At 37.4% G+C, this 288358-nt stretch overlaps 1 protein-coding gene across 5 annotated transcripts; it reads right to left on the bottom strand.

Moving 5' to 3' along the window:
• Window positions 1–97258: 97258 nt before the first annotated feature.
• On the bottom strand, window positions 97259–270654 carry EPHA7 (EPH receptor A7). Of its 5 annotated transcripts, none has more exons than XM_069851178.1 (17): window positions 270402–270654; window positions 266228–266292; window positions 261183–261852; window positions 214634–214789; window positions 213421–213756; window positions 142150–142274; window positions 138637–138805; window positions 130020–130128; window positions 129277–129332; window positions 125307–125432; window positions 120982–121167; window positions 120355–120416; window positions 119242–119451; window positions 118052–118201; window positions 113228–113421; window positions 111980–112135; window positions 97259–98777 (listed from the first exon to the last, which is right to left on the bottom strand). In XM_069851178.1, the coding sequence occupies exons 1-17, from the start codon at window positions 270496–270498 to the stop codon at window positions 98582–98584; spliced, it is 3063 nt and encodes a 1020-aa protein (XP_069707279.1). In that variant the 5' UTR covers window positions 270499–270654; the 3' UTR covers window positions 97259–98581. The 5 variants fall into 5 exon arrangements, with proteins under 5 accessions (XP_069707279.1, XP_069707276.1, XP_069707278.1 ...); XM_069851175.1 differs by having other exon boundaries at window positions 125307–125420; window positions 270402–270650; XM_069851179.1 differs by lacking the exon at window positions 97259–98777 and adding an exon at window positions 109113–110801.
• Between the last annotated feature and the right edge of the window lie 17704 nt (window positions 270655–288358).

The following is a 288358-nucleotide window of genomic DNA, read 5'->3' as shown; positions in this document are numbered from 1 at the left end:
CAACTGTTTTTAAAGAAATATATTGTAGAAGAGCTTTAAAAATTGAAAATACCTGCTTTTAGCAGACTAGTTGTACCTCAGAAAGAATGACTGTGAAACACGTTAGTGAAGCAGTTGCAGTACAGTGAGGTCTTTCTACATTGAAAAAGATAAAAAAAAAATCTACAAGTTAACAATCCAAAATCCAAAAACAACATAGCTGTCAAAAGTGAAAATCAACCAGGTGGCATGAGTAATTTTACCAATAGATCAGAGACAGTGAACTTGTTATGAATACATTTAAGGGGAAAGAGATTTAGCTTTAGAATATTATCCTGTGTATTTTTCTGTTTTCAGTTTTCTTCTTGTTTTCCCCTTCAATAATTCTTTCTTAAGGCAGTTAATTCACTGCTACAGGCAGGCAAGGTTGTTTCACTGAATAGCAGACTTTTTTGTCTAACTTTGTCAGATTTCCAGATAGATATCTAAAGACATCAGCATAATAATGATTCCTTAATTTTGAAATCAGACATTGCTGCAAAAGTCCCTCTAGAAATACTGCACAGTTGATTTTTCTTTTTGGCAACAAGAAGGTGTATGAAATGACTACACTGTCTTCCAGTCTCTTTTGTTTTGTACATTTTTTCTTTTTTCCTTATTTCTGTAGATGATGTGGGTCACAACAAAGAAGAATTTCTCTTCCCCAAATATGTGTTCACATATTTCTGTTGGTATGAGCAGAGAGTAGAACTATCTGAAAACAGAAACCATTGGTGGGGGTGGGATATAAGGGTGAAACTTTTGTTTCTGTATTATGCTCTAACTTGATCCAAAAAAACCCAAAACTATTTTCTTAATCTTCTGAAAGTCCATGGAACAGTTAAAAAAAATATATATTATACCAGAACAATGCACACACTGAAGAACAACACTACATAAATGGCTGTAAAGAATGACATTAATGTTAGCATGTTTGATCTGACTCTGTGCTGCTCTGATCAGACAAACTTAACAGTGACAGAAACAGAAGACTTGTTCATTGAATTTATAGCTGTAGTGCTGGCTTCAGAAATAACTGTCTGGCATTCATCAGCCTGAATCAGAGTTTAGGAGCAAGCAGTTTACAAAAACAATAGATGATTATTCAAGTAGAAGTAACACTTCTGATGAGTTATGTTTTGTAACACCCAAACTCATTAGACAGATGATTACAAATGTTATACATAGGCTATAAACATGCAGGCTTTGTAAGTGAAATAGTCTCTAAATGGCATATCTCACATTATCAGATGCATGAAACAATTTACAGGAGAAAAATTTTACCTTTAATTAACTTTAATTTCTTTAATCACATTGCTAATTAGTGGTAAAAAAGAGCATAAATTAACATCACAGTATTCATTCATTATTTTGAAATCACTTTCCCTCTTCAATACTTTCTGAGGAAATTATTTTTATATTAGTTGAGGGGTTTTGTGCTGCAGAGATACTGTTTGACTGCAAATGATCACCATTATGCCCTTCAAAATGTATTGTTGGGAGGAGCATTTATGACCTCTTTAGTGATCTAAATTTGGCTACCCCAAACCCACAAACACTGAGCTGTCCAAGGACCAACTTAATACACCACCCCTTGTCCTCGATGCCTTAACTGGCTCCCTGTTGAAGTCTGATACATTTCTAAGCCATGAAGATGTTAGTATTGCCTGCTGCTACTTGTAAATTTGACAACTAACCATTCTGTCTAGATTTCTTTAATTTTGAGGGTTTTTTTTAAATTAGTATGTCAGGACTAGATCTGTAGGGATGAGCAGTCTCAGAAATCCTTCTCAATTTTCTAAGTAATTATAAGATACCTGAATCCCATAATTCTCATTCCTCTGTGAAGATTTTCCATGCTTAAGTACTTGGCAAGTGATACAAATTTAAAACAAAAATTAAGTCTTAATCTCAGAAGTTAAACAAACATACAAAAAACTCCCAAAATATTTCCTACAGCAATATTGCTGCTGGAATATTCTAGACAATTCCTGCCCAAATGAGATCTAAATGTCAGAAAGGAGAGAGTGAAGATTTTAGCCTTGGCATTTAGTTCTGGAGACTATAGAGGTCATTTTCAATTCTTCTTTAAATGAGTTCCAGGTACACATAGAAAATTCTGAATTTGGTTTCTGTTCTGCCGAGATTCATCCTTGCACTTTAAAATTCCATATTTCCTAAGCCAGTGCCTGGAAAAGTCACATCATCCTGTGGCAGGCAATCACTGAAGTATCCTAAGGCCATACTGACAAAGCTTTGAAGATTAAAAGTGTGACATTGAACTGGATGTAAATGAAAGAGGGGAGACCATTTAGCATACAGAGTATTGTCACACTGAACCTTTGAAAAAATTGTTGCATGTATGGTAGAAGTGTGGCTAATGCACTAAGAAAAGCCTGTGTATTACTGTTCCAGGAGCACAGCAAGAGCAATGTGAGCTTCCAGATATCTACATCTAAATTAGTACTGGAAAGTTCCTCTGTTGCCTTCCTTCTGCCTGAAGAACAGTTACATATTTTGGCTCAGGTATACCGTACTGCGCTTGTATATTTTTATACCATGGCCACTGCCACGTAGAATACATCTCATCCCATAATCCAGAAATGTCTGTGTGTGCAAAATAAAGCCGTAAAATTAAGAAAATATTCAAACAGAAAAAATGTGACAAATATCAATAGTGATTGATAACATGATTTATATATTTTTTGGTGGTTTTTTTCAGTTGTTCAAAATAAGATAGACACCAAAAATCACTGGATCACTTTGCATGGCTACACTAAGCAACAGCTTGCCATAGTAGATTATCACATGCTCTATACATGGATAGAGAGAAGGAGGTGTTAACTGTGGATCCAGACACCTGCAGACACATTTTACAAATAATAGTATTTATAGAACCAGGCTTGATCTGACTATTCAGAATTCTCCAATGCCTTAAAAAGTATTTTTTTGTGAATGGCCCATAATCTGTGAAGGAACTTTTGTTTCAATAGCCAAATAAGTTTTCTGATAAGTGACCTTAGAATTCTTTTGTTCATGCTCTGGGAAAATTGTATAGTACCTGAAGTGGACTCCAGGATACCAAGGTTGACTCTATATGGGCAATCCCCTGTGGGGCTAGATACTAAATCATATGCAACTTCAAAGTTGAACACAGTCCCCATAAGGAATTTAAGTTTCTACAAGAATAAAGAAAATTTGTTGTTTAAAATTCATAATAAATCTGTTGCAAATATCACAACCTTGTGATCAAGGCAAATTAAAATCAGCAGATAGAGTGGTGAACAGTACTGAAATCTAAGTTAGCCTTATGGAACACACTCTTTCTTCTTTTCAGTTTCCACTGCCTCTCTGCGCCTTAAACATAGTTACTTCATAAAATAACTGTTCCCTTATCTTCCATTTTGAGTTTATGGGCAAATTATACTTCATTTTGTTTATCTTTAGCTTTTCTTTTCCCTTTCTGGTCAACAGTAATACTAAACTGCCTTAGAAGATAATTGTATTACTTTCCTTCTGAACTGCAGTAAAAAAAATCAAAATGTAGTTGGCCCTTCTGTAAGACACATCAGCAGCTATAGAGGGTTACACTAATCCAAACACTGTTTACAACGAATTATTTCAGTGCAAATAGGTGCAACAAATAAAGGCATAAACATCATTAATATTATCTCGATTTCAAGTATTAAATAAATTTTTTCCAAACTTTTCTTTATGGAGCTCTAGGGCAATATGCCTTCATTCTGCTGAAATGCTACAAGTTTAAGGACAACGAAACTGATCCTGTTATATGCTAAAGCCATTCAGCCCGCTGGCAGTTGTGGATGCTGAGCACCTTTCTAAGGGATGCTTAGTACATCATAGGACCAGTCCAGAGTAGCATTCCTACAGTAAGTTCTTGGAGTTTTTATCATATACACAACAGAAAAATGTGGTTAAGGGTGTTCAGATGAAATATAGCAACCTTGTTAGCTATTATTACTGGCAGTGGTGAGTCAATTTGAAGTCCCACCTGGAAGGATTCAAGCAGTAAAATTGAAAAAGTTTTAGATAACATAGGTAAACAAGAACACAACTGACTTACAGAGGACCAGACCCAGTTTTAAGTCTATAAAAAGTAAAGGAACTGGATTGTCAAGATTATTCTGTTTAGTTGGCCCTGCAAAGTCTTCTAGTGTTATAAAAACTATTTGTCCTCTTTAGGGGAGATTTGCAAAGCAGCATTGGCTAGCATTTTTATTTTCATTATATTTGTTTACTTTATGCTTGACTGCTCTATACAATGCCATTCCCTATAATACTGAGCAATCTAGCTTGCAATTTTAAAAGCATCATTCACAATAAGTAAATGTATCTGTCAGATCTCAGAGAGAAATATAAATGTGCTGTGTTTTCTACGAGAGAAATATACAATCGAAAAACTCCCCAAAGTAATTTTCCCCAGCTCCATCATGCACTCATATTTAATAGGCTTTTTTGGCCTAGATGGCTATAGTTAGGCCTTAGATTTTTGTATTAGAGATTCTGCATAGCATATATAGGAAATACATTTACTAGAACAATGATATGAACTTCGTATAAAAAAAACCCAGAACATAGTATATCTGATTTTCAGAAGCTATTTCTTTTCTTTCCAACTTAACTTCCAAATCTCCTTGACCCAAAAATGCAGAACATGCATCGAAAAGTAACCAGCTTCCAGGTGCCGGATGCATATATGTCTGGGAAGTGTATGAATTGCAGTACACCTGAGCCCTTCTTTCTACTGTCAAACACTTGTGAGAAATAAAAACAAACAAACAAAAAATCCTAATTTGTATGTATATTAGATCTAGAATCAAGTAGAATTCAATATTATAACAATACTTCTTTCCTCTAACCATGAATTTAAAGCAAACATAGAACTAAAAGCAAATTGATCCCCTGGAACAGAAAACAATAGCAAAAAAACCCCCAACAAAACTGATGAATACTGTAGTACCCCTCATACTGCTCAATAGAGATACATAGAGAGAGTTCTTCATAGTTTTAATTGTGAAACATGTCCCTTGTTTCAGAACTGGTAACAAGGGTGTATGTATTAATACAGGGAATTTCCAGCACTCCAGCTGTCCTGAGCAAGGAGAATTTTGACCCATGAAATAGTAAAGATGTTTGACATCCTAGATCTTTTAGCCATATTAGTAACTGCAAGGTTCATAAGAATCCATCATCATGACCTTAATCCTTATCTAGAATCTGGCAAGACCCAAAGGAAGGAGCCACTATTGTGGCACTTTTTGTCCACTTTCTGTCCTCTGCCATTATTTAAGTGTTCTGTTTCTGAAGTAACCGAGCAAGTTTTAGGAGACATATTCTTGCAGATATGTAAGTATTTTTACTTCTCCTCAGCTTTAGTTGAGGATCTGAAACACAGGCAGAGATAGCCATGAAGCAGTGAAACATGTAAGTACATGCTCACTTTCACACATCTGAGAAGCTGGGTTTACAAAATGAAAGTAAATATATATTTGAGAACTTGTCCAGACCTACATGACTTTCCAAGGTTCACACAGACAGCGGTAGCTATGTTAAGTGCTGAACCCCCAGGGCTCCTGTATGCTGTTGAAATGTTTTAATCACAAGTTCTCCTTGTACAAGTATGGAGAAAGATCTTTATAGGACTAAACATATAAAATAAAACTGTTAAAAAGCATTAAATTTCTTGTCTGACAGTTGTTCTGTAACCTTAGAGACAGAATTTGATTGATAACTGAAACGAAATCTGAAATTATCTGGAAAATTAAGATGAAGAAAATTTCATTATATAAAGTAATGCCCCCCTGTTGGCCATTTTTTTGTTGCGAGTATTATTCCCTCATTTTCCAGCAATGGGAAAAGCATATGCAACTTGCTATATAGGTCAGATGTAAGGGCTTCCTAGAGATCATTTTTATTTCTCTTTTTATAAGAGAACCAAATTTTACAGGAAAAAAAATAATAAAAAGCAAATTTCTCCTGCCCTTCCTGCGCAAACTGCATTGCAAATTACTGTGACTTACCATGCACCTCTCTTCCCACTTCTGTCACTTGTGCTCCTTGGGGGCTGTTTAACACTCCCATGGATGCTTCCAGGAGCACATCCTCTATGTCAGCCACCCATGTGTGAGCTGGCACTTCCAGCAGTATGGTCATCCCCTGCCATCCCCTTCCCTTGTTATAGGCACTGACTGTCCACCTCAATCTAGGTGCAGAACTTACTGTCCCTGCCACCAGTTCTTGCCAAGAGAGGCAAGCATCACAGTGGTAGCAATGAAGCTTTATGAGTAACTTAAAATCAGGGATCCTTCCTTGGTCCTCTGACCAATTGCCAATGTGAAATTTGTGTCTATATGCTGAAACTCTCTTATTTCCTTCCCCCCCCCCCCCCAAAAAAATAAAATGACCACGTCTGTGCTGTTTATTGGGAATGGTTCTTGGCCTGAGCTAACTGAGCAGTGTGGGGAAAATCCTAAAATTTGGAGACTAAAATTGTGCCATAACTTAATGATTTATGAAATTTCAAATGTGGATGACTGCACTGCAGAGCTGTCTTTTTTGCTAGTCATACTTATCTTCTCCAGCAAATATAAAATACTGTTTTTCTTCAAGCATGCTATGTGATCCTGCCAGTTCTTATTTTCTTATGTAGGTTACTTTTAAGGTTTTTCTTTTCATTTCATATGGCAACAGATGAGGCTCTGTTGAATTCTCAAAACCTGAACAAACTAAAAACTGACTAACTCAACAAATAAACTCTAGCCACCATTCTGAATATGACTAAAGAGATTCTTGGAAACATGACTATTCCTCCTCTTATAAAATAAAACAGCTGGAGGCACATGGCATCAATTGCCAGCAATTCCTTACTTTATATTATACCACTTTGGATTTGCAATATGTATCAATTTTTAGGTGTTTTTCTAAAATTCATCCTGGGTACAATATGAAAATAAATATTAGCAATTAATAATGCCAGGAAACCTGTTAATTTGTACTATGATAGATCAGAAAAATACAAGCACAGATAGACCTGAAAGGTCATAAAGATGTGTGAAATGTAAGGTTTATTGCAATATCACTGATGCAGAGAAAAGAAACTGAAATGGCACAATCATGTCCCTACTGCTTACTGAACTGGTCAATAAAGTGATACAATTACTGAATCACTGCCAAATGTTGTTTGGAAAGAGACTATTTTGTCTGTGCCAGGATCAGTCTAGCACGTATGAAGCACGGACAATGGATTAACAAGATCTGGGAGGAGAACAGCAGGCAATTCAAACTGCCCATGTAGATGCACAAATGTTTATCTGCATGTATTATTTTTTTATTTCTCTCCCTCCCGTCCCTGGGAATTTGCCCCCATATCCAATGGCAGCCTCATTGGATGTCTCTAGCTCTTTTACTCTGTAATCTCTTAAATTTTCCTTGTGATGCAGCATGAATCCAGGATTGCATCTGTCCCAGAATCACTGTGAGTCACCCTTAGCAATGGTTTCCTCTCTACATGTGTAAATTGTATTTGTTCATCTATAGTTTGGTTAGTAGATTCTATAGGCTTATGTAGATACAGGATAAACAAGAGCTGATATTTCTGGTAGACCCTAATATTGCTACCTTTTTTTTTTTCTTTACTGTTCCTTTCCATCAGATGAAACATGTTTATGATATTTGTGTTGCGAGGAAGAGCTGTAGGAACTCAATTGCTTTACTGCTTGTCAATGCTTCAGTCTCTGTAGGCATTATTATTTACACTTCCTGAGGAATACATGACAGTCTGGAATTCTACAGCATAAAAGTGGTCAAGTACAAAATCCTTGAAAGTGCAAAGACCTCCTTTGGGGTACGAGAGTGTTACAGCAGTCAAGTGACAAAAATATATTTTCCAGAGTTATCTTCCCCCTGCAAATACTGAGAAGTTTCCAATAGGTAATAAAAGTATGGAGAAGACACGAAATTTCAGTTTACTACAGTAAGTGGAAAGCATTAAATTTAAAAAAAAATTAGAAGCTTTTTAGAAGATGTTATCAACAATAACGAACACTACAAACTTATACACTGACACTTAAACATCTGACAGGACAATCTTAAGATGCTATGCAAACTACAAACTGGCCTGCAGTAAAATGATGGCATTCAGTTTAAGAAATATTGAAGAAGTCCAGATGTGAATAATTGAAAAGGATCAAATCCAAGGCAACAAAGTTGTTAGAAAATATAAATGAAGTAATCAGTCTTCCAATTTGCTGGACCAGAATACTACAGTCTTCTTCATATGAAACTAAATTTCATTCTGACTTCTTAGTCTTTCTAAAATGTATCTTATACTGCATTCATTCTATGTGATGTTTCAGCAGTTCGTACTACCTTAACATCCTATACAATTCTCATTTACAGTAAACCCTCTTGTCAAGTATTAAGAGGCATTACTGCATAGTAAATGCAATACCAAGGTTATTTTAAAATGCCAAAATAGAATGCAGAATGGATAAACAAGAACATCTTAAAATTACTTTAGTAATTTTTCAGTAATAATTCAGTGGAAGTAACCCCTTTATCAAGAAACAACACAAAAGATAAAGCTAATATTCTGCTGTTATAAATAAAATAAAGCATCTCTTAGTACTGAGAATCAGGGTAACAGAGACCTGCCTTTTCTTGTAATAGTGCACAGATACAGTTAATTCCTTGAGTAACTGATAACAAAACTGTAGCCAAAGATATCTTCAGGGAAAAAAGAGGTCTTACATTCACACTGCTCTTGTGATCAAATCAAGGGTATCAAGAAAAGCACAAGGCTGGCTTTAAGTCATTTTGGGGCTTCCTAGAGTTTTCCAAGAATCTGTTGCCTGCACGTATGCCAGCAGCTTTGGAGTATCTATCTCTATACTCTGCTTTCTACAGCTTTGTAAGAATAAACAACAATCTGAATTCCTATGTCCTTGACATAGATCAGTTTGTTACCTGCACTGAAATTCAGCCCTTAGAGATTTTGTGGCAATTCATGCTGCTGGACATAATTTGACTGACCTGAATAACAAAAAAACACTTCAGTATAACTAAGGATTAAAAATGCAATATAAAAAATTGTTACATGTGTCAGACTTCTGGTTTGAAAACTGAAGGTTCTTTACTTTCTGCCTATAATATGCACATTTATGCAACAAGATTATCTACTACTAATGTTCCTCTCTGGAAAGTTTCTGTTTGCTGATGAATTTTCTCTATGAACAGTTGTAAATTTGATGAAGACACGTGTACTGCCCTGAAGAGTTTGTTTTGCAGTTCAGTTTTGTTTTTTACAACTCGTTCTCTCATAGACAGTAAATAGTCCTCTGTCTTCTTTCCCTCTGTGATTCTGTGTATGACACAGACATTTATTTTGTAAATTCAAATTAATATTATAACCTCTTCATATATATGTAGTTCTTTGTAACTGTTCTACTGATTTTGTTTTTTCTTTAACAAATTCAATATGCCTTGCTCTTAACGCTAAGATTGAAATGTTGGACTGCCTGATTAAGAGGATTCTGGCAGGCAGTGGCCTGGAAGCCAAGTTTCAGACAAATTCCTTCCTGATTACAGAATGATTACAATGAAAGAAAAAAAAATAGATACTATAGAACAACGTTGTTAGTACAATTTCAAAATTAACATATCTCATCAAAGTTGTGTGGTAGAAACTATATTTACTCCATGAAAACTGGTTCTGCAGAATTGGGTACTCATTATCATGACTAATTCTGGAAGGTGCATTTTCTCGGATTAGTTTCTACTGATCCCCTTTATTTACTAAAATGATACCATTTGTATCTGGTATGATAGCTGCCATACACTGTGACATGTAAAGACAGTTATCGCTCTGTATTTAAAATGGCACTGTAAGGATTAGTGCTCTGAAGCATGATTTTTCATGTCAAAATTCATACATGTTTATAGTAACACAGAGAAATATTTAGATCCATGTAGTGAAACAGTTTCACATGTTCATATTTGACCTTGGGAGTTTGAACAAAAAACAGATTTAGCGATGAAACATGCAGTCTCCAAGTTATTTTTTGGACAATTTCAGTGTCAGAACTTTATTTTCTACAGGTTTTTATTAAATAATCTAAAGAAGAGGCAGAAAGACTCATTGCAAATACAGCTATAGAGCTCCAGGTAGGAAAAGACCTGCTCCCTAGAATCCTAGTCACCTGTGATTACAGAAATATCCTAAGGGAGAACAGAAAACCTGGCACATTTATGTAGTTGGAATTTACATTAATGCATTTGAATTTCTGTCCACATTTTTCACTGTCTAGATTTTAAATAAATCATTTTTCACTTATTTCTAAATATTTTTGAAGAATATTGTGTCTAATGACAGATTCAATACACTGCATAATATTCTTAAGTACAATAGTACCACAGTAGTACGTCCCTGAAACAGTTTAATATCCATCACTTTTCAATGCTTTAAACACAGTGACGATTGAATTTCACTCTCAATTTGGTTAACTCTAGGTTACCCAATGTAGATGATGTAGAATATGTTGAAACATACTCATAATAAATGAATGTATAAATCCCTGTAGTTATGTAAATATGAGAAAGCCCATTCATAGACCCACAGGAACTAGTGTAAGGAAAGTCACTGTGAGTAAGGTAAGCAGTGAATTTGTATCTGTCTAGCTATTAATACAAAGTAACTACTTCTCTGGTTCATTTTCCTATGGCAAATATGAGGTAAAGCAATTTAGTCCCTTTGGTTGAGGGATATCCTACTGCACCTTTTCCAGGGAGTAAAAGGATGCATATACGTATTATAAAAGGGTAGATGGTATAATGTAAATCCACACTCATAACACTACAATCTGTGGGACAGACAGACCTTGAAGTTAATAGAAGTGTTCCTGTTTTACTACATATAATTTTGGTACTAAGGTTAATATTTTTCAGTCAATGAGGTCCTGGTAGCAGCTCTGGTGAACTGCCACAGTCAATAATTATTTCAAAGTAGAATTTCCCCTATATATTATGTTATTCCTAAAATACTTGTACCTACCTCTTCCCACCTTCCTGTGTCCCTACCAAGGAGGTTCTCAGATCTGGTCACTGAGACAGGCATAACAATGAGAAAGGAACTGCGCTTGCAACTCTCAGCCCTTCCAGTAGAGACAGCTGCAGGAAGGCAAATTGACTGAGTAATGGCATTCTTTTTGATACTGTTTTTTGAGTATATGTTCCAATTAAGCAGATAAATAGTACTATTTATCTTATATAAAATTTTATTAAATTCTTTGGAATTATGTTGATTTCTGACAGTTATTAGTTAGCCATGCCTGATGGAAAATCTACCCAGACTTAGCTGAACTTCCATTTCAGTAGAAGATATCATTCAAACTGAATAAAAAAAAATCCTTTAAATAGGGACCGAGAGGTATAATCCTGGCCTTGATGAAGTCAGTAACAATAATACCTCTTACCTTCCAAACAAAGCCCGTAGTTCACACATGGAAGCAGTTGTGAACTGAGTGTGTAAATTAAAACAACTTTTATTTTCTGTTTGTTTCTTTGTTACTTTTTCCTATTTGGTTATATTTCTGTAGCATTAGGAGATGACTTTGGGAACTTCTCTCTGTGTTTAAGGAAAGCCTTTCAGGGTTTGTGTACATACCATAGCAATATCAGTTAATATATCATACTCACCCAGCCACAGGAAGAAGCAGGGAACTGGCTCTGCATTGGAATTCAGTGAGATCTTGTCCAGCTAACAAGTCTTTCAGTTCCACCTATTCCCCTTTCTCCTGGCAGAGATAACAAAAATGCTGAGACCCAAATGCACAGAAAAATATTAGCATAGCTAAAGGGATCTCAGAGGGAAAAGGAATTCTAATATGTTTAGTCTAAGATTGATATCTTGTTATATTTGAAAAAAGATCAGAAAATACAGGAATTAAAATATGAAACCAAAAGACGGTACACACGTCGTAAAAAATGAAAAAGATTCAGCAATGGAAGTAAGAAAACAGAACTTTTTCCCTTATATAGTCTTACATTGACCCAAGTATGATACAAAGTTAACCTGATTGTGGCACGTTGAATGCCTGAAATAATAAATACGTTTTTGCTCTGATACCTTTATCACCACAAAGTAATTTGAACTTCTTTTCTTGTTTTCTGGTAGTATATTTCTAAATTTTACCCCCCAAAAACCCTGCACCTTGCCAGGAGATTCCTGTGGGTTTGGGTATTGTCAGGTTTTTTTGCTGATTTGTTTTTCCTTTTACTCTCACATATTGTTAGTTCCAGGCTATTTAAATCTATTCCCACCTTTATACAAGAATTCAATAGATACATGGAGAAGAAATTACCAAAATTAATAACCCCCAGAAGGGCAACATACTTTAAATAAGCCATACCATAAAAAATTATTATCAAGTAATTTGTTTCTTTTCCAATTGGTTCCTCACCTTTATTACGCACTAAGGATGTTCCATGGTAATTGCTAATATAGCAACTTTCTGTTTGATTACACATTGTCTGTGTCTGGGCAAGTATACATAACACATTCTGAATATTGAGACACTTCTGTTCTTGTGACTCATCTGAATATGGCAGTCTGAATTCCCATAAAGTTGTTCACTGATCCATGCGTAGCCCATGCAAATCACAGGAACTCAGAACAACATTGTTGATGCTGTAACTTCATGCCAGAATGCTCTGTTGAGCCTTGGCTTGTTTACCACTGAATTCCCTTCAAAGAGAAGGCTTGAGTGTATAAACAATGAAGACCTTAATATATAATTAATATGCTTTCTAATTAAATAGTAACCAAGTATGTTGTAATGTTTCAATTAAGAGCACAGAAAATAATTAATTATCATCTTAAATTCTTAATGTGAACATACCAATTAACAAAATGTTGTTTCTCTAATTTAAAAATTGTGCTTGTCATAATTTCAGACTGTAAATTTTTAGTGGTATACATTTCTTTTTCTTCAATGGAGGGTATTGTTTTCTCAAGACAAGGACTTATTATATTTATCAATATAGGTACATTCTTTTGAAGACTATATAATTTCATGCATAATTCTACATGAAACCAGTATAATATTCTATATAAACTGGTATAAACCAGCATAATAGTTTTATTTTTAAAAAAATGACTGTTTTTTTAAAAAATATAAGGAACTGAATGATGTAAAAATTCTTTGTTAATTATTACTCCAAGGATATTTACTTCTTGTATTAACTAGTACATTTTAGGTATGTGATTAATGCACTTTAATTCTTCTGGATAACAATAGGTAAAATGGTATTAAAGTCTCTGGAATTAAATTATCATTTCCAGCTGGATTTTAACCTTTGAAGGAATGCTTTGATTCTCTAAGCATTGTGCACCACTATAGACAACTCAGAGCCACAAAAATTTAGCAGGAGTGGGCTGGAAAACTCATTACAGTGTTTGGATTTCTTCAAGAGATTCTACTTGAAATTCATTGCTGTTCTTTTTTCTCTTCTTTAGCATTAGCAATGACGTATTCCAGTGTCCAAGGATAAGTAATAACATCCATTCAAGTCACAAAAGACCTACCCAGAAAGGTAGAATGGAAGACAGTGTTTATAGTCACTGTCGCTATGAAAATAAGCCTAGCATTTTCCACTCATTGCATTCAATGCAATAAACATTTCATGCAATGCAGCACAAGATTAGTGAAGTTTAGAAATAGATTCTTTGGATCACTGTGGTAATATTGTTGATTCAAACATAAAGGCTGGAAGTACATTTTAGGGATCATCAAAACAGTGCTGGAAAGGAGAGAAAAAATCAGAATCAGTGTCTAAATTAGTAATAGAATACCATATTTAGGCACTTCAATGGAAGCTAGCTTTGCTCTTACACGTCACATTTCTGCATATTTAAAGAAAATCAGCATCTAAGCTTTGTGACTTCTGCAACATCTAAAAACCATGAATTTGAAACTTAAGTGAAAGATTCCTTCAGAACAGTTTATCCTATGATTTTAAACCCAAATGGAAAGAATGAAACAGAAAAGAAAAAAAAGAAAAAAATTGACTATTCATCTTGTGAACCTCTGAAAAAACAAAGCTTGAAATGTTGTCTGATCACACATTTCTTGAACGGATATCTGAAATATAATGTGAAGGACATCTTAAAAGTAAAACATAGATCAGCCTTTCATTTATTCTGTAAAACAGTTTACGACTTACTTATTTCTGTAAATACAATATAGACAAATTGTTTATCTGAGGAGTGTCATGTATTATTCCAAGACATAAAATCTAACAGTATTAATTATAAATGTCACCTTAAATTAATAATAAGCTTAACAATAATAGTAAACATATTTAATATACTTTTGTATTTCAGTGGAGAATTATGTGTCAGTACATAGGTTAATATCTTTCACAATTATTTAACTGCTACAAAACTAATGTAATTATATCATAGCTTTAGTGCAACCACAGTACCTATGTTTACAGGATAATTTAGGTGACAGTTTGTACATTATGAAAACAGCAGCCTTCCTTTTATGTCATTCTAATTTACTATGGAAAAACCTTTGTGTGTAAGTATTCAAAAGGTCATGGGGTTTCTCTTCATATCATACATATCTTATTTTCCAGTTCTTAACACCAAATAGCACAAAATGTAACCCATTATATTTGATTTCCTGTAAAAGTTTCCCTTCAACTTTCTACTACATGGCTGGTTGGAATGTGCAATTATAACTTGCAGCAGAGTATTCTGAGGGACTAATACTTGCCTTAGGAGCAGTGTGGTCATAGAATCATAGAATAACCAGGTTGGAAGAGACCCACCAGATCATAGTATTACCTGCCCCAGAGTTCATTCATCACCAGGAGCTATATTGTGGTAGAGGTCAGAGCAGTAAAAGTTCTTTGCTCCATAAAGAGGAGGCAGAGTTCGATAATTACACTTAAACAAAGTGCTGAAATTCTGTTCTCAGGGTTTACAATCTTCATCTTCAGGGAAAATTAATGTTTAACATCTAAAGATATGAATTCATATCCATCTAGTTACTTGAAGACATAAACCAAAGTCCGATTAATACACTTGAAAAGTTCCATACAGAAAAATTGTTCCTTAGCTGTCCACTGTTGTTTTTTGAGCTTTTCTGTCAAATATCTCTTGTAAACTCCTGAAAGAGACTAGTTATTGAGTCACACAGATGGATCAGTGGCCTATCACATTGTAATGTTTGTAATAATTTAAGAGCATGATTCCTTTCACATGATTAGAGTTAGTTGTCAAAATGAAGTTAATCATCTAGGGTACTTCTGTAGTCCCTGAAGATAAGATGTTCTGAAGGCAAATTACAAACTCCCAGAATCTTGGGGATTTGATAACGGGATGCCCTATTCAGCTCCAGACTTGCTGGCATCAGATGAGATACACCTTTCTCAAAGGGGAAGTGGTTCTTCGGTCATGAGCTGGTAGGGCTATTTGAAAGAGCTTTAAACTGCACTGGATGGGGGAGACGGGACAATACCAGGCAGGGCTGCCTGTGACAATCTGTGGAATGACATACCAAGGATAGAGGGACAGAGTGCTAGCAAGGACCCTCAGCTTGTTGCTTCAAGATGTGCTGGCAAAGTCAGGATCCTGAAATTTAGGAAAGCAAACTTCCGGCTATTCAATAACACTCCATGGGTAACTGCCCTCAGGAACAGGGGAGCAGAACAGAGCTGGCAGATCTTTAAGGATGCTTTCCAAAATGAGCAAGAGGTCTCTATACCCAGACATAAGAAATCAGGAAAGGAAGTTAAGACATCAGCATGGCTGAGTCAGGACCTGCTAGTCAAAGTAAAGGGCAAGAAAGTAATGCACATACAGTGGAAGTTGGTACAGGTATCCTGGGAGGATGTCATAGATGCACTCAACCCCACCCTTAACCAAACCAGCAGCAGTTTGGTACAGAATGAAAAGAAACTAAAGGCCTGACTCAAGAACTTCTCTAAGAAACCCACGGAGCACAAAGTGACAGAGTAAACACAAATAAGTTGTGATTATAAGGAGCCTTGTGCATATTTCTCTTATGGTATGAAATTTGACAATGAACCAACAGATTTTATCCCATAAATATGACAGCCTGTGTGAGACTACTTTGAGCTCTCTCTGCTAGGCAGTGTGTCTGAATGGCAATGATCTTCCTTTGCACTGGGACACCTATCAGGTGTGTTCCTTGAAGCAGTGAGAGCTTTTACGATGATAGATCACTAGTGAGTCCATTTGAATACTCCCTGGACAGCAACTGGACTGCACCAGGCAACTCTCCTCTTCAACAGGGGTAAGTTGTTTAGTTTAAATAAATAAAATTTTAAATAGAATAAATCACTTGGAGTTATAATATTGTTTGATTTAATATGCTGTTTGCTTAGTTACCTTATTTAGCATGAGTAGCTAGACTTGCTAAGCATTAGGCTGCAAGCTGTAAATTTCCATGTAAACTTGCCATAAACGTGTACCTATTTTGTCAAAACAGGGTCTCCAGAACCAAAATAAATCAGACCATGCAGAGGCTTCAAGCACACAGACCGTCAACAGCTGCGACTAGGCAAAATAACAATCTGTCTGAAAGAGAGAGAAGAAATTCAATGAGGAACAAAAAGACTCCAGACCCAAATATTACTACTGGAAAGAACAATCAGATGAGGCATGAGTAATTATTCTGGAACAGTATAAGTACCCAGGGATTTCTTTTTTCATGTCAGCCTTTCCTTCCAGAGCTCACCATGATACTGTGTCACTCAAATTATTTCTTTTATAAAATCTGATGCCTGAGAGTCTGCTTTGTGATACCTTGAATTCAAACTTTGGAATGAATGCTGGACACCAAGATGGAAGGAAAGTGAATTGAGGATAAGCATGAGGAAACACAGAAATCTTAGCTATGTTACACAGAAGATCAGGCACGGACATAAAATCCTTTACTTATAAACAAATGTTTACCTTTAAACACAAACGCATAAAACCCAATTTTCTCACCATATGTTTCCTCCATGAAGTACAAAAATAGAGTGATTGCCATCAAATTCTGCTAAGTTGCAATCCTATCTAAAGGCAAATTTTATCTAAAAAACTGTTTTGCAACAGAGGACTATTAGGAACTTTGCCCAGCTGTGTAGAGATACGGTCAGGAAGGCCAAGGATGTAAATTTGACAAGGGATGCAAATAATAGTAAGAAGAGCTTCTACAGGTATCTCAGCCACATAAGGCGGGTCAAAGAAAGAGTAACATCTGTGATTAACATGGCAGGCAAATAAGTAATGACAGATGCAGAGAAGGCTGAAGTACTCAACAACATTTTGACCTCAGTCCTCACTGGCAAACTCTCTTCCTAAACCTCATGAATGGACGGAATTCAAAGACAGGGACTGGGGAAGAAAAGTCCCTCCCACTGTAAGAGAAGATCAGGTTTGTGACCACCTGAGCAACCTGAATATGTGTAAGACTACAAGTTTTGACGAGATGCATCCCAGATTCCTGAGGAAACCGGCTGATGCACTTGCATAGGCACTCTTCATCATATTTGGCGAGTCATGGCAGTCTGACGAAGTCCCCAGTGACTGGAAAAAAAGAAACATTCCAGTCATTTTTAAAAGGAGTTGAAAGGAGGACCCTGGGAACTACCAATCTGTCAGCCTCATATCTGTTCCAGGGAAGATCATGGAACAGATCATCCTAGAAGATACGCTGAGACATGGAAGACAGGTGGATGAAAAGCTGGACAAAAGCCAGCAATGTGCACTCACAACCCAGAAGGCCAACTGTATCCTGGGCTGCATCAAAAAAATCATGGACAGCAGACTGAGGGATGTGAATCTAACCTGCTACTGTGCTCTCATGACAATCCACCTGGAGTACTGTGTCCAGCTCTGGAGCCTTCAACATAGGAAAGACGTGGATCTGTTGGATTATATCTAGAGGAGTGCCACCAAAACGATCAGAGGAATCAAAAACCTCTCCTATGAAGACAGGCAGAGAGAGTTGAGGTTGTTAAGCCTGGAGAAGAGAAGGCTCCAGGAAGGCGGGGACAGACTATTTAATAGGGCTTGCAGCAACAGGATAAGGGTAATGATTTTAAACTAAAAGAGGGTAAATTAAGACTAGATTCAAGAAATACATTTTTTTATGATGTGTGGAATGAAACACTGGGACATTTTTCCCAGAAAGGTGGCAGAGGCCTCATCCCTGGAAACATTCAAGGTCAGGTTGGCCGGAGCTCTGAGAAACATGATCTAGTGGAAGATGTCCCTGTTAATTGCAGGGGGATGGTACTATATGGTGTTAAAGGGTCCTTTGCATCCCAAACCATTTTATAATTCTATGAAAATGCAATTAATCCACACTGCCTTTGATTTCTGTTCTGGCATAAATAGAAACACTCTCTGGAAGAATGTGTCTCTTCATTGTCTACTCAGAAAGCCTAGAGAAGATATTTCAATTTTTATGCCTATTTTTACACAAAACCGTGTAGATTCCTCTCTTCTTAGCCACTTTCTCCATAAAATTGGAAAAGAATATGAAGGCAGGACATTTATTTCCAACTCAAGAGAAGCAAAATATTTTTTTCCTTTAACACCACTCCCAGAAGTAATTATGAGTATGTTTAGTCCTTATGAGTTTAGCACCTTCAACTATTAGTATCTCTGCAAGAATTAAACTCACAGAAGAAAAAAACTGATGAATAATGTTTTACAGACTCCCTAAAACTTGGCATATACTACAGATTTTATGCTGTCAAGAAAGTTCTCTGAAATATTTATATTCAGAATTTTCCTTCATAGGATGTGGAACACTCTTGAATAAAAATAAGAAACTTTTTTTCCATTTCTGTGTCCTGGGAATATCAAGAATTTAAGGATCTGTTTCAAAATCTTTGTATTTCATCTTTTTTTAAATTGTGTACAACATTTTGAATTCATAGTTCGTACTCTACAAATTCTTTTGTATATTAACAATCTATTTCTCTGATCTTACCTCTCCTGATGAAAATTACTAATTAATGTGAGCATGGTTGTGTTATGTTGTCACATGGAAAAGAATTGGGAAAAGGGCAGTGTGGGCAGAGAGGACAGGTGAGGCTCTTTTGTTTCCTTCAGCCTCTGAAAAGCCTTTCTACTCTTCTCTTCCTAAAAAAAAAAAAAAAGTGTTCTCAGGCTAAGATATTTTTTGTTTCATTTTGTGTATAAAATTGGGGTCCACCTGTCATCCTAAGCAACTAATCTTGTGAGTCACTTATTTTTGTGTCTATGAAACTGTAATTGTTTCCATTGCTTCTACCCTTATACACACATGTCCACATCTCATGTATTAGCATATGACCACTCTCCTGCCCACACCAGTGGACCTTCCAGATAATCTTACAATTATGCCAAAACCTTTTTTTAATAGACTGTGATTTTGAAGTGTAATCCAGTGTCCAATTTATTTTTAATTTCAAGTTACTTAAAAAAACTTTATCCACTATAGTGAAGTAACCTGGGTGTCATAAATTGAAAAGCTTGACATTTTGCAGAATATTAAGTATCTCATTATTCAGCAGTATATGCACTACCTTTGCAAAACACATGCAGTATCATGAAGTCTTATTTTTTTCCTATGGAGAATCTGCAGCAGATTGTCACTGCATTGCTAAGACAACCTAGTAGTAGTAACAAAGCCTTTAAATGTAAGCTTTTAAAAAAAGTAATCATGAAATATTTCAGGAAAGATTTTCTTTTGCTACACTTTAGAATGAGTCAGTATTCTTAAATGTCTGTCCTCTACATAAAATAACAATATATGTATATTATCTATGATTGTACACTAACAAATAAGGTGGATAAAAATAGTGTATTATTTGTCTTTATAACTATCAGACTAAATACTGGTATAACCATTGTCTCAGGCAACAGCAATAACAACAACAAAGCAGTTTCAAAACAGGTACAAAGTGTGTAAACTACATCAATGTTTGTGAGTTATTGCCACAAGAGGGAGTGAATCCCAAAGACAATGATCCTATGGTCTTCCTCCTTTGATAACCCAGCTTCCAGGAAATCAGCTGGAGGGAAAAAAACCCCAAAGTATTCAATCCAGTCATAACAGCATATGTTAGATAAGATAAGTGACATCTGAAATAGTCTAGTCAACACCACTGAGGAATTATATATGGTCATCAACAACTGCAATTTTATTGGAAATGAAATTTGATGACAGCTTCTTTCTTACCAGCTTCCGCTGCCTAAAGATTTCTGAGAAGTTATTGCAACAAGGTCTGAAAATTTTTCTCTACAGTGAATTATTCAACCACTAAATAAAAAAAAAATAAGTGTACTGTCAGATTTGTAAAATATCCTCTACAGTAAAGAGCAGACTGCAACTATCCAATTACCTGCTCCCTTGGTTGCCTAACTGATCTATGAAATAAAATTAAACATCAGTCTCCAGACTTAATATTCAGTGGTTAAGTATCTGGACCAAACCTACTGAAACAATGAGAAATACTTACGTGCCCTTGTGTTTTGAAAATGGAAGCTAGAGAATCTTGAGTAGTTAAAATTTACAATTAGTTATTTTATTTTCTATAATAGAACATTATCACTCTGTGTTTTTACTTTCTCAAATAAAACCACTGCCCCATTCACTCTATTTAATCTGCAGCAATAAGTAAGTAATAGAGCATACCAAAAAGGATCATGCAATTGTAGAATTGTAGAATGGTTTCATTTGGAGATGACCTTAAAGTTCATCAAGTTCCTGCACCCTGGCTGGAGGCAGGGACACCTTCCACTAGAACACATTGATCAAAGCCTCATCCAACCTGGCCTTGAACACCTCCAGAGATGGGACATCCACAACTTCTCTGAGCAACCTCTTCCAGTGCCTCACTAGCCTCACAGTAAAAATTTCTTCCTAATATCTAATTTGAAATTACTTACCCCCTCTCAGCTTAAAACCATTATACTTCATCCTATCACTACACTCCCTGATAAAAGGGCCCTCCCTAACTTTCCTATAGGCCGCTATAAGGTGTCCCCGAAGCCTTGTCTTCTCTACACTAAACAAGGGAAACTCTTTCAGCCTTTCCTCATATGGGAGATGGTCCAGCCTTCTGATCATCTTTCTGACCCTCCTTTGGACTTGCTTTAACAGATCCATGTCCTTCCTGTGCTGAAGACTCCATAACTGAACACAGTACACCAAGTGAGGTCTCACCAGAGTAGAGTAGAGGGGCAGAATCAAGTCATTCAACCAGCCTGTCATGCTTCTTTTTATGCAGCCTAGAATACAGCTGACATTCTGGGCTGCAAGTGCACAGTGCTGGCTCATGTTGAGCTTCTTCTCCACCAGTAACCCGAAATCCTTCACTTCAGGGCTACTCTCAATCTATTCTACACCTAGTCTGTACTTGTGCTTGAGATTGCCCCAAATGAGGTGCAGGACCTTGCACTTGGCCTTGCTGGACTTCACGAGGTTATCACAAGCCTACCTCTCAATCCTGTGAGGGTTCCTTTGGATGGTGTATCTTCTCTCCAATGTGTCAATCAGTTAACCGTCCCTTTTATATTTGTGCAAGTATTTGGGGTTTTTTTGTTATTGGTTTTGCTTTTTTTTTCCCCTTGCTTTCTCAGCTGTCTGCAGAGACAGATATTGTAATGAAGATGAAGCTGAGAACTAGATCTGTCCTCTCAGCACCGCCTCTCCTTTTTTCTCTCTTTTATCTTCTTCTACCCATTCTCCCTTATGTTTGTGTTCTACCAAGAATATCTACTAATTATTTTCAGTGGCAAGCACAGTCAAAGTGAAATACTTAGATCTCCACTATTCCAGCTTTCCAAGAACACGTCAGAAAAATACTTTTCCTTTGAAGACATTTTTCCTTGAATGGGAAAGGTAGACATAAAAGAAAAGGGAAAAAAAAACCAAAAGGAATGATTTAAGAGAACATACAATTAAGTATCTTTCTGTTTACATGTAGAGTAATTCAGTCTTTTCCATTGGCTTTTGACAATGTTTCTCTACTAGTCAAGGAGATAGCAAAATATCCTCTCGATCTCTCTCTTACTCCATCTTCTTCTCAGTATATACCACTCACCGGCTGAGGTTGTTGTGTTGAAATGAACTAAGATTTATGTTCTTCTAGTCATCTGGGATTTCAACACCGCTCTGCTTTAGAGAAAGAGGCCTGGAGACAGTCTTCAATTATGCTTCTGCTATGCTGTCTCAACTCCTGCTACATCAGTGCTTATGCCAAGACTAGACCTAAGCCACCACCATTTCAGCTAACTTTTAAGCTGTGTGAGTGACAGTGAACATGCACCATGGAAAGGGTGATGGATTCCAGAATTAACTAGACAGAAGTTCTTCTTCTACCACATTCTTGGTCTTTTGGGTACTTTTGATGAGGAGTCTGACAGCAATCAGATTGATAGCAGATTGTTGCCTCAAGCACTCCTATACCTATTTGACCGAGATGTACCTGATGTCATGTTCAGGGAAAAAGTGGTCTTCAATTTAGATACCTGAATTTGTGGGGTTGCATGTTAGTTCTGGGTACTGGTGCCTATGTATAGGGTTTTTCTGCTATCAAAATGTCACAGAGTATTTGAGACATTTACAAACAGCTGGTAGGTACAACATGCAGTCTATAAGAATCTCATGGCATTCAGCGGTTGCATAGAGGCCAAGTGTTTGCTACTCTTTTCTGTCTGATCAAGGTGATATTCTAGCATACGATTTGCTGTTGGTACCTACCTAAAGGCACCCAAATCTACATGTGCTTGTTTCAAAATGAATTTATGACTAGATATCTGATTGGAAATTGTGATCCTTATAGAAATGAATTCTTCTGTACCTACTACTAGAGAAGCACACTTAGCTCCTCACGGGATGTATTCCATGCTAAACATCTGAAAAATGCCTTGAAACAGAAATTGTATAGGTCAAATGGTAATATCTAGAAAATCCTTTATATGATTAAATTTAAGACTTTTCTTAATGTATCCATTTCCATCATTGTCCTTTTTCTCTGCCATTTCTGATGACAAAACTTGCTCTATGTATTAAAACTTTTGAACTAGAAACAGATAATTTAGCTGTTAGTTAGTACTGGCAGCACAATTCTGGGTCTTTGAACTTTTGTCTTCAAACCAAAAGTAATACGTATCAGCCATATTAAGTAAGTATTTAATCTGCTTCTGATTTAATTCAGTACCATTATAAATTAGGGAAGGGAAATATTCAGTGTTTCTGTATGGTGTCGGAATCTTTACCATTGGCATTTAGACTTATTCATAAATAAGAGCTCATGAACTTTTTTCAAACCCCACATCACCTCTCTTCTGTCTGAGATCTACTAACAAATACACTCAAGTGAAATTAACCATCTGAACTCTTCATTTTGAAAATATTAAGGTTAGCTCTACAGCTTGTTAGTCACACAGATTAATGGCAGTACTTGTTGAGATCATTTTTCTCTGAAATATAAAGATTAATCAAAATAATCAAAACCTTTGCAGAAGATCTAGTGTTTGCTGGCAGAAAATGCCTATCTGCTGATAGCAAAACTGTTAACAAGATTAGTTTTGAGAAATCTGTTGCTTTGGATTTTTTAATTGAAAAAATATTTAGTGGTTTCAAAGCAAAAATAATCTTTGTCTTCTGTTTGAATATGTTTTTTTCCCAAGATGCAAACTAACCAAACAGTTTTTTTTTTTTAATGAAAGGCTTAATAAAAAAAACAGTAGGAAAGAGATATTCAACCTTAAAAGACCAAATGTCATTGTTTTGTGTGGACAGCTGCTGAATATTTTTTTTTTAAGATTTGGTAGTTTGGCCTCATTTAGGATTAGAAAAAAATATATTTTTTGTTATTTTTCCAAAGTAAGAGAGACAATTTTCCCAAATCTAATAATGAGGTTTATGAAAAAGTTTTCCAGGAACATAATAATGACGTAATCACAGTCATTGCTGAGAAAGAGATAGAGGGAAGGTATACATGGATTACAATTTCTCATGGATTCCACTTCTGTGTTATCCCAGCAGCTGCGGTATCTTAAATTTATACTTCCATTTAATGGGATGCTGAAGTCTATCAAAACATTCTCTAAGTAAAGAAAGCAAAAAAATATGGCCTGGGCTATTTGCAGAAATAACCTTTCTCAATCCCTTCTTGAAAACAGAATTGCACTCTTATCAGTACAGGTGTTGCCAAGAAGGTGCTTTCAATTGTGATTCTGCTTTGATTTTAAACTTTGAGTTGCTAACATATAAAATACCTACAAGTGAACCATCTACACTCAGGTTTTGTTTTGATCTGTTAGGAACTGGGGTTTGGTGTCTTTTTTTTGTTGTTTTATTTTTCTTTTTGAAATACCTACTTTACTGCAGTATTTATTCACAAATCAATGTATTAAGCACTGTATGAGTAAAATAGCCAGTGACACAAAGTTGTAGTCATTACTCAGCTCAGCTATCACTTGAACTGTGCATGTTCTTATGCAATGAAGGGTATAAATATATGATCACAGTTCCATTCACCTGTTGCTTACTTGTTCTGATCTGTTGTCCTTAATAGCCAGGTGTATCTTCAATAAAGACATGGAGTTTATGTCACTAGGAAGGGAACACATTTTTGTGGGGGACTTAATATTATATGATAGAAATATAACAGGATTTTTGAAATTATTTTACCATAGATAAATCTGCCTTTCCTCTACACCAAATAATATTCTTTTGAAAGATATGTGTTTCTCCTGTGATTCTGAGATTTTTCTTTTTCCAATCTGCTATAGATTGCTGCTACTCTACATCACCTCTTCTACTTGAGTTTATTTGGATTTCTAATTGACAGGTTATTCTGGAACTGTCTCCACTGGTTTTTACTATGTGTCTTCTCACACCTCACGACCAATTCCATGTTATCAGAATCATATACCTTTGAATACATGTTGTTACACTATTTGCCATCAGCAAGAAGCTGTCTGTGGTAAACCTCAACATATTGCTCTTACACATAAAGCTTTTGTCAAAGAAAAGTTTAGTGCCTACAGTGCCACAATACTGAAGTATACCCTACAATTCCCTGTCTTGGTTATTTTTCCCGTTTTTCTTGCCCTGCATTATGCATGTACACATACAGAGTTAAAAAAAAAATTGTTGTATATTTACTCCTGCAACATTATATAAAAAAGATGAAAAATACATTATTTCTTAAATATCTAAATTTTAGTGATCTTATCTTTCCCTCCCCCAAATAGTAGGTTTTTTTTATATGGCCCATAATTGCATTCGGATGAAGATTTCTGAAAATAATTTCTGTATTTTAGAACTATAATGACTTTGTATCTAGCCATTAAAATTACCTAATCCTACAAATAAGGATTTAAAAACAAAAAAAAAGACCCTTCCATACAATTGCTTTAATTATACACAGATTTAGTAACTTCCACCACAAATGTTCTATAGCTAATGCTATATCAATAATGTCCTTGCTTAATTTTATGTGGACCACCAAGATACCTGTTCCCTTTCTTACTCAGAGACTGAGTAATCACCAAAAGTGGCTTAGACAAAGACATCAGAACAGAGTTGAGAGTTCTTAATATGGAATGTTGCTATTTTAATTCTATAACACAAATCAGGATAATATTTTCTGACATTCTTTTATTTGAAAAACAACAAAAAACTGATAATATATAGTTATTATGAATTTCTAGACTCTTAAATTCAATTCTAAGGAAAAAGACCTGTATACATTTCAAGATAGACTGCAAAAGTGTTAAATGAACATGAAACATTCTTTTTTATTATTAATCATTTAGGACAGGAGAACATTTTCACATTCTACCAGATGTCTTGGATAAGTATATGTCAGATTTAAAGTTAAATCAAGGTTATATGTAGTATCTGTTGAAGTTAATGGAAAAGCTTCCAATGAATTTCAGAGGGGTTTATACTGCATGCTTGATGACCATTTGGACATCATGAAGAATTTATTTGGAAAGTCATATTAAGATCCATGAGGCAGATTTTTCCGAAATGTGTTTTGACATGAGAACAATATATCATATTTTTACATTTCTATGGCAGTAGTATCCATACTACATGAGTGCATATATATTTAGGTGTACGTAGAGTTAAATACTTATAAGTAATGTGAGAATGTAGTAAAACTATGTTATTATCATACATTTGGGATAACCAAATTATTGATGAATCTGCATCACTTACAATATAAGCATTTTCAGAGTAGGAAGGATTTATGAACACTTACCTTCCCCTTAATTCAAGCCATAAATTCCACATGTGTCAAACAAGATTTATCAGCTCTTTGTTTAGGGTGGGAATTCCATACATGCCTGGATAAGACTATTTAGTTTCATGATAAGAAAATCTTTATCATATAGACTTCTAAAAAAATCAAACAGATAATAAACAATTAAAAAAAAACCTTCTCATCAAAAACAATGACAAACAACTTGATCAATTTCCCACCACAGGATTTTATTTTCCTTTATAATGAAACTGATAGTTGTGGTGAGTTGACTCTTGCTGGACAACAGGTGCCCACCAAATCCAGTCTATCACTGCCCACCTCAGCTGGACAGGGGAGAGATAATATAAATGAAAGATGTGTGTTGAGACAAGGACAAGGAGACCACTCAGCAGCTACCACTGCAGAGTGTCTGCAGAGTTCTCTCACATATTTGCACTCTTTTCTTCGGCTGCAGTTTGGAAGGGTATTTTTTTCAATCCCTTCTTTCAATGTGGTATCACAGATTCGCCATCACCATTGTTGATCAGCCACTAGCCAGCTGGCACTGGCTCTACCAGACTTAGGGGAATCTTCTAGCAGCTTCTGACAGAAACCACCTCTGTAGCCCCACTCCACTATTAAAAGCTTTCCACACAAGACCAATACAGTAATCATAAAGAATAACTGTGAAAAGGAAATTCTCTCCCTATAGGCATGCTGAATTACCTCATGGACTTATCTCTGATGAGTAAAGTAGGTAGTTTTTCTCACTATAATGTGTTTTTTTCACATTTTGAATTGTACTCCTATATGATTCTGGCGAGCTCTTTCTAACTTGTCAGGAACATATTTAAAATACAGCTTATCTCAAGTGGTTATCAATAAAACCTTCCTGACATTTGCAGAGGCGATATTTTTTATGCTGATGTTTTGTTTTTACTTCCCACAGATGAAAAATCTATCTACTTCAGCATGAGTACATTTTCTAGCTTTTTATAACAATATTTAACATCAAAGGAAGAAACTTCTTAAAATATACATACAGTAAGAAAAATCTTTTTCTATTATAGAAGAAGCTTTCAGGTTTCATCAAACTTTTCCTAGTTTAGCCAGTCATGACCCATTGTACCTCTTACCTAAAATCCACTGTTCAAGCCCTAGATTTCAGGCAATTCTACATTTCTTTATTGAGACTTCTAACATTTCACTCCACTGAGCAGCTGCAAACATCCATCCCAAAAATAGTAAAACAAAGACACGGTAGGGTGCTAAAATGTACAAGATAATCAAAGGTACATGATATATGAAATCTACCACAGGAACCTTAAGTGTACACCATGCATGTCAACACTGTACATATGTTCTGCATCACAATGGTTTTACTCATATTTATATGCAATCTCCAAGATTTTGATTCCTTTCTAAACACAAAGTTGCATGTTTATCTCCTAATTGTCCTATTCATTTATAACCCAGAGTTTATAACCAAAGTATGACTAATTTTCTCCAGTTTTATACAAACAAAAAAATTGTAAAAGCTACAGGAGAAAGCAGGGGTTTTTTTAATATAGAGAGAAGCTGGCATGCCTAATCTGAAGTATTTGAACCCACCACACAGGATTCTAGTGGAGAAACTGAACAGAGTGGATTTGGAGAACTGATAAGAAATGGAAAATTCAGAATTATTTTGATTTATTTGTCATTTCCAGAAAGCAAGATTACAGCACCTCCTTCTAGCCCACATAGAGCTTCATGTCATAAAGCACTCCCTGAATAAGCTTTCCAACTCAGCATTAATGACTCTGGTGAATTGTACGTCCTAAGTAAATTAATGGCTACAATTCATACTTGTTGGATTCTGATGCCCCATTATATATCATTCCTCATTAAAAAAAAAATGTGCTAATGTGTAATTCAGAAATGGGAGTGCTAACTTTTTAATAAGTTCCATTTCCTTCTCCCTTATAAACTGTCAAAATTTTTAATTTAAAATAAAATACCATTTATGCACAGAGGCACATGACATTTTTCAGGAATCTCCTTTCATTCTGAGTCTTCTAAATTGGGTGTAGAGCTCTATGGAAAATATGAGATAATACGAGAATATTGAGGTATAATTCAGGTATAACACGAGAAGATTATATTGCAGACTGATGGAATCATCATTGCTTATGGATATCTGATTTCTCTATATAGTTTTGACATTTTGTTCTTCAATTCCTAATTATTTAAAGAATATAAATTACTGGAAATTAGTAGCTCAAACAGTAACTAGCTGACTGGTGTCTAAAGAGTATTGTTAGTGACAGGATACCAGCAGGAGCCACTAATGTTTGATAAGAGAATAAACATGCCTGCTGGTTATAGACCCACGAAGAGTGCTGATAAAGACATAAATACATTGGATAGATAGAAATAGAAATTAGACAAAGCTTAGAATTGAAATTAAGTAATTTAACTAAGATATGAAATACACGAATAGCTGTCTAGCAAAGCAATGAATCAGTGACAACCTAGGGCTAATAACATCTGTCTTTCTTTAAAAAGAAAACAATCTGCTGTAATTCACATATCACTTTGGCCACCACAGCAGTATTCTCAGGCTTCAGAATTTGTGCAATATACACATATAAATCCCAGGTTCATGATCTATGAAGATCATTGCCTTTAATATACAAGCAACACGATTTTGCATAAAACCAATTATTGTCATTAAGTGTTCTTCAAGAGATATTTGCTTTCAAGGACCAGAAAATTTTGGAATAGGGATAAATTTTTGTCCACATCCAGATGGCAGGAATGTTATGGTCTTTTTTTTTTTAAAGCAAGGCACAAAATATGACCTTGTACATTCATCAGCCACTTTTTTTGCTAGTATCAATCTCTGAAATTTACCACTTCAGTCACTTGAGGACCAAAATGCTTGGTTAAGCTCAAGTCACATGGCCCCAAAGAAGAGTACATGAGTAAAGTTAACAACTTGTGACATGCCACAGGTTAATATAGAAGATTTACTGTATTCCTCTGGCCTAAATGCTATGAAGTATAAAATACTATGAAGTATAAAATACAAACTTGTGCCAGATGTCTTGTGTAGTTGCCCATATGAATAAAGTGACTTATGAGTGAAGTACTGACATAGCACTAGATAAAATCCTTAGCCCACCTGAAATTGCTGCCAAGGTCCCTACTGAAGTGGTAAGCTCAGCTTATTATTTAAGTGAGAGCTATCCACTGGGGGTACTGAATGCCGACAGTTCCAGCTACAGTCTTTTACTTGCAGGAGCACTCAGCACTCTTCAGGACTCTTTCACATAACATTCAATAAACAACGTCTTTAGTTGACAAGACAAGTTTGAGAGCCATGTGAAAAACAAAATCCTCATGTAAATTGAAACTAATGGCATTTATTTTTTTGTCTTCCAAAGAATGGAGTAATTTAAAATGTGAAATATACTCCTTTGTGTCTTTTCATTACTTACCTGTGATCAAAAGCAAATTTTGACAGTAAACTGGGTCATCCATTAGCAATCTGTTCAGGGAGTAGAGGTAGAAGATGACAGTCACAGTTCGAACTGTTCTTCATATCGTTCTGTCTCAGTAATTCCTACGCCATCACTAACAGTAACACAACTATTACCAGTATGATTAGCAACATTTCTTCGAAACCGGCCAACATTTAATAAGTAGGAGGGTGGTTTATCGTTAAAACAAAGGTCAGGACTGAGCAGCTTCCCTGTTGCACAGGATACATGGAGAGTCATTTTTCTCAGTGCAGGAGTTGCTGAGACTCCCTGTGTCTCTCCTCTGGATAATCTCAGCTTCTGGAAACACGTAAAGTAAGAACCGACCCATGATGGTAACAACCTTAAGGCCAGATCCTCAGCCAAAACCGAGTCATGATGATTAACGCACTGCTTAAGAATCTGACTTCCAGTGTCTGCTTTTATTCGTAGAATATAATCATAGAATCATTAAAGTTAGAAGAGACCTCTAAGATTAAGTCTAACTGTGTGCACAACACCACCATGCCTGCTAAACCATGTTCCAAAATGCCACATCTGCATGTTTTTCAAACACCTGTTCCACCATGTCCCTGGGCAGCCTGTTCCACTGCTTGACCACTCTTTCAGTAAAGACGTTTTTCCTAATATCCAATCTAAACCTCTTCTGGTGCAACTTTAGTCCATTTCCTCATGTCCTACTGCTAGTTACTTGGGAGAAAAGACTGACACTTACCTCACTACAACCTCCTTTCAGGTAGCTTTAAAGAGCAATAAGGTATCTTTCAGCCTCCTTTTCTTCAGACCAACAGCCCCAGTTCCCTCAGTCACTCTTTATAGGATTTGTGCTCTAGACCTTTCATCACCATTGCTGCCCTTCTTTGGATGTACTCCAGCATTCCAATGTCTTTCTTGTAGTGAGGGGCCCAAAACTGAGCACAGTTTGGCCTCACCAGTGCTGAATACTGAGGCAAAATCTTTTCCCTCATCCTGTTGGCCACACCATTTTTAATAAAATCAAGGATGCCACTGGTCTTCTTGGCCACCCAGGCACACTGCTGGCTCATGTTCAGCCAACAGTCAACCAGCACACCAGGTCATTTTCCACGGGGTAGCTTTCCAGCCACACTTTGCCAAGCCTGTAGCAGTTCATTGTGCGGTTGTGACCGAAGTGCAGGACCTGGCATTTGACTTTGTAAAATCTCATGCAGTTCACCTAGGCCCATTAATCCAACCTGTCCAAATCCCTCTACATAGCCTTCCCACCCTGGAACAGATAGACACTCCCACTCAATTTTGTGTCATATGAAAACTTATTGATGGAGTACTAGATACCCTCATCCAGATATTGATAAAGAAATCAAACAATATTGGCCCCAACACCGAGCCCTGGGGAACACTGCCTTTGAACGGCCACCAACTGGATTTAACTCCATTCACCACAGCTCTCTGGGCTTTGTCATCCAGCCATTTTTTTACCCAGCAAAGGCTGCACCTGTCTAAGCCATGAACCGCTATCTTCTCTGGGAGAATGCTGTTGGAGATAATGTCAAAGGCTTTACTAAAGTCCAGGTAAATAACATCCACAGCTGTCCCTTCACACACTAGGCAGGTCACCTGGTCATAGGAGATCAGGTTGGTCAAGCAGGACCTGCCTTTCATGAATCCTTGTTAGATTGGCCTGATCCCCTGGCTGTTCTGTACATGCCTGGTAAGCTCAATCAAGATGAACTTGAGTTCCAATCTTCCCCAGTACCAAGGTCAGACTGACAGGCCTGCAGTTCCCCAGATCCACCTTCCAAGCCTTCTTGTAGATGGGCATCAAAGTGGTAAGACCCCAGTCATCTGGGACCTCTTCTGTTAACCAGAACTGCTGACAAATAACAGAGTGGCTCAGCAAGCTCCTTTGCCCGCTCCCTCGGTACTAGAGGGTGTGTTCCATTCAGCTTCATAGACTTGTGAGTGTCCAGATGGCATATCAGGTCATTAACTGCTTTCTCCTGGATTATTGGGGGTGGGGAAGGGTGTTCTGCTTTCCATCCTTGTCTTCCAGCTCAGGGGGCAGAATACCCTGGGGATAGCTGGTCTGACAGTTAAAGGCTGAGATGAAGAAGACATTAAGTACCTCAGCTTTCTCCTCATCCTTATATTCTCCCCCACTGCATTGCATAAAAGATGAAGATTCTCTCTTTTTGTTGTTAAAGTATTTGTAAAAACATTTTTTGTTATCTATTACAATAATGGGCAGATTGGGTTCTAGCTGGGCTCTTGCCTTTCTAATTTTCTCTCTGTGTGACCTAATGAGATACCTGTTCTCTTCTTGAGTTGCCTACTTCTTTACCTGAAAGTAGTAAAATCTCTTTTTCCTCCTGAGTCCCGTCGAAAGCTCACTGTTCAGCCAGGTTGGTCACCTTCCCTGTTGATTTCTCTTATGGCACATTGGGACAGCCTGTTTCTGCAACTTTAAGACTTCCTTCTTGAAGAATATTTGATAATCTTGGATCCTGTTGCCCTTCAAGACAGTCTCCCAAGGGAATCTTTCAGCTACTGTCCTGAACAGACCAAAGTTTGCCCTGAAATCTATGGTAGTGGTTTTTCTAACACCCCCTCCTTACTTCAGCAGGAATAGGGAAGTCCATCATTTCATGGTCACTAAGACCAAGATGGCCTCTGACCACCTCATCTCCTACCAGTCTTTCTCTGTTTGTAAACACCAGCTTAAATGAGGCATCTCCCCTGGTAGGTTCACTTACCAGCTGTGTCAGGAAGTTATCTTCCACACACTCTAGAAACCTCCTAGACTATTTCCCTTCTGCTGTGTTCTATTTCCAGTAGATGTTGGGTAAACTGAAGTGCCCCACAAGAACAAGGGCTAGCAATTGTGAGATTTCTGCCAGCCATTTGCAAAATATTTCATCTACCTCTTCAACCTGGTTGAGTGGCCTGTAAGAGACTCCCAGCAAGATATCTGCCTTGTTGGCCTCCCCCTCATCTTTACCCATACACATACAACCTTATCATCACAATCATTGAGCTCTATACATTGAGATCCCTAACATACAGAGCCACCCACCACCTTTCTTCCCTTGCCATTCCCTTCTGAAGAGTTTATAGGCATCCATTGCAGCACTGAAAACATGAGAGTCATCCCACCAGCTTCCTGTGATGGCAACTAAGCCATAGCTGTCCTGCTGCACAATGGCTTCCAGCTCCTCTCTTTGTTGCCCGTGCTGTGTGCATTGGTGTAGATGCAATTGAGCTGCGCTATCGGTTTCACCCCCAGTACTGGCACATCACCCCTAGGCTCATCTTTAATGAGTGTGGTTATACTCCTTACCCCTCTAAACCTATTTTAAAGCCCTCCCAATGATCCCTGTCAACTTATGAGAGAGAATACTTTTCCCCCTTTGAGACAGCTGAGCTCTGTCTGTAGTCAGCAGACTCTGTGCTGTTTAAACCTTTGCATGGTCAAAAACACCCAAAATTCCACAAATGGCACCAACCTCTGAGCCAGGTGTTAATCACTTAAGCTTCCTGTTCCTTCCAGTGTTCTTCCCTGCCACCAACAGGATTAAGGAAAACACTACCTGTTCTCCTGATCCTTCAACCAAAAGCCCCAGTACTCTGAAATCCCTTTTGATGGCTTTTGGATTTCTTTCTGCAACCTCATTGCTGCCAATCTGCATAACCAATAGCAGATAATAATCAGAGGGCTGTACTAGACCACGGAGTTTCCTAGTGACACCTCTGACCCAGGCCTCAGGGAGGCAGTAGACTTCCCTGTGAGATGGGTATAATTGAGGCGGTTTAGATTAGACATCAGGAAAAATTTCTTCGCTGGGTTTTCAGGCACTGGCAGAGGCTGCCCAGGGAGATGATTGAGTCACCACCACTGGAGGTGTTTAAAAGACAGGTAGATGAAGTGCTCAGGGATATGGTTGAGTAGTGGATAGGTGTGGTTATATTCAATGATCTCAAAGGGAGGGGAGGGGAAAGGGAAGGGGCAACGAATGTTAGTTCCTGAGAATTTGCAGAATCTGAACTATCAGTCAGCTACTGAACCATCAGTTATCCATTCTAGTCAATTGCAGATGGCTACGTAAATGATTATGGTCTGTTTATTTTAACACAGAATTCTTTTTTAATGTTTGCTTTTAAGATTAGTAAGGAGTGGAATGTAATATTTCATTGGTATTTTTGTTGTAATGAAGGTGAGTTTCAGTTGTCTTCTCACTGCGCTCTCCTTCCAAAACACCTGCAGAAATATTTACACATTCCTCCTGAAAGAGGAAATCCTACCTAAATACCAGTCATGTTTCATCTCAACAAAAAATTGAGTGGGATTGAAAGCATTATTTCACAAGAGGATGAAAAACCTGATTAACATTTTAGAGAAATTATTATCTTTGTATTTGCTGCAAGTTTAGGCAAAAAAATGTGAGCACCAATTGTGACATTCAGGGCATTGAGAGCTAGAGCAGTTTTCCCATGGAAATATCACATACAAAAGCAAGGAAGTCTTGACTGAGTTGCCTACATATAGCTGTACATCGTAATTTGAAGTACCTGCATGTAGACACTTACATTTAGGTGGCTTAATCTTTAATTAAATTTTATCCTTGTATGTGTTTACAGATGTGACAGATGCTGATTGCAGATACTTAGGCCATGATTCAGTTGCCTGTGATGACCACACCCTGGTAGCTAGTGTCATTTGAGATTTCTCAGGGTATATAAGACACCTGCACGAAATGGAAAAATAGGACACAAAACCTGTGAGAGACTAGAGATCTTCTGGCTAAGTAGCTGCAGGCATCCCAAATGGCTCTGGATGTGACAACCTCCAACTCAGCTACTCCCTCAAGTCTCTCTGATAAAAAAGCTGATGACTGAGGACCAGCGTTACATCAGTGTGCAAAGTATTTAATATCTGAGTCAGTTACTTGGTCAGATTTAGCCAATTCAATGCCCCTTCCAACTTCAAATTGTACTAGGCCTGTGAATTCAGTGAATGGTGTCACTAGTCATAAAAATTATTAATATCTAGATTCAGACCCAAATGTTTACGGCATCTGTGTGTGACCTGTTAAATGTTTTCCTTTGGTTATAAAGAAAGCAAGCTGAGACAGACACAGATACAGGATCTGAACTGAGACTTTCCGAAGTGTACTTAACCTTAGGTTTTGATTCAGATTTCCTGTCAGTTTGATATTTTTTCTTCTGAAATCAGTGGAGGTGGGTAGAAGTGTTTGCACACAGAGGCATGAACCAAAGAATAATGCAGCAAGCACCGGGCATGTCTGTACTAGGTAATGCAACAATAATGTAACACGTGCTGTCAAGCTCTGAGCTGCTTGCTTCTGGGCATGCAAGCTTGCTCAAAGACAGCACAGAAGTCCTTGCACAACACTCCACTGTGTGAGGTAGACATGCCTCTTGGGGGAAAATTTTGAGCAGATAAAAATAGCTTTTGTATAAGGCTTATGAAGTTTGTATCCAAGGGATTTGCTGCTCTAACGTGTAAAGTTTTAAACCAAAGAAAAGGTAGGACACACATTCCTTCTCTTCTTTTAGCTCCTTTTTTCTGCATTTTGAGGTGAAGCTGAAGAGATACATACTCAAAGAACTCAAGAAAAGATTATGAGCAGAAATGCACAGATTAATCTAGAAATCTTTCCCTGCAAATTAACACTAGATTTGGAAATCTGAGGATTTGATAGGTCATTACATTGCCATATATCCTGTAATCTCTCCAGTAATGTTTTGAATTTTGCATGTATCATTGAAGGAAATATTTTCCACCGTATTTCATTAAATGCATTGAAATATTTATCCCCTTGTAAATATATATGTGTTCCTTAAATGGGAAATTCCAAATTTTCATACTTGAGAATGGTGTATAAGGCATCTAAATAAAAAGAAACGGCCTGTTTCAGAGAAATTAACTACCATGAACATACTATATAGTAAGCCAAAATTTTATTTATGTTTGAAGTATTTGGCTTGGTGTATTATTTACTTTTTAACAACTTTAATTATTACACATGCTGATATTGAAAATAGGTGGAAATAAATTTATTTAAAATCAATATTTACCACCAAAATGTTAAAAACAAGACAGTCCATGTCAGCTTTTAGGATATTGATGAAAATTTTTACACAAAGACTGATGTTGATGATAAATATTAATTCTTCATTACGCAAAACATTTTCTCACCCACAATACTTTATTATGATATTGGTTCTGCCAGTAGTGCTACATACGCAGAACTTAAGACTGAGACTTCTCCCATTGAACTATGTATGCGGAATTATTTCAGTTGAACTGCCACTAGTCTAACAATTTTGATTATACTACTCAGAGAAAACAAACAGCATGATGACAGAAATCCACTTCCATTTTGTGTTAAGAAACAGTTTTACTAAATCCAGGTATTCTTGGCCAGAATATTTATGCTACAGGTGCAGATTGTAGTTTAGTAAGAATCTCCCTTCATCAAATTTTGCAGAATGTCTCTTACTTTATAGACAAATTTACCTTTACATAGTATCTTCCAGTGATAAATTCACATTTTTATCCATCAGAATAAAAAACAGTAATTCATCTTGAAAAAAATGTGACTTCAACTTTTTTGTTATAACCCTTAATTAAATTTTGATGGTTAGTGCTTCTCAGTCCTAATCCACCTATGCAAGAAGTCCACCTATGCAAGACCATAATTTATAAGTGGTTTCATGACGTGCACAAAATAAATTTTTATTGTCAATTAGGCATTCATATTGTTTAAGAAAATCATCAACATGACAGAGTTAGGTTTTGTTACAACTTATTTCCCAAGATGATGTGACCTTTCTCTTCTTCAGAATATTATGGACCTGTTGGTTTAATAACACTGAACCTCTGCTACATTAAATGGCAGAAATCTGAAGAATTAACCTTGTCTTAATTCAGGTTTCTCTAGTTATACAAAAAAGCTAAAAGATATTTAGAAGTATGTATAGATATTTAGAAGAAGTATGTAATTCAACTAGCCTTATGTGTTCTGATATTTAAAATTACTGCAATAGTATGTCTTTAGTACTTATGGGCATTAAAAAAATCCAAAGAAGAATATGTTCCAGTGTAGTCTCCTCTGTTCACTTCTTTAGACCTTTATTGTTCTATCCCATTTTTCCCATCTGTAAAAAAGAAAAAAAGAAAAAACAAAATTCAGTTCCATTTTAAACCATTATCTATATGGCCCAGGAATTACATTAGAAAATTAATACTGACTTTAACAGTTTTGGTAAGTAGTAATACCTTCCACACTTTTCTTGCTTATCATCAATTTTTCTTTTCCTTCTCAGTTATACCTGTATTTTTTATAATAGTCTTTAGATGCTCTAAATTGCAGCCCCCATATACTAAAGTGAGCAATGTATTTACAGACAGTAAAGGCAGCGTGGGCCTTTAGTAGCTTGAAAAATAAGATAGCCACAAGTGAAATGAAGAAAATCTTTATTATTACTATTTTATGGACCAAAAAATGAGGCCAAAAAGATTAAATAATTTGTTCAACAACAATAAAAGCTGAGAGCCATCTTTAGAGAACCAAACGTGTCTGTTTTCCTACTGACATTCAAAAGAAATTCTCCAGAAATAGCCAAAATTTCTAGTAATTCTCTTTTAAAATATAGAGGAAGAATCCTCTTATTATAAAGCACCAAAATTATCTATAATAAAATCAATATCAGACATATTACGTGAAGCAGAGGATATTTTTTATTACTAGTATTATTTTGAATAGCAGACTTTGAAAAAAGAAGGGCATACAGAAAGAAACTCAGGATACAGCCTGCTTAATAGGCTGTTCATTAATCCTACGTAATCTCCCATTCAGTAGAGGATTTATACTGATTACACTGAAAGGGATGCTGAGTGGATATCACATATAGTAGGAGAAAAAGAGGACACCAGAAGAGCATAGTAGAAACCTGAAGATTTTATATACCCAGATCATGATTTTACCACTCCCTCAGCACTTTAACCCTGGCTGAATCTTGATACTAAATTCAACAGTACCAGGAATCATTCCCTGACTTTAGTATCATACCAGTATCTGGTCATTTACCCATTTACTTTTCTTAAGTGATCCCTGTTGTGCTTTTGTACTGTTACAACCAGATCTCTCAAACTATTTCCAGGCATCTTTCAGAAGTTAGCATGGAATGAGGACAACTACCAACAGACAGTTTGCACACGGACACTGTCTTGTCAAGCTTAGTAGCGTGAATATACTCAGGCTGTGCCGCTGGATTTCAGGGCTACAAAGACAGATGTGGGAACTATTTTGTTTACTAATAAATCTGTCACAACTGTGACTGTATTTACATAACCCCCCAAGTTTATTATGAAATTAAATTTATTAAAGATTTCTTCTTTTTTACTGTATTTCTAATCTGAGGTTTTATCACTTTCTGTGAAAATTGCTTTGGTGGTTCTTGTTTCCTTTTCCCTATGCACCATCATTTTTTTGCAGGGAGTAACAAATTCAAGAAATCAGGAGTGGTTTTGGTATTTTTGCCTCCCTTGTTATGTTTATCTTCTTAATGTCTCAGTGTAACTTTCTTAATACTACACTATGCCTTGGACTTTGTTTTCTTTCATTTCCAGCAGTAGGTATCAGTCACTCATTTGTCCCTCTGACCATGGCAACTAAAAGGTACTGCAAATATTTTATTTATGTTAAAAGTATACCATTTCAGCTGAATGTAGTAAGAGTTTTGATTAAGAAATTTTAATAATCTACTGGTCTATTAGCAGTATGAAAATGCAATATTTGACAAATTGTCTCCATTTAAGTAAGTAGTTCTTATATCATTGGGAGTTTCAAGGGTCTACATGGTAATTGAAATATTCAGACACAACAGAAATTCAGATGTTAAGTATTTAGTATTATAGATACTAAATACTAGTAGGGGAGGGGAGGGGGAAAAATAAGAAAAAGTCTATCATAGAAATATTTGTGCAGTAAACATTGAATTCTGACAAGGTCTAGCGAATTTGTACATCCAAGATCTCTGCATACCAGAAACATAAGGGCTATATTCTACCCATTTTTAAAGGATTAGCACTAGAAAAAATCAACTTTCATATAAAGTGAAAATAGTAGTTGGTCTATAGTAGAGTGACTGACCTAAATAAAATCTAAATGTACACACTTAGAGCTGCTTGAATCTAAATTATCTATGCTGCAGTGTACTAAATGGCATTTTTTTGAAAAAAAAAAAAGGCTCAGAAATGTTTAGGTTTAGTCTCCAACATTTTTCAATCTGTAATTTATATGTAAACCTCTGCTGTGAATAATATTAGACAAGTGAGGTTTTAAAAAAGAGCAGGATGGAAAAGAATACTTGTTTCTTTTGATCTCAAATAGGTATTTTTATATTACTCTGCAACATTGCCATAGATTGAATTCTAAAATGGTTATTTTCCTCCACCTCTTTTATTTACTGTTGTTGTTTTATTGAGAAATAGCTCACAAATGTAGTAGGCAAGTGACTGAATTTATTATCAACACAGAATAGAGGTTTCTAACTCTAAAATGTTGACTTTATTGAGATAGTCATTCAGAGATTATTTCTTTATTCTTCTGAAGACAGTGGTTCCATGTGAATGGAAAATACTACCATGTATTAATATTTGAACAATCAAAGTGCTAAGATAATTATTAAGAATCTCTGTTGAGAAGGTACAATATGAGATAGGCTGTTTTTGTGGCAGATTGCTAGTGGTTTTCAAAAGTCAGAGGCCCTGGAATTAGACAACAAGATTGGTTACCGCTGTTCTTTCTGTCTCCTTCCAGCTTACCATTCCTTTGACTTTTTTTTAAAAAAAACCCTGTCATACATGTGTGTTTATTTCTCTATAGTTCTATAATTTGAAGAAATCAAGAAAAAAGTCTAAACTCATTGCTGAATTAAATAAAAAAATTTCCTTCAGTGGTTAAAACATAAGATTACCTTCTTAAGTAAGAAAGTATGACATAGACCTCTGAAGATGAAGGAAGTAACAAGTTATGCTCGTTGTTTTAGAGAAAAGTGTGTCTGCCTAGCAGGGGTAGTAGAATATACCAGCCAGCTTTTGTCATGATACCAATTGCATAAAATATCTGTTATTTGATTGAGTATTTTTGATACACTGTTTTAAACCAACAAAGCATCATGTGATAAAAAATGTATTTTGGAACATAATTAACTTCAACATCTGTAATTTTTTAAATATAAAATCCAAGCTAATGAAGAACACCTACACATATTTTTTAATACATATTTTAAGTGTTAAAAGGGGAGAGTTGTGTAATGCTTTGTTCCAATGTTAGTTTCATCTTAATTTATTGACAAAGTTCTTGTTCTAATTTTCTTTCCATCCATATATTCAGAAGCAAATTCACTTAATAGGTGAAAAATGTTTTCATTATGGCCTGTTAACATTAACAAGGATTTTACGTGGCTTATGTGACTCACCTAAAGCAGAGTCAGATTTTATTCCTATAGCCCTATGCAAGGCAGGAAGAGTGAAGGAGGACAAGTCCTTGGGGCAACTAACATGGTCGTGTGAGGTGAAACGCTGCAGCATGGAAGTCTGTGCCTGTATGCCTGGGCAAGGTCAAACAGGAGAATGGTCAGCAGAGGTGGGAGGGAAAGAATCTCCTATGCCTCTGCCTGCTGAGGCCACTCCTTGCATGAACTCCCTTTTTTTTCCATCTTTGGTTTACATGACAGCATTGCAGGTAATTAAAATAAGCAAGTTTAAAATGCATTTACCTAGGGTCATACAAATGCTGAGGCAGATCATCTCATATTAGTCTAACTCCTATCACAATTGTTTCTTCTTCAGGTTAAGTTTGAGACAGAACCTACAGAAATCTTACACTATACTAGCACAAAAGTCTACCCTCGCTGAAAAAGCTTATGTGTAGGCACCATCTTGTTTCTAACTGGAAATAGTTAAGACAAATTATGGAATCCAAAAATGGTAATCAATTGTCTGCTCATTATTACAGTCTCATAGAAGCAATAGATCACAAGTGTCTAACTCTGTTTGCATGAGGCATTCAAATTAAGTAGTGAGACTGAGGCCATACTGAATACCATGACTACCATGATATCATTAATAATAATTCATGCTGTGTCCAAGAATGACTTGATTGCCAAGAAAAGTAGTTAAGTAAATAGCAGTATTTGCTGGCCTGTAAAGTAATCAGATAACTTCTCAGGATTTTTAAGTAATCCATTAATGTCAGCCTTAACTGTTATTTGACTCCGTAACCATCTCTTAATTTCTGCACAACAAGGAGTGCTATGCTGCCTTGGTGCCAAATGTCAGCCACTGTATATTTTAATCAGTACCTTTTACACACTAGCAACATAATAAACAGTCTCAGTCACCTATCTACACAGCTGCCTTTTAAAAATCGCAAATCAGAATGCCATCTTTGCAGAGCCTTCATGTGGTAATATACCCATATAAGCATCTGTCCATGTGTACAGATGTGTGTTTATGTATATGTATTTTTGAAAGATCTATTTCCATATTTCTGCACTATGCAGAATTGGAAGAGATATGTGACCTGTATGAAAGAAGGTTCCAGGTCAAGGAGGGGAGAAAGAGAGGGAAAGTGCGCAATGGAAAGATAAATATGAAGCGATGAGGATAGGAAAAGATGAAGAGATCAGTCACGGTACATTTAACTAGGTTGTCACCAAACCTGAAACCAGCCCTGTACTTCAATAAGCCTGCACAACTGAAGGAATCACTTCAGACTGGTAGCTTTTATTCAGACCAAGTCCATCCAGAATCTTAAACTCGGTAAAATACCTATCTATCTTGCATCCATATAATTATACATAAACAACTTTTGTTGAGAAGCAAAAATGGTTTAGAAAAGGCTTCACCTTTTTCTTAGAATTTTCTTAAGATTCTCTGCATTCTTTCTTTCAAAAAGCTTCAATATGGAGAGCTGGTAGAGAAGGATTATCATAGTATAACAAAGTGAAAAACTAATTGAATCATTAACTGGCCATTCAGATTCAAATGTCTTCCTCACTTGCACCCTTGTTTATACTTCAGCTTTACTACTGCACATCTATCTTTAGTTTGCCTTGTTTGTAAAATTCCTTATATTGTAGCTTTACCCTAAAGAGGTCATGTGAAAATGCACATCAAAATGTGAGTGAAAGTCAAGATTTTTATAGCACATTTTTTTCCAGTAAGATGTTTGTTGTTGGTGATTGGAAACACACAAAAAAAGTGCTTGAGATTTTACAACTCTATTTATTAATTCATAGAACTTTTGGTTATATACAGTTCTCTATTTCCCATTTATAATGTACGTTGTTGAATAAAATGTATGATTAAATGCTTTATTAATAACTATCAAATAAATAATGAACATGATTTTGCAAATTAAAAATGTTCTCCTTCACTATATATTAAGTTCTTCTTTATCAGCTACCCTCATTGTTGTAGTGATAAATTTCATAACAGGTTTCTCATTCCTAATCATCCATTAACAAAAGCAATAAAATAAATTATATATACAGAAAAGGGATATTACTGGCAGAGTTCTAATATGTTTCTGCAAGCAGTTGTTTTCATTTAAGTGTCTAACAACAATTTTTGTTTCAAGTTTCAGTTCCTCCAACTGTATATCCTGTTAAATCCCACACTGTATGCATTCATTTTTTTAGATCCTAAAACACAGTCACTTTAGTAATGTAAGTCAACACACAGATTGAAGAATAGGTTCTATGATTTTTAGATTTGAGATGCAAACCTGTTTAGACTTCTGTCACTCTGGTCAAGTGATATTTTGGACTTTAAAGAGAAAATAAACTTTGATTTTTTAATATGACCGTGGCTGTATGAATTAACAGATGGTCAAATTTCGCGGACACTATTAACTCCCCACAGGACATTTATTACTTCAAATCTAGCAGCAGATATCAGTGTGAGATGAATGTGCATTTGAATATACATGTAAAGGCAGAAGCTATAATGCATTTTCTCTCAGAAACGCAGCTTATTTTTCTACCACAATTCATCAAAATGACTAGAAGAACCAAATATTCATTGTATGTTTGTATTTGCCTGTGTATAGTATGTAATTATTGATCTTTTAAATTTTGCTTTCTTAGTTTGCTCTGTCATTCCTATAGGAAATATACAGATAATACAGACATAAGAAGATTGATGCCAGAAGAGCACACCCATTCACACAGAATCACACAGAATCACAGAATAACCAGGTTGGAAGAGACCCACCGGATCATCGAGTCAAACCATTCCTATCAAACACTAAACCATATCCCTCAGCACCTCGTCCACCCGTGCCTTAAACACCTCCAGGAAAGGTGACTCAACCACCTCCCTGGGCAGCCTCTGCCAGTGCCCAATGACCCTTTCTTTAAAGAATTTTTTCCTAATGTCCAGCCTAAACCTCCCTTGGCGGAGCTTGAGGCCATTCCCTCTTATCCTGTCCCCTGTCACTTGGGAGAAGAGGCCAGCACCCTCCTCTCTACAACCTCCTTTCAGGTAGTTGTAGAGAGCAATGAGGTCACCCCTCAGCCTCCTCTTCTCCAGGCTAAACAACCCCAGCTCTTTTAGCCGCTCCTCATAAGGCGTTGCATCACCCCTGCGCAGCTTAGACATACAGACACACAGGCACAAACACACACTTTGCACACACACACTACATCTCTCTCTCTCTCACACACACTCCCGATGTGGACTAGAAAGGTTCCCCAACACAGGCTGAATAATAACATACAATATGGTGGGGATTTTCAGGAATCAATATGTTACAGGCAGGTCCAGATCTATGTAACAGCAAAGAAGTCTGGAAAATCTATATCTATCTATCTATCCACCCATCTATCTATCCACCTCTGTGAGACAAATTTCAGTTTCTAAAGAAAAGATTGGAGATATAATATCTGTAATTATGACTTAAAGGGATTATTTTCTCTATTTTTCATTTAATGTTTTTAAGTTGAACTCATGGTATCTTAAATAAATCAGAATAGATAAGAAATAAAAAGTCAGGTTCTCTTTCATGGGCTAATGAATCTGGTGTGAATGGCAGTTAATAGGTTCTTATTAAATAATTATACAGGATTTTGAAAATCCTTATAATATTAATCAGTATCAGCAGTACAAAGCTACTTTAACATGAGAAAATGGCCTTTTCCCAGTGAACAATTAATCCTCAAATAAAATGAAAAATTTGTGAAGTCCGTAACAACTTATACATAATGCTGTTTAAAAGTTTAAAAGTCCCTGTCACTTCATAACCTACAAGGTTTAAATTTTTTTTGTGCTGTTATATGTTTTTAAGATGCAGTCTTGCTGTCATTTACATATTATTAGTTTTTAATCCTCATAAGGCTCTTGAAATGGGAAAAGAAATTTTAAAGGGAAATAATATCCATCTTAGTTTAAGGCTAACAGCAGAGCAGGTGGGAATTACATCTGGGTCAATGCAAGCAGCTGCACGGAAATTATAAGTTACCTGTCCTCTCCATGCTCCAGAGGTGTTTTTAGGGCAAAATATATTTCTGTCTGGCTTAATGCTCACTCTCTACATTTTGCACTTGAGATAGGATAAGAGCAGAGAATTTAGGAAGTGGAAGAGACTAGCAGTCCAGTTCATCTGTGTTTCACTTTCTTGAAAGAACTTGCATATTTCCAGTTAAAAATATTAAATGAAGAAACAAAATTTCCAAGGAATTTTTTTTTTAACTCTGAGATGTTCTTAATTCAAAACCCAACATTTCATTACAGACCTGCTTAAAAGGATAAAATAATAACAGAGATCATCCTAACTGGGCAAATTGGGTTTAGTCAACATAATAAATATCTTTTACTTTTCCTTTAACACAGCAATCAAAACAGGAAAAACCTGAAATGTCTTTTCATCATCAGGGTACACATTTGTTGCACAGACTCTGAAGTCAAAGGATTCCAAAAGTTTTATTTGCGTGCTTTTTCTGTTTTCCTAGAAAGTCCATGAACTTGAAAAAATGTGAAAATTATTTTTAAATGTCAATATTTTAAAAAACACATTTCCTAAAATACATTGACCACACCAATGACTGTCAACGAATCTTTCCTACAGATTCTTCTGAAAGGCAAGAAAATTTACTTAGATCATTCATGTTGCAAACATCTAAGCCACAATCTAAACACCTTGAAAAACATCAAACCATTCTTCCTAACTGCATGCAAACAAATGATGAGGAGATTCTCCACACTGCAAAGAACTTGCAATCTCATTATAAGACTGTATAAAACAGATGGATGCAACAAACAGATGGAGAAAGAATAAGCTAGCAATGAGAGGATTATAATCAGCATGATAAGCAGTGATGCATACCAGCAAACTGGCTGCCTAGCTATTATCTATGCGTGTGTGCACGCATGTAAGACTAACATAAATACCATTTCTATGTTATTAACTAGTTCAGAATGTGCAATATTTTCAGGTTAGAACAACAAGAAACGCAGACTCAGGCAGTGAGATCCTGATGACCCTCAGGTAACACTGGGAAAAATTATTAGACATGCCTTATGACACTAGCTGATGAAACAGCAGGAAGGGCTCTCAGTAACTAGTTTGCTGAATTATTTTCAAAGTGATTATTTCCATGTTATGGGGAATTATAAGGTGAGGAGAGCAGTTCAGATCAGGAAGACTCATCCTTCTTGTATTTGTTTTGTTTCTAATGCAAAGTAAAGAAAATGTGTATTAGAGATAGATAAATGCATCTTGGACAGGAAATATGCTACGGCAAGTGGACACACAGTCTGAAAGACATTATTACTAAACATCTCAGGCCATTTTTTTCACTGTTAAAACAGAATTTCAAATGGATTACTCTATTCATAATGGCAGAATCATGTATTTGATACATGCTGTCTCTCAAAAAAAACCCCAAAAATAAATTAAAAGATGTCTTCTAACATTTAAGACCTGGGTGAGTTTCCACAAACATGCAGATGGAAAATGCCAGTGGAGAAATATAGTTGTATCTCAGAGTCTTTGTTGTTGCAAAAGAAGATGTCTAACGGTGAAAATATAAATTTAAATTTAAATGTAAATTTATACTTAAATGTAATAGATATGAAGTAGATAATTATGCATGGTCACTTATTTCTTTGTGTTACACAAATAACTGCAAGAAACAGTGAGCTGCAGCCACCTCTGTCCTCACGACAGTTTTACTATCACAGACAGAATGGCTAACCTTCAGGAAATGTTCTAAAAATGGCAAGGTTTTGCAAACTACAGTACATATTTTTTAATGAAACAGTTACAAACTACATCTAAAGTGCAGTAAAGCATTATTTACAAAAGATGTCCCATGCTGAAGTAGACTACATTGTTCCCAATGTGGCATTCAAGGAATGACTTGAAGGGTGTTGCTTCTACTTTTTTGAAAAAATCCTACACAAGCATTGATAATATGTAATAATGTGGATTTCAAACAGATTTTCTGGTGATGAAAATATTGAATTTGCATATCCAAGAGGGATGGCAATGAATAGAAGAAGGGCTGCTTTTAATTTTTCTTTCAATTTTAATTCTCATTGCTTAAACAAGTATATATTTCTCATGGGTACTTTAGGACTCTGAGTGTTAATGTTGTTAAAATTCATTTCCTTTCTTAAATTAAGCCAGGTTTTTCATTAAAAAAAAAAAAAAGACTATAAGGAAATGAATTTCTAATCCATTGCAAACAAATTAAAAGTAAATATTTAAAATGGATTGTTATTAATATTGTTATCAATGTAATTTGTTGCAAGCAATATTGTATTACTTCCTACATCTTTTACTAAAGAAGATTCTGTATTTTTTTTCCACAACATATTTCATTTTACCAGTAGATACAGGTACAATTATAATTTTAATAGTCATAATTACAAATAAATAATTAGTTTCAAACAAAAGGATTCTTTAAAGATGTGTCATTTCAATAAAGTCTTCAGAGATTACCATGATAGGTGAACACATACTACAAGCACAAAGATATTAAGAAAGGTTTCTGTAAAAAAAAAAAAAGTATATTGTTGCTTTCTTTATGCATGCAAATGAAAGTAACTCAGTCATCTTGCCACTGTTATTTGAATAATTCACTGAATTAAAGAGATAATTATGTATACCCTAGCAGCCATGGACATGAAAGAGGACAAGTTTGAAACTGCAAAAGGTGGCCCAGACCTACCTGATCTCTGTGAGTGGTTCTTTGCTATGACAGAATTATTTTCATGGGAGTCTTCTGAGAATGTCTGTAGCACTTCTGTAGACATGTAGGTTAATTAAGCAGGTTCTTTAATGAGGCTTCCGGTTTCTTGCCTGATATATTTGCTAGATTATTATGCTTGATGGCTTTGAGATCCAGACTTCAGGCATTATTCAGGTGAAGTGAAAAGAACATTATTAGTATTAAAAGTTAAGAAAATGTTAAAATCAAAGTTCTGTAATGTCCATGCAATTCCACTAAAATTAAAATTACCTTTTTTTTTGACATAATGATATCTAAATTAACAGGCTATGTTAGAAAACAGCAGCTTGTTTTTATTTAAAATATTAAAACGCTATTTCATTGTTTTGAAATTTTGCTTTCTGTGTTTTCTATATTTATGTCCTTTTATAACAGTATTAGCATGACCTTTGCAAATTGTGCCTTAAACTGAGAGAAAATAATCCAAGAACTAATATAAAGAAAAAAAAAGAAAAAAAGAAGGAAGGAAAAACTACAAACAGGAAAAGAAAGCAGATAAATTAATAACGGTGAGAATGAAAAAATACACTGGAAACACAGGTACAAGAACATTTCTGAATATTCAATTTTATAGAATTATTGTACAAGAGACTATTGTAAGATGCAGCACTTTAATTCCAACTGCTGCAAGGGTTTGAATATGCATTGCTGAAATAGATGATTGCCTTTTCTATGAAAATGATACAATAATATAAAATATTCCACCATTTCCAGATTAAGTTGAAGGAAGAAGAGTATTTTTAGTCGAAGCAATATACATTTCTAATGTTCAGGGGTGTTGTAAGAGTGGTGGGGTTTTCACCTTCCTCTACCTATCTAGTTAATGCCACCAGATTAAATAAATCCCAAGTCATTCCAGATCAAGGAACTGAAGTGGAAAGGAACAATGCCGTTGCTCACAGTGTCTTGGGCACGCCTTTATGGATGAAGATCTTAGATTAATTTCCTCGTAACTCTGCTGAGAGACAGAATAGAATCATGAATGCTTTTTAGTAAGCAATACACACCCATTCTGAAGTTATTCAGCCATAGATCCTTCATAACTTTGCTTGTCAGATATTTATTGCAATAATCTCATAAAATAAACAAAACATTTCATTGATTATTTCCATTTTTCTTGAAGTCTAGTATCAGTTGCAGTGACTTCAAACTTGACTTTCTGTTTCAAATCTCTAAGGATTTTCACCTTTTGTAAATCTGAATAAAGAGAAGAGATAGAAGGTCATGAGAATGTTATCAAGATTTTCTCTTTTAGTTTTTCATATTTTAAAACTTATTTTACAGATTATTGAAATGTTAAAAATTCACCAGATTTAACCAGCACAATTTAACTGAATTGGAGATACTTGGTAGCTTATAGTTTTGCTGACTACATTATTTATATATGGTGTTTGTGACTGTTCTATGTAAATTTGATAAAATCAGATCGTCTAAAGTGTCTGTTAATTATCATGGCTAGCATACTGCAAAGAAGAAGTACCAAATGAAAGCAAGTGATTGCAGGTATTCAAACAGCAATGAGGAATGTCTTGCAACATTCAGTCAGGGCTACAGGAGTTTGGTTTGTTTTCTTTCTAAAGACAGCACTGAATTGGTAATCTGATGAACATTTGGTTCAGTGACATAGGTGACAGCTTAAAGCTAGGACATTAAAATGATAAACCATTTCATGGGCACTTAGAATGCAAGCTACAACAATAGTTTTCAGTGTTGTATACTCAGTTATGTTTTTTATTATTACATACTAACAGTCTATTGGTATTCCACAATGATATGAGAGAAATTACTTTCCTTTTTTTATATTTTTTTAAATTTGAGAGGATTTTACTTCTTCCAGAGTATTTTGGAATACGAATTAAATTTGCCTATCCTAAGCAAGCAGCCACAGGCATTTTCTTTTTTTTTTTTTTCTATTTTCTGTCAGCAGTAAGCATATGATTACAACAAAAAAATGGAAGAACAGATACACCAACAACAAAACATATCCCATCTGTTTTCAGGTCTGACTATTGACAGCTGAAAAAGTTAGTTGGACAGTTCTGAGAGTTATGACACCTGACAGTTAAATTTCTCAAATTCTTAGCACCGAGATATATATTGTAGGGTTTCTGCAGAGTACCTAAGAATGAAACATACAGCTGATGACACATCAAGCAGAGAAATGACCAGGTTTTCACATCAAAGACAGGACGTCTCTCCGATTTCTTAGAAATGCTCCATCACCAAAGAAGCCTGAGCATAGAAAGTCCATTGTGCTGCATCCATCAAAATTCAAGGGCGCTACTGGGATTGACTCTTCCTGCCAAGCCCCTCTCAAGGGCCCACCCCACTCTGCCTGTGGTTGAGGACCACTAGCCACCCGTAAATAATGCCACAGCAGGAACCTGTGGAGCTGTGTCCAGCTTCAGGCTCATGTCCCAGACCTGCCTCAGTCCATCCCCATCCCCAAGGATGTTCCAGGTGACCATGGCTGTAGCTGCTCCAGTCCCACCAGCTGCCCTACTCCTGTCTGAAGTGGTGGTATATGTCCCTGCTGGTAACCCCTGGGGAGAATTCAACCCTCCATAGTACCCTCATGGGGAGCACATCTGGACTTGGTTATACTTAAGTGAAACAGCTGTCAAACACCAGCTGAGTTTGGAATGTCTATTAAATTGGATATAGGTAACTATTTTTAATGTAATTTTTGCACTGTTTTGAAAGTGAAAGTTGAGAATTTGTGACTTCATGTGCCAGAAAGGGAACTGATCTACTCCTTCCCAGAGGAATGTGCCAGCTAGTCAGATACACAGAGCTCCTAAACTGACATTGGACTTCCTCCTCTGGACTTTTGATGAATTTGGCCATGGCTGCTGCATTTTGTACCACTGGAATGCATCCGTACAGATAGCCCAAGGTGTGTGCTGGGCACAGGGCTTAAGAATTCATAGATCTCAAGCCTCTTAAGCAGCTGATGAGCACCTAGATACATCAGATAAGAGGCAAATACTTCGGGCTCTGATTTGTAGCAGAATGTTAAATGCCTAAGCAATTTGTGAGGCAAAAGCATGCTCCCTGAACAGGATAAGTGTAGGTTTTACAGACTTAGAGATCTAAATCTTGTTTTGAATCTTGCCCTCAATTCATACTTATACAAAGCTAAAGTGTCTGCATCCAGGATAGCTGTTCTTCAAGAGGTACATCACTGCTGACAACTCTAATCCTCATGCCCAGACAAAAATCTCCAAAGAGAAAATTCTTCTTACCTAGAGAGAAATAACTTTAACAAAGCTGATCATGTTAATTACTGTAATTACTCTTCAAAAGGAGTTTACTAGAACAACTTCCCATGGGAAAGAAAACCCACTTCTTCACCTTTCTCTATCTTAACATAAATGTGCATAATGATAATATATTCAATAAATGGGAAAGATGCTCCCACATTGTTTTGTTTTTGAGAAGGCAAAACAAAGGTTATTTCTAACTTAATGCACTCCTAGATGCTTCTCAGATGTTGACTTAACACTGCATTACATCCTATGTCGGATACAACAGCTCTAATGATTATTTGCACTGAACAATGATCTGAATTAAGTATCTGGTAAATATATTTGTATATAGCCAGGTGTAAAGATGTGTAAGGATAACTCCCTATATGAGACTGGGAAGTTGGTGGAGTTAGGATCATAGATGACATCAGGTAACCTTTCAGTAAGTTCATTATTTCAACAACTACTGAATCCTGTGAATGCCTTTGGAAAGTTGGTAGGTCCTAGCATCATTTCAGGTGTGAACAAGAGGGCAGAACTTAGTCAAATGCAGATGACAGAAAAACAGAAGCCTGTCAAAGTAGTGGCAGAAGGCACAGAAACATTGGCAATGGAGTAGAAGAATTAAATAAACCTCTGTGGGATTCATTCCTTGGAACATGATCCAAAATGTTATAGGAAATGAAACTTCAGCCCTTTAAGAATTTGTTTATTGCTGTTATATTGGTGGCAGGATAGAAGCTGTAAGGAGCATAAGAGTCAATAAAGGCAAACATTACTAGCCGAGATATTTGTTGAATGTGAAGATGTGAAGATATATCTACAAAAGAATTTTCTTTCATGTACATTCCAGGTAGGCTATATCTTTGCTAAAGAAAAAAGATCTTCTTCAAGCAATATTTCCTTAGATATAACCATGCTTTCTCTGTCATCCTTTTAGAGAGAGCTTCAGCGACAGAAAAGTTGGCTTCTGAACCTCCTAATGTATGCTTCATCCTCATGAAAACAAAACAAAAAAACTACAACAACAAAAAAACCAAAACCACCAAACCTACCAGGCACTGAAATTCATAAACAACACTCAAGGATTTTTTTTTTTTTAAAGCAATAACCCTATGTGCAGTTGCAGACTAGTGTGTAAAAAGCCCATTAGATGCTGAGTGCTAAGAAGATTTGTTATCGACTCCATTTACCCCTGAAGGATAGACGATTCCCCACAGAATACATTGACCCCTTCCAGGCTCCAGAAGCTCATTCAGCAATGTTAAACATGTCTGTTTGAAAGTTTCTTCCCACCAATATAGCTTATGAGCTGGGGGGCAGGGGGAAATGGCAAGGCATCTTTGTCTAAGGCTTTGATGCACTTAGACTTACCACAATTATTTTCCTATTTAGTTTATTCACTTGTTGGATAGCTCAGTAGGTAAAGCCAAGGATTAAAAAGCAAGAAAGAAAATAAGAGGTGGTCTGAGATAGGCTGAGCTGTAGTCTAAACAAGGAGAGAGTGACTGTGCATTATCTTCATGTGAATGGAGATTCCTGGGATAGTGCTTATGGCTCTTAACTGCGAAAAAAAGACTTTACCAATAGCCACCCATTGTCCTGCTTTTGTCAAGAATGAAATAAGAGAAGATGGGCTTTTCAGGTCCAGTCTGTGAGGATGGCAGGGTGGAATGTGGTTGGATTCCAGCTGAGTGTTTGATGTCTTCATTTTTGAGGCCTCTTCTGAAAAAAAGCTGGCGGGAAAGTGTGGCCTTACACAGAAAAAGGGCAAGTCCTGGAGCAAGTTGCTTCCCTAGTAATGAGTAGACATCCAATTCTATTACAATAATGTGCTTTCATTGCCACAGTGCAGCAAATAGAGTTGTGGTGACTTCACACCTGCTGCAGCCTGGAAAAAAAAAAAAAAGTTACTATGAAATCTCCCAGAAGGCTACTGCTGTCTACAGGCAAGAGTGCAAGTGACAGATAAAGTGTCTGACAATGACACATTGCTATAGGACTGCAGTGAAATGACTAGAATGCTGTAGTATAATCTTCCCTTTCTCTAAAAAATGAGAAAAAGGCAAAGAAATGATACATACAATTAAATGTTACCATTTCTTTTCCTTATTACCTGTGGAAGTTCTAGTACCCCATCTGAGAAGTTTAGTTGAGACTTAAACACCTCAAGACTATTTATACCTGTTAAATTCCATATCTGCTTTTGTTACTATTAGAAAAGAACCATTACAGTCTTATAGTTTACATCCACTTTAAAACGACAATTTGTTTTAAAAAATGTCAAGATCATTGGAAATGTTTCCAATGGCACAGGACTGTATTATTGCTTTTCTCCAGACTCCACTGATAAACACGAGCTTGGTTTTCTTAAACAGCGAGATGCCATCTTTTTGACAGATACAGTATGTAGTTTTGTCACAGCATTATGATAAACCTTATAGGGAAGACACAGCAGGGTCAGAGACATTTCTACATTCCCAGCACAGTTTCCATGAAACGAATGTTTACATGACCTGCAGCGCAAAGTTTAAATATATGCAGCAGTTTTGCTGTTAACTCCCTGAACTTGCTTGCTGAGCAGCCTGTGACCAGCAAAACTCTACTCAACTTGTTACAGTGTTAGTCCTAACATTTTCCTGTCTTGTCAGCTGTTTTGGACATCTGCTATGCTCTATGAAATATCTGCACTGGGGTGGTTGGGGGTTTTTGTTTGGTCTGTTCGAGTGGCTGAAGAACATAAATATTAGTCTGTCCTTTTGTTTATGTTGGTTGAGGGTAGATGAGAGGAAAGAAGGAAATCTTCGATATCAAGCCAATGAAAATGAGTAAGATTCTTACTTGACAAGTGTTATATTTGCCTTTTGTAACTCCTTTTCAAATCTGTAGCATATAAGTACACAAAGCACAGGGCAGGTATGACATAATGTTTTGTTAACATGTGGTTTTGCAGGACTGATTAAGAACTCATTTTAGTCACATAGGATTTTTCACAGCCACAGTTTATATCTTTTGCTTTAGATGGGTTTGCATTATGCATCAGAAGCCTGCTACACACTGGAGAAATTAAATGGGCTAAAATGCCATTAATTCTTACAGTGCATTTTACGTTATTCTCAACAAAGCCTAATTAAAGCAAGAAGGCAGAGTTGATAGGATACTAACCAGTGACTAGTTGAAATTTAGGCATAGAACATACACCAGAACCAATTGTGTTTCCTCTCATTCTACAAAATCTTGTTTTCCCCTCAGTCAGTCTGAGAATATTCTATCATGACTAAATCGATAGCCTTTAAAGGAATTTTACAAGGGATGTTATTGTTCCTAGTCTATAAATGACAAAACTGAGGACTGAGAAAAGCAATTACTTCTCAAGTCCAAAAGGTAGATCTAAAGAGAATATTCAAGATTAAGTCTGAAGTGTTAGCCACTATATGATTAAGTACATATTCACTGACTAGTTTAAAACTAGTTTAATGGTTAAAGCATTACAACCCACATCAACACAAAGATGAGTGTGTGCTTCAAAACTGCCAATGAGTCATGGCTGTAAGCTCACAATAGCTTCTTTATTGCTGTTGTTAAACTATTAGGGATTCTGGTGCTACTCTTTTTAAAGCTAACTTAATTATGCTTATAATATATTACCCTTGCTTTTGTGACTGATATTCCAATTACTATACACAGAAGAATGCTCCTTCCTTAGGAGCTCTAATTATATTGCAAGTTTTGAAGGACTTTCTGAACAAAACTCAAAACTCTGGGGAGCAGCTCATCAGAGCCCTAATTCTGTGTCATTGTTCAAAACTTTTTTTTATTTTTTTTAAAAAGACTGATTAAGATTGCAAATAACTAACAGAACATACTTGAAGATTAAAACATTATGGCTTTGATTTATTAGAAGTTCCTCAGCTGAAGCATTTGACCTTGCTTGGAGGCTTTTTTTTTTTTCACTTTTTGGTTTGCAGTTAAACTCGAGCGTATTTCATACTTTTGCAAAGACTGATATGGTTAGGGTTATGTTCATAGTGTAATGTCTAGTGTCTTGGATGTACCTATTAAAGAAGGGTTACTTTTCAAAATGCGATCCCTGTTGCCTCTTTAAAAAAATATGTTTTCAAATATGAAGTAAATTCTTCCCATGTCTTTTCCCGTTGCATGAGCATATATGGCAATTATCTCAAACAAGACAGTCTACATGTGTTATTTTTCCCTTTTTGCATTGGCTATATTTGAAATGTCTTCAGTAGTTGCAGGGAAACTGCAACACAGTTACACAAGCACACTGTGTTGATCCTTCTTTACAAACAAAAATTTAAATAGGATTGCCTCTTTAGTTATTGAGAACTCTATATGCATATTATTACTTCACTGCAGACTTAAGGCCTTCAAAATCTTAAATTTAAAAAATATGCTCTATCACTCACCTTTTTAAACATTTAGCACTTAATCAGCCATATATGAAGTCATGAAAATTAAACAAACATTTGTGGATCTGAATGAAACTTCTGAATGAATGTCAGTATGTATGTTCTTTCCCCACAGTAAAAATTGTGAGTTAGATACTCAGTCATGCAGTCAAGTTGAGATATTTTAAAAATAGGCTGAAAGCTCAGCAGTCAGATATGAGGGAAATGAGGCAGAGGATCAATCTTACTTTTAAAAGTGCTGCATGAAATCAACTTAGCAACAGAAGGGAGAGAGTGGGTATTCTTTATGACAAAAATGTCAGAGATGGTAAAATGAATGTTTCCAAGGACCATTCCTATGGATGGTCCCGCACAACAGCAGCGACAGTGAGACAGCTGCCTGGACAGTTGCTAAAGGTGAACAGAAAGCACAATGGGAAAATCAACATTTTTCACAATCACTTTTGAAAGTATAACTCTTATTTATGCCCTGCAATATTTCCTTCAATAAGCCTGTCTAAGGCATGCCAGATTACCTGAATTCACCCTGTGCTCACTTATATTTGTGAATTTAGATCTCTGGTACTTCAGGGGCTGCTAATCCTGGAAACTCAGAGAGAATCTCAGGTTTTGATCTCTCCACCCTTTCAGCATGTCCCACAGATGGATATGACAGCTGTTTGCATCTGACAGATTAGATCTGGTAACTGAACTTGCTGTGTGTGCACTCAGCCAGTCCTTGAACCAGAACCCTGGGGGTGTATAGAAAGCTGGTTTACCAAGTGAGTCAAAAGGGAGCCATCAACTAATAGCTGTGCTAAGCTTCTCTCAGTTTGAAGTCAGTTTTTGTAAATCTTACAGCAGTGCTTTAACAGGGGAGATTTTTTTCCTGTGATGAAACAAGAAACAGCTGATTTTAATAAGAAGAGAGATGCTACACTTTGCCATGCTGTCTGTTTTATTGCAGCAGGCTGACGGTGGTGAATGATGTCATTAGAGCCTCACTGTAGAAATGTGACTTGTACCAGGATTTGAGAAGGGGAGGAGATTGAGAGTTGCTTTTTCTCCTCTATTTAATTAAACAGACCCTGTCATAGAATTTAAAAAAAAAAAAAAGTTGTCCTGTCCTTGTCACTTGATAAAATTTGGTGAGGGTAGTAGAAGCCCAGACTATTCACTACAGAGGAGCAACACCAGAGCTAAGAAGAAATTAATTATTTTTTTTAAATAGACCCACTGCTAATTCCCTGGAATTGTCCTTTCGGGTATATTTCAGCTTCTCTGTCATATCTTTAAAGGAAATTATTTCCTCTCATCTAGGAATGAATGCCAATTGTTTTGACCTGACACCTTCAGTGATGAAAGCTGTTGGGATATCCACCCTATTCTCACATCTTAAAGACACTGAAAACTATCTAAAATATGAACTTGTTGCTTCAACTATTCCAAGAAAAATGCGCACTTAACTTCTGTCAAAGCTAAGCTGCCTTGTTCTGTCTTCAGCCTCACCAGCTACATATTAGAGAAAAGCATGAAACTTACCCTAAATAAGTATATCTGAACTTACCTTAAATGAGCATATCTGAACAATGCAGCTTAAAGCAGCCATGTAGTCATAAGCCTAGTTTCTTCCTAAAGGACTTGCTTTGCCTCACAAAATCTACAGGAATTAATGCATCGAAATTGATTTCTGGCAACAAATAAGGCAGACTTTTGGGACTATTTTGATAGTTTTCCACTTATCCACTTATAAATGTTTCATAGGGGTTTCATTTTTTGTGTTGTATAATGCCTAAACCCTGAACTGGTGAATGGACTAATATTTTTTAGGGTTCATTTTTTGATTTGTTTATTGATATTAAAAAAAGATAGTAAATGCAACTCTCTAGGATTTTATAGATACATGCAGCATTGGTAAACCTAATATTAGAAAACTGTGTGCGCAATTCCAGTATTCATAATTTTGAAAGAACATTAAAAGTTGGAGTTGAGGTAGATAAATCCATTGAAATTATATACAGTCTAGGGAAAAAGTCTTACAGTGAGAGATGCAAAGTGTTTCATGTATTGACTTTTTTTAAAAAGTGGGGGTTTTTCTTAAACTTACTGATACCATCATAGATGGAAAAATAGGGTACTGAAGATTTTAAAATTTAGTAAGAAAGCCATAATAAGATTTATGGCTGCATGAAAAAGCCAGAAAAATACAAATTAGGAATAAAGCAATTTTTTAAAAAGAAGTGGCCATGATTAATGAATAGAGGAACCCAGCAGAGAAATTAATTCTCTGTCTCCTGACAACTTCAGATCAAGAGAGGATGGTTTTTTGGAAGCTATACTTTTAGTAACTATAAGGAATATTACAGTCAAACAAGGAGTGTTGGCTTCAGTACAGGAGTAAAGGTTGAAATTTAATGTTCTATAAGAAATGAATAAGGCAAGATGATCCAATGTTCCCTCTGGTCTAATTTTTATTAATCTTTTATTCTCTTATATATGTGTTCAAGAAAAAAAAATCAAGATATGCACCTAGAAGTTGTTCTATTTTTATTTTATTACAAGGATCTTCTTGAACTGATGAACACCATCTTTCTTTTATTAAAAAAAAAATCTGGTTAGACTTTATTTCAGTAGAACAAAACTGAGTTTTTATTTCCCCAAACAAAAAAAAAATTCAGAAAATCCCACAACTCTTTGCTGACATACTGTATCTTTCTATCTACAATCTACAGACAATTATCACCTGTAACAATAAAAATGGTCATAGTATAAGCAAGACTGAAGGGTTTTTTTACTTTGTGAAATGTTAGATGCTTGCATTCCTCATTACTGCATCAGTCTTCCCATTGTGGATGTACATTCAATATCAGATCACAGTTTGAGTGACGGTTAACTTGCTACCTCATTTGTTTTTTTAAACCTACTACATTTGTAAGCACAGCCACTGTGCAGAGGATTCAGCAAGATGAAGACGAAGCATGATGGCCAGGATTTTCTAAAGTACATTATGGCATTGGCCTAATCATGGTTTGTTTGAAATCAGTTGAAGTTGTGTTATTGATAACATATACAGTATCTTCAGGCTGACGTCAAACTCTTTTAATAATCTTATGCAGCAGTTCTATAGCATCTTTCTTATTTTTTAACTGCATAATATTAAATGACAATAATGTATTAAATGACAATAATGTATTAAATGACAATAATGTATTAGAGGGAAACTATGACTAACTGTAAATGAGAACATTTACTGAACTACAAAGAGATGGAGAGTAGCGATATGATGGCAAACACAAATGGAAACCTGTAATTCCACACAGCCTGAAGCCACAATGACTGTAAGCACAAAAATAGTGTCTCCTTTTCCCTTTAGTTTTAATCAAAGGGAGACTGAGAAGTCAGCATTGTTAATTCAAAAACACCTTACCTTTCTGTTTCCTCTCTATTGTTCTCCTTTACAGTCAGCAGGAGAGATAACATGGAAGCTTGTCACATTGACAAGAAAGCCAAATGTTTTTAAAGACATTTTATAACCGATGATACAAGTCAAGAGATAAACATTACTCCATTGCTCTCAACTTTGGCTTATAGATAACTCTTATTAGATACTTAGTATCCCCCACAGCTCTGGCTTTCACCTATTTTCTAGGCCAAGCTTTTTTACTTTGCTCCTCTAATAATTTTTTGATGTCACAGTAAAATGCTTGGAGCACTGGATTTATCATTCTTGCCAATTTTAATAAGTAGCAATTATTGTCAATGAGTAAAAATTGTTTTGTGTTTGTGAGCATGAATGTTGCTGCTCTCATCTTGCTTATCTTCTTATGTCAGTTCCTAGATCTTCCCAATAAAGATTGTGAGATGAAATTTAAGAATGAAATGTATACAGAATCCTTATCAACAAGATAAAAGCAAAATACAACAACAAGAAAACAATTGATCTACTTCTATCTATTTTTAAGGTGTAATGAAGGATGACATTATAATGCTTTACAGTTCTTACATGGGTAAAGACGTTCTGATCATCTGTGGCTCGATAGGCCATAAAGGCATAAAATGAAACTACACAGAAATAGGTAATGCGTAATCTATTTGGAAACATCAGTCATTGGATAACACCTTGTTCATTGATTAAAATTTAGCTGAAATCTATTTTAAGTATAATTTGAGGGGTAAAATTATTCTCTCAAAATTTTTGTGTGAAATTATTTGTTGGAAGTCCCCAAATCACATACAAGCCTAGATTTCTCGGTTTATGTTACTGCACAACCTACATGCCTCTGAAAATATTACCCAGGGATATTAAGCAAGTGCCTTTTCTGTATTTGTTATGCATTTCACTGCAGCTTCTTTTTCTTTATTATGCCCATACTGAGAGCCAAGTATTGAATTTTATAAGCCTTTTGTAATTGCCAGGGCAAATATAAGAGAGATTTAATAGTACTTGTAAACCAATTTTTAAACATGTGGCAGCTTAAAAGAACAGATTTTTTATAGAAAAGGCAGCATGTTTAAAATAAAATACAAATAACAATGTTATAATGAAATGTCTGGAGGGAATGAGGATTCCTTTTGATCAGTTCTTAGATGAGGTTATCTTCTGAATTACAAATGAAAATATCTGAATTGTTATTCTTTGGTCCTCTTTCCCCAGTCTCATGGTCAGATTTAAATATTCCAAGCTCTTGTCAGCACTTCAGTTGAACACTTCTGTTGTGTCTGCAAATAGCAAGGATGATAATAATTCATTTACACATACTATCAAGAGAAAAAATGTCAGATGTTTCTCTGCATCTGGGGCAAGAGACACAGGGAAGCTATGTATACAACTTTGCGCTGATGATATTGGTCTGAGATTAATGATAAATGATTAATGAACAGATTAGTTGAGCATCCGTGGGAATGGGATAAATATATTTGGAGCAGAAAATCCATGTAAGTGACTCCTCAAGGTTCTTTCCAGATCTGTCTTCTATTGCTCTATGAAAACACTTAAGTCCTTCCTCTCTTGTTTTAGGATTTTCTTGGAGGGCATGTGTCTATTCAAGGTCACTTCTCTAGAATGATATACCCCATGATTAATTCCCCTAAAACAGTGCTAAGCTGGCTAAACATGGAAGTATATAGGCCAACATTTCAGCTGCAAAGTAAGGTGCTTCTGGTCATTTCCCTGGAGCTGTTGCAGCAGTATGTGGCTCCCTTCAACTTTCACCTCCAAAATGTAGTGAGATCATTCTCAATATCTCAAGTGTCAGGGTGGATGAATTCCAACACTAGAAACACATTTGGACTGGCAAAGAGTAAATGGCAGCTATCAGGCATGAGTACTTGTTATATCAAAGATCTGGCACATTATTCATGTAAGACTTATGAATTCCATTCACACCTACTAGATGTGCAATCCAGAATTATGCCAGCTGTTTACCAGGATACTCAATGCCCAATAATACCATGAATATAACATGAATGTTCAATTTTAATATTGCTGAATAAGGAAAATCAGGCTTAAGATTAAAATTTGTAGTATCTCTGACAGATTCATGGGGTACTGAAAGTATCTGAAGACAGCTCTGGGCTTTTTTATCATGTTCTACTTATGGAAATAGGATTTCTTTTTTTTTTTACTATGATGGAACTATGGCATTGAAAATACCTTTTATTATCAAAACAGAGTTTTCTCACTCCACTCTGAATGAGCTTTAGTCATTACTCTTTCCTCATTGTTTCACTGGAAGCTCTGGTCCAAAACTTACTGAAATCAGTAGGTTTTGAACTGGTTCCTAGTATTCCAAGATCATTAAAATCTTTTGTATTCTTGAATCTCATTAGAAAAAAATAGGGTTTTTAATATATTAAAAAAAAATCTTAATGGAAAAAAAAGAAAAATATGGAGGTAATTGTAAATCTACTCATCTGAAAATTTTGTTAAACCTTATACTATACTTCATCCTCCACTATTACTAACCTGGAACAAGTAGTTACTTCTATCACATGTGGTCCTGCTTTTCAGTCATGATTAAATAATCATATGTGCCCAATTTCTGTAAAGAACTTTGAAATATGGCATTGCTGCTTTTGGGCTTATTAGAGAATGTTATGAATTCCCTAGTTCATTGGATAAGGAGCACTGTACATTTTCTAAAGAATTCTCAAAAAATATGGATGCATGCATGATGTTAGTAGAATAACATTTGTATTTAGCAGTGAATGCATTTTTTTGGTTAACATAATTGATCTTTTAATAACAAGATGAAGTCCATGATAATAAAGCTTAAATTAAAAGGTGAGAGACATTGGATAATATTTTGTTGGTAGATTTTGTAAACAGAAACCGCATGAACAAAGACTGGGGGCAGGGGAGACAGAGTAAGGAAATTGCATTTGCAAGGTATTCCCTATTAATATTATTAGTGCATCTATATAATGAGATCCTGATTATCTCTATCCATTTCATCAGGTAGCCTGGAGATAACTTAACCTCTCCTAAAGATCTATATATGATCTGTGTCCAAACACAAAAGCCTCAAGCTCACTTTGAACTCTCCAGGAATACTGGCAGAGAGTCCTTTTTTTTGCTAATCATACCATATGCAGGTAAGATGTTGCCAAGAGTCAGACCAGACCAGAAGTATCTCCCAGTCAATTATGTGCTTTTACAGCACTTGTTTTTAGAAGCCAAATTTTAGTAAACAAATTGTTTTGCCATTTGTCTCCGTTGACTTTACTCAGTTTTAACAGTGCAATACTACCCCATTGCTAAAACTTCTCTCTTTGGACACATCTCCAAAATCTCTGACAGGTAATAGCAACTCATTATTCATCCTTGTTCCATTGGCAAGTACATCTGGTGACAGCAGCCAAGGAAAACTGGAGCTTCCTGTGCTCATAAACTTTCTGAGTGCCTATTAGAAAGACAACATAATCTCCCATATCTAGATATTACCAGTCCTATCCATAATATGATACAAAAATAACGAGTATAACAATGAAAAGAAGGAAATGTTGTACCCTATGCAACCTGAGTTAAAAAGTTGTTCTACCTTCTTCTTGAAGGGATTACAAAAGGTAATGCAATTTAACACACGTGGGAAATTTTCTGCCACTTCGTGGTGGAGACAAAGTTAAATTAATAGGTTAGGTTTATTACTGTGCACTTTAACTAGACAAAAAATCATGATCAATTTAAAAATGCCTAGTCTTTTGATAGTAAGTTGTATAGCATGGACATAAATTTAATGCTCTTGAAATCTGAAAGCAGACACACAGCTTTATGGCATATCTATAGAGATACAACCATTACTTCCAGAAATTGTCATCAGGAAACTGTTTATATATGCTTTCATGTAGCATTAATCTGCTATTTATAAAGCCTTTATCTTTGTATATACATGTATGCGTGTGGTATGTATACAGAGAGGAAGACAGTGAGAGAAAGAACATGCTCTAAGCTTACACAGTTACGCTGAAACCCCATAATCTTTTATTAATATCTTATCACTTGCATCTTTCCCAAATGTAGCTGTATGCCAAAAAAAAAAAAAAAGGAAAGCAGGAAAGCATCAAGAAAGAAAGAAAGCAGACATTGTGATATTTTTTAGAAAAGCTTAGAGGAGTTTCTCTCTTCTATAAAAATGAAACAACAATTTGATAGATAATGCATGTCTGTTGACACTTAACATTTCCACGGAAGTATTTATCATATACTCACTGTGAAGCAGAGAAAAATCCCTTCATTTGTATACTTGTTTGCTCTGTTATGAAAGTAAACTATGGCCTACTATAGAAAAGAAACGTTTTCCAGCCATTTATTTATATTGTATTATGATTTCTTTGAATGCAATCCAATCATATAAATACCATTCTGTGGTTAAATATTGCCAATAAGTATGCATTATGTCATCTCTAATGAAGAAGGTTAATCCTTTTTGCAAGAACGAATGCATTAAGCCATCCATAAAGCCAGTGTTAAACACAAAAAGCAAAGTAATACATGTGAAAGTAACCTTCTAAACATGAGGCTGGATCATGGCTAAGTTGATGCTTTTTCTATACTTAACCAACATCCACTCATGAACAAGATGCATGTGGTCATTCTCAAATTAACACAGACTCTGCTACACTATCTTTTCCTTTCACATAGTAGGAAAGACTTTTACAGATTTATACAGAGGTTTACAAGATTATAGGTGAAGAGGACTGCGTATTTTTCACTACTGCCTAGCCTCTCAATACCATTCTTGCCTCTTTCATTGAATGTGCAGCTCATTAGAGAAATATTTAGGTGACTTATGAATGGATCGGTAAGGAAGTATTTATTTATTTATTAATCTCCAAGTGACATCAGCAGACACGGTAAGTGCTGCAGCCGGGAACTAGATCAAGGCAGAAAACATGCTCTGTGAAGTGAGGGAACTCCCCAACAGGGAGCAAGCGGTGGGCAGCTCCTGACTCTCTGTCCTAGCAGCTGCCACATGTCTGCTGATGAGGAGGGGAGATCCCTGAAGCTGCCGTGGGAGATTTTAATGGCCCCCTAGGAGTGCAGCGAACAGGAGAGTGCAAACAGCAGTGGGACTTGTAAGAAGTAGGGTCACAGCAGTTTGCAAGAGCAGTTTGCAAAGGCAGGACACGCAGGGAGGGTGCAGTCTCTGTGCTCAGGAGGTGAGTTTGGTCAGTGACGGGAAGCCCAGCCATGGTGTTCACCCAGCAGGAAGCTGCATCCTCTGCACCTGCCAGAAGGGACACATCAGTCCAGACAAAGCTCTCAGAAAAACATGCAGACAACCAGGTCTCTGGCTGCAGGGAATGCCATCAGCTTGCACTGGAAACAGGGGGCAGCAGGGGCAATAGTTGCATGAGGTGCAAGCAGGTAGAAGATCTCAGCCTCATGGCAGAGCTGTAGAAAGAGGTAGATAGGCTAAGGAGCATCAGGGAGTCTGAGCTAGAGACAGACTGGTGAAACCACACCCTGAGTTCCCTGATACTGGAACAGAGTTGGCCACCAGAAAAAGACCCTGATCAAAGGGATATGGCATCTTCCCCCCAGTAGGATGTAGGCAGGGACATAAAGGGAAGTAGTGAGTAGTAGCAAGTCCACCAACAGGGCAGAAAATGAACCCCTTTCCTGTCCATGTATCCCCAGGTGCCTCTGCAGAACAGCAGAGCTGTGGAAAATCAACTGGAGGAAAACATGAGTCGTCTACATCAGAGGAAGGGCCAAGACCAGAATGACACCCCTTCCACATATTACTACAACTGCCATAAGGATGAAAAGGCAAGTCATAGTTGTAGGTGACTCCCTGCTGAGGGGAATGGAGGGTGCAATATGTTAAGCAGACCCTACTCACAGGGAAGTCTGCTGCCTTCCAGGTGCCTGGATAAGGGATATTGCTAGGAAACTTTCCAGTCTGATAAGGCCCTCAGACTGCTACCTGTTACTGTTTTTTCATGTGGGAGGTGACAAAGCTGCAGTACATAGCCTAAGGGTGATTATAAGAGATTTTAGGGCCTTGAGATGGCTAGTGAGGGAATCTGGGGCCCAAGAGATTTTTTCTCCCTCCTTCCTGTTAAAGGCAGTGACACTGTAAGGATCAAACAGGTCCAGCAACTGCCACATGGCAGATTAATACATGGCTCCATGGCTGGTATCACCAGAATAACTATGAGGTTTTTGACAATGGGATGGCCTACATGGCACCAGGTTTACAGGTATCAGATGGGAGCCAGGGGGAGGAGGGTCTTTGCTCAGGAGTTTACAGGGCTGATTTATAGGACTTCAAACTAGACATGAAGAGAGACAAGGATCATATCAGGCTTGCCTATGACAAGCTGCAGGAGGATGCACTATGGTTGGAGGGGTGAGGTGCTGGAATGGGCAGTCCATCTGCTGTCATGGGGCATGCTGGGGATGCCCCAGTGCAGTTGAAGTCCTGTGGAAATGAGCAGAAGGCTCCTGAGGTAGCAGGTGCCAGGAAGGAAACTTCTACAGAACAACATAAGGGAAATAAGATGTCTTCCAGTAAGAAGGTGATGTGGCCAACAGCCTGGCTGAAATGCCTCTATACAAATGCATGAAGCTTAGGTGACAAACAGGAGGATCTGGAAGCTACCATGCTATTAGATAGCTATGATCTGATTGCCACTACTGAAACTTGGTGGGACGAGTCCCATGACTAGAGTGTGACTATCAATGGCTACAGGGTATTCAAAAGGGACAGAGCAGGAAGGAGGGGTGGAGGCGTTGCCCTCTGTCTCAGGAAATGGATGGAGTGTGAAAAGCTGTCTTTGAAGAGTAGCCAGGAACAGGTTGAAAACTTGTGGGTCAGAATAAAAGACCAAGGTAGCAAAAGGAACCTTGTGGTTGGTGTATACTACAGGCCACCTGATCAAGGAGAGCCTATTGATGAATCCTTCTTCCTCCAACTACAGGAGGCTTCCTGCTCACAAGCTCTCATCTTACTGGGGGACTTCAACTACCCTGGCATATGCTGGAAAAGTAGCAGTGCAAACTGTAGGCAAACCAGAAGACTCCTAGCGTGCATTGAAGATAATTTCTTAATCCAGCTGATAGAGGCCCCACCCAAGGGGATACAATATGGGACCTGCTGATCACCAATACAAGATAGTTCATCAGTGACATCAAGATCAGAGGAAGCCTGGGCTGCAGTGATCACATACTGGTGGAGCTCAAGGTTCAGATGGATATGGAACAGGTGAGGATTATAGTCAGGACCCTAAATTTCAGGAAAGTAAACTTCCAGCTCTTCAAGGAATTAGTTAGTAGAACCCCCTTGAATATGGTCCTCAGGGACAAGGGAGCAGAACAGAGCTGGGAAATATTTAAGGATGCTTTCCATAAAGTGCAAGAGTTCTCAGTCACCAGATGTAGGAAATCAGGCAAGGAAGGAAAGGGAAGAGAGCAGTGTGGCTGAGTTGAGACCTGCTGGTTAAACTGAAGAGCAAGAGGGATCTGCTCAAGCAGTGCAAGCAGAGACAGGTAACCTGGGACTTGTATAGGGATGCTGCCCAGTTGTGTAGGGATGGGGTCAGGAAGGCCAAGGGGCAGCTGTAGCTGAACTTGGCAAAGGATGCAAAGAATAACAAGAAAGGCTTCTACAGCTATGTCAATCAGAAGAGGAAGGCTAAAGGAAGCATACCTCTACAGGTGGATGAAAATGGTGACCTTGTATCAACAGACTAGGAGAAGGCTGAGGTACTCAGTCTTCACTGACAACTGCTCTCCTCACCCTTCCTGGATCAATGACCAACAAGATGGGGATCAGGGAAGTAAAGCCCCTCTTGCTGTAGGGGAGGATCAGGTTTGTGACCACCTGAGGAACCTGAACATATATAAGTCTATGGGACCTGATGAGATGCATCCCAGAGTCCTAAGGGAATTGGCTGATGTGGTTGCCAAACCAATCTCCATGATATTTGTAAAGTCATAGCAGTCAGGAGAAGACCCTGGTGACTGGGAGAATGGTAACATTGCCCCCATTTTTAAAAAGGGCAGAAAAGATGACCCTGGGAACTAACAACTTGTCAGCCTCTCCTCTGTGCCTGGGAAGATCATGGAACAGATCCTCCTAGAAGCTCTGCTAAAGCACATGGAGGACAGGGAGATGATTAGAGGAAGCCAGCATGGCTTCACCGTGGGCAGCTACTGTATGACCAACACAGGGGCTTTCTATGATTGGGGTAACCACAGCAGTGGACACAGGAAAATCAATGGATGTACTCTCTCTGGACTTTAACACAGTCCCCCACAACATCTTTCTCCCTAAACTGGAGAGATATGGATTTGATGGGTGGACTGTTTGGTGCATAAGAAATTGGTTGGATGGTTTTATTCAGACAGTAACGGTCAACAGCTCCATATCCAGATCGAGATCCATGACAAGCAGTGTCCTTCAGGGCACTGTACTGGGACCAGTGCTGTTTAATATCTTCATCAATGATATAGACAGCAAGACTGAGTGCACACTCAGCAAGTTTGCAGGTGACACCAAGCTGAGTGACATAGTTGCCACACTGTAAGAACGGGACGTCATCCAGTGGGACCTGGACAAGTTGGGGAAGTGGATCTCTCTGAAACTCATGAGGTTCAACAAGGCCAAGTGCAAGGTCCTACATCTGGGCTGGGGCAATCCATGGTTTCAATACAGGATGGAGGATGAAGTGATTGAGAATAGCCTTGCAGAGAAGGACTTGGGGTTGCTGATTGAGGAGGAGCTCGACATGAGACGGCAATGCATGCTTGCAGCCCAGAAGGCTAACCATATCCTGGACTTCATCAAAAGAAGCATGGCAAGCAGGTCAAGGGAGGTGATTCTGCCTCTTTATTCCACTCTTGTGGGACCCCACCTGGAGTACTGTGTCTAGTTCTGGAATCCTCAACATAAGAAGGATATGGAACGGTTGGTCTAGAGGAGGGCTACAAAGGTGATCAAGAGGACTGGAGCACCTCCCATACAAGGAAAGGCTGGGAGAGTTGAGGTTGTTCAGCCTGGACAAGAGAAGTGTCCAGGGAGACCTTATAATAGCCTTCCAGTACCTGAAGGGGGCTACAAGAAAGCTGGGGAGGGACTTTTTACAAAGGCATGTAGTAATAGGACAAGGAAGGTTTGCCTTAAATTGGAAAGGGAAGATTTTTCTTAGAGATTAGAAAGAAATTCTTCATGATGAGGATGGTCAGGCACTAGAACACGTTGCCCAGGGAATTTGTGGATGCCCCATCCCTGAAAGTGTTCAAGGCCAGGCTGGATGGGGTCTTGAGGAGCCTGATCTAGTGGGAGGTGTCCCTGCCCACGGCAAGGGAGTTGGAACAAGATGATCTTTATGGTGTCTTCCAACACAGACCATTCTATGATTCTATGATTCATTCTGTGATTATTTTAGTTACAAAATTAAAATTTAGATACAAAATTAAAAAAAAGAAAGAAAGAAGCATGCAAGTGATTCAATAGGAAAAATATTTCTGTTGTGTGGTGAAATTTAAAGCTCAAGAAAATGTCCTTTAAAATGCCAGTTGACACCCAGGCATTCAAGTTCCCTGTAACCTGCTACTCAAGTACAATTTAAGTAATTTATGTCTAAGCCTGATCCATTCTACTTGAATTGGTAGTATGAAAATCTGGACAACTTTGGTTTGGATGATAAAGTTCATAATATTCTTGAATCCAAGTTCAAACATATATTTGAAAACAGTACCTGTTTCCCGCCTGGACCCCCTTTATGATGGGCTGTGAAGCAACTTCTCACTTGGAATTCCCAATATGTAACATATGATCTTAGCAAGACAATACACTCCGTCTAGAGTTTTAATTCGAAGTTACGACTAGATGAATAATCTTACTGCAATTAATTCTGGAAATTCAAATTTTTACCCAGAAATATATGGGCGTGGATACTAGAGCTTCAGAACTCTGAAGGGTGTCAGAGTTAAAGCTCCTGCAACCACGAAGAAGGACTTAAGGCCAGACAACAGGCTAGGCAGGATCAGCTTCATCTACATCTCCCTGTTGGACCTGAGCTACTCTGAGGGAAAGACTGCAAGAATTAGTGACTTGGAGAGCAATACAATGAGTGTGGCTGGTACTGTAATTCTTATGGCATTTGTTCTGGGTTAGGGACACCTGGACTCCAACCTATTTCCAAAGAACTTTTATATATTATAAAGAATGAGTCTGTAATCAAGAAAATAACAATGGCTTAAATAGATGTTAACATTTAAGTCACTGCTTCCTATCCTTAGACCACTAAAGTGATCTCTCTCTAATATTTATGATTTTCACAGTCATACTCAGTGTTATGCATCAGCTGCTGTGCAGAAGAAAGTTATTGTAGACAGACTACCTCATTGGTCTTGTCCTCCCACATCTGGATTTTAAAAGAAAATGGTAGCAAATTTTACATTCTCTGTAGTGTAGGTTTCCCAATGTAAGTGTACAGTGGACTCAAGTGGAGAAAAAGAAAAATTGTTTTTTAGACTTTAATTGGGTTTAAGATGTAAAGCTGCTCTGGCACATAAAAATAGAACCTCTGCTGGGAAGGCAGAGGCACTTGAGGAATGTTCATTTCAAGTGCTATTGTGTCTGCATGCTTTGGCATTCCAACAGACCGTTGTCAGTGTCTTTTCAGAATCATAAATTCGGACCTAGATTTATCATTCCCACTTTATGAACTTTTTACCATCTTACCTTGTAAAAATGTTGCCCACAGATACAAGGAAAAGAAAATATATATGCTTCCCAGACATTTATATCACTATTATTAGAGTTGTTATTAGGAATGTTGATTAAAATGATTCTCTAGTTTGAATTTTAAACCCTGAAGTCAAATCTGAAATTAATTGAATATCTTGAAACAAATACTCCAGTTCGGTGTTTAACATGCACAAATGTTTAACATGTACAAATGTCTCTGACAAAATGTGTTTTGCTTTTTCTGAAAGAAAAATGCATAATCCCAAATCTGCAGTTACTGAAAATTACTACAGTTCCATTTAATGCACTTAGTTTCAAAGCTGAACAATGAGGGATTTCTTTTGGCAGATTCTATTCTAAGTTAAAAGACTTATTCCAGTTTAGAAAACATGACCATTCCTTCAGAAGTAAAGGAAGAGCTCAGAGAAAAAGCCCAGCATATCATGTTATAATGTACTGTAGTCTTAGTACCATCAAATAACACCAGAAGCCACTCGATTCTTTGGTCAACTGCAGAGGACTGTTCACCAATCACTACATATTCAAACGGAAGAAATAAAATCCCTTGTAAGATTACCTAAAAGGCTGTGAATTATTTTTCCTTTTATCTGGCAGATTTTACTTGAACACAGGATGCAGAAATGGACCTGAAAAATAACAGAAGGCTGCCCTCTTACCTTTGAAAGTTGCATACGTGCATGGATATTATGTGTGTATATATACATATCTACGTGGAAGTTTGGTCAGGTCTCACATTGAACTACCCATCTGCCTGCCTCACCTTAGCTATTGGGCTAGATTTTGGTGAATTCCAGCAACGCTATGGACTTTCTGAAGATGGTGTTTGTGCAAATACAAAGAGTAAGAGGGAGCTAGTTTATCAAATACGTGACCTGTAGGCACACTAAGCCACTGTGCTGGTACTCAGACGAAACTTGGTTTTTGCTGTTAACCAAGTGAGATGATGTTAAAGCCAATGTTTCAAGCAAATCAGTCAGCAGTCAGTGTACAGGCAGTGTTTGAGTCATGCCTCCCTAATCAACTGACTTGCCATCGTTTTGTCCTTGGCTTTGCTAGCTTCGTTTGTTATAGGCTAGACTAAGGCAAATTCTAGATGTATAGCTTCTGCTTTCTAGTGTGTAAGCAGTCAGATGTGTGGGAGTCTATGGGGAAAAGCACTACGGTTTCTTATTTCACTGTAAACCATGATACAGCAATGCACTCTGAGCTTTAAATGATAAGTGTGTCACACAGATTTGTAAGCATGTCTTCACAGCTTGCTTGAGAAGGTAAAAGCTGCTTGGTGCCTGTATATGGGATACCCTTTTTTGATTATTTGTTCCACTGGCTTTAATCTAGTCTCCTGCTGTTAGCTTTTTTCCCTTCCTGACTGTTGGACACATATTTTCAGATAATGTTTTCGGGTGGCATACTAGTTCATGAGGTTAATTTTAATGTTGAACTTAGGAATCCCTAACCACACAAGCAGTTAAAAGTGTGAGAAGGACAGAGGATGGGGACAGAACATGGAAGTAGTCACTCCCACAATGCTACCTGCTCCCTTTGATGTTATGATATTGCTTTTTACATGGTTTTTTTCCAAATAATACTGTGGTGAACTTATAATGGAGTAATATTCTGAAGTCCCTTCAGACTTGGAAACAATTCTCAACTGTGAGTTTTTTAATGAAATTTAACCAGTTTGAAAGTCTATGTTGTTCTCTTTCTTTCTGCCTTCCCCCCCTCCCCAGTTTCATTTTTATACAGTAAGCCTTCAAACCAGTGATAGAGAAAGCTTTTTTTTTTGTGAGAAAAGGAAGAAAAAAAATTGAATGAGTTACCTTTGCAAACACATCGTTGATTACCATTGATGCCTTGGGACTGTCGCTAGCGTTAAGACCAATAAACAATTTGCTAATAGTAATTCTAGTTCTAACTCTCTAGCCAGTGATTTTACCTAGAAAAATTGTTTTAATTCTTAATATGCTTTTCTTTCACATATGTGTATTTGATATACTTTGCTGAGTGAAAAGGTAAAATTGTGCTCCATTAAAAACTAATTTTACTGTATTTTTCATCCTTCACTAAGTGTTTACTTCCTAATTTTCACTTTAATTATCTTTTTCATATTTGAATAAGAGAACTAAAATAAATTTAAATATCAAGATTAGACTAATCTTACGTGATCCTAAAAGGAAAAGCTAAGTATTTAGATCTTACTTTTTTACCGTGTGACTGTATGTTTTTTCAATGGAGATAGGCTTTTTTTTTTAAAAAAAATATATATTTTCAGTTAGTTAGATTTGTCCTGTGTGGGAAAATATTTAAAGAAACACATTAAGAACAGTCTTCAAATTTAGGTTCTTGAATTTGTAATGCTTCTCATGAAATCTAAGTTATTTTTCAGACATGTTGAATTTCCAGTAAATCAGTGACAGGGCAACTTGTAAACACCAGAAAAAAAGAAAAAGAAAAAAAAGGAAAGCCCTTGAACTGAATGAGGTGTTTCCACTAACATAGGGAGCAGTTTTATATCCTTTTATTTTTTTCTCCTTGTCTGTCTTCACCTTTAAAAAAAGGGAATAATTAAAAGAAAGCTAAAAACAGCCAAAACCCAACTACTTGCAGTAACAAGAAGGAGTTCTTTGATTTAGAATAAGAAATATATTTATACATAGGATTTAGGCTTTAAAATCATATCTACACAGAGGTTCAGGAAGAATTTTTTAGCTGATGTTGTAAAGCTGTATACAGTCGACGAGCACAGAAAATCATCCAAAAGCACTTGAGAAGCCATATTTTTGCTCCTACCTGGTTTCCATCCACTGCTGTGTCTCCTGTGGATCCTGTGTTAAATCTGCCAGCACATATAAATGTCTCAGAGTAATGGTGTACTGTCCCCCCAATGTATTTACATAGGCTGGCAGATGTGACATGAGACCTACAGGTTATCGTCTTCCTGGATGGATACTAGATGTTTCAGTGTTCCTAAAGTGCCTTCAGACACCTGTGTTTTAGCAATACCTAGGAATCTAATCTAAACTTAGGAAAATCGTTCAGTTCCCACTAAGAGTACTGACAATATTTCCATTAAGTCACGCAGTCTTGTGATCTACAGATTATGCAGAGACCTTAAGGTAGACACACAGATGTGTCTTAGTTTCAAACCGAATCCCACCCAGAGAGTTTCTTCCTTGACTAGATGATAGCATTGGATATCAGTATGCAGATACCTACACAGATACAGGTTGTTTGTCTTGTCTTTGTTGTTGAATCATGGTAAAGAGTAAGTGCTATTAATAGAGCTACCCTATCTATCTCTTTCCTGCTGGCTGCTGGCAGAGCTGTCCTGCAAAGCATTTTCTGTTTAGCTGACCCCCTAAGGTTTCTGTGTAATCTGCAAATCTGCTGGGTAATATAGTTCTTGGCTGCCCTGTGTGAGCCTTTTCTTGGTTGAACACCAGGGCATACATGAAGTCAAAAGATCTCACAATAGGTTCCTGGGCACCAGCCATGCAAGCTTATGTACCCAATGTATTTTTTTATTATTATTATTCTTTGTGGAAACTTATCAGCTATAGTGACCTTTAATAAGAATTAAGTTGCTTTCAAAAATGCTGTTATATTCTTGTAGTATTGTTACAGGTATTAAAAGTATTTCCAGAGGTTCCATTTTCATCCTTTTGTCAGTTGTTCTTCTGAGATTTGACTTGCCTATTTGGACTGATTTCAAAGGACCTATATGCTTAAACTATTCAGACACTATTTTATAGAAGTCTGGCTTCTAATAATGATTCCTCTTGAGACATTCCTGAGCATTATGACAATTTTTGGCTAATTATAAGACTATATATCTGTAACTGTTTGGGAGGATGCAGCTGCCAGAATGGGCAAGTCCTGTATTATTCACTCATGTCATATATTAAAAGGACTATCCTGGCCATCCTCCAACGTTAAAAAAAGATCCATAACCTGGACATAAAAATTTGTAAGCAAAGGAACTACATCCAAAGATAAATAGGCTAAAGTAATAGTGAAGTGCAAGAAAAGAGAGAGTCTGGAGGTCTGACAAAGTGAAATAGTTAGCAATATGTCTGCATATATATTAAAAAAACCAAATTCTAAGTGTCCATGATCCTAATCCAGTACAGAAATTGTTTTTTTAAAAGATAATTTAAAAATAATTATGTGTAATACAAGACCTTGTATCTGAAGAAGATTTAAACATTTTTAACTATATCCCTAATCATCCTATTAGTCTTCACACAGATAAGAAATATTATCTTTGTTGTCGTGTATGTGTAAATAAGAAGGAAATAGTCTCATCTATTTTTTAAAATGGACCATAAGCCATGATCTTTAGTATGCAGTAGAAGAGGGATAAGACATACAGATAAGGAAGAGGAGCCTACCAGAAACAAGGATACAGCTAAAGGATGATGCGTAGACAGATGATGCGTAGGAAGGCTGAAAAAGTTAAAGAACCAAGGAAAACATTTTTTCTTCGTGCTTCCAAACTGTAGAGAAAACCCAATATCTAGTTAATTAAAAGAGGGAAACAACATCTAATAGAACAAAATTCCTAAGTTTAAAGCCTGCATTTGAAAATTGCTGTGGCAGTGAGCAATTCGCTTTAACTCCCTGAGTTTTCCCATATGTAATTAGGAGATAAGTATTTATTTGCCTCTTAAGAGTCATATGAGCAATATTAGTAAATATATGTGTGTAGCTTGATGATGAAAAGCATGTGAATTTTAAAACAGAATTTATTTATTTTTTCTTATATGTCTTGAATGTTTTTACTGTAGTTGGTGTAAACACAGTTTTGGTGTCAGACATTCTGATCCAAAATTATCCCACAGGAACATTGAAATAAGACTTAAATTAACCAGTGCAGGTCAGATCTTGTCCTCTGTATGTAATAATCTTCACTTTTTATAATTATGGAAAAGCAAATGATAAGCTGAACATAAAGATTCCATATCATGTTTCCTATTTCATTCCCACATGTGGCATTTCATGCAGATCAGATTATATTGCTTAAAAATTACTTGCTTTATATTGCTTAAAAGTTACTGGGACAGATTCTCAGCTGAACTGGAATCAGTGGAGAAGAACTGATTTACACAATCTGTGAGTTTGATCTATGACATTCCCTTTTACATCCTAGGACTTAATTTATTACTAGTGAGGTTCAATACTGAATACCTATGCTACCACTGTGAGTTGGCTCAGCTATTTTGACTAGGGAAAAGGGGAACTGAACTGCTACTGTGACTGTTCTTCCATTTCACATAAAGCAACCTGGCCTCATAGAAGACCATAGGGTCCAACAGGAAAGAACAATATAGATAGCAATGCAATTATATATGCTTTGGAACTGCAGCAGCAGTAAATGAATAAGTAAGGCATAATAAATTCCTCAACTTCACCATGCTGTGATCATAAATTGCTAGTTGAGAATGAGGACCAGAAATTGTATATAGAAATCAGTAGGAAAACCAGACTGTTCTTCATCTTCTTGAGTTTCCTTTGTTGTCTTCAGAGTCTACTGAAAGTGAAGGAGAGATTTTGAAGTGAAACAGCAAATCAGGGTCAAGTTCTTATGTGTCCCTACACTTTTACTTACATTTTCAAACTCATTTCCATAAGCCCTTTGATTTTTATTACATCATTTACTGGAGGAATCAGGGAGATCCATATTAGTTAGGAAGGTTACAGAGATAATGAAAAAATCACTTTTTGATTTCTGGAAAAATAATAAATTCTTCGGAGGATACATATATTTTTTTACGTCACTTACCTAACCCACCTCCAGCAGGATATCTTAATTATCAAAAATAACTTTTAGTCTAATTTTTATCATTCAAAGTTCTCCTCTTCGCTCCTCTCTGCTCCTGTCCGCTCCTCTCTTCTCCCTCCCCTCCCCTCCTCTTTCCTTCCCTTCTCTCCCCTCCCCTTCCATCCCCTTCCCTCCTCTCCCCAGGCATTTTTCCAGAATTGGTCCTGTAATTTGGAGATGATTGAAAATCTCAAATCCACCAGGCAGGGACGTAGATTCATTAGTTCAATTTGCTGTGAAACACCAGTTAAGTGATTGTAACCTCCTCATGTCTGCAAGTTCAACCTAGAAACAGCATAGAAATAGTAGCTTTCTCTTAATTTTATGTTTTGTCTATATTCAAACTCTCACCTTACGGGTTCTATATCCAGAGAAGTGTGTATGCGTGTGGGTATATGCATAGAGCTAGGACAATAGTTTTGCAGCACACATTTTTAGTAGGTACAAACATTTGTTAGTATGAGAAATAAATAATTTTTGTCTCATTTTAAAAAATACTTAAGTATGCACCATTGCTACTCTAACCACACTAACTAGGTTCGTGTTAGTAAGATGAACGTGGCACAGACCTGTGCAGTGATGCTAAATCACACATTTAGATTTCTTAAAGGCCTTGTAAAGACTCATCCTTGTGTGTCTGTGGAACCACATACTCTTCTAATGGCATTAGCTTGCTTTAGACAGAAATACTAGAAAAAAATATATCTTTTGAGGCCAGTTTATTAGCTTGTCTTTGAAAATAATTTTCCCTATAGCCATCAAAGTTATAAAAATAGTAAATTACTGTATTCTTACCACCATCTAGAGGTGTCAAATATGAGCATTACAGATACTTTTACACCCCAAGTCAAATGTAGAATGAGAGTTTTGGATCGCCTTGGCTAATACGTACATACCTGGCCAGCTTTACTGTCAGTGAAAATAAAAACATTCAAAACCTAAATTAAGCAAACAGCAAACAGCTTTCTTTGGGAGTCTAAACTTAAATATCACTCTTGTTTTCTCCGTTGACTCTAGAGTCAGTAGATAAGCGAAGCTGAGAGACCTTTTTTTCCAGAAATCTGTCATCATGATGCTTAACTGAAACACCTCTGAAAGACTAAATATCACCTACAACACATTTTCTTCCTGCGTAAGTTCTTTTCGAATTTTATTTGAACTTATTTCTTAAGACTCTGGTTGTAGTGTGACTCATATTAGCTGGCTCACTGACAAATGACCGGTTCCTCAGATATAATCTTCCCAGGCAAAGCACTGGTATGCACAAAAAATAACACTACTTTTATTTTTTTATGCATATTTAAAGTGAATTTTTTTCCAATACAGAAACATTTGCATTTAACAATTTTTTCTTTTAAATGTGTAATTATGAGTGCAATCTCCCTTCTTAATTTTCATGTTAAAAATCTTTCATCTTTGATGTTAAAATCTTTAGGAAAATCATCTTGCTCCTGTTTTTGTAGAGTACAAGATATTATTTTCTACTAAAAAAGAAAATCTGAACCTTGATCCAGCTGCTAAATCATCTCTACAATGTATCATAAACAGCCAGAAGATATAAAGTAAGTATCTAATTGACCGATTCTAGTGTAGTGTGTGACATTATGTAGCTGTTTTAGCTTGCTTTGTAACATCACCTAAATCTATAACTTCATACTTCGTGAGTCAGAATCAATAAACCTGCCATTACCGACTCTGAAATAAATCTTGCCTTACATGCTCCCCCTCCTTCTCCTTCTTCCTTTCTTCCTCTCTTCCTTCTACTGTGAGAATTCCTTCTCTAATGTGAGAATTTATAATGTTTTGAGCTAAGTAAAACTGATGAATTAGGAATGTGGATTCTATGGACAAAATCACCCAAAATCCTCTGCAGGGCTGAGGACAACACTTCAGAGCCAACATCTGCACCCAAGTTGGTATTCCACGATAGCCTTAGTCCCTCATTCCTCCCACATTTTTAGGTTATTGTGACTTAAATTAAACATTATCAACCCATCGACAAATGAAAACTTCAAGTAAAATGTAGAAACCAAGCCCTAATTTGTCCTGTAATGTCTGTAATTCCTCTGTTCTTCTGAGAACTCATTTTATAAATCTGGTCTCCACTGTTGTGGTTATGTCTTTGCCATCTTACTGTACTTTTTACCTCCCCAGTTCAGGACTCCAAGTTTGTAGGCACTACAGATACCTAGATGTTTTAAAGCTAAATGTCAGTTGGCTCCCCAAGGAATTTCATAAACTCAGTCAATGAGAAAGAAATGTAGGGTACCACTGTAATTCTAAAAATGTTACTATAGCAGTTGTGTCATGATGCTAATGTGTGGAATGTCTTTTTGACCTTGTAGCATAGGCTAGATGAAATCCTTACTTTTCCAGGAAGGAGGAGTAAGATCCTTCAAACATCCTACAGAGAAAGAGGACATTTGTAGGGAAAGCATCCCTGGACCTCTGGAAGCCCAAGAAATCACTTACCTCCATATTCTTAAGATTCATTCTAGTTATCAAAGGAAAAAAAGGAAATAAAAACCTGTGAATATTACCAACATTTAAATGAGCAAAATGATGGTAAAAACTGCCCATGTTCCTTTCATTGGGGAACTTGTTGCTCACTCAGTGCAAGTCTAGTTACTTTGATATCAATGACTTGCCTTGACATTTAAGTGTCTGAAAGAGTCACCTCCAAGGAAGTACATGAACCAGATAAGAAAACACTTTAATTAGGTATGAGCATGTTGAAGAAAATAACCTGTTTGAATATCATGTGACAAAATCTCAAAAGCAGAAAACAAAGGTGATACGATCCTTTATTTGTTTTATTTATAAAGTGTGTAATTTCAGTGTTCTTCACCAAGTTCTTCACTGCCAATTCAGCTAAGATTTAATCTTGCAAAATGAATATACAAATAAAATGGTTTGTACATCATATAGCTTCTGGCAGTAACTGAACCCCAACAGTCAGTATGCTGATCTCTTCTGAGGACAGATTTCCTGTGTTTTCCTCATTATTTATTTATATTTCCAAATAGCCAAAACACTACTTAGCATGAGGTTTAATAACACTGGCTCATACTATTGAGCTATTAGTGCTCTTCTAGAGAGCATTTTTTTGGCATGCATTTTGCTGTGTCAATATCCTGGAGCACTTAACAAAGGTTGGTAAATGAGAAGTTTGAGAAGGGAAGGAAAACAGTTAGCAGGTCTCATACATTTGCAGAGCAGCACATTGAACATGTAATCTGAGAAAGATACTGGCTTAAAATGACAGAGAAGAATGAAAAGCTTATGATGCATAGCACAATTATTTTCTCTTGGCATTTTTTTTCACAGGTTCTGGCATCGTTTTTGCCCATTTATAGAAAGGGCAGAGCAGTCCGTCAACAAAAGATGCCATGTTGTCCTTAATTGGCTCCTCTGATCTTTCTGAAAAGGGGATGTGGATTCTTTCCAAGGTTAATAGCTGTGCATCTGTTAGTATAACAGTGAGGCAGATTTGTGATCAATAGACCTTCACATGTATGTGAAGAGATCAGTGGTACTGAATGAATCTAATCATGTAATTATAAAAAATGGTCCATTTGACGGGTCATCTGTGTCTCTATTTTGATGGCGCTTGTTTCTGCTATGATATTTTAAATGCTCAAAGCATCACTATTTCTTTCCTTTCCCTTGTCTTAATGGAGACTTCCTCCAAAACTCTTTCGTTACAGGATAGGACAACTGCTGAAAGATCAGTAATAATCATGACTTCCTATAGCTGAATGGGCAACTGAAAGAAATTTGCAGAGCATTCAACAAGTTTTTGAAATGATCTCTCTTGTTTTGACAGAAAGTTTGCCTTGAAAATGGCTCCATCTCTTACAACTTCTGGATTGACTCGCTTCATTTCCACTAATTGTCCTCCAATAGTAGTACTAGATTTGCTACACAGATTTCTGAAAGTGAAAACAATTTTGACAAATGTTTCTGATGTGTTTTGAGCTTTCTTTATTCTGATAATATCTGAAGACAAGAAGTACGATGACAGTAAAATTAAATGAAAGATCTCTAATTAATTGCAGTGGAACACAGAAGAGAACTTGGGCCAGCTAGTCCTCAGTAGACCTTAGGCAGATTCTCTTCTCCTCACAATGGAACTCTTCAGATTATAGAGTATTTTTAATAAAGACTGTGTTTGTTCTATTACTTGTGCTTTCAAATACTAGAAATGCAAGAATAGATAAGGAAGGAAGGAACATGGTAAAAGTGCACATTTTAACAGTAATATATGCAATAATATTAACATTAAAAACTGACCAGAAGGGTTGTGTTCTTATATATGATACAATGGTCTCCATGTATGACAAAATTGCCACTGAAATACACTGCCTGAGAAACAATTGCAGAGAATTTCACAGCCAGCTCACACCTATACTACTATTTTGTATTAATCATTCCTTTATTGCATAGAAGAGGAAAGTGCTGTCAATAATATAAGATCTCATCCCAATTCTGTAAAGATGAACTATTTGTTTACATTGGATTAAAAATATGAGTTCAAAGAGAATAGAAGGAGCTTGTAGATCTCTGTATTTCCTCTTCACACAAAACCAAGAACCATCACCAGTTGTTGCCACCAGCCTTCAATAACTTTGTGTCTTTTTCCACTCTTAGGAATGTAAAACATTTGAGGACACATTTTCAACTTTACATGCATGTAATAAAGGCAGTGAACTAATATGGCCAAGCAACAAGTGTTTGGTTTCTTTCAAAAAAAATTTAAAAAAAAATAAATAAATCATCATCTCACTTTGCACAGAAAGAAGAGATAATGATACTTTTCAGTCAATGAATGCAAAAGAAACTGCATATGTATATGTATTCTGATGCTCCTTGTGAATTATTTTGGCCATGGAATAGTGTATATTTGGCCACAAATGAACAAGATATGCCACTAACAGTGACTTATCTGCTTAAAAGAAATAATAATAATTCAAAGGAAGTGAAGAACAGGTCTAGCCAAGCATTCTGAAGATGTTAGCCTTAATGAAAAGTAGTATTATACTAGAGGTATTCTTGAAATTAGAAAAAGGTAAGCACACTAACATAACACCAATAAGAAAAGGATCAATGGAGTAAGTAAAGGTAAATTACAAGGAAGTTTTTGGATTTTTTTTTCTATAGTATTACACAGGGAGGCATCTCAGTAAAAGTTAATCTTTATTATATTCTCACAATGAAAGATCTTATTTTTATACCAATTCTATTGATACCTTGTGCCAAGGTTTGATAAAGCCTTAACTACTTTCAATAACAGCAAGCATTTGGCCTCTATGCTTTTCGTTTTGACCCTTTGTCATGGCCTGCTTTTAACTTATAACCATGGTTCTTCAGAACAGTGTGTCAGTTTTCTTGTGTTTGAAGGAGAATCTTGATGAGAGAGAAGTTTCACTACTTCTCCCTGAGGATCTGGCTTTTTAAAAAATGTAAGTTATAATGCTTCACACGTTGTCCCTGGCAGGATGTTTTCTAAGAAAAATGTCAAGATTTGCAGTATGAAAACAGTTTCCCACCTATTGAAATTGCAGTGGTGAAGACATGAAAAATATTTCACTGGTTGTGGAAATCATATAAAGAAATTCTCTTTGCCAGTGGTAGGTTCAGATTCGTAAGCATGTGAGTAACTTCTGCTGACCTTCCCCAGTCTGCTCAGGAACTTAAAGGTCAGCACAGTCTCATGTGCTACACAGAGTAACTGACACCTACCACAGTAACAACAGTGATTTATTTTTTACTTAATACCAACAACTGGTACTCTCTTTTCTCCATTTTTTTTTTTTCAAAACAGGATTTCTACACAACTTGATGAAAAGAGTAATGTCTCTTTCTGATTCTCATCTGGGAGGAGTTAATATTTTTATCCTTGCCCCTGCATCATTTTGTCAAATGAACCATTAAAATGATATGCAAGAGTTTGTGTTAGAAGTGCTCTAAATTATGCATTTCAAGTGATATTTCTCGGCACAGCAGCCTCAGAGATATAAGCTTGATTTCACATCCCAATCTCCTGATCTTTTAAACAGATAACCCACAAATGGTTACTACTAATTAATAACCCTCTCCAACTTGTCATCTCCCTCAGTCCCTGAAAGAGATATTGCTTCCCCCATCAGCACAATAGAAATTGTTAGGTAATAGCAATATAGTTGTGGATCTTTTCAGTGCTGCTCCTTAACAGAAAGTTATTGCTTGAAGTCTAAGAAAAACCTCTGACCAAAATATCATAGAATTATAGAATGGTTTGAGTTGGAAGGGACTTTAAAGTTTATCTAGTTCCAACATCCCTGCCCTGGCCAGGGGCATCATCCACTAGATCAGCTTGCTCAAACCACACCCAACCTGGCCTTGAACACCCCCGGGGATGGGGCGTCCATGACTTCTCTGGACAACCTGTTCCAGTGCTTCACCACCCTCACAGTAAAAGATTTCTTCCTAATATCTAATCTAGATCTCCTCTTTTTCAACTTAAAACCCTTGCCCCTCATCCTATCACTACTTTATCCCTGATAAAGAGTCCCTCCCTGTCTTTCTTGTAGGCCCACCTTAAGTACTAGAATGCTGCTACAAGGTCTTCCCGGACCCTGGCTTTCTCTAGTCTGAACAAGCCCAGCTCTCTCAGCCTGTACTCACAGGGGAGGTGCTGATGCCCTCTGATCATCTTCGTGGCCCTCCTCTGGAAGCGCTTTAGCAGATTCATGTCCTTCCTGTACTGAGGACAGCAGAAGTGCACACAGTACTTCAGGTGGACTCTTACAAGAGCAGAGGGGCAGAATCACCTTCCTTGATTTGCTGGTCATGATTCTTCTGGTGCAGCCCAGAATATGGTTTGCTTTCTGAGCTGCAAGTGCACATTGCTGGCTCATATTGAGCTTCTCATTCACTAGCACCCTCAAGTCCTCCTGTTCAGGGTTACTTTTATTCCATTCTCTACTCAGCCTCTATCTGCCTGGGATTTCCCCAACCCAGGTGCAGGACCTTGCACTTGGTCTTGTTGAACTTCATAAGGTTCACACAGGCCCACCTCTCAAGCCTGTCAGGGTTTCTCTGCATGGTGTTCCCTTCCCTCCAGCATGCTGACCACACCACACAGCTTAGTGTTGTCAGCAAACTTTCTGATGGTGTACTCAATCCCACTGTCCATGTCACTGACAAAAATGTTAAATAACATCAATCCCAATACCAATCCCTGTGGAATATCACTTGCCACCAGTTTGCACTTGGACATTAAGCTGTTGACTGCAATTCTTTGAGTGCAACCATCCAGAAAATTTGTTATCCACTGAGTGGTCCATTCATCAAATCTGTGGCTCTCCAATTTAGAGACAAGAATATCATGTAGAACAGTGTCAAATGCTTTGCACAAGCCCAGGCAGATTATGTCAGTTACTTTTCACTTATCCATCAATGCTGTAGCGCATATCATAGAAGGACACAAAACTTGTCAGGCCTGATTCGCCATCAGTGAGGCCATTTTGGTTGCCACCAATAACTTCCTTATTTTCCATGTGCCTCAGCAGAGTTTCCAGGAGGATCTATTCCATTCTCTTGTGGGGCACAGAGGTGAGAGCAACCAGCCAGTAGTTTCCTGGGTCTTCCCTTTTTCTCTCTTTTAAAAAAAATGCAGGTCATGTTTACCCTTTTCCAGTGCATTAATGAGTTAATATGTCCTCCCCCAAGCCTTGTTAGGACTCTCATTGGGTTTGAATAGCTATTATAGGAGAGAAATATACATATTTTTATTGAAGGAAGCAGGTTTTGTGGGACATTTATAGGAATGAAAGACCAGGTTTTGACCTGCTTCATTGATCTATCCATTCTTATGTTCCAGTATGAGATACTGCTACTTAGCACAGATGGCTGTTGTATCCTGCAACTACACAACTAAGTCATTGTGGAAGAAACACTATTCTAGAATATAAAATAGACACAGAACAGACTGGACATTTCCCATCCCTTTGGAATGGTAAGATCAACACTGTAAATATTTCACTGCCTGCTCTGCTTTTCTGGAGGCCATCAAATCCAAAGGAAAGTATGAATTTGGATATCTAGTTCACTACCAAATACCTTATGACCTTGAATGATTATTCTTCATAACTAGACAGAAACACATTTGAACATTACAACATGATTAATAATTTTTAAAGGAAAAAACACTTTGTTGTACGTGTATAGAGATTGTAATATATATTGGCTTTTATACAGACATATTTATTAATGTACATACAGATCATAAGATGCTGGTTCATGTTATCAACAGGCTTGATTTTATTGTATTACCTACCCCACAACTGAATTTTCAACAGCTTTCTCTGCTGACCATTTTGAGCCATATACAACTGGGATTCCATATGGATACAGCAGTCTGTCAATGCACAGTGAATTGCAGATTTGGGAATATAATAAAAGCAAAATGAAATTACAGGAAATATTTAATAAAAAAGAATCACTTTTTAACAACATATGCCTAGAATATTTTTCCTTTTTGCTAAGATGGTTATTTAAGTACAGTACAGTATATCACACTGTAACACTGAAATATTTTATCTGTGAAAAGTGTGTGAGTTGAACAGATAATGCTAAATTTAGCATTAGTATATAGGTCTTTGGAAAAAAAACTGAAGCAAAGAAAGAGAGTGTACCTTTAAGAATACTTATCACTTCTTTCTCATTTTTCATTACATAAACATCAATTAAATCGCATGTGTCTCCTCATCTACTTCAAATGAGTAAACTGAAGTTCAGAGAGATTAAAGTGTTCCTCAATAATAAAATAGTAAATCAGTGGAAGAGTTGAAAATACAATTCAAGAGTTTGGATGAGGAGAATATATTATGCAAAATTTTCATAACTAAATAAAAAATGTCTCAAATATCAAAGGAAATTGTTTGTTATAGATATATAATTGAATCCAATCTAGTGAAAACAACATTTATATGCTAGTGGGAACAAAATTTATCTTTGTGATGAAGTATTCAAATCACATTTGGGACTCTTTTCCAGTAATAACATGCCTGTTTTGTGGGTGAAAATAGATTCTTGAAATTGTTTATACATCAAAGAACAAGTGAGAACTGGTTTTATATGTCCATATCTGTGTTTGTGTATAATACACTTATATATACATATAGTGAATAAAATTGTGGTATTAAAGCTACAAATATAGGAAGAACAATGAGATTGAAAATGTTGCCAGACAATGACAAATTTCATGCAAAACCACACAAAATCAAAATGGAAAATTCAATTCAGTTGTAATCCTGATAACGAACTCAGAGACAGAAACCAATAAGGTACATTATTTCAACTGAAAACTTATTTCAGTTTTCAGGTATATGAGCAGTTGCTTTGTAATAACTATGATTTCTTTTTATAAAGAACATTAGTTCTGCAAGTAACAACAAGTAATGGCCAAAATTAAAACAATGAGATCTGTTTAGGATATTTATTGTTTTCCCTACTGAAAACAGCAAGATCCACTGAAACCCTTGGTGAACTTAAAGGCAGGGTTTCAAGAATTTCATGATGTTTTTGTCCTTGATGGTTTATTTGGCTATATTATATCTGGCACTAGCTGCTGAACAACTAACAACATAGCACAGTGGTGACTGCACAATGCTGTCTGTTCTCACTGTGAGATGGGCAAAGATTCCTATTTAATATAAACCTAAAGAAATTCCTAGCAGTGGAAAAAAAATCTACTAAACTTGTCACACACTGACAAGAGCAAGAATAATATTCATCAAGAAAAGCATCTGACTTGTTAGTTTTGGAAACTTATCTGAGAAGTTAGACACGTAAAGCAGACGTCTTGGTGATTGTGTGGGCTTATCTCATAAAAGCCTCCCAGAGCCAGCTCAGCACCCAAGTGTCAATGGCCTTAGCTGCAGATACTGGGTAAGGATTTCAGTGTGTTATACTGCAATCTCCCCTACACCTTGTCATTTCTATCTTTCACACATTTTGCTTGTTCCATAGCTCAGTAAAATTTCAGTTTCTCAGGCAACTGCCAGTTGCTACTGCAATATGGCTGTCACCTTCACGCCCATCCTGCTACAGTCAATGAAAAGTTTCTTATTGATTTCATCAAGATCTGCAACAAGGTTTCTGTGTGGAACAAAGCTCATTCCAGACTTCTGTAGCGTTCCCAGTAAATTCTCCTGCCATACTCTTGGTCAGATAGCAAGCTTAAAATCAAATTCCTGCTTGCCAGACCTAAGAAGCCGAACATATGACATTCTGACCCACCTGCAAAACTCAGCAGAAGTCAGTAACATGACATTTCTAGAACAGAAGAATGAACCGATGTCTTCTGGTCTTTTTCTTTTTCTTTTTCTTTTTCTTTTTCTTTTTCTTTTTCTTTTTCTTTTTCTTTTTCTTTTTCTTTTTCTTTTTCTTTTTCTTTTTCTTTTTCTTTTTCTTTTTCTTTTTCTTTTTCTTTTTCTTTTTCTTTTTCTTTTTCTTTTTCTTTTTCTCTGCCTGAAATCCTTGTCTATTTAGTCAACTACTTATTATTATTATTCGATGTTTAACAGTATTCAGAAGGAAAGGTTTGTATGTTTAAGGGTCTCAGGTGAGCATTCTACACAAGGCAGGAAATATATTTATATACAGAAGCATATATAATACTTCTTCTGTGACAGTCTGTCCATTTGCAGAGAACAGGGAGGTAAAGTATTGGGAGTTACCATTCTGGAATTTACTGCTTCTTTCATTCATATGGGCGGAATTGTAAATTCAGCCATTTACAAGCTTAGCCACATCACCTGGGGTTTATCTATAGCGGTGAGAAAGAAAAGCAATGCATCTAGTTCTAAAACAAGCAAGTCAGATAAGTGGAATGACTCAAACTCTAATGAACCTTGTCTTTCTGCATTAATTATAGTACCCAAGTAATTAATTTAGGCTAGATGCATAGATTCTCTGCCCCGCTACTAATTTTTTCATCATAAGAGAAATAAGACCTATTCTAAAGACAAACTTCAATGAATTTGGAAATGCATAATTTTATGTATGTATGTGACTAAAAGTATATGAAAACATATAAGATATAATACATAAATAGATGAGCAAATATACGAGTGCACATAGACATTGACATAGATATATGCACATATATATTACATCTATACCTCCTGTGTCTATATATGTGAGATCAGGTTTTTTAGATGTCTTTCTATAGCCAGTCATTCTGTTTCCCTAAACATCAGTAACTTGTTCACTACACCAGCAATTAAGAAATCAGCATGGTCAAGCTGAATTTGTTTCCACTTTTACATTTTTCTTCCTCAAAAACCCAAAAAATGAAACACAAAACTCTCATAATTTTATGTAGCCCCCTATTTGATTTTTGCCGTAGTCTGTTTAAAAGATAATATTGGAACGATTTCCTTTCAAATATCTAATATTCAATATTTTTAAAAAATTATCTGCTTCTTTTTGTAGTGGTGTTAATGGATAAAATATCATTAGATTCAGTTTGATGACACCTGTGTTCCTAAACAGCCATTATAAGTTCTAAAAGGTCGCATATTTTGGAGAAAATTTTCTCAACAGTGGAAGGAACAGCTCATTAGCAAGATGATAGAGAGGGACAGAAAATGCACAGCAGTCATCTTTACTTTCAAACTGGTATTAATTTTGTACCAGAGAAAATTAAATTGAAAATTATTCTATGCAGTAGTTTTTCATTTTCAGTAATGTTTTTGAGTTAGATTTGAAGCTGACAAATGAAAGAGTTGATAAGACACTCCAGTCAAAATCTCCCATAAATTTATTTAAATTCAAAGTCTTGTATCTTTTTTAAGCTTGCATTTTTCCTCCAGATAAACGCTAACCTCTTACAAGATTGTTATCATTACTAGTAATTGTTAACAACAATGTTGTTAATACTCATTAGCAAAAATGCTCCTACACACAGAGAAAAAATAGGCATAGCTAAAAATACAGGCGAGGGGCTTGTTAGGAAACTGATCAAACAAGCTTAATTATGACCCCCAGATAAAGGAACTGCCATTAAGCCATTAAATTATCACAGATAAGACAGACTCTCAGTCACTCTCTGATGATAAATCACAGCTAACAACAGCAAGGAAATCAGAACTTGAACTGCTAATCCTTTTGAGGTTTGTGATGAGCACCAGTTCCCGTGTTTTGCATCTATTTATATTGCACACGAACCCCCAAATGGCCTCTGCTTATCTGTAGCTCTAGATAATTTATGTCTATTGGTGTGTCACCTCACAGCATAGGTTGTTATCAGGAAAGAGGGGTTTTAGGAAATCTGATCCCTTTAAATGCTAATCCTCTGGAGATTACTGCACATAAACGAGTTTTCTGCTGTGATTTACTTTTGTTTATTGCTAGCAGAGATTAGCACTTTGTGATTGCCATTTCAGACAGCTGCTTAGCTTGAGAATAAAGTGATTATTTAATACACAGGATTTTCACATGTAAAGCTGTCTGGAGTCTTAACAGTCAAAAGGCAAGATAGTAATTTTTATTTATATGTCATCTCTTAAGAAGATTTGTAAATATTTTTACTACATGAAAGGCTGATCTTAAATATCTCAATCCTTACACCCTAATCCAGAAAAGCACCAACATTTCCATGTAATTTTAATCATGTGGGTGATCATAGTAACTTAGATGGGATATTCTTGTACTTATATTCTAGGTGTGCTTAAGTTCCATGTTAAGGCCCCAGCAATGAGACGCTCTCTGGTTTCATTCAGCTCTGATGGGTACTTTCTATGCTGAAGTGGTTACTGATGAGAAAAGATATATGATTAAGAATTCTTTTAAAAAGCTTTTTCCCTAACTTAATGCTGCTGAACTGCTAAAAAATCTTATCTCTCTGCATTTGATGGGGTTATTTGGCTGGTAGTTAAATGTCTGTATCCTAGCGCTGTGGAATATTCCTAAATGAATAACTACCAAAACCATCACATTCAAACATGCCTATTAATGTAGCATAATGAAAGCTTGAACTGCAGGCACATAATGCTGCTGAAAATATGTGGTCTAAAGACATAATTGCCAAGAGTTCCTAATTTCTCTTTTTGTTGTTGTGCTCACATTCGATAGTGAGATTGAATGAGATCATACCAAGTGACGTGACTGATTACTAATTAGCCAAGTGTTGTGATGGTAACTGTTGGTGGCAGCTACTGAGATACAGTACTATGTGTCAGAAAGATAAGGAGAGGCAAGAAATTAAGCTGACCTTGAGATTTCATTGTATTTAATGTCAGTAAATAGCAGTTGATATTCTTACTCCTGGTTGCATTCTCCTTACCAAATCTATGCCTGATAGAAGTCATGATATTAAAAAAAAACAAACAAGGGGGAAAAAAAAAGGAGTTTTAGAGCTTCTGTACTGTTTTCTCCCTTCAGAGTATTTCAGTATAAGAATCCATATGTGTGCAGCCTGGAGGGGAGGAGGTGGGGAAAGTAGTGTCTTCTATTTTCAAGGGTAACAGAAGGACTACTTCATTAATTTAAAATATAAATTATATAATTTTAAGGGTTTTTTCCTGTCTACTTTGAAGAACTGCAGTTAATGATTTTGTTAATTTTCTCCAAAAGCTTGGGAGTGAGAGTGTGGAAAATAAACTGGTTCTCAAAATAAAGCAAAAATATTGATACTCAGACAGACAAGCAAGAATGCAGATTACATCTCTGAGTGCTTGGTTTTGTTGGATTTCAGAAAATTATATATTTATGCTCATGAAGATTTCTGTGCAATTTCAATTCAAATTGAAGGCAGTTTTCCTTAAAAATGTTGTTTAATTCTGCATATACCTCTAGTTCCTGAGTAGAGAAACTAAGAGAACACCTTTTGACTGGTCTCTGTATGTCTATTTGTGCAAGTGTGCTTGAATATCTCTGTGAATCTATGGGTAGTTAAAGAAAATTTCTGGTTAACTTAGAGTAAGATCTTTTTTGCTTTTGCCCAGGAATTTGATCTCAGTCTTAGAATCAGAGTGGTTTGGGTTGAAATGGACCTTAAAGATCTGCCTAAAGATTTATGCACAACTTGGGTGATAATTAGAATATGATAACTCAATTATCTAAGTAAATTCTTAATTTTCTCTCTTCTATTGAGCTGTGAAAGTGGATGTACAGTTGTTGACCACTGTATACACAAAATATTACATTGAGTGGACCAGTGTGACAATGCCAACATTTTTTTTTTGGCAGAGACGGATAGTATTAATATGTGATACTAGCTTTAGACTTAATTTGAGTAATCTGCAAAAGTCTATTCTTCTCTTTTGCTGTGAGTCTTGCCTATTGTTTCTATGTTATGCTTAAATAATGTTTTCAAGAAACATTAGCAAACACTACAACATGAAGTTTTCAGGAATAATGTGCTCTGTATATTTTTACAGATTAATTGGAAAATTCTTGACAGTATAAGTACATTACAGTAAGAAAATTGTAGATCTTTAACTGCTTAAAGAAGTTTCTGCTGGCTCTAGTTACTGAGATACAATTTTGAAATGGAGTTATTGTTTTGGAGATAACTGTTTCAATGGCGTACTACAGCAGGGTTTAGAATAGTCTTGTCCAACTGAGTATTAATTACAACTGGCAACACTACATCTTCTTTCACTTGGCTGGAATATTTAATGAAGCATACAACTGTCTCCATGTATTTAACAGAAAATCTGCCTACAAACTGACCATCTCAATTTGTTTTCCTTCATACTTCAGCTTTGATGAGAATTTCTGTCCATCAGTTAAAAGTTTATTTGCAATATCAAAGTTCCTTGGCTACTCATCCGCACCAATGCACACAGCATGGACAACAAACAGGAAGAACTGGAAGTCATTGTGCGGCAGGAAAACTGTGATATTGTTGCTGTCATAGAAGCACGGTGAGATGACTCGCAAAAATTCTGGTGCTGTAATGGATGGCTACAAACTCTTTAGAAGGAATAGAGAAGGAATGAGAGGCAGTGGGGTAGCTCTGTATGCCAGGGTACGTTTTAAATATATAGAGCTTAATGAAGTTGATGGTAAAGTTTAATGTTTATGGTTAAGAATCAGGGGGAAGGCCAACAAGTCAGATACCATGGAGAGAGTTTGTTACAGACTGCCAAACCAGGATAAAGAGGCAGATGAAATATTCTATAGCAGCTGGGTAAAGTCTGACAATCACTAGCCACTGTTCTTGTACAGGACTTCAATCTACCAGATGTCTGCTGAAAATACAATGCAGCAGAAAGGAAACAGTCTACAAGGTTCCTGGAGTGTGTAGAAGGTAACTTCCTGGTAAGTGAGTCAACTAGGCAAAATGCCCCACTGGACCTGTTGTTTGCAAGCAGAGATGGACTTGTGGGTGATGTGATGGTTGGTGGCTATCTTGGGCGTAATGATCATTAAATGATAGGTTTTGATTCTTGGAGAAGTAAGGAGAGGGGTCAGCTGAATTGCCACCTTGGATGGTGACTTTGGCCTGTTTAGGAGCCTGATTGACAGAGTCTCCTGGGAGGTAGTTCTGAAGGGTGGAGGATTCTAGGAAATCTGGACATTCTTCAAGGAGAAAATCTTAAAGACACCAGAGCAGGCTGTCCCTGTGTGCTGAATGATGAGACAGCAAGGAATAAGACTGGCCTGGCCAAACAGAGAGGTTTTGATGGAACTCCAGGAAAACAAGAGAGTTCATGACCTTTGGAAGAAGGGGTAGGCTACTCAGGAGGGCTACAAGGATGTTGTGAGGTTATGCAGGCAGAAAATTAGAAGCAACAAAGCCCAACTAGAACTCCATCTAGCTACTGAGGTAAAGGACAATAAAATGTTTTTATAAGTATATTAGCAACAAAAGGAGGGCTGAGGAGAATATATAACCTTCATTTGATGTGAAGAGAAACAAGGTGACATAGAATGAGTATTAGGCTGAGGTACTTAATGCTTTCTTTGCCTCAGTTTTTCATTGTAAGACCAGTAGTTCTCAGCGTGCTCAGCCTCCAGGGCTTAAAGACAGGGATGAGGAGTAGAACAAAGTTCCCATAATGCAGGTGGAAGTGGTTAGTGACCTGCTACACCACTTTAGACACACACAGGTCTGTGGTGCTGGATGATATTCAACCAAGGGTACTAAGGAAGCTGGTGGAAGTTCTCACCAAGCTGTTTTTAATCATATATCAGCAGTCCTTGTTATCCAGGGAGGTCCTGGTTGACAGGAGATGTGGCATCCATTGACAAGAAGGGCTGGAAGAGGATCCAGGGAACTATAGGCCTCACCTAAGTGATGGGGAAGGTTATGGAGCAGATCATCTTGAGTGGCATCACATGACACATAGAGAACAACCAGATGATCATGCCCAGTCAGCAAAGGTTTAGGAAAGTCAGATCCTGCCTAACCTGATCGCCTTCTATGACAAAGTAAATAACTTAGTAGATGAGGGAAAGGCTGTGCATGTTGTCTACCTAGACTTTAGTAAAGCTTTTGATACTGTTTTCCACAGCATTCTCCTGGACAAAGTGCCTGTTCATACCTTGGATGGTCAAATTCTTCAGTGGACTAAAAACTGGCTGGACAGCCAGGCCCAAAGAATGGTGATGAACTGAGTTAAATTCAATTGGCAGCTGGTCAAAAGTGATGTTCCCAAGGCTCAGTACTGGGGTTGATTATATTTAGTATCTTTACCAATGATTTGTATGAGGGAGGATCGAATGCACCCTAAGTAAGTTTGCAGACAACACTATATTGGGTGAAAGTGTTGACCTGCCTGAGGGTAGGAAAGCTCTACAGAAGGATCTAGACAGGCTGGATCAATGGGCCAAGGCCAACTGCATGAGGTTCAAAAAGACTAAGTGCTGGATCCTGCACTTGCACCACAATGCTACAGCATCGGGGATGAATGGCTGGAAAGCTGCTTGGTGGAAAAGGACCTGGATATGTTGGTCAATAGTTGGCTGAATATAAGCCAGCAGTGTACCCAAGTGGCCAAGAAGGCCAACAGGATCCTGGCTTGTATCAGAGGCCAGCAGGACAAGGGAATTAGTTGTCCCTCTGTACTTGGCTCTAGTGAGGCTGCATCTTGAATACTGTGTTCAGTTTTGGACCACAGGAAAGGCTTTCAGATGCTGGAGTGTGTCAAAAGAAGAGCAACAAAACTGATGAAGGTTCTAGAGTATAAATCTTATGAAGGGAGGGAACTTGGATTGTTTAGTCTGGAGAAAAGGAGGCTGAGACAAGGCCTCATCACCCTCTACAACTGCCTGAAAAGAGATTGTAGTGAGGAGGGTGTTGTTCTTTTCTCCCAGGTAACAAGCAATAGGACAAGTGGAAATGGCGTCAAGTTGGGCCATGGGAGGTTTAGACTGGATATTAGGAAAAGTTTCTTTGTCAAAAAGGTTGTCAAGAATTGGAACAGGCTGCCCAAGGAAGTGGTTGAATAACAATCCCTGGAGGTATTTAAAAGATGTGTAGATGTGGTGTTTAGGGACATGGTTTAGTGTAGGACTTGGCAGTGTTGCAATACCACTTGGGCTTGATGATCTTAACAGTCTTTTCCAACCTAAACAATTCATGATTCTATGACTCTATACTGTGAAAGTGGAAACATACGTGTTTGCACTTATAAGAGAGAGAGCTTAAGCATAAAACAAAAAGGCCCTAAAAGTCAAAGCAAAGTCACTGTTAGTTATGCTGTTCCTTTTATTTTAAAGATATCTTTTTTTTTGTTTCTGTAGTTTGTAGTAAGCTGAGAATTCCTGTATTTCAGAGGTTTAGAAATCACTACTGAAACAAGTTAGATATTCATAATGGTTTCAAGTTGAGTTCCCAAAATTTTGGAAACCTTAGCGCAAAGTTATGTTACAGGAAAAATTTTGCTTTTAAAAATTTAAAATTTTTAGACTTTTCTTTAAAGAATCAATCATTGCTCATTTCCTGAAGTCTGGAATTTTGGATTAGAAAAAGAGATTGAACTAAATCCATCTTTAAATAATGTAAATATAGTTTGCATTTAGAAAACAATCAAAATTAAAGAAAAATATTAAATAATTATGAGGCCAACAACCAATGAAGTGATACAAGAACAAGTCTAAACAAAGGTAAAAGAAGGGCTTAGAGATCGTAATGAAAAAGGGTGTGGAAGAAAGAAAAAACTAGGAAGGGTGGGTGAGATAGGCTGTGAAAAAGGAATGAGCATTCCTAAAGGACATGCAACAGCAGATCTGGGGAAAAAGTTCATCCACTTAAAGTTATTACTTCAAAGGTTTTGACCAGTTTAAAGCCACAGACTTTCTATCAGCTCCCTCCTTTGTATTACTGAGTATATTAGATCTCTTAGAAATAGCTTTAGTGTTATTTGGCATAAGTGCTTAAAAAAACACTTTCTTTGCCATTTTGGCATTGTATGTAGAAAGAGCTGTACCTGCCCAGTACATACCAGGAAAGGCTGGCAGACCTGGGATTATCAATTGTCTTCTAATCCCAGACTTCTTTTCATTCTCTTTTGTTTTATTGCTGCATGCAATTGTTACTCAATTAATATTTGTCAACTAAAAGAGCAGAACCCACAAAGTTAATACTAGCAATACAAAAAGAAATGCTGAAGTAGTGGAGAGATTGGGCCAACATACATGTCTGATAAACTGAGAAAGTAAAATTAATTGTAAATGGGGAAACTACACTATATCAATGTAGATACTTAGATATAGATGACAGAGATAGCAGTCATTCAGGGTTCATTATTTTTTAAAACATTGCATGGCAGTTGATTTGACAGTTTGAGGAGTCTCTTAATTTTTGGCTTATTAGGTCCCAAAGTTCTACTGATTGAGAGAAAGATTTACAGGCATTTGAATCATAATGGAACTGTACAACACTTTCTCTAGGAACATCACAAATGTCCTCTGACAGTACTCTTGTCACTGGCCAGCTGAGTATGGCTATAGCTTTTGAAAGAGTTAATTTATAACTACAGAAAAATAAAGAGGGTACAACATATTTCATCTTTGTTGTTCTTCTTCTTTTAATATAAGCAAATGAAGATGTTTCTAAAAACAAATAAGGAAATTAAAAAAGCTTTTCATTCCTCCTCTCAGATATACAAGAAGCAACGCAGCTTGAGAAATAGTAAATTTCAGTCATTGTTCAATTATATTCCCCGCTTATTTTCCCCACTAAGATTTCTGATATGTTATGAATACTAACAACTCACAGGGTCTACTCACCTGTCTACAATTACATACTCTCAGTATTCACATGAGGCAACATGGGTCACAGCATAATCCTTGTATAAACAGAGAATAGGTTTTGGAGAATTACTAAAATGCCATTTTAGTGAAGTTAAGATATAGGTCAAACAGAAGGAATTCCTTTTTACACAATCAAGTTTAACAGCTTTGCTAAGTCAGGGTTCAAATTATTCTCACTGCTTTCACTGATGTTGTAACACAGACCCCAGCTTAGATACGCAAGGAAAGAGAAGTGGCTAACTGCAGCTTTGGGTGCTCACACTGACAGGATAGTTCCCTAAAGCTCGTTCAGTTGTTTGCCTAACCCTGAAAGCTAAAGTTTTACTGAGATAGAGAGAAAGAGAGGAATTGGCACCTCAGTGTTGTTGTTTGGTGCTAAGGTTGGCTGTAGGGAATATTAAGGTAAATAAGAGGAATAACTACTGTATGAGAGATGCTGAAAGTCTCACATCGTAACACCCTATAGGTAAGACAATGTTGAAAAATATGCCAATTAAATATATTCGCTTCTTTTATTACCCCCACCTGGCTGTTTCTCCAGTCCACTCAGACTGCTCCCACTATGCCAGAGTTGGTGGAAGCTGTTACTATACACCCAGCTGTCCTCTTTCTGTATAGAAGGATGAGCCTAACCTGTCTTTGTCATTTCAGTGAAGAGGCAAGACATCTAAGAGGCTAAAGGCTATTCCTAAACACACTATATAGATATAGCCTTTAGCAATTTTTCACTCTTAAGGCTGTATAACCACTCTGTCAGAAGCAGTAGGCAATTAGAAGGTCTAAATTCTACCTTTAACATTTCCAATTAATAATACATAAATAACAATAGCATAAAGGCCTTCCTCCCCCATTCTAAAAAAATCCAGAAGTGAATTATAGCAACTGGATAGTGAAGAATGTGCAAGGATTCCTGGGCTGAGGCATGAATTAAAACAAAGGATTTAAACAAAAGTACCTTTATTAGTAGTAAAGGAAAATGTGATATCTAAGAACTGTCAGATGAGAAAATTTTATACAAAATGATTTTTAAAATTTCAATCAGAAGCTGCCTGTAAGGAACAACAGAATGATTTCACAATTTTGAATGCCATAGGCAACAAAGTGGTGATGCAATCTGATAACGCAGAAAGAAATGCACAAGGAAAAAGTAAGTCTAACTATACATACACAGGCAGGGACTACAAAATAACTATTGCTTCAAGAAGAACAAAATAAAGAATTAATATTAGACAGCTCCCTAAAAACACCAAGTCAAGCACTCCATACCAAGTAAAAATGTAAAACAGGATATTTGGATGATTAAGAAAGAAACTGTAAACAAAATAGAAAACATATATATATATATATCACTGTATAAATACACTGTATCGCTATATCACTGCATAAATACATCATACACTCTTATGTTGAATAATTCATGCAGCCCTGGTCATTCTATTTCAGAAGAAAGAAGGGCAAGACAGAAAGAGACAGAAGAAGGAAGTAAATTCACAGGACCTAGGACAAATTCAGCCTGTTAAACATAGTGGCCCCCTTGATTTAGGAAACATTTGAACTGTACATATTGGATACAGAGCCCTGAAATATGTCTGGAAGTCAACAGCTGAATGCATCCCTAATCTGTAGGGGACAGTGGAGGCCTTGTAACTGTACCCCTACCAAGGCAGGACACCTGCCAGGTATGCAGGGCTATGTGGACTTGTGGTTTCAGTCAGTGCAGCTATTCTTTCTTTATGCACATTTAAGAGTAGTCTTAGAAAAGCTGATAAATAACAATAGGAAAGGATTGGCAGATAAAACATAGGTAAGATTAACAACAACAAAAAAATAAGTAAAATAACTGCGCTGCCTGTTACTCTCAGAATACATTATAGTAGTCTCCTTTTTTCAGCCTTTTTCCTTTAACACCTACCTACTGAGGTAGCTGGTATTAAATCCCCTTCCCAAATCATGCACCAAGTTCAGTGTCTGAACTCAGAAAGTAGGTCAAACTGCAGTTTTCAGAGGTTATGACACCTTTTCCAATGGAAATTATCTTGGGGGAGCAGGGGGGAAGGACAGAGGTTGGGAACGTGCCGTACAGTGGAATCCTGCCTCAGAAACAAATGATGGGTACACACTTTTTCCATACCTGCTATCATGCCAGAAGCAGGGATAAAATTATGCAAAATCTGCAGTTTGCTTAAGCATAATTAGTAGAAAAATTAACTATATTTTGATATTGCTTTATGCTGAGTCTTTTATTGCAAGAAGTTTTATGCATCTGAGTTAATGGCATTCTTTCAAATGCTTAAAAATTATATGTAAAAAATTCTGTATTATATGGAGATACTATAACACTGCTTTGCAGCCTCTTTTTTAATGATATGTGGACTTATAAAACTTTGAGCTACATTTGATATTGAGAGAAACTTAAGCAGGGTAGATTTTGTAAGTTGACACTGTGCATATATTATTTAAATCCAGTATTATTTCAACAATGGTAGAGACAAATTACTGAGGTGGGCCTGATTCTTCAAGCACAGCTGAGCATTGTGTTAACTTGAATATGCAGCATGCTCTTTAGTAGGTGTAGTTTCTATAGTGAAAGAGTAGGTCCTGTAAACCTCATAGTTAAAATGGTACCCTGAGATGACAAGAGTTTAATTAACTTAAATAAAGTTCATATTGAAGACAATAAAAAAACCCTGTATTCGACTATTGCTGCCATCTGAGAATCCAGTAAGCCACTCTATACCAAAATTTTCAAGATAATAATGAACTGACCCAACGAGTTAAGGACTTTTGGTAATATTTCAGCTATGACTTTCAATTGTCTCCTCCTCATCTAGATGAATCATTTGAATCCTATCCAGAATCAACAAGATATTCTTAAACAAGGCCATTGTCTCCACATGACAATACTTAAATTATTCTACTGCTAGAAGAGACTAAAAATGGGCATCATATTATAAGGCGTCACAACGACCAACTTGATATCACTCTGGTGTACACTCAAGATGAATGACTCATGCAAAGCTGCGTTACCCTGAAGGAGAAGAAAAACTTATCCAGTGCTGTCCTCTAAGATTTGTAAGAAAAAGTACAATGCATAAGTACCTACAGTACCATAACATCAATTCTTTGTGGTTGGAAGTACCAAGCAAGAAGTATCTATAAGTAATAGAATACTCCACTACGAGCAGTAGCCTCTCAACTGTCATACCAGTACATCTGGTAAGCTATAACTCTGTCTAAAAACAGTTTCACTGGAGACAGAAAGACCTGAGCCTTTCCAGCATGCTTTCTGATAAACTTTCCCAGGCAAAATCTAAGAGCTATGAGCAGGATTTAAATGGGGATAGTCTGCAGCAAAAAAAAAAACACCCAACTTTCTGTAAGCAGATCAAATTAATATTCTCAGAGAAGTTGGCAAAATGCCTTTTATCAGGGAGACATAGAAACTGTTTTTGCTCTTTGCAGCCTAATCATTAGACATGTCTCAACACTGAAGCAGAGGAGAAGGAAGTGAGGAAGAGATTAGACTGGCCACTTTGCAGCTTTCTTACTCCCGAAGAATTCTTACCCTGGAAATAAGGGTAGTTTAAAAAGTATGACAGATTGAAAATGGCAATTTTCCAGTTTCATTCTAAACCCACCAGATTTCTAGAAGAAAAAAAATAGCCAAACTAACATAATTAAAATAATACCCAATTTTTCAGAATTTGTCATGGAAAATTATTAATTTTTTTTTTATTGAGCAAAATCCCTCTTATAGCTTTCTGTAATACTGAATTGATTGTTTTCGGCTTTAAAAGAAACTGATCAAATATTTTTCTTCCCTGTTTCCATTTCACTGTGGATGTTACGATTTCTGCTTCTTTCTTATCTGGAATGAAAGGGCATTTGAAAATGTCCTGGATTGGTGGAAGTATTGTATTAGAATTTTGCTAAGTATTTCTCAGCAAGACCTATTTGTAAGTAGTGGCAAAGACTCCCATTGATTTTTCTGTATGAGAAAGGCTAACAGGATGCTCTTTGCTGCTTTACCAGCAGCAGCATCAGTAGGAGTATATCTGTATCATACCAGCTTAAACTTCTTCCCCAGCAGGATCTTTGGAAATGGTTGATTTAGCTGCTTCTCCTTCTCCTTTGCTCTTCTATATACATATTTTTTTGTATAAGAGGGGAGCTAGAAAGAAGATGGGGAAGCAGGGTTATATTAGTATGAGGAGCTTCCAGGGCAGGCTTCCAGGGCAGCTTTGCTGGCTCTTCTCTCCCTAGCAGCATCGCCATGTCCTGCTTCGCCATCCTCCTGAAATCATCATGCTCTTCAGATGTGGTCTTTCATTCTTGGCATTAGTCAGGTGTGTGTTCTGGCCTCTCCCATACACCTCTGTTTACTCTTCCTCCTGTTGCCAGTCTGTTCCTCCCTTCTTCTCCATTCCTTTCCATGCTTCTTTTCTACATTTCCATTCTCTAATCCCAACTACAGTCCTTATGCGCTTTAAAAAAATGCCTCATAGCGTTCACTGTGCCTCCAAACCAACCTCATGATCTTATGGTTATAACTCTTGTTTTGCTTCCCCTTTCTGCTTCCTTTGTTTCCTGCCATTATGCCATTTCTATTCAGGCTGTCATCTCTTCTGGAAAGGGATTTTTCTTGTTCTCTGTTTTGCAAAGCACCTGGCATGTTTTTGATTCTGTCAAACAAATAATAACAACAATATGAAATTGGCAGTGCAGCAGAATCCTGATATCAGGAAGTAATAGAGGCAAAACACACTATCATTGTCATTGCCATGTATACACCAGTACTTAACAAAATTTCTCATTACTAGCTAGGTAAACATCAATAAACCCAAATTTTCCCAAGCAAACATCTCTAACATGGAGGAAATGTAGTTGTGCTTCATGTTGGATCTCAATGAGACACAGGGTTATAATTGACAATTTCAGTATTGTAAATGACGAAAATAATAAGGTGTGGGGTTTTTTCATATGGGTGTTTGGGTATAAAATTAAGCACTAGGAGAAGATGTCAATAACTTCTTAAAACAGGAAGCTGGAAGAGGGTAGAATGAGTGTGTTCAATTTAAACTCTGCTTAATTAAAAAAGCATACATATGGTAGTTAGATTCTATCATGTAAGCTAATAAAGCAGACTCTCCTTTAGTCTAACTGATATTATTAGAAACTCTCAGTATTGCTGAAGAATCTTATAAAACATTTTAACTGAACTGTCTCAGTTATTACATGATATTAGGCACCCCAAGATAGCACTTGTTACTTGTATTTGTACATTGTTAACCCAAACCCAGGGCTTAAAAAAGAAAAGGAAAGAAAAATGTGTGGATTTTACTGTACTTTTAGTGACAGGCTCACCATATGCAATCTCTAAAACAATATAGCTTTAGGACTAATGGGTATAGGCCAAGACCAAATAGAAATTATTTTACATATGGTTAGCAATCACTTAACTAAATTATTTGAAAATTCCTGAGAGAAAAGTAATGTATTACAGACATTGAGACAAGCCAATGTAACACTAATACTAAAGAAAAATAAACCAGCAGTGGAATATCCCCCTGCCATACTAACTAATATCCTTATTGTTGTTTCTGTAGTAGTACCCATCATTCCAGCATATGGATTAGATTATTTAACAGTGTGAATCAAAGGGAAGATACTCATTCAAGAGAAGAGCATTATTAATACATTGTAGCATGCCATACATCTCTGTCACCAAACTGGACAAAATGGGAGAAGATGTTTTATGATAAGCTGAGAACAGGATCTGACAATATTAATAGTTGTAATGTCTAAAAAAAAAAAAAGAAAAGCTACAGGAATCAATCTGATGGAGGGGCAGAATGGTTTTTTTATTGTCTCTAGTGATGTGTCCTAAGGATGAAGGGAAGGTATTAACTAAGCTAAATCTCACTTCTATGAGGCTTTTTTTTCACCTGCTCTTTGAAGCCCAAGAAGTGCAAGGAATGTATGAGAAAATGCAGCAAAAAGGAACTCTGAGGAGAAAACCTTTCCAAAGGAAGAGTATTTTGATGTTCAGTTTCTTTTTGCTTTTTTTGAAGGCAATTAAGTCTTTGAATGAGTAAAAATGATTGACATGTGAATTTATTCAAAGTTAAAGGCAAGTGGTAGTCACATAGATGCATAGATATTTCAGACTTCACCTTACATTTATATTGGCTCAGTCTCTACTGACATTTTTTGTCAGCACTAGGATGAAGATCTGCATATTAAGAGATTCATGAGATAGTGTACGTGTACCCTGGATTGTGCCATGACTTTACTCTGGGATACACCTGATTCTCGCTGGCAAGTTTAACTCTCGCTGGCAGTGAGCAAATGCAAGCTAATATATATGAGACATCCACAAATGAGAGATGAGGATCCCTGTGTGACATAGAACAAATCGATCTGGTAATTTCCTTGGAACTGTATGACCCAGCTATTCATTATCTTAACACTTCATCTTTAGCTGCCCTGCTGTCCAGTGTCATTCAATGCCTGAATTCGATATTCTGTCTCCCTGGACAGACATAGAAAACTAACACTGTTGGGAGAAACGGAAAGCTACTCAAGGACAGTGGATAAACCAGCTGATAAACTCTGCTGAGGTGACGACAGCACTTCGGTTCTTGTGTGGAATATCTATATGGTCTGATTTAGCACTCATTTACCCAGTCTCTGATACATGCCAAGGAATGCCTGTAGGCAAAATGGGACAAAACTAGTATACACACAAGTTACCACCCACACTGTAACTTCCACAGAAAGAAAACTCAATGAGAAATAGTTCTCAAACAGTTCTGGGTATGTCCATCATGTATCCTAGCAGTAAATCTGGATGCGCCCTGGGAAAATACTTTTCAGTAATTCACAGTCCCAAACCTTCTCTGAAAGTAGATGGCTAAATTCACCATTTAAACAGGAAACACATGTAACAAAGGATCAAAGAGATCACATGCATTTTATCTAACAGTTGAGCAATAGCAGAATGGTATGGGAAAATGCGGTGTCTGCAGAACAAAATATGTGGGTCATGACAGGCCCACTCAACCTCTTCTACGAAAAGACTCCATTTTACTCAGAACAACAGTCTCCTCATTCCCAGAATAAGTTTAATACCAACTTCAGAGGGGATGTCTGGAAGGGAAAGGTGCTTCAGGAAGGGAAGGGATTCTACAATTCATGAAGGAATTTCGGACATAATTTTGGGTTAGGATTAGCCTAACCAACCGTTTCCAGGCAAACAGCTGCAGCTCAAAGTATTTGCCATGATATAAGTACCTACAGATTCTCCCCCTCCCCATAAGAAGGCTGAAAGCATCACATTGGCCTTATACACCACCTTCCCACAGCCCAAAGCTGTAGAATCAGTCTTTCTCTGTCTTTCTCAATAAAGAGATTTGTAAAATTTTCATATGTTCTTAGAATAGAAGCAGGCCATTTATCAAATCACACAAAAAATTTAAGGTGAACCTTTTTGGAAACAGATGTAAAAGGATGCCAGATAGGTGCTACATTTCAATCAGCTGTGTATCCTGAGCTATAGGTAGTCATGATTCAGCTGTCAATAAGCATCAGGGTAGTCAGTTTGTTGGGTTGCTCTGTATTTACACTAGAGAAGGAAATTGAGTGATCCAGTAACAGCTGGATGTCATCTTTGTGAGATATGTCCGTACTTTCAGCAAATGGCTTCTAATAATATGTATCATATTCATCTGCTTAGTAGTGCTCAGTGATCTTAGCTAACAAGAGCTTACATCACCAAAAGGTCTTAAATAAAAAAAACACTAGCAACACAATAGAACTTACGGTATTTGCATGTAAAAGCATCATGAAATATACAATATCCATTCCTCTATTATTTTAAATTTAAATAGCAGCATCTGATGTTAAAAAAATAAACTCAGTTTTACACAATCCTATTTCAAAATACAAGTGTAAAAAGGGTATTAGCTACTTTGAAGGCTTACTATGTAAGGATTTTTTTTCTTTTTCCACAATTATCAAGATACTTTACTATTCTGAAAGCAGGTAATATTTCTAGGAAATATCTCCACTCTTTTTCAGCAAATAACTCAGAAGCAGATAACACAGGTAAAGCATTAGTTTCTATATGACTTTCATTAATGCAGCTATATTTATTTCATAAAATACATGAGAAATAGGTTTTATAATAGTATAAAAGAATGAAAAGGGACATTTCCTCCATTTATTATGGGAGTATAACACCACAGAAGGTAACTCTTTCCTCCCACTGCCCTGAAATACTCCCCTCACCAGCTGTTTTGATTTCTACCACTGATCTCCCTCTTAGATTGTATTGCCAATAGAAGGAATTGTTGTTCATACACAGACACTGCATTTTCTGTTGCTGGGGAACTAAATGTTCCTTCCTCACTGTTACCTTCTGCTTACCTCCTAATATAGTATGAGTGCTGCTAGGTAAGTAGTAATTACTAAAGCCAGCTGGGGAGAAACAGAAGTAGAGCATAAAAAAGTTTCCCTTCTCATGGCAGGGAAAATATCCCTTAAAAGCCAGGGGCACCTCTGCACAAGAAAACAAACATGGAGACATGCAAAGGAACTTGGGTGTTGTTATACAAAAGTAACAACCACAGGAAAGATATTGTCTGGCCAACTGCAATGTGTATCCCATGTAGGCAAGCAATTTAATAGGGGATGAGGCAATTCATGACAGAGAATTTAAACAGACAGCACACAGCCTGTTTGGGATTATTTTGGCAGCAAGCAGGAAGCGTCAAAGAGGATTTGTGACTTAAAAAAGTTTAAGTAATATAGGAATTAAGAAAATTATTTATCTTGAAAAGAGCACTACAAAGAAATGCCTGAAAGCTTGCTTGCTTATTTATTTGTTTATGTGTGTATTTATTTATTTATTTATTTATTTTCCCCCTCTTCCCTTCCTGCTTTTGGCAGTATGTTAACTGGAGTGTGTATGGAAGTTATAGAGCAAGGTGCAGACTTTCTCTCCACAACAGCAATCTACTTGTCCGTAGTACTGAGGCCCAGTACTATATTAAAGGAAAATAGTTATTAAGAATCCTTCTCAGCACCTCTGTGGCCCAATTTTTTCCTGTAAATCTATTTGTCTGTATTTAAACTTAATCCTATCTTCTTCTCCAGCAGTCCATGATGGTGTAAACACTGGCTACTAGAGAAGAAAACATTGCTATTTTGTATTGAGTAATGTAACGGAGGTCTTAAGCTGCTGGTTGATTAAAACAGCCAGGAGAGAGACCTGAGGTGAAATGGACTGAGACCAAGGGCTCTGCAACACAAAGACGTTGAAAGTGAAATACAAAGATTGCCCAAAGTTGCCCATAGGTCCACCCCCTCCTCTCAGCCTTTCTTTCCTAGCCAGAGTCCCCACACTCTACTGAATCATTTCCCCCTCTTCTATTGTCCGGACCCATTTTAGTCTTCCACTGACCTTACATGGAAGCACCAGTGTCACCAAGACCAAACTGAATACATGGTTTAGTCTTAGTCTCATTTTGTTATAGAATTAACTTCTTATTTGTTTAGGCTTATGGACTCATAGGTTTTGCATTTGTGGTATAGTTTCGCTAAGAATGACAGAGGATATCTGCTACCCAGAAAGCTCCATACTTTGGTAAGTAGAGTGTTCCACAGGGTGTGGAACCTCTACACACAGGCTTCCCATAGACCCATCTCTTTCACTTTCTGAGCAAAATCTGGAAAGAAGACCCCTGAGAAAACAAATCTGAGATTCTTGCACCTTCTTGCACTCAAGCTGCACATGCATTCTTTACATAGGCTGGTTGGTCTCTGAGGAAAGGAAATTGATGGATGTTTTCCTGCAGACAACTTAAAAATGGACACATAGCGCTTCAGGTAAGCCAGTGGAAGCTAGTGTAGTAAGACAGGTTGAATGACAGTGAAAAAATTGCCTGAGTAATTTTCCTACAGACAAGAAATGTGAAGGATCAATGTGGATACCTGTTATCTATAATTCTGTCTAACCTCTTTCAAACAAGATTTGGATGTCCGGGTAAAACAGATGATTTTTCTTCTTAGTGAGACAGCATCATTGGAACCAGTAGATGGTTTCTTGATATAAGAGAGAAACTTATGATTTTCTTGGTAATTCTAAGGAAACAACCAGAAGATTTTTTTTGTTGCACTTGATAGACCCTCAGCATTCCTTCCTTTTATTTTTTTTCGTTGGCACAAGAAAGGAAGACTTTAGTTATGGACTTTTGGCTATAATGCCTCTGGTTTATAAATGACTCAAAATACTCAGTTGTGAAATTCTAATACCAGTAGCACACATAAGCCTTTGGGCATAGCTGTGGCTGAAACACTGAGTGTGCTTTTCAGTGGTAGTAATATCATGATTCATCAGATGACCTCTAAACTGTAGGCTTTCATTATTACTATTATTATTATTATTAGCAGCAGCAGCAGCAGCAGCACAGTTCTAAAATCAGTTATTTGTTTCAATTAAATGCAGAAGCCTTCGTCCATGGATGAATAGATTTTCTGTTCCTGATTTTGCTCTTCTGGCACTAGGCATTATGTCTTGTTTTGTTCAAGATACATTTGGCTGGCTACACAAGTTTTGCATGGTGCATCACATCTTGTTCAAAGTCTATCAAGACATTTTGACTTTGGGTTTTTTTTGACCACTCTAATTAGACATTAATTTCACCCAGTTTGTGTAGTATCCATGCTAAACCTCCTATCATTGCCCTGGACCTGAAAAGAACTACTCTAAAACCTCCTGAGTGTACATAGAATCAGAGTCCATGCTTTAATTTCAGGCTTTTAATGTAAAATTTCCCATTCATGTCTCTTTCAAGTTTGCTTGAATGAGCTGTGTATTACCAGTTGCTTTCCCATCTGCCTCAGTTTAGTCTCTTTGTCAAATTCCAATCTGTCCTGAGGAAAAAATCAAGAGTACTAAAACCACTCCATACTAGTTTATTAAGTATTTTTTATTAACTGTGCCTTTTGACTTAAAAAACCTCAGCAGTCCTTAACTCCCCTGCCAGTAATGTCTTGCAGAACCCTATGACTTAGACTCACACATTCTGAATGGCTTCACAGACCTCTCTTTCCACTCACTCCCATCTTCTCACTTTCAACCAGGTACAAAGGTGAGAGGTTTCTTCTTTAACTTTAACCTTTCGTAATCTCACTGGACATAACCTACACAGTCTGTATAGCATATAAACTCCACATGATTCCTTTCACTTTCAAGCTGCCTGACCCTTACCCACCTTGAAAGTGCACTGAGAATTTAATGGATATTACAGGCACACTAATTTTGTCCCTTAGCCTGTCCCAGCAGACTTTACGCTAAATGCATGCGTCAATTATCCTAACTTAAAAATCTCACAAAAACAAATCCAGAGAGGAAAAAAGTCCCACAAATGTAGCTTGCATTCTGCCATTACTCTTTAGTCAGGATATTGCAGATTATATGCCTATGGTTTAATCTCTCATATTTTTCAAATCCTTATACGGAATGTGTTACAAAAATGGTGAGCCCAGTTATACTTGGCATTTCAGAAGTTGGATTCAGTTTTTGTTTCTTAATTTTTGTCTTCTTATTCCCAAACTTTCATGCTCCCTACTCCTCCTTGCCCCTCCCCAGTCCTTTTCGCAAGAAATTTAATTACAGAACTGCCTACTCCCAAGTAAATAAAAGGCTGCACTATACAAAGAGTGAAGATCTCTGTTTTAAAGTAGGTTTGACAACCCTTAAGGGAACAGGAGAGAAAATATAAGCTGTTGCACAGAATTTCTTGTTTTACTAGAAATTAATTTGAGACTACAACTTTTGAGTAGTTTTGTGAATCCCAAACCTACCATCTGCAAATCCGTTCCAAGTTAGCAGGGAAAAAAAATTGCTTGTTTCTACACACCAGTTAATCCATAAGACATACAATCCTAACAGGTCTTGAACATGCAGAAACCCTGCTGTGCTAGTTGCTCAGCAAATCATAGCACCAACTGCCTGAATAATCCTGTAGCACCTGCTGCCAGAATTAGTGTTAGACAAGAATTTGCATTGTATTTCTCTTAAACTGGCCTTGTAATTCTGTCTGGGAACTGTTCTCTTCGACAAGCATCCCAAATGTCACTTATTTAAAATAAAACAAACAAAAAAGCAACAAACACAAAACACCAAATTCAGGGAGGAAGATATCCATTTCAAGCTGCATGCAGGGAAGTAACGCATTAATGATGTATTAGCTCTAATGTCACATATAAAAATTTTAAAATGTGAAATAACCCTTTTTTTGGCTGAGTTGGCTTTCACTCCTCACACACAGCCAGTGGATTGCTTCATGCCATTACTAGGCAACAGAATGCTTGCTGAGCCCACCCCTTTGGCAGGATGTCTCAGTATTGCTTGGTATTATGGCTGCAGCGACATGATCGCTGTCTCAGTAGTAACCCCAAAGTTGCAGAATTTAAATCATTCTCAAAATCACTATATAGGAATTATTTAGAAAGTTAAGGACAAATTATTATTTTTTATTTCAATTACTAAGAAATAAATGTAAAAAAATACCAACAACAAAACAAAATAAACCCCTTCATCCCCCACAGTAAAGCAATAGTTTCTGTAACATTCAAAACAGTGGAAACTATTTACCGCGTATTACTACTAGTGGAGAGAAGTAAATTTAATTTAAAATCATTTTTTCAAACTCCCTCAGTGGATGCCAGGTAACTCCGCCTTAAACAAATATTTAAAAAACCATTTTAAATGGAGAATAATACAAACAGAGCTCAATTATTGAAATATTAAAGGCAACATTCAATTTGAGATACATTTAAGCATCTTTGCCTCCTGGAGATTTTACATGGCAAGGCTTTAGATAAACATGGTTTTGCAAACAGGAACTATCATATCTGACCACATCACCTCTGGACTGAAGCAGTATGTCAGCAAATATTTCTGAGTATTTAAAATATTCGATAAGTGTAATTTACTAGGCAGGTCTTCCTTAGAGCAATCAAAAATGTTTTCAAGAATTAATACCCATTTACAAAAAGCATTTAGACAATCTGGTACAAATCGCTGCCAAAAAAAACCCAAACACCCCTCTTCATAATAAAGCCCAGTTTAAATATATTCTGGGACATACTAGTAGTGGAGGAGCTGCCTTTCTATGACAGTAAGCTTGCAGGAGAAACTGTAGCAGCCAAGGACATATACGGTAGGAATCACCTCACCTAACTTTAACTATCTAGACATTAGATGCCTAATTTAAGCTAATCATCTGGGTTCCCTCTATGGGTAATGGAGATAAGCATTCCCAAAGGGAGATTCATCCTGCTTGGTTAAGGCATCTTTCTTTTAGATGCTTGTAGAAGGATAAAGTTGAGAAAGATCAGCCTCACTGACAGCCTGAAATTCTGTCTTTAGTGATGTATAATTTCCAAATTCAACGAAATTAGGCCAGAACTGAATTAATTTCTTTGTTTTGTCAATTAGCCTTCAATTCTCCTTCCAATCCAACTTTTCTTTAGTTCCTCCCATGAACATCAACATTCTCTGGCAATTTATTTTTCTTACGCTGGACTATGTTTTCCTGGAACCTGAGGAACTGCAACCACTGTCAATATGTTGCTGCTTTACCGGTTACAGATCCATTTACATGCATGTGCTCTAAATTGCAGAACAGATAGATATGATAGGAGTATTGATAGTGATTGTGCTTTCTGGGTCTACTCTACCACTTTCAAATGTGTAAAAATCTGTGGCAACGTTAAGGCAGTCAAGGTATACAGATGAATGCTAAAATGTATTTACTATTCGAAGAAGATGGCTTAAATCAAACAAGGAAAACTAAAGAAGAAATACCATTAGGGCCCTTACTTTTACACTTGTGAGCCTAGGTCACCAGGCATGCTTCGAGGCCTCTGTGCTTCAGAACACTGAACAAGTCCTAAAGGAGAAGCCTGGCCTCAACTCTCTCACATTTACGGTTCGTGGGTTCTCAGCAATACTAGCATTGCTGCATCACATCTTTAATTACCAAGCCCTTAGAAACAATAACCAAGATTGATAAGGAAGCAGGTGTCTGAACTTAGACTCCTAAATACATGGTGGGTGCCTTAAGCAGCAGCAAAACTGACAAGCACCCTGTGCAGTTGCCCACAGATGCTCACCCCACTAGTGAGGCACTTAGCATTTCTCATAACACAAAATGGATGTTTATTAATTAAGAGTGTTCCAAAGGCTACACAAGTGCCTTGGCCAAGTGCTTGCATGCACTAATTTCAATATTGGGCATGTAGTCTACTCTGAATCTTACTTCTACAGCATTTCTAGAAAATTAATTTTACTAGTTAAAAAACCATCTTGAGCTGCATACATGAAAATAACTCCATTTCTACTGAATGACAATCTAATATGAAATAAGAATATTCACCTTTTTTTCTTACTCTGCCCAAATCCAGGCAATAAATTAGGCTTCTCAGCATGACTGTAAAGTGCTGTGAATTGTATAAACAATCATATATGGACACTGAAAAATAAACCTTATGCACATTGCATTATAGTTCCAAAAATATATTTACAGTCTATTACAAAGATTACAAATGGAAGTGTCTATGTAACGGGATTATGTTAGTTAAAAGCTTTTTACAGATTTTCTTCAATAAAAGTGTGGGGACAAAAATTAGTATAACCAAACTGATTTTTCTAATGAAACAAATAAATTAAATGACAAATATAACACTGTACAGTGATCTAAGAAGGGGGAGAAAAAAAGGAAGGGGGAAATGATGCATTTCAGTTTTTGTTAACTATCTTTGGTCCTAAATGTGGGAAAACACATTATGTATCACTGAATATACATGTTTGTTTGTGATGCTCTGCAAGAAAAATAGAAAAATATAGTGCATTTTCAATGTATTCAGAGCTCACTACACATATATGTGTGTACAAAACAAGACAGTATAAATAAAATTTACAAGTTTTACAAAGGAACATTTACAGGGTTTTTCTTTTGTTTTTATTTTTTTTTTTTTGTGTGGAGTGGATGCCCACATTATCAAACAAGACCAATTTATGACTGATGACTGATCCCTGGGATCTTTCTCTATCAAAATCAATAGAAGCAGCCCAATCCTCTTTGGAAGTACAGCATTTCATTGCTGGGGTAGTTCACAATTTTCAGATTTTTTTTAAAGCATTTCTCTCTGGTCCATATACATTCCTGCAATATCTGTAAAGACATCATTCATTATTGCTTATGGTAGTTAAATATTTTAATCAAACAAAAATAATATATAAGTAAATGGCATAAAAAAGGTATTCAGTTGAGCAACTACTCATGCATCTGTGTTCCCGATGAATGACTGTTGTGTCTGTGTGAGCCCACACACTCACATTGTTCAGAGCAGCAAAAGCTTGTAAAAAACTTGAAAATTTTGAACTGCCCCTTGCCTCATGCTCTACAGTTCTCATATAAAATCTATGTCCTTATTCTGATAGCTGGACTTCCTCAGCTTAAACTGATATAAAATATATGCCAGCTATTTCTCTCAGATTTGCTAAAGCAGAGTATTGAAAAAAAAGTGATGTGCTCAGATTAAATGGTTTAGTTAACACTGGAGAACTGCACCCATGTTCTGAGACACTCCTACAATCCCTTGTCCATTCAATGCAGTGCCTCAGTAGGTTTACAGTTGTAGATCTACATCTTAGACTATATCTCACTTTCACTCTAGTCCATTAAAATCATCTTGCAAACAATTTGCTAAAAGTGCCTAGAACTACTTAGGGGTCATTATTGCTTTTCCTTTTTTCTTTTATTTTTTTTCTCTTTTATTTTCTTTTAAAAGATAGTATATGTGTAACCTTAAAAAAACTCTTTAAAAAATATCAGAGCTCTTGGCAACTTGCATTTTCCTGACTCCCTGCCAATTAGCTAGCCATGTCAATACGGTGCTGATTTAACAAAAGTAAATGGCACAAAAGGATACCAAAGTTTGGACAGATATACATTGCTTGGTCATGATTCTTAAATCTCTAGGAACTCAAGTAATCCTTCAGAGGTACCCAGTGTAGTAGTGTGTCATAGAATTAGCACTAAAAATGTCCAAAGATATAAACACCATACTAAAAGAAAGTCTTTATGAAGAATAAACACAAATGATTAAAAAAAGATTCAGAAATCACAGATTTAAGGAAAATATTTTGTTGAATTCAACAATAATATCATGATTTTATCTGACAAATATATTCTTTTTTAATTTCTTTTATGTACATTTAAAAAGTCTATTAGATAAAAAGGAGGTTAGAGAGCTCAAGGTGTTTGTATGTTTATTCAGGTAGTACTTTGTTTATTGTCACTGCTGTTTTCCTTGCCACCACTGGTGGATCCTAATTCCCTTTTCATAAAGTCTGGTGGCACTTAGGAGTTCAAGTCTGTAGGTGCTTCTTGTAGCTCTTCTATTCACTGCAGGAAGGACCCAGGAAATCAAGTGTCTTCTAGTAGCACTTCATATATACTGAAGGCCAGTGCTGTTCTCTCAGTCTGTCACCTCCCTCATAAGGGAGAAATGTCTATCACACTTGGATGCCAGTGCCGTGTAAATGTAGCATTTGTGCTCTCATAGTCTGAATGCTGCTCATGATTTTCTTTTGATGACCAACCAACGTGATCCCTAAACTCATCACATCCCTGGGGAAGATAAATGCGTACATTGTTAATTTTTCAACTTAGACTGCTACGTATGGTATTCAACTGTGAGTCAAAGGTACGTAGTGGTGTGGGCTACAGGTTTCTAACATTGAAACTACACTGGAACCTCAACTGAGTATTGTGAAGTTCATATAGACGCTGTTCAGCTCATCAGAAAGGAGTGCAATTACATGGCAAATGTCATGTAATTACACTGTGTGTGTTTCCACATCTGAGAACGAGGCCAGGATGTTTTGCATTATAATCTTTCACTGTGGCTTCTAAGGGCACCCAAATAAAGAGACACTTCTCTTGCACAACACATCTGGTGGCTTTCAGGACAAAATTATGTGTAAGTACAAGATTTTGGGGATCACATTCTGCTTCCTAAAGAGATGCCTATAGAATCTCTGCATATTGACCCATACCCATCACGCAAATGAAAGAGGAGCAGCTGCTTCAATTCCACTGCTAGTGGTAGTGACCTAGTAGAAGGTTGTGGCCTCTGATGACAGTTCCCAAGCTATAGGCTGAGAACCCTAGTGACACCCAGCAGATAACAGTAGCATTGCAAACTTGAGAATATTATTTAGAAACTTGTTTAGAAAAACACTGCTCTCTGTAAGAGGAATTGCGTGTGTTTGGCAATCACCCGGACAAGAATGCTGTTTGCAGAGTGCCAAGAAGACCTGTTTAAGATGGTCACACCAATACAGGCCATGCTCGCCTTCAGAAAATTGTTTTGCTTCTATGGATTTTTATCCTGATGCAAAGTCATTTGTTGCAGGGTACAGACAGCTTCCAGCCAATTAGAAGAAAATTCCACATCTTCCTAGTACATGTCTGGAATAAGGTACCAATTTGGTAATAGAGGCAAAGTGGTTCTTTTCCTATACTTACATATTTTGAAATAGGTCACATTCTCCCTAAAATTCTAGCCCCTTGGTGTTATTTCAGTTGGTCTCAAAAGCAGAGAAAAAAGTGATGCCACACATAAGTAGCAGGGTATTTACCCTGTCATGGGATGCTCTAGTAGAACATCTTCAGCTGCTAATCCAACTGGCTTAACCCCAAGTACCATGTTTATACTTAGGGTAAAGTTTTAGAGTTGAACATTGTGTATTGTTTTACCTAGAAATTCCCTAAATGCAAGTTAAACATGCCCAGTACTAACTTACTCAATAGTCATCCTGGCAACTGATTCAAGAGAGTTGTAGCCTGCTGCTGTGAAATTATCCTTATATCTTTCCATCTTAATAGCTTGTAACCATTCGCCTACGGAGCAGAAAGTGGTAAAATCGGGAGTGTTCTGGTCCAGAAGAGGGCTAATTGGTCTATGGAGAAGGAAAAAGGAAAGTAAGTTGTTTCCAAAGAGAGTAAAACATCAGGGAGTATTTAGCAAGGTGAGAGTCAAATAAGTTTGGAGTATTAAAAATGTCGAGTAGAAAGTAGTAGACCTTTATACACAATTCAGATTATTTCGCAAACAGCTCTTGACTACTCTGTAGCTCACAATATGTATTTCCTAAGCTTTTTGACATAAAGGATGAAAGATCAAAGTGAGTAAAATCAGCCTAGTGGGCTATTACCAACAGAAAATCATCCTTATTACCTAGCATGACAACAGCTGCAACTGAAGTTGCTGAGAAAATAAAGATGCTATTCTTTTAAGCATTGTAGAAAAAAAAGTAGAAGCTATTCCCATTATTCAATTGTATGGGACAAAACAAAGACAAGTAAAGAGCAGAGACACAAAGTAAGTTGCTTAAGGTCACACAGTAAATCAGTCAGTAGAAGAACTGGGATCAGAACACAGGCCAACTGATTTACTAGTGCAGTGATCTAAAAGATTACCATGATTAAATAATTCACCTGAAATGTATGAAGAAGCCATTAAAAGCTACGCCATGAAACATAATGAGATGCAATCACTAGAAGGAGTTAAAGCCAGAAAATGATAGATAAAAATCTAGAGTGCAACGTCAAAGTACATTGGCCAAGTATGAGTATTAATTACTATTTCTACTGTAGCAGTTCCTAGGGTAAGGGACGCATGATATAAAACTACAGTAAATGATGATTCTTGCCCACTACACTTTATCATTTTAAGAAAGAAGGAAAGCAAAGACTGCTAGTGGTGAGAGTGTGGAAAGTGACAAGCAGGCAGTAGTTTGCTGAGAAGTGTGTTAGTTCCATGATGTTTACTTTATTTATTTTGGTTACTTTTTAAGAAAGTGCTTTTTGGCTTTGTTCAGCATGGTAAAAAAAAAAAGATGTAAAGGAGGGAAGGAAAGAACGGGGAACAGAAGGAAGGAGAAACTGAAAGACACATGGACTAAGTGTGAATAGGAACCAGCCACCAAACAGAACGCACAGAACCTAACTATGCATACCACCATACAAACACATAATACAGATTTTCTTACCTGCTACAGGTTCCCAGTGGAGTTTTCAAGCTATTTGGGTTTCTAATCATTTTGTCCAGAATACCAACTATCTGTTCAAATTTTGGCCTTTCACCACGTTCTTTCTGCCAACAATCTAGCATCAGCTGGTGCAGTCCTGCTGGGCAATCCATGGGTGCTGGCAAACGATAGCCTTCTTCGATTGCTTTTATAACCTAGTAGCCAACATAGTTAATCATTTTTCATCAAGGGATATTTAAGAAATATATATTGCTACCTAGTTCAAGAAATAAAAGAAGAAAAAAATCAATAAACTAAAATTTGCCATTGCTGTTGCAAAAATATGAGACACTTGTTTTGACACTAGCCTTCATGTTTTCAAATAATTTTCCTGACTTTATCTTTAGGCTTATTAAGCATATTGTTCTATATGTGCAGAACATAGCTGTATTACCTAGTCAAGTGAGCAGCAGGGAACAATAATTAAATTCACCATGGGAGCAACAGATAGATTGATAAATGGAGTTATTTCAGAAAGCATTATTACTTGCCCCAAGGCTTTTATGAAAGAGTGTGTGGTAGAAGCAACTGACTTGTAAATGGATAGGGATCTGTATATGCACATATGAAATACAAAAAGCCTGGAGAGATTATAAAAGGATCCAAGAAAAATATTTACCAGACAGAAATTGTTGGGGAAAAAAGTTATATTCTATGTCTAGCCATATTACATTAATGATAAAGTAGCAGAAATGTGCCACATGAGAGAGAAAGTCCTGGCTGAATGGTATTTAAATATATCACCTAAAACGAAAGCTAGATTTAATGAGAGATGCTGTTAGATGGTGATACGATCAAAGGAGAGTGTAAATGTCTGAATCAAGAATTACACCCACCCTTTGACTTCCTTAGCCAAGTCCATTTGGATTTAAGTAAAAAATAAAAATGAGTAAAGTAAAATCACAGGAAACTGATGTAAAGCTTGAGGGCAGGATAAGAAAGCACATCAGGAAGCAAGGCAGATAAGAAAGGGTTGTGGAAAAGGGCTAAAACATTGTTCATAGGGGATTTCACATATACTGACATTGACTGACATAGCAGTGTTAGAATTGCTAAGGAAGGGTGCTTGTTTCTGAAAGGTAGTGCATAGGACTGCCTTCTCCCTTAGTTTGTACAGAAAACAAGATCAGAAGTTATTCTGGATGTAGCCCTAGGAAGCAGATCTGGTATGATAAATAAAGTTGATACATATCCAGGGTTTGGTGAAAATAATAACCTCAGATAAAAAAAAAATTCCATAGGTTGTGTGAGAAAATTCAAAAGCAGTGTACTGCAGAGTAGACAGAACTGCAAAGAATACAAAATGACCTTCAAAAAGCTGTTTGAAATCCATGATTGTATCAAAACCTTTTGCAGAAAAGAAGTTTTGTGAAAAGAGGAGGCACAGTCAAGTTGTAGGGCATTTACTGCAGGTTTGTGTCACAGAATGTCCTTCTGATCTCAGGAAAGTTGCCTCATCTCCCTGGGCCTCAGCTTTCTATCTGTACATTTAGAATGTCAGTACTGTTTTACAACTTAAAAATGACTGAGAAATATTCAGTTCCTGCAGTAACATCCACACCTTGAAGAATAAGTGTGGTGACCTTTTAGAGACAGTGAGGTTATCTGGCAGACAGGGTGGAGAGAGAGGCTTTCTGCAGAAGACCAGTGAAATTGGAAAAAAAATACTATATAAGAAAGAAAATATTAGAAGTAAAATTAAAGATCTTTTAGATCAGTATTAACAGAAAAAACAGAGGAATAGCTCCTTATGCTTAAAAGTAGCACTGGAATAAAAGTGAAAAATAAGTCACAGTGTGTATAGAACAACAGGTGTGTTATGAAAAGCAATGCAGAAATTTCTGATCTTTTCAAAGTTAAAAGGTATTCAATCCCTTGTCCATGCTACATATGATTTACTGCAAAGCAAGCAGTGGCTTAAAAGGTCAGAACGCAGAGACAATCAATGAAAAATGAAAAAGTAGGTAACACCACCGCCAACAAAACCACCAAAATATCTTAGACTCTTAGAACTGGCAAACCACCTAGATATGACTATATCCAATATAGTAAGGGGTAATGAAAACATGAATAAAAGTATCATGAACAGGACTTTTCCACATTCACTACAATCTGCAGAGAAGCCTGAAGACAGGTGGAAATCAAGGTGATACTATTTTTAAAAGATTTTGGGGATAGTGCAGAATCACGTTCTTTGATATATATTCTGAGCAAGAAGGATGAAACTGGGAAATAAGAAAAAATGAATTCTCTAGGATGGATGGAACTGCTGGAAATACCCAGAACATTGAAAAAAACATTCTAAGATATTGATAATGTTGATAAGTAAAGGGTTTTTTTTGTTTGTTTGATTTTTCAAGAAGTTTATAAAAAACTTGGGCGCGTTGAGGGTTACTACAAGTGTCTACTCTGCTAAGAAAGGTATGGGTCGAAATCTAAAAATCAGTACTCCAAAATAATGGAACAGATGCAGGAATTTTTTTTTTTTTAAATAAGCAAAGCTACAAAGAGGACACAGCTGGAGTTCCTACTAATAGAATTGATTTATAATATTTACACTTAACACAATTTGCTTTCCAAATTCTGCTTTTGCTGCAAAAAAAAAGGGAATACTGTTACAAGTCAGCTATGCTTTCATCATAACCAGGCTATCTGAGGATGTAAAGCAGATTAGAAGAGGGTTAGGTCTGCTCACTGTATATAGTGGTTGCCGACAAAGAACTATTAAATATGGGTAACTGCACGATGTAATGTTATCTCTCTGCTTCTGGGTACATGTCACAAATTAATACTCATAATAATAGTAATAAATCCAGGAGTACAGCAAAGAAAAAAATCTGTAAGCCAAACACTTGCCCTTTTCTTAGGAACTAATCTGCCCTAGGGTCAGTAACCAACGGAATGTAAGAAATGGTAAATGCCATCAGTCTAAGAGGGGAATAGGGTGCAGTGCAGCAGTTTGAAGGCTACTATTACCAGCGAAGATTAAGCTGAGGGTAGCCCAATGCTCAGAAAAGTTGGGGAGATTCTGTGTATCATCTGTGCTGAGTCCACTGTGGCTTTGTGGGGAGCTTGTAGGATGAGTGTTAGTCTGGTGCACCCTAGCTCCAGGTTGTTACTAGAATGAAGAATTTTGCTTAAAAAGAGATCACAACACAAATTTGTATCCTTCATTAATCTAAAACGATGACTTAAAGGAAGATGGGCAGAATTAAAGAAATACCATCTAAAGATCCAAGGTCAAGGAGACATATTCTCTAGATCATGTCTGGCCTATGACTACGCCCACACTCAATTTGGGCAAAATGATACATTTAAGATACATAAACTGCCTGAGTGTATATGTAAATTTGACACATTTAGCACTTTTTTATTCTAGTTAAATACTCCCATTTCTGACTTTAAAGGAGAATAAATAACTAATCATAAGATGATTTTAAATTTTTGCATCATTGATTTATCTATGGGATTGGTAGGATGGGTTGTATATTTTGGAAGGTATGTTTCAGGACATGCTTGAAGGTCACAGCATACAAGAATATATGAAATTATTTTACCAAGCAATTGATACATCTTTTAAATATGTTCTATTGCAGGTTACTATGAAAGAGGCTAAAAAGAGATGAAATAGCAAGAAGTGGTAATTAGTTGCTTTATGAAATGGTTCAGAGATGTGCTTTGCTGGCAGTTACCAACAGAGAAAATACTTTTCAAAATCCAACAAGATGTATGAAGATCTCTAAATTTCTCCCCTATTTAAAAGCTTTTCCTTATTGTTCCCTGAAAGATAGGTAAGGTTTGCGTCTGAGGCATCTTATATTCCTGTCAGACTTTTTATGTTTGAATCTAGTACAGAAGGAAGGTGTCAAAAGAAATGAAAATCTACTGAGTGTCCAGGGAATGTAAATATTTCTCTTTCTCTGCCCCAAGGACTTGTTTGCCCATATTTTGACAGTCCATGAAATCTTTGACACTGAGACCTGTCAAATATTAACAACTTTGCACTGTGCCAAACTGACTCATCATTTACACTTTTATCATTTTTTTTTTAACTTTGATATTGGTCATTCAGTAAAAATATAATAATAATAATAATAATAATAATAATAATAATAATAATAATAATAATAACAACAACAATAATACCCCACTCAAGCACCTGACCTGAAGAACTGTAACTGATACTCTTTCTGACATCTTTTTCACCTGCTTGGCCTTTTTCTATGTTCTTTCTATATTAATAGATACTCTTGTCAGAAATCACAATTAAAACCCATCTGCTCTATTAATGCTGACCTGTTGCTCTGGGTCACAATTTATGCAAACAAGGATATTGTTAAATCAGCATAATGAACTTGAAAAAGCCAAAGTAGGTCATTAAACTCCCACTCAGATTTTCAAAAAATTTTTTCAAGTCATTTATCATTGCTCTGAGGTTAGAAACTTCAGAGTAATTTTTTAATGGAAAAATAAATAATTCTTCCTGTGCTTAAGTGTAATGAAGTGAAGCACACTTATAACTATTTTTGAAGTTCCAATTTTACTTGATACCTACAACATCCACACCGAAAGAACAATCTACAGATTTAGGTAGAAAGCAAAAGCTCTGTAACTTTTCCATTTTGTGAGAACCCTACAGTATTTTAACAAATCTTATTTCTAAATCAATATTTTAAGTATGTGTAATGAAACAGATATGTATGTATTAATAAGATGTAATTTTTGTTTTTCATATACACACATATCCACTTATGCACTCTCACAAATGGACTAAGTATAACCTACATCTTGATTTGACATGTCCCAGTAAGGCCGTTCTCCATAAGACATTACTTCCCACATAACTATTCCATAACTCCACACATCACTGGCTGATGTAAATTTGCGGTACTGGATGGCCTCAGGAGCTGTCCATCTCACTGGAATTTTTCCACCCTATAAAAAAAAAAAGAAAATAAGGAAATTTTCTTTTTTTCTTCACAAAATTTCCATATCATCTTCTGTAGAGAGTGTTTATAATTATTTCCAACAACATCAAAAGCAGTACTTATATCATCTGCTACAGTTGCCTGATTGCACAATTTTCAAAGGAGTCTAAGGAAGTCTAGGCTCTCAAAATACTTGGACTATAGAAACTTAGACACCTGTCTATGCTCAGTGGGATGCATCTCTGGCAATGCTTATCTCTCCACTGATTTTAAGGTGCTGCTTAGATGTCTGATTTACACCAGTTATTCAACTCGTGGCAGGCTGAACTTAGATGAGGAGAATCTCATCCTGCACATACAAACCCCACTGAATTGTCATACAGCTCCTCTAAAATCTCAGTCTGACATTTTTAAACCAGGATCCCACATACAGCCCGGTGGCAATAGTGACAGCTGCAAATGCCAGTGAGGTTTCCTGGATCCCTGCACCTGTGGGAGCAGATTCCAGGGGCCTCTCCTCCCCTCATAATGTGAAAACAGGTACAGAGAGGCCCCACAGGTGGGAAAATGGAGCTGGCTCAACAAAAGAATAAAGATCACACTGTGCTCAATGAATGCTTATTTAAGAAAAGTGTCCCACCCAAAAGCAAGGGAAGACAGAGGAGACAAGCTTTGTCACAGTCTGGCCTCAAGCTAGTCAACTTTTTGGTGAGGTAAAATCTAGTCTGAAAAATAGTAATAGTCTACAAATATTTTAATTGACTCATAGTAAATGAGATTATTCAAATTTTATACTTTCATGTTTTTTCAAACAGAAAATCATGAAGATGGAAATAATAAAGATACTTTGCAAAATTTTTTGAACTTTACCAAATAAAAATGTGTGTTCTTACAAAAACATCAGTCCTTAAATAGACTCTTTTCCTTTTGACTTGTTAACATTTCTCAAGCAATTAATGTGTTTCTCTAAATCTACAGGCTCAAGAAAACATGCAGCTTTTTAAAAAACACAGCTAAAAACTATGAGAACCAATCGATTTCTCTTACAGTAGTAGTGTAGACAGCCTCTGGGTCATCTTCTATAACTCTGGAAAGGCCAAAGTCTGACACTTTACAAACAAGGTTGCTGTTGACAAGAATATTGCGTGCTGCAAGATCCCTGTGTACGTATCCCATGTCGGCCAAATATCTCATTCCAGCAGCAATTCCTCTCAACATTCCCACTAGCTGAATGACAGTAAATTGCCCATCATGTTTCTGGAGGGGAGAAAGGAACAGCGATTCTTGTTAGTATAGCTGAGAAGAGAAATAAGAATTAGTTTTACAGTGTTAGCTTTCTACTTATTTACTACTTCTGTGGCAGTTCATCCTGGGGTGAAGAAACTCACTTCAAACATAAATTTTCAGAGATAAAGAAGTACATCCAGTTAAGAAATGTGTAAGTAGTTAATGTACTAGAAGTAAAACTTGATGATTACTGTACATGTCTGGCTAAGTCCTCGCAAGTCTTTTCTAAGAAAGTTTACCTGATGTGCAGCCCTTTATACCTTGTCTCTATGTTCTTCATTGTTTGCCTCTATGCTTTTCATCATTAGCTTCTACGCTTTTCACCTCTCGGCATAGCTATATGTATTAAGAAAATAAGAACTATCTCCCTTTAGAGCCCTAGATACTGATACTTTTATTCATAGCTTGGAGTTTATCAAACAAGTGTAAAAATCTTTCTGTTCTCTGTAGTGTTCATACATTGTTTCACGCTGTCTTGAACTCCAGCTAAGGAGTCAGAACTGGCCAGTTCAGAACACATTAAAAAAATGCTAAATTCTTGTGAACTTGCATTTCTTTTTTTTTTTGTTCCTCTCTTAACCATGTCCATAATTAATTTAGGGATTCTTGTCTGCTGGTTTCCACCACACTGACACAATAAAATTCTGCTCTCAAAGGCAGAAGATCGGACTTCAGGTATCATTGGTTTTTAACTTCAGCAGACGGCAATAATAAAAACAGCCATGACTATCCCACATTAAATCACATTTTAATGATATGTATATCATGCATGTATACATATAGATATACACATAAACAAAACCATATTTGTAAAAGTGACAAAATATATGTCATTTAAAATAGATTTATATATGTTTTCATTTTTGTACTCACCCTAAGAAATGCATCTAAGGCCCCATTCTCCATGTATTCTATTACAATCATGACTGGTTTCCCTGAAAGAGAAGAAGACAGATTTTGTTTGGGAAATTGTAACACAAATAGACTGCCTTTTCCTGATAAAACACATTATATTCCTTTGAGGGACTAAATCATTGAGACAACGAACATTTCTGAAGCCTCCAGCACTGTTACTGAGTTCTAGTAAGTTCTTAAATGTCTGCATGGAACGTGATCATGATTCACAAAATTAAACCATACAAATCAAAATGTCATTTAGTTCTCCTAACTCCTGCTGTGTGAACAGGACTCTGGAACAATGGCACTCTAAATAATATGAAAATACATGAGAAAACTTATTTCTCTGCATGGTCTTTGAGGCTAAATGAAACTAGAAAAATAATATACTTCAAAGTACTTCATCTTTTAATCATGCATACATCTTAATTTTATCCTCAGGTTGCAGCATAACGTAAGTATTGTTTCAGTTAGTTATGCATCAGGAAAAAATCCATTAGGAGTGTGCAGCCTGCTTATAATTTAAATCTTTGACCATGAAAAAGCTGAAGTAATTTCTAGCATTATGCTGTTATTTGACTGACAGATTGAGTGGCTGCTTACCTCTGGTAACGACCCCTTCTAAGTGAACAACGTTGGGGTGGTCAAACTGTCCCATGATGCTTGCTTCACATAGGAAATCTCTCCTTTGCTTTTCAGTGTAGCCAACTTTCAGAGTCTTTATGGCTACTGCAACATCTCTCTTGCCAGGAAGTTTTAGACGCCCACTGCACACTTCACCAAACTCTCCTGAAATGAAGTAGGTCAACGCTGAATTACTCTGACTATAATATCAATATTCTTTTTAGTCCATGATTCAAATAGACACTTAAGTGTGTGTTTAAAACTAATGTGAATGTTCGTATTTCAAATGGATTACTTAGGAACACAAAGACAGGCAAGTATTTTAAATGAATTGCTGACTAAGTACCTTGTGGAGTAAACACTTCATGTTAAGTCAATGTACAGGACTGTTATCTGAATCTTTTAAAAGGCTCATTCATAATTTGTTACATTTTTTTCAAAAATAGGAAAAAAATGAAGCATCTTTCATAAGAAAATACTATTACAGAAATAGTAATTCCATTTCTAAGTGAAAATGTCATTCTATTCTACATTATTTCCTTGCTATCTTTAGATATACTGATTTTTTTTACTTCAAGAGGCAGCTCGTTAAGAGTGGCTTTTAATTTAACATTGCTATGGTGTTAAATGAAGCACTACATTATTACATTCAAGCAAGATAATTTACTTTGTAGATTATGAAATGAAAGGTGTGACATAATAATTTTGTTACATTAAGAAAACATAAACAAATGCTGGAAATTTGTAAAAGGCTCTAAACAAACAGACAATTTGAACTTGAGAATCATGTGAAAAAAATGGCCAAACAGCCAACAACAAATGCTGCCTCAAAAACTATAATTTGGGAGAGAAGTAACTGGACTCCATTGGACAGGAAAGAGCACAGAAGCATGCAAGATGTGGAGCTGAATGGCAATACATGTACCTCACTATTATTGAGATTATGAAAGATTTGAGGATTATTTATGTCAGCAGAAAGAGAAAGAGAGACCCCTGTTCTGCGGCCAGGAAAAGAAATCTCTTGGGATCTATAGCAGAAAAGGGTAGTAATGTATCTTACACTGAATAAAGGAAAATATTTGTTTAAAAAGAGAAAGATTCATTGTAAAAATATTTAGTTACCTGGTGGTTTGCAAATTTATCTGGAGTATGAGAGATATAGATCCAAGTCCCTCCTCCAAATCAAATCAAGTCAGAAATTTATCTTCCACATACCTATGGCATGCCTTAACTATTCAGTATACGCAACTATGCAGACACACCTATACCCAAGACATGTTACAAGGTGAGTGCTGAAAAAAATATTGACTTAGGAAAGACTAACATAGAAAGTTTGATTAGAGAATCCCTTTGGGGCACAGGCTGAGGTCCTGAAAAACCTGGTGGGATCAGAACTAAAGTGCATATACACACTGGCAAGGCAATTGGGTGGCACTGGAGAGCAAAGTATGCGTGGAAATGGGTCTGAATGCCTGAAGAGGTAGATGCTGAAGTGTCCTAATGAGTGAGCTCTGTTTTGAACACCGTCACCGTTCCAACACTATTGTTCTCCTGTCACACCAATAACAGAGCTTGGAGAAAGATAAAGGCATTGGCTTCACTGCTCTCCAGCCAGAAAGGTAGAACTTTGGCCAAATCTTATATTTGCTACTGATTTATTTGGGCAAAGCTCCACTCAGCATGTCTGGTTTTATGAATCTCATAGGTGATGACTGCATACAGAATCAAATTCCTTTCCCTCTTCTCTACACTAGCTGAATTAAGGTTAGCTCAAATCAACTCCACATACCTCTGTTAACTTTGTGCTGTACCTGAGCTAATTGACCAGAGTATAACTGTTCCTGTCTGCCCAGGTGAGGCATTAGCCTCAACCATCCTTGGACACTGAAATCATGATCTGAATATCCATCTCACAGCTACGAATACCACAAGGTAGGGACATACATAACTACTAGTGGCTCATGCCCTTAGCTTGATGCCTTAACCTCATCTTACACTTCATTAGCAATATGGACGACTATTAATGAATTCACCATTCACCTCACTCACAGCTCCCAGACACAAGAACTTACTAAAGGATAACAATTTTCTCTAGCAGTACCTTCCAAAATGGCTTTTGTTCCACGTAAAACCAAGATGTGATTATAAGCGTGTGTGTGTATGTGATATTTCAGAGCCAGGTAATTAGGATACTTGGCACAGGAGACACTAAGACTTAACTCCTTTCCAGCTTTCTGTGATCTGATTTTGACTGGTTTCCAAAAGCAGATCGCTCACAGTCAGGAAAACCAGAAATTTGAACTTGTGTGTTATGCATTTCAGGGCAGCATGCTAGTCAATGAACTACTTTTACTCCCAATAAAATAGTATATTAGGCTGAAATAATGCCCAAAAAGGACCCAGAAAATAGGACAAGAGTGAGAATATTGCACAGCCACACATCTACTAGCTCAGCAAGGAAAAGGCTGAAACAAAGGATGTGTGGTACAAACAAGGACTCGACATAGTGGACACCATATTCTGTATCTGACAGGTGGCCGCAGTGGGATAGTAATGAAAATTTTGGCAAGGAAAACACATATCCCTCATGCAAATTGAGCACAGCATACTTGCACCTTGTTTGTCTGAGAGAGATGTGGCACTACTCAACATCTGATGTGGACATCATTGTTGATGCATATTGAGACTGCTAAGTGGCTTTTCTAGTACTCTCCCTAGTAGGAATTCTATATTTTAATTTCAGCTGCTTCTTCGGGTCTTAAACATTCTGTTGTTTTTAGATTGTATTTAATTTCACTCCTATTTGCTACCTACATTAATAGGTTAAAGCCATAGCTAAACCACACACACAATATGATTTCACCACAGAACTTCTAATAAACTTTCTTCAGAATGTCTGCTGACACACTTTCATACTTTTGCTATCAGTTATACTCATTAAAATCAAGAATAAATTAATAAACAGTAAACGAAATAAACATGCTGGAATTACTCTGTCATAACAGTGAAAATATGGTTTACACTGTATTTGCAGCTGAAGAGTTTTCAGCATTTTTCTCAGAAGGCATCGGTAAGTCCAACTGAAAATTTCTTTGTGCTCTGAACTGTTGCTACGCTGATAGTTGTTTAACTCAAAGGAAAAGATAAAGCTCAGTATTTTTCTATGCTAATCTTGAAACTAAATCTTTTATATTGTGTATTTACTAGAAAAGATGCTGCTGTTCTAGCATCACAAAAATTACTAGTTAGCAATGGCTGAATTCTTATGCTCTTATTCATCTGAAGGAATAATTTGCTACAGCAGTATTGTTAATTTCAATGTTAGTACTCGATTAAGACATGATTCAACATGATTGAGGTTACTATCAGGAGGCATTGTGAATTCAGAGTGTAAAATACTTTTTATAGGTAAATCACTTTATTTTAGAGATACTTCTCTTTTTAAATAATACCAATGTATGCAATTTACATTGCATACCGAACTACAGGGTGATTTTAAAAGTATTCTGCTAAAACTTTTATAAAACAACAGGAAAGCAAAAGAACATTTCCTCCAGGAATCCAAAGTATTTGATATTTTTCTTACCCACAGAAACTTAATTTCACTACATGGAGTAGTGTAATAAAAATGTCACATATCTTATTAATGCAAACAAATGAAACTGCCTTTTTAGAGCATTAACACCATGACTTAAGTAGGTGGTAGACAGTTCAAGAGGAAGAAAAGCAGTGTAATGCTGGTACAATTACAATCAGTCATGAGAAGTTAAACAATAACTTTTTGTATTCATAAAATATCAAAAAGAAAAATGGTAGAACAAAAACAGCCTTAGGGAAGATTTTGTTATACAGAAGAAAGACCTTCCTAGTCTCTATTTAAGATTTTGTGCTGCAGCCAGTTTTTCTTACTCGCATGAACAAAAATTCAGAGGTCAAAAAGCCCTTTTACAAAAAGAAAACAAGCAGAATTTGCACTCATGCCTAATGCCTAATAGGCAGCAAAACTGCCCCACTCCCTCCAATTACATTTTTAACAGCAGATACAAAATTAGAAACCCACAAGCTTTCAATGTCAAGCAAGACTCTTCATTTACTTTTTTGGTTTTTTGTGGTTTTTTTTCCCCTATTTGTTGGGTTTTTTTCCCATTTTAGAAGCAAGTGCAGCTTCATTGCTTTTAACCACTCTGGCAAATGTAAAAAGTTCTCCTATACTTGAGGTATAATTATTTGCCTGTCATTATGATGTATGAGTTTCGATCCCAGCTAAATGGAACAGTTGAATCAAGAAGCCACGGCAGCCTTACCTGCACCAATCACACGCTCAATTTTAATACAAGAGGCATCTAGCTCCTTGGCGAATTGATGGACAGCTCTATTTGGGTCCTCGTAGGTTTCAGGGTCAATGTAGGTTTTGGTGCCTGGAAATTTAACTGTAATGATGTAAGAAAGCATGACTGTGATGAAGCAAAGGCACTTATTGTGCAGTCAGCCCAGGAATTTCATTATGCAGAGTGCTTCTTGGAAGAGTGAACCTGCTTCCACACTGCCTGAGTCAGAGCTACTCTGAGAGACAACTTTAGTTTTAGGCATCATCTGCAAGCATTCTGACACAAGTACACAATCCCATCTCTAAAAATTACTAACATTAGCACTTGCATCTCCACTTTAAAGTGAAAGAAGTAATAAATATTAAATATTGCTCAATGGAATGGAATGGAATAGAACGCAAGGGTTGAGTGAGAGTAAAAATAAAGCAGAGGAAAGGGTATAAGAGCAGCAGAGGAGGTGCAAGGACATTTTCTGAGTAAGACCAGCTTATTCCTTTTTCCTAGGTTGCATAAGCAGCATTTCTTTATATTATCTTTGTCTTCGATTAGAACTTGAAAGGCTACTCCAACTAATTCCATTTGCTTAAGCCATTGAATATAATAATATTTATAGACTGTGGCAATAGTGAAGCTTAACTATTCACAGCACTTAGAGCTTATACGCTTAGGTATGCTGGACATGAGAAAAAAAAAGTTTCACAGAAAGGTCATTGGGCACTGGAACAAGCTGACCGGTTGAGTCACTATCCCTGGAGGTGTTTAAAAGCTGGGTAGATGAGGTGCTCGGGGACATGGTTTAGTGGTAGATAGGAATGGTTGGACTCAGTGATCCTGGAGGTCTTTTCCAACCTAGTGATTCTGTGATTCTGTATGTTTTTTGCACTGTAATACAAACATGAGAAACACTTCTAGTCAACTTTTAAAGCTACAGGAAGGGAAAACATGCTCTGTGGCATAATTATTACCTTTCTCAAGCATCTAAGTGAATAGTATGCAGAAACTTGGTTCATGCTCCCTCTTTCTCTGGTGTAGCACTTAGTGCAACTCAGATAGTATAGCACTCTGGCCAGAACATATTCTTTTCCCTTATTTTGCAGCTGATTCAGGAAAATTATTGTTCGCTCTTCTGGTGAAAATAGAAACTTCTGATGAAAGTAGAGCAATCCTGGAAATCTGTTAACCAAGTAATTTTTATGAAATAAATTTGGCTCACAAATGTTACAGTCCTGAGCTTTAATTAAATCAGTGACTCAAACCTCAGTTTTTATGTTTCAGATTACATAACTGAGGGAAAATAAACCTGAAAACTCTCATTAAAAGGAAAAAACTAGAGAAATCGTTTGAGCAATATAATGAATTTACATCCAGAGAAATTGTTTGATATTTTGCCCAGATGTTATCTGTCATATCATGTATTTTGCTCTCTACAACTACCTGAAAGGAGGTTGTAGAGAGGAGGGTGCTGGCCTCTTCTCCCAAGTGACAGGGGACAGGACAAGAGGGAATGGCCTCAAGCTCCGCCAGGGGAGGTTCAGGCTGGACATTAGGAAAAAAGTCTTCACAGAAAGGGTCATTGGGAACTGGAACAGGCTGCCCAGGGAGGTGGTGGTTGAGTCACCTTCCCTGGAGGTGTTTAAGGAACGGGTAGACGAGGTGCTAAGGGGAGTGGATTAGTGTTTGATAGGAATGGTTGGACTCGATGATCCGGTGGGTCTCTTCCAACCTGGTTATTCTATGATTCTATGATTCTATGATTCTATGTATTTACTTAGATGTTCTTCCAATTGTAATGATAATACTACGATTTTTTTATATGATAAATATGTATTTCTTACAACAAAAAAAGACCAAGGAATTGAGAAGAAAGCAGTAGTTTAACCTCTTGTAATAGTACTTTCAGGCAGGGAGATGGGGAAGGAGCCATCCTCCTGTGTTTGTGATAAGGCACCTGGGTTGGAGGTAACCTTCTGAATCTCCAGTGGGCCTCTGATAGTTCTTAATTCAGCACCTCATAAAACATTTTGACAGGCCAAGGCTGTCCCAGCATACCAACATGAAATAGTGCTAGCCTGGATTTGAAGACATTGTTAGAAGAAAATGGTAGGAGGAACCTAAATATAAAGCTGAATTGCTTTTCTAAACTCCTCCATTGTACTTGTATCTTTAAGTTGGAAACTTGAGGTCACAGAAAGCTGAAGGGGGGTTGAAATGAAATAAGTGATAGTTTATTAAATACAGTGCTTTAAAACCTGCTTTAAAAAATGGTTAGTTGTAAGTTTTTGTCTTAACTGTTTATTGTAACTTATATTTTCTTAAATTCAATCTAGTACCTCAATACAGAAGAAGATTGTCTAAATCTTATGGAGTAAAAGGACATCAATCTAGTGTTCACAGGTCTGTGACCAAGCTGGTGACCACAGCAATGGGTTCTGTGTTATTCTGTGCATGGTTACCAAATAAAATTAAAGTAAACCTTCAATCAACAGATGACGAAAAACTAGCTTGCCTGAGTGACTCACATTTGGTGCTTTGATTTTAAAAAGATTGTGTATGCTAACTGTTTTGACTCATTTGCTGGATAACCAGGTTTCTTGAAAGTAAAATGAGAGAAATGAGCACTTATGAAGTCTCACCATTTCTGGATCAACTGTTAATCATTAGAAGATTTCATATTAATTCATCTACACTTCCACTGAAACAAAATATGTCACAGACAATTGATATGAGGAAAGGAATTATTTAGCTAGTATATTGCTTTTGCTTATATACCGAAATACAAGAATGCATAGTTGATCTTTTCCCTCAAGGACATAATAGGTATTTAAAAGTCAAAGCAGTAACTCTTTCACATCTGAACAGTTGCAAACCTTATAAGTATCTATGCAAAGTGGACAATAAACATTTTTTATCTATTATTTTCCACCTTTCTTGCACGGATTATGAGTTGATTGACTAAAGCTGCAATGATGTCACTACTTAGTTTAATATTCACTGAATTTAAACAAATATATTTAGGTAGCAGCACACTTTAACTCAGGAAGCATGAACAAATGCCAGCGGATCTCAGTTTTTTGGGGCAAAATCAATTTGCTACTTAGTTTTACCATACTCCAGAGTTAGTGACTGATTCTAAAATAAATTTAAATATTTTTAATTTCTCATGTCAAAATAATATTACAGCTGAAATGAGAAAGGGTTAAAATATGAAAGTTTTTTTTAAAATATTTTCACAGAACTGAAACTATTCTTGCATAAGTCTTCCTCTCTCCTAAAGTTTCAATTTTCATAAACCTAAGAAAGATGTATTTTATTGAATTTTCCTGGGGTTCTAGCATAAATTCAGATGGTAGCTGTGATTTTAACAAAAGGAGGTTTAAGCACTACTTTTAGCTAGGCAAGTGATTCTAGAACAGAGAACAGTAAAGAAGTAGTTGACCTTTTTGTCAAATTAAATATTCTATTTTCAAGGATGTATGATTTGTAAATATCGATGCTAAAGTATTTACAGTAGCAGAAAAAAAGCGTTCGAATAGAACAGCTTCTTTGTTAGGGTTATGCAGGGACCCACACTTCCTTAATGTGAAGTTTGCCTGAGGTAAAGATCAGGTAGTAACTTAGCCAAAGGTCTCTCAAATATTGCACCTCAGAGAGATCATTAGGATGGTGTGAAGCATGTATAAAAAGCAACCAAAAGGAAAAAAAAAAAGTAAAATGAAAATAACAGTATATCATATACAGGTACAGAAATAAAACCATCTGTGTGACCAATGTTGACTTTAATCTGCATGTTTTTTGTGTAGGTCACAAATTTACAATGTTTAACTTCCCACTTGCTGTTTACACAGCATTTTTTGATTTCTTATGGCTTGTCTTTCATGGAGTTTTAGTATTGTCTACACTTTTGCAGTTGGGAATTTTTGAAAGCAAAAAAAAGCAAAACACTTACAATGAAAGTAAAGTTCTTCATCCCCTTCTTGGTCAGCTTTGCTATAGCCACAGTGCCTGAAAAGAAATACACCAATTTTAGCAGTAAATAATGATTTACTTCCTCACATCTAAAGTCCAGACAACATCAGTTCTGCAGGCTGGGATTTTCAGGCACTGAGCACCTAACTCCTGTAGGCCCTTTGAAAGTTTCAGCTATAATTCTCTTGATAGCAGAGTTTTAAATGAATCACGAACAGTTGCAATCAAAAGGCTTTTGTATCAAATACCTGTTGGGACAGGTCCTAAAGAGAAAATTCTAGTTCTGGTGAAAAGCTTCTATGGATAAAACAGAAGATTAAAGAACTTGAAAATAGAACACTGTTTTACATGAGGGTACTCTTAAACTTACTGCTGTGCCTCTTTTTCTCAAATGTAAAGTCATTTAAAGGCTGATCAGATAAAGTGTCAGACTTCTCCACATGAAAAAAACTGTACAGAAAAAGGGACGTTGAAGAGTACAGGTAAAGAACCTGCTGTGGACTCCTTTTACAGCACATTTACATAGGACAAAAAGAACATCTTGATTTAAGTAAGTCTTGTCAAAGAAAGAGGATGAACTGATCACAGGATTTAAATGAAAATTGTCTTTACTAAAAATGACTTCTGCTTCAGTTTTGCAAGTTACTATCTCAGGTTAGACAATATCTCAAGAGTTCACAAGAGTGGACTTAGATGCAGTTATGACTATGCAAGGTACAATACCTTCTCCCGATGATGAATCCAAACACCATGAAGACCAGAATGATGGTTCCTGCCACAGCAACCACAGCTATGATAATAACAGGATTCTGTTCACTGGAAACAGCTGTGGCTACAAACAGAGCACATAGCAGAGATTAATTTAAAATTATTCCCTACAAAGGAACTGCAAAAATTGTCAGCCTTCAGGAACTCCAGACTGTTAGTTTACCTTTTAAGTTACCTGAAAGTATGAAATTGATAAAGCTAGTGTAAAGATGGGCCTCCAATGGAAATTCATCCAAATGTTGGATGAGCTACAGGCAATAAGAAGGAGCTGTGGTGGAATCAGCTTGGTAAAAGTGGTACAGCCACTAGCTGAAAGCCAACACCAGCCACTTCCATTCCCTCCTACTGCTGTGCGGCTTTCTGTTTTGCTCAGTGGTTGACTCCTCCTGAAAAGGGAACATCTGGATATCCCTGTAAGGGAGGATAGAAGGAGAATAACCCCTGAAGAGTTCTGTTCCTAGCCTCTCCCCTAAAACTGGCTGATATGACTTTGATGGTACCCAAGGAAATAGCATCTTAGGAAGAATGTTTGAGATCAAACACTATCAATTAAGACAGATTTCCTAGTTAGCATGTATCTATCTCTTACTGCTATTAATCATTGTAAATCACTATTATTACTTGTAATTTCTTTCTGTAGCAATGAAAAGGTGCTTCCAAATATACAAAATTGAATTCTCCACGCCTTAGAGAATTTAGAAGCTAAAATATCCACACATTATCACTCAATGCTATTAATGTATGTAAATCTACGTATGTCACATTAAGGTAAAATGAGGATGTTAAAACTTAGCTTCAGAAACCTCAAGGGTTGCTACATACATTGCTTGCCTGACATCTAATGAGGGTGGCCATATACTCAGTCACATTCAATGAGCACAGCTCTATTGAACTCTGTGCAGATTTCCAACAGTGAGAATCTAGCTCAAGAGACTGAGAATAAAGGAGGAGACAGCAGATGCTGAGCAAGGAATTGTGAAAGTGTGAATCATCAGCAGTGAGATAAAGACAAAAAAAGGAAACACTGATTAACTAAATTGTAGATCGTATATTAGTATGGGTAACTTCTAGTAGTGGTGGTAGTGGTAACTGAACCAGAATGTCTACACAAGGATTTTATGAATTCCACAGAATCAGATTCCTTTTGCAGTCCTCAGAGGTTCCCATAGAAACAAACAAAGTAGTCTTTTTTTTTTTTTTCTCCTCTGCCTTGGAAAAAGTGAGCCAATCAACATGATTTATTTGTCACTGACATTGAACTGTACCAGATGCTTCTTCCTGCTCCCCCTCCCAATAATAAATCCTTTGTTATTCTACACAGATATATAAATATTAGGCATTGAGGGGAAATTTCCAATTCCCTCCCCCCCTAGTTTCATTTCCTAAAGAAACTCTGTAATTTTTCTATGTTCTACCTAATGCAGGTAAGGAAGATCTCTTTATTAATATCAGTCCTTAACTGAAAAGAATAAATGCTTATTTTTTAGTAGCTATAACTTTCTGGGGTACCTAGGTCAGTAGGATGCTACCACAGGCCCGCATACATTCCATTCGTGGAACTTTTAGGAAATCAGTAATCACTGTCTCGTGCAAGAGTATAAGGGCATTAAGTAGTAAAACTCTGTTCCTTTAACATTATCAGGCCTCCAAAGCAGACAAGCCCAAGCATGGGAATATCAAATTTATGTAAAATACATGATTTGTTAAAACTGTTCTCTTCTCTCTTTGAACTTGGAAGTCAAGAAAAGACAGCATCATATCACAACGGCTAGGGTACAAATCTGCAAACATCTAACAAGAGCTTGGAAAAATACCCACCCCAGCCTGTCACCTAATCTAGCAGCCAAGCTGAGAGCACAGAGATTGACATATGTGTGTGGGTTGCTCTGCATAAGTGCCACACAGATTTGGGTATTGGCACATTCTGGAAGAAAGCCAAGGATGTTATCAGGCTTTTGGAAAATACTGGGGACACGGTACACTGGCCAGCTGGTAAGATAGGTGGAATGCAATGTGTGATGTACTTTTACCTCTTTTCAAAAGACAAAGAAAAAAAAGTCTGACTGTGGGCATGGTCTCATACGAATTCAGTGACAGCAGTCTTAGACATCTTCCTGTGTTCATATACTCTGTGTTACTTGTCCTTTCTGTGTGATGAACTCAGTCTGTTAGCATAAGGGTGAATCAGAACCTAGCTTCTGGAATGATCACTGTGCTTTAGACAAAACAAAGACCCTAGAGCATCCTTAGAGGGATGACTTTGAGGTGAAGACGATCCATTCAGGGGATGCATGTCATGGCTACCTGTTCACTAGTGCTGCTGCAACAGTGATGGCAGGGATCCACCATCAGGACAGCTAAGTCTGCCCTTACCTCTGCTTAAGCTGTGCTTAAGTGAGGCAATGATTAATTAAAAGGAGTTAAAAACACCTGTTATATATAGCATTGGAGGGGTGGGGAATGGATATCCAAACACCCTGGAGGATAAAAAATGGAAGATCAGCTGTAAAATATGTGTTGCTCTTCCAGTGACATTTTCTTATGCAAGCAGTCTGAAATGTATGATCTATAGAAAAGAATTTTTGATGAAGCTCACCACGAAAGATTTAATGATAAATTGGATTAATGTAGGCCAAATATTACTTTCTTAAATATTATTCTTTATGCATTCTATAAAAAATTGGAGTAGTGTTATTTCAGACATTAGGAATAAATTTTACAACTGCATATTATTTCAACCTTTCTTTATTTAAACTGACTCATGGTCAAAGGAAACAGGAAACTATCTTCATGCCAGGTTATACCAAGTCCTTTGAGTTTAACAGTGAGATCTATAGCAAGTATATAAATATATTAACAATGAAAGGAGGAGCAAGGAGAATATTCAGTCCCTATTGGATGCAAAGGGAACAACTGTGACAAAGGATGAGGATAAGGCTGAAGTACTTAAAATCATAGAATCATAAAATAACCAGGTTGGAAGAGACCCACCAGATCATCGAGTCCAACAATTCCTATCAAACACTAAACCATGCCCCTTAGCACCTCATGCACCAGTGCCTTAAACACCTCCAGGGAAGGTGACTCAACCACCACCTCCCTGGGCAGCCTCTGCCAGTGCCCAATGACCCTTTCTGTGAAGAATTTTTTCCTAATGTCCAGCCTGAACCTCCTCTGGCGGAGCTTGAGGCCATTCCCTCTTGTCCTGTCCCCTGTCACTTGGGAGAAGAGACCAGCACCCTCCTCTCTACAACCTCCTTTCAGGTAGTTATAGAGAGCAATGAGGTCTCCCCCCAGCCTCCTCTTCTCCAGGCTAAACAACCCCAGCTCTCTCAGCTGTTCCTCATAAGGCCTGTTCTCCAGCCCCTTCACCAGCTTTGTTGCTCTTCTCTGGACCCGTTCCAGAGCCTCAACATCCTTCTTGTGGTGAGGGACCCAGAACTGAACACAGGATTCAAGGTGCAGTCTCACCAGTGCCGAGTACAGAGGGAGAATAACCTCCCTGGACCTGCTGGTCACGCCGTTTCTGATACAAGCCAAGATGCCATTGGCCTTCTTGGCCACCTGGGCACACTGCTGGCTCATGTTCAGTCGCTGTCAACCAACACCCCCAGGTCCCTCTCCTCCAGGCAGCTTTCTAGCCAGACTTCTCCTAGTCTGTAGCACTGCACAGGGTTGTTGTGCCCCAAGTGCAGGACCCGGCACTTGGCCTTGTTAAACCTCATGCCATTGGACTCTGCCCAGCGGTCCAGCCTGTCCAGATCCCTTTGCAGAGCCTCCCTACCCTCCAGCAGATCAACACTTCCACCCAGCTTAGTGTCTTCTGCAAACTTGCTAAGGGTGCACTCGATGCCTTCATCCAGGTCATTGATAAAGACATTGAACAGGGCTGGACCCAGCACCGAGCCCTGGGGAACCCCACTTGTCACTGGCCTCCAGCTGGATTTCACACCATTTCCCACCACTCTCTGGGCCCGGCCATCCAACCAGTTTTCCACCCAGGAGAGTGCGTGCCTGTCCAGGCCAGAGGCTGACAGTTTCTCAAGGAGAATGTTGTGAGAAACTGTGTCAAAGGCTTTACTGAAGTCCAGGAAGACCACATCCACAGCCTTTCCCTCATCCAGCAGCCGAGTCACTTTGTCATAGAAGGCGATCAGGTTAGTTTGGCAAGACCTGCCTTTTGTGAACCTGTGTTGACTGGGCCTGATCACCCAGTTCTCTTGCATGTGCTTCATGATAGCACTCAAGATCACCTGCTCCATGACTTTCCCTGGCACTGAGGTCAGACTGACAGGCCTGTAGTTTCCTGGATCCTCCCTGCGACCCTTCTTGTAGATGGGCACAACATCAGCCAGCCTCCAGTCCATTGGGACTTGCCCAGTCTTCCAGGACTGTTGGAAGATGATGGAAAGGGGTTTGGCCAGCACATCCGCCAGCTTCTTCAATACCCTTGGATGAATCCCATCCGGCCCCATAGACTTGTGGGTGTCTAGTCGGGCTAGCAAGGCTCTGACCACCTCCTCTTGGATCACGGGAGCCTCATTTTGTTCCTCTAGCTCCTGGGTTTGTACACAGATGGAACAACTTTCTTTACAATTAAAGACTGAGGCAAAGAAGGCATTAAGTACCTCAGCCTTTTCCTCATCCCCTGTTACTGTTGTTCCTTCTGCATCCAATAGGGACTGTATGGTCTCCATAGTCCTCCTTTTATTATTTATGTATTTATAGAAAGATTTTTTGTTATCTTTCACAGACTTTGCCAATCTGATTTCTAGCTGAGCCTTAGCCCTTCTGATTTTTTCTCTACACAATCTCACTTCCCTCCTGTAGTCCACCCAAGAGGCCTGACTCCTTTTCCAGAGCCCATAAACATTCCTCTTCTTCTTGATATCACTCAAGATCTCTCTGTTCAACCAAGCTGATTTTTTCTCCTGACGGCATTTTTTTGCGGAACAGGGGGATGGCTTTCTCCTGAGCTGCTAGGATTTCCTTTCTGAAGAGCTCCCAGCCCTCATGGGCTCCCTTGCCCTTAAGTACTGTCTCCCATGAGACTTTGCCAACCAGCCTTCTGAAGAGATCAAAGTCTGCCCTCTGGAAATTTAATGCTACTGTCCTGCTAACCACCCTCTTCACTTCACCTAGAACAGAAAACCCTATCATCTCATGATCGCTTAGTCCTAGGCGTCCACCTACTGCCACATCCCCCACAAGGCCTTCTCTGTTCACAAACAGCGGGTCCAGGAGGGCACCCTCCCTTGTTGGTTCATTCACCAGCTGTGCAAGGAAGTTGTCTTACATGCACTCCAGGAACCTCCTAGACTGCTTCCTTTCTGCTCTATTCTACTTCCAGCAGATATCAGGAAGATTGAAGTCTCCCACACTTAATGCTTTCTTTGCCTCAGTCTTTACTAGTAAGGAAAGTTGTTCCCTGTGTGTACACACCCAGGAGCTAGAGGAGCAGAACAAAGCTCCCATGATCCATGAGGAGGTGGTTAGAGACTTGCTTGCCCAGCTGGACACCCACAGGTCTATGGGGCTGGATGGGATCCACCCAAGGGTACTGAAGGAGCTGGCGGATATGCTGGCCAAACCCCTTTCCATCATCTTCCAACAGTCCTGGAAGACTGGGGAAGTTCCACTGGACTGGAGGCTGGCTGATGTTGTGCCCATCTATAGGAAGGGTCGCAGGATGATCTTAAGATCTACTGGCTACAAGTCGTTTGATGTAACTTCTAACCACTTCAGTGAGTCAAAAGATAAAATTACCACTTCAGTGCTTAGCTATGCTAAGTGATATGCTATGGATTTATATTTTCTTCCTGAGAGGCTTGTGTCTTTAACAACCAGCGACGATTACAACAAAATAACACAATGAATTAACTGCTTTCATCTGTGGCAAACACTGTATAGAACAGAAATATCCTCCCTTTATAGAGAATTTCCACTTCATAAAATTCAGTTTCACATAAATATCTATGGAATGCCAAACATGTATGGTATGTGCAAATACAGATATAAAATATGCATGTTTTATATATCAGTTTATGTTAATATTAATATAACGGACATAGTTCCATAAATATTGAGAAGTGGCCATGTTGTTCCTATAACAATTCAGAAACTGGAGCATAATATGAAAATCTACTTTATCAACAGCACCAATGAAAATGTGCCAGCCAGTTGAAGTCCTAGAAGAAAATTGGGGAGGCAATATGACTAGGTGACTCTGATGATCATTATATATATTTTCTTACATATATATTTGCATGTGTGTGTGTATGTATATACTCTCACTGTATATATTCTTAAAATACTTTGACATATATAAAGCTGCATTCAAAATCCACTGAAATAGTAAGAAACCAGTGCCTCTTAATAGTAGCATAACACTGGTGTACTGCTGACATATACAGTACTTGAGGTATATTTCCTAAAAGCAATCAAATAAAGCTCTTCTTTTAAAATGTTAATGTAAGACTAATTTGATTAGCCCACAAGTTCTGATAAAATTATAAATAAAATATGAGAAACAAATAGTTTTGTGTAAAACAATTCTAGATGACTTTAATGGAATTTACTACCTTTTTACCAACATTTTAATTATTTATGAAAACCGTATATGGAAAACTGTGAATATTTATCCTTGATGGAAATCATATTCTATAATGTTCTCTCAAGATAATGCAGCATTTAACATGGAACATTAACTTTTAACATTTTCTTTAATGAAAGCGCAGGACATTTTACATGGCATGTCAAAACCCAAAGCTGGCCTTTGACAAGAGAAGAATCTGCTATACATACTGGCCAAGTATGTTGCTGATTTATATGCAGTTTTTCATCACCTGAGAGAGAAGAAAGGTACATAAGCATGGTCAGTGATGCATTTATTCTAGGATTTCCTAGTCTTACATACGTTGACCAAACTCCAGCCAGGGCTGCTTACCTCTGCAATGATCTTTACTAATCTTAGCAGGTACCAGTGTGCTTACACTCAGTATATCAAAAATAATCAGGCAATTAAGGAAATGTTGGGGAAACATTTTGGTCTATTAATTTTAAACCACTATAGACGATAAATTTGATAATTAGCAGAAACTTTCAACAGACTTTTAATTTCTTTCCCAGAAATCTACTCAAAATTAGAAATTACTTCTGGCTGTAGCTCCAGTTGTCATTCTGTAAAACGGGGATTCTGCTACTAATTCTTTCTAAAGCAGAACTCTATGGAAGGAAAGCATGCGATCAGACACAGAGCTAATAATATTACTAATAACAGTTTATTGCTGCTATTATGATAATTACTGTTTCAATTATGTCTATTAGATACATGGTATTATTAATGACTGATAGTTTTCATATTCTGTGTGGAACTAAGGTGGAATTAAGACCTAACTGTGAATTGTAAGAATACCCACAAACTGTTCAGGTGAAACCTGTCTGCAATTACTAAGACGCAATTACTAAGACGCAACAGTATATGTCCACACTTTAGATATGCTGAAAAAAAGTGCAGGGAACAAAACTGGCACCCACACCCTTGGAACCTGCAGGCTACGTATTCTCAAATGCAAATCTGGCTGACCTGTTGTCAGGCAGGCTGACCTGAAGCAAGCGACCCAAAACCGAGTAACTAAACTTGAGCCTGCAACAGAGCAGTGAAGCTGCCAAGGACATAGGCAGTTCCCATGAATGGGTTCATGTCTGCCAGTGATGGAAGAGTTTCATTCTGAAGACCCAAGATGTGGAAAATTTTCTTTAAGCATGCATGCACATATCTGCACAATTAGCGGGTAAAAAGTTATCAGTGTAATTTTTAGATAAAAAAGGACACGTGGTAATTTTCAGCATTAAGGAAAGAGCAAGCTCTCCTAAAATGTTATCATCTGCTGAGATGATACAGCCAGATTCTCTGGTGTACTGTACTGAGAGAGTTTGCTCTTCAGCTTCATGTTTTCCATTGTGAGGAATTTTAAAAGTTTGTTCTTTCTTTACATAGTTTTCCAATTTTTACATGAGCCTTAAAGAAACTTAGTATCTTTGAGACCTCTATTGCTTTACTAAACCAAGGGGAAACTAGTCAACAAACTCAAAAGACACTAAAGATGGACATACAGCTTAAAAAAGACACACATGCAAACAAAACTATAAAGAGCTTTTTCAGGAAATCAAATACAGAAAAAAAAGACCTGGCAAAGCCTCTGTGGGCTGAAATCTCCTCTTCACTCCTCTCCTCAGTTACAGAGAAATATAATACAGTTATTTGCCACTACTCACTTCTCTTGTGAGGGGGAAGAGGCGCATATTTGAGAGGAAAAGAAATTGTCTTTGTCTTAGAAGGACATTAAAGGAAAAGAACAGATTTATATGTTATAAATCTGGCTATTTTTAAGAGTATAATTTCTAGTTGTATAAAAAGACAATGAACTGAACTTTATCCTCCAAAATACAATGCCAAAAATCAACTTTCACATAGAATTACATTCTTTCTAGTTTTAATAATATTGCCTATGACTCTTTCCTTTCTTACTTCTACTGAAAGTGTTAATTTCCTATAAATCTAATTGTTCACCTGTGGCTTCTTCCAGTGTGGCAACATCCAGCCTTGGGCTATAATTTCCATAACCAGCAGCAGTAAAAGCACGAATCTGGAAAACGTACACTGTTCCTGGCTTTAGGTTATTAATAGAGGCCGAAGTGGACTTGGTTTTCACTGTTGAATAGGTCCTCTCCCTTTGATCCTGAAAACAATAAGACAAAAGATTAAATGACATTTACAGGTCAGATTTTATCATGGTTGCACATCAGTAACTGACAGCCGGCCAGGGCAGTTTGTTTCAATTTGTTGAATGCTTTATTTCCCAACATAAAAAATAAAGCATACTCTGTGGACTACTACAAAACACTGCCAATGCAATGAGGAGCTCTAAGTGAGACATAAAATTCAAATGGGATGCTCATGTTGTCACTCATAAAACATCCGGACATAAAATGATTGCTTCTTTGTCTCTGCTTACATTTTGTGAAATTTTGGTGAGAAAATAACCTAACCACATCTTTCCAGGGGAAAATGCAGGGTCTAAATTCAAGAACAGGGAAAGCTGGTTTTTTCATCATCAGAACACCATCCCTTGTTACATTTCAACACCTTTAAAAAATACCATGCTGCCAATGTACAACTGACTGGGTTTTGCACCAAATTCTGAGGTTCTTAACTCAATTTGCACTGAGTTTTTTTCCTCTGGCTTTTAGTCTTTCCTCAGGTTTTGACTCTATGGCATAAAGAAGAACGCAGGGAAAGAATCTCACTATGACACCCTCTAAATTTGAAGCTGTAAGATTACAAACCCTATGAGTAATAACTGACTTTCAAATACTACAAAAGCTGTATCAGATCATTACAGTATTCAAAAAGCTCTACTTATTCATCACATTTACTGATCCAGATTATCTTTCAGCATGGATAGGTGCAGCCCTGTTGATTTTCAGTGGCAGATGCAACCCTGATTTGAAGGGCAGAAGAGATGAATTAACCAACCGTCTGAATGCACCACATGACCGGAGAAGCATGAGCCATACGAGGCAGTGCTAATGAGATGGATACAGAGGGAAGGAATAAATCTGTAACTCATTTCAATAGCACTTTGCCAGCTAAAAATGATGGAGAACTTTCCCCTTTGCAGCCAGTAAAGCAGAAAAGGCTTTTGCTGAAATACAGGGTTAAATACAACATATATGATTTCTTATCTGAGATTCAGTAATGTCTTCTCCTGGGTCTTGCCCAGTCTGTCATTTAAGCAAGCCTGCTGCCTTGGCTAGCAATAATTTTTCATATCTTCTCCAAGAGGTTTTAAATCATCTGTAAGTGAGGACCACAGTGGAATGTATGTTGCTATGTGAGAAAGAACAGGAACGCCTGAGAGATGAGAAACAAGTGTAACGAAACTGTAAATAGTCAGATTTGGGACTCTAAGCCACAGTGGAATTTCAGAGTCTGGGTTTTGATGCATAAATGTGGCTTATTAGAATTGCCAACACTTCTTGAATTCAAGACAAATAAATAAATAACAGAAATAAAAATAACCTGCATTAGAAATCTCACAGGACAGACTTACTTAGGAGATCTCAGGCAGTTTCCATTCCAGCCCGAGCCAGAAGTGAGAGGTGAAAAATTCACTTATCAGAATATTTCAGAACTACAAAAATGTTTGATTTAATTTGGCTTTAAAAGGAGCTGGAGGTTCAGATATTTTTTTGTCTTTTAAACTAAAGGAACAAAAATGAAACTGCTTCTTTCATTCTGGAAAAGAGGCTTATGAAGTACTTTTCAAGCAGAAGTGCTTTATTTTGGAAGGAAGGCAAACATTTAAATGTTTGTGTTGAAATTGTCTCACTGAATTAAAGACATATAGTTCAGTTTATCTGTGATCATCACAGGATGAGCTTCTTATTTGCTCCTATTAATTTCACTGTAATAAGTATATTACTGGTAGGTTTTCTTCCATGACAAAAGATATTTAACAGCAGTTCTTGTCTTTGCAAACAGGAAACTGGCAATGAAATTCTGCTGCTTATGTAAAATAACATGAGTATACAGGGAACATAGAAAAAGTCACATTCTAAAAATTATTTTACAAAAAGGTCTAGTAACTTGAGCATTTTGCTGTCATTTTCCACTACCTATTTAATTCAGGGGGTTTTGTATGTGTAGAATATCTTTGCCTCTGGTAACAATGTATTTTTTTCTTTTTTGTTTTAATGTATGAGCTTTATTGGCTCATTTGAGGACGCACACATGCTTGAGGAATAAAAATTGTATGCTAAAATTACTAAAATTCCCCTACAAGAATTGTTTAGCTTTCTGTACATACGTGGTAAGTTTTGTTGTAAGAGTTATTAAAGTGAACAACTTAAACTGGGAGTTAGCATCAACAAATAAACATTTTATTCCCTTTCAAATCATATAGAAATCATTTCATAAGTATATTTGTGTAATTTAGCACTGAAAATTAGATGTGACACTTGTTATTAGATCCAATCTGGTCTGAATTTACTTAATTCTATGTTACCTAGTAAGCTGACATGCTCTTTTTCTTTATACAGAAGTATCTTGTTTGCTGAGATGAAATACCTTCACAAGGGATCACAAAGGAACTCCTTCGCTAATTTCTTTGCATTTTAATTCTTTCTTTTTTTTTTCTCCCAGAATGTTTTATAAAAATTAGGAATATGTTATGTGCTACATTAAATTTTCCAGGCAACCTGGAGGAGCCACACTTAGTCTGGGTCCCATAACAAACATGTTGCTGTACAACCTGCCTTCACTCTGCTTTCATCCAGATTACGGTTGCATGTGGCCCTACTTATATGCTTGTCAGAATTTTTTATTCTGGAGTACTTCAAAGTTATAATGAATGAAGCCCTAGACACGCTGAAATGAATGGCAAAACTCTGACTGACAGCAATAAGATTGCAATTTCGCTCTACCAGAAACAGAGATTACTTCACCTACTATTGAAAAGCAGCTTTCAATTCATTATTGTATTGAGAGAACAAGTGAAAAACAAATTTCACAATACTGGTACTTTTTAAAAGGACAAATAAGGAATATTTATCAGCTGAAAGTGTAGAAAGTGCTTTGGAAGTTTTCTGACATTAAGTTGTACCTGCCTAGCTTATAAGGATATATTAAATGTAGTCAAGAGTTATATTTGATATATTATCTCAGGACTGGTGACACAGAAGGAAATGAAACAAGCTTTACACACACTGTAGAAGAGAGAGGAAAATGACAAATGTCATGGCAAGATACCCAAGTCAAATTTAACAATAAAAAAATAAGTAAATAAAGGGGCAGATTTGAAGCGGATATTTCGGTTTTAGGACACCAAATTAAAATATGAGACATATGATAACAATAATAATAGCTGGGATTTGCTAGTTATTAAAAAAAAGTAAAATCACTGTGGCTTTGAAGAGACAAGACAGTTGACAACTGATGGCTTTAACATTGTACCACAATACAGCAAGCCAACACAAAGAAAACTGCATATTTTTGTACATTGCAGACAATCTTAGCACTTACTTTCTCATAATACTTGATTTCATATTCAGTAATGACTCCATTGGGATGTTCTGGCTCCTGCCAGGAAAGTTCCACGCTCCTCTGCAGCACTCTCTCTTTCATTACTCCACTAACTTGTGAGGGAGCTGTTTGGACAAGACATGTCAATAAATATAAAGTAAATTTGTTGGATGCCTAAAATCAAATGTCACTACTGATCCGCCCCATGCTGAGCCACTTTCATTAAGGTAAAAGAAAGCAGCTTTTCATAGCTCACAATTCAAAGCTAATGAATATTCAAGCAGGACCCTATTACTCTTCATAAACTTAGAACAGAAATCAAATAAAAGTGCAAACAGCAAAAAATTGCATTGTTCAAGTTAAGGTAAAACTGAGACTGATGGGATAGGAACAATTACGCAAATTAATTCCAATTAAGATAGCAAGTTAGATTTTTAGATTGATATGTAGTTCATTAAGAGTTTAAATATTTACTGCATACGTTTCTGTAATGTGCATATCATAAAAAATAATGTTTTAGAAACAAAATCACATTTAGATTGATTTCATATACTAATTTCAATTCTGCTTAAAAAATCTGTTAATTAAAAAAATATCCAATTATGGCATGTCTTGGTGATGAAAACAACTTTCCTAAGAGATTAACCCCCTCTCTTCTGCATTAGTTCAAATTTTTCCAGGACATTCTCTCTTTGAGGCTGGAGTTTCACTATTTGGTCTTGGCATTTTTTGAAAGTGTGAGACAGTTTAAGAAGTAGATCTTATGAAATAAAGGGGACACTGTCTTCCTCCAAGTCACTCTACAGACAAACAAACACTTTTTGAAATCTGAAAACCCAAAAACATGCAAGCATTATGGATCCATTGACTCTCATTTAAAAATATTTAAGCAATTATGTAATGAAAAGCGAGACTATGAGACTGCTTTATCAAATTATCTCATATTTATCAAAAAAAGAAAGACAGCAGATTTATTGTTGGCATGCAGTTCCAAAGGAGGTCCTACTTCCCACTTGTCCTCAAAGGTACACACTGCTTATATGAATGCAGCACAGAATTAAATTATAGCACTTAAAAAAAGCTATGGCATTTGGAATCACACAGAACTTGATCTTGATCTCTTTCGACTGAACAGATATAATTCAAGAATGTAACAGAGCCCATGCAAAAGACAGATAAAGAGAGGACTTGATCCTCAGCCCCCTGCAGTTAAAAGCAATATGACATGTATGTGTACAAGAACTTGATCATATTCAGAGAGCAGATTCTGACACAGGAAAGGAAATGCAAATCGGAGATAAATTTATTCATATCTTTTCAAGCGTTGAATCTAGTACTGATTCTATACCTGAATGTTTGAACAAAAATTCTGAAAAATGTAAATATTTTTCTAGGTTAAAAAAAAGTACAACCTTATTTCAGAACTGTATATAAAGTGCAAACGGTGTAAAATGATGTACAGTCTTCAGATAAAACAGGATTCTTATCCCATGCAACCAGCAGGTGAACTTCACTTTACTTTTTACTATTCACCTTCAGTCTAATTAGAATAATTCCCATTCTAATATCTTTAGCACACACATTTTCCTCTATTTAACTTAAAGAACATAAAAATAAAGCATACAGAATGCACACTCCTGTAGTATTAAGGATAAAACTATAACGACAAAAGTAGAAAAATCTACAGCACATTCAAGGCAATAATCCTCAAAAAAACTTAAAATTTGAATTTTAACTTCTTATTTTAACTGTGAAGTTTCTAGCATTTTGTATTGTAACATATATATTCATGTAGGTTTTTAAATTAATTTACATTTCATTAGAGACTCCAAGAGTCCATGAAAATTAAGGACTGAAGCTATGCATGATAATTTTCATTATAAACTATTATGTTGTATACAACCAATATAATGAAAGTTGAAGACCTCTTAACGTAGACTGCCTAACTGATAAAATCACAGAATTGTCTCATGTAGACACCACAGGCTGATAAACCATTTCAAAGCCAGGATCTCTCTTTTGCTCATCTTGCAATCACTTTCTAAAAGCTTAGAGTATTTTCCCTGTCTAATTAGTGAAATTTTTTTTTTTTTTTTTTTGTAGCTAAGACTCTGGAATGCAGCAAGCTAATTTACTCTGTCTAGTTTTCTTTGTCACAATTAACTAGTTGTCTTTGTCTAAATGAGTACAGCATCTTGGCTAAATCTTAGAGAGGTCATTACGTTTCATGTATAATATTCTATCTCATCCAGACAAATGTTTTCAACTTGCTAATTTTACATTTTTAGATGTCCAAAATTGTTAATGTTCATACTTCTCATGAAACAATTTTATGCTACCTAGGTCACTGGAGTTCTCAACATTTACTGCCTTTTGTTTTACCTTATCAAATTTTTTCATTCTGTTGGTCACAGCATTCATTTTTTTAATCAGTGAAGCAAAATGAACTCACTTCCTCTGGTATTAGTTAACTCTCTGTATACACAGAAGGAACAGCAATACAGAGGAGTAGGAACAGAGAAGGAGGAAGATTTTAATCAGGAAAATGATATATACTATGTGAGTTTCCTACTTAACATCTGTACAAAGCACACCACAAACATACGGATTCCATTCTCAAGGGATTTCCATTCAAAACAAAATCTCAGTATTTTGTCAGCACTGCAAGACAGCACTCAAACCTCTTAAATAAATGCACTCATAAATATATTTCCTGTCAATTAATATTCTTTTCATTCAAGAATGGTCATGTTAAAAACTGGGTTAGGTTTTGGGGTTGTCATTTGCCTTTTTCCATCCAGGATGAAAATCTTGTGCTACTTTTCATTGGTAGAATAGTGACATAAGGAAGAAGAGAAATTCCAGCCCTGCAGATTGTATATGTCGATAGCACTGAAGAAAATGATGTTGTATGTAATTACCATACCACATGATACTCCTAAAATGCAGTAAATTATCTAAGCTTACTTTGTGTCCTGATGTTTGTCGGGGGAAGAAAGGAAATCATCAAATTGGTTGAAGCAAGAGTGTCCTCCTTTGGCAAACTACACTAGTCTGCTGTTACTGCAAAGAAATCTCTGTAAAGTAGAGCAACCACGCAGGCCAAACTATTGACATTACAAGCTAGAAGTATATGCTACCTTCGTCCAGTCTTTTTGGGTTGCATTTCTTGATTTGTGCTTAATGAGAGTGTACAGGTTGGAAGCATTTTGTTCTTTATTCTAGTATAAACAGTTCCTTTGTACTCTCTCTGTTCCTTTCTTAGAGACTGTTTTGAATTCATGTTTTACCTGTTCTGGCTTCCTGAACCTCATTCAAAACCTCTAGCCCACTTCTCATTGCCTACCCCTGTTAACAACCTATTTATAGTTTTGAAACAATTATGTTTGAGCAAGCTTGAAAATGAGTTAAAGCATACAATTCATTCCCAAATGCAAGATAAAATAAGGTATTAAATAATATAAAAAATAAATAGTAGCTGAAATAATAATAATAATAATAATAATAATAATGAAATTATAAAAAACTGTTTCAGCTATTTTTTTCTTTTAGTAATAAAGGTCTTGCCACTGCATGTGTAAGAAAGCTGTTCATGATGAAGGCACTTCTTACGGTATTTCTATACAACTAAGTACCCAGTCCTGAATGACTTGAGCATGCATAATCCCTACTGTATCACTTCAGATTACGAAGTAGCGTCACTTGTCGGAATCATTATTTCCATAACGTATTACACTGGGGGATACACACTGTTCAAAACACCATTTGCTATCAACTTTCCTTCTGATGTACCTCATCTCTTCTTTTTCTCTTTCCTGCTGACACAACATCCAATGCATCAAATACACAGCCTCCCAGGGCTAACAGGCAGATGTACGTACACGTGCTGCATAGGAAAGTACTTCCGAGAATGACAGGCCCTCAGCACACTCATTCACTTTTTAAAATGCTTCAAATATACCATTCAGCAAAAGGAAAAATTGATTTTTCACCAGGTTTCAACATCACAGCCACAGAGAAATATAACTCTGCTGGGCTTTACTGATAAAGCCTTCAAGTTACATAGATTTCAAGCTGCTCATCATTTTCAGATCAAGTTATAAAAAAATCTTAAAACTGACGTGTCAAAAAGAGCAGGATATTCCAAAGAAATATTCTGCTTCAGAGAGAATATCACATCTGGCAGACCAATGTGTTACATCTATACTGCTAGGCCAAGCACATGATATATTATTAATACGTGCAAATATTCATGCACAGAAAATTGTACTGATTGTTTAGAAAGGCCCTGCTTTTAGTCCAGAGTCCTCTGAAAATGTTATAACATAAAATTGCTCAGACCTTTTAACTTTATGCTTAGCTATTCTCTTATTCTTATGTCTAACATTCCCTTTAATCCACAATGTACTTCACAAAAGACAGAGACAGATGAAAAATAAAATATTTTGCACTTTTTATGGGATTTAAAGAACAGTACAAAACAATAAAAACTGAAAATGAAAACTTGTGAAGCTGGACTTCCACATACAGGAGGAACTAAGAATAATGCACCCATTACTAGCACAAAATCAAGTGTAATATCTTTCTATTTAAGAATGATTACTCAGAAAAAGAAACATGCCTAGCCATTTCTCTGGGATTTCTTAAAGTTCTGCATCTTGAATGTGCCTCAATTCCATCAACAGCATCACTCATGAAGGCCTTTAATTTGATACTTTTAAAAAGACCTCTCTAGAAGCAGCATTCCAGGTGTTTGGCTGCTCATGTGTATAAAATAAATTATTAAAAACCTCAGAAATAAGGCTTTATTGCTGCAGCCCCACTTTATGCAGAATGCTTCACAAATGAACACACGTACAGGCTCCTAGTGCAGGACCAAACTCCATATCAATAAATGCTACCAAATCTATGTTTGCAACTCCAGTTTCGTCATTTGTTATATGAAGACTAATGAATGAATGGACTATCAGTCTTCATTAATTATTTTTTATATTTATACTTAAGAGAATGTGAAGTACAAGCACCTTGTACTTGCTGAAACCAACAGCAACACTCTCACTTCCATAGCGTGAGACCCTTACAGTGTTTCCCAAAGACCAAAAACACTTGGGGTTTGGCCTCTTCCCTTTCCATTTTGCAAAGCTATGCAGCATGCACTCAAAACCACTGACTTTTCATACAGCAGCAAAGAGATCAACTTTTACATCTCTGTAAAACTCTGTCTTAGGGCTTAACATAAGTTTTATATTATATGAAGCATTAACACCATTTTTCTGTAACAATATTCTACAGCAGTTGGAGGGCGTTTTGAGAATTTAGCCTGAAGAGGACATTGCTAACAGATGCAAAAAAATTGAGATACTGGCATCCCAATGGTTATAACCTACTGTATTGTTTCTTTTTAAAATGTCCTTGCTGTTTCCTTTTTTGGCAGATACCTTTAGATAACAAAGTTGCTTTGACTCTACATCTATTTTAAGTGAAACTGGAATCTGGCACCTTACCAATAACAAACGGAAAATGAGCCCATGTATATATATATGAAAATAGTAGCAGAAAATTATACTGTTGTTAGCTCTTAAATGGTTGTTTAGGAAGAGAATACAAAACTCCCTATACTCTATTAACAGTCCTGCAGTGAGATTACCCAAATGGTACCTTTCCACACTGGCTTGTGTACTAATTTGCTCCCAAGAGAAAGCATAAAAATGAAGTCATAACCTGGCCTCCCACCATGCTCTGGTTTGCTCTGAAGGGAAACTTAGGCATCAGAATTGGCAAAATTACTTAATAAGAGTGGGAGGCAAACAGATTATACACCTTGAAGCACAGCAGCTACTGTTGTCTGGGGTCTGGGGTCAGTATGTTGTGACACACTAAAGGTTTGAGAAGGGTTTGCAGGTACTGGACAAATTTTAAGACTTAGCTGTACAGAAATTTCTCTTATTTATTTATTCATTCTGTTTCCCATAAATACACAAAGATTTTTTTGAAAGGGAGGGGATGCGGAACTAGAGCACCATAATATGGCAGTGCTACTCAAGCCATGATAAAGATCTACCACAGCTTGTCCTTTGAATTCCTAGAAAAAAAATGCCTAAATTCCTTTTCATGTTTACATTAATTTGTACAAAATTTGTCATGTTATTTTGTATGATAGTTCATGGAACAAAAAAACCAGAAAAGAATACCATAGCTCTTAAACTGAACATAATTAAATGGATAGATAGAAATTCATAAGACTTCCTTATTCTTTCCCCTCGGTTAAGTCTCCACATGACAAAGAAGCCCATGATAAAAGGTTATTGAGTACCACTGTATTATGCCATTAGTACCCATTGCTTTGGATCAATGACAGAGAAATTCCCCACTGTGTTTACAAGCTGTAGCATTCAAAGAGAGGCCTAAATAAATCAGATATTTTACACTAACAATATCCTACAGAGAAGTCATTTTAACTTCCTCCCTGACACACTTTACTTTCCAGCTCATAAATATAACACAGTGTGCTTAACAGTGCTCTGTAAGTCACGAGTAGAGGCACACACCACACTCTGGGCCACTTGGGGATGTCCTTAGAACATGGTAACAGGCAATGTAGTCAAGTAATACTTGACTGCACTACTCCATTACATCTTCTGCAACTGATTTCGCACCTGAAGAACTCTCTGTTGATCTACAGAGAGGAACAGAACCAGTAGTTGCTTGACTACTTCTGCAAATTAATGAATAAGAGTAATAAAAAAATTGAGGAAAATCAATAAATATATTCTGATCTCCCCTAACATTATTGGAGGGGAGTTCTAAGAAAGTTTATGCTCAAATAGCATTCTTACCAAACATGTAGTGATTTACTAATCGTTCTGATGCATTTAAAATAGTAAATGTTTGGCAATTCCTTCATTAAGCTAAAAATTCAACAGCCGGATCTATTTTATATGCTGTCTACTCTGGCAGAATTCTGGGGAGGGGAAGCAATGAAAAGAAATAAAAAGTACTTACTAGAAAGAAATGAAAGATTTTGGAAAGATCAGGGCTGACAGTTTGTCTATCATGTTTTTGGTTTTTTTCTAGTCAGTGTCTACATCTGGACTCATACTGCGAAGTCCCCTGTTTCTCTCGCCTGACATTTGGTACAAATATTATTGTCATGTCTGTATCCCATTTCTTCCAAAACTGGTAATTTGGGCATCAATCAGTGCTGAACGGATGCTGAGTTGCGTAACAAGTGACAATATCAACTCCCAAGGTATCCACAACTCTTGCTTTGTGAATAAGTTTTGACATGTCAGGCACAAACCTGATTCTTACAAATATGTTAGAGTAACAAACCAGCCTTACAAATAACAGAGAGGGCTTTTGTTCTCCTGAAGCATTTGTTTTCCTTTGCAGAAGAAATATTTCTATATTAATTAGATTTTTCTTCTGTCCTGCCTTCTTTTATGATTCATCTTTCATAGCTTTTTTTCTTTTAGCAGAAACATCTGCCACCAGTGTTGCAGTAAATCCTTGGTACACAGGTATTATTCTTCATTAAAGAAAACAAAATAACACAAAACTCCCAAAGATGAAGATACTCTTTTCCCTGGTGGGCTACTCAGACACATTATGTTCTCCTTCTGTCTCCAGTCATCTCTGCTGGCAAGTGTCAATTATAGACACAGGTTTTAGGGAACAGAAGGATAAAGCACAATTTACAAATACTTTCTCTGGAAGCAGACAGGTGTAATGACTGAGACTGTTTGCTGTAATTGAATTTCATGCTGTCATCTATCCAGTCACAAAACGATGTCAGCTTCAAGGATGCTGCTCATGGGGAAAGAAAAAAAAAAATAACAGCAACCAAACCACCTTAACACATTCACCTTGCTAAGGTGAAGTTGTAAGGTGATTAGAACTGTGGCTTCGGAGGCCTATGGACTAGTATGATTACGTTTATTTAGTGTAGGATGTCTAAGAGTCAATTGAATGAATTCCAGCCCCATAACAAAGCATTTTGTTTTAGACGTAGCAACCCAAAATCTGGAAACAGAGTACCATGCCAAAAAAATAAAAACAGTTGATCAAATATTAACAGAAAAGCATATAAATATTCTATAACAATGTGAGCACAAAATAATAATTATCATTGTGCCAGAGGTTTGATCAAACTGATGCTTCCAAAGACATAATTGTTCAGTGGGGAAAAAGTTATTACTCTACTAACATTCCTAAAATGTGTACAAGTTCTGTTCCAGCCTTGCAGATTCCTGTGAAATGCATTATGATGGCACTACTAATGATGGGCATATTTCTGAAAGCCGCATGGGTGGTAATCGCAGGGAACACAGGAAAAATTCCTTGCGAAAATGGCTTGGATTTTTTTTCCACTTTATCACAGAATCATAGAACAGTTTGAGTTGGAAGGGGCGTTAAAGATCATCTAGTTCCAACCCCTCCATGATGGGCAGGGACACCTTCCACACCAGACCAGGCTGCCCAAGGCCCCATCCAACCTGGCCTTGAACACTTCCAGGGATGGGGCATCCACAGCTTCCCTGAGCAACCTGTGCCAGAGCCTCACCATCCTTGCCATGAAGAATTTCTTCCTAATGTCTAATCTAAAACTTTCCCCCTCCAATTTAAAACCAGTTTCTCTCATCCTGTCACTACATGCCCTTGTAATAAGTCCCATCCCACTTGGCCTTGTTGACTCTCATGAGGTTCACACAGGCTCACTTCTCCAGTTTGTCTGGATGACATCTCGTCCTTCTGGATGGGAGATGTAATACTCTTTGGGAGAAGTACAGGCTCATAACATAGGAGAGAGATAAATATCTGTCCAGGAATTTTTGCTACAAGGATAAATATCATAAGCAACAAGCCTGAAGTTAGTAACTATGCACGGGAGTGCAAGTTATGGCCATGAAAGCAAGGTCAGACACAGCAGCCAGGCTATAGCTTTCTTGGTCAGGGGTTGTGGAAGAATGTTTCACTGCCCAGAGTGAGGTCACTGCTTTGGAGAACTGCCATTGACATGAATATAATATTCAAAATTTTCCTTGAAGCAGAAAAATTCATGTACATTCCAACAACTAAAAAAATTCCTTTTTATACAATGTTGATTGTCCCAAATGAGATAATTTTGGAAGCGTACATGAGCTGCTCAAAAAATACTGTAATGAAAAGCAGAAGGAAAACCCCTTACCTTAGGGGGAGCATATTCTGTGAATTTAAGCTAGCTGATTCATTTGACTACACAATGTAAATTAACACCTGCCTGTTAAAGTTAAACACTAATAATTGCTTTAGCAGTAATGCACATACTTATTTAATAAAAAAATACACAAAAATTACTTAATGATAACATACAAAAATATCTTCAGTTTCTTTGTATTTTCTCTTTCTTTTTTCCAACCAATAATATTAAAACTTGTCACAGGAATAACACATTTCTAATACTTAAGCAATTTTATATGATAAATTGGCATGATTTTTTTAAAAAATATATATCCTAACATCTATTAAACAGTAAACCCTAAATATAATTTCCAAAGGACTTAAAATATTCTTGACTTTTAGTAGACATTGGTTCCTGCATCTCCTTATTGTTTAAAATAGCCTTTATTTGGGGGAATTTTTTTTTATTTTTTTTTATTTCAGAATGTGCTATGTTTCAATACTTCTCCACCTTCTGCTCACTGGACAACTTTGCATGAAGACTCATCTGATGCAGAAGCTTATTAAACTGGAGAGATATAAATCATTTAATGAAAGAATTTACTACATGGTTTTAAAAGCTATACAGAATGATGATCTTTTTACAGACTTTCTAGTGGCTTCACTTCCCTGAATTCTGTGAGGCTCTAAGGGAAACCCAGGTGATACATTCTAAGGATGGAGATTTAGATTATGAAAGTGCCAGACGCACAAATTATAAATCCATTTAGCTTTCTGATTAATTCCACTTCTAGCATAACATGTAGGGCTCAATTCTAACCTTTCATCAACTATATTTTAGTTTAGCTGCACTGATTTTACCTAAGTTATCCTTGCTTTACGCCAATGGAAATAAGATCAGAATCAGGTCCTAAGGGTAATTAAAAATGTAATTACCACAACTGATCATGCAACATAGCTACATCATTAAGTGGTTATAATTTCTTTCTTTTTATTCATTTTTTTTTAACAGAAAGATTCGAATTTCTTTGTCAGTTTCAACAAGACTGGGTTTTACTCTTTTATTTCAGAAATGGTTCTGGATGGGATACAGACTATCTAACTGAGGCACCCGGGAGGGCCTATCCTTTAGGTGACTACATCTCTCCTAATTTAAGTGCTTAAGTATCCTCAAACAGCTTTGCTCCCTGTGACAGAGGTAAGTGCGTTGAAAAGATCCAGAAAGAGATCCTGACTGCTTAAAAAACATTCATTTTAAAGCCTTTGAAAAACTTTCTCCACTGACCACACAGTGAATTTAGGCACTGATTTTATGTGAAACAGATGACCTGGTACACCAAATAAACCTGGCACATAACATTTACCTACTCTTTTAAGTCAGGTAGGCACACTATCTAGAAGTTCTTCCTATCTCCTAAGTTTTCCGTGTGAACTTAAGGAAGTGAGTACCTTGATCCTTAAAGCATCTTAAGGCAATTAATATGGAGTCTGCTCTGACTTATCTCTCATGCAAATCTTGTAGGATCCGGGTTTCTGTATACAGTAGTATAAGTCTAACTCTTGATGACCTCAGAGGCATTTTACCAAACTGCTAGCTAAACACTGTAACTGTTTACAGAACTCCAATTTCACAATTGTAGGGAATTAACTGAATGCTGAAAATATTCCTAAGTAGAATTGGCGTATGAAATAAAATTTTGATTAAAAAGAAACAACCAACCCACAAACTAAAAAAAGCAGTACAACAGCTTCTGCGTCTGATTCTCTTTCAATTTTTAATGGTCTGAATAAGTAGTGACTTTATTGACTCCTTTCATCCAGGATTTTGAACATTAGTCAATATCCAGGATGAAGGAAATGAAAACGGAGCTCTTTTCAATAGCAGAAAACCATGCAATGTCTTGTCAGAAAGGTTAAACTTTAAAAAAAAAAAAAGATACAAAGTTTGTTCTGTTTTATTGCATAATTACTCTATATTTTGAAAAATAAGCAAAATTTCATAAGTATCCTTGAATAGTTTATTATGATTATATTTATCCTAAATAATAAGCTTTAGATCTGATTCTCCTTACCCCCACCCATATTGAAAGTATTGGGAGAGTGTAGGGTTGATTCCTCTTTTGGACTGTTTGCAGCATATGCTGTCCTGTTAAATAAAATTATGGAGAAATGGTGTCTACAAGTCTTACAAGTACTTCCAGGCTGTAAAGGATTCAGCAAAAAGACAGTAAAACTGGGATGTCACAAAAGAAATTAAACTTGAGTCATAAACACAGCACTATCCTGTGTTTTAAAGAAAATTACCATTTTCCTAGAGAGATTGTGTAGATCATTTTTCAATTACTGTTTTTCTATGAGAGGCTTCAGTTCTACTGTAGAAATTATTGCTACCTCCCTGTATCTATAGCATAGAAGTAGTATTCACCACGAACATCAAAAGACTTACTTTAGTGACTCCAAGGCACATCACCAGTAGAGCAATTCAATTTACATGGGCAAGCACAGTGTAAAGTATTATTCATATTTAGATTAGACAACCAATATGACATTTAGACAAACAGTGTATTGACTATCAGAATGTGCATGGTTGCATAGTACGTAAACAGAAAATGAAATAGGATTCTATCCTCTGAATATCAGTCTATTGCCATATTAATTTGAAAAAAACTCCAGTGTAATAATTTATACTCATGAATGTATTATAATACACATATTAAGATGGATATACATGAGAATCATGAACATCTATAGCTTGTTTCCTTAATGAATATGGTCTTAGCAGTGCTTGCTGTATGAAATGAAAAAAATTAAATTATTGGCACTGGATTTTCCCATGATAATAAATATACTGAATGTTCATTACCCTCCCTTAAATGTGCATTTAAAAACGCTGCATTAGAAAATAGATATGCTACAACACTTAGAAAGTCCTCTCATGATCATTCAATGTCAAAAATACTCAGTCTACTCATTACCTACATATGAGTTTCTGCAGCATTTTATGTGAGCCCCACTAAAAAGATGGAATAGTAAAGAGGTTACTTAACTAATCAAAGTTGTATTACAGACATGCTCAGGGATAACAAAAGAGCAAAAGAATTTCCCCTTTGTTCTGATTAGCCAACAATGGTTGATTTAGTCATAGAATAAAGCTGGCAATGATAAAAGCATGTCTTACTTTAAATCTCTACTTGAAGGGGGTTTCTTTTTTTCAACCTTCTAATTTCTCTAATCCAAACTAAATTAAAGGTTTATTAAATATGTATATAAAGTCAGAGGATATAAAGACTCATGGCACTTTTATAATAACATGTGTATCCCACAGGTACATACCAGTACTTCATACATGCAGTATGTGTGCAGATTAAATAGGAAAGGTACCTTTAAATGGACATGATTGCAAACCAATAGGGGCAGAACACCCAACAAAGTTATCTTTATTAACAAAGAGTTTATTACATACTGGCTGCATACATTGCAATGTTTAAGGTAGTGTGCAATTTATTAATAAATACAATTATCATTATCTGAATACAAATTTTACCCCTTCCCCAAGTGTGCAATATCTGCCTGGACTGATTCCATCACATTTTGCACCCGAGATACTAAAATATAAGTCTATCCTGCTTAAGGCCATTTCAGTTAGTGTAGAAAGAGATCCTGATGGTCATTTAGATTGTATGCTAAGCATACTTTAGGTGGGCCTTTAAGCTAGATTTTGTTGCTCCAATTGTGTCCTGAGAAGGAATGTACGTCACTTGACTGGTAGGATTGTTTTTATCATGCTACACCTTTTGCAGGATTTGTGGAGCTGTATTATTTTAGTATCATTATTCAGTTTTAAATAGTTAGTCCAATATTTATTTTCTGTGATAGAGATCCTAATTTCTGGTATTTGTATCAGTTTATTATCCATAGCTGGGAATTAGCCTCTCTAATTTAAACTCTTGAGCCTATGCAGTAGATATCTAACGAAAAACTTCCCCAAGAAGAAATCTAATCAAGGAAAGGGGCTGACCTAGAAGCCCTTCAGAGAGATGTCTTATCTGGTATAGCTCAAGCACCCAGCTAGGGAGGCAGGACTTCCCTCTGAGGGACCTTGGAAGCATCTGCCACTCTTCAAGTAGTAAACAAGGCATGTCCTTTAAGGAGTCAGGTTTACTCAGTGGTTAAAATTTATGTCGATACACAGCGACGTATAGCAGATGGAGTCTACCACCTACCCACCTTTCTGCTGCAGTCATTAACTTTTCTCCAGGATCCCTAGAAACCACTCTTACCCCTTAGCTACAAACAGACTTGACTTTCTGCAATTAATTTCCACAAGACTCCATTTTAGGAAACACATATTACAAGACACATTGATATAGATGATAAACAGTATTGTGATTAATGCAGGTTTGTAAGGTGTAACCTGAAAACAGCCAGCCAGCTGACCTACAGCACAACAGCCATATACGTGTGTTTTAAGTGACTGAGTTTTGACTTAAGTTACAGAATCATCCAAAACTGTGCTTGTTTCAGCATTGTACATTTTACCATACAGCCAGTCTATCCAGATTATATACTCTAGTGTTAAGTATGTACTTATCCTCCACTTTTCAGCTCTGTGGTAAGCTGCTGGCAAAAGAATTTTTAAAAAGAGGACATCAATATAGTATTTTAAAATATTTATAATGTATTTTATATATATACTTTATATATATTTAATAACAAGCAAAGTCTCATTCCCCTGCCCCTCCAAAAAACTCAAATCAAGAAAGAAAATCCCAATCTGTAGCATTTTGCACCAGATAGATAGATCAAATTTGTGTGAAATTATTCTATTTGCTCCTTAAGTTTTCATATGAATCCATAGCTCAGGGAATCTTTCACAAAAGGAAGTGGAAAGGAAGTGGATTTTTACAACAAGTACTTTCTTACTGAGAAATCAGATGCCCACAGCTGCCTCATTGACTAACATGAATAAAGTAAAATCTGGAAAAATTCCAGCCCAGCCCTGACTGTATAACAGCTAGTGAAGTGCCATGACTGGTCTTGAATAGTGGATCAATACTTCCCAAAGGTCAGGAATGCAAACAGTTGGCTAGACTTTAAAGGAACTGTTGAAAAAAAAAGGCTGTATTAATGACTTATCACTCTCAGAGCAGGTTAAACTGTCTACATTGATACCAACAACAAAAATAAAAATCTACTAAAGAAATTCTTCTTACCTATAGAACATTAATGTTTATCAGAGGAACTTTGTCTCGTTCTTAACAAGCTGAATCATGCAAAACCAAAATCAATAAGGGAGGATGTCTTTAAAGCTCCACTATTGCATAGAGGAAATTACTTTGAAGAGCTGGCTGTGTGTTCATGGGGAGTTAGCAAACTGTCCCTGCAGGCACCGGTGACATTAGGCAGCTCAAAATACAGTATTTCACTTGAAGCATAACTGACTCATTCTATTGGCATAAACATCACATGTTCAGCATTAACTGCTTTTACAACCTGCTTTACAATTATATTTTGGTTCCCTTTCAAACGTCTGTCTTCTTTCTTTTGTTGCAAATATTTTTGCTTGTTACTTTTGCCTCTGACAGTTTGACGGTTATTACCTTAAGACATTGCAGGTGTTCTTTAGTTCTTTTCAAAGAATCATCTAGGTACCTAAAGACCTCAGCATATTAAAAGGTGACTAATTTTTACAATCCATCTAAAATAACAAAGTTCAAAGGCAGAAAATACAAATAAAAATAAAATGGCAACAGGAGCATCTATTTCAAAAAAAATCCAGTGGTTTTATTTTTAAAATGAAATTAAGAATAGTCTTATTGCTAGCACTTTATAACATGGCACTGCAACACTCAGTTTATAACAAATGGAACACGCTGCACTCTTAATTAAGCTATTGATCAGCAGAGCGAAAGGTGGATCAACAGTGTTACCATTTGCTCCAGATACAGGTTTCTAGATTGTCACTGGTTATTCAGATGCAGTTTTGCCAGAATGCTTTATTGGCTTAAACAGCACTCTTTGGGGGCTGAGAGTAAGTCTCCCTTCTTTCTTTTGTCTCTACAGCAAGGACCCTTTTCCAGGAATGAGGACTTTGGAAGAGAATAATTTGGTATAAGAAGCAAATCCATGGAATTTATGTTCAGAAATGTCCTTCGGCCTGCACCAACTTCTCCTGCACAGAACCACAATCTTTTCTGAACAGAAGTTCATATGGGCAGGTCTGTCTTTCTCTTTCTAGAGTAAAGCAGACAAGAGAAGAAGAAAGGTCAGTCTTCCTTCTATATTTCTGTTATGCTATCGTCACTTTGCTATAAATGTCTGATAAGACAGATTCAAATTTTCTCGTCTACTGACTTCCTGTCTTCATTCTACAGTCTCTTGCTTTGTCTGTATTGAAAAGTAAAAACAATGATGAAGTGTTTCTAGCATTGATTCAACTATCATTTATATTGTTTCATGCACTTAAAGGCACTCAGAATTTAAAATAAAGTTGTGGAGTTTGAATAACAAAATGGTACAGCTTAATGACACCTACATTCTGCAGAATATGAATATACAATCAGAAACTGGAACAAAGATTTTAAGTGTCTCTGGTATAGAAAAACCAAAGACATGGAAAAGCAAACTGCTAAAATGGTAAAACAGAGGTATTGTAAAGAAGGCTATATCAAGCCACTAGAAGGATGGGTATGAGAAATGACTCAAATTTACATAAAATTTAGAGCAACCTCAGGAAATTATATTTTTAGATCCCTTCTAATATTACAGAATATTACAGAAAACTTTTACTTAACTGTTACTTAACCGAAACTTACCTTACTTAAACTTTTAGTTGCTACAGAACATCTTACTATAAAAGACTTTAATCTGTGATGTTCCATGGCAGAGGAAGGAGAGGATTAAAAGTTACATAAATTAAAATGTGAAGTACTGGTGTTGAGTGTTTCTAAGAGACAAGTATGTTTGAACACAGATTGTCCAAACTGGGCTCTTTTTAACATCCTACAATTATCTTCCATCCTTATAACTGCAGATAGAAAATTCACTTTAAGATAATAAATAGGACACAGGACACCTCTCCATGCCTCTCAGTTTTGGAATTATGACTTAAATCTATCCAGTAAATAGAATCTGTACTACTTCTATTCCCCCAGGGGACTGGAAGGTAAGTGGCAGGGACCACTTTAGGGAGAGGACCTAAGAACAGAAATCTGACAAGGGCTGGAAAACCAAATTATGTCTTTTAATCACTGGAATCATCCAGGCTTGTGTTAAATCTTAGATATAAATTAAAAAAAAAAAAAAAGAAACATGAAAAAAAGAAAATTACATGACTACAATAAAAAAAGAGATCTTAATGAAATTCATGTTTGTACTCATTCCTTTTCTTTCTGACTCTTTTGTCATAGCATTCAAACACATTTTCCTTCTAAAAGAATCTTCTGTGTCTTTTATTTCACTTTTTAAAAAAATCTCAAAAGATTTGTTTTTTCAAGATAGTTCTTTTCAAATTGCTGGACTTAATAATGGTTTGTTTTATGCACTCTGTAAAACTATTTCTCTCTTAGATGTACACTTTTATTTACTGATTGGTGCTTCCATTTTCTTTTTTAACTTTGTAAGTTTTTTTTACTATTTGCATTCTTTCACAACCCTGAGGTTAACAACAATATCCTCACCTGTTTATATCAGGAAACAGGTTTTTAACTCAAGCTCTCTGCACAAAGAAGGCTATGCTATGGGCTTTCATTCAAGACATATCACCTGGCACTTTTTTTGTTTGGTTCGTTTATTTTCTGGCCTATCCAATTCATTGGAACATCAGCCGTGAACATAAGCTAATACATCTGCTTTTTTTTAACTACTCACCAGGTAAATAATCCTGCTCACCAGAAACAATCAATAACTACAAATGACTTGTGTGTTAATGACATAAAAGAAACAGAAAAAGCCTTAAACTGATGATCCTCTAATTATCACATCCTTACTGAGGCAATGGCAGCATACTTAGAAATGCTGTTTGGATTTCTATATTGCCAGGACATTGATTTTTGTCAATTAATGAATCTTTTTATCCTGAGAGTATACTATTGTTTCTTGAGGTATATATAGATCTCTGATTACACAAAGCCCTTCTTGGAAAAACACTGTAATTCTTCATTTTAATGTTCTTTTATCCATGAGAAACAGTGAATTTCCTGGGATAATTATCACCCCAAACCTCACCAAAAATAAAAATTAAAAAATCAAACAAACAAACACAACCATAAAAGTGATGCTGATAAAAAAATAAATCACTACAGAATGTTTCCCTGAAAAAAAAATATGGTAATATGCCCATGGGAAGACAAGTCTTAGTTTTGCAATGGTTCTATAGTAACCAGGTGCTACTGCAGCAATATATTTTAAACAGGTTCTCTCATTTAATAAGATAATTTTCTCAGTCATACTTCCATTTAAAATATATATTGTTTATTAAGGTTTATTAACTTTTATTAAAACATTCTGTGAAATAGTACTTTTTAAGCCTGTTGATTAAAAAAAGACAGGAAGCAAGAAATTTCAGTACTAAGAGAAATACAGACTTCTTAAAGATTTCCATCTAAAATGTAGCTGAGGAACTAAAGTACCTTAAGCATCAGCACCTGCACCAGTGACTGGAAGGTGCCTGTGTGCCTCATTCTGTAATGGTGACTTTGAACTCAAAACACCCAGATTCACCATCATGTAATTTTAGGAACTAAGTAGCACACCATAGTTAAAAATGAAGTCTCCAAGACGCCTCAGAGTAAAGACACATTCACATGTGTCTCTACATCTTGCTGTTGGATTTAGGAGAGTTAAAAAAAAATCTTTATCGCTAGCATTCAGATTTCTGATGAGGTGGTAAACTAGGCCTGAGTCCTCATCTAGAAAGTGTATGTGACCAAGCTTCACAGATACCTAGTCCTAGAGGAGTCTCGAAAAGCAGGTTTTTGATCAAAATATGATTTACTGTGCAATTCCATTCCCATTCAGTGCACTCAGTTCACAGTCCTGTTCCTACTAAAAGCAGGGTCTGTTCAAGTCTAATCAGTCTAGTGATATATGCTAACAAAATGCAGGAAAAGACGATCATGAGTTCACTGTGTATCTCTTTCAAGGGGTTTCTACTCAGTATATATAGGGCTTGGTCTCAGCTCAAGAAGAAAACAATCCTGCCACTCAAAGGAAGCTGTCTCAGAACGCCATTCTAACATTTACTGCATTTATGATTTTAGCTTACACAATCCTAAACATTAAACACTTGAGGTTTACTTATGTATTACACTAATTAATTCTTCCTATTTCCTTTTACGCATTAAAACCTATTCATAGTAAAATCACTTTAAATCCGGCATTGCAGACAAAACTTATGACACGTTTTAGTAAATACTAGTACTGCCTGTGAGAATAGCTCTGTGACAGAAAGGACAAGTGGACACCAAGCAAAAGGAGCTGGAGTATCTCAGGAATCAGCAAGTGGGTGGTTGGGATGCTCTGACAATTCTGTATCACAGCTGTGTATGAAATACCTTCCTTTAGTTACAGTCATTACAACTGTCTTTATTCACCAAAAATTAATCTTGCTTTTGAGATCTGTCCACTTGATATTGAAGAGAATTCTGTAGACAGAAGTGGCTGCCACCATATTAGCTTAAAAGTCATGACTTAAGGGATACTTTCTCTGCTCTTTTTTTTTTTAATATGGACCTTTGTCATGGGGATATAAGCTTAGATCTTTTAGCTGGCACAAGTCAGTAGAGTGCCAGGGAATTATAATTCTTTTTAAATAATTTCTATTTATATGTTATGATTGTAAATGGTTTCATTTTTCTGCATCATGAACAAAATTAAGCTCACTTTTATACAACTTCCTTGAATGACTAATTCAGAACAGATTTTAATTTTACATGTTCTGATGTTACACATAAGATTATAAGATTTGTTTTTCAACATTAGAACATGAATAAAAATTTTGAGCAAATACGGTAATATAACGTAAACTTCTTTAGTTCTTTTCTCTGTGTTTGGTTAATAAGGCACATATGTATACATTGAAACACTAGTGTACCTTTTGAAAAGAAAATTCTATACTAACCTATGTCAAATGATTCATAACTAAGATTAAAAATCAGCACTATAGAAAATAATCATATAGCAGGAATATCTATTCTAATATATATTATACTATTGTCTTTATATTTTCTTAATATATTGTCTTTATATAAAGTCACTGGGAATATATAATACATATTTAGTACACATAATGAATAACATATCTTTAAAATGCAGGAAGGAATACCATAGTTACAAATACATTGACAAAATCCTCAGTTAATAATTTGTTTTATTTACTTATTTATTTATTTTGCTTAAACTCCTCCCTCAAAGTAAACAAACCATACCAAACCAAAGAATCCATTCAATCCTTCGCAATAGATCAGTTTTTAGCAAAGTTCCTATCGTCATAAGAATATTTCCCTAGTATTTCCTTTATTTTAGTATTAAAACTGTTTCTTTAGAAAACACAACAATAAAACATGACTACCATAATACTTATTTAGAAAGCACAAACATATTTTTCTTGTTTTTACTGCAAGGTTTTTAACCTGAAGTCTGCTTAAATTTGTACTTCAATATTCCAGAGAAGTGATGTTTTAACCACTTTAAAAGTTGCAGGAACAAACTTTTCCAAGTCCCCAAAAATTTGAGTAAAAGGTACATCAAATCCTCCTCAAATAAACCCGTAGGCACTCAACTAGCTCTTGACTGCTTTTCCTAATCTAAAGTTCAAAAGCTGTGCAACGTACTCTCTGTCCAGCCTAATTAAAAGAAAAAATGTCTGTGGCAGAGATTTAGGAAAGATGACATGGGAAATGTGTTTTGAACCAGCAGATAAAGATTTTAATCTAAAACGGTGGAAAGAAATTTGAAGAATCCATATTGTTTCCCAGACAGAACCATTGTAAATTGGCATAATAAATGAGCATGTCCTAATTACTCAAAAATTAGAATCATAAAGCTGTCCTTCAGAGTAAGAACATTTGTCTACTTCACCAAGCCGTACACTGGAACAAGCAGTAAACAGGACATTAGCATTTTACCTTGTCCTTGGCAAAGCATACTATTGTTCCTTAGAGTAAAAGCTTTCGGTGTTAGAGAAGGCATTTTCATATGTGTATCTAATGACTAACGCAGTCAGTCTGAAGTCTGATGGGAGCTTTTCAACACTATTCTAAAAGAAAAGAAAAAAGCAGCATGCAAAAAACCCTGATAATGACACTGTCTTTCAGCTAGTTTGATAGCAAAGTTTTATATGGCCCTGCAGATAAGAAATAATTCTAAGTATACTTCCAAAACTAAGGTGAAAAATCCAGTGTTTCCATGGATTTAACAAGGCACATTCATAGCAGAAAACTAACAGAATTATATCTACTTTCCCTTGCTTTACCCATCACTCCCTGCTATTCTCTTCATTTATCAGAAATACCTGTATGGAACAAGATAGGCTACCTTTATTTCCATCTTGTTAGCAGAACAAAGTCCTGCAAAAAATCATAAAGTTCATATGACATCACAAATAATGTTCAGTGTAAAAGGTCTTACCACAGCTTTTGGAGTAAAGACTCTTTGAAAAATAAGCCAAGAAAAGATGGGTCACAAGCAGAAAAAGCATAAAAATATCTAGAAAAATATGAAAATGGAGGAGAAAATGGGATAACAATCACTTAAAGCTAGTTCCAATAAAGACGTGTTTCCAAAACTGTGTACCACAAGTATGCTATGAGAATTCGTATTCCATTTCTTTGAATATTTACAATGTCCTAGCAAAGTTTTCTTACTCTACCATTAATAATCAATACTGTCAATGGTATATCCAGACAGGAATATTACCAGTAGTGCATGGTAATGGCAACAGTAATGGAATAAATATCTGAGTATAAAAATAAGAATTGTTTCCAGTAGCTCCTAAAGTGTGTTTAATGCTATATGAACAGTATAAAGGACATGGCAACATATGTGCAGCATTTAAAATTTTCCATTATCCTGTGTTTGCCAGAATTCATGAACGTGAATGTTCATGAACATCTCCATAACACTTAATAACGTAAACCTCCATAAAAGGTGCATGCGCAATGTGTACTGTCTAAAGAGTTGTGATTATGCCAGGTCAAAGTGGAATTTCATCAAAATATTAAAGAGAAAAAATAATAAGAAATAATCACTATTTCCTTGTAAAAAATGTCAACGCAATATTATTGGTTATTTTGCTGTGACTCAAATTACTGTGGTTATATAAGTAAACCATAAAAGAAACATTCCACCATTTCACTTAATACAAAAGATTAGAAGTATTCTGCCTCCACAAACTACTAAGCAAAAACAACCTAGATATCCCATCAGTCGGAAAAATTTTAGCCAAAACTTAAGAGCTGGAATAGAAACACTTAAGCAACTATAAGTCCAGTTGTCTCTGTTCTATCTTGATTCGCACATCTAGGCTAGGATTATGATGAAACTAAATATGTTTTAGGCAGCTTTGCTTTATAAAACCAATCTTACTCTGAGTTGCTTGGCACTGATCCTGCAGCAACAAGTGATTTAAACTTTTGTGATTTGAGAAGTATATATAGCCATGGTCATATTTAATTGCAAGCACAGCAATTGGGTACATAAAGAAAACCTTTCTTCTAAGTATATTGAGTATACAAAAAGAAGGAAAAAACAGGGTTTTTTTTTAAAAAAAAACATATTCAAAAACCCCACCAATTTTAATTAACTGGATCTAGTTATATTTAACAATGAGTCAAGTGTATGTAAAATTATATAAAACAATATAAACCGGAAGCAAAAATGATAGTGTTTGTTAGCTAATGAGTTTTCCTTTCTAACGTGCAAAGCTGTTGAAAGAAGAGGTATTTTAGAGCAAACAAAAGTCCACCATATGGTGCAAAGAAAGACGCATAATAATTAACCCTTAACAAGGGAAACACTGCACGCTATCAGCGTATGAATTCACTTCACATTAGCTAGATTTCAAGTGCTGACATACTTTTAAACAAAGAGAATCTAGAAATGCCCCAGCAGTCCTCTTAAGGTGCATTGGGGCTCAGAAATCTCTCTGTGGATCAACGTCTCCCTCTTTCCTTCAAGCTTTCAAGGCTGGGGTGAAAGATTTCAACTTTTATGTCTGGCAAAACTTCTGCACAAATGATTTTGTTTGACTCTGCAGCATAGATGAGTAGTAAAGAAGAGCACAATGAAGAAGAGGAATGCTTAAATCAGCTTTTTGAGCATGATGCAGCTCAGTGGTCTGGCTGCTTCCACATGTAAACAGAGGGATAGGAACGGGAGCCCCAGATCCTGGGTTGCCAAGTGGGCCACACTTGTTTCCTGTTGCCTTCTGGTAATATACTTACTGAAGGTACATGTGCTCTTAAGACCAGAATACAGTTGTTTGCACAGGAACACAGAGGGGATTAAATGATTGCTTCTACTCCTTACCTCAGGATGTCATCTAGGGTACAGCACAACATTGGGGAAAAAGAATCAAATATTTTTTTACAGTACGAATAAAAATGTAAATATGACAAGTTTTCAGGATTCCTCTGAGCTTCCAATATTACAAGCGAGATTATGTGAGAGGAAAATCTGTATGTATCAAGGTATCAAAATTAAAATATATGCAGTAGCATTAAATGTGTAAATTTTATTAAGTTTTGATAGACACGTCCAGATTATATGTGCAAATGAAATATCATGCTAGACAACTCTAGCAAACACTGTACAATTAGAGCTATAAAAGGATAGACATAATTTCTTCCTAGTTTCTGGTGGTTGCCATTAGGAATATGCTTCCTGGAAAGTGGTTTTATGCAGTTTGGCAGATGGGGAGGAGAATATATTTTGCAAAGAGTATGAAGATTCTTTGTATTCATGTGAAAATGTTGAAAACTTTTTTTCATAGGTCTTAAATTTCAGTATTTTCCTTATAAAACTTGAAGAGGATTTTTTTTTTTCAGGGAGAGGGTCTTATTTCAGAAAGCATAAACAGACAAAGGGAGAGAGAAGCTTTCTAAACATACTATTTTAAAGGAGTGAAAAGAAAACAGGATTGAAGGCAGAGAGAAAGTTGAAGGGGTGCAAGTATACAATATATTCTTTATCTTCCATGAAATGGTCACTGTTCTGAAGCCTTTCAGGCTTAATCACTAATGAGTGATATGTCATATGATAACTCAAAGCTCCATCTCAGGATCTACCCACGCCAAACCTTTATTGCTCCTGAAAACCACAACCTTTTTCTCAATGTCACACTGAACTGAACTCACATACACTCTTCATCACCTGCTCTGGCAAGTGCAAGAGCTTTGAGAAAACCAAAGAAAAAAATACTCAAGCACTGACCTTTATTAGCAGGAAGCTTTAAGAAGAAAAATGTGACTTCCATTACCCCTTTGAACTAAATCAAAATTAAGGCACTTTGTTGTGAAGCTGAGGAAAAAAAATTATGGGGGCATGGAAAAAGGAGAGGGAAAGGAAAAGGGTAATGGAAGAGGAGGAAGAGAGATGAGAAAGAGGCGGGATCAGCAAAGCTCATGGCTGAAAACTGCTGGCCTGCAGATTAATCCAGCCCAATCTGCAATAAATTCATGATATGATCTGCTCCAATTTCAACAGTGAAATCAGTTTGAATGTTACTTTATAAATCATTCAGTCATTCTTTAAGAAGATGAACATCTGAAAAGATTCTTTCCCTCTCTGCCTCCTGGAAGAGATTACATCTTGAAAAGCTTTAATTTCTGAAAGTCTTCAATATGCTAAAGTATGGGCTGCTCCAAAAAGCAGCTTTAGCTCTGTATTTCAACAAATGAATTGAGAGTAAATGCATGAAGAAAAAAATGATTTACACTCATCGTCTCTCCTAGATTAGTGTAGGCAAAAAAAATAAATGAACAAATAAATAAATAAACTCCAAATCACCCTTTTTCTTCATAAACCTTGTTACTTTTCAAAATACTAATTCTAATACAACCCATCACAGAGACTGTTTGTTGAATCAGTGATTTGTTACTCCTGCTTCCAGGAATAAGTGATACTTTATAGCAAAATTGACCCTGATACAACTCTGGGTTATAGTTGATTTGATTCTCAGCTGCTGTGAATCAATCATTTACCTGAAATTAGTCACAGTCACAAAGCCAGAGGAAGGGTTTTGTGCTTTTTTTTTTTTTTCATCCTCCCATTCTAAATGAATATTTTCATTTTGTAATATTAAACTTTTTTAATCTTATGCAAGAAATAGGTAGGAGAAACAAACATATTTTTAACCAGCCCATCTGTCAGTTCTGTAAATTCTGAAAGCCTGTGCTTAAACATCCAGCCAAGCAAACACAATGAGATTTACGAATATGCTGACTTTTGCTTACCTATTTTGTTAAAAGGGGTATTCTGTGGCATCAAGTCCAAACCAAATTACCCACCCACAGCCAACTGCCTGATTTAAATTTATTCCACTACATTCACATTTTCTTACTACATTTAAGATGAATGAACATAAAGCAGATATATTCGTACTTTATGTTAGAATCCTTTCCAGATGAAGGATCAAAACCTATATTTTCACTGGGTGTGATAAACATTAGGTGAAGTGCACTCAGTCAGATTCTCAGTTAAGTTACTTTACATGGATGCCAAAGCACTTGGTGGAATGATCTCTGGCATTTCTGGAGTCTGCTACATTCTTCCTTTCAGAGTCTATTTCTTGCAGTTTGTTTCACGTCTCATCAGTCTCATAAAAGCTGCAGAGGGAACAGTATGGAAGGAATCTCACTGTAATTCGACAGGGAGGTGATTAGAGGCAGTCAGCATGGCTTCACTAAAGGCAAGTCCTGCCTGACCAACCTAGTTGCTTTCTATGATGGGGTGACCACATCAGTGTATATGGGAAAAGCAATGGATATAATCTATCTGGACTCCTGTAAAGCCTTTGACACAGTCCCCCACAACATCCTTCTCTCTAAATTGGAGAGATTTGGATATGATGGGAAGACTGTTCGGTGGGTAAGAAATTGGTTGAATGGTCACACACAGAAAGGAGTGGTCAATGGCTTCATGCCCAGATGGAAATCCTTGACAAGTGGTATCCCTCAGGGGTCTGTACTCGGAGCAGTGCTGTTTAATATTTTCATTAATAATACAGACATTGAGATTGAGTGCACCCTCAGCAAGTTTGCAGATGACACCAACCTGAGTGGTGCAGTTAATATGCCAGAAGGACAGGATATCATCCAGAGGGACTTGGACAAGCTGAAGAAGTGAGCCTCATGAGGTCCTATACCTGGGTTGGGGCAATTCACAGTTTCAATACAGGATGGGGGATGATGTGATTAGGAGCAGCCTTGCAGAGGACAATTTGTGGAGCTGGTTGATGAGAAGCTTGACATGTGCTGGCAATGTGTGCTTGCAGACCAGATGGCTAAACACATCCTGGGATGCAAAAAAAGAAGTATGACCCTGCTGTCATGGGACCCCACCTGGAATATTATGTCCAGTTCTGGAATCCTCAACATAAGAAGAAACTGTTGGAACAGGTCCAGAGAAGGGTCACAAAGATGATTAGAGGGCCGGAGCACCTCTGCTATGAGGACAGGCTGAGAAAGTTGGGGTTGTTCAGAGAAAAGAAGGCTCGGGGGAGACCTTATAACAACCTTCCAGTACCTGAAGGGAGCATACAAGAAAGCTGGGGAGGGACTTTATACAAGGACACATAGTAATAGGACAAGGGATGGCTTTAAATTGGAAGGGGGAATATTTAGATTACACATTAGGAAGAAATTCTTAATGACGAGGCTTGTGAAGAACTGGAACAGGTTGCTCAGGGAATTTGTCAATGCCCCATCCCTAGAAGTGTCCAAGGCCAGGCTGGACATGTCCTTGAGCAGCCTGATCTGGTGGGAAGCGTCCCTGCACATAGCAGGGGAGTGGGGACAAGATGATCTTTAAGGTCCCTTCCAACTCAAATCATTCTTTGATTCTGTGATTGCTCTAGAAATTAATACACCTGTTGCCACATTAAGTTCAAGGTGAATTTTAATGTGGTTTTTCCTTCCTTAACTCTGTTTTTCAATCCTTGGGCCTTGGAAGGAAGAAAAATGGAGCCTTGGAGGCATTTTTACATACAAATTTCTGGGAAGAAACCATTAGGCTAAACCAGAAATTCTACAAAGATGACTATCAACTTTTCATTAAATAGTTTCACATTTATAAATCCTACCTAAGAAATGAGCGATTCTATGTAATTTTGTTGGGTAGCAACACACAATGAGCAGCCCAAGCACTGTGGCTGGGAGGAGCTGGGAAGCCATAGCCAGGGTCCTCAAGGTTATAAAAGGTTACAACGACTCTGTTGTGTTATGCAAATTAGGAAGGTAACTGTTGAAGGCGGGCTAAAGTTAAACAGTTTTATAAAAGCAGAACGAACCCAAAATAAAACGGCTTCACTTGGATCACATTGATCGGTGTGTGTTGTCCCGTATTTTCTTCCGTCAAATGGCGCCCGAACAGGGACCCTCAGGTGGCCTGCCGAAGTTGCCTTGAACGACTGAAGACGCAGAGCAGGGGGTACGGAAAAGCCGGCCGTACGTGAGTGCTGTCCCCGGCACTCGGGAAAAAATTTGGCAGAGCTGCGCAGCTTAAGGAATTGAGGAAACTCGCCACTGGCCAGGCGAGCGGTCGGGGAGGAGATGGGGCAGGCGCAGATAGAATCTGCGCAGAAGCTCCTCCAACATATGCTCTCAATGAGAGGAATTACTTATGAAAAAACTGCGATGCAGTCTATGTTAACATGGGCTTATAAAAGCGGCGTTGTAACAACGACCACTGCCCTATTCGAAGAAGAAACTTGGGAGAGAATGGGACAAAGACTGTTTGATGAATGCTCGAAAGGAAATAAGAGCCTTTGGCAGTATCTTACTCTTTGGCGGTTAGTTAAAGAGACATTGTGTGATATGAAAGTCGAGCGAGAAGTTGCGGCATCGGCTTATGCTGCTATGCATAGGAATCAAGAGAACAGTGGTGGTTCATTTGCATCTGCATTATCGTTCCGTGAAAGTAATTTACCCACGAAGGCACCACCACCACCACCTTCCAAAGATTGGCCTTCTCTTCCATTTCCCCCAGTGGAAGAACATGAGGAGGTTCACGCTACCGAAGGTGAAGGACGTAAAGGTCCTCCTTGGCCTCCTCCTCGGCCTCCTCCTCCAGAAAGTCCTTCAATTAATTCCTTTGAGGATTCGTTTAGTGAGGACTCTGAACGTCCTGTGTCGCCCTCTCCGGAGTGCTCCAATTTCAGACAAGAATTTGATAAACTGCTGGCAAAGCTGGAAGAAATTCGACTTCGCCATGAAAAGGAGAGCCAACCACCTCCGCCCGATCACCCAGGAATGCAGTCACGGCCTGAACCGACTGCACCGGCTCTACCACCGATGGGGTTTGATACCGGGACTGGGGGGACAAGGTGGCGGGGACCGGGAGCGCGTTGGCAGGGGGTAATTAGGGACGCGGTTCTAGAAGGGGTAACTGTGGAACCGTATCCTGTATTGTTAAATACACAGACAGGAGCGAGTGAATGGGAACCATTCGATTGGAAATTACTAAAAGAAGTCAAGGCTGCTTGTACACAATATGGTTTGCAATCACCATTTACACAGGGTTTATTAGATTTTATATTTACGGGTCATACCCTTTGTCCTGCAGATATTCGGCAATTAGTTATGTTACTATTATCCCCATCTCAGCGCCTTGCCTTTTATCAAGCTTGGGAACATTTGTGTGATCAGGAAGCGGCCACTTATTGTTGGGCTGAGAGGGTGCGGCCTCATCGTGCCCCTGAGCTCCGACCCCTGTTTGAAACAGAGGTTGCTTATGAGGGAGAGGACAGGATTAGAGTTTCTAGGAAAGAACTTGAGGGACCTTACAGTCCGTTGGATGCAGCCCCAGAGTCCGAGCGGGTGGCTCGAGCGGGTCCTGTTGGTGAAACAGAAGGCATCACATCGCCGCTTTTAAACCGCGGTGGGAGGTGTTGTCAGACGGGTTTTTCTAGTTCGCAGCTTGAGGCTCATTGTTTTTGGGAGGACGGGGTGATGAAATCGGATCCTATTCCCGATTCTGATCCCGAACTCCAGCCCCTGATCATTATTAATGACGGGGTGGCAGAACCTGGTCTTGCTCTTGATGCAGATCCTGATTTCAAACTCCAACCCCCAATTGTTATTGATAAGGGGGCGAAGTCTGAAACCTCTCCTGTAGGGAAAGCAAATGCATGTGCCCTAAGGGAGCTGGCTGGATTGCAGGAGCTTGAGGGAGCACTGTGCTTTGTGATTCAAGCAGGATTCTGCTGGGGTAGAGGAAATAGATTTTGGGAGCAGAATGATAATATTGAAATCCCTATTCCTGGAATAGGAGAGGGGTTTCCCCGATATTTAATGCCTGGCTTGCCCCTATCTGACCTACATTGGTTGGCAAAAAAGCGGCAGCCCCCAGACAAAAGCTGCCCCCCCATTCGAGAAAAGAAAATGCCTGTAACCCCTTTGACAAAGGGACTAATAGCTGCTACCATAGCGCCTGTTGGAAAGAGGACCAGCCCCCCCAGGCTGAGAAAACCAGTGGAGCTATCGTTAGCCTAGCCAAAAAGCAGCCACTGGGCTTACTTTGCACTGCTCACAAAAAAACAAACAAGGGGATTTATTGGCTACTTTCTCCCTCAGCAAAGCATTATTAGGACAAGACGTGTTGTCTCAAATGGGGACACGATTGGTATCAAATTTTGGGGAGCGACCACTGATGGGCAGCTGGACAAAATCATAGAAAAAATTTTAAAAGCTAATGTAACTCGTTATGTGGCAGATAAGCCTTTGGAGCTAGTATTGTTAACTCTGGTCAAGATCAAAAACACCCATTATGTCTTTTGGGATAGACAGAACAAAAGTTTCAAATCATAGAATGGATATTTTTACCGTATCAACCGAAAAATACTATAACCACTAGACTTGAGCTGTTTGGTCAATCGATTATGAAGGGCAGGAAAAGATGTTTGGAATTGTCTGGGACTGAACCTTCACGAATTTACCTGCCAATTAATACGGGATATTTGGATTGGATTATGGAACATTCAGAACCTATTGGAATTGCATTAGCAGATTTTATGGGAGAGGTTAGCAACACATATCCAATTAGCAGATTGATTCCTTTGATACAAAACCAAACCTTTGAACAGATACCGATGCGATCTGAAACGCCAGTGAAAGGCATTACATTTTTTACAGATGCAGGAAAGAAATCTGGTAGGGCTGCTATCACCTGGCAAAAGCGAGGACAACGGAACCAGAAGTTAATATTTACACATCCAGGTGATTCACTACAAACTATGGAGCTACGAGCAGTGGTTTGGGTATTTCAACAATATACATCACAGCCTATTAATATAGTTTCTGATTCATTATATGTTGTAGGTACTGTTTGTAGGATAGAAAGGGCTATGATAAAAGAAGTTAAGAATGCAGTTTTGTATGCCTTATTGTTACAATTGCTGTACCTGTTGGAGCAACGAGAGCATAAGTATTTTATTAATCATATACGAAGCCATCAGCCTAATTTTGGCCTGGCAATCGGGAATAATCGTGCCGATCGCTTTGTTGCTGCAGTTTGGAATGGTCCTCGAACAAATCTCTTTTTGCAAGCACGAATTTTTTCACCAAAGTGCTAAAGTACTTAAACGACAATTTAATATTCCTCTGTCTGATGCACAAGGTATAATCAATTCTTGTCCAGATTGTCAAAAACAAGGTATGGGATTAGGATTTGGAATAAACCCCAGAGGGCTTCAAGCCTTACAATTATGGCAAATGGATGTGACCCATATTCCAGAGTTTGGGCGATTGAAATATGTGCATGTCTCAGTAGATACTTTTTCTATGGCCATATGGGCCACGGCACAGACCGGGGAATCTGCAAAACACGTAATTAAACACATGTATGCTGCTATAATGGCATTAGGGATACCTCAAATGATAAAAACAGATAATGGGCCAGCTTATGTCTCTCAAAAATTTAAACATTTTTGTGTTCAATGGGGAATCCGTCATAACACGGGTATCCCACATTCTCCAACGGGTCAGGCAATCATTGAACGTTCTCATGCAACCTTGAAGTCCCTTTTGCAAAAACAAAAAGGGGGAGGAGATGTATTGCCCCCTAGTGAAAGAATTGCAAAAGCGACTTATGTGTTAAATTTTTTGCGCCTCACTGGAACTAGGAATAGCCCTCCAATTGTAATTCATCATCGATCACTAGAATCAGGATTGAATAACCAGGACCAGCAAGGTATTAAGGTACAATACAAAGACTGGGACTCAGGTGAATGGAAAGGACCTGTTGAACTAAAAATGACAGGAAGAGGTTCTGCTTGTGTCCTAACAGATACTGGACCTCGCTGGGTGCCACAAAAGTGGATCAAGCCCTGGAAAGAAAGGAAGATGACGGAGCAAGAGGACCTCACATCGGAAGAAGAAACTGGGGTGGTCTTTTGACAGAAAAGGGAATTTGGAATAACGGTTCTGAAAAGGCTCTTCCACCTGGATATTTTCTAATCTGTGGTGACAGAGCCTGGGGGCGGAATACCTAGCAAACCAGTTGGTGGACCTTGTTATTTGGGAAAGTTAACCTTATTTACACCAAGGTTACAATATGTTTTTGGAGTTTTGAGGAAAAATTTTTCGGTTTTGGAGTTTTGAGGAAAAAGTTTTTGCCGGTTTATTAGCCCCAGGAGTTGCAGCTCTTGAAGCTGTGTCACAAGTCAAGGAAGTGGCTTGTTGGAGCGTTAAAGCAAGGGTTGTTTATCTTCATTGCCAGTATTGTAGTGCTTGGTTGCTCAAAAAGAAAACGGGGGAATTGTTGGGTAGCAACACACAATGAGCAGCCCAAGCACTGTGGCTGGGAGGAGCTGGGAAGCCATAGCCAGGGTCCTCAAGGTTATAAAAGGTTACAACGACTCTGTTGTGTTATGCAAATTAGGAAGGTAACTGTTGAAGGCGGGCTAAAGTTAAACAGTTTTATAAAAGCAGAACGAACCCAAAATAAAACGGCTTCACTTGGATCACATTGATTGGTGTGTGTCGTCCCGTATTTTCTTCCGTCATAATTTCATATATAACCTGGGCAAGATCAATTCTCTAGACAAAGATACTCAGTTCTACAAGAATCCTATATATTATCAAGGATTCATAGATAAGACATTTATCCATTTTAGGTTTTACTATCTGTCCGCACGAGATCCTAGATCTTTCAAATTATATATGGCAGATTAGTGGACTGTTCCTGCTCTTACAGCCAGCTTTTTAACTATTTTGAAAACTTCATCTCTACGTGTTCTCAAGGTTTCTCAATATATTTGAAGACATAAAACCACTACCAACAACTGAACCCCCCCAAACTGGTCTTAAACCACTGAGATTTATAAAGAGTTTTCTTGGTTGAAATGAAACCTATTTTGATCCCATTCAATTGAAGTTACACTAGGAAAACTTATTAACAGCCTCAGAGGGTTGTATACAGCTATATAAACGTCAACATAAGTATTAGTTATAATAACAGATACATGCTATGATAATCTTATGTGTTAGTCTTGTACCTTAAGCACACCTCCGGGATTCCTAGCTTTACTCTCCACAAGCCTGTGACAAAATTAATTCTCCTATTAATCTCCTTTTCTTTGACTCTGCAGGTTTTTCAGATGTGAAATTGTATCAAGCACAATACTGTAAATATGGTTTGAAAATATCCTTTAAGAAAATATGGAATGTGTTGCCTAAGTTCTCATGACAAAATCCCAGAGGATATGCTTGAAATTTTGAGGATTTTACCATTTTTTAAGCTCTAATCAAACCTGCACAGGCCAACCTCTGTGCCATGAGGTAGCCAAGAGGCTTTGGCAGCATGACGTGCCCTGTCCCTGACAAGATGTGTAACAAACATCTTGGCCTCAAGCTCCGCCAGGGGAGGTTTAGGCTGGACATTAGGAAAAAATTCTTTACAGAAAGGGTCATTGGGCACTGGAACAGGCTGCCCAGGGATGTGGTTGAGTCACCTTCCCTGGAGGTGTTTAAGGCACGGGTGGATGAGGTGCTGAGGGATATGGTTTAGTGTTTGATGGGAACGGTTGGACTCGATGATCCGGTGGGTCTCTTCCAACCTGGTTATTCTGTGTGTGAAAGTCCTGACCATAAATAAGGCCCCATGATTTTTACTATCAGAATTGTTTCAAGTTTAATTCAATAGGTAAAATATTTTGCCCAGCTAGTTTTATTATATCAACAGTATACATTTTTATAACATGAAATCACTCTTCCACAGTCACCGTCTTAGAGGATTTCATCCTGAATAACCTGAAGAAACCAAGTCATAACTGACATCAGACTCAGAAGGGAATAAGTACAGACATGAGAACATTCCTGAAGTAGCAGTCTATCGTTTTATTAATTCAGTACACATGGCATGTAAGAAGACCCTGTCTAGAGATAACTGCACTACTACCTCTGAGAACTGCTTGACTGAGTTCATTTAAAGATTCAGACCAACTTGTAAATTCTCTCATCTTTCATCTTGAGGGGTACATAAGATATTAAAGAAGGAATTCAATTGTCAAAATCCTTTGTTCTGTGCTTCTTACAGGGAAAAGGCTCAGCTACTAAAATGTCAGGCCTCCCCTCGCAAGATGAATCTTCAGTTGTTTGCACACAGCAAACATGAGTCACAATCTGAACTAACTAAACACACAGATCTGGTTATTCACTTCACATTAACAATTCTTCATTCTTCCCCCTCAATGTTCCCAGAATGTTATGAGGAATGAAATAAAAATTTGCTAAACTTCTTTTGTCACTGACTAACATTTCTTCTTTAACCTCAGGAAAGAGGGACTGGTCATAACCGGAACATCCCAAACAAGGTTTCTGCATTACAAGAAATGTGAACGGGACAAAGAAGAGAAACAGAAACATCTAAAAAGTTTGGGTTATTGAGTAAAGAATGTGACACCCATACATTCCATGAAGAACCTAACTCCTTTGCATCAGAAAGTGCAGATTCCTTGTCTTACTCCACCAAACTCTTCTACAAATAAAGACCATTCAGACATAATACAGGTTCAGATACTGTATCAAACCTAAAAATGTTAGTTTAAAAAGCTGCAAATAGTGCAAACATTTAAAGAAGCAATCATGTTATTCCATCCCTTAAATTACTACATTTGTCATTTGTACAGGGAGTATGAATGGCTGGTTGCATATCAGAAAAAAATTCGTTATTACAGCTGGAGCCCTCTGATATTTGAGCATAATGTTCTCAGGATATTGTTGGAAATGAAGGTATTTTGCTGTGATGGCCAAAAAAATTATCTATGGAGTAAATAGACTTTAAGTGAAGAAAAGACTTAGAGAGCATAGAAAAAATACTGTGAAATATCCCACTTTAGTGCTAGGAAGGGGAAAAAAAAAACAAAGAACATTTTAAATGTTCCTTATAAGAATACAGATATATTATTTCAATTTGAGTTTAGAGGAAATAAAATTCATTAACAGAGGTACTCCATAATCTTATCTTTTCTGTTATGTCATACTAAATGTATATCAATGGTGTTATGAAGCTTAAATATATGAGGAAGGGACTCTTGAAGCATATGTACTATCTTCCCTCTGCAAATCTAGTTCTGCACGTCCTTGCCGGATGGGGAGCTGAAGTGGCTGGGACGATCCTGAAGTCTTAGCTGAGTCCTGAGGTTAGCTTGGAGAATGTGCTCTATGAGAAGAACAAACATCTGCCAACAGTAATGCAATGATAGAGGGGATGATGCTGCTTTGGCTGTGCACGTAATTTCTCCTTCCTGATCTTGGCCTGGTCTTGCTCCACTATTTGAAGGATAAAGTCAACTATTCAGAACAGGTGAGAAAAAAGGTAGAGAACAACACAGGAAAATAGGAATAGAGATGAAGGTATTTTTTTCTGAAAGAAAATGAACAGTATCTTCAGGTGGCTACCCAAAACATGAACCATATGTCAGCCATACTGTCTCCCCATTTCTAACAGTTTAGGTAAATGAAGTCTATGTGTGTAGTTTAAGCCCACAATGACATAAAACAAGTAATTACACTATAAATTAGCCACAAAGCTCACTAAATAATCAGTATGATTAAGTGATTAAGGAGCAAAACTTGGAAGTTGAGATATTTGGATTCTTTTCTACACTCTATCAATGACTTCCTTTCAAACCTTTGGTAACACTTGATATCTCTCCAACACAAATTTCTGCTACAACATTGGATAATAATTCTTATCTTTATTTATGATGCATATAAAGATTAGAAAATAATCAGTACATTGTATTTTCCTAGGGATTTTCCTGTACTTAGGTCATGAACCATACAAGGCATATCTCTGTGAAAAAATAATGCAATTATTGCATTAAACAAAAAGGTCATTCACTGACCTAAGAATGCCTATTTAATAAGAACAATTCTTCAAAGATAAAACTAGTTAGCACTGCTATTTATATTCACCAACAGTGTGTGAGGCAGTGAGATTATCCTTGCTGCTCTACACCTACCAGCAATTTTAATTCTCCCAGAGATGACCACCATGAAAAAGACTTGGTTTGTAATACAGACATTGTTCTGATTTACTTATTACTACTGTTTAGCATTTGAAAAATAATACATTAGCTACAGGTTCTATCATGACTAATAGATAATAAATACATAAATCTGAAAGCCTGAGATTTATTAAATCCATTATATTTTAACAGACTGATTTTCCAATTGCAGCAGCAGGAGATAGGAACAGCTGGCTCCAGAATCTGCAAATGAATGAATCCATCATGCCACAATTTGTAGGTTGTGAAAAGGCTGTTTAATATTATAAAAATCTTTGTTTATGAAAACAAAGCAAACTATGCTAACCAGGGTGTAGAATAAGCTTCCTTCAATTTTGACCCAACTTACTCAAACAACCATTGACCTTTCATTTTACATATATGGATATATTTTACTTCCTAACTGAGCATGCTGACATGTACAACAGCAGCAAGATACACTGTGTTGGAAATTCAGTCCAGTAAAATTACTCTGAGAAAATCAACATTCATTACTCTAAAGCAAATGACCAGGCCCAGGAATGAAGAATCCAGACAGAAACACTAGCTTAAAATGTCTTTAAAATTACTTATTATTTTTCTACAGCTAAAATCAACACACCAAAGACTTTCCTTTTTTTATATTATTGATGCCTATTTCTTACCCACAATGGATAAAAGGAGTTAAACTAATTGTTTTGGCAAACAGAGAGAAGTGATGAGGAATGAAAAAAACATAGTAAACAAACAAAATGGTAATACAAAAGATACAATTTATTAAAACTATCTATGACTTTGGCTTCCCAAAATGGAAGCAAACACACTGCTAACTAGCCACAGGCTTGCTTTTATAACCAATTCAAAACGTGAAGGCAGCCATAAACAGTAAGTATGATCTGCACTTGCTTGTATTTCCTGTTTTCATAATAAGTACATTGAAACGAGTTGCTTTGAAGAAAATTAAGGATATGGAGACAACGGTGTCTCAAGGTTCAGGCAATAGGAGAAAAATGTGCAGCCTCTATTTTACTAGCAACATGTTCAGATCACAGAATCACAGAATCACTAGGTTGGAAAAGACCCACTGGATCATTGAATTCAACCATTCCTATCAATCACTAAAGCAGATATACCTTATGACTTTAAAATAGCAGACCAGTTTACTTTATCCACTGACTTTCATGATTCTTTTCCAACTATAGTTGACTGTTGTATCATTAATGTCCCCCGAGTAATGGTAAGTCAAGCATATCAGTATATGTTTGTAGAAGTAAAATAAATTGCTATGTCTACACCAGAAGTAGAACATGGCTTGCAATATTTTTTATGTAAATCATTTTCTTCCTCAGAAGACATTCATATTAATTTCTTTACACATTGCTATATTAAATTATAATTCTCAGCTCCTAATCATAATAATTCAATTATGCTAGGATTTTTATTGTTTCCCTCTTTATAACAGCTAAACCTTCCACAACTCTAGTCTGTTTTTCTCACTAGCAGCCCAACTTTTCTACCTATTTATAGAATCCAAGTGAAATACGACCCTATTCCTAATTCTCAATGTCTCTATTATCTACATACACTTCTGGTTTTGATACTTAAAGGAAAAGGCTAAATCCTACTGGCATACCGTATACAAAAACTCTCATGAAGAAAGATTTGGTCCTAAATCTTATATATGTTTTTTATTATATATTTATGCTTTAATATTCACCGTCAGTTGTCACTGAAAACTGTATCTGGATTAAGCACAAAGTCCATCTGCTAAATGTCAGTTTGATGTACACCATGATCTGCCATGAAAATAAAATGAAGAGATGCAGCTGAGCCTAGAAATTTCCTTTTTTTCACACCTGCTCTTAAGAAACTGACTTATTAGAAACTAAGAGCAATGTGTTTTAATATAGTGAAATTTTAGTAAAAGTATATATTAATTCTAGTGAAAATATGTGTATGTTATCATCTTCCACATTGAAAAAGGAGTTCCAAAGGATAAGCTTTGTATTTTTATGCTGTGTCCTGGGGATGAAGATGAGTCATACTATCTTTCTTTAAAGGAGTGTTGCCATTAGTATACAAAGCATTTTCATCCAAGTTAATTACACGAGGTAAGAACACAACCCTTAGATTTTCATTATAATTAGATGTCATGTCATATAATTTTCATAATTAAGTGCTATGATAGTTATATACTCTTGAAAAATCAATGAGAAGCTCAAATTGAAAAGTAATATAGAAAAAAAAAAGTGGGAAATTCTTTCCAGTCATCAGATTTATCTAGAATATATCAAATTACATAAATGCCAAACAAAATATATTTTTTTCACCAAAGTTTTAATTCTTGTGGTAATCCTTAGCACTCTGGAGCTAGTATGTCCAATAAAAAGAACTTGTGAAGCCCTGAGACAGCATGAAGAGGCTAAAAGGTGACTCATGTCCCAAAAGAATCTGGACATAGCTAGGAAATAATACCATTTGTAAGGGGTTCCACATGTCCCTGCACACCATATTACAGAAACTGTTTTCTCCATCATGTGGAATTAGTAAGAGTCAATTATGTGAAACAAACCTATTGACTTATAAAACATCATGGCTGTTTATCTTATAAAGTACTATTGTTTCACCATCACTAAATCTGCATAATTATAACTTCATTTTATGCTACTGCCTTGGCATTGGGTGAGTGCATTGAAGCACATGAGTACATATGCGTTTTAAAAAGGGATATCACCAATTTTAAATGTTCAACTGATTTTTTTTCAGGTACAGTTTAGGACTGAAACATCTTTAAATGCAGCTATGTAATTATTTTGTTATTTAGCTTTCCAGTAGAGAAGAAACACGGCACTTGAATGCTGTACAAGCTTATATTTTTAAGAAGCCCAGTTCAGTGAAATGTAGGATTAGGATGCCTTTCTGGCACTTTTTTGTGCTTCTCAGGCTAGAGTATGATGGAAATTGGAACGGGCCCCTGGAGATGACAGCTAGGGGGGAAGGGGGTCTGTATTAGAACAGACTCCAAGAATGCCCTAAGGTAAGTTGAATTGCTCAGAGTTTGCACAATGCCTCATGCTGTTACTTTGCTATTGAAAGTACCGTTACATTTTAGTACACTGTGCATTCACAGCCCACTGGTAAAGAGGTGACAGGCATCACTGGTCATCTAGCAAAGCAGTCTGATTCTCGTTAGATTGTCATTTATAATGCAGGCATTTTATATGCCCAGAGAGATACTCGTCTCTGCTACCTGTGCAATGACAACAAGCAAAGGAGTCTGCATCAGAATATCATATGCCAGAAATGAGGTAAAAAATCTTTGTCATCTACAGATAGAAATATACAAACGCTTCATGTATGTTACCCTATCCGTATGGGAATGCCACTGGAAGAGATACCAACTTTGTCGGTACTATCAAATGCTGTGTATTATGGAGATGAGAGAAACCCATTCCATTTTTCTTCAGAGTCCAAGATGCATTTATGGTATTTGGGGAAAAAAAGTTGTAGAGGAAGAACAATTGTACTGGGAAAAATAATCATACAGGAAGAAAAATATAATTACAAAACTGTTCAACCCTTTAAAAGTCTAATTCCAGAAATACTGTTGAAATCAGGGGTCCAAATTCATCTCTGAGATAAATGTACCTAAAAAGAGTAATATCCCACACTGTCTTAAGACTGCTTCATGACCTGAGCCAGAGAAAGAGTGCACTTCTGTCGCTTGCTCATAATAAGATTGCTCTAAGGAGCTTTAAGCTGAAATCCTTGCTTGAAATGAAGTTTCCAGCATTTGAATTTGCCACCTTCCTTTCGACTCCCTGTTCAGGACGACTCTCCCCTACTTTTTGTACAGTGCCTAGCACAATGGGACACGGAATCCCATTGTGTGCATTAGATACAACTGCAAAATCAATATAATGTACACATATCTTCCTTGTTTCTTTGTTTCTTCCCTGTTTCTTTCATGTGTCCTCTCCTCTCTCAAACTTCTAGATGAATGTTCTCTTTGAAAAAAAGAGACTATGTTGGTAAATATGAACTCTGCAGATTCTGAAATATGCCAGCAAAGCATACGTGATAATTAAACATCAGCAGATGTGTGTTATTTGCTAACTAGGCCTTAAACATCAATACATTCTGGGTTACGTTCTGCACTCCTCAGGCTATTTATCAAAGAATAGTAATAGCGAATGTTTACCTACTTTTGACATATTTTTTTATTTTTAGCTTAAAATATTTAACTCCCTGTTGGATTAAAATTAGTCTTTTGAGTCCAAAGTACTAAAAATTAAAGAAATTTGCTCCTAGATGATCTAATAAAGTACTGTCTCAGCTCCCAGTCATTCCTGCTTCTTAGCATCTTTGAGCCTGACATCAGTTTTGGATGCAGCTAAATGCCAGCTATCCCGATAAACATGTACGCTACCAGCTGTGGCTCCATCTGCTCAACTAAGCATTTTCACACCAAATCTGCTGGGGAAAAAAAATATTGTTTTTGGAGTTGGTTTGTAACAACTGAAATATTAAATTCTTAACTCCAGGTGGCCCTTCAATTTCCTATTCTGCTGATGAATATATTTAAAAGAAACAAACCCCTCTATTTATAGTATTCCTTAAACCCACAAAATCCAGTGGAAGGAATTTGGTGAAAAAAAAACAACCAACAGATAAATAAAACAAATCCAGACTTGATAAACCTTCACTTTGGCTCTTGCAGAGCCCCTGTGAATGCATACATGACAGCTTGACTTGACCGACGTGAAGCAGCTATATTTAGCTCCTGGTCCCTCTGTCCCACTCTGGAGGCAGGCATGGCTGGTGTGTTTGTCAGCCTGCTCCCAAAGCGCTGCAGTTGCAAACCCAGAGTTGTAATTGGTACTTTAGTAAACTGGTATGACAGACAGTGTTTCAGTGCCTTTTATGAAAACAAAAGATGCCCCTTTTTTGTGAGCAGGAATACTTGCAGGAGCAGTGAAGCTGACATCCTACTGGAGTCCTAGATCTACTACCAGTCTGAACTGACTTCCATGTATATAGCAGACTCTCAAGTGATAGCTGCATACATGCCTTTGTATCAGATATAGGTCTAGCTCACTAATGTAATGTCCTATTTTTGCAATTGAACATTCATATCTTCTTGAGTAAAGGAAAAAAAGGCCTCAAGAAAAGGTAAAGCAACATTGTGAATGTGGCTTTTTCTAAAACTGTCAAAAACATGTTAGAAAGTTCTGGAAAAGCCAGAGAAGCTGATGTGAAACACAGATAGCACAACGGCTAAGGAGGAGAAGACCACAAGAAGCTCAAGTATTTTTTCCAGCTATGCCTGCTTGGATCTGTAAACTGCTTCTTCTGAGAATACTTGAGAGCATATGCTAGAGTCCTGAGATAATCTTACACCTTCATCTTAAACTTTGAAAATAATGGATACATGACTATTTAACTTGAAAGACTAGCTGATTCAGACCATCTTTTGTTTTGTATAGTGTCACCTTAAAAGGCAAAAAAGAACAGCTCTCCAAATCAGTTACGGGTTTTAAACAGTTGTAGTAATAGAAGAAGTAAGAAAATAGCCAAACAATGGATAAATAGACAATACTATAGTTTAAAAAACAAAGACATGCTAGTAGAAACTTAAGAGGCATAAAAAGGTGTGATGCTTCTGTAACTTAAAAGCCAAGAATAATTTTATTGAAGTGAATGAAGTAATGCAAAAATTTTCATACTAAAGAGACATCACACTCATTTAGTTCCAAAGAACTCCTTGAGAACTGAATACAATTCTGTTTAGGAAGTTAAATTGTATTTTGGATATTATACATTCTTCTATTCTATTATACATGTTCCTTAAAAAAAAGAAGAAAAAAAAAATCTTGGTACATCTAACAATTTCTTCTAATTAAAAAAGTATCACCCAGGAATGTGCTTTAAGTAGATGTAGCAAGCAATTAATGGTTTAGACTCCACATCAAAGACAACTGAGCCTGTTAGATACAGCTTCCTCATGATTTCCTTTGGAGTTTATACTTACTAGCAAAGTCTAGTAACAAGAAACCCAAAAAGTTTTTCCAACTGCTGAAGTTAAATAACATAAATTAAAACAGTCATAAGAAAGCTATCCAAATTCTGCATAAAGACTTAGGTCTGTACATTTTATCCTTTCTGATTCACTCAGTAATCTCTTGTATATCTGCATGAATAGAAAAGTATCAGTAGAAAAGGAGCTTGGGCTAGAAAAATGTACTATATTATTTTGAATAAATTTATCACCCAACAGTTCTTACTAAATGAACACATTACAATCTGATATTGGTGTTGTTGTATCTAACAAGTTAATGCAATTAAACTGTGAAAAATACTTTTCTTTCTCTTCACAGTTTTCAATCAGAAAACATTACAAAGAATCTCAGTACTAAACTGACTTGTGAGAGACATGAGTTCCAGAAATAGGCCAAATATTATGAAGTTATATACAAAGGTACATGTACATAACCCCCTTTACTCCCTTATGCATTTCGAAGTTCTCTAAAAGAAATACTACTGGCATCAGAGAATAATGATTAGCAGAGCATGCTTTTGTAAAATAAAGAAAATTATGGAGAATTTAAAATATAAGAACAATATACCGAATTATACATTAATAAACTGGATTTTCCATGTTCAGTAGGCAACATCTCTGGCTACTGCCTAGCAGGAATAAATACTATTTAAAAAAAAATATATATATAAGATTTATTTCATTATTTTAGTATTAAGCTTCAGTTTAGATACTGCATTGTTATCTATGCCTGTGATTTACAACAGAACAAAAATTAGTCCATCAGTTTCTTTACAAGAAAAGCTTATGAGCCATATAATCCACTAAATTCTTTTAATAATGATTTTCCATCTATATATTCATCTATTATAATCTAGCATATCTTCACTGTAGTCCTTTGAGCCGTACTAGTTTATAAAGCTAGAGATCCTTACAAGCACAGAAGTATATAAACATAATACATATTTCTCATCCTTTCTCAAGCAGTAGGGAAAAAAGTAGCTGCACTTCCAAGTTGGGAAGTGCCTTTTTGTCCTACTACGGCTGTATCAGTGTAACGGTATTAAGATAGAGGCAAGTCCAAGAAATTTGCATCACATAGAGAAATAAGGCAATATTTCGATAGTCATCAGATTCCTTGGGAATTAACTTGGATACTTTGATGTAAACTCTGCTGCTGTATGCTGTCTCCTACAGATAAACCTAATATTTACTGTGAAGAAATCTACAGGAGAACTTCCAGCAGTGAAGCTATCAAGCACTGCGGCTTCAGATAGCCTTTTAGATAGCTGGGCACAGGCCAAAAAGTCTTGAAGATAAGAGTGGAGGCTGAAGGTAAGCCTGATTCTCTGAAAAGCCAATGTAAGGCTTTTCAGATGTAAGCTGATGTGCTCATGTTAGTCTGAGTTGTTGCAACCTTTTGTATTATATAACTCTCCCTATCCCGTACGAGTTTTATGCCTAGGTATACTGTGTTGTTACAGCCAAGGGAGAAGCAGTAAATGCAAGAATAACTGCAGCCACTTCCACATCCAGCAGGATGAGGTAGACTGTCTTACCCAAAGAGAAAAGATGGATGGTTTTATTTACCAGATGTTGCTCTGTGTCAGCTTTAGTGTTGACACAGAATACCGAAGCACTCCTAAATTATGGAATGCACTGATCAAAAAACGGTATGTAACTTTCACCAGAACCCACTATGCTGGGCATGGGAACTGACTGACTTGTCATTTTCCTTCTTGCTAGTACCATCTCTGCCTCATTTGGATTCAATTTCATCCAACTATACTTCATCTCTGTGCTGTTTACTTGCAATCAGTTGACACTACAGTGAAACTGGAAAGGTTACAGGTCTCAAAGTACAAAAGGAAATGTGTATGATCTGCATATTTCTTGAGCACACCATCTGACCTGTTCACACAGTAGATGCCAAAAAAGAGCTATCAATAAAACTTACTGTTGAAGGACACCAGAATGAAGAACACAAAGTCTGCCCTGACTACTTGTTGGCTGTGTTTGTCTGAGGAGAATGCCAACCACTTTAGTCTATTACTTTGGATCCTGCTACTTCTTTCAAGCAAGAATGTACTATCTCATGATCAACCATGTTAAATGAAATATGTCTAAAGCAATGAGAATAGATGTTTGTCCTTTCTCCGCTGACAGGAACAGATTAACTATTACACATGCCACTAAGGCCATTTCATGATCTAGTTTAAATTCAGATTGTGCTGGATCTAGAATTTTATCTTAATTTAGTTAATGTAGTTGGCCTTTGGCTAGCTTCTCTGTGAGCCTTAAAAGAGTTTGACAATTACTCTGTGTCTGTATGTGGGGACAGACAAAGAGAGATGATTACAGTTAGCTTTAGGGTGAAATGTGGAAACTGCTATAGAGCGCACAGAAATGCTACACAAAGGTTTGGGACAGGAAATGAACAGCTAATCAAACTGAAGCTACAAGGGGAATGACAGGGATGTGAGACACAATTATTCAAACTGGAATTTCTTCAGGACACTGAGGCTTAAGCAAGTTTAGGTACAATGACCATGAGTCAAATATTCATGCAATTTAACCTTGCCAACTAACTAACAAACTATATAACAACACACAGTGAACTAAATACTGGAGAATATATTCTGGAAAATTTCTAGGTTGTTGCTTTAAGGTTAAACAAAAGTGGTAAGTAGATGAATGCAGGCTATTAAAACCCATATAAAACCCCTCTCACATATATAGAAGAATCAATCTTATGATGTTCAAAAGCCGTACAAAACCTACTATGTCTTTGTGGGATTTTGCTGATCTTTCAAGAACGACAGATCAATCTGTTAAAGGAAGAAAAATGGATTGAAAACCCATAATGTTTTAAGAAGCAATTCCTTTCAGAGCTCTACTTTTTTTGATAAATTAACTAAGAACAGCAATGGAGAAATCCACTTTCTTTTCTATCTAAGCTTCAAATTATGATATATAATAAAAAAAAATGTATGTAAGCAATTCATACCAATGCCCAAATTTTTCAGAATTAGCCTCTACTTTTAATTGCTTTTGTTTAGTGACTCACATCATCATTTTCTCAGATGCTAATTGCCTACAAGTCCAGTGGCACTTCAGTTATGCAGTAAATACTCCTTTCAAGGAGTCTGGCAGGTGTCTGCTTTGTTGTGTCCCTGAAGCCTGACTGAGTACCTTGGTGAAAGGTGAACCTGTGCACTAACACCACATCCAGTGGGCATCCAGCACCTGAAGCATTCAGAGAAACCACATTTTAAAACTTTGGTCATATTTCGACATCATCAGGCAATTATCTCATAATTTGTAAACTTAAAGAGCCTCCTCCAGGAGTTTCATGCAGTAGAACAAGTTAATGAACCATTGCAAAGTACCTCCTTATAATGGGATTCAAAACTTCATTTCAGCGCCTTGATTATGAATGACATGCTTCTTGTTTTACTGCCAGTAAGGTGCTGAGTCATTAGCAGCACAACATATGAAAGCAGAAGCTGTTCAGATGTTTGATATGTAACATTAACATAGCTAGGATAAACACAATCTTTCAAAGAGTTCCTTAAACTTAGATATTACATATGACTACTATTACTTTCTGTAGCAGAAAAGCCTTTCAGCATCTACGTTTTGTGCAGCACAGAGTAAGGAAAAGCTTGTTTAAAATGCATCACAAGAATAAGTTACTACTAAGGATCATAAATTTGTCTTCTAGATTTGAACCACTGATAGCATAAAGGAATTTTTTAAAACATAAAAAAGTTATTTGAACTCATTTAACTGCAGTAGCAATGTAAGGCAACATTTTGGAGTACTCCTTTTACTGACTACAATGTGATTTGACCTCCCACAAATTACAAAAAAAAGTGTTTTGATTAAAAAATAGTGGACAGAATACAGTCAAATGTATTTTTACTAGCAATGATGCAGAATTTACAGATCTTAAAAGGTTAACAAATGGAACATTCTTTCAAAAGTAAGCAGCTGAGGATAAGTCTTTGTTCACCTTCTAAATATAGTCTAACCAATGAAACAATACTTACTCTACGCTTTATCATCCTTGATATGAATATTAAAATAACTATACAAACTGCCATAATTGTTTATATATCCCTTCCAGCCATTTCAATATGAACAGTGTCCACCTTGTTTCTTACTCTACATGCAGCTGCTTCATCATCTCAATTCACATACCAGTTCTCAGATTTCTGCAATCTCAACAGATTTTTCTCTTCTATGTCTAACCTCTCTTAAGCAATAAAAAATACCACCATCAAATTACAGATGAAACCAGTGAACGTAACAAAACGTTATAAAATAAGATAAAACAAGATATTTTCCTAATAAGGCAGGAGTGAAATGGTACTTTGAGATGGCTATGTCCCGTCACCTGCCATCTCAGGCAACCAGGTGATGCCATTTCTTCCAAAAGACTGACCAAGCTCAGTCTTAAATTCAGATTGTGTCTTCCTTTACTCCCATCAAAAGGCTGCTCCAGATTCTCACTGGTCTGATGGCTAGAAAACTTGTAATTTCCATTCTAAATAGCTCACGTTACAATATCAACTATTTGTTTTCACATCAGTACTAGTCATTCCATTAAGCTGACATTTCACTTATGATTTTTTCCCCCACGTTCCCTCCCAGCGTATTTCTGAATACTAGCGAAAGTTGCTGCAGTAAAGTGTCTCTCTCCGTTGTTCCTGTTCAATCTCTGTCACAGGACAGAAAGACAACAGGAGAGGAAGAAAATTAGGCACTACACATAAACTTGACTCTGTGGCCCAAAAAGAGAAATTAAAGAAGCACAGCTAAATTCATCAGTTAAAGAGGATAACCGAACATGACTCTCCCTTTTCAAAGCATATAGCATAGCGCCAGAGTAGCATTTTCTGAGCCATTGGCCCTCATTTTAATAGAAGGCTGAGCCTGTTCATTTCTCAAAAAAATCATGAATACTGGCACAGTCACATCTGGACAAGTTTTGAGGTACTCAATCCCATATACACTCCACTGCCAAATTAAAGGCAGAGGGAAAGTAGCTATGTTTTCAATCAGCTAGGTACAACAGCTATTCTTCCAGCATGTTTCTCCTGAACCATTCTCCTGAGAGCAAATGACTTTCTACTAGAAGGTGAAGTTTCATAGCATTCTTGATCCCGTCTAATAATAGGCTACTGACAAAATGTTCCTGTTCTCATCTGTGCTTGGACCCATGCTACCCCATCATTGCCTTTACACGAGATCTATGGAACCACAGTTGAGAATAAAAGGAAACTTCTCTTGCTTTCTTAATGCTGGCATCTGGATTATGAAAGCACTGGTGTCCTTTTCCTTTCATTTGTGTAACAGAGATAGTTAGAACATTTTAATATAGAATTAAACTACCTGTTTGAGGTTCCTGCAGGCTTACATGTGATCATGGTGCTGAAACATTACAATGAGGGCCATTTTTTTCCGGAGTCCACGTTGTGCTCACACTGAAGGCTATTTTATTCACACTGAAAACTAAGTTTTATTTTCCACATGGTCACTCTTGGACTTTCCAGAAGCAATAATTTTGATAAACTCTAAAATATAAATGACTTCATATCTAATAAAAATAAAATAAAGCTATTTTTTAATCTAAATCTAAAGTATAAATATTTTCATGTGTATTTTTAAAAACTGTTCTGCAGTTCACTGTCGTTCAACATATAGCCATTACCAAGCTTCTAGTTTCAAAATGCTTTTCATTTTTTAAAAATGAATTGAAGACAACAAAGCAATAACAACAATACAGCACCTAATGCCACAAAACTGAAGAATTTGCTTTCAACTCTTATAGAAATCTGAGTTTCATTTCTCTCATTTTCATCAAAGTTAATCTCTGCAGATATTACACTATATTAAATCTGTATCACAGTCATATTAAACTTGAGCTTTTGTTTTATATATATTCATCATAAAAAAAACAAAGAAAAGAAACCCTAATCAAAATACCCCAAGATGATTCATGTGATGAGGACGTATGAGTTTATTTCATTTAATTCACAGCGGTACATGATCTGTTTGGTAGTACTTCGAATTTCATAGAATCATAGAATCACCAGGTTGGAAGAGACCCACCAGATCATCGAGTCCAACCATTCCTATCAAACACTAAACCATGCCCCTTAGCACCTCGTCCACCCGTGCCTTAAACATCTCCAGGGAAGGTGAATCAACCACCTCCCTGGGCAGCCTCTGCCAGTGCCCAATGACCGTTTCTGTGAAGAATTTTTTCCTAATGTCCAGCCTAAATCTCCCCTGGTGGAGCTTGAGGCCATTCCCTCTTGTCCTGTCCCCTGTCACTTGGGAGAAGAGGCCAGCACCCTCCTCTCTACAACCTCCTTTCAGGTAGTTATAGAGAGCAATGAGGTCTCCCCTCAGCCTCCTCTTCTCCAGGCTAAACAACCCCAGCTCTCTCAGCCGCTCCTCATAAGACCTGCTCTCCAGCCCCCTCACCAGAATTTACAAACTCCAGCAAAAAATTAAGTATTTTGATCCACTGCAATACATGTAATCACCTTGCCTTATTACCTTTTGTTTTTTTCCTTCACACCTCTCCCCCAAATTGAATTTAATAATACAATTAAACATTGGTCCCCTAACGAGATCATTGCCTGAAAGGTTAAAAGACGTTTTAGAATGGTAAATTCAGGTGCTCCTACTATGAAATTACATTTGAGACAACTCAATGCAATAATCTATAAATCTATACAATCTATATAATGGATCTGTGGCCAGATTTTCCAACAGTAGCCATTTTACTGCACTCCATAGGCAATAGAAACTTTGAGCAGTTTTATGTCCAGACCTTACAGAATACAATAAAAGAATTAGTTTTCTAACTCAAATTGGATACAAATTACAAGAAAAACAGTGGAAAGCCTCAGAGAATTCCCCTAGAAAAAAAAATAATAAAAAGATGTACTAAAAGATTCTCCAATATTTTTAATATTTTGCATGTATGCAAATAATAATTACATATGTCTATGAAGTCATTAATAATACTGTAAAACAAAAAATATTGTTTGTAGTTGAACAGATATAATGTACTCCAAGGTTAACAGAGTAATGCAAATTCTTATGGGTCCCTGATGATCAAGGTAGGATTAACATACTTTCACCTTCTTTAATAGAACTGCTTTGGTACAAAATACATTGTTTTGCACTGTCATGATGTATGGCTCATATTTAGAAACCTGACAGTTTAGAAGTGCATTATGGCATTCCATTAAACTGAATATATTTTTATGCTGCACACGAAAAGACAGAGAGGCCACAATTCCTGTCTTCTTTTCAAAAAATAATGGCTTCTCCCACTGCATTAGTAAAAAAATTAGAAAATATGGTATTTACTGGACTGGTAAATTCTATTCTCTATGTCTCAAAAACTATGAGGAAGACATAACTCTTTAGCTCATACAAATTTTAACTGCTTTACAAGAATACGAACTATATTAATTGATAGAGGCATCAGCTAAAACCCTCATTTACAACTGCAATAACAGTAATTTAGAAAACCTATTGAATTTGACCTGTGAGTGGACTGTGATGTTTCAACTTCTGAGTGATATTAATGACTTAAGTAACTGTAAAATGCAAGGAACACTGGGGATGCAGTGTTATTTCCCAGAACAACACTGTCATTGAGACAAGAAAGAAGGGGATTAGGAGGGGCAAGAAGAGGGGTTTGGGAAGGGAAAGGAAAGAGGACTGGAAAACACTAGTGAAACTTCAGGTTATTACCTATATGTGCAAGGACTCCTTACTCTCATGGTGACAGGATAGTGCAAAGTTGTCTACAAACCCCTGGAATATAGATAAAACATTAATTTAAAATGTCTACCTATTCTTGATACACATTCAGGGCTGTACCATTACAAACCCAGCTATAGCATAAATCTTAATTATCCCATTGTCCAAATGCCTGATATTTTCTTCACCTCAATAACAATTTAGAGGATGATTTAAAATAGTTTATCGGCTGACTTTTTTCTTCATTAATGCACATTTTACTTTCCGTTCAGTCTCACACCTAAAATTTTCAAAATCAAAATGATTTAAGAAATGGTTTTCCAAAGATCTCTGTTTCCCCTGGTAAGAATCATTGAAGTTACTTAACTGTGAGGAAAAGTGAAATTGTAGTGCTTCACTAGAACAGGGATATATATCACTGAATGGGAGTTCTTCCATCACAGGACCCAGAAAGGCTGTAGCTTCAGCTGAGCACTTGAGCTTCTCTCTTCCCTTATGGCTGGGTCAACAAAATGTAATGTGAAGCAAGAAAGTGGCAGAGTGATCACAGCATCACATTGCAAATGTATGAGGCAGGACAGTGGCTTTGAAAAAGTGTGGAAGAGGAACCAGGAGGCCAAAGCTTCATGGTTCTACCTTTGTTCACTATCATCTGGAGCTGTGGAAAATTATTCTCAGTGTTTGTACCTAAAATCTACTCTGGGATTACCTCCTTGTAAGTGGTTTAAATTTGCTGAAGGTCTGCGGTTTTATCTCTGGAATATACTTTATATTTCAGATCAAAATAAAAATAACTAAATTAGTCCCAAAAATTTAGCATCCTCTGTTGTCTCTTCTATGATCTTAGAAGACAAACATATTTAAAATTGCCTGCCCTGGAGCCATTCGAAAAGAAGCTAAAAACCTTACCTTATGCCCGTATTTCTGAACAACCTCAAGCTTTAATGATGTGGCAGAAAGGTGACACCTAAGTTTTAGAATGCTTCCAATACAAAACAAACTTAAGATCTTTCCACACAAAAGATAGAGAGTAATGGTGCTGGTCTCCATAAAATTATTCCTCTCATTTGGAGTACTGGAGTGAGAAAAGACATGAGCCATGAAAAAGCACTTTAATGTGACCAATCTTGTTATTTTAGAGTACTGGGTGAACAGCTTATTAACTGCAACAAGAACCAGATCTTCCCAGGTGCAATTAGGGAATGGAGGAATGCATCAATGTTATAGTTTAAAAACCGCTATATTAAAGACCTGCTTTTGTCCCATAGGGGACTTACCTAGAACACTGCAGAAAGATACATAAAGGCTAGGTTGCCAAAAAAATGTCACAATGATTAGTGATTAAAAGCAAAGTTCCAGCAAGAACAAACTATTTCAGAAAGGTCACAATCTTGGGATTTATTTTTTTAATAAGCAAATGTATTATTAAAACATCCTTAAGGGCTTACCCTGCTACCTGCTTACTGTCTGAGAACTTGGAGATTCCTGGTGAGATTTGTTTCTCTTTCATACGCAACACTGGCAGTTACCCAGTGCATCCAGCAGAGTTGCAGCAGACCCAAGCTTTCTTAAAAAGCTGGTGATATACTGGACTAGTAATTGGAGGGGGGCGGGGGGGGGGGTGCTGGGGGGGCAGGGTGTTTCTGTTTTTTTTACTAGCACAGTCTTTCTTGCATTAGCATTCTTGGTTCTCAGGGAAAACAGAAGGGGATAAAACAGTTTGTTAAGGAACGTCTACAGGAATTCTAGTCAAGAAGTTGGCCATTACTGAACAAAGAAGATCAACAATTCTAGATTAACATGAAAACATTTTAACAAGAAAAAACCAAAAATATAAAAAACCAACAGCAAAAAAAACACCAAAACCAAAAAACACGCAAAACCCAAACACAGGATGATAGATAACTTCAACCTATCTTAGTACTTATACAACCACTAACAAAATAGTATATAAACACCTTACTGTCACTGATGAATTTTTCTTCACAATGCTCCTTTGATACAAGGAAGTCCTATTATCCTCATTGTTCTCATGAAGAACAGCATCATGGAGAGATTAAGTCATTTACCGAATGTAACACAAGATACCTAAGGGAATGACTATGTAATTTATCACGGATCTTCAGAGTCCCAGTCCAGTGCCTGAACCAGTAGACCATTCTCTTCTTAACAGACAAAAGCTGCTGTACAGTACCTTAAATGACCTCTCCAAATAGCTATTTTTTACATGCTTTTTGCTCTATCATCATTGTAAAGAAAGTTATTAAAGCAACAGGCTTTGAGAAAGCTTAATTAAGCTTTTTTGTTCAACATCAGCTGTAAAACTTGGGAACACAAATACTTTTCAGACCAAATATTACATTTCTCTTCAAAGTCAGCAGCAAAGCTAAAGCTCAGCAGCTTCGCAGCTGGCAAAGTTCCCTCATGCTCTGCAAATGACCATACTTCGATAAAGTCCTTTGCATTTTTTTTTCAAGGCTTTTTATATTCCTCTGACTGAAAACAGCTACTGTACTAGCGATATACGAGTCTGAATACATGGCAGGAGACATTCAGTAAGGACCAAAATATGTTCTTTCCAGGCAAACTGCAAACAAAACTGAAGAGATCAGTTTATTATTTCTTAAAAACAAAAGCAAGTTGATTGCTTTCTTTCTGTAGTCAATGAATGGTTTTGATTTGAATGTAATTCAAGTTGCAGGAGCATCCAGGAGACTGGCAGCCTAGCACACTGGGTCAGTATCTGCTTCTAAAGAGTCAAATTAATAAATTAAAATGCTATATATAAAGTGAAAACTACTAAAGTACTGTCTATATCCACAGAATAAGCACAAATCACATCAATTACCTAAAATTTTGCAGCCACTATGTTCACCTGAAGAGATCATGACCAGGACTGAAAAGTTTACCAGGTCATGCTCCTTTAATCTTACCTCCTCTTTGGGTGACTGCCAAAAGCACTGCTTCTGATGATGTTTATGAGAAAGAAAATTAACTGAGATCATCATTTAAATTCCACACAGTTCACAAACAACTTCCATATGGCAACAATTATTGGTCATCTCCTAGGTTGACTGAATTTGAATTGGTGACCTAAAGGTGAAAGATTCTACATTCCAGGATCAATCTCCATGCTGTTCATTGTTCCCATTTTCTGAAGTTCAAAGTGGCAGAAGTGAGAGTTACATGGTTAAACACAGTTGCCTCCAGTTTTCATCCAGTTAAATATTTACAGATTTTTCCCATAAAATTATTATAGCTATAGACCAGAGTTATACTGAATTTTCTTACATATAGAGAATTTCTGATTAAAAAAAAGTACCTCCCTTAAATAAAAAATCAACCTTCTGGCAGATAATCAAATTTTATATTAGAGAAGTCCTGCAAACAGAAAAAAAAAGTGTTACAAGTTCAATTGTGCCTTTGTAAAACAGTCTGCTTTTTTCAAAGACTTTTAGATGGCAGTATTAAACAGCCTGCTGTGACTAACTTAAAAATTATGACAACAAAGAAAAATCCTCTGATCTTAAGATTTTATAATTTCCTTCACAAACCTTCATACTTTCTTAATTCCTTTAATTTTTTTTTTTATAATCCAACAACTCTGGTCTGTATTCAAAACATGAAACTTAACTAATACACACATTCTTATCAGCATCAGTGATAAAATGAGTAAATATATTTCCAGGAAATGGACTTGTGAAAATTCTCGAGGAATTCAGAACTGTACCTGACGTAACAGGTTTCTGTCAAAAACTTTGCAAAATTTAACCTGTTAAATTTTTTCTTTGGGGAATGGGAAGGGAAACAGAAGAAAAAGCACTTTCAGAAGAACTACAATGGAATTTTCAAAATAGACAGTGTGTCTAAAGCATAGGCAACTGAATGAAAGAGTCTTACTATGCTATTATTTATTTTTGCTCACAAAGACAGCATTTTTGTTCAGCTTTACAAATACCTTAACTCTTCACAGTTTTTAATAAGACAGGCATAAGAAAAAGCATAACCTATCCTACAAATTTATTGCTATGTTATTTAATCTGCTGGTTCAACAATGTATTTTTAAGGGTCTATCTTTCACCCACAGAGCAATGAAACACAAAACTGAATACAATTGCAGATTGGGAGGAGGACTACTAATTTATCCTCTGAATGCTTTAAGTCTACAAACTAACTCTTCCACATACAGTGTTCATAGAATAATAGAATATTTTGGGTTAGAAGGGACCCTTAAAGGTCATCTTATTCAACACCCCTGTAATGAGTTAGCACAATTTCTACTACATCAGGTTGCTCAGAGCCCTGTCCAATCTGAACCTGACTTTTTCCAGGGATGGGGCACCTACCACCTCTCTGGGAAACCTGTTCCAGTGTTTCACCACCCTCAGCATAAAAAAAATCTTCCCTACATCTAATCTCCCATTTTAGTTTACAGCCATTATGCCTTCTCCTGTTGCAACAGGCCCTGCTAAAATGTTTACCCCTGTCTTTCTCATAAGCCCCCTTTTAGTATTGAAAAGCCACAATATGGTCTTCCAGGAACCTTCCTTCTGCAGGCTGAACAGCCCTAAAGTCTCTCGGTCTATCCTCTGCTGATCCAGCCCTCTGATCATTTTTGTGGCCTTCCTCTGGTCCCGCTCCAGCAAGTCCATGTCTTCCCTCTGCTGATGGCACCAGATCTGGATGCAGTTCTCCAGATGGGGTCTCAGAGCAGAGTAAAGGGTTAGAATTACCGCCCTTGACCTGCCAGCCATGTTTCTTTTGATGCAGCCCAGGATGTTTGGCCTTCTGGGCTGCAAGTGCACATTGCTGGGTCATATCCAGCTTCTCATCTACAGGTATACCCAAGCTCTTCTCTGCAGGGCTGCTCTCAGTCCCTTAATCCCTCATCTTGCAACCAAGGTGGAGGACCTTGCACTTGGGCCTCTTGAACCTCATGAGGTTCACATGGGCTGACTTCTCTAAGCTTGTCCAGACTCTTCTGGAAGGTATTCTATCCCTCATGCATGTCAACAGCACCACTCAGCTTGGTGTTGTCTGCAAACCTGCAGAGGATGCGCTCAGTCCCCCAGTTCATGTCACCGATGAAGATATTAAACAGTACTGGTCCCAATATAGACCCCTAAGGGACACCACTTGTCACCAGTCTCCATTGGGACATCAAGCCATTGAGCACTACCCTCTGAATGGGACCAACTGCTGATCCACAAAACAGCGCACCTATCAAATCTGTATCTCTCCAGTTTAGAGAGAAGGACCACGTGAAAGGCCTTATGGAAGTCCAGATAGCTGACATCCATAGCTCTTCCCTTTCTCCACTGATGTAGATGCTCTATCATAGAAGGCCACTAGGCTGGTTAGGCAGGAGCTGCCCTTGGTGAAACCACATTAGCAGTCTCAAATCACCTCCAGGTCCTCCATGTGCTTTAGCACAGCTTCTAGGAGGATCTGTTCCATGATCTTCCCAGGCACAAGGTGAGGCTGACGGTTCAGTAATTCCCAGGGTCGTCCTTTCTACACTTTTTAAAAATGGATGAGAATGTATTATTCAAGATCAAAAAAATTATTCTTTTTGGCACCTAGTTTCACAACCTGGTAACTTTTTCTTCAGAGACTGATTGACTTTCATGATCTCTGTTATTTTAATTGGTTTTGCATCAGTCACCATTTTCTACCATCACTTTTTTCTGCTTTACATTGCAGAAATCTCAACTGTATCAACCAAAGCAACTAGACCACAACATCCTTATAGACACATTAAAAAAAAAAAAAAGAAAAAAAAAAGGGCACCCAAAATTTGTTTCATGGCCTATTTGGTTTAACAACAGACCCAATACCCATTCAAGCACATATAATTCAGAAGGCCTGCCTGGCAGCAATAAAGACTGAAATTGGATACTTTGTGAGATTAATTACCTAGATAGGGCATGATAATGCTAGTCAAATGGGAAGGTAATTAAAGTGCACCTTCCATGAAAATTATTCATTGCTGATGGATCAGGTGACCGATAAATCAAAAGGCACTTAAAAAAGCTACAGGTTAACTGGTGGAAGGCCATTCCTCTTTGGGAGTCGTAGTAACTGTGGATGCTTGTTCCCATCATAAAACAAAAGACAGGAGGGTAACAGAGCATCCAAGAAAGCAGAACTCCAATAAAAGATCAGCATTACGCCTGCAGACAAAGGGTCAGCTAGAGCGGAACCGGTCAGCTGGCAGCCTTCGGATTACTAGATCTCTCTGCTTGTATGCCATAAAGGGGTATTGCAAACATAAAAGGTGGCAAGTGATGAATTAATAAGTTGACTAGTCCCCTGAGTACAATCCTTCTAGGTGGAGGACATGTTGTGATAATCAAACAGGGGTATAAATTGTGTACATTGAATGACACGAAATGCATCTCACTTCATGACCGTTAAGTCAAGACTTCCTGAATTTGTCAGTAACTCTTTAGCTTCAATATATTTAAATAGTAAAAGTAAAAGAAAGAGCTTACAATAACAAAAGGACAACTGATACTACCCAGTGGGATATGCAGTCTAATGGAGATCACTGACTCTTACTTTCTACTGCTACAGGGGTCAAACTGCACTCTTTTTACACCACAACATCCCTTGAAATGTACTGATTAAGTTTAAAACATTTGACTAAATGCATTTCTCAATGCAGAAAAAAAAAATCAAACCAGAATCAAGTAATTCTTCACAGCTAGCTATGCAAATTCCTAAGTACTTATGACCTCCTTGAAAAAAATGGAGCTATTTACAAGGACAAGCATTTGCCAGATTCCCGTGTTTTTTTTCAGGAAATTTCAAAACTACCTTATTTTGGATTATTAAAATGTATGAAAATGAGAGTTGAACAATTACCACTTTCTCTTAGTGGAGTTTGTTCTAATGTGTGCTGTTCAGGCTATGGTATTACAATAATTCAAATTCTTCAGTGGAAGTTAAATGGAATGTGACTTTGTACCATCTTTTTTTGTCTTTAATAATACTAAATAGCCATTTTTAAGGTCGTATATAGCTATCAAGTTTAACGGAAAAATGCCACTGACTTTGAATCAGACCATAAATAGGAAAGGAGACAATATTCTTAAATCCTTAATTTCTTCTCTCACAAATACACTTAAGGTTTTTCCACATTTTGAAAGAATAGCTCTATATGTTTTATAAATAACTTCAGAAGTGTTTTCTGCATCCTCCCAATGCTTTTCCCTTCCCTAGGCTTCATAGTGAGTACAGGAAATTAAAATCTAAGTGAGTATGGAAAAGTGATGTAAACTTCAAAAATATGAACTCAAAACCAAAGCGCTGTATGCTCAATGGAAAGCATAACCCCTTTTCAAAACAGAATTTACGACACCGGCCATGACTGTTCCCAGTCCAGTTAAGTATTTTATGTTCACAGAAGTTTATAGGATCATGTCACAGAAAGAGGCATGGCATTAATTTACCAACTTGACTGCAGTTAGCAGCTATGGCATTTTCCCCAGAAAAGGAGTTGTGCTGATTTTCTGCATAGCTTTATCACTCTGAGATAAGCCTATTACAGTATTTTCCAAGAAATCAAATTTTATAGACCTTCTAACCTATAAATATAGCTCTAATAATCTTGTAAATTTAACCTAGTAAAGTAAACTGTGGTAGAGTTGAGGATGAGTATGAACACATGCTTGCCCATACCATTAATTTGTTAGCATGGTTAGCTAGTTGGGAAAGTTGAGGCAATCTCAATGTGGCCATGCTATTTTGGGAGACAAAGAAGTTAAACTTTGCAAGCCTGAGCCCTGACATGCCAGGAATGGAAGACAGACCCTGATTCTCTTTGTGTAGGCATAGCTTTGGTAAACAGGGGACACACACATTAGCTTCATTAGAGTCCTACTGCCTGTCTGCTAGTAATCAAGTGGAGTTTGAACTATTGATTTAGTTCTATAGATCGCTAAATGGGATGAGAGATCATCACCATCCTTTACCCCTGCTGTAGCCAGCAGAGGTGTGAAAGGCAGTTTCCTCTTTGACATCTAGAAATTACTCTCCAAAGCATTATAAATGTGAAAATATTCTGAGAGCCAGGGGTACCTGCTAGGGCAAAGGTTGAGAAATGGCTCCCTGGAGGATGGTGAAGGAGTTCACTAGCTCTATTTATTGCTCATTGAAGGTTATCTCTTTGTAATTGTTCAATGCCACTGCATGGCTGAGTTAATTTATTGCCTACACAAAAACATATAACACTGATGAGTGGTCATCACTGTGTTATGGTAGACAAGATAAACTGTAAGGCATCTGCAGCCCTCCTAACAGAGACTCTTAAGTAGCATTAAAATAAAAAGAAAGCACAGGATGAGTATTTTTCATTTTTAACATTAATGCTATAAACTGCAATCAAGTGAAATAACCCTATTTCTAATAAACACCTGTAAAGGCATATCTTCACTAAGCACCTTAGTTAATTTAGTGAATGGTAAAAGGCTTCAAAAATCCTTAATAACATGAATTACTAAAAGGACTAGCATATTGTTTGTAAGGAGTTTTCATATTCAGAAGACAATAAATTATTTTTTAATTTGCTTTTTTGTTTAGTATTTTCTTGAAAATAAATAGAAACATGTAAATATTTAATGTTAACATTGTGGGAGAAATTAACATTTGCATATGTGGGGGTGGGAGGAAGGGGGCATTCAGGTCATCAACTTTTGGCAGTTAATTTAGCTGGCTAAATAGGGAAGGTAATTTAAAGCTTCCTCTGTAATTAAGGACGAGTCAATGCACAATTCCTAAATTTGGCTCCCGTTCCAAAATCACTCCCTAAAGAAACTTATCAATCTCCACTGACTACAACAATGTAAACATCCACCAAAGATTCAAATGCTAATGTTTAATGCCAACATCAAAGTGCAGAACATTTAGCCCTAAAATTATTAACTCTCCACAATATAAAGAGCAGTGACACTTCTCCCTCTTCATTACCAGTTAAGCTGCAATACAAAAAAACAGAATTAAGGGTGAAATTTTGATCTCAGCTACACAAGGGAATATTTGGAATAATTCCACAGGAGGTCCACAGAGACAGATCATTAGAGTATTGGCTCTGAAATATTAAGATCCAATTCCTCATTTCACAGCCACGATTAGAGGATCTATGAACTTAAATAGACTGTTTAGTGAAGTAAATGGCATTTCTCCACATAAGCATCAAGGTCTAATAGCTCTGAATCTGGCCTGCTGACTCAGTCACTACTGCCTGAAAGAAGGAAAAAAAAAAAAAAAAAGAAATATGCTCCATGATGCATTAGGAAATGAGGTATTCAAAAAAGAGAAATACTTAGATGACAGACAGACAGAAAAGGTCAAAAGGAGAGATGGCAAATAGATCCATCAGCAGGCATGAGATGAGAGGTAAAGAAACTGAAGGGTCTGCTACTGAAAATGCATACGTGTGAGAGGTAACGCCAGATTCAATAGATAAGTGTGTACAACAAGCTGTTGAAATGTAGGTAGAAGTTTACAAGGGTCATCCTTAAAAACAAAAGCTACGAATCCCAGTGACAGGATCTTGTCCTTGGAGTCTTAATCTCACTTCAGAGGAAGTTGTACCTAGCTTAAATTCTTAAAAATTCACTAACAGCCTTGAAAAAAGTGAGATCAAAAAGTGATTAAGCTACATGTATGCATATGTGTGCACATCTCTCCCTCTCTTTTCCCTTCTTTGTGTCTGTATATGGCAGAAACAAGATGGAAATAAGATATGAGATATCCCATTCCACACTTCTAAGAGTTCTTTCATTAACATTTGAAAAATACCAGCAGTTCTGTGAATAACTTTTCAGTTTTCTGTGTTTCTGCATATGTGGATTATCTCATGTCTTATGATTTAGCTCATTCACCAAAGACGGGTACTCACAGGCCTTTTTTAGTTCGTGCAGGATTCAGATTTCTACCTCTATATCTAACATAGTTAAAAATAGTCAAAAACAGTTGACAGAAGACAAAGAAGCTGAAAAAAGTGTCCAGAGAGATACACATTTAGCACTCACATAGCCTTGTACGTTTAGGAAACTGAGCTAGAAATAACCTTTTCTTAATTAGCATATACTACAATGGCCTGAGTTATATGACTCAGTCAGCTGCTTGCTGTGAAAATTTATATGTACAAATGAAAAAGCAGCAAGTTAGGGAGCTTAAACTACAACTGTCATTAAAGCCTGCTTTATTTCGTAGGTTGCTATCACAAACAACCTACCTTAAGGAACTACAAACTCCAGGTTGTTATGAGCTCAAATTTAGGACATTTATATCGTAAGTTTGATTTAGTTGACTTATGTTCACATATAGACATCACTATGTAACACTTAGCTCAGACAAATGGCTCTGTTCTTGATCTTCCCTATTCTACTGTAGTTAATGACCAAATATTGTTAAAAATTGGGACACTAATTATCTGATGTCGACATGTTATGGATAATTAAGAATTGCTCACTCTGAAGCCAGGCTAATTGTTTTTCACAGGTCTCCTCCTCTCGTCCTTGTGTCCTCAACAAGGCAAGCAGCTACAGGTTTATGCGTACATCTCTGTCACGTACTTTGTCACAGAACATACATCATCCTTTCTAGCTCATCCCCGATTAATTTTGCTGGCTTGCAGCAATTATCTCTCCCTTCATGACTGACCTCCTAGTAAATGGAGTGCATGATAGCTGGGCAATTTTTTACTGCGTATTTTACCACTTAATTGATCCCTGTTGGTTGGCCACAATAGAATATACTAAACTTAAGTCATAAAATGGCTGAAACTGAAAGTGGTAACCACGTTTTAGCAATTGCAGTCGACAGCTGTAAAAATCAGATCTTGATAATGTTCTCTCATTTACCCTATTACTTGGATCAGTTGGTTAAAGCTGTTAATGATCCTCTTGGATCAATGTCTTTTGCTTGTAGCTATAATTTACTGCATTGGTGGATTAGTACAGATGTTTTCATAGATAGCTCTGCATCACTCCACCAGATTGCTGTCTGCATCAAATTTGCTTCCATTCATCACTAATGAGGCAAAGAAAAAGATAATCAACATCTCCTATCTTAACATTAACTATTGAACTCTGTATAACACTTTTATTGTTGTCAATTTGCAGCCTTCAACCATGGCTTCCTCAGTAAATTGCCCTGAGAATTTCCTCTGGAAATAGATCCAATGATATATTTTGACTGTAATGGGGAAAGACTACAAAAATGCCAAACTCTACAAAAAAAATGATCCACTAAAGAGTAGTAGATACAAGTATTTAATTAGGAATATGTCCTATTGAATCAAGGCTGGTTCTATCATAGGCAAAGCAGAAGAAACTACTAGCATGGAGCCAGCTGATAGACTCACAACAAAGGCCTTCTAGCTATTATATAGCAACTAGTATGAGCAATCTCTCCCATCTACAAGTTGCCCATGTAGCTGTTCTATCATTTAAGTTTTATGGAGAAACTTCTTTAGTTTTCCCTGTATAAGCAAAGTCCTCTAAAGATTTCCACAGGAGTCATTAGAGTAGGCTGGCTCCATGCCATGCTGTCGTCAAATGCTTCGCTCTATAGAGATGTCACAGTAAAATAATTTTTTAACTTGCTACCAAAAACCTCAATTAGGACTTCACAATTGGTGTCACTTATGCATTTGCAATAGTGCCTTTCAGTAGTGATGTTCGGTTCTCATTGAAAAAGCATCTGTGCACATACAGGGTTTTATTTGTTTTAATGACAATGGTACTTGAATGCTTCAAGAGGTCTGAAACAAATCATGAAATATTAGGCAGTTCAGGGACAAAAATTCTAATGTCACATCTTGATACAAATATGACTGTACTCTTTTACTTTGAACTTTGTTCTTTCCAGTCAAAATAACAAAGAAATGAGAAATCTTCATAATAAATTATACTGTACTGAAGTAAGTTCTCAGAACTCATGAGCACAGTGGGTTTTGGGTAGATAGATTCAAACACTATGCATTATTCTGTCCCATTAATATCAATATTTCACAGTTTGGTTGATTGAAAGAATTCAGATCTGTTTTGTAAATACTGAAAACTATATCTTACTTGTGGTTTTATAAGGCCACCTCTGTGTTGTTATTAGCTACAAATAAGAAAGAGGAACCTCAACAAAACAAAAGTTTGTTGAGAAATACTACAACAGCATCAGAACAGGACTTTCTATTTTGCCAGTTTCCCCACTGTACTTCTCCTTTACTCCTGGGTCTCAATATACCCATAACACGTCCTATCGACATTATAAAGTTTCCAGACAAATCGTAGAGTAGTTGGGGTTGGAAGGGATCTTAAAGATCAGCTAGTTCCAAACCCCCTGCCATGGGCAGGGACACCTCCCACTAGATAAGCCTGCCCAAGGCCCCATCCAACCTGGCCTTGAACACCTCCAGGGATGGGGCAGCCACAGCTTCTCAGTGCAACCTGTGCCAGTGCCTCACCACTCTCATAGCAAAGAATTTCTTCCTTATGTCCAGCCTAAATCTGCCCCTCTACAGTTTATACCCATTACCCGTAGCCTTATCACAACAAGCCTTTATGAATAGTCCCTCCCCAGGTTTCTTGTAGCCCCATTCAGGTACTGGAAGGTTGCTATAAAGTCTCCACAGAGCCTTCTCTTCTCCAGGATGAACAAGCCCAATTCTCTCAGCCTGTCCTCACAGCAGAGGTGCCCCAGCCCTCTGATCATCTTTGCAACCTACCTCTGGACCCGTTCCAACAGTTCCATAACCTTCTTATGTTGGATTCTGGAAGGACTCCAGAACTGGACACAGTACTCCAGATGAGGTCTCATAAGAGAGGAATAGAGGGGCAGAATCACCTCTCTCAAGCTGCTGGCCATGATACTTTTGATGCAACCCAGGATACAGATGGCCTTCTAGGCTGCGAGTGCACATTGCCAGCTCATGTTGAGCTTCTCATCAATCAACACCCCTAAGTCTTTCTCTGCAGGGCAGCTCTCAATCACATCATCCCCAACCCTGTACTGAAATGGGGGATTGCCCTGACTCAGGTGTAGGACCTTGCACCTGGCCTTGTTGAACCTTATGATGCTTGCACAGGTCCACCTCTCTAACTTGTCCAGTTCTCTCTGGATGACATCCCATCCTTCCAGTGTGGCAACTGCACCATTCATCTTAGTGTTGTTTGCAAATGTGCTGAGAGTGCACTCAATATCACTGTCAATATTATCAGCACTGTCAATATTAAACAGCACTGGTCCCAGTACAGACCCCCGAGGGACACCACTTGTCAGAGATTTCCATCTGGACATCGAGTCATTGACAACCACTCTCTGAATATGACCATCCAACCAATTTCTTATCCACCAAACTGTCCACCCATCAAATGCATATCTCTCCAATTTAGGAAGAAGGATGTTGTGGGGGACCTTTACAAAAGTTACAGGCTTTACAGAAGTCCAGATAGATCACATTCATTGTTTACTTGTGTCCACTGCTGTGGCTATCCCATCATAGAAGGAAACTAGGTTGGTCAGGCAGGTCTTGCCCTTGTTGAAGCCATGCTGGCTGCCATTAATCACTTCCATGTCCTCTATATGCTTTAGCATTGCTTCTAGGAGAATCTGTTCCATGCTTTTCCTAGGCACAGAGGCGAGGCTGACAGGTTGGTAGTTCCCAGGGTCCTCTTTTCTACCCTTTTTAAAAATGGGCACAATGTTGCCCTTCCTCTACTCACCAGGTCTTCTCCTGATTGCCATGGCTTTTCTAATACCATAGAGATTGGCTTGGCAACCACACTGGCCAACTCTCTTAGGAGTCTGGGATGCATCTCATCAGGCCCCATAGCCTTATATATATTTTCAGGTCCCTCATGTGGTCACAAACCTGATCCTCCTCTACAGTAGGAGAGGCTTTACCCTCCTGGTCACCATCTTGTTGTCCCATGACCCAGGAAGGGTGAGGAGAGTGGTTGTCAGTGAAGACTGAGGCAACAAAGTTGTTAAGTACCACTGCTTTCTCCTCCTCTGGAGGACACCTGGGCACACTGCTGGCTCATGTTCAGTCAGCTGTCAATTAACACCCCCAGGTCCTTCTCCTCCAGGCAGCTTTCTACTCAGACTTCTCCTAGTCTGTAGCACTGCACAGGGTTGTTGTGCCCCAAGTGCAGGACCCAGCATTTGGCCTTGTTAAACCTCATGCCACTGGACTCTGCCCAATGGTCCAGCCTGTTCAGATCCCTTTGCGGAGCCTCCCTACCCTCCAGCAGATCAACACTTCCACCCAGCTTAGTGTCATCTGCAAACTTGCTAAGAGTTCATTCAGTCCCCTCATCCAGGTCATTGATAAAGACATTGAACAGGGCTGGATCCAGCACGGAGTCTGGGGGACACCACTTGTCACTGGCCTCCAGCTGGATTTCACACCATTTCCCACCACTCTCTGGGCCCAGCAATCAACCCAGTTTTTCACCCAGGAGAGTGTGCACCTGTCCAGTCCAGAGGCTGACGGTTTCCTAAGCAAAATGCTGTGAGAAACTCTGTCAAAGGCTTTACTGAAGTCCAGGAAGACCACATCCACAGCCTTTCCCTCATCCAGCAGCCGAGTCACTTTGTCATAGAAGGCGATCAGGTTAGTTTGGCAGGACCTGCCTTTTGTGAACCCGTGTTGACTGGGCTTGATCACCTGGTTCTCTTGCATGTGATAGCACTCAAGATCACCTGTTCCATGACTTTTCCCAGCAGTGAGGTCAGACTGACAGGCCTGTAGTTCCCTGGATCCTCCCTGTGACCCTTCCTCTAGATGGGTACAACATCAGCCAGCCTCCAGCCCAGTGGAACTTCCCCAGTCTTCCAGGACTGCTGGAAGATGAAGGAAAGGGGTTAGGCAAGCACATCCGCTAGCCCCCTCAATACTCTTGGGTGGATCCCATCCAGCCTCTTAGACCTGTGGGTTTCTAGTTGGGCAAGCAACTCTATAACCACCTCCTCTTAGACCATGGAAGTTTTTTCTGCTCCTCTGACTCCTGGTGATGTACACACAGGGAACAACTTTCCTTACTGTTAAAGACTGAGGCAAAGAAGGCACTAAGTACCTCAGCCTTGTTCTCATCCTTTGTCACAGTTGTTCCCTTTGCATCCATTAAGGACTGAATATTCTCCCTGGTCCTCCTTTGACTGTTAATGTATTTATAGAAAGATTTTTTTATTATCTTTCACCATCTTGGCCAATCTGAGCTCTAGCTGGGCTTTAGCCTTCCTGACTTTTCCTCTCCATGATCTCACTTCTTCCCTGTAGTCCACCCAAGATGCCTGCCCCTTCTTCAAAAGATCATCAACATTCCTCTTCTTTTTGATGCCCACCCATACCTCCCTGCTCAACCAAGCTGTTTTTTTTCCCTGCTGGCTCATTTTCCAGCCAGTGCGAACAGCTTTCTCCTGAGCTGCCAGGATTTCCTTCTTGAATAGTACCCAGCCTTCTTGGGCTCCCTTGCCCTTAAGGACTGTCTCCGATGGGAACTTTATCAACTAGCCTTCTGAACAGTCTCAAAAGTAACCTTCTGAACAACTCAAAAATCTATTTTCAATCTATCAATCTAATTCCAATCTATCAAGTCATTTCTTGTCTTTGTACTGCAGGTATCTTTAAAGTCTTTGAGGTTAGCCAAGTCTTCAAAGAACTATGTATAAGAATCCCCAAAGAGTATAATGAAGCTCAGAGTACTATTTAATTCCTACTGTGTTCAAAAGGACTTATGTCCTTGAGAAATAATCTAACTACGGATGAAGTAAAAGAAGAAGCCAGGCCTATTTATGAGAGGCTACAACCCCACCCAGCAGGTGTCACAAATAGAGCTCTCTTATTTCACGAACCTTTCCAGGACTCATCATAGAAAACTTGATGTTAATCCATTCATTTTCTTTTAAAGGTCAGGATTAATTTTTCATCACTACTTTCAAGATAACAACTGATGTAACTCATATGTATTGAGGAGATGTCTGGCTCCTGTTTGTAACATTAGGGCTCCTAGTCCTTCATGTCATATTACCAAAAAACCTCTCCTTTATTTGATTAAGTTGTATTTTATATCACTCATTTTCTTCCTCAAGTACATAGTTCTTTGTTGTGTAGCTGGTGGAACTATGCTTTGGTACTGGAGATTTGATGTGGTGACATAACCTGCTATAACCTGCTATTTCAATAGCTCAGTGAATGGGAAAGTTAAAAGCCAGAATTTTTATTTCTAAATACTGTAAAATTCACATAGTCTCTACTAGAAAAACATACTTAGGTTCTTAGTTAAAATTATTACATCTATTTAAAAAAAGCTTTTATGGTGAAGCTGGACAGTTCTAAGACCCATTTGGAAAAAATATATAATATTTTTAGTATAGTAAAATAAAAATAATCCACATTACACCCAGTCACAAACTGATAGGCAAAAATATTCTAGTCAGAATCAAAACATGCTACAAAGTTAAGAATTTGGTTTCAGGATGACAGCCCATAGCTTTGGTTCCTGTGTGTTCTGATAGAGCATAAGGTTCAAATCCTGCTCCTATTGAAGTCAATGACAAAACTTCCATTGACTTCAGTGGTGCAGGACCAGACCCTAAGCAACACAGCTAACATCTGCTTTCTTGCTTTCTCTCTTATATTTTTTATCTTGCTTTCTTTCTTATCTTTCAGTGAGAAACATTAGAACAAATTAGAACTAAATACTAGAAAAAATAATTATCAGTTGGCTATTCTGTGCCAAGTTTTCTTATAAAACATACTGCTTGTCATTTCAAATTTATGTATATATATTTATATTCTGTACATGTATACAAAATATGATGAAAGCTGTCAAAAATCATACATGCCATACCATTTTATATCCCATATATATGATTCCTCCTTTCTGAAAATTATAGAAAAATTAACATCTTACAATATTGCCCCAAACTAGCAATTCTATAGTATCTCTATAGCCTTGTGGATTTCACTACATAATAGATGACCTGGTACAGTCAATGAATGAACAAACTGCTTTCCCTGAACTGATAGTATTTTCTATACAGATACTGGAATTCTTACCAAGTTTTTGTCCATCACTTTAATTCAGGCATAAATTCAGTTATCATCTCAATATATCAAAAATATCTGTGATATTAGTCCAGGGTAATGTGATTGCAGATCAAGAGGTAGTCTTATCTCCACAGAAATAACCCAAACCAGTTTTTAAATGCACTGAAAAGACATGCAAAAAAACTAGAATAATAATAACTACCACATATAATTAATTCCTGCTTTAGTTTTACCCTTCTCAGCTGGTGTCCAGGGAGTGCAGAACCCTAACAGAACTATGCTGTCTCCCTCTGGTCTAGAAAAAAGTAAAACCAGATTAAAATATATCCTGACTATTACTAAGAATAAGCACTAACATCTTCATAGCTCTCATTAAATAAACTAAGCAAAATGGTAACCCAAGGTACAACGATAATAACTTATATGTTTCTAAAAACCACAACATAATGAAAAGCAATTAGGGAATACCAGTTTTGAAAAGCGACTTTCTATATAAAATAATTCTCCCAGCACAACAGGTGGAACATGCTTGGTAAAAAGAAAAGAAAAATAATACTTTTATAATCTGAATTCTTTTTACATGAAGCATTGATTTAAAATATATATACAGAAGCTGTAACGATATCAATGTGGGAAAGCTAATCTACATTAGAAGGCTAGAAGATAAAGCATAGCTCAAAAAGTAGAATCATTAACAGGAAATGTCAAATGAAATCCAAAGCTACAGGAAGTCCATTAAAATGAGAAAACAGAGAAGTAATGTGAAGTTGAACACTGAAGCTATTTGTAATAAGCTATCATGTGATGCCAGAAGTGAATATTGGATGGAAAGTATAGATGAAGGTGGATTAAAACTACTTTGTGGCAGAATGGGAAGATATCAAAATGGTCTGGGGAAAGAAGTGAGAATAGAACTAGAATGGTGAGGTCAAAGCAATGGCGAAAGCCACAGGCATAAATCTTTTTCATTGCTGTCTCCGCTGGGGGACAGCTCATTGCTGAAAAAAAGTTAGGTTTAAGTGAGACTGGCAGGGAACAGGAAACAAATAGATTGTCAACAGTGTGGAGACGATGAAAGAGGAGACTTTAAAAAATGAGGAGACATAATTGAGAGCTAGGGAAAATGCAAAGAGAAGCAAAAAAAGAGAAAAATTATTAGCAGCTATAACAAAAGAAGAATGTAGAGTGAGGGAGAACGCAAAGTGTCTCCCGTGTTTTAAAATGTGAATTTTGGGATTTTTATTCCGTAGGAAAAGGTCTGAAAATTGAACTCTCTGATGTGAAAAAAAGGAAAATTAAATCAACATACACAAAATGAATTGTTACTAAAAATGTTTTTAAGAGTAAGCCTTGATTATGGAACTGAATTAGGGTTCTTTAACCACTTCAAATTGTCACTATTAAGTGCATCTGAAAGCACAGCATGACCTATAAGTGCTGTGGGGCACCTTGCTCTTGCTGAGAAGAAGCAGCAAGCATTAGCGCATGCTCCCTGCATAAGAACAGTGAGTGCATTTGGGAACACTGATTGGTATTACATTTTAACTTTTGTTTGTCATGTTTGGTTACAGTAATAAGCCATGATGATTTCCCCTTGGATACGATTTTTTCTTTCCAATGACTATATAGACAATTCAAACTGACTCAGGACAAATATTTTCTCAAACCTTGATAAATGTTGGGATTCATCCAACCTCTGAGTTTTCTCAGAGTCAGACTAGGTTGGGTGATTATCACCCTTTATCAGAGATCAGTCCATTGTCTAATCCAGAGCAAAGAATGTGACAAGATAGTCTTAAAAACACACTATTTTTGCAGAAGTGTCAACAGAAAAAATATACAATTGTTATTGAAACTTTTTTTAAAGGCTTGAAAGTGTAAACATGCCAAAATCCAACAAATATTCATCTGCTATGAAACCTACCCGATTCCATTAACCTTTTGAGTGTTGTATGGAAAAAAAGTAGAATTTGGAAAGGAATTTGATAAACCAAAAGGAACTATAAGTACCACTGAAAGGTGAATATCTTCTTAGAGAAGTGGTAAATTTTATCTTTGGTAAACAACCATTCAATAAGCTTGCAAAGGCAGTGTTGTCAGCTGTTTGCCAGCTGCAGCTCTTCAGTACATTCACCTATTGTAAGTGGAGCTTAGTCACATTTAAATGTGAATTCTACGAGGATGCAGGGGTTCACATAGATCAGCTTGCAATACTGGGATGACATCGTGTATTCTTTATATGATGCTGGATAGGCAAGATATGAAACAAGATGGTTTACTCCTGAGGGACTTAGTGCACTTAATCTTTTACCTCAGATTCTTGCTCAGTGCTTTCATGCTTTTGTCAAAGAAACAAAACAAAGAAAACAAAAAGCCTCATGGTTCTTGGCTGTAGCATAAAAAAATGCCATATGATAACTGATAACCTACTCACAAAGTCTTTTTAACACAAGAAATGAATAGACATGTGTCACATGTATATATGTGAGCAATGTGAAATGCTACCCACCCACTTGCAGTCATTTTATTGTGCTATTCCCACAAAAACAAATAGTTTTTTATCAATCACCTGGTTCTTTTCTGTGACATGCTCTCTTTGTCTCATCAGAAGCTGGGGTGGGTGAAGGAATACTGAATGTACTCCATAACCCCATTCTTTTATCAATAATTTCCTGTTACCATTACACAATAATTTGAATTTTGTGAACATGGCCACAAAGGATCAATTCAATTAAACCAAAACTACAAAGGAAAAATGTCACTGCAAGCCTCTGTGCAACCGATGAACCCAGTAATTATATATAGCTACCTATTGTGCTAGCATAATAACATGTGAAGAAGGTTTAGTTAGACACATTTACACACATGAAAAGCAATATGGGCATAGAAAAAGTCATTTTTGCCAGAAGTATAGAACAGTCACACAGTAACAAATGAGAGCTGCATGAATCCTAGTTTACTTGGCTATAAATAAATCCAACATTTTCTTTCTCTCCATGGTAAAATAAAATAGAAGCACAGAAGCATAACGGTCTCCTTTGAGCAACCAGTCTCTTTCTGTTCAATTATAGTCATCAATCTGTTCCATCTAAAATATTTTCCTCCTTGAGAAACCAAAGAAATCAGTATTAGGATCCCAAACATGCTGTTGCAAAAACAGTGTAAAAAAAAGTCTTTCCTTTTGGTGAATACATTTGTTCTGAAAGCCTGTTTTTTAATTTAACAAGACTTTTGTAATTCAGGTGAAAAAAAAAATCAACATTTATATGGCACTTTTAATCAGAAAATTAGAATAGCTTGGTAAGGAAAGGTAAGGGTTACCTTCATTTCACAGACAGAGAAAACTGCAACAAAGAGGGCTTAAAGCCATTTTTCTTCCCCAAAAAATCTGTTTCCTATGTATGTTCTTTTTAGATGCTCAACTGGAAGCCTTTAAAACCTGATATTCAGAAGTGCTAAACAGACAAAGTGTCGGTTGTACAAGTACCCTTTCTCTCAACAGTGAAAGTATTAGATTCTGTAGCACTGGGAAATGCTTGCTTGGGCATAATCCCACAGCAAACTGGAAAGCAGGGAAGGAATAGAGTCAGGTCTCCTGCTTCCTGCTGCATGCTCTTAAAAAACTTATCTTGGAGGGTGAAAGTTTTTCCATTACCTGAAATCACTAGGTAATACCTAGATGTTGTCTGTAACATATATGCAATCTATAGTTTCACTAACACCTCTGGGCTTGATGCAAGGATCATTTTATAAAACCAGATAGCTTTAGTTACATACTGGCTAAACCAGAATAAGCATTGTCTTCTGGCCTGAAAATCACTGTAAATGTATGACTATGAGAACACAAAAAAATAACTACAATGATTTATCTTGGGGATGACACAACAAATTTCTGATTAAGGCTTTTTCATCTTTGTGAGACGTAATACTAGCCACAAATTTGTGCTGTCTCTTTCTTTTACCCTGTGTGCCACTGAACCATCAAAGCACATAAGTAAAGCCAATTCGATTCAGTTAAACAGGAAAAAGTCCAAATCCCCTTCTTCAGGTTGTAGTTCTGAACAGACGTCTACAGAGAGCAGAACACTGTCCATCTGTGCATGTTTTAAGAATTATAGACAATTATTTCAAAGATTAAAATTAAGGTGCCAAAATAATACAATCTGTGGTGCAAATATCATTTCAGGGTAAGTTCTCTGTGACCAAAATTTCATGAACTCCTACAAATGAACACAGAGACCAATCCTTTCAGTCACAGGGATAGTTCCAAAATAATATAAAATGTGCATTGGGTACCCAGGAAAGTACTATGGGGAAATTAAATACCCCTTAGATATCCCAGCCTAAATTTAACAGGTATATAAACCATCCTAGGCTTGTGGGGAGGGAGAGAAGGGTTTGAAGCAAATTTCTTGTCTTTTTTAATTTCCTTTTTTTTTCGAGATAACCATCTGTGGAGCAGAAAATAACTAGTTTTTCCTTCTTGTTCATTGTCCCTTTGTGGTGAGATTTGTCCTCAGTTCAAAGCTTTAGTGCAGGGGATCATTTCTACTGCACTAAAAAAGAATAGCTTGATCACAGTCATTAATATTTCCTCCATAAATGTAAATATGAAGTATCCTTTAAAACACTGGTTAGCTGTTCTTACAGCAAGCATCAGCTATTCTCTTGTTTTTTTCTGCAAGTTCTTACTTTGGAAGCCAGATCTTGCAATTAATGTTTGGCTTAAGATCTTTTGTTCAATGTATAAAAGGTTAATTTTACTATCCTCTCTTAAAGCCCACAGTGTGCTATTGTAGATTCAGAGGCCTATATTTTTTTTTCAACAGGCAACCTACCATTTCAGAAAGCTAAATCAGAGAATTCTTTTTTTTTTTTTCTCTCACTCAGCATGCAGATGACTAAAGCCCCTTTTTCCCCTGGGGCAATACGCTAGTTTGATTTTATTTTCCCTGACATTTCACCTGTCAGATTATGGTAAGTAGAAGAAACAAAGAATAATCATCACATTCTCACTGAATCTCATCATCAAATATCTGGAAATATAAGATAAATTAGAAACATTATCCTGAGGGAAAACATTAACACTAAAACCAGCATCAGCTATCCATATCATCTTCCAGGGACTTAGGACTCCCATAAAGTTTTAAAAAATTCAGAATGGAAGCCTGCATAGGACTGTAACATCAACTTTTTTTATCTTCAAATACTAGAGAATGACCTACAATGACGTAAGAAGAAAACAAAAAGTTGCAGAGTTCAGAAAATCTATTTAAAAATAAAGCTGTATGCCTTCTTCAAGTGTTTCACAAATGCTTTCTAAAAGCAATATTCAGGCCAAGAAACAGGACAGGTTAACATAAAACAGTATAAGCTTAGACTAACTAGTTGGCAAAGTGAAAAGATTAATGAGCCAGAACACACAAACATGCTGCTGATTTACTGCATCTGCAGTTTGCATGTTCCCAATTTCTCTCAGTCTCACAGTGTTGAGATTCATAAATGACGAACACTTACCTGCTTGACCGGTGGTAATACTGACAGCTGCAAAAAGCCTCTGGGAACGACTCAAGTCTGAAACACCATTCACAGCTTCAACTTCAAATGTGTAGTTAGCATGAGCTAGCAGGTCCATGACAGTGACATAGTTATCTACTAATCCAGTTTGCTGGGGCATATATCCAATGTTACTCCCACAGGGAACACATTCACCTTGCTCCCAGCTGCACCTCTTGCACAAAATGCGGTAGGTCACATCATTTCTCCCCCCGTTATCAGCAGGAGGACTCCATTCCAAACTCACGGTAGTCTGGTTGATATTGAAAATGAGGTTCTGTGGTGCTGATGGAGGTCCTACATAACACACAAAAAAAGTCCAGGGTGATCTCACAGAACCACAGTGGGACATGCACTTAGAATTTTAATTACTGAGAGAGAAAACAGTTGAAGCATTTTTCCTTCACAGAAACATTTCATTGTTTTTAGCATAAGCTGCAGAAGAGCTTCCTCGAACTCACTCCGTAAGAGCTTTATTTATTTTCCATTAAGGCATCCGAATAACAATTGTCTGTATGTTTACTGTAACTGACTTCAGCCATTTCTGTTCTGTGCAATTAAAAGGACTGGTTAATGTACCTTAAAGGCTGTGTTTTATGGTTTTCCCAAGTACAGGATTTGTTCATCTCTTCAAAACATATGGTGCCAAGTGTATCTTGTCCTTTAATATTATCTCTGATATGATTTACTGAAATATTTGATGCTGCTTTGGATTTAGGAGACTTCCACTACTTGAACCACTAAACTGTGTAGGCTAGCCTATTTGCAGTTAGAAGGTTAAGCCAGATACAATTACGCTTCAATCAAAGCTCAGATGTGCAGAGGCTACTTTTCATTTTTCATATTATTCACTTTGGTATTACATCACATAGAGCACATTGTCTACAACAATTTTACAATCATGGGAAAACCATGCCTGCATTCTACCTATTACAGTAAGTGAAACAGTTAACCTGACATGCAATGTTTTCTAATGTTACATCAAGCAAACTTGAAAATTATATTTGTGCCGATATACACTGCCAAATTTTTTCCCCTCTGTCCTTCAATTTCATTTACTGTTGTAAACGTACTTTTCAAATACAGGAAAAGCCAACCAAAACTACTAGGTACAAGTAGCTGTACCTGGTTGGTTAAGCAATGTCCTTTACTATTAAATTCATGACTGACTCACTTGTGCATGCGACATATGGTGGATCAGAAGGTGCTCTATAATAGCTATCTTCACAATCGCATCTTGAAGATCCTTCCTTGTCAGAGAAGCTGTGATTAGGGCAGCGGGAGCACTGCAGATCTTGTGAGGAAGATTTGTAGAACCCACGACCACAAGCTAAGGCAGAGCAAAACAAATTAAGGTTTAGATTTTCATGGAGTACTTTTCTGATCATTTTTGTCTCTGTCATACAAGGTACACATACCTGTAACTGTCAACTATCCACTCTGTTAAGTTGGGGCACAGAATCACAGAATCACTAGGCTGGAAAAGACCCACAGGACCATCGAGTCCAACCATTCCTATCAATCACTAAACCATGTCCCTCAGCACCTCGTCCACCCATGCCTTAAACACCTCCAGGGAAGGTGAATCAACCACCTCCCTGGGCAGTCTCTGCCAGTGCCCAATGACCCTTTCTGAGAACATTTTTTTCCTGATGTCAAGCCTGAACCTCCCCTGGAGGAGCTTGAGGCCATTCCCTCTTGTCCTGTCCCCTGTCACTTGGGAGAAGAGGCCAGCACCCTCCTCTCTACAACCACCTTTCAGGTAGTTGTAGAGAGCAATGAGGTCACCCCTCAGCCTCCTCTTCTCCAGGATAAACAACCTCATCTCTCTCAGCTGTTCCTCATAAGACTTGTTCTCCAGTCCCTTCACCAGCTTTGTTGCTCTTCTCTGGACTCTCTCCAGAGCCTCAACATCCTTCTTGTGGTGAGGGGCCCAGAACTGAACACAGGATTCGAGGTGCGGTCTCACCAGTGCCGAGTACAGAGGGAGAATAACTTCCCTGGATATCACACTCACTTTTTTTTTTAACCTCAGCTGATGATGTTAATGATTTTGTGGGATTTTTAGGAGATTAGGCACATACTACAAATACTTCAGCAGTTGGCAGTACAATATTTAACACAGTGCCAGAGAAGCACAATGAACATCTGCTTTTCACCAAAGAAGAATGTAATAATGGTGAGAAACAGCTGGATGCCTGCAATAGGCCTAAAAAAAGGGAAAAAATAGTCTGGAGATGCTCTGCTCTAAGGCCACTGACGTGTTTCTGGTACCTGAACTAGCTGATTTGGAATTATTGGAGTAAAGGTTACTCTTCCCTGCTCTGTGAAACACAAAGAAGCTGTAACACACCAGTGAATCCTTTTCCTGAGGAAAGAATGAGGCATGAACACTTGTTGGACAGACAATGCTGGTTTGAGCAAGTAGAAAGAGGAGGAGGGTAGCGAGCATAAGCTTGGTTTATTAGTTTTCACAGAGAGAGACAACGAAGCTGAAATGAATTTACTAAAACATTCAAGTGTAAATTAAAAGGTAGATAATTGGAAATAGGAATACAAGATCATTCCATACTTTGGTTTGCCTGCTGTGAATCCATGGAAGTAAACGCATTGTGTTCCAAAACTGATGATTAGAAATACTTCTTTCAGCTACTACCACAGTTCCCAAAGCAGAAACACCCATAAGACACATCTATAAGGACCATTCCAAGCAAAGAACTGCAACCTAAAAAGCCAGCTTAAGAATGGATGAACTATGAGAGCTATATAAAATAAGAGGAAGAGAAGAAGTGGGAACAAGACAACACTAAAACTGGAAACACATTAAGAGTCCATTTCAACACTGAGATTATGAGCAAATTAGCAAACATTGCTAACATGGAAAACAGAGCACAAAAGTCCTCCAGAACTTTCTAATAATTCAGAGACTATTTCAACCACACTATTTTATTCCTTTTTTCCAACCCCAACAGACAGTTTAACCTTTTTAAGCTGTCACCTGTACGCAAAGAAAAGGGACAGTGGGTGAAACTTAGTATTGGGTATCAAAATACTAAAGCTAGTTAAACAGTCATTCTGAATTCAGAAAGAGAGCATTTACTTTGGTTATATTCATGTTTGCTTGGATATCTTCTCAGAACAGAAATGCAAAGTATCCAAAGTCACTGATATTTGGAACAGTAATTTCATTTATCTGGTACTGCAGTGATGGAAAGAGCATGAAAACAATAAGCTTTATCTAAATCTCACTGAAGTCAATGAGAAGTGCCTTTGACTTTAACAGCCTCTGGACTGGACCCTCAGTAGCTACAGCAGCATGACTTTTAATCTGATGAATGTCATGCACTGAGGGGGAAAAAATAGCGGTAATACTTAAGATAATAGTAGATTAAAGTTGATGAATTAGGTAAATCAATAGTGTATCATAACAGTATAGAATCATAGGAAATTCTGTCCCTCTGTTATTCTCTATCAAGGTACGAGCTTTCAAAAGAAGAAAAAATGCCTGAAGGACAGAAATTGTCGTAACATTTAGTTTGTTACGCGGAAAAAATCAGTGCATGGAAGCTGAATCACCTGGCAGAGACAATTAGTATGCAAACCCTGTATCCTTTGACTTTGACAAAGGGGCATTAGTTTGCATAAGAAGAAAATCTATCCCTGTTTGTAAAGCATACTATAATTTGGTTCTACCACAGTAGCTGCTACATATGCTATTTAGAAAAATGGACAGAAAAAATTTTTGAGAAACACTTTGGACAAACGTGACACATGACTTCCTAGTTGTGGCAAATTATCTCAGAATTACGCCTTTACGCTTTAATTCAAGAGTGTTTCAGAATTTCCTGACCAAAGAGTACAAAAGCTGAATTGCTTTGTATGCATGTACTTTAAGACGTGTATTTAAGCTTCTGTCTGCTCTTTCTGTAAGTGCAATTGAAATGTAGCTAAATTTACCAAATGATGGTTTCCTGCCTTTCTTAAATAGTCATGTTGTTCTCACACCAAACAAAACACTGGACAAATTCACCAGGTATCCAGAACGCAGTCCTCAGTAAAGCAAAGAGCAACTTAAAAGCCAAAGATCCCTACTGTGTTTCCAGTCTGTCCTTCTCAGCAGGGAACATTACAAAGCAAAGATGCAGAGGGTATAACAGAGATTTCAGATAGAAATAACAAAACCTAAACAAAAAAAACCTGTTCTTTTTTTGATATGACTTGATCAAGACATTTATATGCTTAGTCACTTACTATTTAAAGTAAGTGTGCACTTCATTAGAGTTGAAAGGATCTGAATGTCTGCGACTAGTTTATGTGACTGAAAGCCACTGACTCTCCCACAAAACATACCACAGGCAGCAGGTTTAGGCACTCATACCATGCTACTATTCCATTGGCTTTTTCTCCAGTAAGAGGCTTGTGATGACATGTAATAGCCATGCCTTATATACCCCATAAATACAAGGGGCAGAATATTCCAGCATTGAAATTTTTAACAGCATTAAAATAGTGCTTTTAAAAAGGATTTTAAAAAATTTAATAGTTCTTTAGAGTGAGGGGTACACAGGGATACACATCATAATGAAAAATACTCATTGGAGAAATATGACTAAATTATTTTCCCATTTTTATTAAATAATTAAAATTTGGGGGGTTTTCAGCCTAGCAGTGGAATACCTTTATTGTTAAAAAATTGGGGGCTATGAATCTTTATCTGTTTTTAACATATATTATTGTTCTTGCTGAGAAACTTACAACTAAAAACTCTACCAAGACCGAATGTTGCATGGACCACTTACAAAGGTGTGATAACTCACCAGTGAGCTATTACAGGTCAGAGATGGGAAAAAAAATCCAAAAATACTCTTTTGACTCCTTTTCACCCCTCTTTTGTCCTAACTTGCCAAATTGCCATGGTGAGCTTTCTACAAGTATTTTAAATACATTGTTTTGTTGCACACTATTTTAAATATACCCCTTTGACCCAATTTAGTTTTTCATGTAGTATTTTCAAGATCACATGGGCAGATGGTATAAAATCCACACTGCCACTGCCACTACCTCCATAAGAAACATTTAAAAAATGCTAATCATAAAAAAAAACACATTAGCCAAACATTACTGCAAGCTTCATCCAGTACATCCAAATCTAAAGGTGATAAATACAGTACTGTTTCACTAAAGTATCGCATGGCAAAGCTTGAGGCAACCCAAATTGCCTCCGATAATATCCCTTTTAATATTAAAAGTCATTAGTGCAGGACAGTACTCATCAGCAGCACTTCTTCCCTACAAAGGGAGTCTATACATATATAAGTCTATGTATATATGAAGGGAGATGTGCAGGAGAGTGTAAATGGCAAGGCAGCACTCTGACATTGTAACCATAACCTTCATTGTTGTTTATCTGAGTAAAATGTGAACTCATTTCATGTTCCTAAAGCAAGTTAAGATCCAGGAGTAGTGTTGCTAATGAAGGGCTTCTGGGGTACTGGAAAAGAGAAGGAGTGGGCGGAGAAGGGAAGAAAGCCAGCACAAAATAAATACACTGCCATTTACTGTGATGTGTCATTTACAGTTGCTAATTTAATAGAACAGCTCATCCCAGATGAAGCTTCCATTTTGTTCAAACAGCTGTTCCAACATCTTATCCGTTCCAGGAAAGGGTTTCATACCAACACCAGCCAACTTTACTGACAGGACAAAGGCATAGATAATACCTACCAGGCACACCTAAACCAGTCTTCAAATAATGCAAAAATTAGTTGCTAATTCTTTCCCCATGCACTACAAAATCAACAATAAATAATGAAGAAAGCTATGCTTCTGCCAAGGCACAAGTATTCGATTAATATCTAAGCCTCACAGTCATTATGGACTGACCATCAGTGACACCTCCCTCCAAGAGCTGCAGTCCCTTGAATTTATGTAGGTGTCTGCAATAGCCATGGCTGCTCCTCAGAGCAAGTCTTCCCACTTCTTCTGCAAACCAAAGAGGATTCTCTTGTTAGGAAGCTGGTAGAATTCCACTGTGAAGTACCAAGATGATGCAAGCGACCCTCAGATAGGAGGGCCATGGAACTATGGTTTGAAACTGAGTAGGGTATTGTTGTTTCATGTTTAAACTTCCTTGCTTGGAAGCCCTAGATAAACTGGTATAGCATTCTGTCTGTATACAATGAAAGACCCTGGTGAAGTGGGCACTAATAGTCCTTCTTGGCTTGGACTAATTTGCTTTCTTCTTGTACATCCAGCAGCACTTGGCTGTAAAAAGCACATATTGTGACAGTAGGGTCAGCACATGGCTGGACGAGGTCGCAGCATCAGTGCACGATACTTGTTCAAATACTTTTATTATATGCCACCATAGTCAGTGCAATCACAAACAACTTGACCCAATGTGTTTGGTATCATTTAAGGGCCTATACAAATAACTGTAAATAATGGAATATCGCAAAGCCACAAGTAAATACTGAGGAATTAACACACGCTACTAAGAACTATGATGCCACATCTGTGGCAAAACAAGGCATTAGCTGTTGTAACTAGAAATACTGACTGCAGCTTATGTACAAAAATAGCAGCTTCTGTGCTGTGAGCTCATCACATGCCTTAGTGGCATGGTAGGGATCAAATTATGCATATTTTTCTTTTCATATTTATAACAAAAAAATTCCAAGAAACTCTGGAAGGGGGAATAAAGGCAGATGTAGAGAGAAGCAAACAGAAGTCTGGAGTCTCACTTGTGGGACAGGAAAAAGGAAAAAAGGAGCATGCTAAATACTGTTCATTTTTATCTAATCTTTTCTACTATAAACACTAGGGAGATTCATTTTGCTTCTAGGAGAACAAGGGAACTTAAATTGAGAGGGTTGATGGAAATATGGTGAGGGTTACGAGTGATGTGTAGCAGTTTATGTTTATATAACCAAAGGAGAAAGAGTAAACAGTTGTAGGGCAGTGACACATTAATCAAGAAAATTATTTGCTACTACTATAACACAAATAAATTAAATAAAAGAAATCTTTGTTTGTAGAAGTGCAAGGCTTCCAGGTGGAGTATGAGCTTAAGACTGAAAGGGCACACAATTGTTTCAGCATGTTAGACACTTGATTGAATGTGGCTTTTGATAAAAAATTTTGTGTTTATATGAAAATAATGAAACAATGAGTTGCAAGGAGGTGACTGCACTAAACACTGTTGCATCCCATTATAAAAAGTAGACTGGTGAGATGTGAGAAAAATAAAGATAACATACGGTGCTAGCAGAGCAAAACAGCTTATCTGTTTATTCTCGTTTGTTCATCATTCCCAGATTTTGCCACCATGAGTAAGTTCTAGTGCTGTACATGCCAGAGTTTCATGCACACTGAAGAATATGAAACTAATATTTTAAAAAATTATACTTTTTCATAGTCAGTGTCAAAGGATGGCAAACAAGTAACCACAGAGTTTCAACAACAGCGTATTACTTAGGAACTTGGAGCAACAGCCCAGTCCCACCGAAAACCACAAAAAACTACCCACATTGGGAGAACTCAGGTTTTCCCTTGGTTTCCTTCCTCCCCGTGACTTGAATAAAGTAAGTTGATTATATGTTAAAGTGGTCCTATACAATGTATCTTTTTCCTACAGCTGGTGGCTAGAATTTTGTTTATATCTGTATGGACATAAGCCTCCATGCTTGTGATTTGTTTTGCATTATCCTAATCAACTTCCTACCTTTCTACCCTCCCCAAGCCTGCAAACATTGAAGGCAATTCAGCTTACCTCCTTTTCATAGAAATTATGTATACAGAAGGAGTTTGTGCAGATGTTCCCTGGATGAAGCTATGCAGCTGCAAAGACTTTATTAATTATAAAATGCAAAATGAATTGATCTGTAATTGAAACTCTCTGGGGCTCTGATACATTTGAAAATTAATATACACATATGTACAGTCGGGACATAGATGGATGCTGTTAGATTATTTATTACACATGGATATTTTAGCTAATGGAGAAAAAAGGCTGGTCTTTCTCCACTAGAGCTTTTAAATATTTGCTTCATATTAATGTCTATGGTTCCATAACTCAGGACTGAAAGCACAGCTTGCAGAAACGGCACTCCTACTGCTAGTGTTGCTGACCTCATCTACGATGGACAGGTCCAGAATCTTTATTTTAATCCTATTGACAGTGCCTCAGTGGGAGTAATTATAGAAGTCAGCCACAAATCCAGACCTCCTGTCACTGATATATTAGGGTTTTTCACAACGCAAAATGAGCAGCAGACAAGGAGGATGAAAACAACATGGGGTAGTGATTATAGCAAGATTTGTCAACCACTTTCTGTATTAACCTGTTACAAACATATGACAATTTGGCATTGGTGACACCAGAAATACAAAATGTTTAATCTTCCATAGTATCAAAAATCTAATTTTGAAAATAATTGGGGGAGGGAAGGAAGTGCTGTCCTCTTATAAGATTCTTGGCTGGTAGATCACATCAGCCACAGACACTTTTTAGCCAACCCATCTGAAAAGTTTAGATAAACTGAAAGCAGAACATAACAAAATATTTTCCAAATATGGATTTCACTGTGAAATATTAGACATAAGAAATATAGTAACAAAAGGAAACTTTATAACCTCTGATCCCCCTTTCCAATAATTTGTATATGTTTAAGTCATGACTATGTTTGAAACTGTAAATTACTTTTATCGTGAGAGATGGCATCTGTTATGCCTTCTCTGGCACCTAATATATATAGTTTTATAAGAAACTTAGACTATGGCATTTTATTTTTCTAACTATTATGTAATGATAAACGTCTAGCTGAAAAAGATGTTTATTATAGCTTGATTTTTAAACTGCAAGAGCATCTAAAGATTATTCATGCTTCAGCCAAGGAATTATGTTGTATGTTTAGCCAGAGTAAACTTACGACTCTTAATGGAGCCTCAGCTATAGTGTGAATGACATATCTAAATAGGGTTGTCCTGTGGCTGCAAACCATCGCCCAGCAAATGCTTGCTGTTGCCTGCCACGAATCTCTCAGACCTCTTATTCACTTCCCAAGCCTAATATGCCCTTGTTGCCCCAAGTCCTGCTAATGTCTTTTAAAAGAGAGATTCACATACCGCTCTTCACACAGAGATCCAGATATAGAATGTTTGCTAAGTAATAGTACATTATTAAGATTTTTCCACCAAATGAAGTCTCTACCTCTTTACAAATGTGCTTAAGAAATTACTAAGTGTGTCATCATGTGTGCCTCTTTAACTCCTTGCTGCAAAGAAAAACAGGGATGAAGAAATACTCTCTAGTGTTTTCCTGACTAATTTATACACAAGGACAAAATAATCAGTTTGAGTAATATATCCCACAAATCGAAGAATACCCTTTGTCACTATATTGTAACAGCAAAACTACTTTGAATCTAGTTAGGACCCTAAACTTCAGGAAAGTAAACTCCCAGCTCCTCAAGGAGTTAGTGAGTAGAATCCCCTGGGAAATGGTCCCCAGGGACAAGGGAGCAGAACAGAGCTGGCAAATATTCCAGAATGCTTTCCATAAGGCACAAAAGTACTTGGTCCCCAAATGTAGGAAATGAGGCAGGAAAAGGAAGAGACCAGCGTGGCTGAGTGGAGACCTGCTGGTCAAACTCAAGAAAAAGAGGGAACTGCACAGGCAGTGCAAATAGGGACAGGTATACTGGGAGGTGTATAGGGACGTGGCCTGTTTGTGTAGGGATGGGGTCACTAAGGACAAGAGGTAGCTGGAGCTGAACTCGGCAAGGGAAGTGAAGCCACTAGATGGGCTTCTACAGGCACGTGAATCAGAAAAGGAAGGTTAAAGAAAGTGTACCCCCACTTAGGAATGAAAATGGTGACCTCGTATCAACAGACTAGGAGAAGGCTGAGCTTCCTACCAACTTTTTTGCCTCACTCTTCAATGACAACCGCTCTCCTCACCCTTCCTGGGTCATGGGACAACAAGATGGTGACCAGGAGGGTAAAGCCCCTCCCACTGTAGAGGAGGATCAGGTTTGTGACCACATGAGGGACCTGAAAATATATATAAGGCTATGGGGCCTGATAAGATGCATCCCAGACTCCTAAGGGAATTGGCCAATGTGGTTGCCAAGCCAATCTCTATGGTATTAGAAAAGCCATGGCAATCAGGAGAAGACCCTGGTGAGTAGAGGAAGGGCAACATTGTGCCCATTTTTAAAAAGTGTAGAAAAGAGGACCCTGGGAACTACCAACCTGTCAGCCTCGCCTCTGTGCCTAGGAAGATCATGGAACAGATTCTCCTAGAAGCAATGCTAAAGCACATGGAGGACATGGAAGTGATTAATGGCAGCCAGCATGGCTTCAACAAGGGCAAGACCTGCCTGACCAACCTAGTTTCCTTCTATGATGGGATAGCCACAGCAGTGGACACAAGTAAACAATGAATGTGATCTATCTGGACTTCTGTAAAGCCTGTAACTTTTGTAAAGTTCCCCCACAACATCCTTCTTCCTAAATTGGAGAGATATGCATTTGATGGGTGGACAGTTTGGTGGATAAGAAATTGGTTGGATGGTCATATTCAGAGAGTGGTTGTCAATGACTCGATGTCCAGATGGAAATCTCTGACAAGTGGCGTCCCTTGGGGGTCTGTACTGGGACCAGTGCTGTTTAATATTGACAGTGCTGATAATATTGACAGCGATATTGAGTGCACCCTCCGCACGTTTGCAAACAACACTAAGGTGAATGGTGCAGTTGCCACACTGGAAGGATGGGATGTCATCCAGAGAGAACTGGACAAGTTAGAGAAGTGGACCTGTGCAAGCATCATAAGGTTCAACAAGGCCAGGTGCAAGGTCCTACACCTGAGTCAGGGCAATCCACAGTTTCAATACAGGATGGGAAATGACATGATTTATAGCAGCCCTGCAGAGAAGGACTTAGGGGTGTTGATTGATGAGAAGCTCGACATGAGCTAGCAAGACGCACTTACAGGCCAGAAGGCCATCTGTATCCTGGTTTGCATCAGAAGTATCGTGGCCAACAGGTCAAGGGAGGTCATTCTCTCTCCACTACTCCTGTCTTGTAGGACTTCATCTGGAGTATTTTGCTCAGTTCTGGAATCCTCAGAGGTGCTGCAGCATCTCTACTATGAGGACATGCTGAGACTGCCTTCCAGTACCTGAAGGGGGCTACAAGAAAGCTGGAGAGGGACTTTTTACAAAGGAATGTATTGACAGGATGAGGAGGAATGGCTATAAATTGGAGAGGGGAAGATTTAGATTAGACATTCTTCATGATGAGGATGGTGAGCCCCTGGAACAGCCTGCCCAAGGAAGGTATGGATACCCCTCCACCCCAGAAGTGTTCAAGGCCAGGTTCGATGGGGCCTTGGGTAGCCTGATCTAGTGGGAGGTGTCCCTGCCCATGGCAGGGGAGTTAGAAATTGATGATCTTTAAAGTCCCTTCCAAGCCAAAATATTCCATGGTTCTAATGAATCAGAATAAGTACATAAGAGAGTATATTTAAATGGCAATTAAACAAACTCTAGCACAGTCTGTGCAGAATTAATTAACTGTATAAGTTAAAAGTTGTGCATTGAGGCTGTGACATAAAGTTTCTCTACATTTTCAAAATTGGCAAGGCCTTGGGCATGTGTCTCTCGTTAACTTTCTAGGGAAACACACATATAAAGCCTCCATAAAAATTTGGGGGAAATTAACATGTGAGAGATACAAAGAGAACAAAAAGCAAACAGACATAATGCTGTTATTACTGAATAGAGTTCAAAAGTGAAAGGTGGGTTAGAGAAGAGAAAGGAGAAAATATATTCTGGCTTTCCTGTTCATTATTTTCCTCTTTTTTTTTTCTTTCTTCCACCATGCCCTTCCATCAAGATTAGGTTAGCAAGGTGGTCGGTCAAGTACCTTTTCTGCAGAGCTGAGTGATAGCTTGACTGATCAGCCAGATTGGGAGCAAACATGCTACACTTTGCGGGACATGGTGTAGGTTCATCACAAAAAAAATGAATACATGCCTTAAGTTTTGTCACCAGCAGACATTTCATTAATCTCCATCAGAATGTTCTCTGTCAGCTGAAGAATTAATAGAAAAATGCACTTCATCTGCTTAAAGCTTCAGCAACTTTGGAGTTTAGATTTCTTTTTTCTTCTTTTACTGACCTGGGAATATTGAATTATGGCTTTTCAAAATTTTTAATAAAAACTTCCATTAAATCTACAGTGACTAAGACTTCAGCAAATCTAAGACCACAAACCAGTTAATGTTATGGGAGTTATGATGTTCTGATAGGAAAATACACTAACTAACTGAGTGGAATAACACACCCCTTAAATGCATCAGCAGATAACACATTGCTGCAACGAAAAGAAATTGACACTGCAAACTACAGTGTAAGAGCTGCTTTTGGTTCTGAACAGATGTAGGAAAATAGTTATGCTAAATTTGTCATGTTCCTTATGTCTTTGTCTGTTTTATTGTTGTTTTGGTTTCGTTTTAACTTGTACAAAACTCAACTCAAGCCATAAGAAAAGAAAAAAAATACTTGTGAAATTAATGCAATAGTTTTCATGAGCTTTTTCTTTCAACTTTTTTGCTTGGTTATTTTCGGGGTGTAACTCAATGAAACACCAAAAAAAATCACTCTAGTCTATGATGCAGCTACTTTGCTTTATACAGGGTTGCCATTTAAAGAATAAACTGAGCTTGCTGAGTTCAGTAAGGACTTTTGACAGGGACAATGCTAGGACTCGACTCCACTGACATCATACAGGTTCTGTCGATACACAAATAAAGCCTCTGACGTGTTTAATTCACATTCAGATTTAGTGATTGCCAATGCATGTTAGGGAAGGTTTCCTGTTGTTTCTACGGAGAACAAAATACATCAAAAAAAGCTCCAAGCAGTAATGAAAGTAACATAAATCAAGGCAGGGGGTATTCAGGGTTTGCTTGTTCTCTAAATAAAAGTATAGTAAAATGATTGATAAATCATTCTGAAAATATAAAAATAATTTGAAAAAAAAAAACTAGTGCTTCTCAGGCTGCCTGCAGACTGGATCTGCCCCTCTGAGACTTTCCAGTAGAGTTCGTACATTGACCTGCCTGCTTGGGTAGACATAGGTGGGACAGCATTGGCTCAGGCCAGCTGGAGGGTACCAGGTCATGGTTTCATTTGCAGGGTGGCATGTAGTTCATCTAACACTTGTCTCAAAACCTGAACCCAGTCTGGTTTTGCTCAACGGCTGAACACAGATGTGCAAAATACAATGTATACTTGCCTATGCTGACAAAGGAATTCCCCAACAGCAATCTACTGCAAGATATAAATACTTTATTATACTGACATGATCATTTGCACGTCACTAGAGCCTTGTTTACAAAACCTGATGCACTACTGTAAAACTAACTTTGTGGTGTTAGTTTTATGGGTTTCTCAACCTGGTTCTCTCTATAGTCACTGAATATCTGTGAAGGTACAGTGCAGGAGAAGGGGACTCAGAAATAGTGGAATCACTTCTTTCAGAGGCAATGCTTAATTGATGCACTAATGAAAGGTAAAGTTACCAAACATAACCTGAGTAGCTTCTTGCATTTCTGTAGTGAGAACTATAGAACTATAGAGTTTACTGAATATATTTATGACATAGATACACTCTTCACACAAATGACCCCTGCTTGATGCCCCAAAACCCTGCCTTACAACAACTGTCCAGATACAAATATAATGGGAGTTTCCTATGAAGGCCTCAGATCTATCGAATTCTTTTATTAGATTGTTTGTCCCCTGTGAGATAACTACAGCCTTTTAGGGGAGTCTTGGATCATATGGTTCAAGGATAAAGTTCTCTGTAAAGGAAGTAGTGCAATTTGATCTATTGCTGTAGACTTCCTGAAGCTTTGAGACAATAAACTTGATGAGATTGTTTAATTTAACTGTAATGGTGCTTAATAATTGGCTGGCAAGAAATAAATCTGGAGGGCTTACCCATAAAATGGAACAGAAGCAGGCATCTCTATAAGCTTTCCAACTGAAATTAAATCAAAATAACTTAATAACACATTTTTGTTTCCTTTGGACAATGTCCTACCATTACCACTTTAGGCCTCAATCCAGAAGAAATTTTTCACAGATTTCTGTAATGCATTCTGCAAGGCCATCATTATACAGCAGGAAAATCCATCCAAACAAAAGAACAGCTTCTAAGAATCCACAAGAGAGAAATGAGTCCACTTCTGCACAACAGTGCCAGAGAATCTAAAAATAACTTCAGTTGCATATCCTGGTCTCAGATATTCCTATGTTTAATGTTGACTGTCCTACTTACTCAGAAAAAATATGCTCATGCCTATCAATCTGTTCTGGTGCTTTTGCAGGAACTAATGCAAAAAAGCAACTATTTTTCACAGTTACATTTGGTTTGGAATAGGATGAAATAGAAGTACTTCTGGAAGGGAAAAAAAAATACACTCTGATTTCTTTAAGAAGGGATTGCCTTCCAGGTTCACTGAAGCCAATAAAATTTTTATCAGTGCATACACTGGAAATATAGTCTGTGCAAGTATTTAAATGCAATCTTGCAAAATAAAAATGGATTTAACCTCTTTATCTAAAGATTAAAGTATCAGATTATTAAGTGATTATAAACACATAGCTCCCCTTTAATAAAAAAAATAAAAATATAAAGAAAAAGCATTACCATAGTAATTCACTGATATAAAACTCAGCTGGAATAAAACACAAAGAAACTTTTTCTAGGTTTGCTGCCGTAAGTCTGTGGTAAGAAAACAACATTGCTAACTCAGACAGATTTATCTGGTACAAGTTTTTACGACAAAACTTCCCAGATTCACACAAAGCTTTAATTCCAAATAGTACAGCATGAGTTGTGATACTGTGAAATGAAGTTGTCTTTACTAATTGCATACTCTGAGAAAAAGAGTGTTTTGTAGCAGGGAGTGTATCATATCTGCCTGGCTGATCCTTATGATTTGAAAATGTCACTTTCTACTAAGCAGAGAGAAAATAGGGAGGGGCAATAAAGGCGCTCAGAGATAGCAGCCATCCAAAAAGATAAAGAACACACTGAGGAAAAGCAGACAACAGATTGCAGAGACAGAACAATCACAGATGGAGGCCAGGTGGGTGGGTCAAACATTTTTTTGGAAAAAGGTTTATTTTCATATTTAAACAGTACCCTGTTGTGTAAATGTTCAGCAAAGAACTGATAAGGAAATGGATTTGTAAGTGCATTTGAACAAACAACATGTCTTACAGTCAAGAGGGGCTTAGTTGTATATAATTAAGGGATAACGTGCATGGTTGAAGAGTGTATGATACAACAAGCATTTTCTCCAAGTGATTAAACACCACTGCAAAACAAAGGAGCTAGATAACTGAGGAAGCTTTATGGAACCAGTATGGAACAATCTTAAAACACGAACTTTCTTTTTGTGAAAGAAGACAAGAGGATATTCATCTAACCATACAAAAGCCTTTTTTCACTGAAAGTGCTGTGAACTTCCACACTGCTTCTGTCACCTAATCTAGCTCTTAGTAACTAAGATTATCACACTTTGTTTCAGTGTACACTACTATTACATTTAATCCTTTAAAACTCCTAAGAAAACAGCTTTGTCATCATACAGTGCCCAGGTTCACTGGAACTGTGTGCAACCGTAGTCCTCTGCAAATTTCCAAAAATTTAGTGCCATTATTCAGCTGAGCAACTGCAACCCTGAAGGCTTGATGCAAAACCACTGAAGTGCAATAGATGACCTGAATCAAGCAATAAAGACAAGGCAAATGAGGAAGATCAAAGGTCCACCTAGACCATTGGCTTGTTTCCAGCTATGACCAAATTGTTTCCAAACGCTTACAGAAGGAAAGAAAGAGCCGGCCAGAGGCAGAGGGCACCTACATCTGACAACCAAGTACCAGTCATGAGCTATCAGCCATCTCTGTCTCTATGCAGTGACAAACTTTTCTTTCTTGAATTTAACAAATTATTTTCATCAAGTACCAGAGTGCACCCAAGTGACTATTTACCTGAATGTTCAAGCATGTTTTATTTTGTGTACATAGTGCATATTTCCACACAATTCCTTACATAGTTGTAGCTTGTACACATACAGCCACACCAACACCAAATCTGGGAAATCCTGACAGTAATGCCACATCAGCAGACAACTCTGTGTGGCTTTCAAAAGCCCAAGCTGAGTAAATAGCAGCTTCCAAACACTGACCGTAACAGGGGCTATGCACAGGGGTCACTGACTACACAGCCAGTTTAGTTATGTTATAGCAGAGACTGCAGCATAGACACATGAACAATCTCCATGGCATCTCACTAGCCGTCGGATGTATTTTCAAGCATACCAGCCTTCCAAGGCATTTACAAAACCTTTACAGATTTGGAAACTTAGAATTCCTATTTGTATTTTTTATTATCATTATATATTTGTGTCTTGGTTTTCAACATCAAAAAAACACCAAAAGAGACAGAATGCTACTATAACATGAATGCATCCACAGTAGCACTTTTTTTGGATCCAGAGTGCACTTTTGATTTCCTGGTTACCCCTGCATACCATGTTTTCATTTGCTTTCAGGGGAAAATAACCAGAAGATGTGCTCCAACAGTGGGACTAATTCACTCCAATCATAACTGAACCAGACTACACCTTCCTCAAATAAGCCTCCACAAAATTTATTTAGTGTGGACGTCAAGTCCTCAGGACTAACTGGTTTGCTGTACAGACTCACCCCTGCTGTTCTAAGCTCCTTGCTAGTGACACCATCATGAGGAGGAAAAAAGGAATTCTGTATTAGGAGAAGCTTTAATTGTTTGCTTTCATTGACAAATAAGTACCTAAATTATCTATCAGATGTATAACTGAGTCAGTGTCCTAATTATGAACAATTTGTAACTATTTTTTTTTTCTGAGCAAGCAATTAATCAAATAGGTCTTTGCAGCTTGTTAGAAAGACAAATTTATGGATATTGGTTCCTCAGTTGGGAAGGGAAGGGAAGGGAAGGGAAGGGAAGGGAAGGGAAGGGAAGGGAAGGGAAGGGAAGGGAAGGGAAGGGAAGGGAAGGGAAGGGAAGGGAAGGGAAGGGAAGGGAAGGGAAGGGAAGGGAAGGGAAGGGAAGGGAAGGGAAGGGAAGGGAAGGGAAGGGAAGGGAAGGGAAGGGAAGGGAAGGGAAGGGAAGGGAAGGGAAGGGAAGGGAAGGGAAGGGAAGGGAAGGGAAGGGAAGGGAAGGGAAGGGAAGGGAAGGGAAGGGAAGGGAAGGGAAGGGAAGGGAAGGGAAGGGAAGGGAAGGGAAGGGAAGGGGTTAAATAACAGACACCTGGGCCTAGTTTGTCCTCACATAACACATACGCAGTTCCCAGAAGAAATACCATGTTAGGGAAGTGCCCTCACAGCCCATGGCAGAATTCAGTTTTCCACTTAGGCTGGAATTTAAGGCTTTCAATTAGGCAGCAATATTAAAAAATCATTCATCCTCAAAAGGATGGACTACTGAGGAAGAAATAAAACATATCTCAAGAAGTTATGAAAGTCACGACAATGGCCCAGGGGACAGCAGATATTGTCAATGAAAAGAAAGCATTCCCTGTTGTTCCCAGAGTTCCTGGCCTCTAATACATTTCCGTCATCATTTCTGCTACATTACCCAGAAGCATACTGGTCCTGTAGTACCAATGCCCTTCTCCATTCTTGCAATTTTGTGCATTAAATATTAACATTTTTTTGGAATGATAAAACCACAAATATAATTAAATTTTAATTAAAGTTAATTTTGTAAGAAAAATACAGATGGAACAAATACAGAGAGCAGGGTGGCTCTAGAGGTCCACTAAGGGTCAAAGTATTGGGCTGAACAACAGGAAACAAAATGGCATGCAGTCCTCACTTGGGGCTTAGTTCCTCCCTTTCTCTTCCCAACTTTTTCTAAGTGCTTAGCCAGACAAATCTGCATTACACAATCCAGCTCCTTATCACCAGCAAGCACACTAGTCCAACAGACCTACTGATCTCAAACAGGTCTCCTCTGAGACAGTGACAGGAAAGCTACACAAAGGAAAACAGTTGGCCAGCTCTGACACTGGATTTAAATACAAAGTCAGACTGGGACCTGGGCAACCTGAGTCTGCCTTGAGTACTTCTGCAGGAAAAAAGGGGCTATTGGGAGGGAAACATCAACAGAAACTGCAGCAATGTGATATAGAGTAGGAATATTTTTAGAGAAGCATCATCCAAATTAATCCCTTAATCTCCACTGCCTAGTTGACCACAGGCTACAGATTAAATATTCAGGATGTGATCTCTCCCAAGATTACAATACTTAAACTTCAGTGTCAATAAGTTAATGCTTAAATGTGTAATGAGTAGCTAAAATTCTCACTAGAGTCTATGGAGACCTAGGGTCTAATCCTGAGCTACCTAAACACAATTAACTAGTCCAATCTGAGAAAGGCTATCATTCCATGTCTCTGGCTAATGGTTCAAAAAATATAGGTCTTCTGTGATTCCGGTATGAGGTCTACCAGCCTGCACAGTCTTGTATAATACATGCCACCTCAAACAAGACCAGACAAAAAATGTTTATGAACCCAGCCCCAGCATCTTGCAAATGGTCAGTGGTATGACTTTCCAGGGAACAGCTTCAAAAGAAATCCTGCTCTCAGTTACTCGTCCTGACATGCGAACATATAAAGTATGTAGTCATAAAAACAATCAGTAATTCTCAAATGGCACCCAACTGCATAGCCTTATAAACTATCTCCTGCTTTCATATGCAAACAATTTATCTCACATCTTATGATAGGTGGGTACTGATGAGAAATGAGAACAGTAGATTATAGAGTGTCCTGAGCTGAAAGGGACCCACAAGGATCATCAAGTCCAACTCCTCTCCTTGCATAGGACAACCACAACATTCACCCCATGTATCTTAAGGGCATTCTCCAAATGCTTCTTGAAAGTTGTCAGATTGCTATCCACAATTCTCCATCAGATCTGCCTCTATCAAGAACCAAATAGATTCAAACACATAGCATTGTAGGGCTTTTTATAGGTTGTCACACAAAGTCTCAGTGACTGAACTGAAATGACTAATGTATGCCTACAGCGAATGAGATATTAAGCTCAGGTTGGCATATCTGAGCCTTAGAGTAGAAAACTGGTGTATTGTAACTAGTTATCTAAATTCAAAACAAAATATTGGAGAAGTTAAGTTGTTAATGATGATGTTAGGCTAATACAACATTCAAATGAAAGATAATGAAAACTAATTTGATGTGAATGCAAATGTTAGCTGACAATTTACTGTATTACAGTGGCAGTATAGCTAGAACACACGCTTGAAGAATCATAATTCAACACGAACAATGTGAACAAGTATGTATTTGTGGTCGTATGTGTATACATGTGCATGCTTCACAAGCATCCATATTTCAATGATATAACCCTCTCTACTGGCCTATTATGCGTCCGGAAATGAATAGTAGGAGTAGCAAATAGTTTGAGTGAATCCAAGAACAAGTAATTGAGTCTTAAAAGAAGAAAAGAATCTTCTATTTGGCCCTGTATCTAATCTTTCTTTAGACTTTGGAACAAACTAGCATATGACATCACTGAAATAGCAGATGCAAAAGCCATATATTTGGCTTTTTGCCACTATATGCATGAAGCTATAACAAGCATTAATTATGGGAACTTCTGGGGGATCTGGGAATCCCTAATTAAGATTCTACTTCCCACACTACAAAGGGTGCCAATTCCTTTGACCATCCACTAATTCTCATGTTGAATTAACAAGGCACTTTGGTACTTTTTTGTGCCTTTTTTGTTTCCTTGTGCCGTAAGATCCCTAAGTGGTCGAACGTCTATTCCGCATGTAACCTGCACCTTTTAAGATAATTTGATACTTACTGATAAATGTAAAAATAAAACAAAATACTATTCAGAGTAATGACCTCTAAGATGTAAAAGGAATGTAGAGCTCACTGGAATCTTCCAAAAATGCAGGGAGAAATTTTGACTATGTGTACCCACACATACGTATGACACCAGAGTCACACAGAGTGACTTTGAGGAACATATTTGCAAGAATGAGCCCAAATGTATATCATCACTGCAGGCATACTGGTTTTTAACAGTAAAATATCCAGCAAGTACCTGTGGGTGGACTTAAACCATTGTATCCTCCTATTGGTCCTCTGCACTTGTGCTTTTCCAGTAGTACTAGTGGTTTCAAACAGGCTGTACTTAGTGCTCCACTTTCACTCATCCTCCTTCAGTCCTGAACATAGCATGTATTGTGGATTAGAAATCACAATACTGTTTCCTCACACTCTGAAAACAGGAGCTAGTGGAAAAAGACATGGAATTTAATGTGAAGATAGGTAATGTTAGGCTTGCAGTAGTGACTGGTTTTCTCTTTCTTTTCCTTTTTTTTTTTATATTAATACTGAATTCACTTACAGTCTCTGCTTTTTACTTGCAGTGAAGCTGCTATAAAATTTTCCGTCAGCTGTAGCTTGTTTGAAGAATTAAGGACTACTGCTCTACTATTGAGAAATAAAGAATCTTGACCTTTTCCATTATGATGTTTCTACAACATCCTTTAGCAGCAAAGCCTGTAGTCTAATCAATTGTATAGTAATTGTCCTAAAACTTAGTATAAATTGTTCCTGACAGTGCTTAAGCACAGAGCATTTTTATTTACGTCCACTGACATATGAAAATAAAATACTTCTTTTCTCTTCATAATAATCCATAACAGGTTGATAGACTTAAGATTTTGCAGAGTAATAAAAGAGTTCATGTGTTCTGCCCTGCTTAACAAAAAGCAAACCAAAATAAACCCCCCCTCAAAAGCCCCCCAAAATAGCACAGCCTTTAGAATGATGACAGCAAATGCCAAGTCATGCTGGTAGATGAGTAGCTGCAGCCAATATAAAAAAAGTGAAGCAACTCTTCCACATGAGAAAATCAGAAGAGAACAGGGGACAAAAAAACCCTTCAGACATACTCACAATGCAAAAAGATTAGGTAGGGTTTATCATCAATTTACCAGTAAATCAAATCCAGTAACACAAAACCTGAGGAAAGGATTGACTTTTATCTCAGCCTATATTGTTCAACTAAAGATTCGACAGGTATATAGTCCATTTACATGCAGCTCTTTGCATACGCAGAAAAATTTATGTCTTCTGCTCAAGTTTTATACCAGTTCTTTTAAACTTAGAAGATTTATTGCACTGCTGTTCTCACGAAGGTCAAAGAGATGATGCAAACTTCTGCTGCTTTTAGTTCCCAGATTTCTGGAGAGTTACCTTAATTCTCTGGGTTTTATGTTTACTTTATTGAGGCTGCAGCCATGCTTAAATACTTCTGTGGAATGAGAAGACATAATTTTTCAGCAAGAAAGAATAACAAAGCATTTGCCAACCCATGAATCTGTAGTATGTCCTTAATCTTCTCTTTACATCAAAAACAGATCAAAATTGCAGTATCATTCTTTATTCTCCATTTCTTTAAATAAAGTTATTTTACATTTTCAACAAACTTGGGTAAATTTTCCATTGAAGTGCCTCTTCCTTGAAAGAACATAACCACAGTAACTCTTTGTCATGATAATTCATATTATTTCTTGAAGCTTCTCATTTTTATATCAGAGTATCTGTATACCATTCTTTCAGGCTTTTCAGCATCTTACTGCCTCAACGTCAGCACTGACAATCTGGCTCTGACTACACCAAACCTGTCTGCCCATTTTAAATGACTATTCCCTCACCAAGGAGCACAACATACTTTTTTTCACTGGGTCTGTCTTCATAGGCCCTTACTCTGAATTGACCAAGTCAACAACAATGTATGTAATGATGTACTTGTATCACATCATGAAAAGTGTTTAAAAAGATCAGTTTAGTCATTCTTTTCACACATTCTTCCAGCTGGTCGCTTACGTTTAAATATGAGAAAAACTCAAAATACTGGCTTTTTTTCAAAATCAATTTATTCAAATATCTATAAGCCTAATGTTCATTTTTGTATCCTCCTTTTTGTAATGATAACCATCAAACTAGAAGTAGATTTAATAGGAATTGCTACAGAAAGGTGGACATCTACACTGTTTCAGCTTTCATTAGTCATGATGAAGTATGGTACAGTCTGAAAATTTAGGTTTTATGTTCTCTGTTCTAAGGAGAGATATAAAGTAGAAGTGGACCAAATCCGCAGCTGATTTTATTTCATTTTGAGATTTGATTCTACTACTCTGTTAACTACAAAAGTTATCTGGCCAGTTTTGCAGACTAAACAGTCTTCTTCATAAAAGAAAATTATTAAAAAGTAGTATTGTTCAGTAACAAGGGTACTAGGTTGAAATTTGTATTTGGAATCTATTCCCTACATAAGCACCTTTTAACATTATTTTCTCTTGTTCTCTCTGTCTTCTCTGATTAAATAATGAATGATAAGATCAAAGGGGGATAGATTCCCTTTCAATGTACAGACAGTAGCATCTCAGAATAACCTGAATCCTTTTCTTGAGTCTGGTTAAAACATGTAGGTACTAATATAATAAACAGCAACAACAGCCTTCAGTAAAATATGTGCAATTTCGGAACTTAAACTGCTTAAAGGAAAATATCACTAGGACAAAGAACACTTTCTAAGGGCCAACAGAATTACATGGAACAACTAACTCTCTTCTCTACATCTCCACCAAAAAAAGCATGAAACAATAAAGCAGAGAAGAGCCTTGCTGTCACTCGCAGGATACATCTAACAGACAGGCACATTGAAGATAAATGCTTTATTCCTGCATCTTTTTTTTCTCATGGATTTCAGGAGAAGGTTGTGAAGGTAAGAAGGTTGATAGACAAGGGACTTTTATTGATTTTGTGTGCTACACTTGCTCTTTCTACTTATTAAGAGCTGTGGAAATTGCCCACAGCTATCTTTTTCCATGTTATTTCTGGCTGCAATACTATCGCTCCTGTCTTTGTTCATGTTCTGGAAAAGTAGTTCCTCCAAGGACCACTGCTGCAATAGCAGCAGACACCCACGACATATAAATGAAGATGGCAAGAGATGTGTAAACACTTCACAATATTCCGAATTCTATTCATCAAAAGCACAGTCACTTAAAGAGGTTAAGACCTTCAACCCACAATACCTATTGTTAATATCATCTAAAAGCACATGATGGCAAAAGAGATCCTATAAAAGATTGCCTTGTTTTCACAGTGGCTTTTTTTTTTTTTTTTTTTTTTAACCAGAGTAAGACTCATTGCAACTTTCCTTTAAGAATTTGCAATGGTGTCAACAACAGCAGCAGTAGAGATAGCAGCTTTCCAAGCATCTGTCATGTCAGAGCTAGGGCCATCAGCATAAACAGATTGTGCTAGAGATAGTTGTCCCATGTGACTCAGTAAGATTCAGCCAATTCTCTCCATTCTGCACTGATCACTGATGAGGTTTTCTTTTGGACTGAAGGGTAAATGTTCTAAGTACCTTGTATGTACAAAAAACCTCAGCATGGTTTATGCCTTCCATTCCCTGAATTTTTGTGATAAATGCACACTCCAACCTGATAAATATTCCCTGAGGAGCACCATGCATTCTGTCTGTGCAGACACACAGAAGAAAAAAAAATTATAAAATCAACCAATGGATGACTAAATATTGATGAATATGATGTGAAATCTGAGGCAGGCTCTCCCCTCCTCTGTCTTCCACTTTATAATTTACAGAGCCTGCAGTATTTAGAGTCACAATGTCAACCAAAGTCAGCAGAAATAGAATTCTAGAAAGCATTACAACCATCATTAGCACTCTCTATCCCAAGTACTTATCAGACACATATAAATCTTGATGCCTATGTGACTCACTATGATGAAATTAAATGAGAGCAAACAGAGCAAATGCATGTCTACTGCTTTTATCTCTAACCTAGTCAGACAATCATCAATATATTTGAGCTATAGCAATGTATTCTATAATAATTCAGAAGAGTGTTACCATTTTATTAAAATAAAAATCTTTGGTATTTACTCCTTGTATACCTCCATGGTTACCTAAGAGCTAATCCCTATCCAGCACTTACTGGATGACCAAATATTTCATACAAGAGCCTCACATGCTGCCTTTTCTAAATAAAAGATATATAATTTATTTTAAAAGATACATTTAATCTCTGCCTAATGTGGAGCACGGAGAACTAAAATCAGCATGCACAAAGGCAAGGAAGCAAAGCAGTCAGAGTCAGTAAGAATGTTAAAGCATTTGGTTCACAACTGCATGTATTGTAAAAGCACAGAAGCTTGAGTTCACACCAAATCAATCCTCCATTTACCCTCAGACATTTTAATCTGTTTCCTTAAAAGGCCAAGTGCTGATAAAGATTTGAAACAGAGACCGAATTAAGAAAATGACAGGCAAAAAAGAATCCCCACTGCTACAAAACAGCACTCTCACCAGGAATGCATTTCTTGAATATTCTTCTTCAAGGAGAGGAGCGTATCATTTTTTATATTTAGTCAAGGAAGGTGACAGACTGAAATCAGAGCTGCTAAAACCAAGGCAAGTAGTGTGAAATCTAAGGAAGTACAGAATTAAGAACTTAAAAAGCGGAAAGGGGTTAAAATTCTTTTTCATCTTTAGAAAATCAGCACATTATTCCAATTAGCTAACATGCTCAACTGTACTGCAGGATTATAAGGAAGCTGAAGACAAAGGTTTCATTCATAAGTCTACCCTTTTACAAGAGATAACCTCCTGCACAGACATGAAGTCAAGTCACGTCTGATTAAGTTCACTTATTCTGTGACAGCAGACAACTCTTTTGGAATCAAAATAGAAAGAGAAATGCTGGTCCTTTATTGGCCAGTGTCCTGCACATTGTTCACATCAAAATGTAGTATAGCCAAGTGCCACATGAAGATATTCATTACCATTACGCTAAAAATCATGAAGGAATTGATAATCTTCCTTTTCATGTTCACTGCTATCTAATAAAAATACCAACTCTTTTTAATAGCAAGTTGTGAAATACCTTTCAATATCACTGATTTTCCACCATTTATTTTCTTTTATTACAGGACGTGTTTAAAATAAATCATTATCTGTGTTGCTTAGAAATGTACCTCCTCTTGATATCTCTCTTACCCACAGTGCTTCTGCTTTGTGACATCACAATTAGCAGTCATGGAAATTACTATGAGATAATAAGCAGAATACTCTGGGTCAGCTCCTTGTCCAATTAAACTAAGATTCATGCCATTCACTTCAGCAAGGCCAAAATTTCACCTTTTAACTTCTGCCAGTGAAAACCCTGTGGGAATAGTTGAACAGAACATGGCATTCAGTTTTTATGCAACGTTTGATAAATAAATTCAGCAGAAGGTTTAGCATTCATTTTCATGGAAACATGGGTGAACCTATATCATGCAAATAAGCTGTGGGCACAGAAGAACATGCATACATTGGAATATTTTGTAGAAAGTGATGTTTTCCACACAAAGCTTGTGATTTTAGGAACCTATTAGTTGTCCCAGAGGCCAAATTAAAAGCGGTCACTCTACAAATAGGCAGAAAATTATTTTGCTTGCCCCTGAATTACACATCAATTTGTTTTGTTCTGAATTTCTGGCAATGTGCTGAGAGATTATATTAACCCTTTGTGCTTACTGAGGTAGTAAGGAAGAACATGAGATTTCTGATCATGTTAGAGGGTTATCTTTTACTAATGACTTCGTTTTGTAAGTTTGTCAAAATATGTTTAATCATTACTTTAAATTGAAAACAATGGTGCAAAGTCACTACAACCGTATCATACACTAAGCATCATCTACCTCAGAAGAGAGGAAAAAAAATGGAAATGTAAGACAGAATGCTGATGCTATAAATATTTTTAATCTCTTTCTGCCTTGGTAAGTTAATATTGTTCATTTATCACAGAAAAGTAGCATGTGTGCTGACCTAGCACTACAAGTTTTTGCAAATGTACAATATCCAGCTACTAATGACTTTTAATGCTATTAGTGCATTGTGGTGAGAATAAATGTATCAATGGGTTTTTAATGACTTTAAATGGGATGCCTCTGTACAGTAGCAAGGACAGACACAAACACCGTGTTTTAAAAGAATAATAATTTTTTTCTCCTTCCAGATGATCCCCTTCAGGCCTGAAGTGCACTGTAGGTGATAGCTCTGCAACAAAAATAGAAGGACGCTCTCTAAGTCCTAAAAGAATGCTCCCTAGAAGGCATTACATTCTTCCTTCAGAGCAAGCAGATTATTTTAGACTCTTGCACAGCCCCAAACAAACAGCTCACATCTGAAAAAGATACCTCAACAAAAAACTTTAAACTCCCCGATTAATGAACAATAGGCATACAGAATGGTTAACAACAGGAGGTCAATCTCTACTTATTTGCATTGGGGACTGCAAAATATGTCCATTTCCATTTTCTTTTTTTGATTATCCCTTATCATTCATTATATTCTTTTAGTATCTTTAATGACACAGCATTTGTCAAACATCAGAAGTGTTTGAGAGCTTAGCCTTTAAAAAATTCAAACAAAGAAAACTGAAAGTAGGCATAAAGCTCATGATAAAACAACAAGACGTGGCAAGAGGCACCTCACACAATGAGGTAAATTCAAACTTATTTTATTGTCTGGTATAACTTTACTGAATTCCCATACTTTATTTTTAGAACAGAATGAAAAGTTACCCTCTATTTCTCCCCAGTATTGCAAAGAAGTCAGTGAATAATGGTCTATCATCATTTTACTTCATACAGAAGAGCAAGAGCTGATCATTCTAGGAAGGTTAGGTGTCATAACATAAATGAACAGCAGCAGCAAGTCTGTAAACTTCTAGGGCTGTATACTGAGAGCACTATGCATTACTTAAGTGGAAGTAAAAACAGTCACTGCAAAGCACAAAATGCAGGGGAAGGCAGTTCTGAAATAATGAGATTGGTATTGCATATTCAACAACTTATTCCTATTTAGCAGTCAGTGGTAAAAAGACCAGACATGGAAACTCATTGTTAAATATCTGATTTGCAAGCTGTGGATCACTGTGGTCTTCACATGCAGTTGTTCTTGAGTAAATCCATGCAAACAGAATAAGGCTTGTTCCTGTCCTGTTTAAATTGCTTTTAAAGCTAGATTGCCCTTGACATGCTTGTTTTCCACCAACAATTCCTGTTTTATCCTACACTCTTCAGCATGGAGGAACAGGTGTGCCTTGACAAGAAACCTTCTGTTGCTCAATGCAGAAGGATATTTCCTTGTTCTTAACTTAAATTCCGCCCATAGGAAGACTACAGTTACACAGACACTGGAATGCACGTCCTGTGCTCCCTGATGCACTGTATGCAAGGAGCTGTGAAGGTACCAGACCTCATGTACTCTATGTCCTCTGCAGCCTGGCCATTGAGGGTATTTTACAGACACAGCCTGTAGCACGATTTCACTCCAACAGGGCCTCTATGAATAGTCATCTGGGAGAGAGAAAGCAGTCCATGCTTATGATCTGCTTAGTGAATTCTGCAGCAAATGTACTTAGTTTGCAAGACAAAGGGTATTTTTACTATTCACCAGCCACACAAATTCAGTCTTTACTTATGGACCCCAAGGGGCTTCTCTCCTTCCCATTCCTCATCAGTGGTAACAGGTTGACAGAAGTTAAATCATGTCCCCAGTAACACCTATGCAACAAATATACACTCTCCAACCCTTTGAGACACTTCGCCTTTGATGTTTTGGTTTTTTTATTTTTACTGGTAAAAGCTATTGGGAGTCATTATGACTACGCTATCACAACATCCTAAGCGGTCCTGTCACTGGTGTATGAGATGAATTAGAATACTTAGCTTACTCTTTTGAAATATCTTGATTCATCTAGACTAAAAGCATGTTGTAAAAAGCAGCAAAAGAATCCCAAACTGATCAGACTGATTACGAAAAAAAAAAAATGTTGCAGCTGTTTTAACTGTGGGTCTTAATATGAGGACTTAAAAATCTTAGTAGACTCGAGCACATAAATTTGCAAATTCCTTTTTTTCTGTTAATTCTTAATCCTAAAATACTGATAACCTTTTTTAAACTTCAGTTCTAAGGATCACATATTTTTGTTGTTAGTGCCGTTTCCAAACAACTACCTAAATTCCAGCTTAAGGAAAAACCACTTGGAGTCCTTGCAGTTGTAGAAAATATTTTGAAAAGATGACCCAACTACATTTCAGAGACTGGATAGATGCATACACAAGCACTAAAGAATAATGATTATTTCAAACATTCTTTATTTCATAGGGACCTAGTAAATTTTGGCTACATGACCTATGCAAGCCTCTCTAAAGGTTAAGAAATTGAAAGACAAAGAAAAAAGGAGCAAATTCTCAGATGCAGAACCCTTCTTCTACTGAACTCATCTTTTAATTCCAGTTTTGCAGGTGCTTAGGGACTGTGGAGAGAGAAAAGAGGCATTTCAACTTGCTAAATGAGAAGCACAGAGCTCAAGTGCCTTAGGTCCAGATCATAAATTTAAATTGTATCTTTTTTTTCCCTAAAGTTATATTACACAGTTCCTGCCTCTCTTGCCACATGCATAAAACACAGTGAAGTCTTTTGCATCCGTAGTACAGAAATCTAACTTTTGTCACACACTCTGCCATTCAAAGAGAAAGGGGAGCAGCATGCAACAGGGAAGAGGAAGAACAGAACACACCGTACTCTCCTCCACTAAATAAGAATATAGGTACACTTACAAATAAGCCCTTCCTTTTTTATTATTTATGAAAGGTATTTCCACAACATTTACCATTTATATTTAATCTATTAACATAATTACTTAGTGTGTCTGAAAACTGTTATGAAAAAAATCAAAGAAAAGCATGAAACAGGCTGTAGGTCTTATGACTCCCAGTCACTTCAAGGGGACAAGGTCAGGCCTCACCTTTATTATCATGCATTTGCATTACTGACTTTATGAAACAAAGGCAAAGCCCGACGTAAAGAACTCATATAAACCAAGGATGCCTGCATGATCCTGTGTCATTATCAATGGCAGCTTCCAGCCAAGCACCACACGCTGGCTAAGATGCTGGCTATTTGCACAGCATTCAGATACACTTTGCTCTAGTATGCAAACCATTAAATGATAGGCCTTCCACACTCATGAAAACTCCTGCTTTACACTTGCAGTCATTCACTTGTTGACACATCCCGTCCCTGGCACTCTGAAGTTCAGGGTAGAGGCTGCAAAACATCTCCATCCCCAAGTTCAGCCCCTACCCAAAAATGGTGCCCTCATTTTGCATCTCCTCACCTGTCCACAGCCCTTCAATCATCCTCATACTCTCACCTTCCTCCTCCTTGAGAATATAACCCCAGGCTTCAATTTTACAAGAAGTGCTTTTAACAGTCCAATGCTTTGTGTGGGTGGATTAAACTATATTACTTGCTTACAAAAAAACAATCCCCATGTACAGCCTCGTTAATATACAAAAGAATAAAGTGTTACATTTAGTTGAGACTCATATGGCAAGTTCTGTTTGTTGTAAAATCACATCTTTCATTGCTGCTAGGTTATTTACAGTGTTTCTGCTCTGTCCAATAAAATGGTACATGGTTTAACTATTCTCTTTGAGGTGATTATTAGTCATATAATCCATTTTTCTACTGATTAGGGAAGATGACTCAGTCCTAGATATTCTATCTCCTCAAACAATTGATTTTTTCTGCTTTTTTCTTCCAATATTATTTTCTCCAACACAATTCTGCTGGTTAGTCTTTATTAGTATAAATTATTTGCAGATGTGCTAGAGATTTCACACTACAACTTCAATGATCTTTTGTAGAAACTCCGGAGAACAAAGCAATTTTTCATACCTAATTCCATTCTTCTCTTACCCGCTGATGTAACTGTCAAAGGAAATCACAGCTGTGCTGACAACGCAATACAGAATGAACTCAGATCCATACAGACTATTTCTGCAGAGGCCAAGAGTCCAGAGGTGAAAATTATCTATTATTCTAAACAACAGAACTGGCCAAAAAGATCTGCTGTTGAAGAACTCACTCCCTACAGATAAGATTAAACAGGAGCAAAACCAACCTAGTTCCAGGCAAGACAATCAGATTACCAGTCCCTGTTCTTCCATGAAAGCTGCCAGACCCAGCAATAATGTCACTAGCAAACCAGCTGTTGGTACTGTCTGACTTATTCCTGTTTTCAGATAGCAAGAGAGACACCACCAGCCCCCTCCTTGAACCCCCGTGCTTCACATCTAGCTGTGTCACTACCCCCCTAATGAATCTTCTGCTGACATTTAGTCCAAAGTATGGTTTGTTTTGTTCTGTTTTGTTTAAAGGGGACAAAAAAACCCTCACAAACAAACAGGAAAGTATATTAAACCAAACACCCTCAATTTACATTATTTTTGGATCACTTCTTCAGCATCCTGCCCATGGAAAGCTAGTATTTTTCAAACTTTCAACTAAAACAGGAACAATATTCAACACAGAGGATGAAATGAATCAATCTGCCCATGGCTTAATTCACAAAGGCAAATTTCTCTTTCAGAGTGTCATCTCAGAAATGAGAAATAAACTTCTGTAGTTCAGTATCCATTTCTGCTGGAGGAGAGGGCAGAATTGGGTCAGTTTTGTGGGTGTTTTTTTGCATTTTACACTTTTCATAAGATAAAGCCTGACAAAGGGACAGGCTATCAAAACTGAGCCAGAAATGAATCAGTTTAAAGCAGTGTAGTAAAAAGAAAATGTGACTAAACCTTGTTATTGCTCACTATAACTTACAGAAGAAATGGGTCTCTCTAAAGTCTTGAGCAAATTAATTTGCTTGTTTAGCAGACTTAGGGCTTGTTAAAGGCACATGAAGATGCTTTCAATGGTCTCTGGTTCATTGCTTTTTCCATAGCATCCAGTAGCTGGCTGTAATTCTGTACTTCAGATATTTTCTTCCAACTTCAGTTAATTTCAGAATTATTGTAAAATGGACGGAATATAGGATTGGGGGGGAGGGGGTGCAGAATCTTAGTTAATCTGTTTGGACAAATTAATGCTATCAGATACCCCATAAAAATCAGTCCAAAATAAAAGTAGCCTTTTAATCATCTGAGCTACCTGACTGAGCAATCATATGTCACAGACAGGGCACAAATAACCAGAAGCTAATGAAATACAGTGCTGAACTTCAAAGAAACCAGCTACTGATTTCTTAAAGTTGCATGCAGAGAAATATCATAGCTGATGAGTTGCTAAGTAAATCTGTTACTACAGGAAACATGTTCACATCTTTTAACAGGTACAAACAAACACAACTGATGGAAAGAACACAATCAATAAAATAGTTTCCAAAAATCCTAGGACTGTTTATCTTAAGATCAGATCTGACCGATTTCAATTAGATGTAGATCTGTTCTGTTGTTTCTTATCTTTGTCAGCCTGTCAGATAATTGCCTCCCAAGCAACTCCTGTGGATCAGGCTTTCTCAGTTCAAACACTAACTCATTCTTTGACAAAAAAAAAAAAATAAAAACAAACCACATACAAAAAACCCATAGAACTTTAAGTTCTTTTTCAAAAGGACAGGTATGGATCGTAGCCTGGAAAGTGTAACTATACTATAATCATCATTCAAACATATTAATAAAACCAATACTAGGATGCAATAGAGAGCTTTCTAGTTTTCTGCTACCTGCTGCTGTGTTCAGTACACAGCGGAGAAAAACATGGTAGTGCAAAGTTCATTGCTGGATACAGCTGAAAATTTTAATTAATAATGACTACTCATCTTGCAGATGCATTTTCTAAGCCATTATGCTCGTCTCTTATAAAGCAAGAACATGGGAGCCTGAATTACAGATAATTTACAAGAAAAAAACCCTCCAAATTAAACTATTTTTCTCCTCCCATGTAAGGTACATGCTTACGTGCTTCCTCAAATCAGAACCGCAGGCTGCTGAGAAACACCCCTGTGCATTAAGAGAAGCCATAGTGTGTCACCCTAGAGTTACAGCAGATGTTGGACATTGGCTATTACACAAGAGGAGTGCAGACAAGTCTGTGGAAGGTTTGTGGGTCTATTTTGATGAAATGCACTGTATAGATATGCAGTTATCATTAGCATGGTTCTGTCTTAGATAAACTTCTGGAATCTATAAAAATTGTTTAGCTTTCTGTAATTAAAACAATATGAGAATAATCATGTTCCACCATGACAAAATATTACGGGAGTCAAAGGAGGATCTTAACCATTGCTTGTAATAAGTCTTAAAAAAAACAAACACCACAATCATGAAAGCAATAATTATTTTTTTTACTTCTGTGATACGTTTCCTTTCACGAAGGTATGCTGTAAAATTGTTGCTCTTGATTGTGTTCTAAAAATGTCTGCTTTAAACTGTCTTAATTACTCATTGTTTTATCAGCATATATGTGTCAGCTCACTGACCTATATATTTCTCTATAGCGAACTGAGCTACTTCTCCTAGATCATTTAGTGCAGGTTAGCCAGGCTTTGTGATCAGCATATAACGATATGCAAACTAAAACCATAACTATGTCAATTTAAGGTCAAAAAGGCCTGTTTGTGGTTATTATGGAAATCAGTTTAAATGTGAGGTAGCTAAACAATGCGCCTTTGCGTATTGGCTCAGCAAAAAAAAACAACCAACCTGCCAACATCTGCTTTTTGAAGTGTCAGATAACATTATTTCCAGGATGACATCAAGGGCCTTCATTGGCTATGCATAAGGTCAGTGAATATTAACTTCATTTACACTTGGCTGAGAATTGGCTGGTGCCAACAATAGAGGTTTAGATCCTCTGCTGAGCAGGGTTAAAAACTGACAGAAAGCTGCCATTGAGGAAGATGGATGATCGTAGTAGCTGACCCTATTCCTCCCCAAGTGTCACAGCTTCGGCCTCTTTTCTATCTCCACAACAAAAGACCCTCTCTGAGCTTCCCAGTGGCCTTCAGCTTTATTGGTGCTAACAGGCCCAGACATTTTCATCGATTGGATTCTCTACCTCTTAAACACAAGAGCTTGCCCTCCCTGGCTAGCCAAACCTTGGCACAGATGTCTTTTTTTGTAATTGCTTCTCTGCTGTCTGTTGGGAAGGATGCAATCGGACAGGCGAACATCATGTCAACACAGAAAATGCTTTACCGTTTATCTCAGTTTCCCAATGGCATTTTAAGGAAAGTGATACACTGTTTGGGGGGGTTAACCCTTCAGCAGCTCAGTGACGAATGCAGAAAAAGAAGTTGCTGTGAAGTTGCTGTAAATTTGCTGTAATAAAAATCTCGTGAATTTGTCCTATGCTTATTTCACAAACAATGAATTAGTTTTTCCAATGAAACTATCTGAAGTACACTTCTCTAGACGCACAGAAACCAGCTTAATGTTATTATTTTGAGTGCTTCTGTGTCAGGGCCTCAAGGGGCTTTTCAGTCAAGTTCAAAGTATATATTTTATAAATAATCAGGCTTGATTAGTATACAATATAAACATCTCTGGAATTTCCACTGTATTTAAATTCAAGGCCACAAACTTAAAAATCACCAAATTAATCAAGACCTTACAAGGATTAGAATGTATCTGTTACACAAAATGAAAACAATCAGACATCCTTTAACAATTGAATGACTGGAGAAAGGATATAAAGGAACAGCAACTGAGCTGTTTAGAATTACTTGGTGTTGAAGAAAAACAAAATTGATGGGTTTTTATCTTTTTTTTCTTTTTGAACATCTGCTACTGGACATTGCTGGCAAAAGAGTAATGGATTTCACAAGCTACTTATTTGATCCAACACAGCAATCCCTGTCTTTTTGCATACACCATGGAAACACCCAGCCTTCTATCATAATTTATATATTTTCCCAGATTCTGGACTACGCTGCATGTCTTCAGTGCCAGACTGATTGTGCAGAGCCACTCTTAAAGGCGTTATAGCTAACCAGAGGACTGGTCTCCCACTGAGGTGTAATCAACAGGGTTAGAACAACTGTAGCTCTGGCTAACATAGCTTTACAGCCAGAAGCAAAGGAGCAGGGATTAAACACCCCTGTTAAAACACACAGCTCAATTTATCTAGCAGGGACTGGCACAACGCTCAGGACTAAGGATGATCTAAAACCCATGCACATAAAAGCTATGGGGGGAGGGGGGTGAAAACTGTTTTTTGTTACAGAGCTGTGGATTTTGTGGTAAATATTATCAAGTAAATCTCTCAGATATTAAGGTATAAATGCCAAATACAGGAGAGGTCACAAACATGGGGGAAAAAAACATAATCCAACCTGGCAGTCCAGCCTATAAAAGTAAATGGATGTACCAGCCACCAGAACTACCTCTCTGCTGTAACGTAGTGTGGCAGGATGAATCAAATTATTTCTGTTTTCCAATAATGCTTGTAGTTATAATTGAGAGAGGGAATGGGGAGGTCATCAAATAAAAAGGCAAACATCTTCTGCTGGGGAAGAAGGAAAAAAGGCAGCATCTTCAAACTACCGATGATCAGAAAGGAAGTTTACCTCAGTCATAAAAACAGTGGAAAAGAAAACTGAGCCATAAAATAAAAAGATGTACTATGAAAAATATGCGTGAAAGCAGCTGAACTGATTTTCAAAAATACAACAATACATATATTTCTTGGAATGAGATGTTTATTGCATACAGCCTACTGCAATATAAAATAACGCAATTGTGCAATTGTACACTAAGATTCACGATGACTTTTTTATTATTATTATTGTTATTATTATTTTTTATTATTATTTTATACTACTGGTAGGGGATATTGCTACAGTAATGTGTAAAACACATTTTTCATATTTGTAGTAACTCCTATTAAACAAACTGCTTTTAGCAAGGACTGCAATAGTGGTCCTTGCTCTTTCTGTTAATAACAGATGGTTATGACATGGGGCCAATTCCTGTTTTTCTTTTTTCTTACTCTTACAAGTAGTCCCAAGGGACTGATTTTTTTTTTTCTTTTTATGAATAAAACAAGAAAGATTTTACCCAAGGGAAAATAAGCATTTTGCAACAATAATGTTTGTGGTCCCCTTTTCCACTGGATAAAAGTAAGGAGCTCTGCTGCCTCCAGCCCCAAAGGAAGCATTAAGGAATCCCAGTTGCAGGTCCTTGGAAGGAACAGGGAGAGAGAGAATGGTCATGTAAGTATGAAATGATGACAGCTCTCAACAGATTTCCCCAATATGCTTCAGAAACCATTATCAGGGATGGAGCTTGGCAAGGGATAACTAGCAGTTACTTCCATCTGGACTAGTTGGAACAACAGTGTCTCCCAAAGCAGATAGCTATGGAGATTTCAAAGAAGACAAGGCAGATCAATTTTTTTTGACCATCAGAGACATGCAACACAGCACAGGAGTTTTCTCCCCATGAATAATTACAAGAAAAGGGCTCCAGTCAGAAGATATTCTGTGCTTACATCACTTTAATGTAGAGCCCTCCATTTCTTTTAGTTCACAAATCCAAGTCAACCATGATCTATTTGTATGCATATTCTGGAAATTAAAATGAAGAAAAAATATGAGAAATAAATACCCATGAAACAGATGTCTTTCATACACTGAAGGTGAACCAGGCTGTTCTACAATACAGGAAAGTATCATCTCTCTGTATGGGCTATGCCCTCTATAAACCACCATATTGTATTCCTTTTGCTAAATATTACTACAGTTGTACAATCAGATGCCCACCAAAAGAAGCAGGGGGAGCTGAGCCACTGTTCCCACAGGACATAGAAATTACATTTGTCCTCAGCTGGACAGCCTAAGTGGCACACAAAGGGCTCATTATATCCTACTTTAAAATGAGGTGTGAGAGTGCCACAAGCTGGATCCTCATTTCACTGGAAGTGAACGGGATTCAGGAAAATGGAATCTACTGGTATAACCACAGATATTTAAAACTTACTTTGATGTAATAAACATTAGTGCTTCAGGATTTTCTTCTGCTTAAAGAATTAGAATTATGGAATCATTAAGTTGGAAAAGACCTTTGAGATCATTAACTCCAAAGAAGAAATTATATTAGTATATATCCATTAGGTAAGTACATATAGCACTTTATAAACAAACATCAAAAACACTATTTCAAGCTGAATACTAGAATGCCTCAGCTAGAAGCAGCACGATGACACATTACCCATATTTCTTAGATCAAACTAAACTCTCTTTCACAGGTGATCATGGTGTGAGAAAGCTAAGATTTAACTTACAAATCAAGTGAATCTAAGATATATGGAAAGATATTGTCCCTTTATAAAGAAGGACAGCCTAAGCAAAAGACCTTTTTGTTTTCATGAAGCTGATCTGTAATGTTTTCATGTGTTCAGATGACCCAAATAGCCTGTTTGTGCATAGTCCCAGAACACGTCCATCAATCAATGTCAACCTTCTTCCTAGCTCCCCTTTGACTGGCAACTGACAGTCTGTTATCTCCTGAATGTTAATTAATAATGGATACCCTTGTTACTGCTTAAATACACAAAATGTCTTTGAACGGTGGAATTTAAAAAATGGGGTTTGTTCTGTGAGAACAGGGATTGTGTTTTCATTTACTCCTTGTATTAAAGGGAAAAATAAAATTCCTCATTCAAAACCTGAACATCATTTGTACTATCAGCATGTGCTTTACTTTCTATACAATACTCATCTCTACTTGTGGCATCCAATTTTGAATCTTACTTTCCTGGATACATGATTTTTACAACAGTAATGCAGTGACTATGTAGCTCTACATAGGACAGAAAATCTTTAATGTGAAAGATCCTAAATAGGTATGTCATTGTCTCTTCCTCTGTCACACTCAAAAGAAAAAGCATGTTTTAAAAACATGTTATTTCTCTCCATCGTACACTGGCATTACTTGCTAGCAATTCCACTGACTTTTTTAATACTGGCCAAACAGAGAATTATTTTAACTGACAATCAAAAGCAAACAGACAACCATACACATCGTAAAGCCAAAGAACTGCCCCTTTAATCAGAAAATTAAGCGATATGCAACTACTGATAACTGAAAGTGAACTACAGAGACAGTCACAAATCAAAATCACAAATAGCCCTTGCACTGGAGGATTTGATTTTCAACCCTGCTTATGATTTTAAGCACATGATACCTCCACACTTCACAGCAGCAGGCTGCAGATTAAATCTGGCTGAGACTTCTACAGGTGAGATAATTAGGTGACAATGTGGAGCCTTGCGATTTGTTGGCAGTTAAAACAAAGTCCATTTCCTGTAGGTATCATTTGGAGGGACTTTATCAGTACTTTTTTTTATGGTTATTGTCAATAAAGCTGCCCACATTTTGAAAATTGTCCATTTATCTGTATAAATATATTGTCCTTACACAATCAGAGCAAAATGATGTCACAATAATACTATATTCAAGATAGAAAATAAAGAATGTTAATTTTTACTGAGGAGCTATTGATACAGAACAAAAATCCTGACAAAGCTAGACAAAAATTAAAATGGAAAGTTACCTAATCTATTTACTGTGCAAATAAATTGATCAGGAAAAAATGTTGGCATTTTGAAATACAAGAAATCAAACAAACAATACTCAATGTTTGATTTCAGTCAAGAGACTGTATCATGAGCCTGATCCCACAAAACAAAATCAAGTAAGATGACCCTCTCTTCAAAAGGATTCCAATTGCATTACAAAAGTATCTCTATGCAGCACTAAAAATGAAATATCAAAGATGATCTTTAAAAAACAAAAGAGGTGTCAGGTAATATTTTTTCTAACTAATTACATTTTCTGATTTAATATTTTAAGACTTCAAACAAACCTATAAGGTCTAAAAGAAACAAGAGAAAAGATCAATACGAGTCCATTTGCTTTGACATACAAACACATCAGCCTTATAAACAAACAAAACATTAGCAGAAGATTTTCAGTTCTACCATTCATCTCAAAAACTTACACATATTGTGCAAACAAATCAAACAATAAAAAAGTCAACATTTTGAAACACAAGAGTTCATATATCCAAGATAAATGTTTTAGATATTTTATATATGTGTGTGTATTTAATATATTAAATATATTTACAAGGAAGCTCGGAACCTAAGAGACTGGAACCCACTGCTCTATATGAATGGTTCTAAAGGCTAGACTATGAGAAGAGCAAGTTTCAGCAGGGGCTAATAAAACAGTGACTGCATGTTGGTTAATAGGCATGCCCTATTTGAAGCAAGAGATCCAAGCAAAAATTCTCCTCAGCAAGAAAAATAATTGACCTAAGCCTGGAAAATTTGAGTTGAATGAGATCATGTAAATATGATCAGTGATCACAGCCACATGTTGCCCACTCAGACCATGTTCCACAGGCAAATTTTTGAACATGTAATTTGTTCCAGAATCAACAGAGCTGAACTGTTTGGCACACAAACTGCAAAACTTTTAGGAATACAATAAACTTTACTTATAGAATCTCAATTGCTAACATTCTTCAAGCATTTTCATGTTCAGTAAGCAAAGGCTCCAAGATTTTCAATTAGAGATTTAATGAGATTCTCAATACCAACAACGCCCCTCTGCAGACACAAAGGGTTTGATTCAAATAGGCACCACATAGATATTCATGAAATGTACAATTTGTTCTCAAAATCTACCCATACACTACTTTAGTGTAAAAAGAAAAAATATGGTACATTCAGGAATTTACAATAATACCATGTTTACTGCTCATAAATGAAGACTAACTAGTAAACTGAGAAACTGAGGGATTTGGAGGGTTAGTGTTCACAGGTAGTACTAACTTTTCAGGTGGGGTGGAATAGGACATTAAGTCAAGCTCCAAATAACTCCTGACTTTTTCCTTGATGATCCATCAGAAGTAGATAGACAACTCTGACATAGAGAAACACAAACATGTACACTATATCATAAGACTAGAAGAAAAGCATATACATGGTCATTTGAGAAAAATGAGCCCTATCAAGTGTCAGGGGAAACCGGCAATTTAGTCACATCATAAGGATATACCCAGTATGGTGAAGTGAACATACAGCAGGTCACATACATGAGGCCACCATGTCAGTTATTTGCCAGAAGACTTCCAAGTATCACTTTTGAGAGCCACCCTAGTTCAAACCGCTGTGTTCAATCTAATGGAAAATGAACAACAGTCATCTAGGCTGGGTGATATTTCACATTCACTAAATGTAAGGAAAGAATAATAACAAGCTATAGCAACTAATTATGCTAGAGTTTATACATATTGTGCACCATCAGTAGAATTTTTGAATCCCATTTATGTCCGCTTCTCTTTAAACATTTATACCAGCACAATACTTACAATTCAGAAAAGTATATCGAATCAAACATGCATTGAAACATGTTTCATCAACTTAAAAGTCTGAAGCTTATGCACATGCTTCAGCACTTTCCTCAGTAGGAAAATATTAACACATGATGTTATTCTCAGCACATTAACAGGATTCTTGCCATTAAGTTTTAATGATGATGCTTCTGCCTGTAGTCCTACAGATAGTTTTCTGTGTTAGGCATTACTTCCTTAAAATAGTCATAACTTGTTTATTGAATAGCAGGAGGCCCATTTTTATACTTTCTACAGAATGTTTATGGTAATACATGCTATCATATTTATTTTTGTTGTTTGAAATGAAAATATAAGTAGCCAACCAGGAAGCCAGGGCTGTAGACTTGCTTCAGCTTCTCAGAATTAACCCTTAACTTATTTCACAATTACAGTGAGAAGTAATCTTTGCATTTACGTATATTAAATAAATTTCAAAGTAATAACAGTAATTATAATTCTTAATCATGTACTTCCTTTTTATCCATCAATCACGCACATTTGAGGTATGCCAGGTATCAGAAAATACTAACAACTACAGTTAATTAGCCTTTATTAGGAAAACGCTTGATATTATTGCAGGAGAACCATGTCTTGCAAAGAGTCACATGTAACTAATCCAAACCATAAAAACCAAAAAGTTAAAGTATCAGTTTACATGGACTAAAAAACCTGATGTTTCCTACAGATGTGAAAAACTTTATCCTCCTTAGGACAGACAGCAGGGCCACCCAGCTAAATAAAGGTGTAGAGGTACATGTATTGGCTGGATCAGTACTCTAGAAATATAATAATTGAGCCCAATTCTTATTTCACACAAACTTTATACTAGGCTGCCTTTAACATTCTGAATAATATTTATAAATTAGCTTAATATTCAGCAAAAATTACTTAAGCACAAATAGCTTCTGAAAGGTAATTTCTCCTTAAAGGGAGAAATTTTCCTTAATGGAGAAAAAGAGATATAAGGAAAAAAGTTTTAAGTACCACACAGTCACACTCCAGTACGCTGGCATGCTGTGTTTATTACGGAGACTTGATGAAGTCAGAAACAGTCATTAATGGAAAAGTACACAAGAACACTCCTTCAGCAGAGTCACCAGACATACTGCTGATATTCCTGAGAACAAGAAATTAAATACGAGATTTCCACAGAAAAGAAAGATTCTGCCATGAACTATTTACTAGGATCATTCGCTTTCACATGTAACACATATTTATCATTAATATTAGGGACAAGAGTAGTGTGATAGATACAGGAAACAGAGTCAGGAGAAGACTATTCATACAAACGTCTTAAATATATTTGCTATTGCTGCAGTTTTCTCAATAATGCAATGTTGTAGAAGCAATTCGATATATCATCCTATAAAGAGAGGTTATTTTTTATGAAATTAAAGATGGGTAATGAACTTGCCTTTTTTTCACCCTCCTTGATGCCACAACTTACTGTGAAGGTTTACAAGACAAAACATCAACATATTTTTTCTGACATGTGAACATGTGGCTTTTAATAAGCTCCCTGGACATACTTCTCTAATTCTTTTAAGGAAACCCCTCACAAACTGTTTTATTCTTAACTTGGTTCCGGTCTTAAACTTGTATTAATAAATTAGTATTTATAGTATTTCTAATAGGGAGAAAAAACCAACACACTCATGTTATATACAAAGTATATGTGTTGAGTACATTTGAAAAGATCTATTTTGATTTTGCAGATATTAATTTGAAAATGTTTTACCTGTTTTCAACTTTAAAAGTGTTAAATCACAAGCTGCGTACAACTTATTTTTAAAACCTAAATTAGCATTGTAGACGCAGCTTGCACAGAGAAAACATCAAGATTTAACACTGAGAAGAAGCAACGATGAATTTTTACACTGTTGTTCAAGTAGTAAGAAGCACGATACTAACTGATAACCCACATAAAGAGAAAACTATCTATCTCCACAGTTTCTCAAGCAAAAACATAAGATATTCTTAAAGATTTAATACTGCTTAGTACATATGAACTGTTGGGGGAATGGGGCACATGTATTTTCAGGGGAACAGGAAGTTTGGGATGCAGCAAAATATAAAAGCTAATCTAGTTAAGCAAATATTTTGCTCACATAATTTTTTTTTTTTAAATTGCAGTACCAAATACAGGCCTCTGTATGGTTATCACAATTCTCAAATAAGAGCCTCCTCTTCACTCCTATGATTAAGGTTCATTGCTTTCAGAGAGCAATTTATAGTTTCAACTGCAGTATGTTTGAACAACTTTGTAAAGCATTTGACCATCCATATAATAGATGTCTTACAGACACATGAAGTAGATTAAAATGCTTATTCACATATTTGTCCCTTTTCTGCGATCAGTTTTTCCATGTAATGATCTCTACTTTCAGTTTCTCAATAACCTACTAAGTATCCTTTTTTTTTTCAGTCCATGGAACCTTGTTTTCTGGCTGGGGCGTGTTGGAATTTGTCCTGTCTGGGTTTTTTTCTTAAAAAGCTAACAGTCATTTAATGCAATGCATGTACACGTGAGATTTCCCTAACAAGGACTGTATGTGTCACATCTCTCACTTGTACTCAGAAATGAAAGAATATTTAAATTGATTTTTTTGTTTTTTAATTCTCAGAAGTTAACAGAAACCCTGGAGGGGGAACAATACAAAAAAGCAAACACCACCACCATGAGAATTTCATAGCACGTGAGTTGCTTTTTCATCTAGGAAAGTCTTCTACACTTAGAAAATTATAACAAAGCTGTTACATGCCTATTGCACCTTTTACAGATTATTTCTGGGCAGAAAAGTTTGTTTCAGAAGCAAGATGTATGGTTTTGGGCAACAGACTCGACACAATAAGATTCTATTTCTAAATACCAACTAAAGTTTCATTTAGATCAAACAGAAGATAGGCTTTATGGCTAAGGAGTTAACAGCCCAGCTGTTCAGAAACCGTAGCTAATTCAGCAGTGGCATCCCAGACCCGTAAAAAGACAGCTTTAGTGCTTCCTCTGTAACTAAAGGAGAAATTACTAAAATTCTGTTAAATTTCACTGCTGGCTTTGTTGTGTTTCCAAAATCTGTGCACAGCAGTGAAGCTAACAAAAACAAACCAAAGAAGTACAATACATTTAGTTTAAGGAATTGATACTCAGCAAAGTTCTAGCTAAGTTAAAAAAAATTTAATTCATGGAGACAACAGAATCTGTGAAGAGGAATGGCGAGTGGGGGATTGGGGAGAAGCTGGAGAAGGGAAAGAGCTCTACTGTCAACTACCTTATCCAACAAAGCCACTCCTCTTATCTGGGCTCCTCATTGCCCACCTGCATATGCTTTTTCACTCCTCTCAGCCCTTCTGGAGAAAAACAACTAGTTCATTGGCAACTAAACCCATCACTAGCTCTGAGTTAACTCATTTTAGGGATCATTCTGATGGTATTATGGATAAGAACTATAGCTGGTTTTGACTGCTTCCACCACTTGATCACTTCATATTAACATCGCCTATAATCATACTAATGGAACAAATTTAGACGTTTCAGGAAAAGGAATAATACAAAACAAACAAGCAAACAATCAGTATTTAAGGCAACCCAACCCAGCGGAGACTGGGAACAAAAGCTGTGAAGCATAAAAGAACCAGGTGATGGCCAGCACTGACTACTGAGAACACAAGCCATATATTATGATTTAATTTGGAAGCCACTCTTTGAAGAGGATGTGTTTAACAGTAGACATGGCTTCTCTCTCCTCTCCTTCTATGTGTTGACACATCAAATAGGCTGAAGGACATGGACAACACAGGTCAAAGAAACCCAAATGACTTACAGAGACTGACATATTCATGAAAATAATCTTCTTTAGGAACACCAGACTGTTCCAAAAGAAAGAGAGAGCAGGAAAATATATATATCCTCATCTCTCCAACACGAAAGGCAGTCAGAAGACTTCAGGGTGAAAGAAAGCCAAGACATTAATGTTCTAGGGAGCTGGAAGCAGAAATTGCAGCTCTGCATTTCATAGTAAAAACATCTTCAATATTCTTGATCATCTGGCTATAAGGTCTTAATTTCACCTTAAAAGTAACTGGTATATTTTTTTGAACCTTGCTAGGATACTCTGGAAAGATACTTACAGCTGCATAGGAACTATTTGATTTAAAAAAAAAAAACAAACAACCTATATATCATGTATCTGGGACCTGATATCACGATGACCTCTCTTTAAAAAGGGACAGAAGAAATATTTAATATGTTTGGGGACAAAAAGGGAAGGAGGTAGAAACTCTGTTAAGCTTCTACTGGCTTCAGAGAAAATGACAAGACTCAGATATCCTCATTCTCTGCTCTGGTTCAATTTGCTGAGAATAACTACTTTCTCTTCCCTAGAGTAGTTTTGGAGGCAAATGGAAGAAAGGTAACTTCTTCAAAAAAAGGAAACAGTAAGACTCTTGATATAAAAGCCATTGAGAAAGTTTTCTACCATTTTGCCCCTTCTCCAACAAAGCAAAACATTTTCAAGTTGAAAATGCTGCAGGTCATCCACAGATTTTGGGACACATTACCTGGTCTAAGCTCTATACCGAATTTGCAATATGCACAACTTGGGTTTTTTAGAAGCTTGCTAACATTTTTTTTCTTAAATGACAACTTATTCAAATTCCCCCCTTAACTCATTGCCCTCTACCAGTAAACTTGTGGCACATCAGCTCCTATGTGGACCAATATTAAAAAAATAAACAATAAAATGAAACAAACAAAAGAATACAACATATACTTTACCACAACTAAGCCAAGCAAAATTGGTTTCTGGATAGGTCATCAAATATTATTTCACAAAATCAAGATATAAAAGTTTGTCCCAAGAAGAAATAAAGAAGGAACAGGTGCAGCTTGCAGTCTGGCACAGTGTACAGCACATGACAGAGTCTGGGAAGAAAATTCTGTAGCTCCCCTTTTTACCTCACCGAGATAAAATGCACAAATACCAATCCTCTCCCCATTTTAGAGCCAATAAAACAACTGCTAATGCATATGGTATTATAAAATGTTTAACAGTAAAACACATCCATTTGGCTTTCCCTAGAATTCTGGATTTTTTGACCTGGTGCCAAATCATCTATGTGATTTCTCATTTCACTTATATTAAGAGATGTTTCCTACTTTCTGAAATATCACTCTACTGCTCCCATTGAATAAATTTAATTCTCTTTCTGTCTACCCCCAACTAACACGAAACAGATGGAAAATACGATACACTAGAATTTATCACAGTATTATTTTCTCTTTCAAATACCAATCACTGATCACAGTGTGGCCCTTACATGCACAACATATCAACCAGACTCCATTGCAAGAAAAAAATTGAAGTCAGGTCTATTTGGAGTCTGCTACAGTTAGTGAGAACTTTATTGGGCTTCTGTGGTCGGGGGCTTTTTTGCCAGCACAAATGTAATGCATTATGTTGGAAGAACTAAATATTTCTAAATATAATATATTAATATAATATATTTCTAATTTATTTTTTCTGGTGCCTTTACTAGGTACCTTTAAAGAAAATCCTTTAAACATCTTTCACATCTAAGCCTAGTGTCACCATCAGTAGATGATTAGCATTGAGGAGATAGTGTCCTTGCACATAAGCAAAGAATCTGCAATTCAGAGTTCAGAGGCTTATCTAGTTTTCTTATGTTTGTTTCACTCGTCTTTAAAGATTTTACTTTAACTGATGATTGCGAGCTTTCTGGAGTTTAGCCTTCTTATGTATGTGTGTTATCATGATAGATCAGTGAGGTGGCACAGACTCTTGGCACACCTACCGTGAGAAGTAATCAGTGTAAATCCCCCCCAGAAAGAGATCAGTTCAGCTTGGAAGACCAAGCACTGAAGAAAGAACACAAAGGAGCTCAAGTTTTCAAGTTCTGTTTCATACCTCGTGATTGTTTCCCTCCATATTCTTTACAGCATTACCAGTTACTTACATTCACGCAACTATGACAACAACAAAAAAAATCTTCTGGCAGGACATCTACTGCAGAGTAGCATATAAATCAAAATTCAATTGTTTTAGTATCTGAACTCAATAAATTTCACACACAAAAGAGAAGCCCTATGCAAAAGAAACACATTCTTCAATCACTGCCAGCCAATCAAGCCAGCACAACACAAATGAAAATCCCCCACTGAGTTACAGGCTGAAGAGCCATGTGGAATACAATGTGACCATCTACTCCTACCTTTGCTACAATGCAGCTAGATAAGGTATTATTCTGTATCTTTAAAAGACCCTCCTATTGTGTTCAGTTAATTCAGCTGAGCTATAGGAAGCATGAGAGAGGAATCATAGACTTCTGCCCATCCTGATAGAGCACAGTGCTCTCTGCCATGAGCCGTCCCAAAGAAGTCACACAGCATGCCAGGTACAAAGTATTTGCAGAAGTGAGCCCTCAGACAGGGCTATAAAAGCTCTGGGTTAAGAAAGCACATGCCAACTTGCTTCTGCTTGATCTGTTGCACAGCTTGACAGTAACAGATAGCCAGTTGCATTAGTGTCAATGTTCAGATAAGTTTCTCTCAATATCTGTCACAAAAAACAGACGTGGTATCAGTGTGCCAGCTGTATTATCGGTCACTACGTAGTTGATCATACTTAATAACATCCTTGAGCACAGACACGGCTAACAACTATCACAGACAGCAATTACTATTGTGCGCCACAGTCACCCAGATCATTCTGACTCAGAGCTGCCAACGGCGCGCATTCAGCAAGTGCCTGCCTCCCACCTTTTCCCTCTCAAATACATTAACTTGCCTCAATACGGAGCCAGAGTTTGTTTTGAAACTCTTAACAGGATCACTGAAAGAGAAGAGGAAAAATACCATAAATGATCCTCTGGACTGTTTCCAAAGTAGTCTATTCTCTTAGCGATTGCTTTGGAAGCAAGCCAAAAATGGGAAGTGTTCTTGCAAATGAGCACGCTACTATGCTCAAGTTATCATTTAATTCTTTTGTCAACATCAGCATGGTTAGAAATTAAAAGTGTGTTTAATAAACAGGTTAGTTGAATACTAGCTACCAAACATCTGTCCCCCACCCACTTCCCAACATACACTTTCTTTTTTGGATGCTTTCTCTCCTTTATTGCAAGTTAAATAAAATTAATACACTAATTACATCAACCATGACTAGGTCTGTAACCAAGAGCAAGTTAACTAAGAAAAGGAAAAAAAGTCAGTCTCTCAAAAAAAAAAAAATTAGAAAATCTCAAAACAGCCTTCCATGGGACACAGTGCTTAATACATTTAACAGAGCTTTAATACAGTCTACCAAATGGTTTTGTGGGGGCAGTTATTCATATTACGATTACTCCTAATGAGATCACCCTCCACAGTGTATAAGCCTTCATCCCTTTCCAAAAGAACAATGAAAGATTTGTGCAAGGCTACAAGACTCAGATCAATTCCATTCATTTCACCTTGTACCAAACTGCCTGGTAAAATCTTGTGAAGAGCAAAATTATGTTGGGATTTTTTTCCCTAAGTACAAATTATTAATACTGAGATATACCTACTTTTTTTTCCAGGGTTTTCATAATACTTTGCAGAGGATTCTTAAGTCCCCACATAGACAGACTCAGTGATTGTTGCCCGCTTTATTTCTGTAGGTTTCTCCTCTTCGCAGATATGTGGGGACTTTTTTCCAGTATTTGACTTACAGCAAAAAAAATCCCAATACTTTGGAAATTTTATACACTGTTTGAAATATCTGAAATGATACTGTGGCAGTCTGAATTTGTATGTACTTATGACACAAAGCTCAGCTGTTGTGTGTGTATTCTTCCCATTACTACGCACACCTCATCCTTCCTCAGTTTTACTTTCCTTATAATTCTGTCACAGACCTTGTGAAAGACTAATTGTTTAACTACGCATATCCAAGATCATTAACACAACATTCTATGTTAGGTATGACTTGCTCAGCAAGAGGTACAAGGAATATAACCTTAACCAGTTTAAAATGCTAATCCTGAATCTATATTTGTACTTCATACAACTTTAAATGTTCCTGTTTAAATTTTAGAAGGCAGCATGCAACTGCAGACTTCCATATCCAGAAGAGCTGACTGCTTTGGATTCGCCAGTGTGAAGTTTACAGATTGAGGGTGCAAGAAATTTAAAAGCAAATGGATGACATATTTCTCTTGAAAAAAAAAAAAAAAATAAGCTGGTAGAACATGGCCTATAATGTACATATTACAACAACTTGAACGTTTACTTACGTTCGCACGTGTCTCCTTTTTGCTGGTATCCAGCTTTGCAGATACATTTTCCAATAGGCACTAACCATTCTCCCTCTGCACTGCAGTGCATCTTCGGTGAGTTTTCTGCCTCCTCCTCTGCACTGCTGACACAAGTTCCTCGTACTTCAACTAAAGAGGAAAACTCTGAGCCAGTCACTGTGTCTGGAAAAATAGCTAAGTTCTCAATGATGGACCAGCACTTCTTGTAGTAGACTTTGACAGAGACCAAAGCAATGCAGGCCCCTACATCCTGAAATGCAAGATAGAATCCTTTTTTGGACAAAGGTCCAATTTCTCTCACCTCTGTGTTAAGTTTCATTTTTCTCTCCCCAAGGTCACCCTGGGTAAAACTTTCATCTGCTGCAATAGTGTCTATTTTTACATACTGGTTTTCTCGGATATTCCTGCCAGTGTCGTAGTCTGTTTCATAATAATACAAGTTAAAAGTTTCTTTACAAGTCCCCAGGACTCCAGGAAGACTGTTACAATCCCTCAGAGTGAATTTCAGTTCTACAAAAATCCTTTGTGCATTGCTTTTTGCAATCCAGTTAGTCCGAAGCCAGTTGTTTTGGTTTGATTCCATCACCTGGCATACCTGGTATGTTCGTATAGGAGTGTAGTTTTCATCCAGTCCACTAATTTCTTCCCACTAAAACAATAACAAACAGTTAGTAATACAAAACAAGTACACCACCAGATGTAACTATTGTGTATTTTTAAAGTTTTCATACAATTCAAGTTTCCCCTTCCACCTTTTTTTACAGTATGGCTTCCTAAAAAATAGGTTATTGTTAAAATACTCTCAAGTACCCAAAGAAAGAAAATACATATTAACACAACTACAGTCTCTCTCCCTTTATGTCTTTCCTACATAGAAATAACTTCTAAAAATCATTTTTATATCATAGGCACAGTTGTAAAGGGCAAGCTTCAGAGAAGGATGTTGAGTGTACCAAGTTCTGATTACACGCTGGGTTTTCCTGCATTTCGTTGAGGTCATGACAGTTTTGATAAGCAAAGACCAAAAAGAGGGAAGCAGCGTCACTTCCAGAGAAACCTAAAATTGGTGAATTCTTAGAAACTGAAATTGCCTGGTGTTACAGTACATAAAACTTGTGGACACAAAAGTTCGAGTTAAACTTTCAGTTGTACAGAAAGAATGGGACTGAGTCCTGAAATTTGCAAGCCATAAAATTTTCATTCCTATATGATGAAAGTGGCATAAAGGAAGAAGCCAAGAGAATACAGACAGAATTAAAAATTTGAAAGCAAAAAAACATTATGGTAATTTCATTTTTTACTCAGTCCACCTTCTTTTCTACTTCCAAACTAAAAGAAGGTAAGCGAGAGCTCCACACCTCACATTCTGTTCAGTGGCTGCAACCATGTTAAAGGAGCAAACTTAATTTAGTTGGGAGTCCAAATGAACCATGAGATTACATGTATAATTAAGAACAACCCATGTGACTGAAAGCTTACTGGTTCAAAGCCTGATTTTTGCTACTGTTACCTCTTTAGGATACCACCTACATAACAAACTGGTAAGCCTGTAGCAGCCCTGTAGACCTGGCCATTGGTGGCATCTGAATGTGCACCACTGGCAATGGCAAACTTTCCACTGAAATCAACCAGGCAGATCTACCCAGGTGTAACCAATACAGTACGTCTCTCACCTTTTTTTGACATTTCTTGTAACATCTAATTTGCTGCAGAAACCAGAGGGGAGGAGGTTGAGCTACCCTCACCCAATGACATAGGCAACCATGGCTTTTCCATATGGCGCTTAGCCCTCTGGCCCTGTGTCAATAATGCACTTAAACTCAGGCTTAAGATCAATGACAGTAGTTATGAGCTAAATGGTAAGCATGTGCTTAAGTGCTTTGTGGGACTAGCATACTAGGCACCTCTGCAGAACGGAGCACCCACTGACATTCCTTACACTGGTAATCAAGTATGCTTGGTTACCATAAACCAAGCACTGGTTTCCCAAACTAGGAACCATGCTGTATATAGTATGGTTCATGCAAGCCTATTTAACAGCAAATTTGATCATTTTAATGTTGGTCTATAGCTCCAAGAAAAAGCATATGTAGCTGAATTGGTGTTGGAAGTTATCACCACAAAAAATATCACAGCTGCAGATGCGGAAATGCACTTAAGTTGTGAATATCGAAGTGCATCTCAAAGACCTACAGTTAATACTGATGTGGCATGTACGGTATTATATATGCACATAGTATTAAATGATTTAAATATATTATTAAATACTCATGGAGTTAACTGAACTGATTGCAGATGAAATTATATAAATCTCAGAACAGATTAGTATCTTATTCATTCAGACTAAATAATTCTATGATGGAGATATTTTTCCAGCTCTGCAAGAACTACTACAAACAAGGAAAAGAAGAAAAAAAGGGGGCTGGACTGAGGTTTTTAGCTCTCACACACACTGAAAAACAAACAAAGCAAGTAAACAAAAAGTCAAAAGAAATTAAAAAAAAGAAAAGAAAACACAACAAAAAACCACCACAAAGACGACAAACCAGGAACAAAGCCTAAAACTTTACTGATATTTATCATAGCAGGTAGTGTTGGTGACTTTTTGTTTTGAGTTGTTTTGCGGGGTTTGTTTTATTTATTTTGTATATTCTGTAAGCAGTCCTCCCTCAAAACATCAAGCCAGATTCTGCAATAAGATATTCCAGTTCGACGACGTGTCATATCTTTGAACAGAATCTGACTCCTCCAATTTTGATGTGGACCGTTCCATCAAAACAAATCTCCAACACCCCTCCTGCTCCACCCCCCCCGAAAAAACACCAACAGAAAGACAAACCAAAAAAAAAAAACAAACAAAATATATTTAATAAAATCAAACCATTTTTCATAATACATGAGCCCTCTTGGAGTCAAAAATCCCACTACAAGAGGCTACCTAGTATGAGAAAGATTCTTATGCTACAGTCAAGGAAATAAAAACCATTGAATTTCCGTAAGAAGTCCTACTTTATATTATCCCTAGCATTAAACACTGAAGTCTATCTTCCCATATTTTCCCAAAGCTGTGGACTATGATTTTCCAAAAAATTAAGGTAATAAGATTCAATCATGTAATCATAGACCTATTATTTCACTTAGCCTACTGGAGGTGTACCTGCTTCCCTGCAGGGGAAAAAAAATACAGTGGTACTTTAGGACATATTTTCACCTATGCCATTTGAAGTCATATTTCATTAAGTATGTTTAAATAGATCAGTTCAGCGACAGCTTTTACAGCAAGAAAATTCAACTTTATTTAGTCCTGCTGAACCATATGGTGATATATGTGCAATTCCATTTGAATGTGTCCTGTTCTATTGGTTTCAATATTTGGTATTGTAATTTCTTAGTTATCTTAACAATGTCTGAGATTATTGTTAGATGTAACATTTGCAGTTGAATGAGGCATTTAACGAGTGTCTGGCTGATATAGTCCATATTGTGATGATGTTGTGGTTCTCTCAAGAAAGTTTTCTGTCTTTATTCCCATGAAGTCTTTATTGCATAGTAGAAAATTCAGCATTTAAAACTAGAAAAACATTTATTCTCAAAATTACATTATTAAAACGATACTCTTACGTTAATTTACAGGCAACTATTTCTGAAAATTTTCATGCATGTGAATCCAGCCATTAGTTTTGATTTTCTTTTAATTCCTAATTGAAATTTGCTTTACCTCTGAAAGTCTTGTTTTACTATTTGTTGAATTTGACTCTACTTTCATCTTTCAGTATGCTAACGTTTAAAATGTGTTGACATGTCTTTCATTATCTACAGGTTAGCCTATTACAATTGTCCCCAAGATAATCTTTCAAAAACCTCTGATAAAGGCTTTAATCAGTGCAAAACACTAATGCCGAGGTTATTAGCCATCATACACATTGAGCTCTCATTACCTTCTTTCAGAAGTCCTTAGATTTGTTTCCAGTTTATGCTTGTATTGATTTTACGATCTTGCTTTTAAAGAAAGACACTTTCAGATTTTCATTCTTCTTATTTAAAGGATTTGTTACACTTTTATATCCCTACTCACACTTCACGCTCTTCTGGCTCCAGATTTCTTAATGCGCTGAAGATTAAGGGCCTGATCCCCCAAGTCCTTGTTCATGCAAGGAGTCGCAATGGATTCAGCAAGACTTCTTCCATGAGCAAGAATTGTCCATGTAATTTACAATTTATCAGACTGAGTTAAGGTAGAACAACATAGTCATTATATCTTTCTGAAAATGTTCTTCCCCAATACATGAGGAACAAAGGGGTTTATATGACTTTGAATTCAGACTGAAAGCAGCATTTCTCAATTTTATGTATATAATAAATAAGACAATTACATCACTGTTTCTAAAATTCTCAATTTTTATAATGATGTACTTTACAGTGGTACATTTAATGGAATACCATGAGATTAATTTGTAAGCAAGTCAGAGGTGGTCTTAACCACATAATTGGTGCCAAGTTCCAGATATCAAGCTCCACAAGACTTGCGGATGTTTCAAGTTTGGAATGTCATTTCAATCACATCTGCAGTATAAATGTTTTTATTTTCCAGCACTTCAATCTGTGCTATTCAATTACAAAGAAAACATCGTAAACAAATTTATGATCATCCATTATACAGAAAATGAAAAACATATTTTTAGAAAGTTTCCATACAGAAAGGAAGAAGGAAAGAGTTATTTTAAATGTTGTGTTATAAATATACAAAGCTTTCTGGTACAGCACAAATAGTTACGCTATAAAAACACAAAGCTACTGAGAAAATTTAGGTGAGTTTAAAGAGCCGCTTCCTTTTAATTAGTTAATATTTGTACATTCTAATCTGAGGTATGCTTTTTTCCATTCTAAAAATGGAAGTGCCATAAACACTCAGTACATTTACTGAGATAAATATGTAGGGGAGCTAGTTTAAAGCAAGCCTTTCGGTTGGTTTGGTAAAATAACTACTTATCTTCAGGAACTTAATTTTTGCCTGGAGTACTTACCCCATTGGGAGGAGAAGAAATCCATTCCAACTCTGTCTGTTGTGCTTTAGAGTCCAGCAATATTACTAAAAAGAAGGATAAAAAGAAGAATTTCCACTACTTGTTAAATATAATAATTGGTAATAAAAAAGTAAAGAGCAAGATCTGAATAAAAAAGTGATAATACAATTTTTTAGCAAACTAATTTTTTTCTTCATATCATTAAAAACATTATCTGCAACCACAATTACGCATTTACTTGTAAACAGATGATTAAATTACTATATGACATCCACATATAAGTGGATATACATCAATCTTAACAATTCCATTGCTTAAATCCAAGTGTATTGTCTTTCTTTGTGCTTTAAAGTGTTACTAATCAGTCATTAAGATTCATGTCCCCTTCATCTTTTCTGTCATAGGAAGGACATTTCCCATATGCTGGTTATTGCAATGAGTTTAAAACAAACAAATTAACACCAGTATTTCAACACTTTTCCAAACTGATTTAGACTGGGCCAGTCTATCCCTTACTGGAAGTAGTACTGCAAGCTGGAAAGAAAAAAAAATATGTTCCTTATATGATAAAGCAGTAATTGTATAAATAAATGACAACCAAAGATACAGAAAACAAAATACTCTGCAATTACCTCACACTTTGCATACCTAAAATACTACATACACAAAATCAGACCAATTCACTTTATGGTAATGGCTTCCTAAAATTTTCATGTCATTATACCCCAGTGACTCTTCTATAGAATAAAAGGCATGAGTTCTAGTAGCAGTGCAATTTTTTTCAGCTAAATGTAACCCCATCTCCAGAAGCTGATAATCACAGCCTAGTAAATCAAGTCTTAAATATTATAGAGTACATGCTGGAGGTTATGTTATTGATACTCTGTTACCTCTAAACATGTATTTCTTAATATGTCATCTATTTTTATTATAGTTGCAAGCTTCTTTCCTAGCATATTGTTGCTAGTTTCTATACAACTTTCAAATTACATGTATGTTAATCTACGATGTCAAGAAAAAAAAAGTGAAATAATTTGCTGCAATGCCTTATTTCAAACAGTGAAAGCTGTGGAGTGACCAACCATATTTCTAGGTTCGGTACTTTCAAGATTCCTTCTTCAAAGCTGCACATTTTACTTCATAGCTCTATTTCATTACATAAAAAGTAACATTTCCAATTTAAATCTATTCAGTGTATTTTTAGCTACCAAGCTATTTATAACTTTACACATAGCATTTAAGTACTGATATTTCAATGCATGATTTAAGGATGTAACCTGAAGCAACTTTTGTCGGGTCTTTTGAAATGTTTATAATTCTGACTTCAGCCCTTTCTCCTAGTAGAACTTAACATAAAATTTCAGTGAGCTATTAGAAAGATGAGATGACTAAAATAGTTATTTAAGGGTTCATACAGCAATATCTGGGATGTTAGCTGAACACAAAACGGTAGCTTCCAGGCCTGTGTGTCAGTAATAAAGTGGAACCGCTCATTAAGGAAGTTCGATAGTCTCTCAGTAGAAAGATTATCTGCTTATTTCATTAAGCCTGGATTCAAGGGGCTTTACTTCCTAACACTTTCTATACAAAAGCAGGTGGTGTGTGCGGTGGTTTGTTAAACAAGAACATTTATAATGGTCCTGGAAAAAAGGTATCACAAAAATTTAACCATTTCAGCACCAGCATAACGTCCCATGGCTATATTTTTTTTTTTTTTTAATGTGGTAGCAATTCTCCATTACATAGCAACGGGTGGGGACATCCCAGAAAGAAATGACAACAAGGAAATAAACAGAGATAAAACCGCGCTCCGTAAACACCCCTTGCAAGGAAAACGCGGCGTTCCCGAGTGGCCCCGAAAGTTACTGGCGAAGAGCTTTCCAGGCCGGCGGGCTCCGCTCCCGGCCCGGGCTGGGGGGATGCGGAGCGGGGGATGCGGAGCGGGGGATGCGGAGCGTTCCGCGCTCCTCGTCGGCAGCCGCGCGGGGACGCGCAGCCTCCCAAGAGCCCGGGCGCGGTGCCCCCGCGGGGGGCTGCTCCGCGCAGGGACAAAGCCGCCGCTCTAGACCCCTCTCGGCGGCGCAGCGGGACGCGGCCGCGGGGAAGGGGCTCCGCGGGGAGCCGCGGCCGCGCACCCAACTCGGGCGCTGCGCGGGGCTGCGGGGCTGGAGCGCTGGTGTCGCGGTCGCACCCGCCACAATCGTCCCGAGCCCCGCAGCCGCCGCTTTGGAGAGGGAACGGAGCCCCGAGGGCTTGCAGCCACCGGTGCCCCCGCGGCTGCGCTCGCCCCGAGGGTCCCGGCAGAGGCTCCGCAGGTAACAGCCAGGCGAACCCTGCCCCGCTCCTCTGCCGCATCCCACCGAGGCTTTTATTCAGCCACTGAAAGGGAAGTCGGAAAACTTTTCAGCCTCTTAGCCTCCCCGCATCCCTCTTCCGTAGCCAGCGAGGAGCGGTGGGAAGCCACGCGGGGCGGCTGCCGCCACCGGCCCTTCGGAGAGGCCGGGGGTGCAGCCGCAAAGTTACTTCTCCCCCCCGGCTCTTTCTTCCGCGGGAGTTTTCTGCTCTTGCAGGTAGCCGCTATCGATCCCCGTCTGCCGCTCGCCCCCTCCCGACCCTCCTTTGGCTAAGCTGCCTTTGCTTAACCATGCTCGCGTTATACGCGCACACGCTTGTGTGTCTAGATGCCCACAGACACGTATTGCGCACACAAACGCGAGGCAGGTTACCGCCAGCAAGCACCGATCGCCGCGTAATCCCCAGGGCGGAGCGGGGCAAGCATCCCGCACCTTCCCTGCCTGCCAGCCCGGCCCTTCTCCGCTCCCCATCCCCCGGGCACGCGTTAGTGCCCCCCGGGGCGGGGGTCTCTGCGCTTTACAGCCCCTCCAGATAAACTTTAGAAACCCCGCTGAGGAAACGCTTTCTCCTCTCCCTCTCTAACCTCGCCATCGCCGCCTTCTCTTAAACGCAGAGGACATTTCAATTGAGGGGTCGTTCTAAGCTCCAGTTACGAGCTCAGAATGGTGTTTTACTGCATGCCAACAGTTTGATGAAAAGTACTGATGTATCCAGCTGGGGGGGGCGACCCCAAACACATACGTACGCAGAGACAAGAGACACCGAAAAAGCCTCTTACTCTGTCTTCCCTGTCGTCGTCCCCCACCCCTCCCCCGAAGATGGAGACAGACTTTCGCCTTTGGCTGTCAAACGCGAGCAGGGCACTCCTTTAAATCATTTCGGATTTTCTCAGCGTGAGAAAAAAGAGATTCCCACATGGGCTCTGTGGATTGATTTTATACAGCTCCATCAGTCTCTGGTAGAAAACTGCCCGCTTCTTCCCTGTGAGCGAGGGACACGAATCTCCAGGGTCCGCTTTATACGGATCCCAGTGTTGGAGTGATGGGAATCGGGGAGACCCGTTGCGATACGCAAACGGTGTGAGACATCCATCCATCCATCCATCCATCCATCCATCCATCCATCCATCCATCCATCTCTAAGCCTCCCCCTCTCCCCAGCGATGCTGGCGGAGAGCACACACGTTGCAGAGACACGACGCTAGGATGTATATTTCCCCCCTCCAAACGCATCCCAGCCTGCACGCCCGGCCGGTGCAAAACTGCGCCCTGATGCTCCTTTTCGCGAGGCCGGAGCCCCGCAGGCCCCCGGCGGGGAGCTGCCCCGCAGCCTCAGCCCCGCGCCCTGCCCTGTCTCCCTCGGAACGTCCCAAGCCCCGAAACTCCGTGTCCCCCCCGCAACAACCTTTGCAGCCCCCGCCCGGGGAGCAGCGAGGCGACCTGCCCTCCCCGCACCTGGCCAGGAGGACTGAGGCTGCGCTCACAGGGGAGTGAGGCTCCCCTGCACGGATCCCCGGGCCGGGGGCTGCCTCCCTACCCCCGTGCCTTTTCATCACGTGCAAATGCCTCGCAAACCTCATTCCCGAGAGCAAAGGCGCAGTTGTCCCGGGCTCACACACACATACACACGCACAACCCTCGTGAACGCCTTGCTCTTTCCTCCCTCCCACCTCAATAGAAAAAAATGTCTATTTTTTTTTTAAGGGGGGTGGGTGACAAGCAGCCGCCAGCGGCAGGCAGCTCCTCCGCTAAGCTACCACACAGACTTCGTGTGCAAAAGCAATAAATAAGCCCAAACTTTTGTTTCCGCATCACCTTACCTTCTTTTGCAGCCTGTGCCTCCCCCGTGTGTGCAAAGCGGAACAGCCAGATAGAGCACAAAATAATCCAAGAAGGAAGCCTACTTTGGAAAACCATGGTGCAGGAGCGGGATGATTTTATATTTCTAGCTATATATGTATACGTATCTCTAGACGCTGCCGCTGCCGCCTCTTGGTGGGTGCTAGAGGACGGTGGAGAATTCGCTCCGCTAGTCTCTGGCTCGGCGCTTCCTCCCTCCCGGATGCCTTTCGTCTTTTTTCTTCTTTTCCTTTTTTTTTTTTTCTTCTTTTTCTTCTCCTCTTTCTCCTTCTCCTTCCCGTCCGCCTCCTCCTCCGCGCCGCTCCCCGAGTCCCCCCCCGGGCCGGCCGCCCGCCAGCCCCGACTGCAGCCGGGCCGCCCGCGCCGCGCCGCGATAATATCAATGAGGGGAGGGGGGCGGGACCGCGGGGGCGGGGCGGCCGGGCCCTCAGCCTGAGCGGCGGCCGCTCTCGGCCACACGGCAGCGCCTCTCGGTGCCCGGCGGGCCGAGCCGCCTCCTGATTCGCCGTCCTGAGGGAGGCGGGGCGGCCGCTCCGCCCAATGAGCGCGCGGCGGTGTCGGGTGCCGCCGGGGACGGGGACCCGCGGGGCGACGGCGGTGGGACGGCGGGGGCTGCGCCGGTGCCCGGCCCGCTCGCTCGCTGCCCGCTCTCGCCACGCCGCGGCTGCTGCCGGAGGGGTGTCCCGGGCCGGGGAGGGGGGTGCCCGGCGCTGCCTGCGCGGCCGAGCGCGCACCGGGGCTGCCGCCGCCCAAAGGGAAACTTCGGCGGGAGCTGCGAGATGGTGCCCCGAGACGCTCCGCTGCCAGAAGTCAAGTTCCTCAGGGCTGACATCACTTGAGTTCTCCTCCCTTTGTTTTATCTGCGTTTTCTGTCCCCCGTCTCCGCTTCTTCCCAAATGAGAAGAACGCCTTTACCCCAATATACGTCTTTTATTATGAATTCTCAATTATTATCATTGCTCTCTGCAACTACCTGAAAGGAGGTTGTGGAGAGGAGGGTGCTGGCCTCTTCTCCCAGGTGACAGGGGACAGGACAAGGGGCAATGGCCTCAAGCTCCGCCAGGGGAGGTTCAGGCTGAACATTACGAAAAAAAATTTCACAGAAAGGGTCATTGGGCACTGGCAGAGGCTGCCCAGGGAGGTGGTTGAGTCACCTTCCCTGGAGGTGTTTAAGGCACGGGTGGATGAGGTGCTGAGGGACATGGTTTAGTGATTGATGGGAATGGTTGGACCTGATGATCCGGTGGGTCTCTTCAAACCTGGTGATTCTATGATATTATTATTATTATTATTATTATTATTATTATTATTATTATTATTATTATTATTATTATTACTGGGGGGGGGGGGCGGTTGCTCCCCCGTCCCCCGTCGGGTGTAACCTGAAACGAGAGTAATCCACTAACAATGGGACAATTTAAACAGGAATGTGAGGGTGGGGGAGAGAAAAAAAAAAAAAAGAAAAAACATTAAAAAAAAACCCCAAACACCCGAGTGTGAGAGAGGAACTTGCCCCATCTCTTTTGTCAGTGCTCACTCTACGGGCCAGTCAGCGCTTTTCCAGGGACGCGTTGTGCCCCCACCCTTCTGTGTTCCCTTCGCCAAACTCACCGCTTTGCTTCTCTAGCGGGTGAGACAGACAGAGCGACACAGAAAGTTGCGGCTTCGCCCAGCGAGGCTGCAGAGCCCGGGGCTCCCGTCGCCGCGGAGGCTGCGCGGCCCCTGCCTCCAGCTCTGCCCCGCGCACCTTCCCGGGGCTGGCGCTCCGCGACGAGCAGCTCGTTTCATCCCGCTCCCTTAAAAGTGCGTCGCCGTGTTCTTTCTGAGGGTAGAACTGCGATGGAAACGGAGTAATTGATTATTGTCGTGGAAGCGGGCGAAGACAGAGAAGCGCAGGGGGTGTAATTGCAGTTCGGTGGCGAGATTATGCCAGGATCTGGAACAATCCGGGCTCAAATGCGGGAAATGTTATGCCATAAATGGAATTTTAAATTACGGAGGGTTGCTCTATAGCAGCTTAATGTAGATGGAGCGAAAATAGAATTAATAATAATAATATGCTCAGCATTGTCGGATTAAACGGCCACCATACTCCAGGCTTTTAACGCTTTCCCCGTGGTCTCCTTGTTACTTCTGAAAATTGTGTAGAGGTAGCCTCAAAAATGCACCGTATTCCTTTCACTTCCTGAATAATTAATACTCACAGCTTAGAATATGACAGGTTTTGCATTTCATGTAGAAGGGTCTTTTGATACTCTGGATATTGTGATGCGTGTAGACAAAGTACATGCTCTCGATTATCTCATCCTCCCTCATCTGTCATTCCCATCCTCACACGTGCATACCGAGGGAAGGGAGTTGTACCGAACTGTAAGTTTGCTTATGTTTTTCTTAGAAAGACTGTTTTGTTTTAAATACTTACATGCGGGCATTTTGTAACTTCTGGGTGAGTTTTCATAGGTAAAGTTAGCTTTCATATGGCATATCTTGTAGCAGTGGTTAAAGCAGATGTAGGAAATCCTTAACGCAGTTAGTCCACTATGATTTCCTGGTATAAAATGCAGACATCTCACTACAACATTGTTAATTCCAAAAGACAATATCTAACTTACAGAATGTATTAAAAAAAAAAGCTATTTGTAATGAGACTCTGAATGATTGTATTTGTAAAAACACTGGAACTGAAAGGAGAAAGGCTCAAATGGTAAAGAGATACATCCATGTCCTGCATACAGTATTAGGCCAGACATTTATTTTCAACTTGACCTGTATTTATACAGGCTGTATTGTACTATATTATATTATCCAATATTATATGTGTGTACGATATGTGTATAAGGTCTGTACTCATATAAGGATACTTATATAAGGATACTTACAGTTGTGTAAATATATTAACCATACAAAAGACAAATGTGCACATGACGGAGCATATAAAGAAATTAAATAAGATTTTTTTAAATGTATATTTCTTTTTCTGATCAACTCATTTTAAATGCCTTGTCTTCCTGACAATCATAAATTGAGCTAAAGATGGCATACTATATGTACTGCTTCCTTAAAACATCTGTGGATATATTCACAGTTACACCAAAACAATCCATATATATTAGGAGGGCAGATTACAATGTGTCTTTTTTAATTGTGTATTAAATCTTTGTTCAATTGAAATCCTTTTTAGTGAATTTGATTTTTTCCCCTTTTTCTCTGCTTCTTTGTAGTTTTTTCTAATACTTCATTGTATTTTGTAGGATACACAGACCGTATTGCATCTCATCCTGCTGAGCGTTGGATCTCTGCGAACAAAAACAGAGAAGAGAAATATTGTAACTGAACCAAAACACTCAAGCTAGATGGACCACAACCCTCAGATTTGGTATCAAAAGCTTTGAAAGAGCAAGGGAAAAAAAAAAAAAAAGAAAGTAAGAAAGAAAAAAGGCAACTGGGTACTTCATTCAATTCAATGTGCTACAATTCAGGCAACATCAAAGTAAATGGTTAACTGGAACAGAACAATGTCATTGGAGATACTAATGTTGCTTTTTTACCTTATTCTGTTTTGTGTTTTTTTCTTACTCAAAATCTGTAGACCAGGTTCTACATTTATTTGAATTCATGTGTAGTTAGAATGGCTTTCGTGATATTACCTGGCTTCCCTATACTGACAGTAGCTTGATACTAGTTGGGCTTCCCTGTACTAACTTGCAATGGTCTAAGCAGACTTTGGAGAAATATTTAAAGCATTTTCTCCTTGAAATTGGCCAGAGTCTTATCTTCACCCCTTAACTCAATCTGAAATTGTGATACAAAAAACATGGGATGAATTTGAAGGCTATACAAGCATAGGTAGGGAAATGAGCATGGTTTAAAAGTAGTTTATGAAAATGATACTGAATCTTTGTTCTGTCCACACAACAATGGTCCTTGAAACTGGTTTTGACCAAAACCACATGAATTGTGTTTTACAGTAATAGAAGTAATAGTAAGTAGATTTAAGTAATAGAAGTAGATTTTTTAACCCCTGAATTTGGTCATTTGTGGTCATAACCTAAACAATCCCTAAGCAATCATTTACCTGTGCCCAAGATTTTTTATGAAATATGCAGTACACGTTATTGTACATTTTTTGTCCGATTTGTGTAAAATTTTTAATATGAAATATGAAATTTTTAATATGAGTGGATTCATGACATTTGATTTATAATTAATATATGTATAATAAATAATTATATAAGACTTTACATTTAGTCTTCCAGAAGTAGTGGCACTTACATTCCAAATCTGGACCAGAGATAAATTTTCCTTATGGTGTCAATTTCAGATCTTCTGCTCGATTTTAAGGCAGAGTAGCCTTGTGACAGTAAAGAAGTCAATGCATTAAATAAATATTCTTGGTTCATAAAGATATTGTAGAGAACTGGGACTGGCTTGTTTGGAAAACATGTTCATATAATAAGACCTTTATATAGTTGAAATTTCAGTGTGGGGATTTTTTAAAACTTAGCAAAAATCAAAAATAGGTTCATATCTGAAAGTCTTCACATACAACGGAATGGCAATAGCAATTCACTGTCAAAATTTCTCTCGGGGAATTTAAAGTTGTGTACTGTGCTAAATAGATACTTAGATTCTGTTTTTCAAATCTATGAATTTTTAATAAACTAGCAAAACACTATACAGAGATAAGATGGTGTATCATCTTGCTATTTAGTGGAAATTAAATATGTTCTATAGAACAATACGATTAAGTGCATTTCAAATACATATGTGAACATGAAATGTGTCTGCCATTTCTGAGGAAAAGTAGCAAAGAGTTGGATAGGGTCCAAAAACACGTTGCATCTGGGTCCTGTAAGACCTGTAATGTACTGTCTCTGTGTTGATCACTCTGAAGAGTCTGTCAGTCTGCCTCATCTTCCTGTGGACCTTTTCCTGGAAGCTCCAGAGGGCAAGCCAGTTCTATCATCCTGCAATAGCATATGAAGGTATTCTGAAAGAAGGTAATTTCTATTGCTCGCCTATGAATTAAAGGAATGCCTTTGTGCCTAAGTACAACAAGAAGTAACTGCACATATAAGTAAATTGTTGACTCCAATGCTCAATAAGATTTAAGGGTTTGATTTTCTTAAGATGTTTTTCGTACGAAAAATTGCTCACAGAAGAGCCTGACCATAAGGGTAGCTAATTCTTATTTTAATCAATTAGTTGTAAGTAATAGATCAACTCTAACAATATGCTTCAGGGAGGTTAGTATCTTCCTGTTCTTCCTCAGTACAAGTGACATCTGATCACTTCCATCTGTGAGAGTCCTAGATTCTTTTTTCAGCCCAGCTGAGGTGGAAAAATGAGACCCAGTAGATTTCCTGTTTTCGTAAGTTACCTCCTCTTACAGTCAGTCTCAAACTCTCAGTTTCCTTATAGTTCTGTGAAAGAGCATGGAAGCATCTCTCTTCTCAATCTCCCTTCTGTGTAAGGAGGTAGGAGGGGGAAGGATGAAAGAACAGATGTGATAACCCTTATTTAGTTCTGAAAGATAAACTACAGATTGCAATGGCAGGACTTCCAGTGCTTTCACCTCTAGATCCAGAAAGCATAGTGATGTGGAGCATCACTACTGACAGGCAAGCTGCCAAAGTGTATGGGAGAAGGTGTTCCTTGAAGAAGAACAATTTTAGAATTGCATCCCTCAGGAGTACGATCCCCCACAGATTTCTCTTTTCAACATCTTTTGCATCTTCTCATACTCTGTCAGGATTCCATGCACATGCATACTGCCACTTCTGTCCTTGTCTGTAGATTTACCTCCCCTCAAAAAACTAATCTCTCATTATCCACTGCAAGTAAAACATATTTCTGACAACTAACACACATACAAATTTTTGGAAGTTTGTTTTATCCTAAGATAGTTGATGCTTAAGAGTTATCGCAAATCACAAGACCATACATAAATTTCTATCCTTCAAATGTGGAAGCTCCTGTGACAGTGAGTTTCACGGGCAAGTAATGCTTTATCCAGAACACATTTACTTTTGGCTTGAAGTTGTAGTTTCAGGATGTGATTTCTTCAGCATTTTAACAGAAGTACCTTATGAACTGTCTTTACACAGTCAGCTCTGGTTTGTCTAGAGTAATCATCATGTAATACAAAAGCAGAGATGGTGCAAATTCTCAGCAAAATTAAACTACGTGGCTGTATAATAAAGACAAAAAGTTTTGCTATATTTGACCTTAAAGAGCAAGCTAACACCTGCCTGGATCAGTAAATGCAGACTAAGAAATAAACCACACTATTGCAACACTGCTTCTGAACCCCTTCTGACCCTCGTACAACCAGGTTCAGGTGTCTGTCGCAATGGTAATCTGCACCACAAAATGGGTAATTTCACCCATCACCACTAAGTAGGTTCTTTTCTTTTAATTATTGCTATTCTTTCACTTACATCTACCAAGTAATTCCTTAGTTATCTTCTGTCTAAAGCCTCTGTTCAGATAATGTTTTCCTCTTGTAAGTAGCGCCATTGATCTAGGTGAGAGTTAGGTGCTATTCAAGCTGAATGAGAGTGACACTCTTAGGCAAACACTAAGTATCTATAAAGCTCCTTTAAATGGAAAACACTTCACACTTGAGGAGGTAATTTGAACTGTAAGCAGAGTTAAGTGATTTGGGGGGGCTTTTTTGTACATTAGTTTTTTTTTCAATACCATAACTCAGATTTTTTCATTTTTGTTGTTGGTGTAGGTTTTGGGGTTTTTTTTTCCTTTTTGTGATTGTTTTGTTTCATTTGGTTTTGGTTTTAGTTTTGGGTTTTTTTTCCCAATGATGGCACAATAAACAGTTGTCACTGAGCTGAAATGTTGCTGCTGATGTCTAAGTCTTTCTCTTAAGTGGCTGCAATAAATTTAAAGCCCATCAATGTGATTGAATATTTATCTTTTTTTTCCCTCTCTTCTTCTTTCTAGTGAATAGCATGGCAGTTGTCTACAGTAATTCATCTGTCATTGTGTTGCCCAATTGCTTTTACATAGAGTTTCTAATCCACTGCATAACCTTTCTTAATCCTGGCTAACATGAAAAATCTTTTGCCCCATCACTGTCTACAAATACTACAATAGGTAATAAGTATAATAAACTGTGCCACTCAGTATACATCTTGGAGCATCCTGTAATTTTCTTGTTCCTATGATGAAATCAACTATATATTTGTTAATGCATTTTGTTTTCCATCTCATAACCGGATTGTAATTCTTGACAGGTGTCTACCTTGTGCTCTGTAATTATTCAGGTCTACACAGTCATCATTGAGGAGACTCAACAGACTATCCTGTGTATTTTTATTTGATTTTTTTTTCTCTTTTTAATAGTACAACCCAAAACATTAAAATATAAAGCTACTGTAATAGATGAAGTAACATTTTCTATTCTCATTTGCTTTTTCATTGTATTGCTTATCCCATTTTCAAATATAATCAAATATTTCAGCAGAAATCGGTTTCCTTAATTCTAGAAGAAAAACTCTAAGCTACTTTTTCATTCTTCAGTGTCAACATATATCTTCCTAATCATCCTATATGGGTAGTGGGAGTTAGCTTCTCCCAAACTGAGCACAGATTTCTCAATGAATATTGCTACACAAGCCCCACACACACACACACAAGCCCCAAAACCCAACCACAGTGAGCCACTTACAAATTATAGTCGAGGGGCATGGCAGGCTAAGAGAGCATTAAGTCACCTCCTCGACCTTCAGATCTGGTAAGCTGAAAATGTCTTTGGTGTATCCCAAAGTGCTCTAGAGCCCTGTAAAATTATGGCTCACTGCTCATTGCCTGGTAAACTGCAGGACCAGTTTCAGACCCTGCCTTCTGCAGCCCAAATCCATTCTTCCTTTCCCTGGCTTTCCCCTAGCTTTCCCCTAGCTTTCCCCCAGCTTTCCCCCTTGCAATGATTTGCAAGACTGTTCTTTGAAAGCTGTCTTCTAGCTTGCCTGTGCAAAGGCTTTCTTTCCTCTCTCAGGCAGAAACAGTGATTGTCGGGCTTTAATGCTATTCTATCCTCTTTGTCCTGACATATAATGTGCCTTGCATATTACCAGCTGTAGAATAATTAAGCTAGTTTTTAGGTGCTTAATCAGGCTCAGCAAAATAACATAGTTTGTCACATTCCTTCCAGCTGAAATCAGTGTATAGCTTTAAGTCTGCACTGCCTCTACTGTAACTGCGAGTAACTGCTGTCATCTGGCAAGAGCTTCATCTGATTTGGATTCACAAGGAGATTAATTTAAGATACTCTTCTTTCAAAATGAGTACTGTACTGTATATATTCAGATTGAGACTTTTCAGTACATTTATTTGTCAAATACATGTATGTGTCTACATACACAATTTCCTCATAAATTCAATAATCGTAGAAAAATCAAATGTACAGATAATATAGTTTCATGCATGCAATACTTGGTACAGAGGGCCAGTCCCTTATCTCCTGTGAATTGACATAATTGCAACAACATTATGGTAGTTGGGGCTTTTTGGCAAGAATTCATGCCAGCTACATAATTCATTACAGCATATTCTGACCTACTGAAATGTCTGCATATTTTTAGTCATAGCTTGTACAGCCTCAGTGTTTTCTACTTGCAAATTCCCTTTAGACATGCCCTCAGGTTCCCCTTGCATGTGCTTCTGGCATCGTGTCACTTTGAGAGTCACTGCTGCCATTCTTCCATCTATGCAGTTCTCTCAGAAGCCAGCGCAGGATTTTGACACACACAGGTAATACAGATGGATGTTGGTTAAAGCACGATAGGTTCTGAGCTCTTCTAATAGTCCTCTGCACATGCTTCCAATTACTAAGCTCTGTGAGACTGAGCCTTAGCTGATGTGAGCTCCTGGGGTAAGTGTCTTTATGCACTTGCTAGGATTTCTACCTTAAGAGAAGTTATACCATTTAGATATTTCAAACTATATACATATATATGTATATATAAATCTACAATATCAAGTGTCTAGATAATATTGGATTTTTGGAGGAACAAAAATTCTTCAGGTTTTTGTGGGAATGGAAATTTCTGTTCTCTCATTAGTTTCCCACCAGGCTGATTTTTGTTGGAGGCTGGGACTTATTCCTTAGGAAATTTGCCCTGCAGTTGAAACAGTAACCTACAGTGGGTTGGAGACATTATAGCTGCCATCCTCTGCACATTCTCATTGAAATATGACCCCAGGAAGCACCCCCTCTCACCTAAGACCATGGCAGATCTATATGATTCCATGTGTTCAGTGTTCTGGCTCTGCTTTAAGACTGTGCTGAAGAAATGAGAGGAGTGAGGGAAAATGAAGAGTACAGAGTGCCTCCCTCTCTTCCCTGCTGAAATGAGGAGAGGGACAGCTCAAGGAAAGGCAGCAGCAGGAGTAAGGCCACAAAAAGCGGAGACTGGTGTGCTCTGCAGAGGGATGTACTGGGTTATCACTGGGGATACTGTAATAGTCACCTAAACTGTTTTGCTTCTGTTTGATGTAATTTCTGATGATGCCATCAGGAATGGTGCATTTCCCATGTCTTACCTTTTTTTATCGTGTTCAGTTTTGCTGTTATAGGGAAACATCCAGTTCTCAGAAAGGTGTAACTGATTCCAAAAGGTGTCTGGCTGTATCCAAATGATGGAAAGGCAGAAGAGTTCATAAGGAGGCTAAAATAACAAGATTTTTTAAAACTGACATTTGCTTATGGTTTTAACTGTTATGTCTCTCTAGCATCTAAATATGCATGATAACCCCACTGAACTGACAGTTAGGTCACATTAATCAGGCAACTTCTATAACTGCTTCTTTCTAGTTGTTTTGCTATATGGAAATAATTTAATTAGTTCACATCAAAGTTACACCACCTCCCGTAACAGACAAAATTGGTGTGTAGCAGTATGAGCTGAATCAATGTAAACTGATATAAAACTCTGGAAACCTGGCTTTCAATGGACTGCTTAATGCAGCTCAGAGAAGCAAATCCCAGTACAGGACAGCATAAAAAGTGAAATAAATGAATAAAAACTGCATGATTAAATGCTTTCATCTGGAAATTTCATTGCAATATTCAAAAACTCTACAAATTCTTCTAATTCATCATACTCTTTGTTTATTACTAATAAATTAATGTGCCGATGGAAGGAATTCATTACCCTTTCTACACACTTCACTAGTTGCAGGTCATTTATTAATCTGTGTTATCTGGTAAGACTAAAATCAGCTGTAATTACATTGTTAAACATTGATTAATAAGCAGCCCACATCACTACTATACACAAGAAGCAAGATAACAAATCTTTTTCAAGATTTAGAGTAAAATTTTAACATTCCTATGGGAAAAAGGAAATCTGGATCTTCATCAATATTCATCTTTATAAGATTCCACTTGCTTGTACAGCTGTATCTCTGAACACCTTTTGGAAACAGATTAGCAAGCAAATTCAATTACACTAGAGTAAATGAACTGCATTCACAAAGTATTATTAATGCACTAAGTGAAATATTTAGAACAAAACATTTTTTTAAAATGTTCTTCAGCTAACCATTCTGTTTTGTTCGATATTCTTAGTTCAATCATGTAATTAGGTACACATCTATTTAAAATCCATTTACATTTCACAGATTTAAAAACAATATAGCAATTTGAAATACATTATTAAAGACACTGCGGATTCCTAGACCCCGCTTTTGTAGGTTTTCACTAAAATCAATTTGATTGAAGTGACACACAGGAAATTATTACGTGTCAGAAACTTGGATTATCATTAAGGGTAAATAAGCAGAATATCTCTGGCACTTGACAAAATTGGTGAACTTATTTTTATGATATAGCTCTGTGGGATATAAAGCAAATGGAAAGAAGATGCTTTTAGAAAAGAGGTTTTAAGATTGTCCTCAATTAATCATAAATGACAAATCTCATTATAGCAGCACTATTGCTAAGGGTCTGTCAGTATTTCCATTACAATACTATATTTCTAAGATTTATAAATAGGCTATAAAAATTAAGTCTGGTATGAAATTTAATGTTCATACTGTTCACTATGGGATCATATTTTCCTCATAAAACTTTAAGAAAATCCATTTTACCTTTTTGAGTTGGATGGCTGCAAAGGGACCAGAAGTGAGAAGTTTGGGCTGATTTTGTTTGTTTGTTTGTTTATATTTTAAAGGGACACAATTTAATACATCAGAACTATGTTTCAGTGGCATAAAGGATCTAACTCACTATTTCATTCCCTTCTGCTCCTGAAAGGATCGACCATTTTAGTGTAAGTTCAGCTTGAAGTAGGACTGCTGAAATTCTCCACTCAGCCTTCTAACTCCTGTGGGTTATTTATTCAAATTTCATTACTAATCAGGGATTTGACACCTGTTTTCCAGCTTACCCAGGTTTATGCTAGCCCCAGATATGTTCTGCCATTGGGATAGCATAGGATTTTGAAGAAAAGTCTATTATTTCTGCACAACTAATGACCTGAACTAAGGTTAGCAGTTCTTGATGGTTGATCAAATTAACTTTCATCTATGTCCCCTTCAAAACTTGAAGATATTCTGTAGGGTGAAAATTAAGCATTACAAGAAATCTCAACCACTGTAAAGCTCCTAAGTGTTGAGTTATTCAGTAATACAGCTCAGGAAGGTTGATGTCTTGTTAGACTGTTGAAGTCTCTGGCAGAGATGGTGAGGATTCCTTACAGACATTTTGAAGAGGATCAGAACCACGTTTTGAGACCTACAAGTACATAGTCACTGCTCAGGGATATTAGAAGTGATGCAGTAGTTCTTTGCTACTGTTGCCTACCTGTGAGATAGGACTACACACAATATAAGTCCTTTGATAGGACAAGGGGCAATGTTTTTAAACTAAAAGAGAGTAGATTCAAACTAGATATAAGGAAGAAATCTTTTACAGCGATGGTGATGAAACACTGGAACAGGTGGCCCAGAGAGATAGCAGATGCCCATCCCTGGAAACATTTAAGGCCAGGTTGGATGGGATTCTGACCAACCTCATCTAGTAGAGATTGTCCCTGCTTATTGGAAGGGTGTTGGACTAGATGACCTTTAGAATTCCCTTCCAACCCAAACTATTCTATGATTTTATAATGGAAAATACAACGAGGAGATAGTAATTGTCTGGAATTTGGCAGTGTTTTTTAGCCACTTTGTCCAAGTCTGTCTTGGTAAACCACACCTGTAACTGTTGCCTGGCACTGGTCACCTGGTAGAGGAATTGCTGTGTCTCACTCCTCAGCTGTGTGAACCACCTAATCAAGCAGCCACATCCAAACTGCCCATAGGGAATTGCACCTGCCCATGTCCTGGAATCATTTAGGAATGTGCTAGCTGGTCTGACCAGATTTTGCTTTAAGGGCACAAATAATCAATGTTTGGCAACGCTCCTCGATGCTGTTTTATATAGACTTTGAGGCCACTGAAACTGACAAGATTTGGACTGAACTGAAATCTGCGATTAAGGTGAAGTTTGCCAGTATCAAAGTAGAGTTGGTAATCTTGAATGACCAGTGCACAGACACATGCTGATACCTGTACACCATATATCTAACAAATTCCTTGTATATTAGAAGGCAAAGGCACTGTTCCAGGAGAGCTACAGTATTCGTCTGGCTGTCCTGGGTACTTCCATAAGAGAATAATATGATACTGTTTTGTCCCTTGCTGGTGAAAAATTATATTCTTCTCTTAGTAGTAGCCTCGGAATAGGCAGACAATAAAGATCACTGCCTGCTATCTAGCAAGTCAACCTGCAAATGAACATACAGACTACCAAAAGTGAACCTGACAGTTCTTTCAGTGACTGAATAAGAAGTTGTGAATTATGCGTAGAACAATATAACACATGCTTCCACTAAACACCCCTTACTTCCTTTCGTATGGCAAGCTTGGCTGGCTGCTGAAATATAGGAACCCTGGAGCCAAAATTCAAGCTGAATTACCAAGAAACTAGTTTTGAATTGGTGGTAAAAAAGGAAAAGAATGCTCACAGAAGGAAGATATTAAAAATACAATGGCATTATTATTGATGGCATTATTATTGTTGCACTAATAATTACAAACCTGTGGTCTTGTGTTTTACTTTATTAGGAAACAATTGTGAAGCTAAAGTCTATGGAGTCTGAGAGCTTGATTGATTTGGGCAGTTGATGCTTAAGGTGTTGTGGAGAAATAAAAAAAAAATGCTTTGTATTTTATTGAGGAATAAGTTACTTAAAATTTCGGTTTCTCTGCAGGTGGAGAGTAATCATGTTGTGTCATATTTTTTCTCCTTTGCTGTTTGCCTGTATACAACATTGGCCATGCTGAGGACAGCAGAGACTATCTAAAATATGGTGTTATCATCCAAGAATATAACAACTAAATCAAAAAGGAGTGAAAACAAATAGACTGGTAATAAGGGGAATTGGGTCAAGTGAACAGACCAGTAAGTATTTTATAGAATTTTCTTTAAGAAGCATTGCCTTCTTTTCCAGGTTATTAAGAAAATGAACTTAACAAGTATTTGTAAAAGTTAAAATTGGAGTACAGAGCTGTCTGCAGTGTGCACTGGGTCTCTTCTGTGTTTTGGCAGGTAAACAGAAGTACAGTGGTCAAACAGTACATTTTCATAAGCATTCACAGGTAAATGTATGCTTACTTGTCATTGGTGATGATTTCTGAGAATAAAAGATGAAGTATGTGAAAAATATAAATGCTATTTGTACAGATTCTTACTGATTTCAGAAGTTACATATATCTTAACAGGTAAGTATTCCTAAAATGATTATTATTCCCTATATTCAGATTTTTCAGCTGTGTCTGTCATGAACTGGGATCAATACTGGGGGACTCAAGTGACCAGCCAATTACTGACTACTAACAGAAGTAACATCATAACACAGATGAGGTTCACACATATCAGTTCTGGCCTGAAAATTATTGATCCATCCAAACTTTAATAAAAGCACTTAGTGATTCATTAGTCAAAACACACCTAAATGTTTGCTGACTATTGTTAACCAGTACTTTAATCAGTGAAACTGAAGAGGAATTGCTAAACCATGTTCCTCTTAAGTGTTGCAGCAGCTTAGTGACTCACATGCAAATGTTATCAAAAAGGTCGTTTAGCTCACTCTTTCACTGCAGAGTTCATTAGAATATTCTGCATTTGAATTACTCTTTTTTGATTAGCCTTCTTTAACTGAAAGTGTATATTTCATAGAAGTAGCATGTGATTTTTCAGGGCTAGGCCAATACTTGATGTCTGTGACAATAAGTCTTTGGGTATGGAAACATAAGCACAGTCAAAATATTCATGGAGAAATTGCTTCTTTCTTTTAGACATACAAAGAAAACTACAAGAGCCTAGGGATACAGCAGACTTGATCATGTTCAACTGTGTTGTCCCCAGACCGGCTGTATGAGTAGCTGCTGAATTGTGATTGTTTGACTCTTCACCTGTGATATTTCTCAGGCTCACTGTCTCAAAGTATTAACGAACATACGTTAAAGGATTTCTTACCTGTGAATAGGACTAAAGTTAGGAGAAAAACTGCAATGAAAACAGACCTACAGGGTAACTTAGGATGATAAGAAATCATGATATCAACTTGTGAGAATATCTGGTTTCAGCTCATTTCAATGCATGGTTAGCAGGCTGTGCCGGATTTGTCACTCTTCTCCTGTATGTCACTCTTCTGCTGTGGTTAGAGTGCTGTACAATACAGGCTGAAGGGTTTATAGAAGAGAGTAGCTCTGATGTGTCTTTGGAGAAAACACAAAAGATTCTCTGATTGTGCCTTCTGTTGCATATTTTGGACACAAAATATCTTTAACTTGGCACAGCTTTTGTAGGAGTCTGACCAGTATCATCATATAACCGAAAATGTTGTGGTAAAAACTCTGCTGGTTTGGTTATGTCACACAGTCTGAATTTCTACTGATATCGTAGCCTGTCCTCTGTAACAGATCATGGGACCAAAACATAAACATAAGTTTTGTATCTTATGGTGTCAATTTGTAGAGTACTAGAGTACCTAGTACTTTGCAGGAGTTTCTCTTTCCCAAGACACCTGGCTGATTGTTGTGCATGAAAATGAAGTTTAAGTTTGTGCTTGAAAATACACATTTTCAGTTCTCTCGTATTTTCTGTAGGAAAACTCAAAAGAAAAAATGAAAATATTTGTATATTTGAAGTGTTTTGATGGTGGTCATTTTTTATAGTCTTCCAAAGAACAATGAGAAAAATAAAATCAGAATCCCCTCTGCCCCCTGCAGAGAAATACCTTAGTTTGAAACTGTTTATTGGCTTATTTATTTTTTTTTTTAAGAGAAGATTTGTTAAAAAAGTCTCAACTAATTCTAAATATATTTTGAGCACTATTGTGGGGAAAATACTGCAAAAAATAATGGCCAATTATGTATAGTGATGATTTTAAAAGTGGTGCCACATCACAAAATGTGTATTTAGTTCCTAAGTACAGTAGAAAAAAACCAAAAAAAAACCCTACACCTGCACTAATAAATTAAGTGGGCCATGGCCTGTTCTTTACTCCTGACATCAAGTGGCACACTGTGGTTTGTATCTCCTCCATCCTAAAAGACTTACTGGCTCCTGCAAATAGTCCTAGTAACCTTGTGCCCCTGAGTAGCCTGATCTAGTGCCAGCTCGTGCTGGGCAGCCCCCTCTTGGAGCCCCCACTGGCAATTATGAGTGTGGATGGGATGGAATATACATTATTACAGCTCCCTTCTTAAATCCATGCTTCACTGGCCCTGCTTGATTTCCTCATACAGACATAGCAAAGTGACTAGCTTTCTGCTAAAGTTTTGATAGGAGCTTAATTTACCTTCTGGTCTAGATCTTTGGTGATTAGAGAGCTTTTCTCATGTTGGGGAGCCTCACAGCTGATGAGCAGAGCACAGGAAAGAGCTTTTGGCCTGAAATAGGAGTGGTATGTTTCAAATGATCATTTTTAATAGAGTGTGAATCATCACCATGTCATCAAGAATATAGCAAAAACATATGAGAAAATTCTGTCAATAGAATGCTATTTTCATGGACTATTTTGTATCATTACAAATTGCATTTGCTGTAATAAGTTACAAATGTAATTTATTATGAGTTAACATCAGGACTGAGACAAGTCATTAAAAATGTATGATACACACAATTTTGTTTCCCCTGATAAATGTAAAGTTTTCTAGGCTCAACTCCCCTAATTAGTATTTGATGGTGCCAGGAGATGCTTTGATCCAAAAGGCTAGAAATACATGCTGTATGTCATAAATACATTTTAGTTTTAATAACAATCCACGAGGTTCAGCGTATTGCTTAATAAAAGATCAATGCAGTAATATGATTAACCACCCCGTGTTGCTATCTTTCTGTTTAGTGAGCTGCATGGCACTGAATAGTAAAATGACTAATTGACAAGCAAAATGAAGGTTTCCCTAAGGGTTTTTTTTTCTCCCTTCCCACCCTCGGGGCTTTCTTTGTTGGCAGAAAGCTGTTAACTCTTTTGTTTAGGGTCTCTTACCTTTAAGCAGGCTTGTGGAAGAGCTTTTCATATTTTTTAGCAGTAGATTTACTTGCTGAGTAAATATAGCTGATGAAAGAAAAGCTGGTGATCCATAAAAGACCAGGCTGCAGGGATCCTCATTAATCTTCCAATAGTTTTTGCTGTCATTCCTCTTTAAAATTCCTTGCTTCGTAAAGTGTTTGTAGAAAACGTAGGAACACTTTTGCCTTCCACTAAGCAAGGATTTCCAGCCATATCCCAACAAAAGCTCACACTCCTTTTCAACTAGTTTTAACTACAGCCGTGTGGTTGGGCAGGGCTCTCAGCTATGAAAAGAACACTATTTAACTGAGTTTTACAAAAGGAGGACAAAAAAAATCCAGAGAAAAATAATTTTTTTGTTATCTGCTGATGGAAATGTGACTATATTATTAAATGAATAACTTAAGTGAGGTACAATGATAAAATAAAAAAAAATGTATAATTTGAATACATTCAACCTTAAATAAGAGACTGTTCTTTGGAAATCTAGACTTGCCTTACAGAAATGGTGAAGCATATGGCATGGAATTGAGAAAGTTAGTATAAATAGCTGTGATAGATTATGGCATAATCATGAGAACATCAGAAGGGAGGCATACAGTTCACAAAGTATTCCAGATTTGGGATTGCTGAGCTAATAGCTACTGAGCAGGGCTCAAGCCATGATCTCCTGAGGATGATTAAACTGACTTGTGTTCAGATTGTGCTTTCCATTAGCACTGTCCAGGTTTTTAGACCACCTGTCAAATACGTCATCTCTAAGTCTGCCCAAGGAAGAAGTCATAGGGAATAATGCAAGCTCTTTCATGGACAAGAGACAGGGGAATTAAAGGTTCTTAAAAGCTCCTATGATTCAAAAGGTAAGAAAGAATAATAAACACCAAAATGCTACCATTTTGCATCAATGTAAGGGGAAATAAAATTTGCTAAGAGGAGGTGAAGAGAGATACAGTCTTTGTTGTTATCTCCACACTTTCACTTGGATAGTGGAAAGTCTCTAAGACAGAAAATATTTTTTGGTCCTATTTCAGTCATTTTGGGCACATTTATTTTCAGAACTAGGTGAAAGTATTTTAGTGGATCGTTTTCCAACAAAAAGGTAGTACCTTAGGGCACTGGAAACTTTTAACTTGTGTTAAATTTAAGAAACAGCTTTTGCTGAAAAAATAAAAGGAGAAAAAGATTCATGGTAATAGTCCAGTTTGGTATTTCTGACATGCAGTATTTCTGGTATAAGCAATACTTTGGTGCAAGCATCATTCAGGAAATCAAGAAAGTCCCCTTATGGAAGAAGGCATAGAATCATAGAATAACCAGGTTGGAAGAGACCCACT

This window comes from Phaenicophaeus curvirostris, chromosome 2 (genome assembly GCF_032191515.1).
Source record: "Phaenicophaeus curvirostris isolate KB17595 chromosome 2, BPBGC_Pcur_1.0, whole genome shotgun sequence".
Classification (NCBI taxonomy): Eukaryota; Metazoa; Chordata; class Aves; order Cuculiformes; family Cuculidae; genus Phaenicophaeus; species Phaenicophaeus curvirostris.
Note: the sequence above shows the minus strand (reverse complement) of the source record. Positions and strands in the feature narration are given on the sequence as shown.

Excerpts from the sequence above, each read along its gene's own strand:
- EPHA7 (XM_069851178.1), bottom strand. The coding sequence starts at position 270,498 with ATGGTTTTCCAAAGTAGGCTTCCTTCTTGGATTATTTTGTGCTCTATC. Across the intron at positions 130,129-138,636 it reads CACACTGGAAGAAGCCACAG|CCACAGCTGTTTCCAGTGAA; the intron begins GTGAACAATTAG and ends CTCTGTTTGTAG. Across the intron at positions 125,433-129,276 it reads TGAAGAACTTTACTTTCATT|TTAAATTTCCAGGCACCAAA; the intron begins GTAAGTGTTTTG and ends ACATCATTACAG.